Here is a 288358-nt window from a genome sequence, read left to right as displayed (position 1 = left end):
ACCACACCCAGCTAGTTTTTTCATTCCTTATTTTTTGTAGAAACGGGGTCTTGCTATGTTGCCCAGGATTGTCTTGAACTCCGACGTTGGCCTCTCAAAGTGCTAGGATTACAGGCATGAACCACCACACACAGCGAAGAGCAACCTCTCTGATGAGGCTTCCTGACTCCCTCTCCCTGTCTAAATCTGGCTCTCATAACTGTACTTGTCCCTTAAGACACTTACCAGAATTGGTAATCAAAAATTACTTTTGTCAAACTGTTTGTTTCCTATCTGCTCTCCTTTCAGACTCCAAGGGCCTACATAAGGAACAGTAGAAACATCAAGTAGTCCAGAGTGGCTACAGGATAATAGAAATGCCTAGAACTGTGCTTCCCAGGAAGTAGAACAGAACAGTAGGTAATTGTTCATCCATGAATATACCGGGGCCAAATCTGTGAAATCCAGGCTGGTAAAATTGTATTTAATTGCATAAAGCAGAAGGGCACCTCTGTGAGCTTCTGAGAATAACGGCAGGCACTGAAGTAAAACCTTAGCAAGATTAACCTGGCAATCTTGTACAGAAACAATTCACACTGGGAAGAGGAAAAAATGATAACTTTGAGACTACTGTTGAAACTTGAATCCACAGGAAGAGGTTAAGGTTTGGGAGTGCGGGAGAACTTAGGTAACTTTGAGAATCTAGAAGAATGGTAGTGCCAAGAGAGATAAAGGGTAAGGGTTATACTTATGTGCAAATTTATTTTTCCTTTTTTTTTTTTTTTTTTTTGAGATGGAGTCTCACTCTGTCGCCCAGGCTGTAGTGCAGTGGTGCGATCTTGGCTCACTGCAACCTCTGCCTCCCAGGTTCCAACAATTCTCCTGCCTCAGCCTCCCAAGTAGCTGGGATTACAGGCCCCTGCCACCACGCCCGGTTAATTTTTTTGTATTTTTAGTAGAGACGAGGTTTCACTATGTCGGCCAGCCTGGTCTTGAACTCCTGACCTCAGATGATATATGCCTGCCTCGGCCTCCCAAAGTGCTGGGATTACAGGCGTGAGCTCCCGCGCCTAGCCCTTAAGTGCAAATCTATATATGAGGTGCAACTCAGACATTCAGAGGGTTGTGACCAGCACTAGAGCTCAGGGCAAGTCAGGTTAGACAAAAATTTGAGTTACCCTAAGAGAGATGATTAGGGAACCAAAAAAAAAAAAAAAAAGTCCAAGAGCTAAACTGGCACTGGGGTAAGAGGAGAGGCGGTGGAGAGTGGCATTAGAAAAGTAGGCCAGTACCGAAGAGGCCAAGGGAGGCCAGAGTTCAAGTGGGGCTGCCCAACACTGTCAACCATGGCCCAAGGCCTTTTTTCCTCTCAGAAACACTTTCCGTGGCACCCTATTCCCTTACACACTTGTGGGTTAGGCTATTGTGGACTGGACCACCTTGGCCTCTGCTTTCTAGGATAATACCCACTCCAGGGTTGAGTTTGGAAAAAGGCATCTCAGATCAAAGCCCCCAAAATGGTCCTGGCCTCACCTACAGAGTCTGCATCTTGGAACGTGGAGTGGAAGAATTGTGCAAATGATTGATCAAACCAAGCTGAATTGTGCAAATGACAGATCCTTTCCTAAGTCAGTTAACTTTAACAAACATGTCTTTCCAGTTTGTTTCTCTATTTGCTGACAACACAGAAAAAGCGGCAGTAACGATTACGCGTACTGATTTTCTTAGTATTTACTCAATCTCTCCATGAGCTGGTGCAAGGACAACTAATTTTAAGGTATTAAAAAAACAAACAGAAAAGCAACTCTTCAATGTATAACAAAAATTTACTGAGAATTAGGTCTGTGGATACAGTGTTAGACATCTAGATACTTTCCCCTGAAACTATTCTTTTTAAGTCAAAGAAACACCTCCATCCCTTTTCAGGAAACCCAGAAGGCAAACTCTAAGGCTTAAAGAATCCAGTAATTTAAGTTGTCCTTATTTTAAGGAAATAAGGATGGTTCTCCCTTCAAGTGGGCGCAGCTGCTACCTGGTATGACAGTACAGGGCCAGGCAGTGGGCTGTTTAAGACGCATGCAGCCTAATTTCCTAAAGATGATGGCTACCAGATTTCCTAGGCTGAGCTCAAAGCGCAGTGAGGGGTACTTTCGAAAAGTTAAACAATGTTTGCAAACATGCTCCCCCATGCCACGTTAAACTGTCCCTCAACACTAGCCTGAAAGTTCCAAATGCCTATACTGACGCTGCAGCCATGCAAGAAAGCTGAATAAAATCACACCACGGGCAGAGAGGTGCAGCAACTGGCAAAGCACCTGTGTGTGCCGGCTGCACAAAACATGCCGCAGAATTCCTCTAAGTCAAATCCCTCCGTGTCCCCAAACTGCACCCAACTTTGAAGGAAAGAAAGAAACTGAGGCCAAAAGAATTAAAGTCGTGGGGGGGCCAAGCCTGAATTAAGAGCCAGAGTGGCAGAAAACCAAAGTGCTGCTGCAAAGAAGATGCTAGAGGGAGAAAGGAAAGACAGGGACGGGGTCTGGGGCCTGGGGAGGGCCAAGGTTGGGGTCTCACAGCTGCACCTGAGCGCGACTCGAAACTTCGAGGCCAGCAGTCTCCACCCTCGGCCCTTTTCCGACTGTGGCGAGTGCCGCTGAAGAGCCTGCCCTTGGTCGCTCGCTCCCTCTCGCTCACCTCGACATGAGCCCCCACACCTCCCGCTGCCGCATCGCCAAACACTCCGAAGCTAAAGCAGCGCAGCGAGAACCGCCTGGACCGTTCCAGCTCCTCGCGTAAGCCCCGCCCACCGCCGTCCTGCGCCGCCGGGCACAGATGACAAGTCCTCCAGGAAGCCAGAGCGACCGTTTCCGCTACGCGGCGGGGAGGGGAGGGGCGGAGCAAGAACAACGCCTGGAGGAAATAGTTGAGGGAGAGGAAGGGAGATGGGACCGGTGCGGGGTGGGCCTGGGATCTAGGACGGGGCCACGGAGAAGGCGGAGAGCGAGCTGAGGCGGAGCGGGGAGAGGGAGGATAGAGCGGACTAGGGCGGATTCGCAGGAAAGGAGATTGCCCCCTAGAGGCTGTCTTAGCCCAAAGCGCAACCTGTTGTCTAGGCTTGGCCTGACAATTTGACCAGCAGGGACTGATGTGAGACTTTTCTGGAATTTTAGTAATTTTTTATTAAAACGTAAACTTAGTATTCTTTGAGAATCAAGTAGAGGAATTACACTTGATAAAGGACATCGGTGTAGTTTATTCATTCCTAACCCAATACAGCCGAATTCTTTTAATATTAGGATTGAGACATTTTCAGTTTTCTTGGGAAAAGTTACAGATCCCCCACTCTTCCTCAAAGACAGACAAGAGTTGTCTGATTAAGAGATAATAGATATGTCTTCTCAACTAAAGTAAAAGTTGCTGTTATCAGTGAAAGCATAATTACATTCAGAAAGTAGCTTACTCTTAAATGAAACCAACATTTAACTCAACTACTAGGATCCACTGTTAAATTGAGGAAAACATTGCTCTGCTTCCAGATCCACCCAGATGTCTAGCAGAAGACATTTCATCGCCACTATTAAGTATTGACACATTTATCACAAAGAAGAAATCCGGTGACAAATTTCAGAGAGGACACATGAAAGGAGTTATTCTTAGTACCTTGATATTTAAAGAGATACACTGTTGAGACTTTGATCAAAAATTACGTTGCTAACCTAGGTCAAATGTAATAACCAAATGCCCACTGAGAAGAGGACAGACAACAGACATCACAGAAGGAACTCCTTACCTGCAATTTGGTTTTTAACTGGCTACAGGACATCATCATCTGACATCACCATCATGCCTCGTTCACTGCGCACAGAAATGAACCAGTCATCTGACCTAGCATGGTTTACTGGAAAAAGCATGGGCTTTCCTGTTAGACAGACTGAGATTCAAATCCTTGCCACCCTAGCTTCATGTGTTTGAAACCTGAGTCTCACAAGGCCTAATCGTTAGAAGGGCCCTGTGCTTGTTTTAATGCTGTGCTATTAATAATTTTTTAACAAGGAACCACATATTTTCATTTTACACTAGGCCTGCAAATTATGTAATCAGTCCTACTCCTAGCACAATAATAGTTTAATGACCTTGAGCAAATTATATAGCTTTTCAGAACCTCCATTTTCTCATCTGAAAATGGATATGCTGATGATTAAAGACTAGAGGTGTTTGTGAAGATCCATTGAAATATAGACAGAAATATTGAGCAGTGACAGCGTGCTGGCAGTCCTCACAGCCCTTGCTTGCTCTTGGTGCCTCCTCTGCCTGGGCTCCCACTTCGGCGGCACTTGAGGAGCCCTTCAGCCCACCACTGCACTGTGGGAGCCCCTTTCTGGGCTGGCCAAGGCCAGAGCCGGCTCCCTCAGCTTGCAGGGAGGTGTGGAGGGAGAGGTGCTTGCTAGCCAGCTGGAGTTCCGGGTGGGCGTGGGCTTGGCAGGCCCCACACTTGGAGCAGCCGGCTGGCCCTGCCGGCCCCGGACAATGAAGGGCTTAGCACCCGGGCCAGCGGCTGCGGAGGGTGTACTGGGTCTCCCAGCAGTGCCAGCCCACCGGCGCTGTGCTCGATTTCTCACCAGGCCTTAGCTTGCAGGACAGGGCTTGGGACCTGCAGCCCACCATGCCTGAGCCTTCCCCCGCCTCCCTGGGCTCCTGTGCAGCCCGAGCCTCCCTGACGAGCGCCACCCCCTGCTCCACGGCGCCCAGTCCCATGGATCACCCAAGGGCTGAGGAGTGCAGGCGCATGGCACCGGGACTGGCAGGCAGGTCCACCTGCAGCCCCGGTGTGGGATCCACTGGGTGAAGCCAGCTGGGCTCCTGAGTCTGGTGGAGATGTGGAGAACCTTTATGTCTAGCTCAGGGATTGTAAATACACCAAGCAGCACCCTGTGTCTAGCTTGAGGTTTGTGAGTGCACCAATCAACACTCTGTGTCTAGCTGCTCTGGTGGGGCCTTGGAGAACCTTTATGTCTAGCTCAAGGATTGTGAATGCACCAATCGACACTCTGTATCTAGCTACTCTGGTGGGGCCTTGGAGAACCTTTGTGTCCATACTCTTTATGTAACTGATCTGATGGGGCTGTGGAGAACCTTTGTGTCTAGCTCAGGGATTGTAAACGCACCAATCAGCGCCCTGTCAAAACAGACCACCAGGCTCTACCAATCAGCAGGACGTGGGTGGGGCCAGATGAGAGAATAAAAGCAGGCTGCCCGAGCCAGCAGTGGCAACCCGCTGGTGTCCCCTTCCACACTGTGGAAGCTTTGTTCTTTCACTCTTTGCAATAAATCTTGCTATTGCTCACTCTTTGGGTCCACGCTGCTTTTATGAGCTGTAACACTCACCGCGAAGGTCTGCAGCTTTACTCCTGAAGCCAGCGAGCCCACAAGCCCACAAGCCCACCGAGAGGAACGAACAACTCCAGACGCGCCGCCTTAAGAACTGTAACACTCACTGCGAAGGTCTGCAGCTTCACTCCTGAGCCAGCGAGACCAAGAACCAACCAGAAGGAAGAAAGTCCGAACACATCCGAACATCAGAAGGAACAAACTCTGGACAGGCCGCCTTTAAGAACTGTAACACGCACCGTGAGGGTCCGTGGCTTCATTCTTGAAGTCAGTGAGACCAAGAACCCACCAATTCTGGACACAATATGTGCATAAATTACTTAGGACCTCGTAGGTATCAAGACCTGTCAGTTATGCCACACCTTCCACCAAGCTGTCCTTCCTATTCCTAAATTCTCTATTTCTTCTAATGATGCTATCGTCTTCTGGCTTCCAGCTCTAGAAACCTTAGTCCCTTTTAAAAAAATTATCTTAACATTCTATTTTGAAGATTTTCAAACATATAGCAAAATTATAAAAATTTAAAGCAAACACCTAGGTGCTCACCACATAGATTCTACTTGGATTTACATTTTATCTTGCTTTATTCCTTATCCCAAATACCTTATTTTTAAATGCATTTCAAAGTTAATTACAGGCATCGTTTTACTTCTCCCAAAATATGGCATGTGTCTTATTATCTAGAGTTAAATATTTGTTTACATATTTTCCCTTTTGAGACAAAATTTACATACAATGAAATGCACAAATCTTAAGTGTACATTCACTGAGTTTGACAAATGTGTACACTTGTGTAACCAAAATTCCTGAGATATAAACCATTGTCATCACCCTAAAAAGTTTCCTCTCACGATTTTCCAGACATTCTCTGCCTACGACTGCCTTCCCCACCCCAACCCCCGCCCCAGAAGCATCCACTGTTCTGTCTCGAGAACCACTGTTGTTTGTTTTGAGACAGGGTCTCACTCTATCACCCAGGCTAGAATACAGTGCCACAATCATAGCTGACTGCAGCTTCAACCTCCCTGGGCTCAAGCAATCCTCCCACCTCAGCCTCCTGAGTAGATGGGACTACAGGCACATGCCACCATACCCAGCTAATTTTTGTATTTTTTTTGCGAGATAGGGTCTTACCATGTTACTCAGGCTGGCCTCCAACTCCTGGGCTCAAGAGATCTCCCCGCCTCGATTTCCTAAAGTGCTGGGATTAAATACTGCACCTAGCCTGATTTCCTCTACCATCAGTTTTGCATTTTCTAAAAATTCATATAAAATGGAATCATACAGTGTGCGCTTTTTGTGTACAGCATTTTTCACTTAGCAAAATGTCCATATCGTGTGTATCAGTAGTTCCTCCATTTTATTACTGAGTGGTATTTCATTATATGAATACCCCATAGTGTACTGATCTATGCTCCTCCTGATAGATTCCTGGGCTGTTGCCAGTTGGGGCTATTATGAATAAAGCTGCTGTAAACATTCTTGTGTAAATCTTTTGTAGACATATGTTTCCTTTTCTCTTGGGTAAATATCTATAAGTAGAATGTCTTGTTTATAGGGTACATCAATATTTGGTTTTCTGTGAAACAGCCAGACCCTTTTCAAGAGTTTGTATCATTTTGGACAAGAATTCTAGTGGCATACAATCCACAGAATGAGGAATAATGTTTATAAATGATATATTTGATAAAAGGCTATCTAGAATATGTAAAGAACTATCACAATTTAAATAACCGAATTTTAAAATGGACAACAGATTCGAATATACTATACACCTCTCCAAAAAAGATATATGAATGATCAATAATCATATGAAAAGATGCTCAACATTATTAGCCATCCGGGAAATGCACATCAAAACCACAATGACTTCACACCCACCATAATTTTTTTAAAAACAAGTGTTAGTGAGGAGAATTTGGAATCCTCAGACACCACTGGTGAGAATGTACAATGGTGCAGCTATCTTGGAAAAATGTCTGGCAGTTCCTCAAATGGCTAAACAGAGTGACCATATGACCCAACAATTCCATACCTAGGTATATACCCAAAATAAATGAAAACATAGTCCTCACAAAAACTTGTACATAATGTTTATGGCAGCATAATTGCCAAGAAGTAGAAATAACCCAAATGTCCATCAACTGATGAATAGGCAAAAACAAAAGTTATATATCTGTACAATGAAGTATTATTTGGCAATAAACAGAAATGAAGTATCGATACATGGTACAACATGAGCAAACATGGAAAAAACTGTGCTAAATGAAAGAAGCCAGTCACAATAGACCACATATTATATGATGCCATTTACATGAGTGTCTAGAATAAGTAAATGTGTACAGATAGAAAGTAGACTAGAGGTTGCCTAAGGTTGGAGAGGAGGTAGGAGAATTGGAGAGTGACAGCTAAAGGGCACAGGGTTTTCTGGTAATGAAAATATTATAAAATGAATAGTGGTGATGGTTGGACTACACTGAAATGAAAATATTCTAAAATGGATAGTGATGACGGTTGGCTGAATCATATACTTCATATGGGTGAATTGTGTGGTATGTAAATTGTATCTTAATTTTTGAGTAAAGAATTCTGGTTGCTCCATATTCTCAGCCACATTTTGTATTATCAGTCTTTTAAATTTTAGTCATGCTGGTGTGTGTGGTGTTATCTCCTTGTGGTTTTAATTTTCATTTTCCTGGTGTCTAATGATGTTGAGCACTTTTTCATATGCTTATTATCTTCTTTCAATTTTCTTGCCCATTTTTAAATTGGGTTTTTTTGTTGTTGCTTTGTTTTTTGTTTTTTTTTTTTTTAGACAAAGTTTCGCTCTTGTTGCCCAGGCTGCAGTGTAATAGTACGATCTTGGCTCACTGCAACCTCCACTTCTAGCTAATTTTGTATTTTTAGTAGAAACGGGATTTCTCCATGTTGGTCAGGCTGGTCTCGACCTCCCGATCTCAAATGATCCACCTGCCTCGGCCTCCCAAAGTGCTGGGATTATAGGCGTGAGCCACCACACCCGGCCAAATAGGGTTATCTTTTTCTTCGTGTTTGATATTGTCTTATTTTATTATTGTTCAATTATCTATCTGTTACAAATTACCCCTAAAATTTAGCAGCTTAAAGCAACCAACATTTATTGTTTCTCAGAGATTCCAAGGCTCAGGAATCAGGGAGAGACTTAGACAGGTGGTTCTGGCTCAGGGTCTCTCATGAGGCTGCAAAGCATTGGCTGGGATTGCAGTCATCTGAATGCTCAGCTTCCAAACTCATGTGGTTGTTGGCAGGTTACAGGTCCTTTCACATGGGCCTCTCCATGGGGCTGCTCACAGTGTGGCAGCTCGCTTCCTCTGGAGAGAAAGAGCCCAGAGAAAGAGCCACCAAGACAGAAGCCACAGTACCTTATAACTGTCACTACTGTTTATTTTATTGGTCACGCGGACCAACCCCGGTACAGTATAGAAGATTTTACAAGAGAATACTCGGATGCAAGGATCCTTTCAGGCTGTTTGGAGGCGGTTATCATACTTGATTTCATTTTTTCTTTCCTCATTGCCAATCAGTCATCGAGCCATACTAGTTATTTCTTTGAAAGATTTCTCAGATTCGTTCTATCCTCTCAACACCTCCACTGCTACCATTCTAGTACCCACCTGTAACTCATTCCAGATCTAACTTCTCTCTTGTCCCTCAACCATCACACCCTTCAATTCATTCTGCATTTTACTGAAAATAAATTTTCCTAAGATACAAGTTTTGATGTATTATTAAGCTGCTAAATAATCTCACAATTGTCTATAGCTATCTTGTCCAAAACTAGACACAGTTGACTGTTGTGCACTTAAAATGTGGCTAGTATAACTGAGGAACTGAATTTTCAAAAATTTACATTTAAAAACTAAAGCAGTGTTAACATTTTTATATTGATTACATGTTAAAGTAACAGTATTTTGGATGTATTGGGTTAGAAAAAATATATTATTTAAATTAACTTTACCTGTGTCTTTTTACCTTTTCAATGGGGCTACTAGAAAATATTAAATTATAGCCGGGAGCGGTGGCTCACGCCTGTAATCCCAGCACTTTGAGAGGCCGAAGCAGGTGGATCACCTGAGGTCAGGAGTTCGAGACCAACCTGGCCAACATGGTGAAACCATGTCTCTACTAAAAATACAAAAATTAGCTGGGCGTGTTGACACATGTCTGTAATCCCAGCTACAGGCTGTTCCTCCCAGGGCTGAGGCAGGAGAATCTCTTGAGCCCAGGAGGCGGAGGTTGCAGTGGCCGAGATTGCGCCATTGCACTCCAGCCTGGGCAACAAGAGCAAAACTTCATCTCAAAAAAAAAAAGTTAAATTACATATGCAGCTCACATTGTATCTGTATTAAACAACAGTGGTCTAGAACATTCCCTTCAAACTGACTGACTTTTGAGGCAACAGAAACGAGGCTTCACCTTAGCTATCCAAACTTATTTACCATTTACCTGCTCTTATTCCTGTCACATGCATCTCTCCTGGATGTCTCTGAGTATATAATGTTGATTTTCTTCCACTGCTCCTCAGCCCATGCAATTCCTTATACCAGGAAAGCCATTCTTCTTCTATCCTCCTCTAAAATTTATTCATCCTAAAGGCTCAAGTCTTATCTTTCTGCAGTAGTATTTTACTGTAACCTCTACTGAGCTCTCCTACCTGAATTTCAATTACACTTCTAAATCATAGTTCATTACTTCTCTCTCTCTCTCTTTCTCTCTCTCTCCCCTCCCCCGCCGCCCTCTTTTGAGATGAAGTCTCACTATGTTGCCCATGCTGGACTCAAATTCCTGGGCTCAAGTGATCCTTCCACTTCAGCCTTCCCAGTAGCCGGTACTACAGGCACACATACTGCAGTTGGCTTATGACTTACTTCTTACATGATTTTTTGTAGTAATTTAATGCTAATTTTCTCTCTCAAATTGTACATTCCTTGAGGATAGGAACTGTATCTTACATTTTGTCTGAATCTTTCAAAAACCTAATGCTGGGACATGGTAAGAGGGCTTACAAATTTGATATACTAATTATGAAGGAAATGTTGTGTACAAATAACTTTGTTATCTTCTAACCAGTATAAACCTGGCATTAATGTGGAACAAATAAGGTTGTAAAATTTATTTGTCAAAATGCAAGTGCTCCTTGATGTAAGTACCCATAACATGTGAAAGAGTATCCAGGAGCCAGCACAAGGGCTGAAGGATAGAAAAGTGACTCCCTCCTGCTTTCCTTTGTTGGAAATCAATGATTGGCAATCAATGAAGTCTCTGGAGAACCTGCCAAAAAGTCATTCTTGTTGGACTGAGGCCCCTCAGCACACCCAGCCCTGTCCTGTCCCCCTCTCCCTGAAGCTCTACCACCAATCAAGGTTGTCTGCGAATGCTGGGAATGAAATGCCAGATGCTTATTTTAATTGTCCCAATAGCCCATTCATGGAAGGACTTCTGAGATCTTGCCTTTTCCTAACTCTAACCGGCTGTGTTACCTAGTCAACTCTACCCTGCCTCCTCACTCATGGGGTGAGTAGGAAATCTCAAGACTCAGCCCTCTACCCCTTTCACGCCTCTTGGAAATGTGCTGAAACCCACTCGTTTTCCTTCCTTTGCATTTGTGATTTTTCTAAAAATTTACAAAATGGTCTTTTGAGTGAAGAGTCTGTTTGACGCCAATGTTCCTTGCCAAGCCAGAGCAAGGTTCTCTGACCCACAGTGAGCTCATTGGTCCCCACCCCAAGGACATAAGCATGGAAGTCTCAGAGTTACCCCTTTGGCCAAGGCCAACTGCGGGATGCATGGATGCACAGAATGTAGACCACCTGCAAGAAGTCCCTGGTGTCTTCCCAAACAGAGAAACCTGGGTCATACAACTAAAGGCCAGAAGTAGGGCATTGCCCAACCACTACAGACAAGAACTGGGGAAAATAGAACTTGATTCACAGACTCCAGACAGCAGTGTTCATTTCAATTTATCAGTCACAAAATGGTGGTATGGGATACTGTGACAGCTGTAACCCAATAGCACTTAAGGGATTTACCATTTCCTCCTATGCACTATGGGCATGAATGAGTATCCTTATGGATCCCAAGGTTTTGGAGGTACCAGCAGTTAAGTAATGAAATCCTCTGGATCCTTTCCCTTCCTTTTTGCTTGGTATCCAAAGCAAGTTAAATCAGCCCTGTTGCAAGGCTAGTATTCATCAGATAAACATCAGTATGGCTATGTGATTGTTAAGACATTGAAATACTTCCAAAATGATTGGTAAATAGCCACTGCTCACTGCCAGGCAACCTATTTCCTTGGGCCCAAAGGATCCCCAAGAGGGTACTGATGAAGAAACCAACCTGGCACCTGCCAGGTGACTGGCCATAGCTGACTACACTAGACTCCATCCAATGTGTTCATAGCGGGCCCAGAACCTTTCGGAGATGGCGCTCCTTGTGATAGTGCTTGCATACCAGAAGGGATGCATGGTGCCCATCAGGCTGTTCCTTCCAGGGCTGAAACTACCTGCTGCAGGCTGGCACACACAGACTTACCCCCAGGGTACTTTAATGTACCATAGCTCTTCAGTATTTTGAATATTACTCTTGCCTTTTTGTATGCTTTTGCTAATTATTTTGTGCAACCCAAAGAACAGGATTGGACCCATGCATTATGGTGGAAATATTGAAAGGATCACATAGGTTAAACTGGGAACTGAAAGTCTTTTGAAGGGGAGCCACATCTGGGGCCCTTTCTTCTCTCTCTCTCTCTCTTGTTGGCCGCATGGAACCTCATGCAAACTCGCGGAATGTCTGCTTCTATTTGGTGCTTTGTCTAATCATGGAGGGGCTACTATGATCCAGGTGCTGTGTTAGTGTTAGGCTCTGAAGGTTACATGGAGCCATGGAAGCACATAGTAGGGCCACTTGTTATAGTGTTGGAATCAGAGAAGGCTTCCCAGGAAAGGTAACTGTTTTAGATAGAGAAACTCTGCACAGATGAAGCATAATAGGTGACTCCAGCATTTTGACAGTGGCACAATAAAGGTAGGGAAGGGTCAGGTCTCTGGGGACTATGAAACCTGTCTAAGGGTATTTAAGCAGAAAGATGACATAATCGGATTTGACTTCTATCAGTATCACTCTGAAGCAGGGCCAGTGGACCAGAGAAAACTGATCTCCCTATATGTTTTCTGTACCTTCATACTAATTTGACTTCCAAGAGATTTTTATTTGCCTTCGCTTGTCTGATTCCAACTCTACTTCATGACATCATCTCATAATATTGCTTTTAAATAGTTATTTTTTACATTTCTATTTTGTTTTTATCACACTTTCTAATTGATTAATCTGTTTCTCATTTTCTGAACTCAGCAAAGCAATCTGATTAGCCTGGTGTAAATTGTTTGAGCTGTGAACGGACCAACTTGGATCAAGAGGCCATGGAGTTTAATCATCCATTTGCCTACCGGGAATGTTCATGGGTTCCAAGATTATGTGGGTCTGGCAGGCAATTATGGCTTATTTCTCAGATCATCAACCAGTATCCATGCTCAGAGTATTGATTCAAATAGCAGCTGATAAGGATAGGAGCATTTATAAAATTGGAAAAATTTTAAATAAAGATAGTTCTGTTAGACCAAAAAATTTGTGTATATATGTGCAGAAACATTTTAGAGAAATGCACACCCAAAATGTTAACAGTGGTTATCTTTGGGTGATGGTGAAAATACGAATGACTCACTTCTTCTCTATAATTATTTATATTTTCTATTGTGTCACTTGAGACTAGATTGTTGTTTTGTAACAAAAATAAAAGTGGTTTTTAAGGAAATCAGGGAGCGTTATACATATCTGCCACATTTTTCCTTATGGCTAATTCCCAAAATACCTTTTGGACAAGTTTTGTCTTTACTGCATGCACTTGATTTCTAGTGAGTTGCCACTAGATGGTGAATATACCACATCAAACAAGATTGAAAGGCTTCCATGTTTTCAATAAGCTAATCCCTCCAAATGAAATTTCTTGGAAAAAAAAGTCTTAATACATTTTTCAACCTTGAGATATGGCATACTAAAATATGTCTCTAATGATTGAAATAAAAATACATGCGTAACACATTCACGACATAACACTGACATTATAAAGACTTTGTACTGTATTTTCCAAGAACACAAGCCTTGGTGCACAGAAATAGTACAATGTCCATTTGTAGATTTAACATAATTTACATATTTCTAGTATGCAATGTCAAATTATCTTTATTATTTAAAAATATTCACTTTATGTATAGTCTTGACCTCACTTTAGCAATAAATATTTAAATTTAGCATTAAAACATTCCCAAATGAGTAAATTGATCTGTCCTACTAAGTTTGATAAGTTGGTTTACAAATTCTATGGTGTTCTATGAAACTAGTATCACCCCGATACCCAAATCAGGCAAGAACACAACAAAAAAATAAATCTCTACAGGCCAATATCGCTGTTGAACATAGATGCCAAACTCCTCAACAAAAATACTAGCAAACCCAACCGAACAGCACATAAAAAAGATAATTCATCATGATCAAGTGGACTTTATTCCAGGGATGCAAGGATGATTCAACATTCTCAAATCAATAAATGTGATTAACCACATCAACAGAATTAAAAACAAAAACCATTTGATCATCTCAATAGATGCAGAAAAAGCGTTTGATATAAACCAACATCACTTTATGATAAAAACTCTCAACAAACTAGATACCTCAAAATAATAAAAGCCATATATGTCAAACCTACAACCGGCCGGGCGCTGTGGCTCACGCCTGTAATCCCAGCACTTTGGGAGGCCGAGACGGGCGGATCACGAGGTCAGGAGATCGAGACCATCCTGGCTAACACGGTGAAAACCCCGTCTCTACTAAAAATACAAAAAAAAAATTAGCCGGGCGCGGCGGCAGGCGCCTGTAGTCCCAGCCACTCGGGAGGCTGAGGCAGGAGAATGGCGTGAACCCGGGAGGCGGAGCTTGCAGTGAGCCGAGATCGCGCCACTGCACTCCAGCCTGGGGGAAAGAGCGAGACTCCGTCTCAAAAAAAAAAAAAAAAAAAAAAAAACCTACAACCAACTGATACTCATACTGAATGAGGAAAAGTAGAAAGCATTCCCGCTAAGAGCTAGAACAAGACAGGGAAGTCCGCTCTCACCACTGCTATTCAACATAGTACTGGAATTACTAGCTAGAGCTATCAGGCAAGAGAAATAAATAAAGGACATCCCAACAAATTATCTCTGTTCATTGATGACATAATCTTATACCTAGAAAATCCTAAAGACTCCTCCAAAAAGACTCATAGACTTGATCAACAACTTCAGTAAAGTTTTAGGATACAAAATCAATGTACAAAAATCAATATCATTTTTATACACCAAATATTTTCAACCTGAGAACTAAAGCAAAAACTCAATCCCATTTATAATTAGCCACAGAAAAAAATAGAATACCAGAATATATTTAACTAACCAGGTGAAAGATCTCTACAAGGAAAACTACAAAACACTGATGAAAGATATTATATATAACACAAACAGATGAAAAAAATCCCATGCTCATGGATTGAAAGAATCAATGTCCTTAAAATAACCTGCCCAAAGCAGTCTGCAGATTCAACACAACACCTATCAAATTACCAATGCCATTCTTCACAGAATTAGAAAAAAACTATCCTAAAGTTGACATGGAACCAAAAAAGAGCCCAAATAACCAAAACAACCCTAAGCAACAAAAACAAAGCCAAAGGCATGGCATTACATTACTTCAAATTATACTATAAGGCTATAATAACTAAAACAGCTTAGTACTGGTACAAAAAGACACATTTAGATTAATGGAACAGAATAGAGAACCCCAAAATAAAGCCATATACCTACAACCAGCTGATCTTTGACAAAGCTGACAAAAATAAACCATGGGGAAAGGGCACCCTATTCATTAAATGGTGCTAGGAAAATTATCTAGTCATATGCAGAAGAATGAAACTGGACCCTTATCTCTCACCATATGCAAAAATTAACTCAAGCTCGATTAAAGACCTAAACGTAAGACCTGAAACTATAAAAGTCCTAGAAGAAAACCTAAGAAATATTCTTCTGGACATTGGCCTAGGCAAAGAATTTATGACTAAGACCCCAAAAGCAAATGCAATGAAAACAAAAATAGACAAATGGGACTTAAACTAAAAAACTTCTGCACAGCAAAAGAAATAATCAGCAGAATAAACTGACAACCCACAGTATTACCTAAGTAATGAGGTACCTTATATTACAGAAGGACATTATTTAACAAATTAAAAGACAGTATAATCACCCCATGAGAGATCTATTTCTTATCTCCTCTTGCCCTTTCAGTCCCTTGTAGAAACTATTTGCAAATTATACCTCTGACAAAGTACTAATATCCAGAATCTACAAGGAACTCAAACAAATCAACAAGAAGAAAACAAAAAAAATCCCATAAAAAAGTGGGCAATTCAGGAATTTGAGGCTACAGTGAGCTATGATTGTACCACTGCACTCTGCACTCTACAGTGGACGACATAGCAGGGCAATCTCTTGCCAACAACAACAACAACAAAAAGTTGGTAAAGGACATGAACAGACATTTCTCAAAAAAAGACAAACAAGAAGCCAACAAACATTTGAAAAATGCCAGTAAGAATAGCTATTATTATAAAACAACAGATGGTAGCATGGATGTGGAGAAAAGGGAGCCCTTATACACCATTAGTGGGGAGTGTAAATGAGCACAACATCTATAGAAAATAGTATAGAGATTTCTCAAATAACCTACCATTCAACCCAGCCATCCCACTATTAGACATCTACCCAAAAGGAAAGAAATCATTATACCAAAAAGCCACCTGCACTTGTATGTTTATGATGGCACATTCACAATTGCAAAGTCATGGAATCAACCTAAGTGTTCATCAATGGATGAATGGATTTTTTTTAATGTGGTATATATACACCATGGAATACTATGCAGCCACAAAAAAGAATGAAATCATGTCCTTTGCAGCAACATGGATGGAGCTGGAGGCCATTATTCTAAGTGAAATAATTCAGAAACAGAAAATCAAATACCGTATGTTCTCACTTATAGATGGGAACTACACCAAGGATTACACATGCACATAAAGATGAAAATAATACACACTGGGGACTCCAAAAAGGGGGAGGTTGAGATGGGGGTGAAGGTTAAAAAAAATTTATCTATAAGGTACAATGTTCACTATTTGGGTAATGGGTATGCTAGAAGCCCAAACCTTACTGTTTTGTAATATATCCATGTAACAAATCTGCACGTGTACCCCTGAATCTAAAATAAGTAAATAAACTTTTTAAAAGAGAAAAAGCAACCCAATTCTCCGATATTAGCAAGTCCCAGGGAAGTGTAATCAAGAAGATCTTCTGTAAAAATTATGGCCATTAGGCTCCACTGGGTTTCCCTATAATTGCTTGCATGTATGTATACATAGCAATAATAATTACGTAAGTAGTATATAATTTTTTTACAGTATGTTACAGTATGTATATACTTCCCTCTGATGGACCCTAGATTCCTCAATATTTGATATTTCTTTCAGGAGGGGGAAATAAAAGCAAATGAGTGTTGAAATGGTATATTTTTCCACTTATATGGGAAAACGTTGAGTCCTTTACAGTCTCATTTATATCGTCCTGGTATTTTAGCGGCTGAGGCTTTCTACTATTCTAAATACTGTATTCTCTTTTCCTTTGGCAGATAAAGAAGGAGGTAAGGTAAAAGAAAATAGTAAATATTGATATTCTGTTTTCTGATATTCACCTACTAAGTTCAGAAATCCTCCTTTGAAACTCTTGCCTCAAACTCCTAAATTAAAAAGGAAAAATGACTCATCCCACAATACTAGTGGTAAAATTAATTTAAATTTGTATAATTTCTGCCTACATTTAGGAGCAAAAAACTCAGAGCACAAAGACAGTGGAAGGCAAGACAGCAATGTTTGATATGTGTTACTAAGATTCAAAGTTGCCGGGCGCGGTGGCTCATGCCTGTAATCCCAGCACTTTGGGAGGCCAAGGCAGGCGGATTATGAGGTCAGGAGATCGAGGCCATTCTGGCTAACATGGTGAAACCCCATCTCTACTAAAAATGCAAAAAAAAAAAATTAGCTGAGCCTGGTGGCAGGCGCCTGTATTCCCAGCTACTCAGGAGGCTGAGGCAGCAGAATCACTTGAACCCAGGAGGCGGAGGCTGCAGTGAGCTGAGATTGCACCACTGCACTCCAGCCTGGGCACACAGCAAGACTCTGTCTCAAAAAAAAAAATTCAAAGTCAATGAGGTAGGAAATAATTTTCAGCTGATGAAAGATTTATGATAAATGGTAATATCAAAGCTTTTTTCCCCCAAGTTTGAAAACAAATTAGACAGCTGCTGCTGTACACTGTCTCCTAGACTCCGGAGTCAAAACCTCTGTACTCATCCATAGATAAGACTATCTAAATGAATGGAGAATGGGAGACCAGAGATGCGGTGAAGTAAGTGGTAACAGGGAATTAGCTTCCTTTTCCTCATGTTGGTATCAAGCAGTGGGTCTCCAACTTTCATTTAACTCCTTTATCCTCACAGAAGTAACTAATAACTGCATTTGTTACTATTTCCAAGATAAAATTTAACCACATATGTCAAGTAATATATGGTTGACCCTTGAACAACACGGATTTGAACTGTGTGGGTCCACTTACAAGTGGAGTTTTTGCAAACAAACACAGATCAAAAATACAATATTTGAGGGATGTGAAACCTGCCTATAAGGAGGGCTGAATTTTTGTACACACAGGTTCTGCTGAGCCAGCTGCTGGACTTTAGGATGCTCGGATTTTGGTATCCATAGTGGGAGGAGTGTTGGAGATCCCGGAACCAAGTACCCCATGGATATCAAGGGACAACTGTATTTAACCTTTCTTCATAACCTTGTGGAAGGAGTAAAAGAAGGAAAAAATGTGTATGAGGGAGTAGGGGGTGGGGGAATGTTATGAAGAAAGAAACTATGTGAACTAAGTTCAAAAATAACTGTGTGTGTTCTTTCTGATTTTCCAGTGTTTTCTTTCCATTTATAACAGTTCATTTGTGGAAACTCTAGATTAATCACAATAAGCAAACATTTCACTGTTGGCGCATCCTATTACAAGACTTGTGAAACGCATTTAGGATCAAATACTCAATACATATGAAGGGATTTGGAAGTTAAAATTGTTTTTAAGTTGTGAGGTATTAGGAGTAACAGTACAATCCCATTTTCCCAAATATATTTAAAATGTCTCTACAGTGTTAACTAAATGACACACCTTATATCACAGAAGGAAATTACTTAACAAATTCATAAGACAGTATAATCAGCATATGAGAAATCTACTTCTTGTCTCCTCTTGCCTTTCCAGTCTCTTGTTGGCTTAAGTTTTACCAGAATGATTTGGTAATATCAGGTGTGGAGGAGACAGAATGGGTGCGGTTTAGGAAAAGAATTTGATTCTGTGTATTGGACATTTTAAAGAAGGCTCTTAAAGCTCAATTTTTAATGCTTAAGAAATTAAAAGACTTTTAAATGCACTATTCCCTATGAAATTAAATACATACTCATACTTGCCACAAAATATCAAAAGATAGACTGCCAAAATATTCCAAAAATAAAGGTAGACAAACTTGTTCGAAAGCAAAATACACAAAACGGGGTACGCAATCAGGATGTAAATATTCAACATAGCAAAGTATGCAATAAAATGATTTTACAAACTAAAATGTATCAGGGAGGATCCAAGAATAAGTTGATTTTAGAATGGTCTGTGGAAAACTAAAGTAAACAAGAAAATATCTAGGGAAGTTTAAGAATGGGAGGAAATGAGTCATTGATAATATGCTTGCTCCAGAGGATAACCTTTGTACCAAACGGCAGAGAACTGACATCTAATCAGCAGAGGTTGGCCTTGGCAGTTTACGAAGGAATGTCCAGAGGGAGCACAGGGAAAGGCAGTCCAATGATCCTTCCCTGAATTTTTTACTCTTCGATGTCAGCCTTTAATTTCCTTGAGATGGAGGAATTCGAATCCTAAGGATCCCTAAACTCCAAGGCTTTTGCATTTACTATATTTAACATCTGGGAATTTAGTAAACAACACTTCTGTGGAAAGGTAAGTGAAAAAAAAAGTTAATTTCTATTTTATGAAGTTTAACATATATGCACTTTGTGTGTGTATGCATATGTGTGTGTGGATAGAATGTGATAAAATAAAGATTAAAAACTCAAGGCCCAATGAAAGCTTTTAGAGAGATGCCTATATTCCCATGCCTTCATGACTGTAAATATATCCGCTATGACATACACTAGAAATTTATCCTTTGCTTTTGATATCTTAGCTACTTGTATCACTCAGGACCACATTCTACTCCCACTAGTTTATACAGGTTAGTAACCTTGCACCGTACCTTAAAAACACTCAGAGTTTTAAATGTTCTATCACAAATGTTAAGGATTCCTTCCCTGAATCATAAATGTGCTTTGCTTTCATTATACAATCTTTTCTAAGGCAGGTATTAATGATTTATATTAGTTAATGATTTAAAAGGAACACAAAAATAAGATTGTGCAACACGGAGTTAGGAATCTCTTACAGCTTTCTCAGTTCAAGTCTGGTCCTTGTTGTGAGTCAACCACATTTTTAAACTACCTAATGGCCTATGGTCAAGTCATTTTTACATATGCCTAACAAAAGAGATATGAAAGAGGTGAAAAGTGCTGTAAAACCTTTTTTTTTTTTTTTTTTTTTGAGACAGGGCCTCACTCTGTTGCCCAGGCTGGAGTGCAGTGGCACAATTTCGGCTCACTGCAACCTCTGCCTCCTGGGTTCAAGAGATTCTCCCACCTCAGCCTCCCAAGTAGCTGGGACTACAGGCACACAACACCACGCCTGGATAATTTTTGTATTTTTTGTAGAAATTGGGTTTCACCATGTTGGCCAGGCTGGTCTCGAACTCCTAACCTCAAGGGATCCACCTGCCTTGGCCTCCCAAAGTGTTGCGATTACAGGTGTGAGCCACCATGCCCGGCCTGCAAAACTTATTATAGTCCAGTGAACTACAGTCAATACCAATTTCAAGTTTCCAGTAGCTGATTTCAAGTTATGAGGTGGAGCAATGGCAAGCCCACAGTGCTGATCCGTGTGACAATTGGTAACTTCAATTCTAGTTTGATGTGATTGACATGACTGAGGAAAGGATATGACTGAGTCTAGAAAGGTTGAGAGTTGCCTACTGACATTGCTACCATTCACCCTTCCTTATTCTAGAGGCCTTGGCTAATGTGTCATTAAAAAACGTATTTCAAAGGAATACTTCATGACAATGAAGTGCTCATATGTGGTGATTAGACAACAGTTTACAAAACAATATGTTTGGTAATATTTGCAAAAACAATACATACATACACACAGAGAGATGACTGGAAAGTTATACCCTGAAATGTTACAACTGTAGTACATAGAGTAGGTTTTATTTCCTTCTTTATACTTTTTCACATTTTTCACTTTTCACAAGTTTTTCTTCATAATGCATTACTCTTTTATATATTTATTTATTTTTACTTTAAGTTCCGGGATACATGTGCAGAACGCGCAGGTTTGCTAAATAGGTATATGTGTGCCATGGTGGTTTGCTGCACCTATCAACCCGTCACCTGGGTTTTAAGCCCCACATGCATTAACTATTTGTTCTGATACTCTCCCTCCTCTCAACCCCTCTCCCACAGGTCCTGGTGTATGTCGTTCCCCTCTCTGTGTCCATGTGTTCTCATTGTTCAACTCCCACTTATGAGTGAGAACATAAGGTGTTCGGTTTTCTGTTCCTGTGTTAGTTTTCTGAGGATGATGGCTTCCAGCTTCATGATCTCATTCTTTTTTATGGCTGCATAGTATTCCATGGTGCATATGTACCACATTTTCTGTATCCAGTCTATCGTTGATGAACACTTGGGTTGGTTCCATGTCTTTGCTATTGTGAATAGTGCAATGCATTACTTTTATAAACACAAACAAGTCACTTGAAAAGAGTAAATAAACTTCATCTCAAGGTATAAATATTAAAAATATTTTGAAAAAGTGAATTTGAGCAGGAGATTACCCTATTGTTATTAAAATGCTATGCCATTGACATAGTAATCCAAAGAAGATTGAATGAAACTAAATAGAGGATCCAGAAATACGGCCTAGTGCATAAAAGAAGTTAATTTATGATACATCAATCATCACAGAATAGTGAGAAAAAATGTTTGCTCAATAAAACTTAAATAGTAAGTAGTAAAAAAAAAATTGGAGGAAATATAAATGAATATTGATCTGATCTTTGGTTTAAAAGGATCTTAGGCATATAAACAAGAAAAAAATCCAGAGATTTGGCTAAGTAAAAACTTTTTAAATTTTGTAAATAAAAACACGTAAAACTAGAAGGCAAACTAAGAAAAAGTATTTGCCACAAATGTGATAAAAGGTTGTGACAAATGATTAATTCAATTGTTAATTGGATTAAACAAGATAAATAATAAGACTACAATATTGCTACTCTGTGGACATCATGAAAGCACAGACACAATGTATTGTTCATTAAACCGTTAGCATAATGATCAGAACATCATACAAGGAATTATTATGTATTGATGAATCGAGAAATGGTCAAACATGAAAATATGACTAAAAAAATGTAGAAGGTGGTGGAGGAGAAGGGAAAATATCAATGGCCAAGAGACATGGGAAAACATTTTCTCAGTAATGAAAATGCAATTAAAAGTATGATGAGAAGTCAGGAGAGGTTTTTTGGCATTGTGTATGTGGTGACAGATGCAGTAATGAGATGGGTCACATCATTCACAGTGAGGAGTGTCTTGAATAGGTAAAATCATATTGTCGACTGAAATTCTAGGAATCTAACCTAAAGAGATACAACAGACACTTGATACTTAGGAAGGGTATATCTTCCAGACTCTAGGATTTTCCAAATCTGTGTTTTCACACTGTGTTCCAAGGAGCCCTGGGGTTCTGCAGAGGCATCCCAAAGTCGGCTTCAAAGATAGGAAGAAGGTTTCCCCAATGCTGCCTCAACCAGAGCAATTTGACATTTATCTAATTTGTATGTTAGATTACATGTAAGAACTTTTTCTTAAAGATTCCACTGAAAACATCAAAATGTGGACACCACTGTACTGTATATATAATTTCTTCAATAAAATGCAATGGAGCATTACTTCTCAAAAACTACCGGAGAAGTGGAGAATAGTCAGAGTGTTATATTCCCAAACACTAGCCTCACAGCATTAATTTAAATCCCAGTTTCAGGAAATGTGTACATCACTCTATAATTACCTTGCAAATAGTCCAAAGCTTGGATATAAAATCTGCAAATATCCAGGCCCTGTTGCAATAAGGATAAAAGATTTGTGTTCTATGACGATCAACTGTGTCCTTTAATATATTTAGTCTGTCATAACAGGAACCAATTTCCACTCAGATGTTTCAGCTGAAGAGATTTTATTGTAGGAACTATTTATAGAAGTTAGGGTTAGGGTTGGATGAAAGGAAACAAGGAGAAACATGGAGGTACCCAGGAGTTAGCACAGCTAGGCCTGAAGAAATAAGGGGAGGGAATCACATTAGCAGAGCCCAGTGAAGGCTGGCACAGTGGAGCAGGGCTGCCTTGCAGGAGCAGCCTTCGAGGGACAAAGCCACCATCAGAACCCAGCCAGAAGCAGGAAAAGAGGTGGTGAGACATATCCTAACCTTTTTTCCTTTTCCATCCTCCAACTTACTGATGGTGTTACCCATTGGTCAAAACCAACTGGCATGAGACCCCAGCTGGAACAGTTTATGAAAAATTCCACCTTTTGAGGCACAGAGTCTAGCAGAGAAGAGCAGAAGATGGCACTAAAAGATAACAAGTGGAGAATAACCAGCATATTTATAACAGAGAAATACAAGTTCCCCCCTTACCTGTGCGGGATACGTTTCAAGACCCCTCATGGATATCTGAAACTGCAGATAGTACTGAACCCTTTATATACAATGTTTTTTCATATACATACCTATCTATGATTAAGTTATTAATATAAATAAGGCACAATAAGAGATCAACAACAATTACTACTAATAAAATAGAATAGCCAGGCACAGTGGCTCATGCCTGTAATCCCAGATCTTTGGAAAACCGAGGCGGGAGTATTACTTGAGGCCAGGAGTTCCTGGGCAACAGAGTCAGACTCCATCTGTACAAAAAATAAAAAAATTAGCTGGGCGTAGTGATGCACACCTGCAGTCCCAGCTACTTGGGAGGCTGAGGCAGGAAGATCACTTGAGCCAAAGAGTTTGAGGCTGCAGTGAGCTATTATTGCACCATTGCACTCCAGCCTGGTTGACAGAATGAAGCCTTGTCTCTAAAAATAAAACAGAAAGGTAAAATAAGATAGAACAGTTACACAAATATATTTTAATAAAAGTTATACGCTGTGGCCATAACTTTTGCAGTTTGAGGTACAACAGCAAAACTAACATGAATTTCTTTTTCCTTCACAATTTCACAGGTAGAAGATTCATTCTTATCACAGATCTTAGCGACCTCAGCATATGGATGTTTTTCTTTCCTTACTAATTCAAAAACTTTCACGTTTTCACTTAAAAGAAGCACTTTATGACTTTTCTTTGGCATACCCAAATTGCCAACATTACTACTCTTGTGTTTAGGGGCCATTATTAAGTTAAATAAGTGTTACTTGGACACAAGTACTGCAATACCTTGACAGTAGGTCTGACAACCAAGCCAACTACAAAGTGATTAACAGGGGAGCATATACAGTGTGGACACATTGAACAAGAGGGATGACCCATGGCCTGGGCAGGATAGAGCAGGATGGTGCACAATGTAAAACTTATGAATTGTTTTATTTCTGGAATTTTTCATTTAATATTTTCAGATCTCGGTTGATCATAACTGAAACCTTGGAAGCGAAACCACAGATAAGGGGAGACTAGTGTACTGGGAACTCAGATGTTTGATAATAGAGGAAACCTTAACTAAATAATGATATTAACCATTCTGCTATTAAATAAAAGTGCTCAGAAGACCATTATGTAATCAGGGAGTACAGAAGAGAGAGCAACCAACTCCTTACAGAGATTGTAATAAAAGATTTTCCCAAATTAACAAATGAGGTGCTTTATTGTCTCCCAAGCAAAGTTTCTTATATTTTTGCTAATTATATAAACAATACATTTCATTATGGGAAACATATACATAGAGCAAAAGCAATTATCTACAATTCCATCCCCTGCCCTAGACCACTATAAATATGTTTATATCTTTCCAGATTTTTTTCTATGCATTTATACACACATGATTATGTTGTTTTCGGGATCACACCATATTATTTTGTAAACTGTATTTTCCACTTATAAATCATAAATACTATTTTATGCAATAGATACCACTCTGCAACATTTTAAAATTTTAACACTTTTTAAAAACTTACCTCCGTGTATCTAGTTGTAACTAATTTTTATGCTCGGACATTTAGTTTGGTTTCTCTTTTGGCCATTACCAAATGTACTGTGATGAGATTTTACATTTTGGGGGTGATATAGTTTGGATGTCCCATTCAGATTTCATGTTGAGATATAATCTCCAGTGTTGGAGGTGGAGCCTGGTGGGAGGTGTTTGGATCATAGGGGCGGATCCCTCATGAATGGCTTGGGCCATCTCCTTGGTGATAAGTGTGCTCTCACTCTGAGCTCACAGGGATCTCGTTGTTTATGTGGCTCCTTCCCCCTCGCCAACTCCTTCTTGCTCCTGCTCTCACCATGTGAGACACCTGCTCCCTATCACCTTCCAGCATGATTGGAAGCTTCCTGAGGCCCCCCCCCAGAAGCAGATGCCATTATGCTTCCTGTACAGCCTGCAGAACCATGAGCCAGTTAAACCTCTTTTCATATAAATTAACGAGCCTCAGGTATTTCTTTATAGGAATACAAGAACGGCCTAACAAGGGTGGGGGGAGGGGGGCAGTTTTTTTTTTTTTTTAAACACACAGAAGAAAAGCAACAGAGACATATGTGGTCTTCAAAGCACAAAATATTTGCCATCTGACCTTTTATAGAAAATGTTTGTATTATAAATTTCCAGGAATGTAATTTTTAAGTCAAAGTGTGTGAACATTTTTGAGGCTTTCACTACATTCTGTTGAATTGCTCTCCAGAATTGTTGAGCCAATTTACACTCTTCTCAGTAATGTATGCATTTCTTTAGTTGCCACACATCCTACTCCAAGGGTCACTGGCCCAAATTACTAGCTCTGAGTATTATTTTATTCTCAATTTGATGGTGCATTATCGTTTTAAGTTTTCACTTCTCTTAAAAATGTTTGGCCATTTACATTTTTCTCTCATGATAACGAATTTGTATTTTGCTCATTTTTAATAGGCTATTTTTTCTAAGTTCTCTTTAATAAGAATGTTATGCTTATCTTTCATGTATATTGCAAATTTTTTATAATTTTTACTTGTTTTTAAATTTTATTCTATGGGTTTCTTTTGGATAAAAGAAGTTAAAAGTTCAACAGTCAGATCTGTCACTTTTCCTTTGTAATTTCAGCCTTTGTTTCATGCTTAGTTTGAGATTAAAAGCAATTCATTTGTATTTTCTCCTTGTCCTTTTAAGACTTAAAAACATTTAAATCTTTTAATCCTGTTCAAATTTAGCGTCTGGGAAACACTTTAGAAGGATGAATAGGTAATATTATGTTAGTCCTGGAGTCAGATTGCTGGGTTCAAATTTAGCCTCACCACATACTACATACTTCAGCGAATCACTTAAACTCTTTAAGTCTTAGTTTTCCTGTTTATAAAATGGAGATACAGTAACATTTACCATACGGTTGATGTAAGAATTAACAGTTACAAATCACAGAAAGTACTTAGCACAGTGTCATTAGCTATTATTATAGCAGCAAGAGAATGCTCTCCCAGGCAAAAGCTATTTTTTAATAGCTTTATACATTTATAAAATGTATAAAGGTGCAAATGTATGAAATCCACATATTCAGGAAATTAGATGGGGTGTAGTAAAATGAGGTGTAACATTCAAGGGGCAGAGTTGACAGATGCGAGAGGTGATGGGTCTTGAATGAGTTGCTCAGGAACTTGCTCTTGATATTATCAGAGATCGGGAGCCAATGAAAGCTTTTAAGCAAGCAAGAAACCCTCCAGAAATGTGGTAGCAAAGTGGAAAATGGACTAGATTCCGCCAGGTGCAGTGGCTCACGCCTGGAATCCTAGCACTTTGGGAGGCTGAGATGGGCGGATCCCCTGAGTTCAGGAGTTCGAGACCAGCCTGGCCAACATGGTGAAACCTCGTCTCTACAAAAAATACAAAATTAGCTGGGCATAGTGGCAGGCACCTGTAATCCCAGTTACTAGGGAGGCTGAGGTGGGAGAATCGCTTGAACCAAGGAGACAGAGGTTGCAGTGAGCCAAGATCATGCCACTGCACTCCAGCCTGGGTGACAGAGTGAGATTCTATCTCAAAAAAAGAAAAAAAAAGGAAAACAAAAATGGACGAGATTCAAATCCCTTGCTCCACCCTGTCTTCCCCAAATTTAAATTCCTGCTTCCTAGAGGCAAATTCTTTCACCTTCTATGTCTCTAGTATTTATCTCCTTACTTTTAAGAATCATCTTTAAATTGTTTCTTGATTTTGCCATCACGGATATGATTATGAGGCTAATTAAACAGTAACCCTAACCCGTCTGAGAATCAACCTAAGAAATGAATGTGAGAAAGAAAGTAGAAGCAGCCCACTTCCTAGTGAGTGAAAGCCAGGGAAGGGTGGGGAGATGCGGGGAGAAATTGTCTCAAGTTGGTAGACCCCAGGAGCAGGCTGGGAGCAGTACCATGAATTCCATTCAAGAAGCCGAACGTTTTAAGCACCATTTCCTGGAGTTTGCCAAGTTGAGTATTGCCCCAGCCTCCTGTTTTGGTGGTTCCTCACTGCCGAAGAAGAAGACCAAGTGTTGACAACTCAGTGAGGCAGTCTCAGCTGGTGTGGAAAAATGTAGCTAAGAAAACGTGCCAGACAAAGCTTTAAGCAGAGCTTCCCAACCCTTCTCAGCCCTCCAGCTGCAAGGGCCCATTCGCCTTCTGCAGGAGCAGTCTCTTCTGTTTACCCCCATTTTGAGCCTTGTAATATCATCCTTTCCTACCTGTGCCAAGAAGTGAAAAGGTGTGTGAAGCGCCGCTTTAGAAGGCCCAGTGCATTCACAAACATCAGCTTCTGGGCGAGGCTGCTTGGCCTCTTCTATTCAAAAGCTTTGTGTTGCCCTTTTAAGGTTTCTATTCCCCCACCCCCACCCCGTCCACCAACACCCATTCCTACCTAGGGTTCAAAACCCAAACCATCCTTAAGGTACACCGAGTATCACAACACCAAAGGCTGGAGAGAGATGAGTTCCCCACCCTTGATGCGCTTCCAGTCCAGGTGGCCCGAGGCCCACTCCTTAAGAGGCAAGGCCCAGAGACACTGCTGTGGCTTGAGGAACATCCAGTACACCTGACATTTCCATTACAACAGTGGGACCCGGATACCACTGGCAGGAAGTCCATCTTCACAGCTGCCAACCCATCTGTCAAACCCGCAGTCCCCTATGAGAGTACAGATGAATGGAGGAGGATTTAAAAGTGAATTCGTGGGCGGCGACAAGGAAACAGCAGCCGTGGCCAAGCTGACCCCAGAGCCCTTCGTTTCCTGGCCCTCCCTCTGAATCATCGCGCTCCACTTGTGACGTCGCGGACGCCCGGCTCGGGCAGGCGTGGGGGGCCCGCGCGTCCCGGGAGCCCCGAGGCGGCAGCGCGCGTTTCCACGCCGCGGTCCCGCGGGAAAGCCGGGGGTGGCGGCCTGGCTGAGGCCGAGCTCGGATCCGGTGCCGAGCCGAGCGGGGCCGCGCGTCGCCCGGGCTTCGCCTTCGCTCGCGTGACCTCCGCCGTCCTCTCCAGCCCTCGTCCTATGGCCGCGCCTGCGGCCGCACGCCTAGCGCCCCTCGCCTAACCTCGCGCCCGGGCCGCGCCTCCTCCTCCTCCTCCTGCTCCCCGCCGCTTCCGTTTCTCGAGGGAAAGGCTGCTGCCTCCTGCTCTGTCCGCATCCCCGGCTTAGGTAACACGTTTTCCTCCTTACGCCACCCACCACCGGGTCCCCGCGCCGCTGCCCCTCCTCCTTGGATCTGGGGCCCGGGCTGGTGAGCGGCGCGCGCCGTCGCCTCTCCGCGGGTAGGTGAGTCGATGGCGCCGGGAGGGTTCCTCGCCTCTGCGCGCCGGCCTGCGAGGTCCCTGCCCTGACAGCGAGGCCGCCCCCGGCCCGGCCCGGCCAGGCATGCCCGGCATCGCCGCGGCAGCCAGCGCGGAGGGGAGCTCGCGAGTCCCCCGGCGCCCTTGGCCCTGCCCGAGCGGCCCGAAGGGGATGGGGGACGGGAAGAAAGGGTAGCAAACAACGATTTAAAAAAATCCAATCATTAGCATTTGTAGGACGAAGAAGCTGATCTGACAGTTGTCCAGAGCAGTGGCCCAGCTGCAACAGGTAGATGGCGCAGCTGTCAGTGACCCCTTGGTCTCAGCCGTGGCTTTGAGAGATGCTTCTGAGTGTCCCTAGCTGCCAGCTACCTCCAGTGACCTACTTGATGAGTGTGAAATAAACATGATGGGACTATATTTAGAAAAATCTTTACTTCCTTGCTGTTAATTCTCTCTGCATTTTGAAAGGTGGTTTTGTGAGGTGTGCATAATTAGTTGGTGTGTCCAGAGTGGTAGCTGGAAAAAAATATTTAACCTGGGTTTGGCCCTGTCATGTAGACGGTTAGGCGCAAAGAGTGTGAAAGGAAACGCTTACTTTAGTACGTCTATGAAAAACACTTATAAGAAACCACGGCTTGTTTTTTGGAGATTTCTCGTTTTAAAGCTATTTTTAAAGTGTTGAATAAGCAGACACTTGCCCACTGTATGATGGTGTTCACTTTAAAAGAACAGTGGGTTAAAAGTATGGACAGACCACTTCAGTGGATCCCATCTGTTGAGTAAAAGATTTTCTAGCCCTTTTACTCTGATTCCTAGCTTTGAAGCCAGAAAAGTTGATAAGGATCAGCCCTGCTCAACTTGATAATAGTATAAGGATGAAAGTAATCCACTGAACTACTCTTGATTGGTGAATTAGCTAAGTGATCTCATTTTTACCTTTTAAAATAGAGAACATAAGGGAAAAAATTAAGGCGATGGAAGAGTTCATTTTTTCAATACAGATATTTGTTTCCATTCTTATGTAGAGCCTACTTTAAGTTTTTGTGGATTTTTATACTACTTTTGAAGTTAGCTTAGTCGTGAAGAGAATTATGTCAAATACATAGAGTTACACTATACTTTTTGTGTAGAGTAAGCTACCACTTTTCAAGCTTTTGGACTAAACCACTACTTGCTTGGAAATTGCAGCTTTGACTAATGCCCTTTAAAGTGATACAACTTATTATAGATTTAAATTATAGCTTTACTTGTTATAGTCCTGAAAAAAAATGAAAAGATAATTTCTTGTTTGACATAGAAGGCCTGTGAGACAAAAGTTATAAGGGTTATTATATATTTATTTTACTTTTTAATTCTGTCTCTAATAACAATTAGAAAATGTCTCATTCTATTTCATGTTATACAGAAATTGCTTAAAAGATAATTATGTTTTATAAAGTGATCAATGAAAACAAATGTTATCTTCATTTTTTAAAGGTGAGGATGGTGTATATAAACACCTTTTCCAGATGTGAGTCCTTATGAATGTTCTTGTTAAAATACTTTGAATCTTGTAATGAAGTTAATAAAACTATGTTAATGTGTTTGGCTGAGAGCTTAGAAATAAAGGCTCTGGCTGGAGTGGTGGCTCACGCCTGTTATCCCTGCACTTTGGGAGGCCAAGGCGGGTGGATCACTTAAGGTTAGGAGTTCGAGACCAGCCTGGCGAACATGGTGAAACCCCGTCTCTAGTAAAAATACAAAAATTAGCCAGGCATGGTAGCAAGCACCTGTAGTCCCAGCTACTCAGGAGGCTGGGCAGGAGGATCCCTGGAACCCAGGAATCAGAGGTTGCAGTGAGCCCAGATCGTGCCACTGCACTCCAGCCTGGGTGACAAAGCGAGACTTCATCTCAAAAAAGAAAAATTAAGTTAAAATTAAAAAAATAAAAGTTCTGCTTCCCATCTCCTGTGATTGATGTTGCGTACTGTTTCTCAAATTTGTCTGATTGTAAAATTCCTCAGGGTAGTAGGCAAGTGAGGGAGTGGGTAGAGTATAATAGTGGTTTAAAAGATTCCTAGATTGCAACTTGAGACTTCCTGGATCAGAATTTCCAAGAGAAAGGAGATATTTCAAATAGACAAAAATGATAAAAATTTTAAAATAGTCAACAACAACAAAAAAGGTGAGCTTGGGAAATGCAGGTGGGAAATGACTGTTGTTGGAATGAATAGTTGATATAACTTATTAGGACTCCTGTACATAAAATGTTCATATATGGAAACTATGATTTTATTAATATGATGATGCCACTCATTTAGGAAATCTGAAACTTTTATATTTTTTTCTGGTCAAGCTTCTGCTGATCAAATTTAGCAAACATATTTTTGCATGTTTAGTCTTTTTTATGTGGTATGTAATGTTAATTCAAGTACTTGAATGTGATAAGAGCATTTTATTAATGGATGACTGATGCAGATTACTGTAACTAGTAATCCACAGCAAAATATTGTACCTAATAATTTCTCTTTCTTTTTTTTTTTTTTTCTTGAGAAAAGGTCACACTCTGTCATCCAGGCTGGCGTATGGTGGTGTGATCATGGCTCATGCAGCCTCCACCTCTCAGGCTCAAGGAATCCTCCCACCCCAGCCTCCAAAGTATCTGGGACTACAGGCACGTGCCACCATCCCAGCTAATTTTTAAAATTGTAGAGATGGGGTCCCACTATGTTGCCCAGGTTGGTCTCAAACTCCTGGGCTCATGGGATCCTCCTGCCTCAGCCTCCCAAAGTGCTGGGACTACAGGTGTGAGCTGCTGCACCCAGCCTGATTTCTTTCGTATTATAGATTTATTAGTTACCTCTTCCATGTGCCTGATTAAATAAATATAGGCAAGACAGGCATGCAAATTTGAATACCTTATTAGTAGCTTTTTTTTTTTTTTTTGAGACAGAGCCTCACTCTGTCGCCCAGGCTAGAGTGCAGTGGTGTGATCTCGGCTCACTGCAACCTCTGCCTCCCAGGTTCAAGCGATTCTCCTGCCTCAGCCTCCCAAGTAGCTGGGATTACAGGCGCCCACTACCACGCCAGGCTAATTTTTTGTATTTTTAGTACAGATGGGATTTCACAGTGTTAGCCAGGATGGTCTCGATCTCCTGACCTTGTGATCCACACGCCTTGGCTACCCAAAGTGCTGGGATTACAGGTGTGAGCCACCGCACCTGGATCCTTATTTGTAACTTTTTAAAAAATGACTCCCAACCCCATTTAAAAAAGAAAAAAAAATTTATTTGGCCCTAAAACTTGGTCAATTATATATAAAAAAATTAACAAAATAGAATATTAAATACCTATAAAATAATTTGACAAGTTGAGCTACCACAGTGGAAAATGTCAGAATTTCTTTTCCTTTTCTTTCTTCCTCTTTACATTCCTTTTCTTTCTCCTTTTTTTGGGGGGGATGGAGAGTGTGTGTTATTTGCTCATTTGTTTTTATTTTTAACCAACTAAATATTTAAAATATACTAAATTATCCATGTTTAAATTAATTTAAATATTTGCCAACTTTACCAATAGATATTTAAACTTGCCTTTTCCTCTAAAGTGACAATGGTAAGCTTTGCTCAATGCAAATGAGAATAATAATTCATATCAAAGGAGTTAAATTCAAGTGACCAAAGAAAATTGTTCTTTTAACATTGCTTAAGGAAATCATAACTTAAATTGATGCCATAATTTTTCATTATCAGCAACTCTTAAAATGAGGATGGAGGCCAGGTGCGGTGGCTCACGCCTGTAATCCCAGCACTTTGGGAGGCTGAGGTGGGTGGATCACCTGAGGTCAGGAGTTTGAGACCAGCCTGGCCAACGTGGCGAAACCTGGTCTGTACTAAAAATACAAAAATTAGCTAGGCATGGTAGCACGTGCCTGTAATCCCAGCTACTAGGGGGGCTAAGGCAGGAGAATTGCTTGAACCTGGGAGGCGGAGGTTGCAGTGAGTCAAGATTGTGCCACTGCACTCCAGCCTGGGCAACAGAGCGAGACTCCGTCTCAAAAACAAAACAAAGCAAAACAAAACACCAGCGTGGTTGCTGTATGAAATCAACTTAAATAGCCTAGTGCCCTTCTTTAAGCCTAATTTTCCTACCGCTACCCCCACTTGTTTTTTAAAAATATAAGTCAACAAATATTTATTATGCCCTTATTATGTAGATGATAAACATTAAAAGCTTTTGAAATGTGCATTTCTTTGAACCTGTAATTTTTTGGGTTTTTTTTAACTTTAAAAAAAATTGTGGTAAAAAGATATCTAATATCAAATTTACCATTTAAACCATTTTCAAATTACAACTCAGTGGCATTAAGTACATTCACATTGTTATGCAACCATCAGCACTGTTCATGTCCGGAACCTTTTCATCATCCCAAACAAAATCTATACCCATTAAACAATGACTCTACCCTCTCTTCCCAGCCCTAGTAACCACCATCCTACTTTCTGTCTCCAGGAATTTGACATTCTGAGTACCTCATACAAGTGGAATCATACAGTATTTGTCCTTTTCAGTCTGGCTTATTCATGTACCATAATGTCTTCAAGTTTCATCCATGTTGTAGCATGTATCAGAATTTCCTTCCTTTTTAAGGCTGAATAATATTTCCCAATCTCGTTTATATGGAAAGTAGATATAAAAAAACAGAGAAGTTTTGAACTGGAACGGATCATAGAAATCATCCAATCCAACCTCTCTGCCCCCGCTTTTCTTTTCCTTTTTTATGTTTACAAAATGGGGAAAACAAGTCCTTCAGAGCTCACATCATGTGGCCGAGTTTATATACCTGATTGGCAAAACAGAGCCTAAGAACCAGCTCTCCTGTATCCTAAGCAAGGCTCTTCCTACCGCACACCCTGCAGGTCCATCCAGGCCCATCCAGACAATAAACAGTAAGTGTTAAAGGAGTTGGTGTCTCCAATTAGTATGGCATGAGTTCTAAAGGAAAGATAAATTGACTTTGGAATCTTCCTTAATTAATGAAAAATGTTACAATTAAAATAGATTGAAGATTAAGGCCAGGTGTGGTGGCTCACGCCTGTAATCCCAGCACTTTGGAAGGCCGAGGTGGGCAGATCACCTGAGATCAGGAGTTCGAGACCAGCCTTTTCAACATGGTGAAACCCATCTCTACTAAAAATATAAAAATTAGCCAGGTGTGGTGGCATGCACCTGTAGTCCCAGCCACTTGGGAGGTTGAGGCAGGAGAATCACTAGAGCCTGGGAGGTGGAGGTTGCAGTGAGCCAATATTGTACCATTGCACTCTAGCCTGGGTGATGGAAGTGAAACCCTGTCTGAAAAATAAAAATAAATTAATAAGATTTTAGATTCTGATTAGCAGTGATCAAAATTATAAATATTCTTGCTTCAAACCATACATCTGTCCTTTTTTTCTTCCTTGAATTATGCATCAAATTTGTATTTTTAAAAAATTTATTCTTTCTGATAGTGAAGATAGTTACATTGAATCTGTATTTACATACTATCTGATTTCAGGTTTCATTTGTGACAACAGGGTTCTAAAAACATCTCTTAGCATACAAAAACTTAAGCATATACTGTAGTTAGAACACAGCAGATAGAAAAATATGTAAATGAACAAAGTTTCTCTTTAGTGAAAATACTTCCAACTATGGAAAAGGGAGTTTAAAAAATAAGGTCACTGTCAAACTTTAAAGTTTTTGTTGGTTTGTTTGTTTTTGAGACAGAGTTCACTTTGTCACCCAGGCTGGAGTGCAGTGGTGTGATCTTGGTTCACTGCAACCTCTGCCTCCCAGGCTCAAGTGATTCTCCTGCCTCAGCCTCCTGAGTAGTTGGGATTACAGGCATGTGCCACCACACCTGGCTAATTTTTGTATTTTTAGTGGAAACGGGATTTTGCCATGTTGGCCAGACTGGCCTTGAACTCCTGACTTCAGGTGATCCACCCGCCTCAGCCTCCCAAAGTGCTAGGATTATAGGCATGAGCCACCATGCCCGGACAAATTTTAAGGTATTTCTAAATGGAATACTTTTTCACAATTTTCAGATGAGTTCTGAGAAGTATCCGAAATTCATCCTTTATACAATTGTTACGTTACTACAGGATACTTATTATGTAGATCAACTATTTTTTTCCGAGCATTTAATTTACTTTACAAAAAGGCAATATAAGTTGACTCTTAGTGGAACAAGGCTCCGTGTTCTGTTCTTAAGTAACCAGTGAGGGTAGAGCTGACTGTTGCACCTGTTGTTTCCTTAAATTGTTGGATAAAAATCAGCTGACATTCCCCTTTCTAAAAGTCTCTATTTTTAATGTGTCTTACTTCTTGATCTTAACTGATTTGGAAAACACAGCTTTAGCACAGGCTTCCATATACAAGCTATCAGAACAGCATTTGAGAACAAGGGACATCTTTGTAGCCTATTGCTTTGAGCAGCTTCAGTGAGCAAAAATGTAGGCTAATGTGGTCCATTGGTAGCCTCACAATAGAGCAAGTGTAGACTGACCAGCTTAGAGTGATGTGTATGTCCTCATCATTGGAGGTGGAACTGAAGTTTGAAGGCTAGGGAGGAAAGAGAGAGAAATGTTAGGGTTAAATAAAAGATTCACATATACCATATTTAATATCTTTTCTCACAAAACCAAATTAAACTTAGTATTTTGAATGATTTAATTAAATTAATCTTGTCACAGATAGGTCACCTCTAGATGAAAGGGGATAATTTTAGATTCTGATTTGGTGCTCCAAAAATGTGGTTCAGTTGCTAGTTATTCAGATACAGCCTTGGTTTGTTCTCGTAAATGAATACAGAATATATGTAGACTTTTATACAAATATGGGCCTGTGCGCCTAATGCTGATAAAATCCAAGTACAATAAACAGTGTGACAAAGATGAATTCTGTATTCACAAAGCTAAGGGAAAATTCATCAGCCAACATTTATTGAACACCTCTGAGTTATGCACTACGAATCCTAAGACACCAAATGCATTTAAATCTCTTGTCAGAGCATAGACAAGTAAACCAATGTATAGAGTGTTGGAAAGCTGGGATAGAGATTTGGCCCATGTCCATTCCCCCATGGCCCAGGTGCCTAAGATGGAGGAGGAGTCAGAAATGTCTCCTGAGGGAGCCAACAGTTGAAGTGATTCTCCTTTTACACATACATTTTTAAAAAACAAACCTTTTTGTTGAATTAGAAATATACACATAAACATTAGGAATCTCAGCAGATAGCCTAATGAAGTGACACGAAGTCAACCCACCCATGTAATCATCACTCATATCCAGAACATTATCAGAGCCACCATCAGTAACCCCACCTTCTTCTCCAAGGACACCACTATTGTGACTTCCAACACTATAGGTTCGTTTTGCCTGTTTTTGAACTTTAATTAAATGTCACAGCATATATCTTTTGTGCCTGACTTCTTTCACGTGACAGCATATTTTTGTGAGATGCATCCATGTTGTTGCCTATTGTCGCAGTTCATTCATTTTCACTGCTGTATAGCATTTCGTTACATGAATATGCTGCAGTTTATTCCATTTTACTGTTGATGGTTGTTTGGGTTATTACCAATGTTAGATTATTACAAATAGATTATTACAAATACAAATGCTGCTCGCAAGTACGTGTCTTTTAATCCATACCTGCATGAATTTTGTTGGGTAAATATCTACAAGGGAAATTAAATTGCTGAATCATAGATTATACTTATAGTCAACAAATTACAAATAGTTTTCCAAAATGATTATACCAATTTCATTCATGCCCGCAGTTCATAAGAGTTTCTGTTGCTCCATACCCTTAGCAAAACTTGAAATTTTCAGTCTTTTTTATTTTAGCTATTCCATTGGATACATAGTGGCACCCCGTTGAGATTTTAAGTTGCATCTTCCTGATGACTAATATGGTAGACTGTGTTTCTGTATGTTTATTGGCCATTTGGATATCCTCTTTTATGAAGTGCCTATTCAAGCTTCTTGCCCTTGAACTGATTCTGAGAAGGTGAGTGAGCATTAGGTAGAGAAAGCAGGAAGAAGGGCGTGTCAACCAGAGGGAGCAGCATGTACAAATTTACAATCTTCCCAGAGCAGGAGAGCAAATGGATAGTGCAAAATCAGCTACTAAAAGGCTAAACTTAATCAGAGCCCATGAGGTAATGACAGCAACATCACCCAGATCAACATGAAATAAGACCCAGAAAGTACAGGCAGTCCCAAACTGTAATATTTATTGGATCCTGAGAAATGTTTGACAGTCAAATATCTGAAAGTTGAACATGGCTTATACACTGGGAAAACAATTTAGTTTCCAATGAGCTAAAAGGCAGTATTGCAAATCTCTAGTAAGGCTTGTAGTACAGTTTCCCTCTGGCCTCACAGGAATCTCAGGGGAGGCTACCATTAGCAAGTAGCACAACACAGTGAGCCCCCCTCCATATTTAGTGTGGGCCCACTTCCATTCCCCTGTCCCTTCTGCACAAACAGCCTCCAATCTTTAAAACTACTCCCCAAGGCAGCCCTTAAGTATGGAGCAAAGGAGAGGTGGGACCAAGTCTATGTTTCCCCTACAACAGCAATGTGATCTGAATAGAACCTTGGCCACTGCCATCATGTGGCCACCTACACAGACTCCTGGACAGCTGTACCCCCTTGGAAAAGGTCATGAGAAACACCTTCTTGTAAAACACCCAGATATTTCATGGAAGCTTGGCCTTTTCCACTAGCAGCAATAGCTGTCAGGCAGGCCCACCACACAATAGCTTCAAATTGCCATTCCTCAGAAGATGAGTGAGAGACAGAATTCAGGATGTGAACTGTGGGGGTGGGGTGGAGTCAATGAGCAATGGGTAAAAATGTGGACTCTGTAAAGTGTTGAATTATCTGCCGGAAGAGGGAAATGTCAACAGAAGTGCTTTGACTCCCTTGCCAATTGATTAGAGAGCAGTTCTGTTTTGTGGCAGGCCCTTATCTATGTCGTGACCCTTCTGTCACTGTGGACAACAAAAGGGCACAGCCAGCTTCTGCTACAACCAGGCTCTTCACATGAGAAGGAGCACTCTGGACCCTAGAATCCTCACAAAATATCTCCCTTGACAGAAAAATGGCTCTCCCAAGCCAGTCATAGATTGTCTACCATGAAACCAGAGTAGTCTCAGCCTCTAGGAGCCAGAGTTTCCACCCAGATGCCCAGAAACTGAAGCAATCAGATCTGGCTGACATAAAGGAACTTTATTTGGGTTACTCAGAGAATTACAAGTAGTTCCCAGGCTTTGGATTTAATGGAGTAGTAAGTTTTAAGAAAAGGTTTCAGTGACCCATATAAACTTGCCAACCTCTTACTTTCTCAAGTTAAGACATGTGACTGTGGTTTCTGTGAGGTTGTATTTCATAGTCATAGCTATCATTTATTATCTGACATGTGTAAAGCTATGTGCTCTGTGATATTTTTCCAGAAATATCTCATTTGATCTTCACAACATCACTGCAAGGTAACTATTAATCTTTATATTAAAGGTAAAGAGAGAGTCTCAGAGAGGGTAAGAAAATACCTGATGCCACACAGCTAGTGAGTGGCAGAGTTAGGTTTTGAACCCAGGACTTTCTGATTTGAAAGCCTGTGTATTTTCCACTATATAGTTTATCCCATCTGAAATATGTCTAAATTATTCAGATAGGATTTTTAAACCTCTGGTGTTCTGATAATGGCTGGAAATTCGAGGTTTATCTTTGTGGAGAGGTTTGGGTTTCCAAGAAAAGTCTTAAAAACCTTTTTTCCTTCTGATGTACTTCAGTTCCTTTAGTAGTTCTCCAACTGGGCTGGACAATCCTACAAAAGCAAAAGAGACCCTAATTCTATCTGACATTGTGACACAATTTTATGTTAAACATATAGATATGCACATTTGGTTTGAGATGGGAGGAATGAAACTTCTTTAAGCCCATTTTGCTGAAATGTGACTTGAAATAGATTGTTACAAAACAAGGCTTATGAGAGGTTCAGTGCTCACTGCAATGTTAATTACTTGGCTGTTAAAGCGAATCGCTCTTAGTGGGACCGACTGCCTCACAGATGTTTCTTATTGACCACATAAATGGGGAAGAAAACACTATCCCGTTTTCCCTTTTGGCCAGGAAATAAAAGACAAAGGAATAGATTGTGTCAGCTAATAGATTGGGTTGCTAAGGTAACCAAGGCCTCTCTTTCAGGAGAGGTGTTAGGGGCTAAATTATGTTCCTTCAAAATTCACATGTTGAAGCCCCAACACCCAGTACCTCAGAATGAGACTGTACTTGCAGACAGGACCTTTAAAGTTTATGTGAGGTCATACAGGCGGATCCTAATCCAGTCTGACTGGCGTCCTTGTAAGAAAAGGGAGACATGCCAGAAATTAACGCCCACGGTGGAAAGGCCAGGTGAGGCCACAGTGAGAGGGGCCGTCTGCGAGCCAAGGAGCAAAGCCTCAGGAGAAACCAGTCCTGCTGACACCTTGCTCTTGGACTTCCAGTCCCCAGAACTGTGAAAAAGTACGATTTTATTGTTAAGCTACCCAGTCTTAACAAACTAACACCAGAAGAATTAGGTATTGGGCATGCCCACTGCCATCAATGCCATGACAGTTAAGGGAGACATCAGTGGAACGTAATAGATGAGCTTTTACTACCCAGAAGGGTCCTTAACAGAGGCTGAAGATCAGCTGGAGAAAAGGTTTTTCTGAGAGTAAAAGGAAGGTCAGATAGTGACGTATAATGATCAAACCTAGTGACAGATATCAACTAGGGGTGTGTGTGTGTGTGTGTGTGTGTGCATTTTTTTTTTTTTTGCTATATAACGTACCTTATAATACTAACGTACTTATGATTATTATCCAACAATTACTGATTTTCTCTTATTTTAATAGTTAACAATTGATGACAAGATTTCACTGGCTAGAGTGCTGGTCAACAGTATGGGCTTCTGCCAGCTTGCCTAGGTTTGAATCTTGTCCCACAACTTCCTAGCTCTGTGATATTCGGTAAACAATCTCCTTGTGCCTCAGTTTCTTCATCTGTAAAATGGAGATAATAGTACCTACTTCCTAAGGTTATATAAGAATTAAATGAGTTAATACATGTAAGGTGCCTAGAAGGATGCCTGGCATATAGTAAGCACCTAGTAAATGTTAGCTATTTCAATTTTAACCTATCTCTGCACAAGAATAACAGATAGCAAAACCATTGTACCTACATTGTTTCACCAAGATACCTGCCAGCAGGTGCCAGCTCACTAAAATTGCCAGCATAGAGGTAAAGAAAAATAAGCAACCTGGAGAACTGGAGCTATTAAATCTCAGTGTTTAGAGTTATACAGGATGCTGACAAAAATACAGATTCCTAGGCCTTGTCTCCAGAGATTCTGATTCACTAAGCTGGGGTAGAGTCCAGCAATCTGTTTTTTAGAAGGCCATCTTGGGTAATTCTGATACAGGTAACTCTCAGAACATCCATTGAGAAATACTAACCAAAAGGAATTTCTTCTATAGTCAAGGCCATTAAATTATGGTAAATGCCATAACTTACTAATCATAAGTCTATAATAATTTTTATTTAAAGTACAATGTTGAAATAAAACGGTCTTAGGTGAATAATGAGTATGTAAACTTACTTTTAAAAAAATCATCTACTTCACTCAGGTATCAAGCCTAGTACCCATTAGTGATGAAATAATCTGTACAACAAACCCCATGACATGGGTTTAGCTATATAACAAACCTGCACATGTACCCCTGAACTTAGAATAAAAGTTGAAAAAATAAATAAAAACATTTAAAAATCATCTGAAAGATAATTTCCATGAGTTCTAATAAAATGCACTGGGAATAAATTCTGCATTAGATGTAGTCTTCAGTTTCTCCATAGACAAATTATTTCACGTTGAGCCATTCAAGGTTAGGATGAATTGTGCAATTCTTCCCTCAGGTTTGTGGCCTGCCTGCGTGAACTAAGTTGAGGATACATGGAGAGCCAGGGCCTTGGAGAAAGGGAAGTAGCTCAACAAATGCTGGGCTCATTAGCATGGCTGGAGAAAGTGGTTTCAATCTGAAACTGGGCAGTTCAACCTGGAACTTGACAAAATATGACAGTGTTGCCTAGGGCCAAAACGAAGAGTGAACTCTGGGATAACCTTGGAACTGAAAAACCTGATTATTGTGTAATGAGGAATTCCTAAAATTGTAGACCTGTTCATTACGGGACTGCAGTGACTAGCCAGTAGTTCTTTCCCATTGGTCAAGTTGCTGTGCTCGCTAAGCAGCAACAGCTCAGGTCAGGTGAGAGTGGTCATTATTGAGGAAATAAAGGTTGGGCCCAAAGAGGGCAAACTCCAGATTACTGCAGCACTTGTGCTGAAACTCACCAGGGTTAAACTGATGAGCTTTCTGCATGAAAGAAGGGAGTGGTGGTGATTTCTGGAGCTTGTAGCCAGGGTGAGTAGCTCGCCCAGTGTTCTTAGGGTGTTATAAGGAGTGTTTCTTGGTTATTCAACAGCGTAGTTAGTACAGTTTCTTTTAAGAAAAAAAATTGATTTTAACACTTGAATAAAAGAAACACTGCTGATATTGTTTATCTTGAAAGCTTTCAAATTGGACTCCTTGAGATCTTCATGCTGCTGTTAAGATAAAAAGCTATTTTGATACTGTTGATTCATTGATTCTTCTGCCTTATAACCACAGAACATTTACTAAGAAATAAAAATTAAGGTTACTGAATGTATACTTTTGTGGCCATGTATTATACTGAGATATGTATGCATATCTGTGATTGTATATTATACATAAGTTATGATTTGTGGCATATGTCATATATGTCATCAATTATTTCTAAGGCAACGTGCCTCAGCTTTATTAACGCAGCTGTTTTTCCTAATGTTTAGATTCGTGTCAACTAAAGTAAATCTTCCTACATAGCATTGGTTCCTGAAATAAAAGGCATTTAAGTAGGCAGGTGCTTTTGTTTGAGTTTTCAGTAGATCCTTTCTATCACCTGAAAGCTTTTTGCATTATTACCACAGTCTCATTTTATTTAGACATTTGCCTCGAGGAGCTGAGACACTCTTATACCTTCATACTTAATTCCCCAAGACATTAAAAAATGTAATTTATTATTATAAAAGCACTGTATATTTACTGTAGAGTATTTGAAAGTTATAGAAAAGCATAATAAAAAAATCATCCATAATTCCATTACTCAGTCATAACTACCATTAAAACATCACCTACTAATCTTCCTTTCAAGCTCTTTCTATGTATGTGTATAAACACAAATGGATAACATACTCTCAAATTATATATAGTCATAGGTAGTTTTTCCACTTAACATTAGTGCATTAACATATTTCCATATTATTATTCTTCAAAAACATGATTTTACCAATTGTATAGTATTTTACCAATATTTAAGATTATTTTCAGCTTGTTGTAATATTAATCCTGCTTGTGCGGAAATATTTTAACTCAGCTCTGATTGCCTTAACACAAATTGAGGAAAAACTGGAGTTACTGACTAAAGGCAGTGACATCTATAGGGATCTTGACGCATTTTTGTCAAATTGCCCTCTGGAAACCTAACTTGTTTGCATGCCCATTAGCAGAGCATCAGCACCTGTTTCACCACATCTCTAAGAGGGAATGTAAACTTTAAAACATATACAATAGTGAAGGAGGATGTCTCATTGCTTTTATGCCCTTTTCTTTTATTACTACTGAGACTAGACATATTTTCTCATAGTGGTTGACCTATAATCTTAAGGAGAGAACATATTTTTTAGCAAAATTGTTTAAGACCAACTATTACAAATTACATCTTACTCCCATTGCATCCATGTCTTCAGAGTTGTACTAATTCTCAGCCTCCCAGAGTCCATTAAGGGAATTTTTTTTTTTTTTTTGAGACAGAGTCTTGCTCTGTCACCCAGGCTGGAGCGCAGTGGCGTAATCTCGGCTCACTGCAACCTCCGCCTCCCAAGTTCAAGCAATTCTCTTCCTCAGCCTCCCAAGTAGCTGAGACTGCAGGTGTGGGCCACCACGTCCAGCTAATTTTTGTATTTTTTTTAGTAGAGATTCACCATGTTGGCCAGGCTGGTTTTGAACTCCTGACCTCAGGTGATCCACCCGCCTCGGCCTTCCAAAATGCTAGGATTACAGGCATGAGCCACCATACCTGGCCTATTAAGGGAATTTCTTTTAATGAAGGAAACTGTATTACGATAATAAAGAGCCTGGGCTTGTGTGTAGGAGCAATGCCAAGCCTTGCAGTTTAGCCTTCTGTAACCCTGAACAAGTGACTTAACCTTGCTATGCTTCAGCTTAACTGTAAAACAGGGTTGATAATACTCACAGTAATTCTCATGAGACAGGAATTTTTCAAGCTTTTCCAGTAAGAGGTAGCTACTATTAAAAATGAGAACTGTTTCTCTCCTAATTGCAAGAAAGCCCCAACAGATATAATCAAGGTACGACAGCATAACACTCTTAGAAGCCAGGACTTTTCAAGTCTCAACAAGTTGCATGTTTCATCTCATTATTCAACCGTTTACTGGGTAAAGGAGCAGCATAGATAGTGGGACTTCTTTTTAACGGGGTGTGAGAAAGTTGGCAATGAGTTGGCTTGTGCTACTAGCCTAAGAATGACCTCAGAGTCTTGCAGGACACAAAGTGCTTGCTGGTCTGAGGCCAGGCGCTGTGGCTCACACCTGTAGTCCCAGCACTTTGGGAGGCCGAGGTAGGAGGATCACTTGAGCCCAAGACTTTGAGATTAGCCTGGCCAACATGGTAAAACTCCATCTCCACAAAAAATACAAAGATTAGCCTGGCGTGATGGCATGCACCTGTAGTCCCAGCTACTCAGGAGGCTGAGGTGGGAAAATGACTTGAGCCCGGGAGGTCAAGGCTGCAATGAGCTGTGTTCACACCACTGCACTTCAGCCTGGGTGACAGAGTGAGATGCTGTCTCAAAAACAAAAACAACAAAAAAGGTGCTAGCTGGTCTGGTACTTAGTACTTTACAAAGTTGCCCTGGATAACACGGTGAAACCCCGTCTCTACTAAAAATACAAACAATTAGCGGGGCATGGTGGCAGGCGCCTATAGTCCCACCTACTCCGGAGGCTGAGGCAGGAGAATGGTGTGAACCCAGGAGGTGGAGCTTGCAGTGAGCAGAGATCGCGCAGCTGCACTCCAGCCTGGGTGACACAGTAAGACTCCGTTTCAAAAAAAAAGAAAAAAAAAGTTGCCCTAGAACTGACAGCATAAGTCCTCATCCATTTCTTCTCCCTTCTTCCCACAGCGTGAAAGAAAGCACTACTTCAATACTGCTGCTAAGCCTATGTGATCATTCTAAGGTCATTACAAGAATTTGGCTTGCCTTTAGCATTGTGCTTGTGTGTCCATCTGCCTGCCTCTCTAGGAATTTAGATTTTCATTCGGAGATTTTTCTGTCACTGAGAATTTAATTCTTGGTATATTTTTGAGAGTGTAAATTCTTTTTCAAGATTTAAAACAATAAGCTTCACACTTTAGATTATATCTAGTCTTCCACACTGAGGATGTGAATATGATATTCACCAGGCTGACCAGGTTGACTGCCAGATGGGTTGTTAGTAGTGCCAGAGGCACCCTGACATCACTCTCTGAACTGCTTTCTCTTTCGCATTCTTGTATTTTTCCAGCTGACGGCCCAGAGGGTGGGTGCCAATTCCACCAGCAGCTGCAACTGAAAAGCAAGGTTCAGCAATGTCAGATATCCTCCGGGAGCTGCTCTGTGTCTCTGAGAAGGCTGCTAATATTGCCCGGGCGTGCAGGCAGCAGGAAGCCCTCTTCCAGCTGCTGATCGAAGAAAAGAAAGAGGGAGAAAAGAACAAGAAGTTTGCAGTTGACTTCAAGACGCTGGCTGATGTACTGGTACAGGAAGTTATAAAACAGAATATGGAGAACAAGGTAAGAAAGGTCACAGCCAACGTAACTGCAAAATAGTTGCATCTGTGGCTTTCCCCGTCATAGAATAGCATGCCTTTTGTTCCTCACCCCTATCAGTATACTAGCACCTTGATTTCAATTAACATCTTGGATTTTTTTCCTCCTTGTCATGATTACAGTATTGATAAAATGTTCATTGCAGGAAATCTTTAAAATACAGAAAATCAAATAAGAAAATAAAAATCACTCACAATTCTAATACCTAGAAATAAACACTTCAGTATAGAACCTTCCATTTACTAATGAATTTCTTCTTAATATATAATACATGTTTTCTGGAAAATAAGCAAAAATAAGAACCCTCTTAGTCCCACCACTGGAGAACACCACAGCTATGCTTTGCTAAATATTATAACATTTTCCTTCTATGTGTATTTGTGTACATGACACATACAATGTATTGCAACAGAAATGAGAGCATACTGCTTTGTAACCTGTTTTTTTTTTTTAACTTGATATATTAAGTCCTACCTTATGGATCTCATCATTTATCTAATGGTTTCGTCAGTTATGAGATTGTAGCTGGAGAATTAAAGTCTCCTTTATTCTAGTAGAAAAATATTGTTCTTTGTTATAAACATATAAAGATGTTTATATGTTAACATAACAATGATTGCGACTCTAACTTTCTGGAGCTGACTAGAGAAACCGTATTAATAAGTAGAAATAATAATACTAGCAGCACTTATAAATGCTATGTGCCAGCCACTATTCTAAAGTCTTTAAATATATTAACTTATTTAGCTCTTATAACAATTTGATGAAGTAAGAACTACTATTACAATGTAATGGGTGAAAAAAGGGAGGCACAGAGAGGTTAAGTAACTTGCCTAAGGTTGCACATCAAGTAAATGGTAGGGCAGTTTTTGAACACAGGCAGACTGGCTCCAGAGTCTGTGTTCTTTGCAATATTATATTGCCTTTTGTATGATAATCTAACCATTACATTTGGGAGAATAGAACTTTATGGCAGAAAGCATTATAAAATATTGGAATAATTTCTATGAAATTTTCAAAATATTGAGAATCATTTAGAATCGTTTAAGTGAAATCTTGACCACAGGCGAAGAGACTAAATGCCATCATGAAATCTCTACCAACTATACTTTTTCATGTCATATAAAATCTGGCTCCGATAAACTAAATGAAGCAAGTTTATTTTTGTTTTTTACTTATCAATATAGTTGGGTGCAAGGGATGGTTGAGCAACTGGATTAAAAATATCAACATTAATTTTTATGGGCTAATATTTGCCTCAAAGCATTATAAAAAGTTTAGGCAGTTGTTTATTCGTGAGCTAAAATAAATGATATTCCATTTTAGCTGTATAAAATATCTTTATTTCATGAGCCGTTTGTCTTGTAATCTCAGAACCGGTCTTTAAGCAGGATTGGGAGACTGAGTTTCAGCCCTTGATGAATGGGCTGGTTGCCAGCCCTTGTTGATTTGTACTGTCCCACAAAATAATATGAGTAATAAGTGGTTGTGGGCATTATTAAAGCTATTGGTCATCTGAAGATGACCGAGTTCAAATATTTGAAGCATGTCCTTGCTTTTGTTCCCTGAGAACATCATGTGTATCAAAATTTAGCACATATTTTGAGAAAAATTATCTTTACTACAGAGAGGATCAGAAGCAAAATGTATCAGAAAGCTTCGTGATCATACAGAGATGACAGAAGATTCTTACTTGACTCCATTTATTCACTCTATATATTGATACTTAAATTATTGGTCAATAAAATCTTTCTCTTTTTTCATATCCCCTTCCTAGCCTGAATGATGATCTGAGAGTTGGGAAACAAATGCCTGAAAATGAAAACAAAATCGAATTTTATCCTCTAACTCCTTCTATCCAGTCTCAAGTAGTGCTTTTAGATACTTGATCAACAAAATTGCCTTGTATAAGCTACTGGGATGCTGTTTAAGAGCAATAGTTAAAACATGTCCTTTGCAAGTACTCGAATTCTATGGCCCTTAAGTAGAATGATGAAGTTTCTAGAAGTACTTTTGCAAACTAAACAGGACATAAGGGAACCAGGCATCTACCATGCTTTTGACTTTCTAGAGGGGCAAAAAAGCAGAAAAATATTAGAAAATTAAGCACTGAGCCAAGTTGACTTCATTTTTTTGTACTTGGATTGGTTTCTAGAATTGGAAATTTTGGAATTTCAGTTCTGATTGTGCTATTTAATTTGAAATATAAAATTGAAATCTGTTCAGAATTGAGCATATGTGTGGGTTTTTGTTTTGTTTTTCGTCATACTCTGAATCATTCAGTTTCCAGGCTTGGAAAAAAATATTTTTGGAGAAGAATCCAATGAGTTTACTAATGACTTGGGTAAGTATAAGAATCTTAATGTGTCTTTGTAATTTAATTATCATATGGTATTCTAGTCTCCAATTTATACCATGAACTAAATGTTTGGAAGCCACTTACTGTAAACAACATAATATATTTGAATGTTAAGGTTCATTCAATTTCTACCTCAGAATATCATGCCATTTAACTTAAGTAGAGAGATGTGGTATCTTAGAATAATTTAGCAAGTCCATGTATCATTTTAGATATAAATCTGTGGCCTCTAAGTAACTTACAACTCAAGCTTTGGGAAAATTGTATAGCCCTTTGGGAATCTAATGTAAGTTATCAATGCCCCAAAGATGCCCATCTACAAAATTGTGCAGACAATTTCAGATCCTAGGTTTAAACCCATCTGTGCACTCTTGGGGGAAGTCCATGGACCTTGGCTAAAAATACAGAGGCGGCCATGGCTTTGAAATACTGTGTGATCTTGAGCAAATCGCCTCATCATTTCTCTAAGTCTCAGAACCTCTGTGAAGTACTTGGACTAACTAAAAGCTTCCTTTTAGTACTAAGTTTTTTGGTTTGTTTTTGTTTGTTTGTTTGTTTTTGAGACAGAGTTGCTGTGTTGCCCAGGCTGGAGTGCAGTGGCACAATCTCAGTTCACTGCAACCTCCACCTCCTGGATTCAAGCAATTCTCCTGCCTTGTCCTCCCGAGTGGCTGGGATTACAAGCGTGTGCCACCATGCCCGGCTAATTTTTGTATTTTTAGTTAGAGTTGGGATTTCATCATGTTGGCCAGGCTGGTCTCAAACTCCTGACCTCAGGTAATCTGATTTCTTTCAGAGAAACAATTTTTTTTTTTTAGTTTGTTTGGATTTGTTTAATAGTAGAAGAATAAAATAGTGAACATTAAACACTGATCATGTGACAAATAAATATCTAGAAACACAATTACAAAGAAAAAATGAATTTCTAGATTAACTAAAAATTTTTTAGTCTCCTTCATGCACCACGTATTAAGATGCAGTTAGTTCTATGTTAGTAAGAAGAGAAAGAAATCTTTTAAACCTCTGAAGGTTAAAAATAACACTTATGCCTGACTTATAAGCAATCTTACATTTAAAAATCTACGCTTGACTACTTCACAGTTATTTTAATACATCATTTGTCTAGAATTATAGAGGCAAAAGGCATAGCCATATCCATTTTCCTGTTTGTTAAAAGGGCAGAGAAATGTGGAGAGAGGAAGAGGAGAGATGGTGATGATGATACTGCAGGCAAGACCAGATCATAGGAGGGGATTTAGATTTCCCTCTCAGTGGGATGGGAGGTCTCTGGCAAATTTCAAGCAAAGGAGTGATATAATTTGTTCCTTTGAATGATCCCATAAGTTTTACTGAGCCCAGAGTAGGTGTGCAGTAAGTAGCCATTATTAGCTTTATTATTCCCCAACTTTAACAGTCTAATTTACTTTGAATTAAGTTAATTTAACTAAATTTGACTGTTTCTTGCTGATTTCGTCATTACTGTAATAGATGTATATTGTGCTTCCCACACTTTACTGGTCACATAATCGCCTTAGGATCTTGTTAAAATTCAGTAGGTCAGCCGAGCGCGGTGGCTCACGCCTGTAATACCAGCACTTTGGGAGTCCATGGCGGGTGGATCACGAGGTCAGGAAATTGAGTCCATCCTGACTAACACGGTGAAACCCTGTCTCTACTTAAAAAATACAAAAAAATTAGCCGGGCATGGTGGCGAGTGCCTGTAGTCCCAGCTACTCAGGAGGCTGAGGCAGGAGAATGGCGTGAACCCAGGAGGTGGAGCTTGCAGTGAGCGGAGATGGCACCACTGCACTCCAGCCTGGGCAACAGAGCAAGACTCCGTCTCAAAAAAAAAAAAAAAAAGAAAAGAAAAAAATTTCAGTAGATCTGGGGTGGCATCTGAGGTTCTGATTTTTTTTTTTTTTTTTTTTGGTAGATGGAGTCTCCCTCTGTTGCCCAGGCTGGAGTGCAGCGGGACAATCTTGGCTCACTGCAGCCTCCACCTCCCAAATTCAAGCAATTCTCCTGCCTCAGCCTCCCAAGTAGCTGGGATTACAGACATGTGCCACCATGCCTAGCTAATTTTTTTATACTTTTATTACAGACAGGGATTTCACTGTGTTGACCAGGGTGGTCTCGAATTCCTGACCTCAAGTGATCTGCTTACCTCAGCCTCCCAAAGTGCTAGGATTACAGGCATGAGCCACCATGCTCAGCCTAAGGTTCTGACTTTCTAATAAGCTCCCAGCTGATATAGACACTGCTGGTCCTTGGAATAAGAAGGGTAGAAGTAGCTACCTAGATAGCTACTAGATAGCTAGGAGTATCTAAAATGTTCCAAAGTGCCATATTTTCTTAGTTTTTAAGATTTTTTTTCCTCCACTGCTGTCACTTCTTGTTGCTATTAACTTGCCTATTTTTTACCAGCCTCTTCCCTCACTTCTGTCAAGGGCTGAAACCAGATTAATCAAGGGTCTGAGAAGCATGTTTAAAGCGATGGTAAAGCACCTGGCCTTGGTAACTTATCGTTTCATTTGAAGAAGCAGCTTTGCTTATGTTCTGGTTCTCAATGGGCTTCACAGAGGAGAGCTATTTATATGTATACCATTTAGAGGCATAAAGTTTTACTACATTTATAGTATCTACCATTTTATGTTACTTAGCATAAACAATTTTAAGTTAAAAGCAGTATCATATAAGGAAGTAGAAGCACTTCGGTGTGCTGAAAAACCTCCATTCTTTTCAATAACATATTCAGACACAGGGTGACTTAAGTATATAAAAAGTCAAAAGACAAATTTTAAAAAGATTAATGATCAGGAATTCAGGAATTATTAACTGGCCTACGTGTCCCTTAACTGGGATACAAAATTGTGCCCACATGGGCATTTTTCTAGGGAGGTCTTTTGATCCCTGAAACCCATCCCTTACTATTCAGCTTAAGTGCATGGGTAGCCACTGAGCATCTGACTTGATGAAGCCCCACCAGGTGATTCTGGCAGTCAGCCAGGCTTAGGAACTGCTGGGATGGATGTATTGCCCTCACTTAATCTAAGTGCACAGCTTTTGATTCACTCTCTCGCTGGCTCACTCTGTCTCTGTCTCTCTTGCTTGCTCTCTCGTTTTCTCTATCTCAATCTCTGTCTCACTCTCGCTGTCTCTCTCGCTGTCTGTCTCTCGCTCTCTCTCACTCTGTATCTCTCGCTCTGTCTCTCTCGCTCTCTGTCTCTTTCACTCTCTGTCTCGCTCTCTTGCTCTGTCTCTGTCGCTGTCTCTTGCTCGCTCTCTGTCTCACTCTTTTGCTCTCTGTCTCGCTCTCTCGTTCTGTCTTGCTCTCTCTCGCTCGCTTCTCGGTCTCACTCACTCTGTCTCTCTCGCTCTCTCTGTCTCTCTTACTCTATCTCTCTTTCTCTCTCTCTGTGTCTCTCGCTCTGTCTCTCACTCTCGCTCTCTCGCTCTGTCTCTCTTGTTCACTCTGTCTCTTTCGCTCTCTCTGTCTCTGTCTCTTTCGCTCTCTCTGTCTCTGTCTCTTTCGCTCTCTGTCTCTCGCTCTGTCTCTCACTATTTCACGCTCTATCTCTCTTGCTCTCTCTCTCGCTCTCTGTCTCGCTCTTTCGCTCTCTGTCTCGCTCGCTGTCTGTCTCACTCTTTTGCTCTCTGTCTTGCTCGCTGTCTGTCTCACTCTTTTGCTCTCTGTCTCTCTTTCACTCTGTCTTTCTCACTCTCTGTCTCTCTCGCTCTCTTCCTGTCTCTCTCGCTCTCTGTCTCACTGTCTCTCTCGCTCTCTCTCGCTCTTTTGCTGTCTCTTGCTCTCTGTCTCTCTTGCTCTCTCTGTGTCTCTTGCTCTCTCTCTTTCACTCTCTTGTTCTCTGTCTCGCTCTATCTCTCTTGCTCTGTCTTGCTCTCTCACTCTCTCTTGCTCGCTCTCTGTCTCGCTCTCTGTCTCGCTCTTTTGCTCTGTCTCTTTCGCTCTCCCTGGCTCTCTGTCTCTCGCTCTCTGTCTCACTCTCTCTGTCTCTCTCTGTCTGTCTCACTCTGTCTCGATCTCTCTGTCTCTCGCTCTTTCACTCTGTCTCTCTCGCTCTGTCTCTCTTGCTCTTTCGCTGTCTGTCTCGCTGTGTCTCGCTCTCTGTCTCACTCTCTCGCTCTCTCTGTCTCTCTCACTCTTTAGCTCTCTCTATCTCTCTCTGTTCTTTCTCCACTGAAACTCTTGAAATGTAATGGCTTATCGTGTGGCTTTACCCTAGGGGAAAAGATTACCATGAGGTTGTGTTCAACAGAGGAAGAAACAGCAGAGCTTCTTAGCAAAGTCCTCAATGGTAACAAGGTGGCATCTGAAGCACTAGCCAGGGTTGTTCATCAGGATGTTGCCTTTACTGACCCAACTCTGGATTCCACAGAGATCAATGTTCCACAGGACATTTTGGGAATTTGGGTGGACCCCATAGGTAAGTATGGGAGAGTATGTTTGTTCTTATTTGCAATCTTTTTTTGGGTGGTGGGGTTGTGGGGGGGGGGTTGGAAAAATAAAAATTATTGAGTGTAGTTTAACTCTCCTAGAAGTGTTTTAAATTTAAAATTTTTAAACAATGAGAGTTGAGGTGTATGTGTCATGTGTTCTGTATATATACATATATATTATAGCTGTGTGTATATATACACATGTCTATAACAGGTATGTGTATACACACACAGATACATACAGGCACACATGCAAAGATGAATTAACTTATCTTCAAAAGACTTCAGGGACCAGACTGGTAAGTAAATGAGAGAATGAAGTGAGAGCAGTTATGACCAATTGAGCACACATGCCATTTAAAGAGCACTTAGCTTTAGCAGATTGTTGCCATATGGGAGTACAGGCCAGCTCTTCAGATTTTTAAAGAGAAACCAAAATCCAAGGTTTTCAGCGATATATCCCAATTTCTAACCGTTAGCTACTAATTCAGTTAAACAAGCAAAAAGTATAGGTCAAGCAAAAAGCTGAATGTGACGCATGAGCAGTTTGTGAGCCCTGCATAAGCTCTACATTTTTTTGGTCATGATTGTGATAGAACCATAAAGTATAATCCATTGCTTTCAAAATGTAACCCTTTTTTTTTTTTTTTGAGAGTCTCGTGTTGCACACAGGCTGGAGTGCAGTGGCACAGTCAGAACTCACTCACTGCAGTCTTGTCCTCCTGAGCTCAAGCGATCCTCCTATCTCAGCCTCCCAAGTAGCTGGGACCCAAGTAGGTGGCACAGGTGCATGCCACCTCACTAGGCTAATTTTTTATATTGTTTTTAGAGAAGGGGTTTTTACCATGTTGCCCAGGCTGGTCTCGAACTCCTGGGTTCAAGCGATCTGCCCGCCTCGGCCTCCTAAAGTGGTAGGATTATAGGCATGACCCACCACACCCAGCCAGCCTTTATCTTCAATGATGCTATTAATACAAAGTTCTAGGTAATAATTTTAATAAGCTCCCCCTTCCTTTTTTTTCTTCCCCACCCAACACAATAGGACCATTCAAGGAGCAGGCAAACTCCTCTCTGGGCCCTTCCCATCCTATAAGTGCATTCACAGGATGATATTGAAATGGGTTTAATCTTCAGATAATTATATCACATTCAGCCAGTGGATGATATATGGAAACTAAAAACCTTTCCCCAAATCTTTGATCATTTGAGGGTAAATTGGCATCAGTTATAGTTTCTGAGGGACAGAGATCTCCTGTTTCTTGGTCCCACCCTGAATTGATTATGTTTTCGAGCTCTTTGAATCTTTTGGCAGGCACACCCTTAGCCGTGTGTTGACTCCCTAGACATCAGCAGTCAGCTGCTGGCATGTACATCTCTTAAGAGGAAACCTAGTTTCTCTGCCTCTGTTGCATAGGAGCACCGTTAATTTCTCTTTTTTTGGTGCCACCATCATTGTCTTTTTCTTCCTTCTAACTTGAGGGACCAAATAATAATGGTAAAAGATAATTTTACCTGTGACCGATTACTGGAAGGGGGCTTTTCTTTTTTTCTTTTTCTTTTTAAAATTTTTGTGGGTACATAATAGGTGTATATATTTATGGGGTACGTGAGATGTTTTGACACAGGCACACAATGTGAGATAAGCACATCATAGAGAATGGGGTATCCATCTCTTTGAGCATTTATCCTTTGAGTAATAAACAATCTAGTTACACTCTTTATTTTAAAATGTACAGTTAAGTTCTTATTGATTATAGTTACCCTATTGTGCTATCAAATAGTAGGTCTTTTTTTTTTTCGCCCATTGGAAGGAGGCTTTTCCATCTCACATTGTACTAGTCCTCTGATTAGTAGTATTTCTAAAATAATCCCACCAATTATTCTGGTTATTACTTTTTAAATGCTTTTGATAAGTAACAAATATTTGAATGCCTGTTATATACAAGTTGCTATGCCACAGGAACTATAGACACATCCTCTCCCTTCAAGAGTTCTCACATAGTCAGGAAAATGAAACACAAGCAATTTAAAAGTAAAGTACAAGAGGCCAAATAGCAATTCAATACAGTGACATCCAAAGGTAAAAAATTATTGGTTACCAAGTCAGTAGAAGAGAGAAGTCATATGGAACAGAGTCTTCTAAATAATCTTTATCTGAATCCAAACACATTTGCTTCCTTTTTCAGATTCAACTTATCAGTATATAAAAGGTTCTGCTGACATTAAATCCAACCAGGGAATCTTCCCCTGTGGACTTCAGTGTGTCACCATTTTAATTGGTGTCTATGACATACAGACAGGGGTTCCCCTGATGGGAGTCATCAATCAACCTTTTGTGTCACGAGACCCAAACACCCTCAGGTAAAAGGCAAATATTTTTGGTATATTATGGTTGTTAGAACTTATGACCTCAGCTTTGCTTATTGTTAGGATTATCACTATATGACATTCCCATGACTTAACACATGGGAGTGTTGCCATTGAAAGTCTGCATATTTGAATTAAAGTTCTGTTTTCAATCTTGGATTTGCATAATTTTATTTGAGGCCAAGTGCATACTGGTAGAAATTTTAAAATTAATACTATCCTGGAAAAATCATAGTTTTACATTTGGAATATAGTAATCCTGTTCCCTGTTTCTAGAATCCACTCAAAACCAGATAAGTAGAGTGGTGGTAACACTGCCTTCAAATACATTGGGAATAAGACAGCTGCCATCGCTGTATAGCCAGTTGAACTTTGGTATAATTTTAGAAGTTCAAAACAAAATGTGAAAATTATCCAATGAAAAGATTGGTAGGCATGGCCAGGATCAGAACCCAACTCACACTACCTTTCTGCCTCCTCCCTTCCACTCTTCCATGCACTCTTAAACACAGCGTAGAAAGGGCCAGGACCCAGCTGCCTCTGATCCATGGCCTGTGCTTTGGGGTTGACTCCAGGGCATGGCAAAGTCCAGGTGGAACAAGCAGTTTCAGCTTTTTATTGAAATAGGTCATATTTTTTCACTTATATAGGATTACATATTTTTATTGAACCTTGAGCTGCTTCAAGTAACAATCATTTGCTCTTTAATAGTCATAAGTTTATACCTCTTAGGTTTTAATATTTTCCCCTTACCTCCACCATCTTCCAAACTAAAAATGGATTTCTGCTATCTTTAAAAGGTTAATAAGAAATTAAAAAGAATTGGAACAATATTCAGACATAATCATGGCCTAGAAATGGAGGTGGTCAACAAAATAGTTTATGGCACAGATTCAGAGTGGGACTTTGTGGGTTTGAATGCAGATTCTACCACTTTCTAGCTGAATGGGCCTCAGCAAGCTACTTTCTCTAAGCCTATTTCCTTATCTGTAAATATGTAACAACATAGACAGTAAGTTAAGCATTGATAAAGGGAAGGTGCTATAATTATTGTGGTTGCCAAAACTAGTAACATTGAGTCCATCTTTCTTTGTGTTGGAAGCCAACATGAAACTAGTGAATAAGAGAATGAAAGGAGTTACCAAATAAAGAAAACCTTGTTATATGGATTTTACAATATTTGCAGACCAGAAAGAGATACCACTTATCTATTCCTTTTTCCCTATTAAACTTTAAATACTAAAAGTTGTAATGAAATTTTGCAATGGTTCTGGAAGCTGGAAACCCCATAAATGTTTTAGTGTTGTCCTAGATTGATGTGATAATGCCATAAAATTGAAAGCATTTCTAATTGCAACAACTCAGGCAGCTGCATGCATATTAGTAACTTTCTGAAATAAACTAGCTACCCGATATCTATTCCTAGGCTTAAAGGTGTTAAGATTCACTATGTTATGATGAATTGTGTATTTCTTCATATCATTAAGTTTGAAAGTGACATGAGTAGTGAAAAACAAATGTGATAATCATCACCAATTGACATTTTTCTTCTACAGGTGGAAAGGACAGTGCTATTGGGGCCTTTCTTACATGGGGACCAACATGCATTCACTTCAGCTCACCATCTCTAGAAGAAACGGCAGTGAAACACACACTGGAAACACCTGCTCTGAGGCAGCATTCTCCCCCAGTTTTTCAGCCGTCATTAGTACAAGTGAAAAGGAGACTATCAAAGCTGCACTGTCACGTGTGTGTGGAGATCGCATATTCGGGGCAGCTGGGGCTGGTTATAAGAGCCTATGTGTTGTCCAAGGCCTCGTTGACATTTACATCTTTTCAGAAGATACCACATTCAAGTGGGACTCTTGTGCTGCTCATGCCATACTGCGGGCCATGGGTGGGGGAATAGTAGACTTGAAAGAATGCTTAGAAAGAAATCCAGAAACAGGGCTTGATTTGCCACAGTTGCTGTACCACGTGGAGAATGAGGGTGCTGCTGGGGTGGATCGGTGGGCCAACAAGGGAGGACTCATTGCATACAGATCCAGGAAGCGGCTGGAGACATTCCTGAGCCTCCTGGTCCAAAACCTGGCACCTGCAGAGACGCAGACATAGAGGAACTCTAACCCCGGTGTACCTGTATAAACTGAACTGTGAAACTGTTTCTGATTATCTCTATCTTTTGAGGATGGCTTTGTCCTGTTGCTGGTTAACATTCACCTTCCTCTTTTGAGGAGTATTTTTCCATTATGTATTCATAATAATGTTAATTTCAATAAATGACATTCATGCAGCAATTATATTGGTGTATGAAATTCTTACGGTGAATATTGTGCTGTTAGTGCTGCTTGAAACATTTCAATAAAATATTGACCAGGACCAGTGGCTCACGCCTGTAATCCCAGGACGGATCAGGGTCAAGACCATCCTGGCCAAATGGTGAAACCCCATCTTATAAAATACAAAATTGGGGTGGTGTGTGCCTGTAAAAAAATCGATGAACAAGGAAAAAATCCTATTCAATTAGTAAAACTGCTAAACATCTAAGCAATAGAAATTTCTCTGAAATATGAGGGAGAATACAGGAGGGGTTTGCTTGAGTTTTGTTTCCTCTCGGAGGGAAAAATCTGCAATTTTAGCCTGTTGGCAGAACATTTAGAACTGAATTTGCATAAGTTAGCCAAGTTTATGTACTTTCAACAGTATTCTTGTGTTTCTTATAGGAAGTAAAGCCTGGAACACTGTGGGGCCCCCCTTTGCAGAGACAGGGAGGGAGAGACAGGGATACACGCACGCACGCGCACACACACACACACACACACACACACACACAGTGAAAGACACAGATAAACAGAAGGACACACAGAAGCAGAAGAGTATGAGTAGAGGTTTCTGCAATTTTTGCATATTTACTACACTTACCAAAATCCAGAGGTGGACTTTAGATATATACAATCCTTGTCTACCAACATCTCACAGTGAATGTTCTCTGAAGTGGACATAAAGTACTTTTTCTGTATTCTCTGTAGCAGCCCTGGTAACCAGAGAGTGCCAACTGCAGGGACCAAATCCTCGGCTCTGACTTCATTCTGCCTTACGCCCCCTGGGGGCCAAAGGATGTTTGTACAGATCCTCTATTTACAAACGCATGAAAATAACAATCTTATTTTCTAATGTCCTTACACTTAAAAATTTTTGACAAATTATGTTTATGTCATATGATGCTTTGAAATATGTATACATTGCAGGAGGGCTAAATCAAACTAACATTACCTTACATTTTTTTTGTGTGTGTGTAGTGAGAACACTTAAAATCTGTTAGCAATTTTCAGGTAAACAATACGTTGTTATTAACTATAGTCACCATGTTATAGGATAGATCTTTTGAACTTATTCTTCCTGTGTAACTTAAATTTTCTATCCTTTGACCAACATCTCCCAAACACTCCAGCCCCTGATAACCACCATTCTACTCTCTGCTTCTGTGAGTTTGACTTTTTCAGTTTCCATGTGTAAGTGAGGTCGTGTAGTATTTGTCTTTCTGTGCCTGGCTTATTTTATTTAACAATCTCCTTCAGGGTCATCCAAATGACAAGATTTCCTTTTTTATGGCAGAATAGTATCCATTGTGTATACATATTAATACCACATTTTCTTTATCCATTCATTCATATCTTGGTTGATTTCGTATCTTGGCAATTTTCAATAATGTCAAAATGAACATGGGAGTGGAGGTATCTCTTTAACATACTGATTTCTTTTCCTTTTTTTTTTTTTTTTTTGAGATAGGGTCTCACTCTGTCACCCAGGCTGGAGTGCAGTGGAATGATCATGGCTCACTGCAGCCCTGATCTCCTGGGCTCAAGCGATCCTCCCACCTCAGCCTCCTAAGTAGCTGGGACTATAGGTGCATGCCACCACGCCTGACTAATTTTTGTGTTTTAGTAGAGATGGGGTTTTGCCATGCTTCCAAGGCTGGTCTCGAACTCCTGGGGCTCAAGTTTCTCAATTGGAGGGGGGAAAAGCTGGATGGAAGAGGGAATCATTAGATTCTGTGAACATCTATAATGTATATTATTCACCGTCAATCTTTGCAGAAAAGCCAAAGCCCTTTCTTTAAGCATGTGCTTCTGATGGGTCTGCATTGTTTTTCTTGAGGAAGCCACAACCAGGTGAGTATGATTTCTAGTTTTAATTTCTGTAGAGGAAGAACTTAAAAATATTCCCTCTATTTTTACAGTGGTGTTTGTTTCTGAGACAGAGTCTTGCTCTGTCACCCAGGCTTGAGTGCAATGGCACAATCTTGGCTCACTGCAACCTCCGCCTCCCAGGTTCAAGTGATTCTCCTGCCTCAGCCTCCTGAGTAACTGAGATTACAGGCACCTACCATCATGCCCAGCTAATTTTTGTATTTTTAGTAGAGACAGGGTTTTGCCATGTTGGCCAGGCTGGTCTCGAACTCCTGACCTCAGGCGATCCATCCACCTTGGCCTCCCAAAGTGCTGGGATTACAGGCATGAGCCACTGCGCCCGGCCACAGTTTTCTTACCAACTAATTTTTTGGTTCACCTTTACCCACACTTACTAAAGCCTCCAATTCTTTGTTTTCAAACCCACACTCCATTACTTTACATTATATTAATTTAATTATTAGAAATAAAATTGGAATATAGAGTTGTGGAAAGAAGTAAACACTTTTTTTTTTTTTTTTTTTGAGATAGAATCTCACTCTGTTGCCTGGGCTGGAGTGCAGTGGCGTGATTTTGGCTCACTGCAACCTGCACCTCCCGGGTTCAAGCAATTCTCCTGCCTCAGCCTCCCTAGTAACTGGGATTACAGATGCTTGCCACTATGCCCAGCTAATTTTTTGTATTTTTAGTAGAGACAGGGTTTCACCATGTTGTCCAGGTTGGTCTCGAACTCCTGACCTCGTGATTCGCCTGCCTTGGCCTCCCAAAGTGCTGCCACTGCACCCGTTCAACAATTCTTGGTACACAGACAACTCATTTGATGGGAACAGGAGTTGGAGGTAGTGATGGAGGGGTGTTCTACAGAGGAGCCTCTTGGCCATGGAAGTCAAGTGCCTTTTGCATCAGTCTGTGTTTTATAGGAGGATGGATAGAGAGATTAGTCTGCCAGGTCACTTATACACAGAGTAGTACAAAGAGAGCCTCAACTGCACATCAAGAAGAGCAGTCTTTGGGAATCCAAATCAACATCCCTTCCTTTCTTGCTCTCACAACCTATATGCAATCACTCAGGAAACTCTCTGGTCTCCACTTTCAAAAATATATCCAGAATTCAGCCATTCCACATCACTCTCCTATACCCCACCCTGCTCCACACCTCTTTATGCATCACCTGGATTATTGCAATAAACTTCTAACTTGCCTGCATAGTGTTCATTCTCAAGACAGAAGCCAGAGTGATCTTTTTCAAACACAGATCAGATCATGTCCCTCTTCTGTTCAAAATTCTCCAAAGCACAATAAAATACCATCTTACACCAGTCAGAATGGCCATCATTAAAAAACAAAAACTAATGTTGGCGAGGATGTGGAGAAAAAGGGATGCCTATACACTGATGATGGGAATATTAATTAGTACAACCTCCATGGAAAAGAGTATGGAGATTTCTCAAAAAACTAAAAGTAGAATTACCATTCGATCCAGCAATCCCACTATTGGGCTACCCAACGGAAAAACAAAATAATCACCTCAAAAAGACATTTGCACTCATGTTTATCACAGCATTCTTCACAATATCAAGGTTAAGGAATCAACATAAGTGTCCATTGATGGATGAATAGATTTTTTAAAATGCGGTATATACATATAGAATACTACTCAGCCATAAAAAAATCATGTTTCTTACAGCAACGTGGATAGACCTGGAGGCCATTATCCTAAATGAAATGACTTAGAAACAGGAAGTCAAAACTGCAGGTTCTCACATATAGGTGGGAGCTAAATAATGGGTACACATGGACACACAGTGGAATAATCAACATTGGAGACTTAAAATGGCAGGAGGTAAGGGATGAGATGCTACCTATGGAGTACAATGTGCACTATTTGGGTAATGGGTACATTAAAAGCCCAGACTTCATTGCACAATGTATCTAAATAACACAACTGCACTTATGCCCCTAAACCTATAAAAATAAAAAAGAAATAAATTTAAAAAGGAAAGGCAAAAAATGCTTCCAAATGTTTCCTCAGCTCTCTTAGGGAAAAAGCCAAAGTCCTCATATAGCCTATAAGGCCCACCTTCCACCCTTCCTTCTCATCTGCTCTTACTCTCTGCTGTGGTCTAAATATTTGTATCCCTCCCCTACCAAATTCATATGTTGAAATCCTAACCCCCAGGGTGATGGTATTAGGAGACAGGGCCTTTGGGAGGTGATCCAGTCATGAAGGTAGAACCCTTATGACTGGGATTAGTGCCCTTATAAAAGGGGCCTGGGAGAGACCCCTTGACCCTTTCACCATGTCAGGGCCAGCAGAAGGTATAGTCTGTAATCCAGAAAGCAGGCCCTTACCAGACACTGAATCTGCTTAGATCTGGGACTTCCCACCCTTGAGAACTGTGAGAAATTAATTTCTGTTGTTTAAAAGCCACTCAGTTCATGACATTTTGTTATAGCAGCCCAATAGGCTAAGATTGTTCACATTGTTCCAGCCACACTGCCTTTCTTGCTGTGCCCTGAACTTGCCAAGCATGCTTCCTCTGCCTCAGGACATTTGCACTTGCTGTTCTAACTGGAAAACTTTCTCCAGATATCAGCACATTTCCCTCCCTCATCTCCATCAAAACTTTGCTCAAATGTCACTGTATCAGTATGATCTTCACTTATTGCAACACACCTTTCCCCACCCCATCCTGCACATCCCATCTCCTTCCCTGTTTTGCCCTCCGTAGTACCCACGGCCTCCTTATAGAAGTTACAATTTGTTTTGTCAGTCTCTCCCTCTAGAATGTTGGCTTCACAAAGGCAGGGATTCTCATATATCATGTATTTCCATTGCCTAGGCACATTGTCAGTGTTAAATAAGTGGGGACGGAAGGAATTAGGCTCAGAAGCTGAACAAGAAGTAATATGCAGTATCAACTACATCTTTACTTCTACCCATTATTTCCAAAACACTTCAGAAACCTTTGCTATAATGCAGAGAATTAGTCCTACAGTTGGTCAGCTAAATTCTCAATGTCAAACAACCACTTTAAAGTTGAAAGTAAGCCATGGACTTTTGTGACAGAACAAGCATTGGCATATTACCAAAGCTAATATTCAAGTCCTGGCTATCAGCCCTATAAAAAGGTAAGAGGAGAAAACAATGGTTAAGTCACTTTTCTTCCACTCTCATGGAACAGAGAAAGAATGAGAGCTTACAATAGCTAGAATACAAGGAAACTGGCCATTTCTCCCTATAACAAAAGCTCAGCCCTTTCAGCTGGATTTGAGAATGGGTTGCCTGAGACGCAATGTTTAAATTCACTCACCTTGGGTCAAGTATTTCTAAAAGCAGGAAGCTCTATGTCAAGATGGCTTATCACCCTCAATCTTTCAAACAAGCTCAAACTATGACCATAGTGATGTAAATTAGTAGGACAGGTGTTGGGACAAACTCATCATGTGGTTAAATAGCCATATCAAGGTAGGCAAAATAATGAAAAGACAGAGTTAATATATTATCTCCCTTAGGATATAGGCAGGAGTGTCATTAAACTGGGAAATTTGTAGCTTTTTCTTTTTCCACCAGGACAGATGTTTAAATATCAATTTATCACACTAATATACCATGAGGTAGGCCATGCATGTGGTAGTTTAGTTCTATGGTTCTTTAAATTCTAATGATTATGATCTGATTATGCCGATTATCCTGAGAATCATTATCTAATCTATAAGTATTCTAGACTTACACTGCCCAAATTGTAGCCGCTAGCCTCAGGTGGCTATCGTGCACTTGAAATGTGGCTAGTCTGAATTGAGATGTGCTGTGAACATGTACATTGGATTTTATTTAAAAATAATGTTTAAATTTTATTTAAAAATAAGAACATCATAATCCTTTATATTGGTTCCAATGTGAAATGGTATTTTGGGTATGTAGGGTTAAATCAAATATATTGCCACAATTAGTTCTACTTGTTTCTTTGTGCTTTTGTGAACACAGCTACAAGAAAATTTAGAATTGCTTGCATTATATTTCTATACAGCTTGCATTATATTTCTATACAGCACTGATTTAAACCCTCAATTTTTGTCTGTTAGTGCCTGACTCATGTCCATTTTACTATTTTTTTTTGGTCTTTCAATAAACCACCTAGCTAAAGAAAAGTATAAAACCCAAATCATTCAGATTTGCTCATCTCTAAGCATCTTTGATAATTTTTTTTTTTACTTAAAAACATATTTTGTAGAAACAGGGTCTTACTATGTAGCCCAGGTTGTTCTGGAATTCTTGGGCTCAAGTGATTCTCCCAGCTTGGCCTCCCAAAATGCTGGGATTACAGGCATAAACTACCACTCCCAGCCAATTTTTTCACTTAAAAAAATTGTGGTAACATATACATAACCTAAAATGTACCACTTTAACCCTTTCTAAGTGTACAGTTTAGTAGCATTAAGTGCATTCACATTCTTGTACAACCAGTGACATCATTCATCTCCAGAACTTCTTCATCTGCCTCACTCCATGCTGATTACATAACTCCCCATTTCCCCCATCCCCCCACCAGGCACTGGCAACCGCAATTCTGCTTTCTGTCTCTATGAATTTGACTATTCTAGGTACCTCAGATAAATGGAATCATACATTTGTAGGGCTTTGTTTGGTTTGTTTGTTTTTTTGAGATGGAGTGTCGCTCTGTCGCCCAGGCTGGAGCGCTGTGACGCGATCTTGGCTCACTGCAAGCTCCGCCTCCCGGGTTCACGCCATGCTCCTGTCTCAGCCTCCTGAGTACCTGCGACTACAGGCGCTGCCACCACGCCCAGCTAATTTTTTGTATTTTTAGTGGAGACGGGGTTTCACCTGTGTTAGCCAGGATGGTGTCCATCTCCTGACCTCGTGATCCACCCGCCTCGGCCTCCTAGAGTGTTGGGATTACAGGCGTGAGCCACCGCGCCCAGCCTTTAATACATTTTCTGCACTTCCTTTCGCCTGTTACACCACCAGCCATCTGCTTCTACTTAGCATCATCTCTGACTCAGCCCAACTGTTCCTAAGAACTGGGTCCTACACTCAGTAGAGTCTGAAGATCATTGTACTGGGTATCAGTTGCCAATCTTTTGCTGTGGCCCCTGACCCCTTTGTAACAGGCTCCTGGCATAAGATTGTGAAGTGTCAAGGCATGAGTATTTTTGTAAAGGGTTTTCTGCTGCGTTAAAATGATTGCAGTATGAAAAACAGACTATTGAACCTCAATGTAAGGTCCCTAAGAGAGTCCTGTGTCTGGAGGAAGTCCAGCAAGAATAAGTCTGCAGTAATACTCTGTATCAGTAACCAATAGGCTTATCTAGGAGAGGCAGAAATGACAAAATAACAATGGTCTAAGTAAGACAGAAGTGATTTCTCCCTCGCTTAAGGGAAATGGAGTGGTAAGTGCGTCCAGAGCAGAAAGGTGGCTCTATCCTAAAGTCCTCAGGAACTCACGCTCCTTCCATCTCACTGCTCTCCCATCTCCAGACTGTAACAACAGGATCTCCATTTTGGGCAGCAAGACAGAGGGAAAGACAAAGAACAAGAAAAGGGTGAAAGATTTTTCATTCCATTGGCCAGAACCTTGTCACATGAGTACACGTGGCTACAAGGGAAGCTTCCATTCTGAGAAGCCATGTACGCAGCCAAAAACTAGGAGTTTTAGCACCCGGGAAACAGGCATTTGAGGACAACTAGCAATCTCTATCACTTACCACAACTGAGCTGTCCCAGCTTTTACCCTCTGATTACTCCCTTGGACTTATCACTGAGGCCTCATGACATTCATAGCCCGATAATTTCAACTCTTACCCACACTTACTTATCTACTTATGATGCATTTATCCACTTCATCCCCCAAAGAATTAAAAGTGCCCTAAATATGTGCATTCATCAAGATGATAAGGAAAAGGAACTTCCTAGCAACAAAAGCATAATGGAAATAAAAGAGAAATGCAAGTACAGTTATTCCTCTCCTGAGACCTATGAGAAATCGCTGAGAATCTTGACCCTGGCAACTCGCCTGGACGCCTGCTGACCCCTACTCTCCAAACACACCTTCTGCCTCCGTGTGTTGAGTGCTCAGAATGCAGACGAGCTTATGTCACGTCTCTACTGTGTGCACTCTGCTGAGCTATTCCACTTAAGGAGTCTGTTCACTCAGCCCAGGCCACAGAAACTGGCCATGACTCCTGGCCTCGTATTCACAGCCCGGAGTATGTTGTTATTTTCATCAGCCTTTAAACACCCCTACTGTACCAAAAACAGCACTGCCCATCCCATGGCAGAAAAGATAAAACACAGAGGCACATATTTGCTGTTTGCCCAAATGGGAAAGAAACAAACAAACATTTTCTACATTTTTCTTTCTATTTCCAAGTTTTCTTTTTTATGTTTTTCTTTAAGTGCTAAATGCAAAAAGAGAGCATAAACAGTAAGTTGTAACTTTTACCATTCATGCTGAGCAGCTCTAATTGTATCTGGGTTGGCAGTTAGGTTGAAAAACATGTTTCTAAAGCAAACTTAAGTAACTGCAAATGTCCTCCTAAAATGCCAGGGAACTCAAAGCCTGGGTATGCATGCAAATAGACCTTTGAAACTGGTCTGATGGAGCTGCTGTTTTGATCATGGACACCTTTAAAAAAGGTTTTTCGTTTGTTTGTTTTTTCAGATGGAGTTTCGCTCTTGTTGCCCAGGCTGAAGTGCAATGGCACGATCTCGGCTCACTGCAACCTTCGCCTCCTGGGTTCAAGTGATTCTTGTGATTCAGCCTCCAGAGTAGCTGGGATTACAGGCATGCGCCACCACACTTGGCTAATTTTTGTATTTTTAGTAGAGAGAGGGTTTCACCATGTTGGTCAGGCTGGTCTCGAACTTCTGACCTCAGGTGATCCACCCGCCTTGGCCTCCCAAAGTGTTTGGATTACAGGCGTGGGGCAACGCACCCGGCCAAAAAAGGTTTTATGTATTTATTATTTCTATCTGATACTCAAGGCTAGCCAAAGTTCTGGCTCTAACAAAATGCCTGTAATTCTAAATACGATTTTTCTTTTCTAGCCAGTATTTTCAAAGTTCCTCACCTTAAAGGAGCCTTGAACATGCAGGATTAAGAGCTTTCTCCCTTTACCCATTTGCAAAAGGCAAACCAGTCCTGGGCTGGCTTCATGGGTTTATGACCTGCTCCGGCTCACAAACTCCACCCTCAAAAATGTGCCGTGCTTGGTTCTGCTATTGCCATGTTGAAGTTCTTAAAAATTTTACCTTCAAATTTGTAAGTTTTGTAAATTAATGGAGGGGCAATGGAGCATATGCATGAATGAAGGTGTTACGTAGCTCTGAAAATATTCCAAACACTTTCTGCATTAAGTGACAGACGTTTTGCTGTGATAAGAACATGGGGCATAGTCCCCTTCCCTGTTACAATGTTACATCACACTTTTTCAGACCACATATGTGAGTTATTGGCCTCAACGACTAGACTCCAAAACACATATAAACCCAAGATTTTGGCAGACAGATTGAGAGCTCAGGCTGCAACAGGGCTAATCTCTGTCAGCCTTTAAGCTAGCTTTCAAAGCCTCGCCAGCCCACACGGCACTGGCACCACTTGCTAGTGTCCAGGGATCTTGCAAGTTGTCTCGGATCTCCCTCACATCCACAGAGGGCTACTTCCATTCTAAGCAACTAAACTGTAATCATTGGACTTGAGATGAAATTAGAACTAATTATATGGATAATGTACCTCATCTGTGGAGTATAATCTCTGTGAGATTTGTTCTTGTTATTTTCCCCCTCTTTGAGAATTAAAAAAAAAGAATCTCTTTGTATGACAATAAACCATGTGATTCCTGAAATCATACTTTGATCATCTCCTTATAGCCATACCACATAGGAGGAGAAATGTACAACATGTGTGTGCTTTGTCTCCTTGCAGTTCTGGTCACATAGTGTTCACAGCACCTGTGAGCACAGAATTCCCGTGGACCTGTGGTGTATGGGGTTTCAATGAGACTCAAAGCAAGTGCGTGGTAAGTGCATTACACTGCTGATGACTGAGCAAGTGGGGGCGCTGACAGTTCCCAGAACCAGAACCTGCTTCCAATGCAAAAACAAGGCAATGGCATTCTAAGAAGCACGAAAAACTAAGGAAACCTCCCATGTCCTTTCTTATTTGTGCTATTTTCCTATATTAGCCAATCACATAGACTGAAACGATGGCACAAAAGGAAAGGGAAAGATAGGACCATCCATAGTTCCTTTTCTTTTCAGTTCTTCCTTGCCAGTAAGCTGAAGGTAGAGAGGGCTGGTAGAATGCCGGGGTATCAAGAAGTGAAATAAAAAGAGTTGAGTTAGTTTCCTGCAATGTTTTCACTCTTATGGTAAGAACAAAATATATATTCATGTGTGAACTGTGAAAAATGATTTATGTAATTTTGGTGGTACCACATATGAGTTAAATACTCTCTGGTCTGCATTTAAAACTGGCATTGGGCTGGGCACAGTGGCTCATACCTGTAACCCCAGCACTTTGGGAGGGCGAGGCGGGCGGATCACTTGCGGTCAGGAGTTGGAGACCAGCCTGGTCAACATGGCAAAACCCATCTTTACTAAAAATACAAAATTAGCTGGGCGTGATGGTACATGCCTGTAGTCCCAGCTATTCAGAAGTTTGAAGTGGGAGGATCACTTGAGCCTGGGAGGCAGAGGTTGCAGTGAGTCAACATGGCACCACTGCACTCCAGCCCGGGCGAGAGAGCAAGAAGAGAGAGAGAAAAAAAGAAAAATTGGCATTGCATGAGGTAAACATGAATATTAAAGTTCAGACTAATCATTAAAATTGTTATTTTTCTTTATCTATAATGATATCAAATAGCAACAAACAAACAAACACAAAACAACAAAACCCCCAAAACCCAAAAACCATGTCAAGAGAGACCATGGAAGAGAGTAAAACTCTTTTTCCTTTATGTGCCTTTAAGGATACTTTTCTCCCTACTTTTTGAACAAGGAGCCCCACATTTTCATTTTACACTAGGTCTCACAAATTATGTAGCCAGCCCCGAATCAGTCCCAGTTCTACTTCTAAATTTACTGTCTTTTGTTCTATCTAAATTTTTGTCATATTTGCTAGTGAGGCCCAAACACAGCCCACTGGCAAGCTAGGCTTGCCCCATCTGAAGGCTCTTTCCAGTTATTTGAAAGCTGAGTTAATAAGGGAACCAGGATGTGCATTAGTACATTTCTCACCTTGTAAGTAAGCAAACAGATTCAGCACATTCTAACACTTGCTGTAAACCTATCAACACTCTCCACCAGGTGTCTCTAGCAGATTTGTGCAGGTGCAGATGTAACATTAAAGGCAAATTGTGGCAAACGTCTTGGCTAACTTATTCAATGGGTCACTTTTTAACTGCATCGTGTTTTTTTGTTTTTGTTTTTGTTTTTGAAACAGTCTGGCTTTGCTGCCCAGGCTGGAATGCAGTGGCAGGATCCCCGCTCACTGCAATCTCTGCCTCCTGGGTTCAAGTGATTCTCCTCTGCCTCAGCCTCCCAAGTAGCTGGGACTATAGCCAAGTGCTACCACGCCCGGCTAATTTTTTGTATTTTTAGTAGAGATTGGGTCTCACCATGTTGACCAGGCTGGTCTCGAACTCCTGAGTTCAGGCAGTCCACCCACATAGGCCTCCCAAAGTGCAAGGATTACAGGCGTGAGACTGTACCTGACTTTTTTTTTATTCTTTTTTTTTTTTTGAGACAAAGTCTCACCCTGTCACCCAGGCTGGAATGCAGTGGCGCGATCTCAACTCACTGCAACCTCTGCCTCCCAGGTTCAAGTGATTCTCTGCCTCAGCCTCCCGAGTAGCTGGGACTACAGGCACGTGCCACCACGCCCGGCTAATTTTTTGTGTATTTTTAGTGGAGATGGGGTTTCACCGTATTGGCCAGGATGGTCTTGATCTCTTGACCTCGTGATCTGCCTGCCTTCGGCCTCCCAAAATGCTAGGACTACACAGGTGTGAGCCACCACGCCCGACCCCTTTTTTTTTTTTTTGAGATAAAATCTCGCTCTGTTGCCCACGCTAGAGTGCAGTGGTGTGATCTCTGTTGGCTCACTGCAACTGCCGCCTCCCAGGTTCAAGAGACTCTCCTGCTTCAGCCTCCCGTGTAGCTGGAATTACAGGTGCGCACCACCACATCTGGTTAATTTTTGTATTTTTAGTAGAGACGGGGTTTCACCATGTTGGCCAGGCTGGTCTCAAACTCCTGATCTCAAGTGACCCACCCACTTTGGCCTCCCAAAGTGCTGGGATTACAGGCATGAGCCACGGCGCCCAGCTTGCATCATTTTAAATAAACCATCTTCCTTAACCAACTCATTCCTTTTATTGTGTTTTAAATTGTCATTAAATAATCCTTAAAAAACTGGAAAAAATATGGAGAAGTAAAAAGGAGGAGAAAAATCCAACGTTCAAACATAACTACTGAGAACATTTTAGTCAATTTTCCTAGAATTGTTTTTCTTCTATGAGTAAAAGCATAAAGATTCAAACCACAGAATGGCAGAAGATATTTGTAATACATATCTGACAAAGGACTTGTGTCTAGAAGAATAATTAAATCAATTCAAAAGTTTACAAGAGATAAAGAGCCAATGAATATGCTTGATAATGTACATACTTGAACAATTCTCTCTTTCATTAAGATACATGTTTTTATTTTTGTTTTTGTTTTTTGAGACAGTCTTGCTCTGTCGCCCAGGCTGGAGTGCAGTGGCGCAGTCTTGGCTCACTGCAACCTCCGCCTCCAGGGTTCAGGTGATTCTCCTGCCTCAGCCTCCCAAGTAGCTGCGATTACAGGTGACTGCCACCATGCCCAGCTAATTTTTGTATTTTTAGTAGACAGTTTCACTGTGTTGGCCAGTCTGGTCTCAAACTCTTGACCTCAGGTGATCTGCCTGCCTTGGCTTCCCAAAGTGCTGGGATTACAGGCGTGAGCCATTGCGCCTGGCCAAGATAAATGTTTAGAGGTAAAATTGCTAATCAAATATGTACATTTTAAATGTGGGTACCTATTGACAAAGGGCCCTCTAGAAAAGGTACACCAATTAATGCTTCATCAGTTGGGTGTGGTGACTCATGCTTGTAATCTCAGCACTTTAGGCAGCTGAGGCAGGAGGATCTCTTGAACCCATGAGTTACCAGCCTGGACAACATAGCAGCAAAACAAAACAACCTCTCATCAACAGAGGTTGAGAATGCTCATTACTTACATCCTTGCCAACACTAGATGGTATCAGTCTTTCAAAATCTAGTATGTAAAAAAGGTAGATCAGGTTGTTTTAATATTCTATTGCTTTCTTTAGAACTAATTATGTGCTGATGAAATTAGTTGGCCAATTGTATGTAATTAGTGAAGTCCACTGTGTTACTTGAATTGTATGATTTTATGATGCAAAGTAGAAAAAAGTTTAAATAGTTGTATTTTACAGTCAGTGAGAAACATTATAGAGAAGTGTGAACTCAATAGAAGTTTGAACTTCAAGAAGCTTTTGAAGGATTTGAGCTGTCCAGCCACACAGTGAGTCACATTCTAACTACTGTTAATCCTACAGATATTAGACACATTTAAGTAAAATCTAGATGACCTTTTTTTCTGGGATTCCAGCCATGACATCTAGTTTTCATGATGAATCAGATACCCTATGTTAAATTTTTTAAGTATAAAATTATTTTTGAGACAGTGTCTTGTTCTGTCGCCCAGGCTGGAGAACAGTGACCTAATCATTGCAGCCTCAAGCAATCCTCCCCACCTCAGCATCCCAAGTACCTGGGACTACAGGTGCATGCTACCACGCCTCACTAATTTTTAAATATTTTTTATAGAGATGAGGTTTCGCCATGTTGGCCAGGCTAGTCTTGAACTCCTTGGCTCAAGCAATCCGCCTGCCTCGGCCTCGCAAAGTGCTGGGATTACAGGCATGAGCCTCCACTCCCAGCTGTAAAATTCAAATATGTATACTTTTATTTTATTTTATTTTTATTTTTTGAGACAGTGTCTCGCTCTGTTGCCCAGGCTGGAGTACAGTGGCGTGACCTCGGCTCACTGCAGCCTCTGCCTCCCGGGTTCAAGCGATTCTCATGCCTCAGCCTCCTGAGTAGCTGGGATTACAGGTACACATTAACACACCTGGCTAATTTTTATATTTTGTAGTAGAGATAGGGTTTTGCCATGTTGGCTAGGCTGGTGTTGAACCCCTGACTTCAGGTGATCCACCTGCCTCAGCCACCCGAAGTGCTGGGATTACAGGCGTGAGTCACCATGCCAGGCCTAATATGTATACTTAAAAATATATATATTATTTATGCATTTTCACCTAAAGATACCATCTATTTCTGTAGCTTCAACTATGACTATATATTTGATCCCCAAATTTATAAAAGGAAGAAAGGAAGGAAGGCATAAATTGGAATAGGAAAAAGCCCTAATGTCTCTTTTCAACTCCAAACCCACATTTCCAACTGCCCACTGGCCATTTCCACCTCCATGTCTTGCCAGTCCATGGAACACAACAGGTCCCAAAGTAATCATCTTCCCTCTCCCCCTCACCCTGGCCCCCAGTTAGACTCAAGTATTATGGTTTTCTGATCATAGGTCTCCCTTTTATATTCTTCCCTGAGGAAAAATTCTGAAGTTCTGTTCTCATGTAGGGGCTTTCTCCCTGCTCTCTCCCCATTTCCTGACTTCCAACATTTTTTCTTCATTTCAACTTCCACATCACCACTTTGGCAAGACCTCTCCTTGCCTCTGACCCACGCTAGTACATTGCTACAGTCTGAATGTATGCGTCCCTCCAAAATTCATATGTTGGAACTTAAACCTCAAAGTGACAATATTAAGAGGCAGGGTTTTTAAGAGGTTTTAAGGGGTTATGATAGCTCTGCCCTCATGAGTGGGATTAGTGCCCTCAGAAAAGGAGTCAAGGAGCCAGGTGCGGTGGCTCACGCCTGTAATCCCAGCACTTTGGGAGGCCAAAGCGGGTGGATCATTTGAGGTCAGTTCAAGACTAGCTTGGCCAACCTAGTTATAAGACCCCGTATCTACTAAAAATACAAAAATTAGCCAGCTGTGGTGGCACGCTCCTGTAATCCCAGCTACTCGGGAGGCTGAGGTAGGAGAATCACTTGAACCCAGGAGGCAGAGGTTGCAGTGAGCCACGATCTCACCACTGCACTCCAGCCTAGGCGACAGAGCGAGACTCCATCTCAAAAAAAAAAAAAAAAGTCAAGGGCTCAATGAAACAAGGTAGGCCCTTTTTGCCTTTTTGCCCTTCTATCTTCTTCCATGTGAGGATGCAGCAACAAAGCACCATCTTGGAAGCAGAGCACCACCCTCAGCAGACACCAAATCTACTGGTGCCTTGATCTTGAAATTCTCAGCCTCCAAAACTGTGAGAAATAAATTTTCTTTTTTGCAAATTACCTGGTGTTAGGTATTTTGTTATAGCAGCAGAAACATACTAAGACACACACACCCACTGCCAGCAGGGCTTTGAGCATCGGCAGTCGTTTAAGGAAGCCTACATTAGGTGTTCTGCTGCCGTGGATGATATATGTGTACATATATATACACATATATGTGTACATCTATACACATATATGTGTACATCTATGTACACATATATGTGTACATATATACATATCTGTGTACATATATGTGTATATATACATATATGTGTACATATATATGTGTATATATACATATATGTGTACATATACATATATATGTGTATATATGTGTGTATATATATGTATATATGTGTATATATGTATATATATGACTGTAGGTAGGGCACAACTCTCTGTGTTGCAGTCTCTTCATTAGTAAGATAGTCACAAGAAGCCCTTCCAATGCCAACATTGTATAACTGATTCTTAGGCCCTTATTTCCCTAATAACTCTGGTGACTTTTCTGCTAGCTCCTAGGCTTTAGCTTGGCATTCAAGGCCTTCTTCCTGCTCGACCCCATCCCCCACAAAAAGGGATTTGAAAGAATAACAGATAGGCAGTGAAATTGCAGGCCGAGGACCAAGCTCAGTGCTCTATGCTCCTCTTTTCTTTGAGATCTGAAACCCTTCGATATTGGTTGCTCGAAGTACCGAAACTCCAATTTCTGTCTCGCCAGGCCAGTGAGGCAGCTGCAAGCAGGAGTTCTCTTTCTCTGTCTCTAAGTCCCTCAATATGAATTTGCAAATGTCTTGGGCTAGGCAAAGATTTTTTAAGCAAAATACTGAGCACTAATCATAATGAAGAAACAGGAAATAACCTTGATGATCATCGATAGAAGAATGGTTGAAATAAAATGTCTAAATATAATGCTATATTATACAGCCAATAAGAAAGAGGAGTTAGATCTAGATGCATTGGGATGAAAAGATATGCATGGTGTACTGTGTTGCTAAGTGAAACAAGCAATTTATAGAAGAGTGATCCAGTTTGTAAATTTAAAAAATATTTTTAAAAATCTAAGTATATACAACAAACTACTCATAGTAATTATGCTAAAGGGAGGGCCTACAAAAGTATCTTCATTTTCTCTATTATGGTTGTTGTTTGTTTGCAATAAGCAAGAATTACTTTTATAACTAGGGAAAACAGTGATATAAAAGTTGATACAACATTTCATTTAGAAAAAAGTAACATTTGGGCTACAAGTTATATATATTCTCTGGAATATAAACTTGATGAGAGTAGAGACCTTGTCTATTTTATATATGGCTGTGTTCCCAGCACTTAGAACAGTGTAAATCACAAAGTAGATACTTGGTAAATATTAGTTGAATTAATAAATGAATGAATGAATGAATATGACCCAAATTATTTGACATGAATGTTAAGACACTGGAGAGAGTTTCCTATATCTAGTATTACATGTGGTATTATGCAAGAATATTTTAAGGGGAGTTACTTGAATACTGATATGTACTTTCCCCCAAATAAACATTCCTGGAATATGCTTTATTTTATTTTTATTTTTATTTTTATTTTTATTTTTATTTTTTTTTGAGACAGAGTCTCACCTTGTTGCCCAGGCTGGAGTGCAGTGGCGCGATCTCGGCTCACTGCAACCTCCGCCTCCCTGGTTCGAGCAATTCTCCTGCCTCAGCCTCCTGAGTAGCTGGGATTACAGGCATGCACCACCACGCCTGGCTAATTTTTTTGTATTTTTAGTAGAGACGGGGTTTCACCATATTGGCCAGGCTGGTCTCGAACTCCTGACCTTGTGATCTGCCTGCCTCAGCCTCCCAAAGTGCTGGAATTACAGGCGTGAGCCACCATGCGGCCTGGAATATGCTTTAAACATATTTATTTATCTATTTATTTCTCTGCTGAAACTGCAATTTCCTTAATATCATGGCCTATTCTTTCTGTGCTCTGTATCACTCCATTTCAATAAGGACTGTACCAGAACTTCGGGTGCCTAATAATTAACTGAATAATTGCTCAATTATTGATATTTCATTACTTATTTATTATCAATGATAAAAAATGATGCCTTGGGGCCTGGTACAGTGGCTTATCCCTGTAATCCCAGCATTTTGGGAAGCCGAGGTGGGAAGATTGCTTGAGCCCAGGAGTTCAAGACCAGTCTGGGCAACATAGGGAGTCCCCATCTCTACAAAAAAATAAAAAAATTAGCCAGGCGTGGTGGCATGCACCTGTGGTTGCAGCACTCAGGAGGCTGAGGTAAAGAAACCACTTGAGCCTGGGAGGTCGAGGCTGTAGTTAGCAGTGGCCGTGATCATGCCATTGCACTCTAGGCTGGATGACAGAGCAAGACCCTGTCTCAAAAAAATAAAAATAAAAATAAATTTTGAAAAAAATGTCTTGGTATTTAAGGATGGAAACTTTATTTCTATTTGATTTCAGCAACATTAAACTTAGTAGAGTGTCAACTTTCAATCAAGCTGAGTGAGGATGGAATATAGTTCCTTTTACATTCTCTATGTGCTATATCATAATATTTTTAATATAGGATACACAGAAAAATGTTGCTATTACAGTCAAATTTTCAACAATAGCAACAACACAAAACTTATGTTTACCACTCAGGGCTTTTTGCTTTGAAGGGAAACTTTATTTACTGTAAAATATTTTAAAACCAAGAAGATGAAAACACTTGATTTATACAGATTATGGAGAATAGTAAAATTTTTAGCTGAAGAGACCTTTCAGATACCAATTTCCAGCTCATTTATTTTATATTACAGCCTCTCAGGCCTAGAAAAGTTGAGTAATCTGTGCACAGTGAGGGGACTCAGTGCCCTCAGACTAATGGTCTCACCATGAACAGTTGTTATATTTTTAATAATAAATGCTGTTTGGTTTTAAGTAATCAAAGCATTTTTAATTGTTTAAGTCTTTTATGTTGAGATATATTTTAAAATATCATGCAGTAAAATCACCCAAATTCTATTTGCTATTTGTACAAGTCAGTGAGTATACAAATATCTATTTCCTTATTGTTAACTTAAATCTGCAATTATTAAGATATTGTTTTACCTACACAGCTCCTCCTGAATTACATAAGTCTATTATCACATAGCAAAATATCTAGTTTTAAGAAGGATCATTTAAGTTTGAATTAACTCAGTAAATTCCCAGACAACCAAATGGTAAGATGAATCAAGCCACAGCTTATGGCATATAGAACATTGTTTTATGTGATTTCTTGAATGGAAAAGAAACCAGTGCGTTATGCTGAATCAATAGGAAATGGTGACACTCTGGATGTCACAGCAATAGGTTCTCCAGAAAGAAATAATGATAAATACATTTTAGTTTATTGCCAATATAACACTTTGAGAGGCATACAGAAAAACTAGAAAATGTCTAGAGAAAGTGACCAGATAGTGAAGATTTTCTTGTTATTCCAAATGGTGTCATTTCCCCCCATCCCACACCCACAGTGTTTGTTTTAGAATAATATTTAGGAAATACTGAATTCCATATATTAATCTTGTGCCTTGTTGTGCTATAGAAATCTATTAATTTTAATAATTTTTCAGTTTGGTTCTCCTGAATGTTCTAGGTATACAATCAAATAGCACAAATAATTTTGTTTCTTCCTTTCCAACATGTATAATCCATATTTTATTTTCTTTGCATTGGCTAGAATTTCTGGAAGAATGTGGAGGATGAATTTAAGTAGGTAGTTTTCTGGCTCCTTAACATGCGCCGATTATCCTTAGTAATGAGAGCTTGTTATGAAAAATAAACAGTAACTTTATCTAGCAAGGAAGGAAAATTTCCTAATTTGCTGTATGACATCTTGGGTCCTTTGGTAGCATTCAACATGTGGCACTCCTACTGGGCAGAGATTTTTTTTTTAGAGTCAGCATCTTGCTGTCACCCAGGCTGAAGTGCAATGGCATGATCATGGCTCATGCAGCTTCAAACTCCTGGGCTCAAGCAATCCTCCCACCTCAGCCTCCCGAGTCACTGGGACTACAGGTAGGTGTCAGCCTCCTCCCCTGGCATGGGTGGAGTTGTGCTTGGCTTATAAAAAAGATACGATCCAGTCAGTAGTGACAACGGGAAAATGGAAAGATTTTACTCAAACAAAACACGAGTCAAGCCCCCCACCAGCTGTACTGAATTACAACTGACATACCATAAACTGCACATAAAGTATACAATTTGGTAAGTTTTACCCCTGAAACGATCACCACAATCAAGGTAAGGAACATATCTATGATGCTCCAAAATTTCCTCATGCTCCTTCGTAATTTTTCTCTCTTACCCCTCCCTGCTCTACCCCGACCTCCATTCCTGGGGAACTGCTGATCTGTTTTCTGTTCCTATAGATTAGTTTGAATTTTCTAGAGTTTTATAAATGGAATTATACCGGACTCTTTTTGGGGCTGTAGTGGTGTCTGGCTTTTTTCACTGATGATAAGTATTTTTATATTCGTCTCTGTGTGTTTATATATTCGTTAATGCACTCATCAGTAGTTTGTTCTTTTTATTTCTGAGTATTATTCTGTACGAATATACAATTTGCTTATCCATTCACATGTCAGTGGACATTTGGCTTGTTTCTAGTTTTTGGCTATTACCAATAAAGTTGCTATGTACATTCATACATGTCTACATATGTCTTCATTTCTCTTGGGGATATACCTGGGAGTGGAATAGCGGGGTAGATTTATGATTAACTTTTCAAGAAACTGCCAAATTATTTTCCAAAGTGGTAGAATCACCAGCCTTGTCTGAGGTTCCATTTGTTCCACATTCTCTTCATCACTTGGTATGCTGCTTTTTATTTACCTATTTCTTTATTCACCTATTCTTCTTCATACGTACCGGTATCTCACTGTGGTTTTGACATGTTTCCCTAATGTAGGTTTAACTTTATCACTATTGACATTTTGGACCAAACAATTCTTTATAGGGAGGGGCTGTCCTGTGCATTGTAGGAAGTTTAGCAGCATCTCTGGCTTCTACTCACTACATGCTGTTAGGCTGATGCAAAAGTAATTGCAGTTTTTGCCATTTAAAAGTACCCACTCCCCAGTTGTGACAATCAAAAATGTCTCCAGACACTGCCAAATGTATCTGGGGTGTAGGGGCAAAATTGTGCCCAATTTAAAATACTGCTTTAATGACCGCTGATAATGAACAACTTTTCATGTGCTTATTTGCCATCAATATGTTTTCTTTGGTAAAGGGTCTTTTTATTGCTAAGTAGTATTCTACTGTATGAATATACAATTTGCTTATCCATTCACATGTTGATGGACATTTGGCTTGTTTCCAGTTTTTGGCCATTACGAATAAAGTTGCTATGTACAATCATATACGTCTTCATGTGAATTTGAAAAAATTTTGTTCATTTTTAAACAAAAGAATAAAATTTGTTGTTTGTCTTATTACTGTTGAGTTGTGAGAGTTCTTACATATTCTACATAAAAGTCATTTGTTGGATATATGTTTAAAACTAATTTCTCCCTTTTTGTGCCTTGCCTTTTCATTTTTATAACACTGTATTTTGAAAAGCAAACATTCTTAATGTGGATGAAGTCCAATGTATTGATTATTTTCTTTTCATAGTTTGTGTTTTTATATCCTATTTAAGAAAGCTTGACAAAGGTAACAAGTTTTCCCCTGTGTTTTCTTCGGGGAATTTGATGGTTTCAGCTATTATATTTAGGTCTATAATTTTTTTGCACATTTTTTTTAGATAGGGGTCTTGCTATGTTGCCCAGGCTGGTCTCAAATTACTGGGCTCAAGCAATCCTCCCAGCTCACCCTCCCAAGTAGCTGAGATTACAGGCACATGTCACTGCTCCAGCTCTCAGTTAATTTTCATATATGGCATGACGTAAAATTGAGCTTTACTTTTTAAATAGGAATATCCATTTGCCCCAGCACTTATGTTGAAAACATTATCTTTCTCTATTGAATTGCATTGGTAGCTCTGTTGAAAATCAATTGACCATAAATATATATATAAGTCTGATATCTGGACTCTCTGTTCTATTCCATTGATCTCTTTGATTGTCTTTATACTAATATTACAGTATCTTGATTACTGTAGGTTATAAAAGTTTTGAATTTGGACAGTGTATGTCCTCCAACTTTGACCTTTTTCAAAGTTTCTTTGAATATTCTAGAACATTTGAATTCATTTTTTCTTTTTTTTGTCAGGATCTCACTCTGTCACCCAAGCTGGAGTGCAGTACAGCGATCACAGCTCACTGCAGCCTCAACCTCCCAGGTTCAAGCAATCTCCCTACCTCAGTTTCCAGAGCTGGAACTACAGGTGCATGCTACCATGCCCAGCTAATTTTTAAATTTTTTTGTGGAGACAGGGTCTCCCTATGTTGCCCAGGCTGGTCTCAAACTCCTGGACTTCAGCAGTCCTCCTGTCTTAGCCTCCTAAAGTGCTGGGATTACAAGTGTAAGCCACCCCACCTAGCTGACCCTTTGAATTTCTATGTACATTTTAGCATCAGCTTGTCAATCTCTACAAATAAGCTTGCTGGGATTTTGATTGGGATTGTGTTCAATCTATAAATTGGAAAAGAAATGGCAAGCCTGTAATCCCAGTACTTTGGGAGGCCGAAGTGGGCGGATCACGAGGTCAGGAGTTCGAGACTAGCCTGGCCAATATGGTGAAACCCCGTCTCTACTAAAAATACAAAAATTAGCCAGGCATGGTGGCGTGCGCCTGTAGTCCCAACTACTCAGGAGGCTGAGGCAGAAGAATCATTTGAACCTGGGAGGTGGAGGTTACAGTGAGCTGAGATTGCGCCACTGCACTCCAGCCTGGTTGACAGAGCAAGACTCTGTCTCAAAAAACAAACAAACAAAAAGAAATGGCATTTTAAATAACATTTAGGCTTCTAATCTGGTAATATGATGAATCATTTCCATTTATTTAGGTTTTCTTTAATTTCTTTCAACTATAGTTTTTAGTGTACAGGTATTTTTGATACATGTAAAATACGTTTTATAAATTTAAATTCGTGTTGTTTTTTGTCTATACAGAAAAGTACACTTGATTTTTAATTTGCATTCTGTATCTTGCAAACTTGATACTCTCACTTATTAGGTCTATTTGTTCTACAAACTTGTTTGTGGATTGTTGAGGATTTGCCACATAAACACATTATCTATGAATAAAGTTTTAGTTTCTCCTTCTCATCTAGATGCTATTTATTTTTGCCTCATCACATTAAATAGAATCTCTAGCTCAATTTTGAAGAGACACTGGCTTTTTATCAAATGTTTGTTCTGTAGTATTGAGATGATAATATGATATTATCTTTTTGTTTTGTTAGTATGGAAAATTACACTGATTTTTTAAGCTTCCATTCATGAGATAAACCCAGTGGATCATGATGTGTTATGCTTTTAAATATATTGCTGGATTCAACTTTGCTATAATTTGATTAAGAATTTTTACATCCATGTGAGAACTATTGGCCCTGATGGGTTTTCTTATACTATCTTTGACTGGTTTTGGGATCAGGGTAATGAATTCATAAATTCATTAAATTCATAAACTTCATAAATTAAGTTGGGAAGAATTTCCTTTTCTATAATTTTCTGGAAGCATTTATACAGAAGTGGTATTATTTATTAGTTAAATGTTTGATAGGATTTAATAAAGCCATCTGGGCTTAGAGTTTTCTTTGTGGAAGAGTTTTAAACTGCATATTAAATTTCTTTAATAGATATGTGCATATTTCTATTATGTTATCTATTTCTTGTTGAGGTAGTTTTGACAGTCTGTGTCTTTGAAAGAATTTGTGTGTTACATCTAAATTGACAAATGTATTAGCTTAAAATTGTTCATATTTTCTTATTATCCTTTTAATAGGATCTGTAATGATATCCTCTCTCCCTTTTTTTTGTATTAGTAATTTGTATATTCTCTCTTTATCTCCTATCCAATCTGGTTAGACACTTAACAATGTTATTGATCTTTTCAAAGAACCAGCCTCGAATTTTATTGATGTGACAAAGACCTTTTACATATGACACCAAAACTATAACCCATAAAATAAAATTGTTAATTTGGACTTTATAATAATTAAACAACTTTGCTCTGCCAAAGAGAATGAAAAGATGTGCAATGAACTTGGAGTAACATCTGCAAATCACATACCTGGTAGAGGACTTGTATCCAGAATATGTAAACAGCCTTCAAAACTCAACAATAAGAATATAAACAACACCATAAAAAATGGGCAAATGATCTGAACAGACACTTTACTAAAGAAGAGATACATGTCAAATGGTGCGTGTAAAGATGCTCAGCATCTTTAGTCATTACAGAAAGGCAAATTAAAAGCACAGTGACATACCACTGTACACCTATTAGAAAGACTAAACTCAAAACACTGCAAACAACAAGTATTGGCAAAGATGCAGAGGAACTGATACTGCCATGTATTGCTTGTGGGAATGAAAAATATTACAGCTACCTTGAAAACTGGCTGTTTGTTACAAACTTAAAACATATACTTATCATGTGCCCCTAGCAGTCCCACTCTTAGGTATTTGCTCAAGTGAATTAGAAACATTTGTTCACACAAAACCTGTATGCAGATGTTTACAGAAAGATTTTAACAACAACCAATAACTGGAAACAACCCATATATCCTTCAACCAGTGAATGGATAAAAAAAATTATTCTGTATATACAATGGAATACTGCTCAAGCAATAAAAAGGAATAAACTACTGTTTCATACAATATTAATAAACCTTAAACAGATATTGCTAAGTGAAAGAAGCCAGACCTGAGAGGCTATATTTTATATGACTCCATTTATAGTGGACTCTTGAACAACACAGGTTTGAACTGTGTGGGTCCACTTATATGCAGATTTTCCTCCCCCTCTGCCACTCCTGAGAAAACATACCAACCCCTCCTCTTCCTCCTCTTCCTTAGCCTACACAACGTGAAGATGATGAGGATAAAGACCATTATGATGATCCACTTCCACTTAATGAATAATAAATATATTTTCAGTTACTTATGATTTTAACATTTTTCTTAGCTTATTGTATTACAAGAATACAATATATAATACATATAACATACAAAATTTGTGTTAATCAATTGTTAGTGTTATCAGTAAGGCTTCCCATCAACAGTAGCTATTAGCAGTTAAGTTTTCCAGAGGTCAAAAGTTGCATGTGGATTTGTAACTGTGTGGGGGTTGGTGTCCTTACTCCAGAGTTGCTCAAAAGTCAATTGTATTTCACTTTTAAACTGTTTATGTTTTGTTTTCCTGATCATATGAGAACTCTTGAAGGGATAAGACATGTCTATAGTTTCTATGGCATCTAGCATAGCACCTTGCATATAATAAGTACTCAAATAGTTACATTTTGGGGCAGCTAAAAGTTATACACAGATTTTTCAGCTGCATGGGAGGAGGGAGCTGGCACCCCTAATTGCCATGTTGTTCAAGGATCAACTGTATATGACATTCTGGAAAAGGCCAACTATAGGAACAGGGTACCAATACATGGTTGTAGGGTGGGGCAGGTTAACTATAAAGGAGCACAGCACAAGGGAATTTTTGAGGCGATGGAACCACTTTTTATGTTACTGTGCTGATGGATATAAGACAGTGCATTTTCACAATCCATGGAACAATACACCAGCCAGCATCACTGAATTGTATTGTATGCAAATGAAAAGTAGGAGATGAAATGCAGAACTTTGGCAAATGGATCTAATTGCATTACAGATGAATCCAATTACATTACACATGAATGACTACATTGAAAGGTTAAGAAAGGAGCTGATCTAAGTAACTTTGGAAAACAGTGTTTTGATTGGATATTATAGAGCTAAAAAAAATTTATTCCAAAACACAGTACTCTAGTTGGCAAATTTGTTTCACACCGAGGTACTAGCGAACAACTCTGAAACTACTTGATGTGTATACTAGGTTTGAACAAATACTTATTCTGCACACAATGCAAGCCAGGTTTCTCACTGATAGAGAATAGTTACAAATAATCAAAGAAGGAATGTAAGAATAAACTCTATGATTCTGGACTGGAGTTGGAGGTATTAGCATGAACTCATGTTTTGCTTTATTTTTAATTATATATAGTTAGGGAGGTACAGAAATAAATATTGATATGTATGTATAAATGAGTTAGTATATACATACATTTTCTCCTCTGTCCACTGAATGGATCTAGAAGCAGTGATACCTCAGTTATAATGAGCGCATTTAGTTCATTCCTAATAAAAAGAACCAAGGTTCTCTGGAGACACGATTGATTCCAGTGTTGTTGCAGGGCATCTTGTGATGTAAACGCTCCTTGGGGGTGGTCAACCTGTAATCCAGATTTGGAGGCCGAGGGGGGGATCAGGTCAGAGTGAGCCATCTGGGCTAACACAGTTAGGCATGTAAAAAAGACACAGACATAAACAAAATGTGGTGTATACATATAATGAATATTATCAGCCTTAAAAAAGAAAGTAACTCTGACACATGCTACAACATGGATGAGCCTTGAAGACATGTTGAGTGAAATAAGCCAGACACAAAAGAACAAATATTGTGTGATTCCACTTACATGAGGTACCTAAGGTAATCTTGAGACAAAGTAGAATGGTGGTTGCCAAGGCAATAGGAAGTTGCTGTTTAATGAACACAGAGATTCTGTCTGGGAAGATGAAGAGGTTCTAGAGATGGAAAGTGGTGATTTTTGTGCAACACTGTGAATATACTTAGTGCTATTGAGCTATACCTTAAAAATTGCTAACATGGGCCTGGCGCGGTGGCTCACGCCTGTAATCCCAGCACTTTGGGAGGCCGAGGCGGGCGGATCAAGAGGTCAGGAGATCGAGACCATTCTGGCTAACGCGGTGAAACCCCGTCTCTACTAAAAATATAAAAAAATTAGCTGGGCGTGGTGGCCGGCGCCTGTAGTCCCAGCTACTGGGGAGGCAGAGGCAGGAGAATGGCGTGAGCCTGGAAGGCGGAGCTTGCAGCGAGCCGAGATTGCGCCACTGCACTCCACTCTGGGAGACAGAACAAGACTCTGTCTCAAGAGAAAAAAAAATTGCTAACATGATAAATTTTATGTTATGTGTATTTTGCCAAAAATTTAAAAACAGTTTTACGATGCAAGTCATATGAAGACTAATTTGCAAAGATATTTTGATGAAATCCATGGCAAAATTATCCTTTTTGTATGTTTAAAATTCTGCTGAAATTAATAAATTAGACTCAAATTCCATCCTGAGAGAACAAAAAGGAGAGTAACCAACCTGAGTCACCATGGCAAAAGCTGGAATAATTTAAGCAAGAAAATAAAAGTATTAGATTTTAAGTCAAGGAATAAAATAAGTATTCATGACTTCATACAAATATCAAGTATTGAATGAGTAAATAAAGAGAGAAAAGAGAAAAATTTTCTGTATAAGAGGATTTCAATTAACAAATATAAAAGGAATGAAGAAAATAGAAAATCTCAATTAGAATACCACAGTAATGACGGCTGCAGGCAAGAACAATTGATGAATGCAAAAAATAATAAATAAAAATTTAAGGAGAAATAACATATTTGCAGAACATCAAAAGTATCTCCTCCTAAATATTGTTGATTATAAAGGGAAAGATAGCGACTTATCTTTGTCTGTTTGTGCTGCCTATAACACCTGAGACCAGGTAATTTGTAAATAATAGAGATGTATTTCTCACAGTTTTGGAGGCTGGGAAGTCCAGGATTAAGGTACAAGCATTTGGTGTCTGGTGAGGACTGCTCTCTGCTTCCAAGATGGCGTTTTGTTGCTGTATTTTCTGGAGGGGGCAAGTGCTGCATCCTCACATGGCAGAAGGGCGGGAAGGGCAGAAAGGGATGGAAGGAGTGAACTTGCCCCCTGAGCCCTTTTATAAGGTGCTAATTCCATCCGTGAGGGTGGAACCTTCATGGACTAAGCACCTGCTGAAGGCCTCATCCCTAAAGACTGTTGTATTAGGGATTAAGTTTCAACATGAATTTTAGAAGGGACAAAAACATTCAAACCATGGCAGTGACTTTACAGCAAAGAAACTTAGTACACGGAACTTCAGTGAGGGGATTAAGATTCACATTGCAGGTAGTGGAATATATGATGAGTGTGCTCTTGATATGATCTGAGAAGGGCACATTATCTTTGTGACATTCTTCCCAAAAATATGTGGCCCTGATCTAACCATGAGAAAAAATCAGTTAACCTAAATTGAGGATCATTCTACAAGCTACCTGACCAGCATCCTTTAAAAGTATCAAGGTCATGAAAAACAAGGAAAGATTGAGGAGCTGTCACAGATGAAGGGAGACTAAAAGGACATAAATGTTATGTGGAATCTTGAATTAGATCCAGGAACAGAAAAAGGATATTGGTTGAAAGACTGGTGAAATCCAAATAGGGTTTGAATTAGGGTTTTGTTAGGGTATTGGTAGCAATGTTAATTTCTTAGATGTGATACTTGTACTATGGTAGAATGCTAACACTGGGGAAAGCTGGGTGAGAGATGTGTGGAAATTATATGTACTGTCCTTGCAACTTCTCTAATGAATGCTAAAATTAATGAATAAAATTTATTTTATTAATAAAATTAATAAGCATAAATTATTTAAAAATAATTTTTTAAAAAGAAAAAATACTGACAATATAAGGTGAGGGCAAGTATGTGAAACAAGAGAACTGCCAACAAGAGCATAAATTCTTGCAAACACCTTGGAAATTGTTCAGTATTAACTAACAAAGGTGAAAACCTGCATATCCTATAGCTTAGCTATTACACTTCTAGGTATATACAATAGAAATTCATACCTATGTGTACCAAAGATAAGAACAAGGATGTTCATAGCAGCATTATTTGTAAATGTCAATGAATGGAAATAATCCAAATATCCATCAATGAAAGAATAAAAGAAAATAAAGTGAAATGTATGTATACTGAAAATGAAATAACTACATACAGCAATACAATTTTGAGCAAAAGAAATTATAGTAGGCCATTCTTGCATTGCTATAAAGATACCTGAGGCTAAGCATGTGGCTCCTGCCTGTAATCCCACCACTCTGGGAGACTGAGGTGGTAGTATCCCTCGAGCCGAGGAGTTCAAAACCAGCCTGCGCAACATAGTGAGACTTTGTCTCTGGAAAAAAAAAAAAAGGCTGGGCGTGATGGCTCATGCCTGTAATCCCAGCAGTTTGGGAGGCCGAGGCGGGTGGATTGCCTGAGGTCAGGAGTTCGAGACCATCCCGATTAACATGGTGAAACCCCATTTCTACCAAAAATACAAAAAATTCACCAGGCATGGTGGTGTGCGCCTGTAATCCCAGCTACTCGGGAGGCTGAGGCAAGAGAATCGCTTGAACCCAGGAGGCAGAGGTTGCAGTGAGCTGAGATCACACCATGGCACTCCAGTTTGGGCAACAAGAGCAAAACTCCCTCTCAAAAAAAAAACAAAACAAAACAAAACAAAAATTACCCAGGCATGGTGGTGCACTTGTAGTCCCAGCTACCTAGGAGGCTGAGGTGTGTGGATCACGTGAACCTGGGAGGTCAAAGCAGCAGTGAGCCATGATTGCACCACTGCACTCCAGCCTGGGTGGCACAGCAAGACCTTGTCTCAAAAAATAATTTAAAAAATAATAAAAGAAAAGGAAAGGAATTCTGTAGACTGAGTGATTTATAAAGAAAAGAGGTTTAATTGGCTCACAGTTCTGAAGGCTGTATAGGGAGCATGGTGCCAGCATCTGCTCAGCTTCTGGTAAGACCTAAGGAAGTTTACAGTCATGGTGGAAGGCAAAAGGGTAGCCCCAGTATCACATGGTGAGTGCAGGAACAAGGGGAGGGTGGAGGAGGGTGGAGGTGCCATACATATTTAAACAACCAGATCTTTTTTTCCAGGCTGGAGTGCAGTTGCACGCTCGGCTCACTGCAACCTCCACCTCCTGGGTTCAAATGATTATCCTGCCTCAGCCTCCCGAGTAGCTGGGACTACAGGCACGCGCCACCATGCCCAGCTAATTTTTGTACTTTTAGTAGAGATGGTGTTTCACCATGTTGGCCAAGCTGGTCTTGAATTCCTGACCTCGTGATCCGCCCACCTCAGCCTCCCAAAGTGCTGGGATTACAGGTGTGAGCCACCGTGCCTGGCCAACAATCAGATTTTGAGAGAACTCAGTATCACAAGGACAGCACCAAGTCATGAGGAATCCACCTCCATGACCCAAACACCTCCGAAAAGCCCCACCTTCCACACTGGGGATTACATTTAGACACGAGATTTGGGTGGGGACGTCTAAACTATACCAGAAATCAAACACAAGGCCAGGTGTGGCAGCTCACGCCTGCAATCCCAGTACTGTGGAAGGCCAAGGCAGGAGAATCGTTTGAGCTCAGGAGTTCAAGACTAGTCTGGGCAACATAGCAAGACCCTGTCTCTAATTAAAAAAAAAAAAAAGAAATCAAACACCAAAGATTTTATACTCTTTGATTCCACTTATATAAAGTTCAAAAACAGGCAAAACTACTCTGTGGGGTTAGAAATCAGAATGGTGGTTACCTTTGGGGAGAAAGAAAGAGGTAGTAATTTGTAAAGGTCACAAGGGGATCTTGTGGAGTGCTAGTAATGTTCCGTTTTTTGCAATTAGTGGTGATTACACAGTTTTTATTATATTTACTGTAACTCAGTTGTACTGTTAAGATCTGTGTACTTTTTTGTATGTATGTTACACTCTAATAAAAAGTTTTAAAAATTAAAATATAATTTAATTTTTTTTTAACCACATAACTGAGATACATTTGAAGTGCCTTGCTTACTATTAGATAGGTGCAAGGCTGGAAACAGGGAAGCCACTATGGAGACAGCTGCATTAGGTCCTGAGTTGGAGTGGTGTGTGTAGGGATAGGGAAGGTGAAACATAGCAATGCCAAGAGGATACAATGGGCAGAACTTAGTGCTTGATTGAAGATGATTTAAGATTTTGGACTATCTGCTTTAAGCCATAGGGACCAAATGGATTTTTCTCAGGGGAGGAGGAACATGGTAGAAGAGATATTTTTGAAAAGTTAATCTGTGTACCACTCATAGCATATGTTCCCTGCTATTATAATTATGTTAATTATAACTGATCTATTTGTAGACATGTCCCTGTTAGTAAATCACAAGCCTCTTGACGGAAGGGACCTGATTTTATGCTTCTATATCCAGGGCCTAACTCTCTGCCTCACTAAAGTAGATTTATTGCCATTTAAGTCCATAAATAGAAGACAGTAAACACCACATAATGTGGAACTGGATTGGGAATGAACAAGAAAAAAAAATCTTAGAAAGTACATGAATGAAATGATATTAAAATATGTATTATTAATTTTTAAAACTTGTATTAAACCATATATAGAAAAATTCTTGATTAACCTAGTGAAAAATAGCTATGTCAAAACAATAGCCAGCCTCATACTCAGTGGCAAAGCAATAGAGACATTTGTAGTAAAGAAAGTAGTAAGAAAAGGAACAATTGTTGATCATCACCAATATTTACTATTACTTTGTCAATGTAGTAAGATTTTAAATATAGATATAAATATTGGAAAGGAGACTAAAGTATCATTGTTTATAGTTTAATATGATCACCCACCTGGAAAACTCAAGAGAATTAAGCAAAAAATATATCAGAATAAAAGATTTAAATAAATTAGCCTTCTTTCCTTCTGTTTACATAACTCATCTTTTTGGTCTAGTGAAAGTCCCTCTTCCTTCATAAGCCAATGCTGAGGAGGGAGGGTGGGAGAGGGAGCTAAAAAGAACTCACCTCATCACTACTGTCGCCATTGGATTTATCCATTTATTATCATCCATTCATTCAATAAATAATTTATAACTCTCCCTCCATGCCCCTTCCATTTCCTCCCCCCAAGGTAATTAATGTCAAGAGTGGGGTGTTTATCCTTCCTTGCCTTTGTCTATGCTCTACAAGCATATTCCAACAGTCAGGCTCTATGATACAGTTACAATGGTATATCAGGGCTGCTGGTTGCACCCAGTGTCTGTTCTCTTCTTTCACAGTCATAGAATTTTTATCTGTGTACATGGCTACTGAGTTAAAGACTATATTTCTCAGCTTTCCCTGCAGATAGATGTGGTCATATGAGCAAGTTCTGCTACTGGAATTTAAACAAGTAATATGTACATATGTACAACTTCTCATCATGTTCTTTTTTTTTTTTTTTGAGAAGGAGTTTCACTCTTGTTGCCAAGGCTGGAGTGCAGTGGTGCGATCTCAGCTCATTGCAACCTCCACCTGCTGGGTTCAAGTGATTCTCCTGCCTCAGCCTCCCAAGTAGCTGGGATTACAGGCAACTGCCACCACGCTTGGCTAATTTTTTGTACTTTTAGTAGAGATGGGTTTTCACCATGTTGGCCAGGCTGGTCTTGAACCCCTGACCTCAGGTGATCCACCCGTCTCGGCCTCCCAAAGTGCTGGGATTACAAGCATGAGCCACTGCGCCTGGCCCATATTCTTAAAAGGAAGGAAAATGCCTTCCTCTTCCCCTTTTCCCTTTTGCAATGGCTGGAATGTGCACACGATAGTAAGAGTTGGGGCAGCCATGCTGGGTTTTGATGACAGAGCAAAAAGATCAAAAGAGCATAAATCTTGAGTCCCAACACGATGGGCTCACTTATTTACCTGAACTTTTTAATTTATTTTATGATTTTTTAAGTTCCAGGGTACATGTGCAGGATGTGCAGGTTTGTTACATATGTTTACCTAAACTTTTATGTGAGGGAAAATCATGCTTTTTAAAAAAATTTAAACCACTGTATATGGGCTGTTCCAATGGACTACTGTCTATGCTAAATAATACAAATGTTGAACAACATAGTGTTTCCCCCTGTCTTTAAGGAGCTTGCAATCTATCATAGAAGTTAAACAAATGATTACATGATATATGTATGCCATGATAGAGAAGGCACATGATAAACGAAGCCAGCGAGCGGCGATAAAGCCAGTCTATGGAGGACATAATGCTTTACCTAGGATATGGAGGAGAGAGAGAGAGAGTACAAACCACTTATACCTGCTTGAAACAACTCTTCTATAGTCTTCAGTGACATCCTCCTGAGTTGCCTCCTACTTCTGACTGATCCTTCCTGGTTTCCTCTCTTATATCAACTGGTAAATGTTGGCCCTTCTCTGGGCTCTCTGAGCCTATTCTCTTCCTGAGTAATCCCCTTCAGTCCAACGACTGTAAATAGTACCTCAATACTGATGACTGCCAAATCCAGCCCTTTCTTCTGGGCTGTGGACTCAAGTTTAATTGCCTACTTCACAGCTCCATCCGCAAGGCTCACAGGCATCTCAAACTCACTGAGTCAAATGTGAATTCTTCCTTTTTCCCTTCCAACCTGCTCCTCCCACAGTCTCCTCCCTCTCAGTAAAGGTTATCACAATCTTCCCTAGTTGCTCAAGCCAGAAACCTGTGAGTCATTCTTAACACCTCCTTTCCCTTGCCTCCCACATGCAACATATCACCAAGTATGCTCATATACTTCCCCAAACTCTCAAATCTATCTGTTTCTCTCTATCCCAGCCACTACCACTGTGGTCCATGCCACTATTAACCTTTCTCCTTGCTACTGGTTACAGTTACTTTTTTTTTTTTTTTTTGAGACAGGGTCTCACTCTGTCACCCAGGTTGGGGTACAGAGGTGTAATCATGGCTCACTGCTAAGGTTGGGAGATTGACCTCTCGGGCTCTGTCAATCTTAGCCTCCCTAGTAGCTGGGACTATAGGCATGCCACCACACCTGGCTAATTTTTGTGCTTTTTGAGAGATGAGGTTTGCCATGTTGCCCAGGTTAGTCTCAAACTCCTGGGCTCAAGTGATTCGCCCACCTTGGCCTCCCAAAGTGTTGGGATTACAGGCATGAGCCACTACTCCCAACACCAAAATAATCTTTACAAACACCTTACCATGTAATTTCTTTGCTGTCTCATAGGATTGTGCAACACCATGAGGCACTCTTCACATTGTATTGTACCTCCTAGCTGTGCTACCAGCCAACCTTGCTCCTCTCCTAAAACATAGTGAGACTCCACCTGTACAAAAAAAAATTAAAAATTGGCTGGGTATGGTGGTATGCACCTGTAGTCCCAGCTACCTGGGAGGCTGAGGTGTGAGGATCCCTTGAGCCCAGGAGTTTGAGGTTACAGTAAGCTATGATCACACCACTGCACTCTAGCCTGCGTGACAGAGCAAGATGCTGTTGAAAAGAAAAGAAAAGAAAACAGATTACTTTGGTGGCAAAGTGAAAAGTTGATTGGATGAGAGAACATTTTGAGGCAGAGAGACCAGAGAAATTTTGCAATAGGCAAAGGAGAGATAACAGAGATTAGGATAGCACAAGGATGGAGAGAAGAGGACAGGTGCTAGAGATATTTGAAAAGGTGGAATCAAGTGTTTGGCATCTGACTGGGTGTCATAGACAGACTCATGGCCCACTGTAAATGTCCATGTCTCAATCCCAGGAGCCTGTGAATATGCTTCATGGCAAAAGGGACTTTGATGATGGGATTAATATTCTTGAAAGGAGGAGATTATGCTAGATGATGAAGGTGAACCCAATGTAATAAGGGTCAGAGTCAGAAAAGGCAATTCGAGGATTGTGGCTGAGGTTAGAATGGTGTGCTTTGAAGATGGAGGAAGGGTCCATGAGCCAAAGAATGTGAGCAGCCCCTAGAAGCAGAAAAGGTAAAAGAAATGGATTATTCTCTACCGCTTACAGAAAGAATGCAGCCTTGTAGTCACCTTGGTTTTAGTTCACTAAAACCCATTTTGGACTCTTGACCTCCAGAATCATAAGATAATAAATGTGTGTTTTAATCCACAAAGTTTATGATAACTTGTTACAGCAGCAATAGGTAACTAATACACTGGGCATGGGTATAAGAGTGAAAGGAGCATTGAGAAGAAGGGCCTTGTACAACTGGGTGGATGGCTGTTTGGGACCCCAGAGTCTGGGAACCCAGAAGCAAGAGTGAGTGAGGGGCCAGGTGCAGTGGCTCACACCTGTAATCCCAGCACTTTGGGAGGCTGAAGTGGGCGGATCATTTGAGGTCAGGAGTTTGAGACCACCTTGGCCAACATGGTGAGACCCCATCTCTACTAAAAATACAAAAATTAGCCAGGCATGGTGGCATGTGCCTGTAATCCCAGCTACTCAGGAGGCTGAGGTAGGAGAATCACTTGAACCCGGGAGGCAGAGGTTGCAGTGAGCTGAGATCACGCCACTGCAATCCAGCCTGGGTGACAGAGTGAGACTCCATCTTAAAAAAAAAAAAAACAAAAAACGAGTAGGGGAAGAACAGAAGGTAAAGAAACATTGATATGGCACTTAGTGAGGTTGGGGCGCCTGTGACACATCCCACTGGACAACTGGCCATAAGGATCTGGCCCTCAGGAGAGAAGCTGACCCCACGAGAGGGCTTTTGGAGCATCCTCAAATATTCTGTGATTGAAGCCAAGTAGTGAGAGCATTCGCAGAAAAAAACAGAATCAGAAGAAAGGAAAGCCTAGAACAAAACTCAAGGAAAACTAAAACTCAAGTGGAGCTAAGGGGAGTGGCCAGAGAGGAAGATGAAAACCCAAGACTTGTGGGTCACAGAAGGCAGAGGAGGGGAGAGTTTCAAGGAGGAAAATCCAACACTTATGGGGCACCAAAAGAAGAGAAGGGAAGAGTTTCAAGGAGGGGACCAGTGTCTCGTGTTCCTGACAGGAGAAAGAAATGCCTGGAGAAAGAAATGATTGAATATCTACGTCAATATTGAAAGTGGATTTAGCATGAGGCTACTATAGTTTAAGCTTCAGGGACCCTTCATAAGCTTAGGAAGGGGCCCTAGAAACTTCGTATTTGTAATTGTTTTATTCTTCCTAAAGAGGGACTCAAAATTCGGAAACTTCAGGGCCTATCACATTCTTACCAGTATGATTTCATGGTTAAGAGCTTAAAGCCTGGAGACAAAAGAAGCCTGTTTTCCCTTTCGCTGTTTAGTAACTTTGGATGGGTCACATTAACTTTCAGCCTCGGCTTTCCTCAGTTGTAAAATGGGAATAACGTTTCCTACACCTATAGGGTTATAAGGCTCAAATAGTACCTACACAATGCCCCATACATAATCGATGTTTATAAGCGTTAGCTACCATTGTCACTCTTCTCGTTGTTGCCAGAACAAGACAATAAACTCCTTAAGAACAGGATGTGGCATCCCCCAAAGCCCATCACAGGCACACAGACATACTTGCCAAGTGAATACTCCACTCTCCCCCCACTCTCTGCGTGTTTAACTAGAAATACAACTTTAATTATATTCTTAGTGCGACACACATACGGTTGGCTTTTCAGCAAGATGCCAGTAGCACCTTCCTGAAAAAGGGTGCATTCGTCTCAGTGTTCCCCCTTCTTGGTGAGCCCCGAAACTCACAGATCGTTTGTCTCCCGCACCCCGCCGGCTCCACTTTCCCAGGTCAACCTGGGACAGACGCGGAGATAACGCACTGACCGCGTTAGCATTGTGTGTGCCACTTAAAAGGCACTCAAGGAATAAGGGATGTTAGTACATTTTCCCCCACCTTTCCTGGCCCGCACTCATTGCCTGGGGGCTCAGCGGGAGCCGCGTGGGGGCGGGGAGGTGGAGGGTGCGGTAGCGATGGAGCCTCACCCAGTGCTTTCGCCTCCTCAGCGCGCTCCCCCGGCCCGGCTGGGTTCAGGGGTCCCTCCGGGCCGCTGGGGCGGGCTGGAGGCCGGGAGCGGGTAGTTGACGCATCCGCCGCCGCCGCAGGAGGCGGAGCGCTGCACCTGGCGGCCGGTCCTCAGCGCCCGGCCCTGAAACGGGTCCAGCCGGTAGTGAGCGGCGGCGGCGACTGTGAGGCCCGGGCCGGGGAGGAGGAGCAGCCGCAGCCGGAGAGAAGGTCGCGCCGGCGGGAGCGCTGGGCCCTCCGCCTCCGTCCTCCGTGGCCCCACCCGGTCCGCATCCCTCGCCTCGCCGCGCCCCGCCCAGCCCGCCGCAGCCCCCGAGGAGCGCGCGAGCAGCCCGGGATGGTGCGCGCTGCCCCGACAGCCGCCGCCCCGGGGCCCCGAGCCGCCGCCCCGCGCTCCGGGGACAGGGCTCCCCGCGCCCCGCGCAGCTGAGCGCTGCCGCCGCCGCAGCAGGTGAGTCGGGCCCGGCTTGCGGAGAAGGGGCTCGCAGACCCGCCCTGGCCTCCCCCGCCCCGGCCGGGCCCAGCCGGAGGGCGGGTAGGCACCTCAGCCGCGCACACCTGCTGCCGGGAAAGGGGATTCGGGGCCGGGGCTCGGAGCCGAGCGTGCGCCGCTGTCTCCGCTCGGGCCTCGCTCGCCCGCCGCTCCCCCCCTCCCTCCCCCGGCTTCCGTGTCGGGTGTCATCTTTGTGGGGTGCTGGGGGAGGATGCCGCCTGCGCCCCCAGCGCGCCCGGTGCTGGCAGCACTTCCGCAAACGTAATTGGAGTCGGGAAAACAAAGGCGCTGCTCAGGGAGCCCTCGCTGGGCGCCCACAGCTGCTGCCGCGGGTGGGGACGGGGGGTGGGCGCCGATGCCCGGGTCCTCCTCAGCCCGGGCCGACCCGCGCCCTCGCCGTAAACATCCCTGGGAAAAAGGAGGAGGTGAGAACCTCCACACAGCCCCAGTGACAAGGACGTGGCCACTTGTGTGGCAGGAGGAGGAAATTGACAACGTCTGCCCTCCCAGGTGAATACGGAAAAAAAATACCTCTCCTCTGCCTGCCACCATCCTAGCAGACATCCCCCACCTCGTGCTTTACTTCCACTTGGTCTAACATGTCTCTGGAGCCCTTTTGAGATACTACTGGGGGTTGCTAGTCTTTCTGGGTCATATTTATTGCCCATAGAGCAATTTTCCTGCAAATTTAGGTAAGATGGTGGAAAATTACGAACGCAACTTTCCCCCTCGTTAATCCCATCCCCACATGGACAGACAGGTGGGTTAATTACCCTTATGCATTCGCAACCACCTACGTTTCTTTTCATCCCAAAAAGATTGACTAACCACCTCACAGAACTACTGGAACATATAATACCTTGCTTATTAGTGTACAAAAGACTTAAAGAGTTGGGGTTCTAATCTCAACTGGTATTTAAATAGTTGTGTGTCCTTGGGCATGTCACATCTTCCTGAGCCCCAGTTTTCTCACATGGAAAAGAGGATGGTTGGATATTATAGTGGCCAAAATTTCCCCTAATCCTCTAGAAGTCCATGATTTTCTAGAAATCTAACCTCTTAAGTATAGATGAATGTGAAGGGTAGGTAGACATACAGTTGACTTAACATATGTAATACAAGGAGATGTGTACTTGGTAGGTCCTTTCCCCAAGATGTGGGCACTAGCCAGCTAAAAGTGTATGCATCTGTTTTAGCCTTGTTAAGTAAAAGAGGATAGGATCCTCCTCTTTGGGAAGCTTGGCTTTTGACACGTCAAGCTGCTAAGCAGAGGTGGAGGATATTGTCAGTTGTGTAGTGGTAGTCAGATGGCTTGTATTTATCACAAGGTGTAGGTAAAATTTAGGATTGCTTAGGGGAAGGATGGGACATTGTTAATGAGCCCAGTGCAGGATGCTCTGGGGAAATAGGAGAGAGCATCACTTTAATAATGCATTAAAGCTACTAAGTAGTTGTGTGTCCTTCATGTTTACAGCAGTTTATTTCTAAGGCACTTTCCATGTCTATACAAATAAATATAAAAGCGTGAAGGCAAATAAAACACAAAGACAAAAAGCAGAGTTCACAGGTATTTGATGGTGTGGGTATTGGATCACCAATTCCGTCATATGTAGTGTCTGGATTATTAACAGTATTAAGGCATTTTTTCTGAGTACTTATTATGTTCAAGACACCATCTTAAACATTTAATATCTAAATCTCTGTAAGATAAGTCTTTCCCCTAGTTCTGTGCATGACAAAAAGGAAGCTCAGAAGGGTTAAGCAACTTACACAAACCACATAATCAGTAAGAGGTAGAGTTAAATTTGACCTCATGTTTCTGGCTCCAATGCCCAGGAAATTTCCACATGGTGTCCCTCCCTAATCAGAACCCATTAAGTCTCTCCACCTACGCAGATGCCTTCCTTAGCTTTGTGTCTTTGAAAATTAACTTGATTTCAATGTACATGTATTATGTTAACATTTAGCCGTGTAGGATAATTTATATATTTATTACGTATGTATATTAATGTGTGTATATTTACCCTTTTGTCCTCACCAGTTACAGATTGAAGGCAATATGAGGCTGACAGGTTTCTTTGTTTTACTTCCTTTGACAGTAAATCTTAATTTGGCAATCTCATTGTAGGGAAAGGAAGAAATGCAATAAATGTGTGTCTGCTAGCTATTTTGTACATCGGCTGAAAAATCAACATGCTGTCTATTAAATGAAAAAAATGACCGGGCAAGGTGGCTCATGCCTGTAATCCCAGCACTTTGGGAGGCCGAGGCAGGTGAATCACGAAGTCAGGAGTTCAAGACCAGCCTGGACAAGATGGTGAAACCCCATCTGTAATAAAAATACAAAAATTAGCTGAGCATGGTGGCGGGCGCCTGGAATCCCAGCTACTCAGGAGGCTGAGGCAGAGAATTGCTTGAACCCGGGAGGTGGAGGTTGCAGTAAGCTGAGATCGCGCCACTGCACTCCAGCCTGGGCAACAGAGCGAGACTCTATCTCAAAAAAAGAAAAAAACAAAAAAAACTAGCGTCAGAAGAAATTTATATACATTTGTTTAAACCTGCATACATGCACACATATGCCTTTTTGTCCCCAAACTGTTGACAGTAGTTTTTTTTTTTTTTTGCAGGCAGAGTCTCGCTCTGTTGCCAGGCTGGAGTACCGTGGCTCCATCTCGGCCCACTGCAACCTCCGCCTCCCGGGTTCAAACTATTCTCCTGCCTCAGCCTCCCGAGTAGCTGGGATTACAGGCACATGCCACCACGCTCAGCTAATTTTTGTATTTTTAGTAGGGACGGGGTTTCATCATGTTGGCCAGGATGGTCTCCATCTCCTGACCTTGTGACTCCCCTGCCTAGGCCTCCCAAAGTGCTGGGATTACAGGCATGAGCCACTGCACCCAGCCGACAGTGGCTATCTTCAGGAAGTGAGACAACATGGAGAAAAGAGGATGTTTTTGCTTTTTACCTTATAAAGTTATGTTTGGGCTTAAAATTTTGTTTTTGGAACAAGCATGTGTTCTCTTATTATATAAACTAAAAAGGAAAACAAAAGATGATTAGAATTAATTGATTTTATAAAATCCAAAGTAAGATAAAATTGAATCTGCCTAAACTCTTATGTTAGGGAAGTGAAATGAGACTCAGGAGATCAAAGTGAAAGGTGGCATACTGAGAATTGGGGGGTAAAGGGTAAAGAGTCTCAGGTGACTGGCTTTTACTTTTTCTAATAGTAACTGTAGCATATTCTACAACTCCTGTTTTCCTCCTCAATAAGAATGCTTTGGAGCATACACAATTTATCTGCTTGATTAGAGGTGATAAGAATTTCTTTCTTCCTGGTCTTGCTAGTGGTGGCTGTCTTTGGAAGCATGATTGTTCTGTACAGAACAATCTGGTAGAAGGTAGGAGTTGGAGAAACCAATTTACCTGCTGTGTCATCTCATGAAATTATGGCATTCTGGATGACTTTAGGTATAATTATTTTTAGTAACAATTTAGGAGCAGCAAGTTATCATAAAGTTAATCTAATCTGATGCATATGTACTTGTTAAATACAGTCCCATAGTTCTATCCAATTCTATGTAAAATTAACTAAAACCACTGCTTAGAATCCTTAAAAATTAATACATTTCCCTGCCCAGACTCAGAAATCCAGAGCCATAATACATTCAGACTTTTCACAATCAAGAAAACACATGCTTAAACTTGGTTAATTATCATTGTGGTAGTAGGTAATCTTGAGAAAGAGGGAATTGTAAAAGTATTTTACAGAAGAGATATTCTCACAATTTTAGGTATTAGCCAACATTTCATTTTAGGTTCTAATTATGTTTTAGGCAGAAGGAAATCTCCATCTTTTAATTTAGGAAACTTTGTTCAATAGGTTGTCTTTAAAGGCAGAAATCAAGTGCAAAGTCCTACCCTACTACAAGGTCAGTTTGGGTAAAATTTGTTCCTCAAACTCAACTAGCATGGCATTTCCCTGGGCATAGCATTTTTGATTCCTGGGAAAAGCAAACACATCTGATGTGAATTCTGTGTGGGGCGATGAAAACACCTTAATGCCTCCACCAAGAACATTTCCTTTGAGTTTATAATTCCTCCATGTTTAATTATCCAACATTAGCTATCTGTTCCCATTTACTCTGCTGGCATTTTGGGGGGTGAGAGGGGCTTGTGTCAGCCTGATTTGTTTTCCTAAATTCTGAATGATATGTTATCCAGTACTTAGCCCCACTGCTGGATTCAGTAACATTTGCTTTGTAGCTGTTTTTGATTGCCCACATTTGGATGATATTTATTTACTGTTTTTGCAAAATGGCATTGTCTCAAGTTGGCTGGGCAACTTTTGGAAACTACCAGAGTCATTTGTTCAGACAAGTGATGTTTGATTTGTTGGTGCAGGGGCCAAAACAGAAAAGCCAACCAAATAATAAATAATTACAAACATGGAACACCTAAACCTTGAGTCTATGTGTTAATATGTGTCTGCTATAGTTACTGGTTGCTATGTTATGGCTTTAAAAAGAGCACACCCTCCCAAACCCCCACCTCTACCTCAGCACCAACAAAAACTACATCCCAATGTTGTATGTATTCAAAGTAGCCTCTCTCTGCCTTGATCCATTATGATGCAAATCTAGTTGAGCCACGTGTTGATGATTATATTGAAGAGATGTGAGTGAGAGTTGTGTATTACCTTGTGACCTGGTGGTCCTGCTGCATTTTAGGATGGGAGGGGCGGGGTAGAATGGGAGAGAATAGGGCAAAGATGGGAAGAAATTCACACCCTTAAAAAACCATGTTCAAGAGATGTGGAAAAAAATTGAATTAAGGGGGGCAGAGACGTCTTTCTTTGACATTTGTTGTGGGGCATGTTTTAGAATGGGAGACCAATTCAGGAAACATTTGGCAAGTACAAAACAGGAAAGTCCAACTCTGAATGACTCTGAGGAAATGTTTGGAAGCATTTTGATCTGAGACCAAGAGTGGGATGGGGGAAAGACAGGGACACTATGAATCAGCAGTGGGCAGAGTGAGCTCTGGTGTGTGGCTTTGAGGAGGATAAAAAGGAGGAACTGGTGCTGCCTGAACAAGCCCGATGTGTGGGTTAACCGTGCCAAAGGAAAGTGAGTGACAAGCCTGGACTGGTAGTTAGCAGTCTGTGTTGGTTATGTAGAGAGACCTTCTTCCACAGGCAGGTGCACTCCACTCTGCACGGGGCCTGCTCTCTCTGAGCTCCAATAAACCAATGTACGGTGAGCCCTGCTATACTGTGGGGTGAAGAGGAGAGACATGGCAGGCAGTGCCCAGGATTCCGGGAGAAACTGAGCACTGGAGCAGTGACAGGAGTGGGTCCCTGTGAGTCATGCTGGAAATTCTTAACTGTTCAGGGCACTTTTAGGGACAAAGTTAAGGTAGAACATACTTGGCCTCAAGGTACACAAGGTTTCTGTCATGTAGAGCAAAGGAAGAAGCCACCACACCAAACACATAAAGCAGAATCATACAAAGTGACATGCATGCTGCCTATGACTTTTAAGAAGTACTGTGTTCCTGGGGCCTGTCTGGGGGGTGGGGTGGCAGGAGGAGGGAGAGCATCAGGATAAATAACTAATGCATGTGGGGCGTAATACCTAGGTGATGGGTTGGTAGGTGCTGCAAACCACCATGGCACACGTTTGCCTATGTAACAAATCCATATGTCCTGCACGTGTGTCCTGGAACATAAAATAAAGAAGTGCTGTGTTCTTGATTAACATGCTCCAATCCAGCAAAGGCAAGCTTCTTTAGCTATTATGGAGTGCCTTTCTTAATTCTATTTCAAAATCATGCCTGTGCAATTGTATTTAACTAATGAACAAATATGCCCCAATTCACATTTATAAGGGAGTTTAAATAAAAGACTTTATTATCATTCTTTTGAATGAGTAAACATGACACGTTTCAATTTTATTTTCTGTATAATGAGGCTCCCTGTAAAAGGTGTCCATATCTTTTAAGAGTGTCTCAAAGTCCTTGTGACAGTCCCTTTCAATTCCGTATACTGGGAAGCACAAGGCATTAGATGAATGATCAGACCTCAATTTAGTAACTCTATAATTTTTCAGGAACTCTGGGAACAAGGACATCCCAATTGTCACTCAAATGTTTTATATTTAAAATAATTCCTTTTTAAATATGTATTTTTAAAGTGATAAATAATAATTTTTTAAAAATCCAGCCAAGTATAAGAAAAAAATTAAATAAGTCCTAATTTTACTACTTAGAGATAATCCGTGATAACATTTTGGTGTCATTTTCATCGAGTCTTTTTCTAAAATACATTTTATTTGAGCTACATAGATTTACAAATATAAGCTGTACTATATCTAGAGGTTTGTGTCCTGCTCTTTCATTTAACATGATGCATTTTCCCATGTAGTTAAGTTCTATTTTCCCATGATATGGATATAAGATTTTATTTTTCTCTATAGCTTATTTACCTATTTTCACCATAACTTATTTAACTGTCATTATTGATCACTTACTTCGTTTCAGTTGTGATTGTTGTGAAAACTGTTGCAATAAAAATCTTTACATTTAAGTCTTTCCTTTTCAGAAAGTTTGTGTTTTTACTCTCAGTGAATGACAGTGCCTGTCAATTCTCATACTCACCAGCATTGAATATTTCCGTTTTAAAAATTATTGGTATGGTATGTATGTTAAAGTGTCTATCTTTTTTATTTTTATTTGTTTACAGACAGGGTCTCTCTCAGTTACCCAGGCCAGAGTGCAGTGGTGTGATCCTAGCTCACTGCAGCTTTGGACTCCTGGACTCAAGTGATTCTCCTGCCTTGGCCTCCTGAGTAACTAGAACTACAGGTGTGAACCACCATGCCTGACTCATTAAAAAAAAAATTTGTAGACATGGGATCTTGCTTTGTTGCCCATGCTGGTCTTGAACTCCTGGCTTCAAGAGATCCGCCTGCCTCTGTCTCCCAAAGTGCTGGGATTATAGATGTGAGCCACTGTGCTCAGCCACTTTTTTCTTTTATGGGCTAAGTAATAAACCTTTTTCTGAAAGTAATTATATCATTAGAATTGATAGCTTATGGTAATTCTCAAGTTATCAGAACCCTAACAGCAAAATAAAACAATTTTAGATTACATATATGGGAATGTACTAAGGATATAAATTATTCTTTTGGACTATAGCACATTTAGGGGATGTAAGTAAAAATAACTGATGATAGTCCAGGGCTATAGGAAAATGTATTATAAACCTTGAGATCTATATTCTGGTCTCAATTGTAAACTCATAAAAGGTCTGAGAAAGAAGCACCCACACATTTCTGTTTAAACTGCCTTGTCTCGTGTATAGATTGTGCTTTATTTAACCCTCTTAATTTCCTCAGTGTCTAATAGTGTTCGAATAGCTCTGTAATGTGAACTGTTACTTGTTCCTCCCACTGGGCTTGTTCTAAGACAGGAAGCTTATTTGAAATGTAGAAGGAAATGAAGTTCTGGGGCCTACTTCAAATTTATATTATAAATTATGCTATAGATTGGCACAATATTTAATCAGGAGTCTAAAACAAATAGGAATCTGCTTCATGATGGCTGATAAGGTCTGACAAACCTAAATTATAAATTTTTAATTGACATTTGATTATTTTCTTCCACAAAGTGAAAGTGAAAATCTAGTTGGTCTTTATTACGAAAGCCATCTTTATGCTTATAAGCTATTTCCTCCAACCCTTAAGAGATCAAAATAATTTGTTCCTTTTTCACCCTGTTAGCAGGTTGAAAGGAAATGTTAGAGAGGATTTCAAGTCCTTTCTTTCAGATTTATGATGTTACAAATATAAGTGAAATGTTTCTACAGAATATTTTATTTTAAGTGAATAGTTATTTCTTTCCTGGAGATAATGAATTATCATTCCAGTCCATATTACAATAGGGTGTTCTCCAGTGAACCAGTGCCTCACAGCCCCCATCAGGCTGTAGACATGAAAACAGACATGAACATAAATTCATGAGCACAGATGGATGAAATGCTAGCCTAGTTCAAGGGTGGTGCCAGATAATTCTGGGAAAAGTGCTTTTGGCATAATTGCAAAATAAGACCCAGAGTTTTAATGAAATATCTGGAATAAAAGTACAACTACCACCAACACCAAATGTTCGTATATTGCTTTTAGATTAACAGAATGCTTTCTCATACTTTGTTTCATTTAAGCTGTAGAACCCTTCTGGGAGTTAATTGACTTAAGTTTGTATGGAAAAAGAGGCTTAAAGAGGCACTGATTTATCAAAGCCAGGGGGATGCTACTGGGACTTCTTTTGACTCTACTTCCTAAAATTAATTTTTGATCACATTAAACTTTAATAAAAATTTATATGTATATTGTCATCAGGTACTTGTCAAAATAAACAGTATTGAGAGCTTACAGGGGTAAAGGGCAATTGTTATGTTCTAGATTCCTCCCTCAAGGGGTATACAGTCTTGTTGGGCAGACGAGATATCTGTAAAAAGATAGCAATAAAATTACCTATAAATCCTACAGTAGATGTGAGAACAATCTCTAGAAGTAGAGGAAGGAGTCAGGAAAATGTTTCAAGTGTATTCTATTTCCAGATATTATGAAAGGTCCCATTAGATACAGTGAATTCATAAAGTACTGTTTGTTCTGAAATGATACCATCACAGGACTTCAGTACTGGATCATTAGCAATAAGATCAGTACACCAAAATAAAAGTTCAAATGTTGGGAAATCCTTAGCAAGGTTGCAGTAGCAAAACCCTGCCAATCTATTCATCCTTTCAGATTGGCTCGAGGCCCCACCCCACAGACCCTCTGTGTACATCACCTGTGCTTGCTCCTGTTTGAACATTTAGCATAGGGTGTTGTGATTATGTGTGCCCCCGTCTTCTTCTCGCCTCTGGGTGTCATGACAGGGACTGTGTGGCCTCCAGCATGTGTCCTACCTACTAGTAGGTGCTCGATCTATAGCTGTAGGGTTTTTTTGGTTGTTCAAATGAATGTATTTTTTTCAGTATAATTCCATTGTATTTTGTGTTGTGTCGTCCCTCAGCCTGGTATTCAAGGCCCTGTGCCATCTGTTGCTGTCTGGGTGGCCTCATATGCCCTTTAGTCCTGGGATAAATCTTTTACAGATCCTCTGCTGCCTTTTCTTTCCTCTACCCTGGAATAGTTTTCCCACTCATCTTTGCCTAAGTGAATCCTGCCCATCTTTCAGAGTTCAGTTTAAGCCCCTCGTTTTCTTGACAACCCTTGTCTGAAGTATGGACACCCTACTTGGAACTCCAGAAGCATGCCTATTGTCCCTAATATCTTTTAGTTAATAAGTTATATAGGGCTATGTGGCTTTTCTTCCATTATTATTTGGACTTTTCATTTAACCCTTTAGTGGGGTGTGTGTGTGTGTGTGTGTGTGTGTGTGTGTGTGTGTGAGAGAGAGAGAGAGAGAGAGAGATGTGTTTTAGGCTTATCTGGTCAATGATAAAGCAAGTCTTTGAGGCCTAAGACCTAACTTTTGGCATCCCTGTCTCATAGCTGCACAGTGCATTGAGCAGCACTGCTACTCATTCCCTATGTGACTTTGGGCTGGTTGTTTGCCTTCTCTGTGCCACAGTTTCCTCATCGGTAAAACTGGGAAAGGAATCATTTCCACCTCAGAGAACTGTTGTGAGTATGAAATGAGTTAATACATGCTAGGTTCTTAGCAAGTGTTACTTAAGTGTTATTGTATTGTAGTTGGTAATAATATGATAGTATAATCCACTGAATCCCTGTTAAAGTGCAAATATGTTGTCAAGATGGGGCAACCAAGGTTGTGGATCAGCTTGCTTGTGATCTAGCAGTAAGGTTTTACTAGGAGACTTGGAAAGGCCCACCAAGAATGATAAGATGATAGGGCACAGTGGCCCACACCTGTAATTCCAGCACTTTAGGAGGCTGAGGCAAATGGATCACTTGAGCCCAGGAGTTCAAGACCAGCCTGGGCAACATAGTGAGACCCTGTCTCTACAAACAACTAAAAAGAATAGCCAAAAGTGGTAGTATGTGCCTGTAGTCCCAGCTACTTGGGAGGCTGAGGTGGGAGGATCACCTGAGCCCAGGAGGTCAAGGCTGCAGTGAGCTGTGATTGTGCCACTGCACTCCAGCCTGGGTGACAGAAGGAGCCCCTGTCTAAAACAGACAAAACAAAACAAAAAAAAGAATGACAAGGGTGCCAGGTTCTAGTTTCTGGGAAGAGTTTCAATCCCAGTGGAATGCTGCTAGTAGCAGCTCTGGGGAGCCCATGGGCAGTGCTGAGTGCCTGGAGGGCTCAAGCTGGAAACTGGGCTGACAGGACTCAGACCAGTTTTGTTTCTTTCATCATTTGGCTTTGCCATAAAGGAACCATGTCAAAATACTCTGAAAGGAAGAGGAAGATTCCAAAATAGTCATTCATCTTTGCACAGATCAGTGCCCTTGTAGCCTGTGTGACTGTTATAAAACTAACCTTATATATTCTTTTCATGACATTGGCTAAATGTCTAGCAGATGCTAAAGCAATCCTGATGGAAAAAAAAATCTATGGGAATTGACCTTGCACACTGTTTCTCTGGAAAAAGCTCTATCCTGGAAGAAGTTGGGGGTTGAACTGAATGTTCGAGTGCGGTGTGTGAATACCTTGATTCTAATGCTCTTTTACAGTGATTTCCCTGTGTCTATACTGGTCATAATTGCAGCAGTATGTTAGAGTCCAGCTCTCGGGACTCACGTTTCCCAAAGCCATTGAGAATGTTGGCCAGTAACAGTTGACAAGACAGAGCTGGCTGCAAGGGTTTGAAAAGTGAATTTCCCTGCTTCGCAGCTTCAGCCCTCGTCACTAGGCAATACTGAGTTATGATGGCCATGGCACAAGGAAGAGTGTCCCTTCCGTGGTATCCAGGGATTGTTTCCTCTCCATCACTGATAATTATGTCACTGCTGTGTTATAGCACACATTCTCGTCATGTTTGTAAATCTAACCTTTGGCAATTATTCCAAATAATGTATTCGATCTCAGGGTTTCTTTCTTCAAAAGTTGAATCCGTTTTCATACTCTCATATATTTGTGGATAACTCGATATATGTTTGAGCAGTTTTAATTTAAATACATAATGAAGAAAGCTATCAGTTTTAACAAGAATGATTTCATTGCCTCTCATCAATAATTCAGAAATACCTGCTATTTGAATGACTCATTGTAGGTACTGGTAGGATAGCTTTCCAGGTTTTAGAAGTCTGTGTTATATTTTCACAATAGTTGTATTGATTACTGTCATAAGACTGTGCTAGGTGAGAAGACTTCTGCTTTCCTAAAAAGTAAACAAAGCCTTCCTTATCTGATTAGGATTAACTGCAAACCTGCAATAGAGAATATTTCCCAGAGAAGATCATAAAGTTAATTCTGTATATAATTCTAAATGTCTTCTTAACTCTAGGTTTTCAAGTTTCTTTTTTTAAAAAAGCATTAAGACTCAGACATTAAAAACAAAATATTAACTGAATTGATTCATGTTCATTGCCCACTGTCTTAGTTTGCTCAGGCTGCTATAACAAGATACCATATATAGACAGGGTTTCTTGAACCACAGTTTATTTCTCACAGTTCTGGAGACTTGAGAAGTCCAACATCAAGGTGCAAGTAGACTCTGTTCCTGTTGAGGGCCCTCTTCCTGGCTACCAGATAGCCGCCTTCTTGCTATGTGGGTAGAGAGAGAGTTGCCTCCTCTTATAAGGGCATTAATCCCATGAAAAAGGTCCCATCTCTTGACCTCTTCTCAACCTAATTACCTCCAAACGGGGCTACCTCCAAATACCATCATATTGGGGTTTAGGGCTTCAACTTATTAGTTTCGGAGGGGCTGTAGACATTTAGCCCACATCAACCTCTCAATAAACAAAATCTTTCACTTTATAAATAGATTGTCTCATCCAGCATATAAATATTTTTACTACTCTTTGTACTTGTTCTGTCATTCCTTATGACAAGTTAAATACAATCCACTTCAGCCAAAGATGCCCTACATTGGGATATACTTGTTTTTGGTTTCTTTTTGTCCCTGATCCTGTGATTACACTTTATTTATTATGCTATATTTCATAACCGTGTTTGTAATGTGATTTCTGCATGTTTTGGTTCCTTTTCACCAAAATCTAAATATGACTTGAAAATATTGAGTAAAAAAAATAATGACCTGAGTTTAACAGTTTTGTCTTTTGAGATTTGAAATTCATATAAAAGTTACTGAGTATGACATTTATATATGTGATACTGAATGTCATATTACAGAAACATTTCCATAATGACTTTGTATTTGTTGATACCGTGAGAGCTACTTAACATCTGGACTTATGTAACCAGAGAAACCTTGTGTAACCTTATGATACTCAAAAATCATTTGCATAAGGTGGAGAGGAAAGAATATTTTGGGAGAAAATCACTCATCAAGGTTTACATCAATATCTTAATGTAAGATATTTCCATTTTTGAATTAGCATATGAGCATCAGTTCTTCACAATCACTTGGACAATTCAGGAAATTATGCCTGTTAAAGAGGACTTTGTGTCCTTCTCTGATCTACCTGGTGAAGATTCAGCAGATGATTTATGTAGAATAATTAATTAAAGTTCACTCTAAGGCCCCTGATTAGAATTGATGTGGTCAGACATTCTGTACAACTCTGAAAAATGTTTAGTCAATGATAGAAGGGTGTTAGTAGTTGGCTTTAATGTCGTTTGTAAAGACAAAACCCACATGAATGCATATTTCTTTCTTAGTTTTTATTTTTAAAATGAGAGTTATAGATGTTTGAAGTTAAAAAAATGAACATGTTTACAAGGTTTGTTACAAACCAAAACAAAAAAACAGACTTCTGTGCTCTTTTTATTTCTCCTCCCAGAGGCAACTACTTTTTCTGCAATTATTTTGATATTCACCTATTTATTTATTTGAGACAGGTCTCGCCCTGTCACCCAGGCTGAGTGCAGTGGTATGATCATAGCTCACTGTCCTGGGCACCTCAGCCTCCCAAGTAGCTAGGACTGTAAGCATGTACCACCATACCTGGCTAACTTAAAAAAAAATTTTTTTTAAAGATGGGATCTCGCTATGTTGCCCAGACTGGTTTTGAACTCCTGACCTCAATTGATACTCTTGTCTTGGCCTCCCAAAATAGTAGGATTATCACCTGTATGTCTTTAAATAAAATTCTTGTATCTATATTTCTTGACTTTAATTTTATTTAAAGACACTAGATAATGTCTAGTGTCTTCCCACTATGGAAGAAACCGAGTTTATTTTGAGATCATTGTGGATTCACATGTAGTTGTTAGAAATAATAGAGCAATGTCTCATGTATCCTGTACCCCCTGACTTTTCCCCAGTGATAACATCTTGCAAAACTATAGCACAACAGCACCATTGACATTGAGGCAGTCAAGATACAGAACATTTCTCTCTGTCGCCACCAAGGTCCCTCATGTTGCCCTTGTGTAGCCACCTCTACTTCCCTCCTGTTCCCACTCTCTAATGAATTCCTGGCAATCACCTGTCTGTCTCTATTTCAATGATTTCATCATTTCAAGAATGTTATATGAATAGAATCATACAGTATGTAATGTTTTGAGGTAGGATTTTTCATTCTATAATTATCTGGAAATTTATCCAGGTTATTGCATGTATCAGTCGTTTGCTCCTTTTTATTGCTGCATAATATCCCATAGTAAAGCTGTAGTACAATTTGTTCAGTTAGTCCTTCCATCCTTTGAAGGGCTTTTGGGTTGTCTCCACTTTTTGGCTATTATGAAGAAAGCTGCTGTAAACATTTATGCACGGGTTTCTGTGTGAAAATAAGTTTTCATTTATCTGGAATAAATTCCCAGAAGTGTAATTACTGGCTTTTATGGTAATCATGTATTTAGTTTTATTAGAAACTGCTAAACTGCTTTCTAGAATGGTGTACCATTTTACATCCCCACCCACAGTGTATGAGTAATTTGGTAGTTGTGCCTCCTTATCAGAATTCAGTGTTATCCCTATTTTTATTTTAACCATTCTTACAGACATGTAGTGATATAGCATCATGGTTTTAATTTACATTTCCCTAATCATTAATGATGTTGAACATCTTTGCATTTGTATCTATGCATCTATATATCCTGTCTATCCTCTTCAGTGAAATGTCCCTTTATGTCTTTTGTCCATTTTCTAATTGGATTGTTTGTTGAGTTCGGAGAATTCTTTACATATTCTAGAAACTAATCCTTCGCTGGATTTGTGGTTTTCAAGTATTTTCTCACAGTCTGTAGCTTGTGTTTTCATCCTCTTCGCAGGATCTTTTGTAGAGCAAAAGTTTTAAATTTTAATGAAGTCTAACATTAGTTTTTCCTTTTATGGATCATGTTATTGGTGTCAAGTCTAAAAACTCTGCCTAGCACTAGAGGCTAAAGATTTTCTTCTTTTTTTTTTTCCTAAATGTTTTATAGTTTCAAATTGTATAGTTAAGTTAATGATCCATTTTGAGTTAATATTTGTATAAGGTGTAAGACTTAGTTAGAGGTTATTTATTTATTTTTTTTCAGACAGAGTTTCACTCTTATTGCCCAGGCTGGAGTGCAACGGCTCTGTCTCAGCTCACTGCAACCTCTACCTCCCAGGTTCAAGTGATTCTCCTGCCTCAGCCTCCCGAATAGCTAGGATTACAGGCACATGACACCATGCCCAGCTAATTTTGTATTTTTAGTAGAGACAGGGTTCCTCCCTGTTGGTAGGCGGGTCTCGAACTCCCGACCTCAGGTGATCCGTCCACTTCAGCCACCAAAGTGCTGGGATTACAGGCATGAGCCACCGTGCCTGGCCGAGGTTCATTTTTTTGCCCATGGATGTCTGATTACCTCAGCACCATTTTTTGAATGGTTACCTTTCCACCATTGAATTGTTTTTGCATCTTTGTTAAAAAACAGTTGGGCATATTTGGGTGGATTTATTCTGGGTTCTGTATTCTGTTCCACTGATCTATGTGTCTGTCCTTCTGCTAATGCCACACAGTCTTAATTAATGCACAGCTATATGATCTTTTTCAAAACTGCTTTAGCTATTTGTTTCTTTCCTTTTCTGTATAAATTTTAAAATCTTGTCTATATCTACAAAAATATGTTGCTGAGATTTTGATAGGAGTTGTGTTAAACCTGTATATCAATTTGAGGAGAATTGAAATTCATAAACATGGATCCATTTATTTAGCTCTTTGATTTCTTTCATCAGCATTTTATGGTTTTCAGCATAAGGCCTTGTACACATTTTTTAAATTTATACCCAAGTGTTTCTTTTTTAAGCAATTGTAAATGGTATTATAATTTTGGTGTCCATGTGTTCATTGCTAGCATATAGAAATACAATTAATTATTGTATGCTTATCTTGTATCCTGTGAACTTGCTGAACTCACTTATTAGTTCTAGAAGTTTATTTATAGGTTTCTTGGAATTTTCTACCTAGTCATGTTAACTGCAAATAGGGACAGTTTCTTTGTTTTTGATCTGTATGTCTTTTGTTTTCTTTTATTTCCTATTGCACTGGTGAGAACTTCCAGCATTGTGTTGCATAAGAATGATGAGAACAGACAGTCTTGCCTTGTTCCCTATCTTAGAGAAAAAGCATTCAATCTTTCCATTAAGTGCAATGTTACCCATGGGTTTCCGTAGGTGATCTTCATCAAATTGAGAACATTCCCCTGTGTTCCTATTTTTCTGAGACTTTTTACCTCAGAACCTATTTTCTGAGACTTTTTCAAACGTTTATTTTATCAAATGTTTTTCTGCATTGATTGGTAAGCTGAAATAATTTTTCTTCTTTAGCTTATTAACATGGTAGATTGAATTGACTGACTTTCAAATATTGCATCAGCCTTGTATTTTCGGAATCAACCACACTTTGTCATGGTGTATAATTCTTTTTATATGTTGCTAAATTCTCTTTTCTAATATTTTCTTAAGGGTTCTTGTATCTAGATTTACCAGGGATATTAGTAGTTTTCTGTTTTTTTGGACAGTCTTTTTTCTGGATATAGTATCCTGTATTGACAATTCTTTTCTTTTAGCACTTAAAAAAAATTGTGCCACTTCCAGTGTCCATGGTTTCTCAGAAATCTGTTATCATTTCAATTGTTTTTCTCCCATTGGTAAGTTGTGTCTCTCTGCTTTCAAAAATTTTTTCCTTGCCTTTAGTTTTTAGAAGTTTGATTGATGTGTTTTGGTGTGGGCATTTTGTTTTAGGTTTATCCTGTCGAGATTGCTCAGCTTCTGGAATCTGTAGGTTTATGTCTTTTGCCAATTTGAGAAGTTTTCAGCCTTTACTTCTTTGACAACTTTTTCACTCCCTTTTTTTCTCCTCACCTTCCAGGACTATGATGACATGAACATTAGATCTTTAGTTACAGTCCCATAGGTCCTTAAGGCTCTTTCACTTTATTTTCTCTCTGTTCAGATTGTGTAATTCCTATTGTTCTGTATCCCAATTCACTCATTAATCCCTCTGTCCCCTTTATTCTGCTATTAAGTGTATCCATTAAGATTTATTTTGGTGGTTGTATTTTCCAGTTCTAAGTTTTCCATTTTTTCTTACATTTCTTTGCTGAGACTTTCTGTTTTTTTTGTTTTGTTTCAAGCATGTTTGTAATTGCCTATTTAAGCATTTTTAGGATGGCTTTTAAAAAATATTTTAAATTCAGGGGGTACAATGCGTGTTTGTTACATGGGTATATTGTGTAGTTGTGAGGATTGGGCTTCTGGTGTACCCATCACCCAATTATTGAACATTGTACACCACAGGCAATTTTTTAGCCCTCATCCCCCTCCCATTCTCCCCACTTTTGGAGTCCCCAGTGTCTATTATTTCCAAATGATGGTTGTTTTTAAAATGGTTGTCATTCCTGTCATCTCAATGTTGGCATCCATTGATTGTCCTTCTCCATTCAGTTTGAGATCTTCCTGGTTCTTGGTGTGATGCATGATTTTTTATTGAAAGCAAGACGTTTTGGGTATTATTTTATGAGACTGTGGATCTTATTTAGACCTTCTGCTTTAGCTGACTTTTTCTGAAAATGCTCTGGCAAGAGAAGGGAGGATGCTGCTTTATTACTGCCAGCTGGAGGTAGAAGTCCAAATTCCTCACTCAGCCTCTGTGGATACCTGAAGGTGAAAGACTTTTCATTATTGTGAAGTGGAGATGGGCATTTCAGCTCCCCAGCAGGCCTCCTCACATGGCCTTCAGTGATACCCATTGAGAGTGAGGGGTGGACCTCCTTACTGCTGGCCAGTGGTAAAAGTCCTGATTCTCTACTATAACTCCTGACATCACCCCAGTGGGGAAAGGTAAGGGTGCCTTGTTACCAACAGTTGGGTTGGCAGTCCAGGCTCCCCATGTAATCTCCACTGATACTGTGGCCTCATTACTGCCTAGCAGGGATGAAAGTCCTTGCTCCTTTATCTTCTCTGATCCCACCTTAGTTGAGGGGTTGGGGACTCCCCATTATAGCCTGGTGAGGGCAGAATTGTAGGCTCCCCGCTCAGCCTTTGATGGTGTGGGCAGGAGTGGGAATAGGGTTATGGTCATTTTTTCTGTGGTATTTGGCTGCAGTCGAAGTTATTATCTAAAGTTCTCTGTCTTTCTAGACTGCCCCTTTCCTGGTTCATTAGATAGAGCAAGCAGGCACTTGTTAGGGCTTTTTGTTTGCACCCATCGTCACCCATCAGTATTTCTTGGTTCTTCAGCTCCATTCATACCTGTGTTGTTCCTTGGGTACCAAGGTCCATAGCTGGTCTGCCTTTTTTTGTCTATCTTTCAGAGTCTTCTATGTTTACTTTAAATATTGTTGTCTAGGGTTTTTAGTTGTACTTAGCAGAAGTGATAGAGAAAATTGTGTCTACTCCATCTTCTTGGAAGAGAAGTCTACCACTATTTTTTTCTTTTTTTCTTTTTTTTTTTTGAGACAGAGTTTCACTCTTGTCACCCAGGCTAGAGTGCGGTGGCACAATCTTGGCTCACTGCAACCCCCACCTCCTGGGTTCAAGCGATTCTCCTGGCTCAGCCTCATGAGTAGCTGGGATTACAGGTGCCTGCCACCATGCCCAGCCAATTTTTGTATTTTTAGTAGAGATGGGGTTTCACCACGTTGATCAGACTGGTCTTGAACTCCTGACCTCAGGTGATCCACTCACCTCAGCCTCCAAAAGTGCTGGGATTACAGGTGTGAGCCACTGTGCTCTGCCATGTCTACCACTTTTAATACCATAACTTAGTTTGCCTGCTTATTATTTTTCCATAAGTGGAATCATGTGTTCAGTGATCTTTTTTTCCTGCTTCTCTTAGTCCATATTATGTTTGTGAGATTCATCCTTGTCACTGCATGTAGTTGTAGTTTGTTCGTTTTTACTGTTGCACAGTATTTCTTTGGATGGAAATACTACAGTTTATGTATGTGCTATAGACAGGTTGCTTCCAGTTTTGAACCATTAAAATTATTCTGCAGTGAACATGTTTATAGATGTTTTTCGGTGAATATACATGTCTTTTGGTTGTCATAGGGTGTTACACTCAAGATTAGTAGCTATTCCCAGTTTTTAAAGTAGTGTATCAATTTACAGTCCCACCAGCAATCTATGAGAGTTCTAGTTGCTCCACATCCTCATCAACATTTGATATTACAGATTGAGCATCCCTTATTTAAAATGCTTGGGACCAGGAGTATTTTGGATTTAGAATTTTTTCAAATTTTAGAATATTTGTTTTATACTTATCTGTTCAGCCTTCTAAATCCAAAAATCAAAAATGCTACAATGTGCATTTCCTTTGAGTATCATGTTGGCACTCAAACATTTAGAGATGCTTATTTATTTATTTATTTATTTATTTATTTATTTATTGAGACAGAGTTGCACTCTTTTGCCCATGCTAGAGGGCTGTGGCGCTATCTCAGCTCACTGTGACCTCTGCTTCCTGGGTTCAGGTGATTCTCCTGCCTCGGCCCCCGAGTAGCTGGGATTACAGGTATCTGCCACCACGTCTGGCTAATTTTTTTAGTTTTAATAGAGATGGGGTTTTGCCACGTTGGCCAGGCTGGTCTCGAACTCCTGGCCTCAAGTGATCCACCTCCCTCGGCCTCTCAAAGTGCTGGGATTACAGGTGTGAGCCACCATGCCCAGCCTCAATCTTTTTTATTTTAGCCATTTTTAGAGTATGTTACGTTATTGTATTCTGGTTTTAATGCTTTCACTGGCGATTAATCAAGTTGATCATCTTTTTACATATTTATTGGCCATTTGTATAGGCTCTTTTGTGAGGTGCCTATTCAAGCTTTTTGCTTATTTTTCCTATTGGGTTACCTCATATTTTCCTACTGATTTTTTTCTATTGACTTTAAAGAATAAATTTTTATATATCTGGATCATTCTTTTATTACATATATATGTGTGTGTGTGTGTGTGTGTGTGTATATATATATATATCTCATCAAAATATCTTCTCTCACTCTTTGACTTGCCATTTCAATCTTTAATGGTAGCTTATGAACAGAAATTCCTTTTTGTTTTTTTTTGAGATGGAGTCTCACTCTGTCGCCCAGGCTGGAGTACAGTGGTGCAATCTCGGCTCACTGCAACCTCCGTCTCCTGGGTTCAAGCAATCTTCCTGCCTCAGCCTCCCAAGCAGCTGGGATTACAGGCACCCACCACCATGCCCAGCTAATTTTTGTATTTTTTCGTAAAGATGGGGTTTCATCATGTTGGCCAGCCTGGTTTCGAACTCTTGATCTCAGGTGATCCTCCCAAAGTGCTGGGATTACAGGTGTGAGCTACTGCACCTAGCCAGAAATTCTTTTTTTTTTTTTTTTTTGAGACGGAGTCTTGCTCTGTCGCCCAGGCTGGAGTGCAGTGGCGCAATCTCGGCTCACTGCAAGCTCCGCCTCCCGGGTTCATGCCATTCTCCTGCCTCAGCCTCTCCGAGTAGCTGAGACTACAGGCACCCGCCACCACACCCGGCTAATTTTTTTGTATTTTTAGTAGAGACGGGGTTTCACCGTGGTCTCGATCTCCTGACCTCGTGATCCGCCCGCCTCAGCCTCCCAAAGTGCTGGGATTACAAGCGTGAGCCACCGCGCCCGGCCTAGAAATTCTTAATTTTAATGTAGTTCAATTATTTTTTCTTCTTTAATGTTTAATATACTCTGTGTCTTATTTAGTAAATATTTTCCTATCTATAAATCTTTAAGATATTTTTCTATGTTTTCTTCTAAAAGCTATGTTATTTAATGTTTGACTTTTAAATCTGTAATATATCGGGAATTGATTTTTGTATATGATGTGAGATACATATATCTGTGTATTGTTGCTCTTGTTCTTTATTTTCCTAAGAAATTGCCTCAAACTTTTCTTTCATATCATCTCTTAATTTTTCATTTATGCTATAATACTTATAAATTCCAGAGCTTTTTATTCAAGCATTCCTTTTATCTGCCCATCCTTCTTCTTCTTTAAAAATATATATTATTCTGGTATTGTTTCATAGTTGCATGATTTTCTGTTATTTCTGAAGATATTAATAATATATTCAAAAGTATTTTCCTTTTTACTTGGCTTCTGATTTCTCTGGACTGATAGTGTTTCCTGTTTTGGTTCTGCTTTTCATGTAATAGACTTTCCTCAAATGTCCTCAAATTTCCTCAAATGTCAAATAATCCTTGGTAATTACTCATATTTAGTGGAAGGTCTTGATAACTCTGAGCTCCTGTGTAGGGTCATTGGGTTGTGTTGTTTAGTTGGAGAGGCTTCAATATAAGCATCTAGAAGTCATTCCTCTTAGGCTAACCAGATTTTCTAGAGAAGAGGCTTTAACTTTCCTGCCTAGAGGATGGAAGTCTTGCCAGCCTCTGGGAACCTCCTGAGGAAAGTGGGATGGGGAAAGGGGCCAAGGCTCAGAATCCAGGATGTGTATGTTCACTTGATGCCCTGCTTTCAGCATGGCACCATTTACAACTCTGCTTGGTGCTCTATGGCCAGAAAACCTCTGTGTTTCTTGTTTGTTTGTTTTTGTTTTTTGAGACAGAGTCTTGCTCCGTCACCCAGGCTGGAGAATGCAGTGGTGTGATCTTGGCTCACTGCAACCTCCGGCTCCTGGGTTCAAGTGATTCTCTCGCCTCAGCCTCTAAAGTAGCTGGGATTACAGGCACCACCTGCCACCATGCCTGGCTAATTTTTGTATTTTTAGTAGAGACAGGATTTTGCCAAGTTGGCCAGACTGCTCTCGAACTCCTGACCTCAAATGATCCACCCACCTCAATCTCCCAAAGTGCTTGAATTACAGGCGTGAGCCACCGCACCTGGCCAAAACCTCTGTGTTTTACTTTCCAGAGGAAAATAACCTGCATTTGTTTGGGGTTTAGACTTTCAGTCAGCTCTATTTGAGCACCTCCCCACCCCTGCCACCCCCCCACCGCACACACACACACACACACACACACACACACACACACACACACTCTCTCTCTCTCTCTCGATCTCACACATACACTCTTTCTCTTACTTGCAGATAAATCTAATATAGCTAACTAATGAGCCTTTCAGGGATTCTGAGTAGTAAATTTTATTAGTTCTTGGCTTTCCCTATAATCAACCAAGGTTTTAGTTTTCTCAGATCTACCAAGTCTTTTACCAATTGTTTACTTTCTGCTTTCCAGAATTTTATTTTATTGCTATTATGTGCCCTTTAATCTTTCTAGCTTGAATTATGACTTTTACAGTGTGTGTGTATGTTTGTGTGTGTGTGTTTATTGTCATTTTAGTGGGTTCAGGGAAGGATTCAAACTACATGTGTTTAATCTGCTCTCTTTACCCAGAAGTATCACATAATTTTAAACATTTGAAACCCAAGAAATGTTTCTTTCAATTTTGAGCTCAGGAATTAAATTAATTTAGAAAATAGACTTGAGGGCAAATTATTTGTTCTTTTCAGATGATAAAATGGAATTGGAGCCGCTGAGTTGGATAGGTGAAGGCACTAATGATGAAGGGAAAATAGGTATAGAACATTAAAGAAAGTCATTTATAGCTAAGCAGCAAAAGATTGGATTTTGCTTTTCCTTCATGTTTTCTAGGAGGAAAAAAATGTTTTCCTTTCGCTATTAAGAAAAACCTGATTTGGAAACTAGATAGAGGTGGTGGCCATATACATTGTGAATATAGTAAATACCACTGAATTGTTCACTCTCAAAATGGTTAATTTTGTGTTATGTGAATTTCACTTCAGTTAAATTTTTTTTTAACCTAAAAATCCGACATGAACATTTTCAAAGCTTAACAGCTACATTGACATCTGGCTTTTGGGGATAACAGATAAATTGACTCCTTACATAGGTCTCCTTAGGTTGTGTTCCATTGTCTACCTAGGAGCTTTGTAGAGATTAAAACATGCTTACAAGCATAATTTTAGAAGGTTTTTCAAAATGTTATTCATTTTGGGAAAACAAAGAGCAAGATCTATTCCAAGGGGTGGCAAGTGAAATTGATATTTTTCTCTAGTAAAGAAAGTGAAAGGAGGCTGGGTGCAGTGGTTCACGCCTGTAATCCCAGCACTTTGGGAGGCTGAGGCAAGAGGATCACTTGAGCCCAGGAGTTAGAGAACAGCCTGGGCAACATGGCAAAAACCCCATCTCTACAAAAATTAGCTGGGCGTGGTGGCACACGTCTGTAGTCCTAGCTACTCAGGAGGTTGAGGTGGGAGGATTGCTTGAGACTGGGAGGTTGAGGCTGCAGTGCCATAATTACACCACTGCACACCAGCCTGGGTGACAGAGTAAGACCCTGTCTCTCAAAAAAAGAAAGAAAAAAAAAGAAGGTGAAAGGAATTAATACATATTTAATGTATATACCTCCTACCATCAGAATCTGTTCATTGGAACAACATAATTCTTGATGCACACAAGACCTTTTGACACTTTAATCATTCAATCTTTAACAGAAGAAAGGGAAATTCTGATGGGATGGTGGCACAGTTCCTATAAATTTATATAAATGTATATTGCTAATATCGTATATGAAAAACTTTTTTTTTTTTTTGAGACAGAGTCTCACTCTGTCGCCAGGCTAGAGTGCAGTGGCGCAATCTCAGCTCACTGCAACCTCCACCTCCTGGGTTCGAGCGATTCTCCTGCCTCAGCCTCCCAAGTAGCTGGGACTACAGGCGTGCCACCAGGCCCAGCTAATTTTTGTACTTTTAGTAGAAGTGGGGTTTCACCATGTTGGCCAGGATGGTCTCAATCTCCTGAACTCGTGATCCGCCCCCCTCAGCCTCCCAAAGTGCTGGGATTACAGGTGTGAGCCACCGTGCCCGGCCAAAACACTGTTTTTCAAAAAGGTTTACTGGCATCTTATCTAAAATGTGTTATTTTTCAGTTTAGCGTGTCTTAGAGCAGGGTTCCCCAGCCCCCGGGCCATGGACCGCTACCACTCCGTGGCCTGTTAGGAATTGGGCCACACAGCAAGAGCGGGCCAGCAAGCATTATCACATGAGCTCTGCCTCCTGTCAGATCAGCAGAGGCATTAGATTTGCATAGGAGCATGAACACTATTGTGAACTGTGCATGCGAGGGATGTAGGTTGTGTGCTCCTTATGAGAACCTAGGAATCACCCTGATGATCTGAAGTGAAGCAGTTCATCCCAAAACCAACCCCCTCTCCCCATCTGAGGAAAAATTGTCTTCCATTAAACCAGTCCCTGGTGCCAAAGTGGTTGGGGATACCATCATAGAGAGCATGTGTCCCGAAGCCGTAATATCAGGGTTCAAATCCTGGCACTGCCTCTTATTAATTAAACCTGCCATACCTCATTATTCTCATCTGTAAAATGGACAAGATAATAGGGCTATTGTGACTAATATGAATGAATACATGTAAAGATCTTTTAATGTTATCTGGTAGAGAGTGCTAAATAAGTATTATCTGCTCTTTTTTCTTGCCATTTTCTTAAACTGCTATCTATAAAGCACATCTGGAGAACTGTACATCATATATGCAATGTGAAGGCTACTTCATTACCAGGGTATCTTTGTCATGGCTCCAGTGAGCACTGTAGTTGCAACAGTGCCACTGGCTTCCTCTTTCTCATTACATTTGTGGTTGTGGTTAAGTGCAACCTGTTTTTCCTTAGAAACAGAATGGTTTTGCTACCTTCATTTTCTAAAGAATCCTAGACTTCATAATGTTGTGGATTTGTTTGAACAGTAAAAATCAAGAAACTATAAACAGTGTTTATTTTCAACTCTCTGTATTTGGTTTAGACATAATCCCTATTATTTGTACATTTTCCCTGGGAATCAATGAAAAGACTGGGAATGAATCTGAGCTGTAAACCTGCGATTGGAAGATGTAATTAGTCAGTCAGTGGCCACAAAGAGTATTCAATTTTTTTTAAAGCTATTTTTCCTTACCAGTATTGTGTGGCTGCAAGTGATAAATGATGAGAATTCTCTCTTGCAATTATTATTTTAATTTCCTGCTTAATTTCCTGCAAGATGAAGTTCTGTGTTTACATGTTATGATTTTCATTACTAAGCCATCTTTTAAATTTTACTTTACAGATCAACAATACAAATTCCAAAGGTTGTAAACTTGCTGATGGTGGTGGTAAGCCATGGCAGATGATAAAGTTGCTATCTTAACGGATGATGAAGAGGAACAGAAGAGAAAGTATGTGCTTGCAGATCCCTTTAATGGTATTTCCAGGGAACCAGAACCACCTTCGAATGAAACACCTTCCTCCACAGAAACATCTGCTATTCCTGAGGAGGAAATAGACTGGATAGAGAAACATTGTGTTAAGATAAACAATGATCTTCTAATTTCCAAGGTCTTTTATTTTTTCTTTTACTCTGCCTATGGCTCTCTCTATCCCCTTTTGCCTGTGTATTACAAACAGCTGGGAATGTCTCCAAGTCAGAGTGGACTACTAGTAGGTATTCGTTACTTCATTGAATTCTGCAGTGCCCCCTTTTGGGGTGTAGTTGCAGACCGCTTTAAAAAAGGCAAAATTGTCCTCCTCTTTTCTCTTTTGTGTTGGGTTTTATTCAACCTGGGCATTGGATTTGTCAAACCTGCTACCTTGAGATGTGTACCAAAGATTCCCCCAACAGCTCACCCCACCAATGCAAGTCACCAGTTAACTATCCTGCCAACAAATTCTTCCTTTACCTCTTTCCTCACCATATCACCAAAAATGCGTGAGAAAAGAACCCCGTTTTTGGAAACAGGGCTCAATGTCTCAGACACTGTTACTTTGCCAACAGCTCCAAACATGAACAGTGAACCCACTCTACAGCCCCAGACAGATGAAATTACTAACCATATGATGGACTTGACTTTGAACTCAAGCACAGCAACCCCTGTCTCCCCAGGAAGTGTAACCAAGGAGACAACCACTGTTATTGTCACCACCACCAAATCTTTACCTTCTGACCAAGTCATGCTTGTTTATGATCAACAAGAAGTTGAAGCTATATTCTTGGTGATCTTGGTAGTTGTCATAATAGGAGAATTTTTCAGTGCCTCTTCTGTCACAATCGTAGACACAGTCACACTCCAGTATCTGGGAAAACACAGAGATCGCTATGGGTTGCAGCGCATGTGGGGCTCCCTGGGCTGGGGCCTGGCGATGCTGTCTGTGGGCATTGGAATCGACTACACCCACATTGAAGTGCTCATCGATGGAAAGGGGTGTAAGCCCCCCGAGTACAGGAATTACCAGATCGTCTTCATTGTCTTCGGCGTTCTCATGACCATGGCCTTGATCGTTGCCACTCAGTTCCGGTTCCGCTATAACCATTTCAAAAACAATGATTCTAAAGGGAAAGAGGTGGAGATCCCGCAGGTGGAAAGGAACAACTCCACAGAGTCCTCTGAGGAGACACCAACCACCATAAGCCACTCGCAGGCCTTCAACTTTTGGGACTTAATCAAGCTGCTCTGCAGCGTGCAGTATGGCTCAGTGCTGTTTGTGGCTTGGTTCATGGGTTTTGGATACGGCTTCGTGTTCACCTTTCTCTACTGGCATTTGGAAGACCTCAATGGAACTACAACCCTCTTTGGGGTCTGTTCAGTCCTGAGTCATGTGTCTGAGCTGACAGCATATTTTTTTAGTCACAAGCTTATTGAATTGATTGGCCACATCAGGTAAGAACATGCTTACAATTGCTGCCCCTCAGCAATTGAACTTTATCTTTTTATAGTTTATAGCTCCTTCTACTACAATTTTAAGGTATTATAATTTGAGTTGAGGATAAGGTTGGAGTGGAAATGGGGATTTCTGTTTCTCTTCCTCCTTAAAATAGAAACAAAGGAAAGGAGGTCATGAACCTGGTTAGATTCTCTCAAATAAACAAAGAATGGCTTCCTCTGCTCTCCCACCCCACAGAAAAGACCTACAGGCTACCTAGCTGTGTGCTAAGAGACTCTCACAGTACATGTTTTCAGGTATAGGAACACTAGCTTAGTGAACATATTATTCCATGGAGGGTCTACCTGTCCTAGGCATTTATGAAACAGAGCTTAAGTAGATAAAGTGGACTTTTTAAAAGCCTTTATTCTCAGCCACTTGCTGACATAGATAAAGCCTGAATATATGGCATCTAAAGATGTCCATTATATCTAATAAGACTGTGATGTAACCCATTGTAATCCCTAATTCCATGATATTACATGGATGAGGTTCTTAAGTTTTTTTTGGGGGTTATTACGTGACTCCCTGCATTTCTGTCCACCATGAAGACATATGATATTTGAAAATCTTTCTTCCACCTAAAATTTCCCATGTAATTCTTTTAGTTATAAAAAAATCTATAGGCTGGGCACAGTGGCTCACACCTGTTAATCCCAGCACTTTGGGAGGCCAAGGCAGGTGGATCACCTGAGGTCAGGAGTTCGAAACCAGCGTGGCCAACATGGTGAAACCCCATCTCTACTAAAAATACAAAAGTTAGCCAGGCATGGTGGCATGCACCCGTAGTCCCACCTACTCGGGAGGCTGAGGCACAAGAATCACTTGAACCCAAGAGGCAGAGATTGCAGTGAATCAAGATCGCACAACTGCACACCAGCCTGGGCAACAGAGTGAGACTCCATCTAAAAAAAGAAAACACCCTATAAGTGCCTAGTGTTTCTTGTTGTGTACTATTTCTTCTCACCATTAATGTGCACCTTGCTCTTTAGAGATCTTTCTGCTCTGTTGGCTCTAAATGTGGAGCCAGCTCCACTTAAGCATTCTTGCCTTACAGAAAAGTATGCCATGTCTGTTCCTAAAATGTGAAGTTGCTATAACTAAAAGCAATCATATGTGTTTGTGTGTATTTAAATCTACTGTTTCTATAAGAAATTAAAGAGAAGAAAGAGACAATGACAAGATTTGACAATCCTTTATTTCCTTTCTATTAACTGAAGAAAATATTTTCTAATTTAAAGTTTCAGCCTCGAATCAACCATTTCTTTAAGCAATTGTGAGTATTTTTTCTCGTTGGTTTGGTTTTGCCTGGGGAGGTGGTGTTCTGTTCCTTCCCTTTCTCAGATCTTCGATCCCTTTGTTGTCACTAACAAAGTCAGGCGCTGTGTGGATATTTCCTGGACCCACAGAACCCCTGAGGAACATTTTTTAAGACCATTCCGAAAGAGAGCCCACATAATATTAAGGACTCGGAATGCCCTTTAAGTTTGTCCACACCATGTTTAGATTATCTGAGCTGTTTGAATTGACCGAGATGAATCAGATGCCTCCCTTCAGCTTGGGCAGATGAGCAAATCTCACTGCAGTTAATAATGTCTTTAAAATCACTGTTATTCATTCCCAGAAAGGTACCCAGTTAGGTCTTACCAATGAGTGGAGTTCTTAGACATCATTATTTAATAAGTCAACAGCATGAGTTGAACACTGACTCAGTACAGAGTATGTGTTTAGGTTCTATTTTCTTTTTTTTCACATTTTATTTGTTTTTTTTTTAAATTATACTTTAAGTTTTAGGGTACCTGTGCACAACATGCAGATTTGTTATATGTGTATAGGTTCTATTTTCAAAGGAATCGTTAGGTTCTTTCCACATGCTAAGAAAAGATGGTTCTCTTCTACCTTTGCCTTTTGTCTGAGACATATGCAGCATTTTCATGACAAAATCCTAGTGGGTTTACTACTCCTTTGGTAAGCTTAGACTTGTATGTTTCTTTCCTGTGTAGTATTAGTTACTTATTATTTCAAAACCTACAGTTCACTTAACCTTAATTTTCTGGTTTTTACGGACAAAAAGCATCTTCCATTTCTTGTTTAATAATGTGATGGAAGATATGGCTGTTATCGTCATATTGCTCCCAAGAGTCTGTGGGAATTCCATCAGTATGTGGTCATTTACCTCTTTTGAATTTTAATTCTGTCCATTAAAATGTATTAATTATTTCAGGTGCTTTTAAAAGAGTCTGATAGCTAAAGTGAGACCATGTCCACATACTTAGGTAGAATGGATCTGTTCCTTTTGGTGATAATTTTGGGAGCTCAGTCAGGTGGTATTGGTTGTGATTTGGGGATTTAAACTTTCCACTGGAAGAATACCATTCACTAAGTAGTTGGTGAAGAGAAATGATCTCTGAATTATGAGCCTTGATGTGTTGCTTGTAGGATCACAGAAGTAGATCTGCCCATGGCCTTTATGCATGCATATATATTATTTCAGTACTTTGTGTTTGTCCTATTGGAAGTTTGTTTTTAGGAGTTGGCACTATCATATATTTGTGGATATTCACAAATTCTTCATCTAGAGCAATAATAAGAAAGATTCATACCAGAAAATAGTTTTTTAAAAATAGCATGTCCAGTTTTGAACTCAGTATTTTAACAGTTTCACAATATACAACCAGTTTTTCAGGGACTGACCTGTCAGTCTAAACACACACACATAGAGTATCTGATTTCTGATTTTGACCTTGGATTTTGTTCTTCTCTGGAAGGTGACTTTCTCAGGCAAATAGGATAATAATGCTAAATATTTCCACTTTTAAAAATAAATTTCTTTTGATTCAAAATCATAATCATTTACAGCAAGTATATTTTTAGGCTATAAATGATTAACAGGATATAAATGTATCTTAAGGTATCTTCACATTGCTTAACATTTTAGCAGCCATAAATAGGATTATAATCAAAATACATTGCAGTAAATCATTTGTAAATTTGTAAATCATTACTTTCCAATGTTAGGCCATCCCCTATGTTATTTGATTTAAATTTATTTACATTTTAAGGGACACAGAAAAATCTATTCAATCAATCTGTGACTTTGCCCTGAAATTCTTACACTCAAGGTCTGTTTTGCCATGCAAATATTATCCGAGGGGGTACCATTACCTATTATTAGCCATCAATTACTACTTAATATTAGCTAAATATACAAATGAACTAGCCAGTCAGTTTGGGAAAGAAGAAAATACCTGATGCAGCTAGTAAGAGGAGGAACACCAGGGTTTCCTGATGGGATACTGCAGGATGAACCAGAACAGACAGCAAGATGCTGGGCTTCAGCACAGCCAAGGACACATGGGAGGTAGCACATGATAGTCTGGCTGGAGGAATAGCAGTAAGTATTATAAGAGGGAATAAACTCTGCAGCTGGGTGTTCAATGTGAGCTGGCCACTGAAGGGTTTAAGGAAGATCATGCCTACTTTCTTTTCTTCTTCTTCTCATCATCTTATTTCCACCCATCTCTTTGTGCCATCTTTGCTGATCTTAGGCCCACAGACTCTCAGATCCTCTCCTTGCCCCGTATGAAAGGGTGCTGATTTCTGTAGGCTGTGTTTTTCAAGGTCTGTTCTCGTGTCTTCCACCTGGGTTCGGCTAATGTATTGGTTCTCAACTCACCAAGAGAGCTTTTAAAGCTCCTAATGCCCAGGTTGCACCCAGACCAATTACATCAGTCTTTCTAGGGGTGTACCGAGGCATTCAACGTTTTTACAGCTTCCTAGTTGATTCTAGTTTGTGCAGCCAAGGTTGAGAACCACCAGTCTAATGAGAGGCATAGGTAAGGGGAGGATTACAGGAAAAGAGGCGGCGGGGGGAAGCAGGGCATTTATTTCTCTCTTTCCAGCTCATGCAGCGTGTTTGTGTAAGATTTGGAGATGGTTCCCTCTAGTCCTCTCTCTCGCCTCTTGTAGTTTACTTACGTACATGTGCTGGTCAGTACTCAGCTGAAGACTCTAGGGGAAGCTACAGATCTCTACAGCCCTCTCTCTTTATAGCTTTCTCCACTTGGGTACTCTGTCCTGCTTCCCAGACTCTCAGCCTTGTCTCCTCAGCTCTAGAGACCTCCGTGAGCTGCTGCGTCTCACCTATGCTCCACCCATTGTGGGTGGCCTTGAGCTCCAACAACATTCTCTCCTCTCTTTATTCTGCTGCCCAAGGCCGTGGAGAGGCTGCCTGTGGTTCTCACAGTGGTCTGGCTTCCCAGCTCTTCTGTCACCTACCTAACCAAGTCCCTGAATTAAGTCAGATTGGTGCCTGCCTCTGATGAGATCCTGACTCATACACCACTCTTCACTACTTACGAAGACTCCTGATAGCAATTGGTACTGTGAAGAAACAATACAAATAGAATAACTCAATTATTGATTAAAAAGCAAAAAGATGGTGGACCTTAAATAACTTTTTCCCCATTCTGATTCCTTAAGGGAGGATTAATTCTTTTTTAAAAATGGTTTTTACCACAATAAAAATGTTTTAAAAGATGACTTAATTCTCATAGTAAATTTGGAATTGTGAATTCTACATGCTCTAGAGGACCAAGTATTACTCTATATTACTTAAAAACAAAAATCCTAGACATTTGTTCAATTTAGTTGAACAGTTATTTAGGCCCGAAGAACCTCAGATTAGTAAGATGCAGGGGCTGAATACTAAAAGGAAGCGTGTTGGAAAAAACAGGAGAGATTGAGGCCAGATAGATGCTGGGATCAGTAACCTGAATTTCATCTGGAGGCAGTAGGGAGCCATAGCAAGGTTCAAAGCAGGGAGGGCCATAGATTTTCATATGTTCCTCCCTGCTTTGAACCTTGCTATGGAGGGTAACTTTGAAGCCAGGAGCCCACTGAGAAGGTTCTTAAAATAGTCCAAGGAAGAGACGGTACAGGCCTGAACTGCAGCAGTAGCAACAGAAATTGAGGGAAGGGATAGATCTGGGAGGTAAAATTGACAGAATTATTTGGATGTGGAAGTGAGATAGAGACCCCCACATTTCCATCTTGGTATGGTAATTCCAAAAATCTAACAGGAAATTCAGAAAGGAGATGTAGAATGGGGTGGGGGTGTGATTGTTTGGTTTGAAATTGAAACATCTAGATGGGGATGTCTAGCAGACAGTTGACTATTTTAAGTCTGAAGCTTATGGGAGAGGTTAGGACAGGGGATGCAGATTTGCAGCAGTGAAAATCAGGAATGTGGGTAAGATCAACAAGGAAATCTTGTGGTCTAAGAAGAGAAATGGGCTGAGGAAAATCAATTGTAATTGTCTCTAAGATAGTATTTCAAGTTTCTGATTTATTGAAATGTTGTTCTGTGCTTTATTGCTTAAAGTAAGTATCCTTATATTTGAGAATATTTTGTGTTACATGGAATTGTGTCATTACGGTATTACTGTAACCTGTTTCTATATATTGCTTCAGCAGCAACGGCCTTTCTGAGCACCCCCCAATATCATCACCTGAGCCAGGCACCCTCTGTGGGTGTTCCTAGGTGGGCCTAAGACATAAGCAAGGGAGAGAAAAAATAAAAGGAACAGGACTTTAAGGATTGCATGGTGGTTACGAGCAGAGGCTGAGTCAGATTGCCTGGCTCTGCAACTTGGAACTATATGGCCTTGGACAAGTTACAGAACTTTTTGCATCTCTGTATTGTTATCTATAAATAGGGATATTATTAGTACCTGATTCTTAGGGTTTTTTATGAAGACTAGATGAGATAAAACATGGCAATTGCTTCAACAATGACCAGCATATATTAGGAGTTCAGCTTATTTTACTTTTTTTCTGTCAGTCTGATATATTATGCTGTTTATAACTACAAGACCCATTGAATCTGATAAAAATACAAGTTGACAGTACAATATCAGAAGTGTACAGATGATTAAACCTGCAAAGTCAAGATGTTTGTGATTTTCAAAATAACTAACATTCCCCTTTAAACATATCTTAGTCAAATTGAAATTTTTCTCCCCAAATTTGTGATGACCATAGATTTTCAAATGAAATGGAGTTATATCAAATTGGAAGTGTACTCCTGATACAGCCTTTATATAATAGAATCTTTTGTTCTTATAAACAAAGGTTGTCTTCTTAAAGATTAGTCTAGTCTGGGTGTGGCTCACACCTATAATCCCAGCACTTTGGGAGGAGGATGTCTTGAGCCCAGGAGTTCGAGATCAGCCTGGGCAACATGGTGAGACCTTGTCTCTACAAAAAATAACATTAGCTGGGCATGGTGTCACACGCCTGTAGTCCCAGCTACTTGGGAGGCTGAGGTGGGAGGATCTGTTGAGCCCAAAAGGAAGTCAAGGCTGCAGTGAGCTGTGATCACACCACTGCACTCCAGCCTGGGTGACAGAGCAAGACCCTGTTTCAAAAAAGAAAAGGAGAAAAAATGAGTAGTCTAATTAAGTTAATCAGTACTAGAAAATGAAGTACTTTTATACTTTCAATTTTGTAGGATATGTGTAAGAAAAACTGTTGATTTGATGTCATCTGACTAGTTAATGAAATAAAAGGTAATAACTTTTCTTAGCACTGGTGAAATGAGACCTGTTTGGCCTGTGTTTTCTCTGCCAGAGCAGTACAAGTGATTGACTGTGGCTTTAAGCCCAGTGTATGAGTATTCTTGGTCATGGCCCAGTTTTTCACAGAGGTAGGAAGATTCCATGGGGAAGCCTGCCAGCCAACTTATAGGCATTGTAGAATATAGTTTAGCCACAACATCAGTTCTACTGTAATATCAGTGTCAGTTTTTAAAATGTGAAATAAATGAGTGCTCTGTAGCAGTGGAATAGGAGTTTACTCACAAGGTCTGAGGAAGGTGGACTGCAGATGTAAAGTGGCTGTGTGTTCTTTTCTTTTTAGTGTAGGGGAGATTTTATGGTTCCATTGAAGTCATCGTTCTCCACAACTCAGTTTTGTGTTTTTTGTTTGTGTTTTTCGTTTATTATATAAAAACTATGGTAAAGCACAAAAGAAAACAAACATAAAGCCACACTGTAACTCCTGAAATTGGATAATCAGCCCAGCATTTCTACAGGGGTTAGAATTTATATCATCTTGTGTAACTTTATTGTTACAATTTTGAAAGTGATTATTAGGGTGCTAAAACCATCCTCCATTCATTCAAAAACAAGTGTTTCATAAAGATAATGTTTTGTGCCCTATTTTAAATTCCAATTATTTTATACAAAATCATAGTAAAAAGTGACGTTAATCTTTTTCCTTGTTTTTGCACTATGTATCTGGGTAAATTAACTCTAGCATACGGGGTAACAAATTTAGAGCTAGTGTAGTCTAGGCCCCCTATTTTACAGCCCCCCCTGAGGATACAAGCCTGAAGTCTTGCACCCTTCAGAGGAGGCCTTGGTGTTAAGTGAGGCCCTTTGAGTTGAACTGGCCTGGCTTCCATCCTGCTTGTGCTCCTTATTTAACTGGACAATCTTGGGCCTGCTGTGTGAGCTGAGTCTCAGTTTTATTCATCTGTAAATCTGGGGATACTTATCTCATATTAAAGAGAATTACAGGAGAACTGATGCAAAGCACTTAGAATGGAGTCAGGCAGATAGCAAAGATGCAAGAAGCAGTTGGAGATGCTGTCATTGTTAACTATCAGTGGTGGGGGGATTTGATGGCATTTGAGTGTTAGTTCCATTTAACTCATCAGAGTATTTAAGAAAATGTAGAATCTAGCTCCTTCACATGCTAAAAGTAGGACTTAAATATGTTCTGTCTCCTTTTCCAGAGTACCTCTCTTTTTAAAAAGCCCCAATCACAAAACAAAACAAAACAAAACAAAACAAAACACCGACTATACCCTGTTTAAAGAATATAAATTTTTTTTTCTGACTCTGCCAGCCTTTCTCAGCGAGGGCTCCTCAGAAACACAAAACATACAGGATGACTTGAGTGACCATTTCTTCAATTCTCCCAAGGATGGCATATAACTACTACCATTCGGATGCATAAAAGACAGAATAATTTATTTCATATGATGGGGACTTTAGAACATAAGGTCTTATTCCTCTTCTGGTACCTTGGTTTAAAAATTTCATTTGCAGAGTCAGTTGGAATTTTTTTAAAAAGTTAAATACTTCTCTTTTCATTAGAATACTTACTTTGAAATCAGATTCATAACATGGTAATATGGAAAGAATAATGCTTCCCGTAATTGACTAATGGACAAAAAGAAGGTCATTTTTTTTCCTTTATCTTTAAGCTCTAAGGATTACAGAGCTGAGATTTAAAAACAGTTTTGTTTTTTATCGGGATAGGTGATTTGCCAAAGGAGATATAGCCTGTATTAAACTCTGGTACGAGGGAAAAAAAATACATTATCCTGCCTCCTCCTTGATCAATCAAAGGGCATGAATTTTAATATTTAAAAAAGTCTTTGTGAATTAAGCTTTAAAAATCCTACCCAAACAATAGCACTCTCCAAAAGTGAATGATTTTGCCACTGTCAAATGATCTTCAGGATTCTCCCGTCTTGTGATGAGGTTTAGTTTCCTGAGACCAAAATGACATTCAGCCTTGTTGAACTTTATCTGAGTTTTAATAATCACAGAATTATTACAAACTCTGAAAGAGTTTGAGATTATAAGAGTATACTGTTTTAGCAACATAAAAGCCAGGTGGATGGACGCAGGGTGTATCCAAGGCTGCACTGCTTGGGAATTTCCCCCAGATCTCTTTCTTGACTGCCTGCCAGAGTGTTCTGTCCAACAGAAAGGCACAGGCACTTTACTCTGCTAAATCCTATAGTTCCAACTGCTACAGCTCCCTAGCTTTTTGACAAACCCAACTGAAAAGTAGTTTAAACTGGGAGAGCTATGTGTTAGCAGTAAAATCTGCCTAATAACTCACTGGGATCTGAGTTGGAAAAAAATTATCTGGCAATGTCATGAAGTTTTTAAAATATGGGGGATCAGGGAGAGGGAGGAACTAGGAAGGCATATTCATTTATAAAGAAGCTAATGAAACATGGACTATGAACTAGAAATTCCAAGTTGGCCAGAGATAGGGAATCTACAGTAGCTAGACATTTATGGATGTTCGTTCTGGGTCTGCTCAACTCAAAACTACGTACTGGTGGGAATACAAGAGATGAATACTCGGTTCTGGTCTCCTTGGCATTTATATCCTGGCTTTAAAGCTGGGATTAAATGTCAACCACCTTCAGAGCCATTGAAGACTATACTGATTCTATTTTAGAACAGGCCAAATTTCAGGGGTGAGGGACTTAGGGATTCTGAGGATCTCTCCCAGTGCACTGCTCTGAAAATATGGTAGGCCTGGGCCAGCTGCTGGGACAGGTCACAAGCCATCACCACAAACATTTATCCAGAGAGTTCATGTTTAGCACAATCCTAAATGTTTCAGAGAAAACTAACATATGCAGTCTCTCTCTGATTCATAGGCTCAGTAAAAAAAATAACTTGAAAGGATGTCTTGACACACAAAATATAAAAATATTAGTGCACTCAAGGTGTCTGCCATGGAATTATTTTAACACAATGAGTATTAGAGAATGGAGCTAATTAGAGCTTTTCTAATCAGAGAACACAAAGTTAGTGATTTCGATTTTGTTTTGTTTTGCTTTCAGCCAAAAGGACAGTTGGCAATGTTCTGTTAGACATGAGTGATTGAGCGAGACTGTGAGGATAGGTCAGTGTGAGTCCATCACCAGTGGATTTCATTTTTCATTTTGTGCCAACTAGAGAGCTTTGGATTTGTTAAAATATGAGCATTTACGGATTATTCCTGTATTGCTAAGTCCTCTGCTAATATATGGAGGACACATAGGCCCTATCTTATACATATAGTCTGTGTCATAGCACATATGAAAAAATGACCTACCTGGTGATATAAAGAAGCCACATTAAAAAATAAATTGCTTATATACTTCTTAGTGCCACGTTTTAGGCATTATAAGCTACTATCTTCATAATAGCTGGCATATGAAAATTATAATTGCAGCTATTATTTATATGTGGGTAGATTTCTATTTTCCTATTCCTTTCACATTTTACCTCCAAAGACATTGATACCCATTTTTGGAGGAAAAGCCCCTTGGAGCTATTTCAAATATAGGTTCTCATTATCACATTGTAAGCTATGAAGTCTCAAAAATTGAAGAATTTATGATCAGGAATTGAAAGATAATCATTTGGTTTTTATCGTCTCTTGAAAAGAACATCTTTGCAAAGAAATATCTTACCATGTAATATAGCTACAAGGCTGACTTATTAATAACATTACTTATAATTGAGCTATTCATAGTTAAGAAGAAAAGGCCATTGTTGCAAGGTAGTATAAATGGATCCAGGGCTTTTACTGGCATCACATGGTTTTCTTTCTCTTCCACCTTCAGTGGCTGGGTTGATTGAGGTACTTGCTGACTTAAAGAGAGGACAAACACCATATGTACTGTACCTTTTGTGATTGCAGACTGCCCTTAGACTGCCACCATCTAACAGGCTGAGGTGATGGTCAAAGTGTGTGGCAGACGAGTAAATATGGTTCCTGCAAATTCCATTACCTAGACAACCACTGTGGAGACCAATTTAGCAGTCTATGCTCAGCCTCAAGCTAGATACTCCTTATGGCCTAAAAATTACATTTTTTAGGTAAATACCTCCCTGGAGAAACTCATACACACGCAGAAAGATGTGTACAAGGATGCTTAGTTGCTGACTTGTGGCTTTCTTACAGTGAAAAAGAGAAGCAGTCTAAATGGCTATCAATTGAGGAATGGATACATTCAATGTGGTATAGTCATAAGGTGAAATGTTAATGCAGGGGTTAAAAGAAATAGACATGGATGAAACTGGAAATCATCATTCTCAGTAAACTGTTGCAAGGACAAAAAACCAAACACCACATGTTCTCACTCATAGGTGGGAATTGAACAATGAGAACACATGGACACAGGAAGGGGAACATCACACTCTGGGGACTGTTGTGGGGTTGGGGGAGGGGGGAGGGACAGCATTAGGAGATATAGCTAATGCTAAATGACGAGTTAATGGGTGCAGCACACCAACATGGCACATGTATACATATGTAACAAACCTGCACATTGTGCACATGTACCCTAAAACTTAAAGTATTATAATAATAAAATAAAATAAAAAGAAATAGACTAGATCAATATGCCAACATGGAAAGCTGTCAACACTATGATGTTGACAGGGGAAAAAAGCAGGTTTCAAAATAATACACAATTCGGTACAGTTATACAAATGTTAACAATAAATTTTAAAAGTTTAGCATATTTTTATGGATTTACATATATATAAAGACATTTAAATTTGGAGAGGAATAATACACTCTAAATTCACAGTTGCCCTAGCTTTCTGGACAGGACAAAAAGAGAAAGGGACTTGGATGGGGAACAAAGGGGATCTCTACATTATCTGTAATATTTTTTTCTTTAAGGAAATAATGGCAAAATATTCATAATTTTCCATTATTGGTGCTAGACAGTCTCTACCTTTTTTTGGCATTTTCTACTGGGAAATAGTTTGAAGCCCATGTCTCCTTACAGTGGATCAACATAATCCTCCTCCTGTAGAAGAGCCAAATGTGTGTATGTGTATATGCATATGCGTGTGTGTGCATAGTTATAGCTGTATATGTTTTAAAGAAACATTTATCCAAATATCTCAGGTAAACATTGAGATTTTGTGTCCCTAATATGCATATTGTCTGTCTATATTTTGCCCTAAATGGCATAAATGATTACAAGTCTACTTTATATAACAACCATGGCTTCAGGTCTTATTTTCTTCTCTTTAAAATGAGATCAGGTGCAAATGCGTAGTATGTTGTTAAGAATTAGCCAGGCGCAGTGGTTCCTGCCTGTAATCCCAGCACTTTGGCAGGCTGAGGCAGGTGGATCACCTGAGGTCAGGAGTTCAAGACCAGCCTGGTCAACATGGTGAAACCCCGTCTCTACTAAAAATACAAAAATTAGCTGGGCATGGTGGCAGGCACTTGTAGTCCCAGCTACTTGGGAGGCTGAGGCAGGAGAATCACTTGAACCCGGGAGATGGAGGTTGCAGTGAGCCGAGATGGCACCACTGCACACCCGCCTAGGTGACAGAGCAAGACTTCGTCTCAAAAAAAAAAATTAATATCAAACTGTGTCCAACAACTTTGATTTGAATAGTAATTATAACACTTCTTTATAGAAAAAGAAATCAAGATACCAAAAAGCCAAGTGATGTCCCAAAGCTCATAAAGTTTATTACTGGCAGTAAGTGCAAGTATGAGTGTTTGTACCAGCTGTTTATCTTGAGTAGTAGAGCGTCAGTTTACTGCCTTTTTATTGTACAAGTCAAAAGTCTTAACTAATTTGGCTAATTATATTTCTACATATACATGGAAATATTTGGCAGACTGCCATTATATAATTTTGAAGGATACTTTGGAAGAGTGGGTAAGAAAATAAATTTTCTCAGAAGCTTACTTCATAGCATACCTCTCCAAAGCCTTTCCACCTTGAAGAAGTAACAATTCCATTCTTATTGCTGAAATACTGAGCAATTCTTACCTTTTTTTCTGCTGAAAACATCTTTAAATAGTAGTCTATAGACAAACAGTAACTTGCTAACTTTTTCTTTTTCTCTTTTTCCTTTTTTTTTTTTTTTTTTTTTTGAGACAGGAGTCTCACTGTATCTCCCAGGTTGGAGTGCAGTGACGCAATCTCAGCTCCATGCCCAGCTAAGTTTTGTATTTTTTGTAGAGACGAGGTTTTGTCATGTTGGCCAGGCTGGTCTTAAACTCCTAAGCTCAAGTGATCTGCCCACCTCAGCCTCCGAAAGTGCTGGGTTTATAGGCAATGAGCCATTGTGCCCAGCCACTGATTATTTCTTTCCTTTAAAAAGTTAACATATAGATTGAAGCTCTGACATTATCGAAAAGAAGAATAAACTTTCAGTTACATTTGTCCAGGTGTACTATATCTTTGGACCATCTCCTACGCATTGTGGTTGCTGAGTACAGTGAGGAATCCTCAGTGATGCAGTGTTGGCCAGTGGTCCTTGGTTATAACCATTGGCCAAGCATTTCATTCCATTGAGGAGAATGACAAGAGAGCAAGTTGGTCTAGGCTTGACTGCAGTCATCATCCTAAGCCCTGGTAGGATCGTTGAGTAGTGTAGTAGTTATCCTGTTTTCTTTTTTCCTTCTGTTTGCCAATTTGCCTATAAAAAGTGTATGTGTGTGTATATGTACATGTGTGCATTTGATCTAGATTCAAATCCCAAACTTAGTCCTGTCTAACGTTGGATAAGTCGGTAATTTTAGCTTTGTTAAGCCTCAGGTTCCTCATTTGTAAAACGGGGCAATAATTATACCTAACTTCATGGCATTGTCCTTAAGATTAAACGAGATAATGCTAGCAAGCACATAGTAAGTCCTCAACTATGAACAGTAGGTATATTGTTACTAATTCATTCCTCCAACAAGTATTTATTAAGCACACACTGGGTGACAGGCACTGTGCTATAATCTAGGGATATATGGAATCTGTAATAAGAAAGACAAAGGTCAGTCCTCATGGGACTAACATTCTATTGGGGTAGACAATGAACAGTAAATAGATGATTTTACTTCTGATAATGATGGGTGATTTAGGGCAAAAGTAAAACAGAGTGAAGGGTCCTAGAGTGACTGAGGAGAAGCAATTGTTTCAGCTCAGTTAGGCTGGGAGACTTTCCCTGAGGAAGTGGCATTTGAGCAGAGTCCTGAATGGAAGCCACCAGTGAAGATCTTGGGGACAAAGAAGACCACACATGTGAATGGCCAGGGAGAGGGTAATAAAAGGACACCACTGCACTGGGCAAGGATCCTGGGAGGCTCGAGCATCATACTAAGAATTGGTATGTTTTTCTAAGGGAAGCTGAGTTTTAGCAGGAGGTGATATAACTGATTTCTGCTTTTATGTTTTTTGAAGGCAATTGCTTGGGCAGGGGATTTCTTATTATTTATCTCACCCTACTTTACAAAGGTCCATTTTTCTTTATTCTTTGTGTTTTAGAGAAATTACAAGCTGTGCTGTTTTTCTGAGTCATCAGCTGATGATTCATGTACTATCTTTGTTGATTTAGTGATTCCTACCAATCCAGATGAAAGTTTTTTTTTTTTTTTTCAGCAACTTCAAAAATGTCAGAATAGGTAAATAATCTAGAAGAAAAGTATAAAACAAAAATAAGTTTAAAAATCTCCAATCACTTGAACCTGGGAAGTGGACGTTGCAGTGAGCCGAGATTGCACCACTGCACTCCAGCCTGAGAGACAGAGCCAGACTCCATCTCAAAAACAACACAGCAACAACAACAAAACTCTAATCTTAACAAAAATTATAATTATGGGATAATATTTTAAAAATAGTAATTATACTACCATTTGATTTCTTATTACATATAAAAGTTACAAAAGCATCATGCTAAATGCTTTTCCTATAAGCCCTATTTAATCTTTTTAACAGTCTTGTGAGTTAGGCATTGTTATGTCCATTTTAGAGCTGAGAATTGTAGAGTGATTAAGTTTCCCATGATGACACAGCCAGTGAATAATGAACATAGGATTTAAACCCTAAAGTCATGTTCTCAGCTGCTACCTTATAGCTTCATAGGCACAGGGTTAGATTAGCAACTATTTTGTTCCTTTATGCAACCCAGTCTCACCTCTTAGTCTTCCTCACTTCTGCTTTGAATGACTAATGCCTAGTATCACTTTTTCAATGGTTTCAACCACCCTCCTATGTCTCTTCCTGGTGAGATCTCCATCCCTCTAAAGTGCCCCCACATCCCCAAATTATTCCTTTTACCCCCGGTGAAACTCTTATTCCTTCAGGGTTAGCTCCTCTTAGCAGTGTTAGGATGAGAGTAATGTGATTAAACTAACTTGTACTGAATATAAGTGGCAAAAACTAATGTTTCTAATGATGACCCCATATCACTTAGGAAGAATTAATTCACAATTAAATATTGTGTTCATTCAATATTTCTTTAAAGAAGACTTCATTAAATGATCAGTGACTGTTCTAGAGTTGCAGTGTTGAATATGACAGATATATCCCTCTGTCATGGAGCTCATGTTCTGTTGGAGGTGGAAGACAGTAAAACAGAAAAGAAAATGTCAGATGCTACAGAAATGTTAGGTTAGGTGCCTATGACATTGGGAGTGGATATCAAATGAATAAAAGCCAGAGTTCGTCTGAGCAGGACCTTGCGTAGCTGGAATGAAGGAGAGGAGTTATATTATGGATTAGGTACCAGATGAGTACTGGTACCATTCACCAAGGAGAAGAACCCAGGAAGAGAGGTGTGGGCTCTGGGTAGGGGAAGAGTATCCTGGAGTTTGGAACTTGTGGAATTCCTATGAGATGGGGAAGATGCCCATTGGAAAGTTGCATTGATAAGCCCAGATCTTAGAGAAAGGATGAAGTTGGAGATGTCTTTCGGAAACATTGGCATGTAGAGAACAGCTGCATCTTCCTCCTCTCTATTCCCCTTTCTTATTTTCACCTGGTCAATCCACTTTGGGAACTCTTCATCAAAGAAGGAACATGCCATTATCAGTGTTACTTCTGGAAGCAGTGCCATATAGCAGGACTGTTGGGAAGAGACAAATTCAGTGCTTCTAACGTGGGCATAAAAATTACATCCTAATGTCAGAACCTGAAGTGTTGGATGAAGATATCACTGATATTCTTTTAGTGTTACTCACTGAAAACTCAAGGGCTTTTATCCTAGACCCTCCATTTTCCCTTTGGGCATTTCTGTGGGACTGGAGAAGCACAGAACAGAAGAGAATATGTTGCCCCAAATAGCCTAATGACTTAGGTGTCACTGTCTATGCCTTGGGCTTATCTGGGAAGTGCAATGTAAATTGAGAAAGAAAACAAGACTTGACCAGCAAACAAATCAATCATTATCATACATGTCAGAGAGTGGCATTGTTCTATATCGCCTTACCTCAGAAATACTACTGGTAACTGGAATATATTTCACAGAGAAGTTTCTTGTATCTTTTATGGGAAAATGTTTGTGTTCAATTTCCTAATTAGACTACATCAGTCCTTGTTTTAGTTTCCAGATCACCAGTAAAATTATTGTAGGCCTCGCAATTTATAGTTTTAACAAATATCTTTATTGTTACAATAATCTTAGAAAACAGTTGTTTTATTACATCCATTTTACAATGGCTTAATGAGAGCCTGATACCCTCCATTGGTGGAAATATCAAATTAACTCCTTGTGGTCCTGGGATAGAGTACCTGAGAGCCTGCAGCCACGGTTCATGGAGCCCCTGGGGAGGTTTCCAATTGTGTTAGAGAGTGAAGGTATTAAAGATAGAGATGAGAAGTATTTTTCTGTGGACTGAATGGTGTCCCCCACCTCCTTTATATATTCAAGTCCTGACCCCCAATGTGATGCTGTTTAGAGATGGGATCTTTGGGAGGTAATGAAGTTTAGAGGTCATGAGAGTGGGGCCCTCATAATGGGGTTAGTGCCCTTATAAGAATACATGCTAGAGAGGTTGCTTGTGTACAACTCTTTTTCTCTTTCTTTACGCTTCCCTCTTCCCCTCTGCCACCCTCCCTCTACCATATGAGGACACTGTAAGAAGGTGGTCATCTACAAGCCAGGAAGAGACCCCTCACCAGAATCCAGACATGCTGGTATCCTATTCTCAGATTTCCAGCTCCAGAACCATAAGAAATAAATGTCTATTGCTTAACCCACCAGTTTATGGCATATTGTCATGGCAGCCCCAGCAAATTAATACATGTGTCTAAATAGAGCAAGGAGAGCCTGAGGCAGGTATAGAGGGATGGGATCCCCAAAGATTCTAAGAGTCAGAAGACACTAGAATAGGGACCTATGGCCTAACATAGTGGGATGATGGTAGGAGTGGGTCCGGCAATGGCAAACTTGTGTTTTTCTGTATGTATATGCGTTCCTGGTAGCATGTGTGTTGGTAAGCAGATCCACCATGCAAGCCTGGAAAGGAACAGATTTGCTTTTTGCCCAAAGTCCCTTCTGAGTGGTGGAGTTGGAGACTTTAGCCCAGGTTGTCTAGTTTATAACCCCATGCTTTTTTGTATATATTAGACACTAATGTTAGTATCATCAAAATAGAGACTAGTATCATTGCTATTTTATTGCTATTTTATTACTATTTATTAAGTTACTATTAATTACTGTGACTTTCATTACTATTACTATTAAGTTATTCATAGCTCTATTAATTAAATTTTATTAGAAATCTAACATGTTTCAAATATAGGTATAATATTACAACATCTTTGTGAAACAAGATTTTAAGGTTGAGTGATCACTACTTTTTGTGTGTTTGAAAGAAAGCACCTTCTAAATTTCCCTGAAAGGTTTCTGATCCAGCTGGGGGAGGTTCTGCTGGCCATGGGAAGGGCACAGGATTTGACAGCAGAAGACCTGGTTGAGTCTTGCTTCTGCAGTTTGTTGATCTGCACGACCCTGGCAACTTGGTGAACCTTTCAGGGCCTTGGTTTCATCAGCTGTAAAGGAGGATTAATAACAACACTTATCCTTCCTATTTCAGAAGATTATTGGCAGAAATACATGAGATATGACGTGGAAAAAAGTGCTTAAAAATTGGAGAACATTATAGAATTGTTAGTATGGAGGGTGGGCACGGTGCAGGGGCATCGTGCGGAGGTCTCAGAGATTGCTGGAACTGATGCCCTTACTTTTTTTTTTGTGACTCGTGTCACAAAAGAAAGGACACGAGTGGTTGGAAAAAACTATATCAGTTACGGTTCCTCATTTAAAAACAGAATGGAGCAAAATTTCTAGCCATAAAAGTTCAAGTTGACAGGTTTGATGTAGGAAGGAGTTTATTGTAATTGTATTTACTCTGCTTTTTTTATTTTTTTTGAGACTGAGTCTCACTCTGTCACCCAGGCTGAAGTGCAGCAGCATGATCTCGGCTCACTGCAACCTCTGCCTCCTGGGTTCAAGCATTTCTCCTGTGTCAGCCTTCCTTGTAGCTGGGATTATAGGCATGCATCACCATGCCCAGCTAATTTTTATACTTTTAGTAGAGATGGGGTTTCACCATGTTGGTCAGGCTGGTCTCGAACTCCTGACCTCAGGTGATCTACCCACCTCAGCCTCCCAAAGTGTTAGGATTACAGGCTTGAGCCATCGTGCCTGGCCTGCTCTACTTTTTTCCTTACTTGAAAAATCCATGACTTAAATTTCACTTCAGACAGAGAAGGTGTTTAGCATTGTGAGTGGGAACTGCATTGACTTCAGTCTGAGTGCTAGTGAATGTTCACGAATGACAGAGAGGGAGATGACCCTAAAGCCAGTGATGCCTCTGGCCTGGCTCAGACTCTTCGTTGTGAGATCTGTGGAGCCACATCAGGAATTGAGGAATGGAAAAGATCGGGGCTCCTTTCAACCCGCTGGTGATATGAGCCCCACTCCGGGAACTCCCTGGCTGCTCTAGGAACCTGCAGGGCTGATGGCATTGCCTAAGCCCAAGAGAGAGACTCTGGACAGCCCTGTCCCTGCCATTCTCTCTGTGGCCTGTTCACACCCCTCTCCTTTCACAATCCTGTGTATGGTGCCCCACCCCCACAAGGCAAGCATCCACTTCTGATTATTTAGTTTCAAAGTCTGCTTGATGCAGCTCACGTCCAGCTGCAGGGAAGAGGTGGAAACCTTGGCTCACCCCTCGTCCTGCCTCAGCATCGATACCTGCAGTTTCTGTGGCTACCTCAGCAGAAATGATCTTTCAGCGCATTTCTTCTCATAACACAGAATTTCGCTTCTGGGTAAGCGTTTCTCCTGTGACCAGGATATTGGGCAGCTGTTGAGTGGCATTTGCTTTTCTCCTTTCCTCTACCCCAGTCTTCCCAATGACTCATCAAAGTTTAAAATGTCAACTGTCTTCTGATGCCAACATAAACATTCATCCAGCTTCCTTAATCCGAGCGCACAGCTGAGTTCAGAAGTCTATCTACGCTAGCACTGCTAGTCCGTTTCTTATGGTCCAATCCAGAGGTATTTCCTCAAGCCCTTGTCTAGGTTTGATTTCACATAGGGAGCTTGGAGTGTGGAAAACAGCACATTGCTATTACCTACTGAAAGAGCACAGTCTGGCAGGGGGATGGGGACCTTGACCTTCCACTGGCCAACCGACTTTGTGGCCCCGGTCCACCCCTGTGGCCCCCTCCTTCCTTGTCTCTGTGAAAAGAGCGAGCTGGATGCTATGGCTCCTTTCAGTTCTGACTCTAATGATCTAACTTTCTTCTTTGGCTGGTTTTAGTATGTGAAAAAAAAAACCACCTAGCAGACCCCACTTCTTCCTGTTGGCCCCCTACCCCCAGGACTCAGACTTTGAGTGGTTTTTGCTGACAAGTCAAAAATGTGCACAAAGCCATTCAAACAGACCATCTAGCTAGTGATGGGGGATGTGTTTTATGATAACAATTGCTGGGATCTACATGGAGAATTTTATTTCCTTGAAGCCAATTGACCTGAATGGAAGTTAGGACCCCAAATCTCAGACACTTCTGCATGTACTGGCTCAGGCAGAATTTGTAAAACATGTAGCTGTTCTCGCTGAAATATTTGCATTTAATTTAATGGTAGCTTACATATTTGCACAGTGTTTTGCAGTTTTTCTTTACATGCTTGTTTAATCATTTCAGAACTCTGTAGTATAACCAAAGCAGTTATGACCACTCCTGAGAAAGTCCACCTCAACTATGCATGTGTCCTGGATGCCACCACCTCGGCCAGTGTGCAGCATATGCCGCGCCATGCTGCCCATTTTAAAACCAGATTAATTAGCACTGTTTGTAGAAGGTTTTCACTTGACCTCAACCACTGGAAAAGCGAATAGCGATTCATGAAATAAAGTAAATGAGTAAATATGGTCAGATTAGGTTGTACAAAATGCGAAGAGTCCTCCTCTAAGGATACAGCCTCACTCTGACTGTCGAGGCCCGGGGAAGCTGCCAGCGGTGTCACACACTCTGTTGCCAGTCTAGGGAGGGAAATGGCTCTGGAAAAAAATACTGGCATTCTTTACTCAAGTTTGCTTGATGTTGGAGTTGTAAGTGACTTCGAAGGGCATTTTAATGGGCTGAATTGTGGCCCCTGAAGATTCATACGTTGAGGTCCTAACCCACAGTACCTCAGAGTGTGACCATATTTAAAGTTAGGGTCTTTAAGGAGGTCACGAAATTAAAATCAGGTCATTAGGGTCAGCCCTCATCTGTTATGAGCAGTGTCCTCGTGAGAAGAGGTTGGGGCCACAGATAGGCACAAGGGAAGATAGGAGATGACACAGGGAGAGGATGACTTGTCTGCAAGCCAACGAGAGGGGCCCTGGAGAAACCAACATTGCCAACACCTTGATATTGGACTTTTGGCTCCCAGAACTGTGAGAAAATAAATTTCTGTTGTTGAAGCCACCCAGTCTGTGGTATTTGTTACAGCAGCCTTAGCAAACTAATACAGTCCCGTAGGCCTAGCTTCACCCCAGTTTTAGATTCCCTTCCCCCAAGTGCTCGACAGATGGTTATTAGCCTTTGCTTGACCATTTCTAGAGATATGGAACTTCCTATCTCCAAAGGCAGTGGAGGTCAGTTGAGACTCTTTCAGTGGAAGTGGCAAAAAACCTTACCCAGAGCAGCTGAAGTAAAATGGGGACTGTATTGTCCAGTTGAGAAGTCCAGCAAATGACCGGAGGTGTAGATTTAACCAGGTCTCAGATGACACGATCAGAACCTGCATCTCTCCCTCTATTAGCTCTGTCTCCTTTTGGGCAGACTTACTCATCAGGCCTGCGCCAGAGGTCCCAGGCAGCTCTAGGATCAAGTTCAGCTGAGAAGAGAGAATCATGCTCTACCCTAGTTTCTGCTTAGCAGAAGGTAAAACAACAACATCTGTTGTACCGACTGCTCCCAAGTCTGATGTAGAGAGTGGGTCCATCCCCTCTTCAGTAGAAAAGCCCTTCCCATCCTTGAGTCTCACCTGCAGCTTTGCTTCTCCAACTCCCTAGGGGTTTCTCCCAGAACATCCTATCCAAGACTCCTTTTTTCCTCCCTCCGTATTCTGGCTCCTTTCTCTTTTGTTTTTGTCGGTGATCTCTTAAAATGTGATGCCCTTAACTGTACCCATTCCTGCTGTGTCTGGCCACAGTCAGGAATAGCAGGATTAGTATCTGCTTTTGATTTGGTCATGACATTCCTTCAGCCTGAGTTTTGATGAACTTGTTCAGCTTCGTCAAATTTAGCTTAGGGTCAGGTAAAACTCTTGAGGCCTTTTTAAAATTAACTGCTATGCCAAATGTCAGTGATTCTTCTCAGGAAATTACAGTGTTTGTGTCATATGTATACCTTAAGCCATATCCCAGGAAATTTTTAAACAAAATTGTGGGGGGTGTGTGTGTGTGTATATGTTCAGTCATTTGACTAAATAGAAAAATATAACAACAAAACAACATACTGTGTCTTCTAAGTGGTTGGGTTCCATTAATCAAGGTTCTATTTTGTTTTAAACATCTCTGGTTTTCTACCTGGAGATACACACAACTTAAGAAAAAAAACAGATAAACTAAAGTAACAATGGAGAGATGTAAACGTGGTCACAGCACAGTGACCAGCACAGTGATCCTGCTGATGGTGACCATAGTTACACTCTTAGCTTATCAGTCGTTTTAGAGGGAAGAATCTGAACACAACAGAATGATTTCTGGCTAGTACAGACTCAGACCCAAACTACTTTTACCTTTTCTCTTTCTAGCAGAAACAATAGAAGGAAGTATTAGTAGCTGCAGAAAACATACACAGCTAAATATTATTTCTAATTCACTCTCTGACATACAGTGTGATTCTTATGCTCTGTTCTACAAGGATGGGTCAGTGGCCAGCCATACCTGCTGGCTGATAGAAGCTTAGTGGCTCCCAGGATCTCCTTGGTGGTCCCTTCAGCTATGATGTGGGACTACCACTGACTCTGAGTTTTGTGGCTTGTATCCTAGCTCTTACTCTTCTGGTGAGATAGGCTTGTGGTGAGCAGAACCCTGTTATCTGCTCAGCGCATGTGCTGAAGTTCCATTGCACAGTGCTTCAGGATGCTCCAAATAAACAAACTGTAATCAGCTACTCATTGAGCTATTTATTGTTTGTCCACATAAATGAAAATATTTATTTTCAACCATAGCCTATTAATGTTAGTCAAAAATGGTGCAGAATATAGACATCTATTTTTTAAATATATTTCTAGGCCTGTTTTTTAAGTCCATTCATTCTTTCACATACCCATCACTTATTCCTATACCATAATCAGATATCTTAAGCATAAACACGCTTGCGTATGCACACACGTATAATATGTGCATAGTGTATATCCCTAGCACTTAACATAGAGTATGTTCAATAAGTATTTGTTAATTGATATTCTATTTGAAGTATTCATATTTTCTCTTCAGTTCAGGACTATTTACTGAGTACCTGGTATGTGTCAAGCATTGGGGATAAAACTGAGCCAGCATAATATGAAAGTCCTCACCCTGCATGGAGAATGCAGTCAGGTTGTAGGTGCACTGTTACAACCAAGATAAGTGTTGTGAGGAGAGGCACGTGATGCTGCAATCACATATTAAAGGGAATGGACCAGGCATGAGATGGAGCTGGGTGAAAGCTGAAGAATATCAAGACACAGAGACAGGTGGGGATGGTGGCCGAGTGAGTTCATTTGTCATCCCTGTGAGTGGGAGGACTGAGAGCTAGGCAGTGTTGTGCCAGACAAGGTGACAAGGAAAGATGTTTTATAATAGAATCTTCTTTATATCAGCAATTTTGATGCAGACGTTCCTACTGTGTTACATAGACTTTCTGATGATCCATGCAGCTCTTGAAGCAAACAAGCACTGTTGTTAAGTCCGACACAGAACACCATTTCTTTGTCCAGGAAGAAAATGAGTATGGCAACACTATTTCCTATGTCTTTCTTAACTATTTAGACAACTACATGGTTTACCCACACCCAATCTCCCAAGAGTTTCAAAAGAAAGGAATAATTTAAATATGAACTTAGCTAGAATGTTGTATGGTTTTGAAGCCAAAATAGAAACCCAGACAGTGATCCCTTCAGGTTGAGAACCATGGGTCAGACATCACACATCATTTAATGTGTCTGTTTATACTGCATGAAACACAGTGACTTGATGTCTGTTCATTCTTTGAGAAAGTAGACATGCACTTGGAAAAACATTCAAAAGGTATTTAGTGAAGTCTCTCTCCCACCCCTTGGGCAGTCCCCCAATTCCTCTCCTTAGAGACCATCCATTATATGAGGTTCTAGTGTTGTATCCTTTTAGAGATATTCTGTTCATGTGTAAGTATGTAGCTTTATGTGTCACTTCCTTTTTCTGACATAAATATTACAATACTATACTTAATATTCTGCAATGTCTTTTACCTTGCTTTAAATGCCAAACAGTTCTGGAGGCTGGGAAGTGCAAGATCAAAGTGTTGGCAGGTTTGGTGACTGGTAAAGGCCTCGTTCTCTGCCTCCCAGATAGCGCCTTGAATGCTGTGTTCTCTCATGGCAGAAGGCAGAAGGGCAGAAGGGGGAAACAGCTCCCTCACACCTCTTTTACCCACTCACGAGGGCGCCACTCTCATTCTTAATCACCTCCTTCATACTATCATCACATTGGTGAATAAGTTTCAACATATGAATTTTGGAGGGTATACAGACATTTAAACTGTAGTATCTACAATCTATGATTTCTACCAGTTTTAATTTTTTTTTAGTGTGGAACATGAACCTTAACATACTTTCAGAACAATCTGAGAGCAGAAGTCTTTTAATTTAAAAATTTGAAGGTTACCTTTCCCATGCCTAATTTGACAGTAGTTTTTTCCCCACCATTTAAATCTTTATTATTATGTGATTATTAAAAAGTACATAACTCACTATACAAACTCGAAATCTACAGAAATATACTCCTTAGGCAATGAAGGGCCCTGTCATTGCAGATTTCCAGGATAATCGTTGTTCATGATTTGCTGTCTGTCTCCTTGGTTTGTTTTTGTATTAATATAATGTGAATATGGATATTAATTGATTCCATATTGAATACACATACAGACATTTTATGGAGAAATGGGAACAGAATAACCATTGTTTTAAGAGATTTACCTCATGGTTCTCAACAGGGGCCATTTAAAAATGTGCATAGGACAAATTTTAGTGTTTCAGACACTGGCATTTAGCACCCAAGGGTCAGGGATTTTAAATATCCCACAGTGAATGGTGGATCCCACACAATAAAGAATTGCACCATCCAAAATGATAGTAGCTTGTTGAGAAATACTGTTTTCATGAGAATAATGCTTCCTTTTGCCCTTATATTTTATCAGTTTACATAAGATTATATTAAATGATGTTATAGATTCATGGAGTGCCTGAGCAAGGCAGGCTCTTTTTGAGTACAAAGAGAAGAAGACATAGCCATTGTCTCCCAGGGTCTCAGTCTTCGGTGTGCAACAGACTGTGATGAGTCCTCTAATGGAAACAAAGAGTGTAGCAGGGGAACGGGGGGGATAGGAGGACTAATTATACCTGGAGACATCTTGGGAGGCTTCTTGGAAGGGATGATCCCCTTCAACAGTGGGACTCTCAAAATCAGAGGTACCAGTGCCCCAAGTCATATCTTGGAAAAAGGGAGAGAGATGCTGTCAGCCCTGCTACTTCTAGGTAAGCACTTGGTCTGAACATGAGCTGTGGCAGCTCCTGCCTGTTGCTCAGGTCACTGATTCTGTGGCCTTGTCTCCTCTCCTCTCTGGCCACTCTTGCTACCATTCTAGCATTAGAGGAGGGTACCATGATGTAACTCAGGCCACCTTCTTGGGATGGGAATCCCAAGGAATGCCAGCTGTGATTCTTTCAAACCAGCCAGTCCTGGCGTGGGACACAGGATGCAGGAGATGCCATGGAGAGGACAAAAAAAAGGGGAGAGAAGACAAGAGATTCCAGACAGTTACAGCAAAACCCTATTCTACTAGTCAGGGACAGAGAAATCCTGGCAAGATATCCACAGTAACGTTATATCATGGAAGATAGCTGGGAGGAGGGGGACAGTTATGAGAAAACAAATTTTCTAGACTAAGATTTAATTCTTTCAAGGCCTGTCCTTTATATTTTAATTATTTTCTAAAGAGTTTGGATATATATTTTCTTACTCTCTTAAACTGACAGTAGAGAACGTCATCTTACTCAGGTCAAAAGTGTGAATCAGTGATTATGTAGAAATAAGCTTCATTCCTGGGGAGGAGGGTACATCAAGTGCTTGCGCTGAGCACAGGAGTCTCCACTCTAATCAGCAGCTGATGTCTGCCCACTCTGCCTACTCTAGGAAGACATCTATAACAATTCTGAAAAAAAATTTTTTTAGGGACAAGTTTATATAGACCATAAAAGGATAATCTGGGGCCAGGTGGATGGCTCATGCCTGTAATCCCAGCAACTTTGGGAGGCTGAGATAGGAGGATTGCTTGAGCCCAGGAGTTCATGACCAGCCTGGGCAACATAGTGAGACTTTGTGTCTACTAAAAATCAAAAGTTAGCTTGGCATGATGGTGCACACCTGTAGTCCCAGCTACTTGCGGGGCTGAGGTGGGAGGATCACCTAGGCTCTGGTGGTCAAGGCTGTATTGAGCTGTGATGACGCTACTGCGCTCCAGCCTGAGTAACACAGCAAGACCCTGTCTCAAAAATAAATAAATAAATAAAAATAAAAAATCTGAGAATGATGGAGCCCAATCTAAGGGTGCACCATATACTGTCTACCATACAGAAAACTTAATCCAGTTCATATATGAGGCAGACTGTAGACTGTGCTGCGGGGATCTGGTGTCAACAACCAGTTCTTTTCATTAGGAAATCTAGTAAAAACTCCAGCCAGGTATAGCTGAGGAAATTGCCCAAGTGGTCTGTGACCTGTTTGAAACATTGCTTTTTGAATCTTGGTTTGTTGCTGGTCTGTCTTCATCTCCCACCCTGGCCTCGAGCAACCTTGTATGCATTGGTGTGCGTGCATCTTTGTGTGAGGGCTTGCAACACACATTGTAGACAATTGTCAGTCTAACTGCAAATACTGAACTTCCAAGTGATAAAAAACAATCTTCATCTGGGGTCTTTCATTTGTATCCAGTGTATTATTATAATTATTTTGGAAAGTTTTGTTTCTCTGCCAGGGGCTTTGCAAAATGCTTGTTGCCATCAGTCATTAGGTGAATATGAGTTCTCTGGTGGTGCTGCTCTTTTGTGTCTCAGATCTGGGCATTGTAGGATAACTCCACTTAGGTCTTTCTTTGCTGCTCACACCCTGTGTTGTTTCTGGAATAATACCCAGACTGTATCTGGACTGGAAAAGTTCACTTCTTTCTTCAAAAATCCTTAGACTGTAATCCTTCTTGTGTCTTTCAATCACCCTGTCTGGCCACAGATGCTTGAGATTCTACGGTGAACCCCTGTTCGCTTTGTTTCCTCTGCCTGTGATGCTCTTTCTGCCCTCTTTGGCCAACCACTTCTAACTCAGGTGGCCTTTGGCCAACCACTTGCCTCAGCCCTTAGCTAAGGGTCTCTCCTGTGTGGTCCCATTGCACTCTTTGGATATCTCTTAATGTATTATATTTAACTTATTTGTTTATGTGTTTGTCTCCCCCACTAGGCTGTAAGTCCCTTGAAGACAAGGTAGATTTCCTCTTCATTTTTACTCCCCTCACAGTACATGGCAGATAGTGGCATCTTAATAAATGTTTATTGAGCAAAATTTATGTTCATTGTGGTTTTTAGTGGCTCTTGGTGGGGTGGGGGAGGGTGGATTTAGCCATATTATAGTTGGTTAAATTTAGAAAAGTAGGGTCTCACAACTAACTACACTGTTAGGAATTACAGAATGACTCATAATTCATTGTATCTATATCTTGAACACTCTTGAAAAAAATACCAGTTTTATTATAAGATAACCACAAATCAGCTTAAACTGCTAATACTGTGAATTGTGCTTATATAAGAAATTAGAATCTATAACAATTTTTTTCTCCTACTCTTGTAGTTTGCTCAAATACAGGATAAAAATGACTGGCAGATGATTTGGGTTTTCCACAGTGTAGTGTTTTCTCCGGCATCATTTGCTTCTTATCAATTGTGTTCCTCTTTATAGATAACTTCAGTTTACCAACCACCTGTTCTAAAATTGCCTTTGTTTCTTGTCTATTTTTATTACTACTGACTTCCTGTTCTGAAATAGGACAGTCATGTTGTTTTTGAGTTTTATCATTATAGGTGTTCAGTAGGTATCTGTATCTTGTGGAGAGACTTTTTTTTTTCAGTGTCTTGTATTTCCAGACATCAGTGCCCATAAGATTACTGATTATACATCAGTAATCTTTTTTTTTTTGAGACGGAGTCTTGCTCTGTCGCCCAGGCTGGAGTGCAGTGGCGCGATCTCGGCTCACTGCAAGCTCCGCCTCCCGGGTTCACGCCATTCTCCTGCCTCAGTCTTATGTAAAAAAATTCTAGGACCCTGAAAATGTGCACATATTCAGCATAAAAAAGAATTTGATTGTCTAGAAAATGATCCAGTAAAATATGCTTTAAATTTCTTTATATTAGCAAATCCCTAACTTTATTAGAGTGAATGTGTTCATTTGCTTGGGTTACCATAACAAAGTACCACAGTCTGGGTGGCTTAAAAAACAGAAGTTTATGGCTGGGCGTGGTGGCTCACACCTATAATCCCAGCACTTTGGGAGGCCAAGGCAGGTGGATCACTTTAGGTTTGGAGTTCAAGACCAGCCTGGCCAACATAGTGAAACCCCGTCTCTACTAAAAATACAAAAATTAGCCGGGCATGGTAGCATGCACCTATAATCTCAGCTACTTGGGAGGCTGAGGCAGGAGAATCGCTTGAATCCGGGAGGCGGAGGTTACAGCGAGCCAAGATCATGCCATTGCAAAAAACAAACAAACAAACAAACAAACCCGGAAGTTTATTTCTTCACAGTTCCGGAGGCAAAAAGTCCAAGATCAATTGTCAGTATGGTTGGTTACTTCCAAGGGCCTCTCTCTTTGGCTTAGGTTTTCTTCCAGAGTTTTTACTTCTTTCCTTGTGCCTGTCTGTGTTCTAATCTCTTTTTGTAAAAACACCAGTTATATTGGATTAGGACTTATCCATATGACATCATTTTACCTAATTACCTCTTCTAAGGCTCTATTTCCAAATACAGTCACATTTTGAGATACTGGGGGTCAGAATTTAAGACTTCTGCACATGAACTGGGGGAACACATGGTTCAGTCATAACAACGCACCATGGCAGTTTAAATATCCCATCTGACACTGAAGTACTTTTCAGTGACTGTTCAGTAAATACATGTGTACTTCTTTGCCTTTTCATAGATCCAAATTCTGTCTTTCTTTCTGCTCACAATTTTACCCCGGCTGATTTCTTGAAGCCACTGACTTCCTGAAAATGGTTGGTGAGGAAGGAATGCGAATGCTCTTGTCTTTTGGAATTCTGGGATAAAAGTTTTGTCAGAAACCAAAGAGTATTTATTTGGATAATTTTCTTTAAGATGACGATGATGATGATGATGATGATGATGATGATGATGAAGAAGAATCATTTATTGATTGCTTATTTTGGGCAACTCATTGTGTCGTCGTTTTCATAACAAACCTACAGAATACATATTTTTATCCCCGCTTGATATATGAGGAAACTGAGGCTCAGAGAGATGAAGTAACCTTGACCTGGATACTTCTTATTTTGTGTTTTTTAGGGTACCTGTTTGCTCCTAAAGGACTATCAATTGTGAAAGTAGAAATGTTGGAAAGAAGTGAAGGCTATAACAAATTCATAACCACTCAGCTTGTTGGTGGCAATCTGAGACCTAAGGGTCCCAGAATTTGTGAACCAGTCACTCTAGTGACTGAATTCCATCTGGGGAGAGGTTTGAAGGCAAAGCACAATCTACCTCCTAAACTGGATCAATTGACACTGGGTTATTTTAAGCCAGGAGTTTTGGACTATGGCCTGGATTGAATTACGGTTGTCATGGCAACCCTGATTCAGAGGTGGGCTCAAAAGACAGCTTCAGGATAGACAATTTGTGAACACTAGGACAGTGGATTACCAAAATTGTTTTATGATGGGATTATATGACAGTATTACTGGGGACAGCTTGGAATGAGTTAGACCACTGGTTCTCCACCCTGGCTCAGTAAGAGAACAACCTGGGGAACTTTCAAAAAGGCTGGGTTTCAACCGTAGAGATCTTTATTGAGATAGGTGTGGGCCTCGGCATCTGTAGTTGTAAACAGTTACCAGAGTAAATCTGATGTCCAGCCAAGGTTAAGAATTAAGGAGCTGGCTCATGCCTGTAATTCCAGCATTTTGGGAGGCCGAGGTGGGCGGACCACCTGATGTCAGGAGTTTGAGACCAGCCTGGCCAACATGGCAAAACCCCGTCTCTACTAAAAATACAAAAATTAGCTGGGCATGGTAGCACATGCCTGTAATCCCAGCTAGTCAGGAGGCTGAGGCGGGAGAATTGCTTGAACCTGGGAGGCGGAGGTTTCAGTGAGCCGAGATCCTGCCGCTGCACCCTAGCCTCGGCAACAGAGCGAGACTCTGTCTCAAAAAAAGAAAAAGAATTGGCCGGGCGCGGTGGCTCACGCTTGTAATCCCAGCACTTTGGGAGGCCGAGGCGGGTGGATCACAAGGTCAGGAGATCGAGACCACGGTGAAACCGCGTCTCTACTAAAAATACAAAAAATTAGCCGGGCGTGGTGACGGGCGCCTGTAGTCCCAGCTACTCGGAGAGGCTGAGCCAGGAGAATGGCGTGAACCTGGGAGGCGGAGCTTGCAGTGAGCCAAAATCGCACCATTGCACTCCAGCCTGGGTGACAGAGCGAGACTCCATCTCAAAAAAAAAAAGAAAGAAAAAGAATTAAGGAGCGAGGCCAGGTCAGTGGCAAGCTGTGGCCCACTGACCAAATCTGGCCTGCTGCCTGTTTTTATATGGCCCGTGAACTAAGAATAATAGTTTCTACATGTTTAAATGGTTGAAAAAAAAAATCACAAGAAGAATAAGATTTTGTGACACATGAAAATTATTTTATGAAGTTTGCATTTCAGTGTTCATAATTCAGCTCTCGTTGGAACATGGCCATGCTCATTCATTTACATATTGCCTGTGGCTGCTTTCATGCTACTGCAGCAGAGCTGAGGAGTTGCAACAGAGACTATGTAGCTCGTGAAGCCTAAACTGTTTAATGTGTGGTCCTTTATAGAAAAATGTTTGCTGACCCCTGAGTTAGGGTAAAGAGAGGCCACCCACAGGGCTGGCTTAGAATTTGTAAAAGGAGGCACAGGTTTGTGTAACTTGTGTGTTCATGTAGTATATTTTGCATTTTAATTTCCTGTGGCTTTTTTTTCCCTAGCAGAGGGAAATTGATGAATCTATAGCAAGTTTGTTCAATAAAATTTTCATTAAAGCAGATTGAAACATACTTTTCTCCTCAAAACACACAAGTACGAAGAACATAATGTCCATAGAACAAGATAACCCAGACTTTTTGTAATACTTCACTGAGAATCTCCTAAATCCCTCTAATATCTATTGCCTATTTCATCCTCACCCCTCAACCTTTTCTTTTCTTTTTTGTCTTTTCTTCATCTTTCTTTTCCATATGTGAGATTAGTGATAGCTGGGTGTCTGAGAGCATTTCCCTTTGTTGATTCAGTGTTGGGAAAAAGGGAACAGTGTTTATAGGAATGATTTTTTTTGTTGTTGTTGAGACAGGGTCTTGCTCTGTTTGCCAGGCTGGAGCGCAGTGGTGGGATTATGGCTCAGGGCAGCCTAGACCTCCCAGGCTCAAGGGATCCTCCTACCTCAGCCTCCCAAGTAGCTGGGACTATAGGTGTGCGCCACCAAGCCTGGCTAATTTTTTTTTTTTTTTGGTAGAGACAGGGTCTCACTATGTTGCCTAGGCTGGTCTTGAACTCTTGGACGCAAGTGATCCTCCTGCCTCAGCCTCCCAGGGTGCTCAGATTACAGGCATGAGTCAATACACTCAGTCAGGAATGATTTTAACATAAAAAGCAAGATTAGGAAAATACCACTGATTGTCATGTTGGTTTATTTCTTTTACCTTTTACTTTTCATCAAATTGGATTCAGAAAACAGAGCATTAAGGTTAGGAAAATTAACAGAAAATAGAAAACAAGGGAGAAAGATAAATCCCTACCATTAGGGTGTATTTTGTACAGAGAAGTAGCTACTGTTTGCTTCCAAACCAACCCATCCAGTTCAGAACGAGAGATTGAAACCTCACGCTTGGGTGCACCACTTTAGGCCTTTGCTTAATTTATTTCTACTTATACTTTTGGCAGCGGTAATGGTGGGGGTGAGAGAATGCAAGAGGTTGATGTATATTTATTAGTTTTGTAAACATATGATACCATGGATTTTTTAAAAGATGAACATGTATCCATTGAACTGATAGGAGAAACTATTTGATTTCCAAATAGTTTATAGTAGTTAGTGAATGATAGTTTTCATTGACCTTGAGAGTCTCCTTGTGAAACTGCTTGGTATCGTTGGGTATTGTGAGCAAGGCGACATTCATGTTTACATATTCTCATTTTTATCCTTCTTTCCCCCATTGTAGTGAAGTGGCTACAATCCCAGGCATAGTTCTCCTAGAGCCACCTGGAAGGAAGCCAGTAATGTCATTACAGATGGCAGTGTGCCCAGACTATCTTAAAAAAGCATCATCTCTGCTACAAATTAAGTTTCAGGAAGGGTGATGTTCGCTTTTATATTCACAAGCATTTTGAAAAGGCTGAGGGCAGATATGTTAGAAGCCATCTTCTTATTCCTAAATTCATGCTTAAATGTAATTGTCCTTCAGTTTTCCCACTCCTGAGTTTGGAGTCTGCTGGATGATGAGTGGTTTGGGGAAGGAAAAGGTAGGTAATATTTGTATGTTTTGTATGCATATTAGATTGTATATTAGGGCCTCAGTTTATTTTCCTTTGCTTTTTTTTTTTTTCTAGGGTTCTGTACATTGGCCTGGCCTGCAATACGGCTCGCTATATTTATATTTCCTACCTGGAGAATGCCTGGACTGTTCTCCCCATGGAAGTTCTTCAAGGTAAGTTAACAGCTGGGATTGAAATTATTTCTCTGCCTTCCCTGAGCTGTGGCTAAAAGCCCAGTGGCCTTCAGCATCTGCTTCTATAAAGGAAGGGCAGGCCTACTGTTTCATGTGATTTTGAAGTGGTTGTTAAGGAAGAGAGGACATCAGGAGGGATGGTTCCTCGGTTACCTGAGTGCTGCTCTGTGTTCAGCCAAACAAAGCTGGACTTAACCCACACCCTTGTGATTAAACAAAGGAAGAGGAACTCTAGAATAAACTCGTGCACAAGTATTAGACATGGACATCCAGGGGTGGTTTTAAGATATAAAAATATTTATCTTTTAAAGTTTTTGGTGTTCTTAATTTTGTAGGTTAACTATAGTTACTGAAAAAAGATTGTTGTCATAATTATTTTATCTCTTCAGTTATTTTTATCACATCTGGTGACTTATAACTAAAGCTTTATAGCCACACTGTTGTTTTCCCGTGAACTTTAAAAAATCTCTGCTCAAATGTCCTGCCCTGAGTTCTTCTCTTTGCTTCAGTGTACTGTTTCCCATCAAGACACAACTGAAAAAGTTTCTAGAAGGCTCTTTTCATGTAGCTGAAGAGTGCTGAAAAAATGGATTACTATTCAAAGCTCATCACCATGTTAGCTCATATAGTACGGACTACATCCTGAAAAGTCTTAATTGGCATCATGATTAAAATAAAGGTTCAGGACAAGATCGCTGGAGTTGAGTGACAGCCCAGGCTACTAAATCCTTAATTGCACTAAACAGTCTGTGATTATATACAATTTCATTAGCTTTATAGATTGCCATTATCATTTTCCCTTACCCGAAGGAGACAAATGCGGTATAATCAATGTGATTAATTGTCATGATGAAAGATTGAGAATTTCAATCTCTTAAGATGAAAGATTCATAATTATACATCTAAACAGAATGTACAAAATGCCAGCTCATTCATCAAATTCCATCATAACAATGAAAAAAGAACTTATCCTAATTGAAAGGAGATATAATTTATATTCACATTATAATTATAAAATTCAAGTATATATATATACTTTAAGATGCTTTTCTCAGATTTGATGCAATGGTGTAGCTAGTGAAAGGAGATTTTGTTTACAAATATATAGAAAATGGAAACTTGGTCTTATAATAGGAAATTATTGTTTCTAATAATTAGAACTCTGGAAGAGTCTTGAGGGGAGGCACACATCTCAGCTTTGTGTCATTTAAGAATAACAGGAGGGTGGAGCCAAGATGGCCAAATAGGAACAGCTCCAGTCTACAGCTCCCAGCATGAGTGACGCAGAAGACAGATGATTTCTGCATTTCCAAGTGAGGTACCGGGTTCATCTCACTGGGGATTGTCGACAGTGGGTGCAGGACAGTGGGTGCAGCGCACCAAGTGTGAGCTGAAGCAGGGCGAGGCATCACCTCACCCAGGAAGTGCAAGGGGTCAGGGAATTCCCTTTCCTAGCCAAGGAAAGGGGTGACAGACAGCACCTGGAAAATTGGGTCACTCCCACCCTAATACTGCACTTTTCCAATGGTCTTAGCAAACAGCACACCAGGAGATTATATCCCGCGCCTGGCTCGGAGGGTCCTACGCCCACAGAGCCTCACTCATTGCTAGCACAGCAGTCTGAGATCAAACTGCAAGGTGGCAGCGAGGCTGGGGGAGGGGCGCCCACCATTGGCCAGGCTTGAGTAGCTAAACAAAGCGGCTGGGAAGCACGAACTGGGTGGAGCCCACCACAGCTCAAGGAGGCCTGCCTGCCTCAGTAGACTCCACCTCTGGGGGCAGGGCATAGCCGAACAAAAGGAAGCAGAAACCTCTGCAGACTTAAATGTCCCTGTCTGACAGCTTTGAAGAGAGTAGTGGTTCTCCCAGCACGCAGCTTGAGATCTGAGAATGGACAGACTGCCTCCTCAAGTGGGTCCCTGACCCCTGAGTAGCCTAACTGGGAGGCACCCCCAAGTAGGGGCAGACTGATACCTCACATGGCCGGGTACCCCTCTGAGACAAAACTTCCAGAGGAACGATCAGGCAGCAACATTTGCTGTTCACCAATATCTGCTGTTCTGAAGCCTCTGCTGCTGATACCCAGGCAAACAGGGTCTGAAGTGGACCTCCAGCAAACTCCAACAGACCTGCAGCTGAGGGTCCTGTTAGAAGGAAAAGTAACAAACAGAAAGGACATCCACACCAAAACCCTGTATGTACGTCACCATCATCAAAGACCCAAGGTAGATAAAACCACAAAGATGGGGAAGAAACAGAGAAGAAAAACTGGAAACTCTAAAAATCAGAGAACCTCTCCTTCTCTAAAGGAACGCAGCTCCTCACCAGCAACAGAACAAAGCTAGATGGAGAATGACTTTGACGAGTTGAGAGAAGAAGGCTTCAGACAATCAAACTACCCTGAGTTAAAGGAGGAAGTTCGAACCCATGGCAAAGAAGTTAAAAACCTTGAAAAAAGATTAGAAGAATGGCTAACTAGAATAACCAATGCAGAGAAGTCCTTAAAGGACCTGATGGAGCCGAAAACCACGGGACGAGGACTAGGTGACGAACGCACAAGCCTTAGTAGCCAAATCGATCAACTGGAAGAAAGGTTATCAGTGATGGAAGATCAAATGAATGAAATGAAGCAAGAAGAGAAGTTTAGAGAAAAAGGAATAAAAAGAAACAAACAAAGCCTCCAAAAAATATGGGACTATGTGAAAAGACCAAATCTACGTCTGATTGGTGTACCTGAAAGTGACGGGGAGAATGGAACCAAGTTGGAAAACACTCTGCAGGATATTATCCAGGAGAACTTCCCCAATCTAGCAAGACAGGCCAACAAATTCAGGAAATACAGAGAACGCCACAAAGATACTCCTCGAGAAGAGCAACTCCAAGACACATAATTGTCAGATTCACCAAAGCTGAAATGAGGGAAGAAATGTTAAGGGCAGCCAGAGAGAAAGGTCGGGTAACCCACAAAGGGAAGCCCATCAGACTAACAGCTGATCTTTTGGCAGAAACTCTACAAGACAAAAGAGAGTGGGGGCCAATATTCAACATTCTTAAAGAAAAGAATTTTCAACCCAGAATTTCACATCCAGCCAAACTAAGCTGTATAATGAAGGAGAAATAAAATACTTCACAGACAAGCAAATGCTGAGAGATTTTGTCACCACCAGGCCTTCCCTAAAAGAGCTCCTGAAGGAAGCACTAAACATAGAAAGGAACAACTGGTACCAGCCACTGCAAAAACATGCCAAATTGTAAAGACCATCGAGGCCAGGAAGAAACTGCATCAACTAACGAGCAAAATAACCAGCCAACATCATAATGACAGGATCAAATTCACAGATAACAATATTAACCTTAAATGTAAGTGGGCTAAATGCTCCAATTAAAATACACAGACTGGCAAATTGGATAAAGAGTCAAGACCCATCAGTGTGCTGTATTCAGGAAACCCATCTCATGTGCAGAGACACACATAGGCTCAGAATAAAGGGATGGAGGAAGATCTACCAAGCAAATGGAAAACAAAAAAAGCAGGGGTTGCAATCCTAGTCTCTGATAAAACAGACTTTAAACCAACAAAGATCAAAAGAGACAAGGCCATTACATAATGGTAAATGGATCAATTCAACAAGAAGAGCTAACTATCCTAAATATATATGCACCCAATACAGGAGCACCCAGATTCATAAAGCAAGTCCTTAGAGACCTACAAAGAGACTTAGACTCCCACACAATAATAATGGGAGACTTTTAACACCCCACTGTCAACATTAGACAGATCAACAAGACAGAAAGTCAACAAGGATATCCGGGAATTGAACTCAGCTCTGCATGAAGCAGACCTAATAGACATCTACAGAACTCTACACCCCAAAATCAACAGAATATACATTCTTTTCAGCACCACACCTATTCCAAAATTGACCACATAGTTGGAAGTAAAGCACTCCTTAGCAAATGTAAAAGAACAGAAATTATAACAAACCGTCTCTCAGACCGCAGTGCAATCAAACTAGAACTCAGGATTAACAAACTCAGTCAAAACCACTCAAGTACATGGAAACTGAACAACCTGCTCCTAAATGACTACTGGGTACATAACGAAATGAAGTCAGAAATAAAGATGTTCTTTGAAACCAACGAGAACAAAGACACAACACACCAGAATCTGGGACACATTCAAAGCAGTGTGTAGAGGGAAATTTATAGCACTAAATGCCCACAAGAGAAAGCAGGAAAGATCTAAAATTGACACCCTAACATCACAATTAAAAGAACTAGAGAAGCAAAAGCAAACACATTCAAAAGCTAGCAGAAGGCAAGAAATAACTAAGGTCAGAGCAGAAATGAAGGAAATAAAGACACAAAAAACCCTTCAAAAAAATCCATGAATCCAGGAGCTGGTTTTTTGAAAAGATCAACAAAATTGATAGACCGCTAGCAAGCCTAATAAAGAAGAAAAGAGAGAAGAATCAAATAGACACAATAAAAAATGATAAAGGGGATATCACCACCAATCCCACAGAAATACAAACTACCATCGGAGAATACTATAAACACCCCTATGCAAATAAACTTGAAAATCTAGACAAAATGGATGAATTCCTCGACACAAATAACCTCCCAACACTAAACCAGGAAGAAGTTGAATCCCTGAATAGACCAATAACAGGCTCTGAAATTGAGGCAGTAATTAATAGCTTACCAACCAAAAAAAGTCCAGGATCAGACGGATTCACAGCCAAATTCTACCAGAGGTACAAGGAGGAGCTGGTACCATTCCTTCTGAAACTATTCCAGTCCATAGAAAAAGAGGGAATCCTCCCTAACTCATTTTATGAGGCCAGCATCATCCTGATACCAAAGCCTGGCAGAGACACAACAAAAAAAGAGAATTTTAGACCAATATCCCTGATTAACATCAATGCAAAAATCCTCAATAAAATAGTGGCAAACCAAATCCAGAAGCACATCAAAAAGCTTATCCACCATGATCAAGTGGGCTTCATCCCTGGGATGCAAGGCTGGTTCAACATATGCAAATCAATAAACGTAATCCAGCATATAAACAGAACCAACAACAAAAAACACATGATTATCTCAATAGATGCAGAAAAGGCCTTTGACAAAATTCAACAACGCTTTATGCTAAAAACTCTCAATAAATTAGGTATTGATGGGACGTGTCTCAAAATAATAAGAGCTATCTATGACAAACCCACAGCCAATATCATAATGGGCAAAAACTGGAAGCATTCCCTTTGAAAACTGGCACAAGACAGGGATGCCCTTTCTCACCACTCCTATTCAACATAGTGTTGGAAGTTCTGGCCAGGGAAATCAGGCAGGAGAAGCAAATAAAGGGTATTCAATTAGGAAAAGAGGAAGTCAAATTGTCCCTGTTTGCAGATGACATGATTGTATATCTAGAAAACCCCATTGTCTCAGCTCAAAATCTCCTTAAGCTGATAGGCAACTTCAGCAAAGTCTCAGGATACAAAATCAATGTACAAAAATCACAAGCATTCTTATACACCAATAACAGACAAACAGAGAGCCAAGTCATGAGTGAACTCCCATTCACAATTGCTTCAAAGAGAATAAAATACCTAGGAATCCAACTTACAAGGGATGTGAAGGACCTCTTCAAGGAGAACTACAAACCACTACTCAATGAAATAAAAGAGGATATAAACAAATGGAAGAACATTCCATGCTCATGGGTTGGAAGAATCACTATTGTGAAAATGGCCATACTGCCCAAGGTAATTTATAGATTCAATGCCATCCCCATCAAGCTACCAATGACTTTCTTCACAGAAATTGGAAAAAACTACTTTAAAGTTCATATGGAACCAAAATAGAGCCCGCATTGCCAAGACAATCCTAAGCCAAAAGAACAAAGCTGGAGGTGTCATGCTAATAGACTTCAAACTATACTACAAGGCTACAGTAACCAAAACAGCATGGTACTGGTACCAAAACAGAGATATAGACCAATGGAACAGAACAGAGTCCTCAGAAATAATGCCACATATCTACAACTATCTGATCTTTGACAAACCTGACAAAAACAAGCAATGGGGAAAGGATTCCGTATTTAATAAATGGTGCTGGGAAAACTGGCTAGCCATATGTAGAAAGCTGAAACTGGATCCCTTCCTTACACCTTATACAAAAATTAATTCAAGATGGATTAAAGACTTAAATGTTAGACCTAAAACTATAAAAACCCTAGAAGAAAACCTAGGCAATATCATTAAGGACATAGGCATGGGCAAGGAATTCATGACTAAAACACCAAAAGCAATGGCAACAAAAGCCAAAATTGACAAATGGGATCTAATTAAAGAGCTTCTGCACATCAAAAAAAAACTACCATCAGAGTGAACAGGCAACCTACAGAATGGGAGAAAATTTTTGCAATCTACTCATCTGACAAAGGGCTAATATCCAGAATCTACAATGAACTCAAACAAATTTACAAGAAGAAAACAACCCCATCAAAAAGTGGGTGAAGGAAAAGAACAGACACTTCTCAAAAGAAGACATTTATGCAGCCAAAAGACACATGAAAAAATGCTCATCATCACTGGCCATCAGAGAAATGCAAATCAAAACCACAATAAGATACCATCTCATACCAGTTAGAATGGTGATCATTAAAAAGTCAGGAAACAACAGGTGCTGGAGAGGATGTGGAGAAATAGGAACACTTTTACACTGTTGGTGGGACTGTGAACTAGTTCAACCATTGTGGAAGTCAGTGTGGCGATTCCTCAGGGATCTAGAGCTAGAAATACCATTTGACCCAGCCATCCCATTACTGGGTATATACCCAAAGGACTATAAATCATGCTGCTATAAAGACACATGCACACGTATGTTTATTGTGGCACTATTCACAATAGCAAAGACTTGGAACCAACCCAAATATCCAACAATGATAGACTGGATACAGAAAATGTGGCACATAAACACCATGGAATACTATGCAGCCATAAAAAATGATGAGTTCATGTCCTTTGTAGGGACATGGATGAAGCTGGAAACCATCATTCTCAGTAAACTATCGCAAGGACAAAAAACCAAACACTGCATGTTCTCACTCATAGGTGGGAATTGCACAATGAGAACACATGGACACAGGAAGGGGAACATCACACACTGGGGCCTGTTGTGGGGTTGGGGGAGTGGGGAGGGATAGCATTAGGAGATATACCTAATGTTAAATGACGAGTTAATGGGTACAGCACACCAACATGGCACATGTATACATATGTAACAAACCTGCACCTTGTGCACATGTACCCTAAAACTTATAGTAATAATAATAAAAAAGAATAACAATGCATTAAACTGCAACTGCAGGTAAGAATGATTCAATAACAAGGTAATATATGCAACACAGTTCTTAGGATTTCCCACCTCTGGTTCCTGTTCTATCCTGATCTGGCTTAATCGCTTTATTTATTGGTATGCTACAGTGTGCAGACTCTATAAATAAAGATTTGTATACCTACAGAAAAGAAACGACTATATATTATAATAATACATGGATATAACTTTTTTATCCTTTTAGTTTAAAATGAATTAGGTGGGAAAGGACGGTTTCCATAAGTGACTCAAGAAAAGAGAACATTCATGAAATGATTAAAGAACAACAGAATAATTTTATAAGAGGAAAAAACAAATGCTGTGTGAATTTAAAAACGCATTTTTCCTGTTAATTTATTAGAGACGTATTAAATGGTGACTAAGAGCCAGGCAGCATGCTGGGTGCTGAGAATGTAATAAAATACATACATATATTAACTCAGGCCCCAAGGTCTCACCATCTGTTCTGGAAGCCAGATGTGTAAACACATAATAACTATACAGCATGTTAGATGGAATCATAGAAAAATTTGCTAGGTAACAGATAAGGAGCTTACCCTAAGAAGAATAATTAACTTTGTGAAGCAGGGAGTGGGAGGATGAAGACTGTATTGAAAAATTGCCTACAAAAATCACATAAGCCAGATTCTGAAGAGCGAATAGGAATCTACCAGGTGGCCTAAAGAGAGTAGGCATTCCAGCATGGGGGAAGAGCTGTGTGCGAAGGCACAGAAGAGAACAGAATGGCCTCTTCAGGGAGCATAAGTGGTGTGCTGGGGCTAGGGCTTGAAGCATTTATCATCTCAAGCTGCCAACATAGGACATGTTTTTATAATACTTGTATGCACCTCAGGGGTATTATCCCAGGATTTAGGGAGCTGGCCGTGTTCTGAATCTAAACAGGAATTCTGCTTCCTAGAGCAGGCTACGATACATACTTCTGTGTTTCATTTTATTCTCCCCTATACCAGTAGAAACCTAGTTATTGGTGTGAAGCCAGGGAAGAGGATCTGTAAATACAGCCTGCTAGTCCAACAGAGGGCTCTGTGACCACTTTCCGCAGAGCTCTTTGTTTCTAATGCTGGAGGAGATGGTTTCATTCCCTGGCAGAAGTGAGTGCTGAGTATTTTGACTGTACAACAAAATCAAAATCCCTTGCCTTTGTTTGACCCATGCCCACCCCATGGAAAACAGTGGATTATTCATGTGGAATAAACCCTGCATCACAGAAATACATTTCTGACTGAAGAGGTTTGTTTTGCTAGTTTGGATTCGTCTGTCTTTACAAGGCTCGTCCAAATGGCTTTAAAGTCCCTGTGCTTAAAGGAGACTCTATTTAGGATGCAGTAAGGCAGGACATGATTAAAACAAAACACTGAATGATTTCATTATAGGACAAGCCCACTCTCACAATATATAGCCCTTAATTCCTTGACTGGAAATGTTACTTGTTGATTGCCAAAGACCTAGTCTGGAGAAGGGGAAGGCTGGGGAATGGGATGTTGTCTGTCATCACTGGGCATCTTGACTCTGAAAAATCAGCACTTCTGTTTTTTGGTTCCCAGCCAGAACCATACAAGAGGGTCTTCCTTAAAAAAAAAAAAATAAGCAAAGTCCATCTCTTTATCCTACCACCCTTGCTTTATCCCCAAAACACCACGAGAACTAGTACTATCTAGTGAGTAGCTGAAAGGGAGGACACAAAAGATGTGCCTCATTCTATAGTCCCCGCTACCCAGCCCTTCCTCTTTGGGGTTGCATGTAACTGCTGGTGGAGGATTCCTTGTTATCTTCAGTCTTGGAGTTTCTTGATTGTCCTCTCAGGCCATGTTCATAATAATTAGCAGAAGAGTTTGTGAAGAAACAAATTTCCTCTTCCCCAGGCCTATAGGAAGGAGGCTATTCAGGCCTTTATTGGGGGATCAAGGTAAGACTCCTGGATGCTGTTTGGAATTGTGAGGTTATTTCTTTCCCATGATCTTTCTCATGTTCAGTAAATATTCTCTTGCAGCTACATCTTTTTAGCAATTCAGCTACCATTTGCAGCAAACGTTATTCAGTAGGCAACGTAATACCATATAAAGAGGCAGAAAACATATTTCCTCCCTATAAGAAATCTGCAGTGTATTTAAAAAAGAGACAGGGAGTCTAAGTGCCTAAAAGCATTGCTGGATGGTAGTGGTGGTGAATAGTTTATATTTATTTCTCAAGATCTCATTTTAAAAACCCATAGGAATTTTCTCCTTTTGTTTTGTACAAAGAACAATTAAACATTCATGATTTTGATCAAGAATATAAATATTTGATTAAAATAAAGCCCAAACTTGTTATTCTCCTTCCTGTGTGGGTGTTGGTTGCAAATCCTTGCAAAACTCAGAGATGAGTGTTAGTGTTAGTTCTGAGCAAGAATCAGAATTATCCTTGCTATTAAAATGTATCTCAGGAGAGTAAAACTCACCTAGGGGCTGCTATAACTAAAGAGGTACTTTTGAGTTAACTTGAATTAATGACTCCAGCACTGAGAAGTGAAAACGAGGTCTGGGTCAGCTCTCTCTCTGTAGGATGCTCTATCAGTGGGAGTCGGGTTAAGATTTTGAAGAAAGATTTTTTTTAATGTCATCAGTTAGGGGGACTTGAGCTGACATTTATAAAGCGTTATTCTGGTTGTCTTATTTAGCATGCTTATTCAGCCAAGTAAGAACCATGATTTCAGCCTGGGCAACCTAGGGAGACCCTGTCTCTACAAAATATTTAAAAATCAGTTGGGCATGGTGGTGTGCGCCTGTGGTCCCAGCTACTGGGGAGGCTCAGGTGGAAGGATTGCTTGACCCCAAAAGGTTGAAGCTGCAGTGACCTGTGATTGCAGCACTGCATTCCAGCCTGGGCGACACAGTGAGACCCTGTCTCAAAGCAACAACAAACAAAGCACATTTTCCTCCTCTTATGCTCTGGAAGAGCATGGGGAAGAAATACTAGTTTTATTTTCTAACTTAGTTTAAACCCTTGAACATAAAGGCCATGCTTATACTTTTTCAGTTCTCCAAAGAGATGTACATATAGGAAGATACACTATTAATGCTTGTTGCTTAATTCATTTTTCAGCCCCCTGTATCATGTACTATAGTTAGTAGTTTATAATTTTTAAATCTTTTGAATGATGTAAGAAATTCTATCTCAAAAACTTATAAGTATCTGAAGAAAATTTGAAAATTAAATTTAAAGCTGAACCTTGATTATGATAGCTCTTCCTAGGATGACATCTTGCCATCCATAACACATCTGCAAAAACATCCATGTATTTTAATTAGTACTTATACCCTCTCCTCACTCTATAGGTTAGCTGAGGCAGATTACCAAAATATGCAATAATCCAGAAGCCATAAAGTGCTAAGGCTTGAATTAGACTATCTGGGTTTGAATTCTAACTCCCCTACCTATAAGCTCTGTGTCTTTGGGCAAAATGCTTAATCTCTCTAAGCCACAGACTCTTGAGTTATAGGACAGGTTGACATGAGTATTAAATACACTAATCCATGCAAAGTATTTAGCACAGTACCTGATCCACAGTTAGCTTCTAATAAATGTTAGAAAACATACAAAAAAGTAAAATAAATTGTAAATAAATATAAATCAGGATCAGAGAAAATATAATTTAAACGATTCTATTCTAAGGAGTTAAACTTCAATTATGCATTAAAGCCTGGCTGTGAATTAAGCTGAAGCCTAATGACCAAAGCGTAAGGGAAACGTGACTAGTCAGTGCACACTGTTAATAAAGTTATCTTTGGGGAAGATAAGTGAAATCTTTATTGGCTGATAGAAAAGCAGTTCTCATGTGTGGCTTCAGGTGGGAAAACACTGGGTGTGTAGTATAATGTTGCCACGTCTTAACATTAAACTCCCTGGGTTTTGGGTGGTAGTCCCCTAAAACCTACTTAAAGGTATGCCAAAGGCATAATGCCAGCATGTAAAATTCACGAGGCCCCCCCAGAACATTGGTGCATCAGTTATAGACTTTTTTAAGCAACTCATATTTTTTTTAAGTTTGCAAGCTACAGCTTATAGAAGAGATCTACTATTTTATTTCCTCTGTCCACTTTTACTTATATATGGGATTTGGAAGTTTTCTCCAACCTTACCCAGGGTACCTTTTATCCATAAATGCTTTCTTTGTCATATCCCAACATGTAGACCACTGCCTACCCTGTTTCAGTTCAATGTGCTTTTGTTCAGCTGCTGTTACATGTCAGCCCTCTGCTGGGTGCTGGATATGTCTGTTCTCAAGTTCAGTCTGCTTCCCCTTTAGATAAATCCTTCCCCCTTTCACCTGCCAGACTGTAAGCTCCTTGGTGGCTGGGGACATTATTTTGCATATTATCATATTTTCAAAGCCTAGCAGGGTATCTGGCACGTAATATAGATGCGCAATAAATACTGTTGAATGCATGAAGGGGATTCTTGCAGTCCTATACATTGATAGGTGTGGGAATGTTGGCTTTTAACACAAATTATTGCATGTCTTATATAAACTCTCTTTTGTGCAGCACACAGATCCATGCTGCTGCTGCTGCTAAGTCCATTGCTCTTTGTAGGATCCTCTGCCATTTGTGGGAGGTCCATTGCTGTTAGTAGCCCCAACTCTGACAGAGAGACTAGCTTGCTACTCACCATCTCTGTTTCCTTTTCTTCGTGGACATGCAGCTAGATTTTATTTCCCTGTCTCCCTTGCAGTTAGGTATGACCATGTGGTTAATTCTGGCCAGCGGAATAAAAGCAGAAATGATAGGAGGAAAGGATAGCACATGGGAAGTTGTATGGGTCAGGTGTAGAAGTGTGTCACTCCCTCCTCTGTCAGCTGGATATTGATACCTAGGGTAACCAGGCATTGCAGATGGCAGATTCTCTGCAACCTGGATTTCTGAATGACTATGGAGCAGAGCTGCTACTACTCCTGTCTCCTGTTCATTGGACTTTGTGTGAGCAAGAAAACATTTAATGTGTGAAACCACTAAGATTTCCAATATAGACTTTTTCTTCTATTGCCTGCTCAATGGAGGCCTTTCCTTAGGAAGAATAGTCTCTCACTGATTTTCACCAAGTTGATCTTTCGGAAGCTTTTTTTTTTTTTTTTTTAATCCCAGAACTAATTGAAATGTATGCTTTGGTTTATTCATGGAAAAGGTTCGTCACAGCTGATTCTGTGTGCCAATGCTAAAGGGATAGTTATGTTTTGTTCAGTAAGCTTAAGTCAGTGGCAGAAGGAAGAAAAACAAAACAATCCTAGTTCCCTAGTACTGTATCAGTTCTCACTCCTCCCAGCCATTATAATGTGATTTCCCCAAGCCAAGCAACATTTTACAAAGAGCAGCTGTCTCGTTAAGAAGAAAGGACTTTTTTTCCTGCTCATACATGCCATTTATTTCAGTAGAGCATTCTTGTAGGCCAAGACTGAACAATTTTGAAATGCATGTTGTAGAATCAGATACCAGTGTTGAGTGTTATAAGGTAAAGAGTTATTTGGGGCATTTAAAAAACAATACAGATGACATGTCAGCTCTTTAGAAAGGGTGGAGAAGAGTTATTAAGAATATCATCTTTTAAACTGGTAGATTTTGGGGCATGTTTGATATTAACAACAAAATCTCTCAAAGTAGATAGTTACATTTACTATAGAATACTTCTAACAATTGTTATGAGAACATATAGTGTAGTATTTAAGCACCCAAGCTCTGAACTTAGACACCTTGGGTTCAAATCCTATTCAACAACTCTGTTGTCTGTGTGACTCTGGACAAGGCATCTAATATCTCTGTGCCTTGGTTTCCTTTTTGAAAAATGAAGAAAAAATAGTACTGTACCTGTTGGAGGAATAGATTCAATAATCTGTGTAAACACTTAGCACAATTCCTTGTAGAGTAAGCTGATGTGATAATATTAATGAAAACAGGGTCGGGCGCAGTGGCTCACGCCTGTAATCCCAGCACTTTGGGAGGCCGAGGCAGGCAGATCACGAGGTCAAGAGATCAAGACCATCCTGGCCAACATGGTGAAACCCTGTCTTTACTAAGGGTACAAAAATTAGCTGGGCGTGGTGGCACACACCTGTAGTCCCGGCTACTCGGAAGGCTGAGGCAGGAGAATTGCTTGAACCCAGGAGGCAGAGGATGCAGTGAGCTGAGATCACGCCATTGCACTTCAGCCTGGGCAACAAGAGCGAAACTCATTTTCAAAAAAAAAAAAAAAAAGGTTAACGAAAACAATCAATGTTACTCATATTATTTTTAATGATTCTAGGTTATTCGAATGTAATGTATCCCAAGTAAAGTCTTGGCAATAGGTAGTGTGGATATATCTCTTGATTTTCACTGTGCCTCAAAGCCAATCCTGGGGGATCCCAGTAAAGGTAAGGAAGGACTGAGAAACTAAGTTTGTGTGGACTACTTGGTCTCTGAGAGTCATTCGTTCTCAATCAATAGATTTAAGCACCTGTTACGTGAGTTGGTATTGAATTGCCACTGAAGGCTCAGTGGTTTTATGACAAGTAGCCATGGAAGGGTTAACACATATTGCAAGGAGAGTCAGTTCCTGTGCCCTTGTTACTGTTGTCAGTCAGGGAGTAATAGCTTTTATTTTGACTGTTTGATCTACCAACTTAGTTATCTCATACTTAAAAAGGTTTAAAAATTTGTAACTCTAGTGTAAACACATTTACCCATGCCACTGAGTAAATGTGCTTATTTCATCACATAAAGAATAATCATCTACTGCTTTTTCACAGTTCTCTAATAACTAAGAAAGTAGAAGCATTTTCTTTTCCTAGTTTATAATATCTTTTGTCCCCTCAACTTTACAGGAATGTCGTTTTCAGTAGCACAATTCCTAAGACCTCTTAAATCTTTTCTTACAAATATGGGAAATGGCAGAGGGTTTTCAAGTTTCTAGGTTGCTTTTTTTGTTATTTTAAAACTAGAGAATCAGAACACAAATGTAGTAAAAACATTGGCAAGAGTTTCAGATTATTAAGATTAATAGAAATTTGCATGTTCCAGTTTATGAACGAGAACTGCAACTCCACAAGTGTCTTTTGTATACACAGATGATGTTCTAATTCAGTCTCTTCTTATGGATTGCTACGTTTTGCTGGTTTCCTATCTAAGAAATGAGATGAATTTAATTGGTTCTTCCACTTATACGATATCTTAAAATAAATTATTTTAGGGAAATCAATTTTAATCCTAAATCTTCCCTGGAAAATGTCAGAGCATACATGCAGAGTGGCTTTCATTCTTCTGCTTTTAGTATCAGAAATTTTGTTTTTGTGCTTTACTATTTTTTCCTTCACTTAATGCCCTGAGTTAAAGAATGTAATTCCCAATTATCTAATCAGTCTCAAAAGCAATATAGAAACTAGAAGTCTAACTGTAGAGAATCTTTTACAACTACCACCTAATACTAGTCAGTAAATTCTAAGAATAGTTTAAAAGCATCCTGACTTAAGTCATCCCACTGGAAAATGCTTTAATTATCTTAGAACACTCAAAGTTTTAGAAAATGATTAGAATTTCTGAGAGGGGGAAAAAAAGAGACAAACCCTATTGTTGGAAGAGTTTGTGTGTGCCCAAGCCTAAACACTTAAAAGAATAACTGCTAGGATTGTTTTTTTATCTAGAATTATAATAAATATATTTTAATGTTTTGGTTGCTTGTAAATCCTGCAATTGATTGCTTAGACATACACAAAACAAGAGGTTTGGCGTCAGCATTAAAGTTAACCTACTACCATTTGATGTGGTTTCAGGTCTTCAGTAATTCATCTTTAAGAAATGATTTCCAAATCTATGTTGGATTTTGCTATTGAATCTAATTAATTTTGAATAAATTAATTTATTTCTTGGAATATTTTTGAGTTTTTCCCCCAGAGTGGTTAATGAAAAAAAATCTGCATATGTGAAAAGAAATGGACTTAGAATCATCTTTAATAATAGAAATGAAAATACTTACAATTATTCCCATTATGTACTATGGTGTCAACACTCATAATTAAGACTATCCAGGCATTATTCAATTCTGAGAAAGCTGGCATTATCTAGGGTATTGCAATTGTTTTGCCAGATAAAGCAAACATGTTATTTGACTTCTTAGGAAATTAATTGTGTATGCTACTGCTAATCATCTAGTCCATCTTACTAGTTAAAAAAAAGAAAAAAAACCTAGTTAAAATGATGACTGAAACATATATAAAACCTAAGAAAGTTATTTTAATGTTTCTTAGTCAACTGTGAGGCATACAGTCTAATGTACCCAGTAAAAACAGTGTTTATTCCGTTATGGACTGACTTAAGTAATATCATCCCTGATAATTTTTTTATTATATGCCAGATATTGTGAATGGTACTTGGTTGGGTGCTGGCTATTTCTGTCTTCCTATAAATATTCTTGAGCTTTGTTCTGGGACACAGCTAAGTTACTTGGAAATAGTGTGATCCTTTGGGTCTTGCCTTTAAGATTACATAGATGAGACCAGAGCAGTGTTTAGTCTAGGGCTAATTATTTCATAATACTAACAAAAGACCTTGTTGAGTACTCTACCAATCCTAGGAATCATGAGTTGTTCCAGTTTGGCTGGTGGAAAGAAGTGTTCCCCGCCTTGTGTGGGTTCTGGGTATTGTTCTCTGAAATGGTTTTGGGTAGTTCTTTCCCTCACTCTGAATAGTGTCTGCACATGTTTTGCTGATCAGGACTCTGCTGAATACGTTAGGGGAGCCCTCTATAGATCTCTGGAGGTTTCTCCCTATGATACTATCTCCTCTCTGGCATTCTGCCCTGGAACTCTAGCCACCTTGGCTCCCTAGACTCTTGGCTAGAGTCTTCAACTTGGCAGTTCTCTTTTTTGCCCTGCAGATTTCAGACTCTCATCAGTCAGTAAACTAAAGCTTTTCATTTGCTTCCCATCTCTCAGGGATCACTGTCCTTGTTGCTGATGTCCCTCAGGAACCACTGTCTCATATATTTTGTCCGGCTTTTTAGTTACTTGAGGAAGGAGAATAAATTTAGGCCCTGTTATTCCATTCTGGCCAGAGGCAGACTACTGTCAGATCAAATTTTAAAAGAATTTTGATCTTTTAGTTTAATTTTCCAAAATATGAGTTAAGAGTCTCTGATGATATTATCTCCAAAGGAGACTATTTCTCAGGGAATAATCTAGATGGAACCAGATGATTTCTTAATCTCGTCTAGCTATAAAACCTGTTGTGACAATATCTGGTTTTTACATTTAAAGCAGTGTCTTAATGAAGGTTTTAATTCAGACAATGCAGTTACTACATAATAAAATAATGACCATTTTTCCACCTGTTTTCTCTGTCTTCCTCTCATTCCTGTAAATGGTGAAGATATAAAACAGGTAATGGGACATGGTAAATTGTTTCTGCATTCATTTTTTTTTAACTGAACTATATATTAAAAAGCATGGCTGGTTGCGGTGGCTCACTAATCCCAGCACTTTGAGAGGCTGAGGCAGGTGGATCACGAGGTCAAGAGATCGAGACCATCCTGGCCAACGTGGTGAAACCCTGTCTCTACTAAAAATACAAAAATTAGCTGGGGGTGGTGGTGGGCGCTTGTAGTCCCACCCACTTGGGAGGCTGAAGCAGGAGGATCACTTGAACCCAGGAAGCAGAGGTTGCAGTGAGCTGAGATCGTGCCACTGCACTCCAGCCTGGCAACAGAGCAATACTCCATCTCAAACAAAACAAAACAAAACATAAAAATTGTTATATCCTTTGAATCATTAACCCCACTTGTGGAATTATAGCCAATGTAAATAATCTAAGGTATGTAAAAAGCAATCATGATGCTAATTATAATGGGGAAAAGTAGAAATAATCTTAAAGTAGGTGCCCTAGAAGGGATGAATGCCCAGAATATATAAAGACCTCCTACAACTCAATAATAAAAACCAACCCAATTAAAAAATGGGCAAAGGAATTGAATAAGCATTTCTTCAAAGAAGATATAGGTGGCCAATAAACACCTAAAAGGTGCTCGACATCACTAGCTATTAGGGGAAAGCAAATCGACAACATGAGAAACTGCTTCACATTCATTATGATTGCTATTTTAAAAATATATATATATAAGTTCTGGCAAGGAGGTGGAGAAACTGGATCTCTCATACATTTCAGGTGGGAATGTAAAATGGTACAGCTACTTTGGAAAAAAAGGTAGTTCCTCAAAGTATTAAACATATAGTGACCATATCATCCAACAATTGTATTTCTAGTTACATACTCAAAAGAATTTTTTTTTTTTTTTTTTTTTTTGAGACAGAATCTTGCTCTGTCGCCAGGCTGGAGTGCAGTGGTGTGATCTTGGCTCACTGCAACCTCTGCCTCCTGGGTCCTGGGTTCAAGCGATTCCACTGCCTCAGCCTCCCGAGTAGCTGGGACTACAGGCGTGCACCACCACACCTGGCTAATTTTTTGTATTTTAGTAGAGACAGGGTTTCACCATGTTGGCCAGGATGGTCTCGATCTCCTGACCTTGTGATCCACCCGCCACGGCCTCCCAAAGTGCTGGGATTACAGGTGTAAGCCACCGCACCCGGCCACTCAAAAGAATTTAAATCAAGGACTCAGATACTTGCATACCAGGTTGATAGCAGCATTAATCAAAGTAGTAGAAGGAAACAACCTAAATGTCTATTCACAGATGAAAAGATGAACAAAATGAATGGGAGTCACATTCAAGAGACAGAAAGTAGAATGGTGGTTGTCAGGGGATGGGACAAGGGGTGAGTGTAAGTTATGGTTTAATGGGTACAGAATTTTTGTTTGTGTTGGTGAAAAAGTTCTGGAGATGGATGGTGGTGACAGCTGCACAACATTGTGAGTGTACTCAGTGCCACTGAACAGTACATTTAAAAATGTGAAAATGGTAAATTTTTAATGTATGTTTTCCCACAACAAATCTTAAAAATAGGTGCCTAGTTAAATAATTCATATTTCAAAACAGAGTAGCCTAAGAAATGCTAACCAACTAATCCCTCCTGCTCTTCTTCCTCTCCAGGAGTGACACACGCGGCCATCTGGGCAGCATGCATTTCTTACCTCAGTGCAGCTGTTCCCCCTGAGCTGAGGACATCTGCTCAGGGCATCCTGCAGGGCCTTCACCTGGGTTTGGGAAGAGGCTGTGGTGCCATGATCGGAGGCGTATTAGTCAATTATTTTGGTAAGAATGGCTTTCTCCTTTTTTTTCTTTTCTATAATTAAAACATGATTTTTTCCAGCAATACCTCAATAAACAATCCAATTATTACTGAAGATTGCCCAAAGCTAAATTCCAGTATTCATAATCTCTTTCTAGATTTCATGGTAGTCATAATTGTAAAGCAGTGTGCTTACGTTGTTAAGCTGATTTGAGCTAGCCTGTAACTGTGCACACTCCTCTGACAATCAGCTTAATGAGATGCTACAGAGATCCCTCAAAGGAGCCAAACAAATGAATTAGCATGAGTGCTTTTGGTCTAAAATAAGGTACCTTAAACCTGCTAATAATAGCCCTAAAGGAAATAAAATTCATCATTGTTATTCCATTAGGAAATTTTGAACCAGAAGAATCTAACCATACGCTGGCTTTGGTAATGCCACTACATTTATGGTAACAAAATCTGTCTGTCTTGTCATATCTTCCTTATTAGAAACATAGGAGCTGAAATAGGAATGAGATTATTCTGCTCCAGGAATCTTAACTGCTCAGTCATCTATTAATATATAAGGTGGGCCCCAGGAAATGCGTGCATTTATAGCACTATTTGAGCACTGCTGTTCCAACTACAGATTAATAGCAGTTAGTTAATAATTGGGTAAATGGTCTTTTCATATGAAGAGGAGAGCACCATTGAATTGTATGAGTCATGGTGAAAGGCACTGAGAGACAATCCTATATAAATGCAGTTTTATAATCGATCGATGACAGATCCAATATCAGCCCTGGGTCTCTTGACACGTACCCAGCCCTGTGTTTTTCCCTTATGTGGAGCTAATACCCAACCACTTTTCTCTGGTTTGTCCCAAGCTGTGCTTCCTTTGCTTTGATCTTTAGAAAATTGATGGTTTTAGATGAGTGCTATCTGCATTTCTTGGAATTACTCTATAGAGAGTGCTGTTTGTTTTTATAGGGGCTGCTGCAACCTTCCGAGGAATTGGCATGGCCTGCTTGGTGATCCTACTGCTCTTTGCCCTGATCCAGTGGCTGGCAGTGCCAGATGAGGAAGAAGGTAATTATTTCCATTCTTTCTTAATATTCCTAACAGTTCAGGCCATCGGAAGTCGACACATGCCCCTGAGAAGCCTAGAAGTGGTACAGAGTATACAACAGGCCTGTTTGGCTCGATTTTCTGAGTGGCATATCGATGAATTCATGGGGACCATTGTTAAAGAGATCCACCTACTATGCAGAAAAAATATTGTTTTAAGTAGCTTGGGGTTTTCTTGTTTTTGTTTGTTTTGTTTCATAATACAAGGTATTAGGGAAGTATTAGTTTTCAATTTCTCTGGTATTCTAAAGGTTTTTCAAATTTAAGTCAAATACATATAAGGCTATACAGTCATTTTGCTACTAGGGATAGGGAGCGAGTGGTAATCTTCTCTATGCCTTATCTTCATTTGTTAAAAAAAAAAAAAAATAGTCAAGACCTGAAATCTGAAGTTTTCTCTGAACCAGGGATGGCCTTTATTAAGATTGTTCTACAAAAAGGAGGTTATATTAAATATTAATGTGTAGATGAGAATGAGCTGACTCAACTGTTTATGAAAAAGGTCAACCAGGATGATGAAAATATTTTTGCTCAGTTTTTTGGTCCCAGAACAGAGCTCGTCTTCTTTGGGTGTCCTATCCTTTGGGGAGCATTAGCCTCAGGCTCCTGAAATGCTTCTGTGAAGAGAAAAAGTTGCTTGTTACAGAAGCCTCACAGACAGATTTTAATCTCAGTGAGTTACTCAGAAAGACCAATACTGTTTTTTCTTACTTTTGTTCTTTTATATCCTAAATGGATTCTCTCTCTTACACAGCCTCAGTCCACGACTCATGTAAAAGACCAATAAAAATAGCTATCATGGCTCTCTCAAAGTTATAAGATGTAGTTAAAGTTGTATTTTGAGAAAAATGTATGGACTTGAATATCTTTGCTATTAATCACGAAAAAATTTAAAATCATTAAACATTCAATGTAAGAAACATAAAAATAAGCAATCAAATTTTAACTCATCTTTGATTAGTGAGAATATGGTACTGGGTTAGTTTTTAAAATACTTGTGTTCTGGAGAGAGTGTTATTGGGAAAATGGCAGGATTAGGTTGCAGCTCCCACTCAGGTGGACCGAGTAGCATGTGGAGACTTGCATCATGCTTTTGCTCCAGAACTACTGCAGGAATATACCAGGAAAGCTGGTAATATGACAAAACAAGGTTCTTTAACCTGCCCCACCAAAATCACACTAGCACCAGCAATAGATCCAAACCAAGAAGAAATCCCTGACTTCCCTGAAAAAGAATTCAGAAGGTCCATTATTAAGTTAATCAAGGAGGCATCAGAGAAAGGTGAAGTCCAATTTAAGGAAATCAAAAAAAATGATACAAGAACTGAGGGGAGAAATCTTCAATGAGATAGATAGCATAAATAAAAAACAATTACAGCTTCAGGAAATAACGGACACAGAAAAATGCAAAATGTTCTGGAAAGTCTCAGCAACAGAATCAAAGAAGCAGAAGAAAACTTCAGAGCTCGAAGACAAGGTTTTTGAATTAATCCAACAAAGACAAAGAAAAAAGAATTTTAAAAAATGAACAAAGCCTTCAAGAAGTTTAGGATTATATTAAATAAACAAACCTAAGAATAATTGGAGTTCCTGAGGAAGAAGATAAATCTAAAAGTATGGAAAACACATTTGAGGGAATAATCAAGGAAAACTTGATAGAGACCTAGACATCCAAATACAAGAATCCCAAAGAACACACAGGAAATTCATTGCAAAGAGATCATTGCCTAGGCACATTGTCATCAGGCTATCTAAAGTCAAGAGGAAGGAAAGAATCTTAACAGCTGTGAGGCAAAAGCACCAGATAACCTATAAAAGAAAACCTCTCAGATTAACAGCAGATTTCTCAGCAGAAGCCCTACAAGCTAGAAGGGATTGGGGCCCTATGTTCAGCCTCTTTAAACAAAACAATTACCAGCCAAGAATTTTGTATCCAGTGAAACTAAGCTTCACAAATAAAGGAAAGATCCAGTCTTTTTCAGACAAACAAATGCTGAGAGAATTCGCTACTACCAAGCCAGCACTCCAAGAACTACCGAGCCAGAGCTACAAGTATTTGCCACCCACCACCAAGCCAGCACTACAAGAGCTAAAAGGATCTCTAAATCTTGAGACAAATCCTGGAAACACATCCAAACAGAACCTCTTTAAAGCATAAATCTCACAGAACCAATAAAACAAAATACAATTTAAAAAAAAGACAAGGTATACAGGCAACAAATAACACAATGATTGGAATAGTACCTCACATTTCAATACAAACATTGAATGTAAATGGCCTAAATGCTCCACTTAAAAGATACAGAATTGCAGAATGGATAAGAATTCACCAACCAAGTATCTGCTGCCTTCAAGAGACTTGCCTAACACATAGGGACTCACATAAATTTAAGGTAAAGGGGTGGAAAAAGACATTCCTTGCAAATGGACACCAAAAGCAAGCAGGAGTAGCTATTCTTATATCAGACAAAGCAAACATTAAAGCAACAGTAGTTAAAAAAGACAAAGGGTGACATTATATAATGATAAAAGGCCTTGCCCAACAGGAAAATTTCACAATCTTCAATATATATACACCTAACACTGGAGCTCCCAAATTTATAAAACAATTACTACCAGACCTAAGTAATGAGATATACAGCAACACAATAATAGTGGGAGACGTCAGTACTCCACTGACAGCACTAGACAGGTCATCAAGACAAAGTCAACAAAGAAGCAATGGATTTAAACTATACCCAGGAACAAATGAACTTAACAGATATTTACAGAACATTCTACCCAACAACTGCAGGATATACGTTCTATTATTCATCAGTGCATGGAACTTTCTCCAAGATAGACTATATGATAGGCCCCAAAACAAGTCTCAATAAATTTAAGAAAATTGAAATTATATCAAGTACTATCTCAGACCACAGTGGAATAAAACTGGAAATCAACTCCAAAAGGAACCTTCAAAACCATGCAAATACATGGAAATTAAATAAACTCCTGAATTATCATTGGGTCAACAGCAAAATCAAGATGGAAATTTAAAATGGAACTGAACAGTAATAGTGACACAACCTATCAAAACCTCTGGGATACAGCAAAGGCAATGCTAAGGGGAAAGGTCATAGCCTAAATGCCTACATCAAAAAGTATGAAAGAACACAAATAGACAATCTAAGGTCACACCTCAAGGAACTAGAGAAACAAGAACAAACCAAACCCCAGCAGAAGAAAGGAAATAACCAAGATGAGAGAAGAACTAAATTAAATTGAAAGAAAAAAATACAAAAAATAAATGAAACAAAAAGCTGGTTGTTTGAAAAGATAAATAAAATTGATATATCATTAACAAGATTAACGAAGAAAAAGAGGAAATCCAAATAAGCTTAATTAGAAACAAAACAGGAAATATTACAACTGACACCACAGAAATACAAAAGATCATTCAAGGCTACTATTAACACCTTTACATGCATAAACTGGAAAACATAGAGGAGATAAATTCCTTGAAAGACACAACCCTCCTAGCTTAAACCAGGAAGAATTAGAAACCCTGAACAGACAACTAAGTAGTGAGACTGAAATAGTAATAAAAAAAAATTGCCAACAAAAAAAACTCCAGGACCAGATGGAGTCACAGCTGAATTCTATCAGGCATTCGAAGAAGAATTGGTAACAATCTATTGACACTATTCCACAAGACAGAGAAAGAGGGAATCCTCCCTAAAACATTCTATGAAGCCAGTATCACCCTAATACCAAAACCAGGAAAGGACATAACAAAAAAAGAAAACTGCAGACCAACATCCCTGATGAACATCAATGCAAAAATCCTTAACAAAATACTAGCTAATCGAATCCAACAGCATGTCAAAAAGATAATCCACTATGATCAAGGGGGTTTCATACCAGGGATGCAGGAATGGTTTAACATATGCAAGCCAATAAATGTCTTTCACCACATAAACAGAATTAAAAACAAAAATCACATGATCATCTCAGTAGATGCAGAAAAAGCATTTGATGAAATCCAGCATCCCTTTATGATTAAAACCCTTAGCAAAATCAGCATACAAGAGACATAATGCAGTGAAATAAAAGCCATTTGTGATAAACCCACAGCCAACATAATACTGAACAGGGAGAAGTTGGAAGCATTCCCTCTGAAAATTGGAACAAGACAAGGATGCCCACTCTCACCACTTCTATTCAACATAGTACTGGAAGTCCTAGCCAGAGCAGTCAGACAAGAGAAGGAAATAAAGAGCATCCAAATAGGTAAAGAGGAAGTCAAACTGTCGCTGTTTACTGATGATAAGATTGTATACCTAGAAAACCCTAAAGACTCCTCCTAAAAGCTCTTAGAACTGATAAATGAATTCAGCAAAGTTTCAGGATACAAAATTAATGTACACAAATCAGTAGCTCTGCTATACACCAACAGTGACCAAGATGAAAATCAAATCAAGAACCCAACCCCTTTTATAATAGCTGCAAAAAATAAAGTATTTAGGAATAGACCTAACCAAGGAGGTGAAAGACCTCTGCAAGGAAAACTACAAAACACTGCTGAAAGAAATCATACATGACATACACAAATGGAAATACATCCCATGCTCATGGATGGGTAGAATCAATATTGTGAAAATGACCATACTGCTAAAAGCAATCTACAAATTCAATGCAATTCCCATCAAATACCACCATCATTCTTCACAGAACTAGAAAAAACAACCCTAAATTTCATATGGAGCCAAAAAAGAGCCTGCATAGCTAAAGTGAGACTAAGCAAAAAGAACAAATCTGGAGGCATCACACTACCTGATTTCAAACTATACTATAAGGCCATAGTCACCAAAACAGCATGGTACTGGTATAAAAATTGGCCCATAGACCAATGAAACAGAATAGAGAACCCATAAATAAAGCCAAATACAGCCAATTGATATTTGACAAAGCAAACAAAAACATAATGTGGGGAAAGGATACTCTATTTAACAAATGGTGCTGGGATAATTGGCAAGCCACATGTAGGAGAATGAAACTGGATCCTCATTTCTCACCTTATAAAAAAATCAACTCAAGATGGATCAAGGACTTAAATCTAAGACCTGAAACTTAAAATTCTAGAAGATAACATCAGAAAAACCCTTCTAGACATTGGCTTAGGCAGAGATTTCATGACCAAGAACCCAAAGCAAATGCAACAAAACAAAGATAAATAGATGGGACTTAATTAAACTAAAGAGCTTTTGCACAGCAAAAGGAACAGTCAGCAGAGTAAATGACAACCCACAGAGTGGGAGAAAATCTTCAGTCTATATATCCAACAAAGGACTAATATCCAGAATCTATGAGGAACTCAAACAAATTAGCAAGAAAAAAAAAACCACCAAAAAGTGGGCTAAGGACATGCATAAACAATTCTCAAGCAAAGATACACAAATGGCCAACAAACATGAAAAAATGGTCAGCATCACTAGTGATCAGGGAAGTGCAAATCAAAACCACAATGTGATACCACCTTACTCCCACAAGAATGGCCATTATCAAATAATCAAAAAATAATCGATGTTGGTGTGGATGTGGTGAAAAGGAAATGCTTCTACACTGCTGGTAGGAATGTAAACTGTACAAACACTATGGAAAACAGTGTGGAGATTCCTTAAGAACTAAAAGTAGAACTACTATTTGATCCAGCAATCCCACTACTGGGTGTCTACCCAGAGAAAAAGAAGTCATTATATGAAAAAGATACTTGCACAGGCATGTTTCTAGCATCACAATTGCAAAAATGCAGAACCAGCCCAAATGCCCATCAATCAATGAGTGGAGAAAGAAACTGTAGTGTGCGTATGTATGTATGTATGTGTATATATATGTATGTGTGTGTATATATATAGTGTGTGTATATATATAGTGTGTGTGTATATATATAGTGTGTGTGTATATATATAGTGTGTGTATATATATAGTGTGTGTGTATGTATATATGTGTGTGTATATAGTGTGTGCATATATATACACACATACATATATATACACATATATACATACATACGCACACTACAGTGTCTTTTTCCACTCATTGATTGATGGGCATTTGGGCTGGTTCCGCATTTTTGCAATTGTGATGCTATAAACATGCCTGTGCAAGTATCTTTTTCATATAATGACTTCTTTTCCTCTGGGTAGATATATATATATCTGGGTAGATATATATATACACACACACACATATACATACATACACAATGGAATGCTACTCAGGCATAAACAGGAATGAATTAATGGCATTCACAGCAACCTGGATGGAACTGGAGACCATATTCTAAGTGAAGCAACTCAGGAATGGAAAACCAAACATTGTATATTCTCACTCATAAGTGGGAGCTAGGCTATGAGGATGCAAAGGCATAAGAATGATATGATGGACTTTGGGGACTCAGGGGAAAGGGTGGAAAGGGGGTGAGGGATACAAGACTACAAATTGGGTTCATTGTATACTGCTTGGGTGATGGTTGCACCAAAATCTCACAAATCACCATTAGAGAACTTATGTAACCAAATACCACCTGTTCCCCCAAAACCTGTGGGAATAAAAAATTTTTTTAAAAATAACTATCATGTGGCTTTTCCTGTTTTGACGTCTTTTTAATCATAGTCCTGTAAATGGGCCTAAGGCAACACTCATTATAACCTATGCCCCACTAATGTTTTAAATTAACTGAAAAATATATTTCTTTTTTTTTTTTTTTTTTTTTTTGAGACAGAGTCTCGCTGTCGCCCAGGCTGGAGTGCAGTGGCGCGATCTCTGCTCACTGCAGGCTCCGCCCCCCCGGTGTTCACGCCATTCTCCTGCCTCAGCCTCCCGAGTAGCTGGGACTACAGGTGCCCGCCACCTCGCCCGGCTAATTTTTTGTATTTTTAGTAGAGATGGGGTTTCACTGTGTTAGCCAGGATGGTCTCAATCTCCTGACCTCGTGATCCGCCCGCCTCGGCCTCCCAAAGTGTTGGGATTACAGGCGTGAGCCACCGCACCCGGCCTATTTCTTAAGTATATATGCTAATGTCTATTAAGCCCTATAAAGATACCCAAAGATAAATATCATGTTCATTGATTCAGTACTTGCATCAAGTAATGAAGTCATTGGTAACCAGCAATTTATTAATATTACCAAGCACTCTGGAATGGGCATATGGGATTCTTGGTTTATTTATTTATTTTTACCTTTGTTCAAATATGTAGAAAATGCTGAAAAGATAGTTTAAACATTCTTTCCTCTCCAGACAAGACAATGTTGGCAGAAAGAATTCCTGTTCCCTCCAGTCCCGTTCCTATAGCAACCATCGACTTGGTACAGCAACAGACAGAAGATGTCATGCCACGCATTGAGCCCAGACTTCCACCCAAGAAAACTAAGCACCAGGAAGAACAGGAAGATGTGAACAAACCAGCCTGGGGAGTCAGCTCTTCTCCCTGGGTGACCTTTGTCTATGCACTCTACCAAATTAAAGAGATGATGCAACTCACAAGAGACAACCGTGCTTCTGAGATACAGCCTTTACAGGTACAGTTCCTTTGCTGGGCTAGCAATATTACCTGTCACTCAAGATACGTTAACTGGGCTCAGTTGTTTTAATTACTCACTTTTCATTCAACAAGATTTATTGAAAGTCTGGTGGGGGAAACAGACATGCAAACAATTTCACTACTCTGTGAGCACTAAGTTAAAGAGGGTGTATACAAGGTCCCATAGAGAGAATATTCTGCCGTATGGAGTTCAGGAAAACTTCAGAGGATATGATTCTTTTCACCTCTTGAAAGAAATAAAATAAATAAATCCATTCTTTCATTGTATTTTTGTTTTAAATTTCAGTATTGATGGTTGCCAGTTGAAAGAATATATGGTTCATGCCTTCAGGAACCATATTTATTAATCTCTGTAATTCCAAAATTCTAGTGGGGGCATTATATATTATAGGACCACAATAAATATTTGTTGAATTAATTAATCTGAGCCACTGTATGGGTCTAATAGAACACCTAAGTCAGTGGAATTATGGTTATACAGGTGGCCTCACCTGAAAAATAAGTCTAAAGGTGTGATTTTTCTTGTCCCCAGAGGAGTGATCTTTCCTGAGTAAAGTTAAATCATGTTGATAAAAGTGTGGATAATTGTACAGGTGTATCCCGACTTTGGAAAATGAGTGTAACTTCTATAAACCATTTAGCCAAAGAAATAGACCCAGTTCCCCCATTTTACAATAATCACTCCCTTTTATTTGGTAAGTCATGTCAGCTTTGTCTGGAGTAGCTTCAGAGGACATATAAAAAAAAGGGGGAAAGATTTAAAAATAAGGGTCATTTGAGTAATTCCCCTTTCAGAAAATTTGTTGAACTGTTAATTAATCTTACTTCGTAAGCTAACATAAAATCTTTGTGAAATTTTAACCGAATCTGGTTCTTTACTGATAACCATATGCATGCCAGTCCATGCATGATCCTATTTATTAATTTATCAAGATAGTAAACTCACATCATTGCTCAGTCAAGAACCAGACATTGTGGTGGGAGAAGCATATACAGGATTTTAATACCTTAAAGCAAGAAGATGAAACAGGAGAAAGGATGATTTTAATATCTGCTGCTTGAGTAGCAATATTTTCATTACTTTGTGTACTCATCCTCATTTTCACAGAAGCCACATAAAATTTTTAATGTGGCTTTTTTTTTCTGGTATGTTAGGATTAATAAATATTTTTCTGGGCTGGGCGTGGTGGCTTACGCCTGTAATCCCAGCACTTTGGGAGGCCGAGGTGGGTGGATCACGAGGTCAGGAGTTCAAGACCAGCCTGGCCAAGATGGTGAAACCCCGTCTCTACTAAAAATACAAAAATTAGCTGGGCATGGTGGCGGGTACCTGTAATCCCAGCTACTACGGAAGGATGAGGCAAAGAATTGCTTGAACCCGGCAAGCGGAGGTTGCGCCTCCTGTACAAGGTCACGCCACTGTACTCTGGCCTAGGCAACAGAGCAAGACTCCATCTCAAAATAATAATAACAATAATAATAAATAAATAAATAAATAAATAAAATTTTTCTGGTATGTTAGGATTAATAAAAACTGGCAGGTATGCTGTAGTTATTCTTAGAAGTCATTATACTAAGTTTCTTTTTCCTTCATTGTAGAATCACAGAAATGAACATTTTTATTTGGGTGTTCAGCTAAAAAGTGATGGGTACTAATTTGGGGGAGAATCCATTTAAATTTTTTTTTCTTATTTGTACAACCAATATGGCATTTATGGAAATTGCTGCTGGTGATGTTCTACTCATGGTTATTTACAGTTGGTTACACAAGTGCTTGTTTACATTCACTTTTTTATGTGGATGTTCTGTCTTATCTAACTTTTGGTGCACATTCTGAAATACCAAATATATATCAGGACTCTTAATTACAGGACATTCTTTCCCAGCTCTGCCTCTAAGGATGAGAACCCCTTACTTATTTCCTGTTAGACGCAGTGTCTTCTGGCTCTTGATTCTGTGGTCTTAGCAAGCGGCCTGAGTTTCAGTTATTCCATAGTGCTTGCCCAGCGACTTGCCACATGGCTGGGGGGCTCAGTAAATATTTGCTGATGTAAACTGTTTACCAAGTACTAACAGACATTTTGGTAGTAATGTTCCTTTTTCCACAAGACACGTCTGCTTATAGTGTTTGTGTTTTTCATGCGGCTCTGGCAGTTGCACATAGGAAAGGAGATGAAAGGTAAGACATTCTATCCTTATTCCTCTATTACTTGGTCCCTGAAATGGGCACTTCCGGATGATCTCCCCATGTTTCCTATCTTACTTGAAAGCATATATAAAAAGCTGGATTTATTTGCTATCACTGATCATGGGGGCATCTCTTGTTTTTTTTACCTCCAGGGGACCAATGAGAACAGGGAAAATTCTCCTGCTGGTAGAGCCCAGCCTGTCCCATGTGAGACTCACTCTGACCCATCTAGAAACCAGCCATCCCCTGACGCAGCAGCATCTCAGACACAGACCAGCCCCGCTCACCCCAGTGTGCACCCGCACACAGAGGAGAGTGAAGAGCAGCAGGCTCAGCCGGCGGCGGGAGGACACTGAGGGCATCCTGCTCATCTCACACCCTGCATGGAATCAGGCTCCTCAGCCAGGACACAGGGTGAGGCCCCCCAGCCAGGATATGCCTGCCCTGGAATTGCACACCACTGCATATGCTTCTAAATATCTAAACTCATTAACATGGAAACACACACACAGGAGCTACAGTACATATTGGTAGGAAAAGGTAAACTTTCGTAATCTCATTGGAATTACAACAGGGAAATGGAGTTCAATGAGGACTTTCAGTTCTTTGCTTGGTTAGGTTAAGGATGATAGAATTTCTCTGCCAGTGCAGTAAGAGTTGAAACCGGCAGTTACACTAAGTAAGTGGAGGGAATGAAAGTGTTTTGAGGTGAACGTGGATATAATTTCCCTCTTCTGATGATTTATTCTTACTTGGTTCTTAATACAAAGTGGGAGGAGGTAGAATTCATCTATACTTTCTTTTTTCTTGAAGAGAACCATTTAAAAAAATTACAAGATATATTTAAAAAGTAACCGGATAAAAGTTAGTAGCACATGTGCTTTTGTTAAAAATAAAGTTAAAAGTTAAAGTTAAAAAATGAAGTTAAAAGTTTCATCAGAAACTTTACATATCTTTAGCAAATATATTTTTATATGTGTATGGTATATAATGGAAATAATTCTTTGAGCAACAGAAGCTATTATTAACTACTGCAAGCTAAGCTGAGCTTAAAAATGCCTTTTGTTTTAAATGGGCTTTGAGAAAAAAAACAGAAACAAAGGATTATTTCAAATCAACCAACCAACTCAGTATCCTATGGCTTGATAGACAAGAGTTTACTAAATATATTGATACTGTAAATAGCCTCTCTCGCTATTTACTATCTTATTCAGGCTCTAATTAGCTGAGGGAATGAAACACACAAAAATCACTGAATTCCTAAGAGTTCCTTTAAATAAGCAGTACTAGTTACAAATCACAGTATAAGATTTAAGTGCCTGGGGGAGGGATACAATTTTTAGAAATTACATATTGGGTCAGTTTTGTTTTGTTTTTGGTGAGGAAAAGGTGGTAAATAGGAAACCATGAATGGGAAGGATGGCAATAAATAGCAACTATACTTTCCAATGACTAAAGAAAGAAAATCTCAGTATATTCGTTCTCATGAAGACACAGTCAGACACTGGACAATGTAATGGTATGCAACTGCAAATGTTACAACTGCAGCCAGAACAATGGCTGGGTGGATCACACGTAAAGCTTGCCACTAAAAATCAAAGCAGAGGCTCACAGGAAACCTGGGGGGAGTGTGGAAAAGGGAACACTGTTTTAGCTGAATAAAGGTGAATTATATAATTTATAATAGCTGTGGATGAGCACAGGAGAGAGAGGAAAGAAAAGAACAGTTAGAAATGAGCAACTCACCTTACCCTCTGACCCTGATTAGACAGGATCAATTGTAAAGTGAGGGCTTCTCCATGACACCATAGTTCTGCCCAATACTGCATTTGGGATAAGAAATTCTACACTTGGATGTCTAGCTTCACCACAAAACACAGCTTAAAAATAAAATAACTGAAAGAAATAGAATTCAGCAAATAGTTATTTTTTGCACTTGAACTGAAACGTACTGTACTGTAAATTACGACTCATTTTAAGTGACCTTTAAAATCAGATGTATTTATTATGCTTGTGTAATTATAGAAATAAAGAAATGGGTGACAGGCTTAACCTCACCTATGAATGTACAGTATGTGGATTTGTGAAACTGACTGTAGGAAGTCAAAAACTTATACTGTATCTTGTGTTTACAGTTCTGATTTATTCCTTTGAAAAGCTTGCTGTTTTGGAAATGCACAGTTGACATGTTGAAATAAAAATAAATACCATTTTTAAATGTTTCTTAAATGATAAAGATGTGACCAAACAAAAGTCCTATACTCTGTAATGAATGAGACCAAATTCAACATGCCTTTGTTACGGAATATTTACTGTGACAGCAGAATCGCTAATGCAGTCATTTCCAGCCTTGTGAGCTGACACCTTCATGGGTTTGTGGACTTTGTGACTTTTTCTTCCTGTCCCTAAAGTGCCATATGCTACCTTAAAAAATATTAAAGTGAATTCAAATTAAATTTTGATTTGAGATTTTGTAACCCCTCTTGAGATCCCTCAAAACACGCAGGGGTGTCACAGAGCCCAGGCTGGTAATCACTGCCTTAATGACTTACTTCCTACTCTTTCTCCTATGGTTGTAGAAACAGTAAATTACCGAGTGCTGAGCTTGTGTGGATCCAAAGCGGTTAATTGCTAATTATTAAACTATTCCTCAAGTCTTAGGAATAGATTATAATACATAAATTGTCCAGCAGGCAGTAAACCTCATGAAAAGTGTTAAGGAATTCACAGGAAGAGCAACCCTGCTTTACTGGCTTATTAATCCTGCCATGGGTCACATGAAGTGGATAGTTGGCTAATAGCTTCCCTCTAATTGGCAGTTCCTTCCAGTACTGCTGAGGTACTGAGACCATTACTTAGGCAATATTCCTCTCCGCCAATTTGGAGTTCAGCAGGGAATCTAGGAAAAGGGAACCACATCCGTGGATATTGGGTGCTTGTAGTGTGCTGATGAGATTATCATTTTGCCCGTAACAAAAACTGGAGGTGTTCCTATCACTATCCCCATTTTAAACGAGAATTCTGAAGCTAACAGTTTAAGTTATGATATCAAGGTCACAAAGCCAGGATTCAAACTCAAATCTTCCTAATGTCAAAGCACTGGTCCACTTAGCACCTTCCCCCACCCCAGGAGGCAGGGAGGCCATTCCCTGCATCTGTTGTGGCAGAGGAAGCCATAAAGCAGCCCAGCCTGAACCATTACCATACATGCCTGATATGTGTATGTGTGTGGTTGTATTTCCATTTAGGATTTCTAGATATTCCTAGATTCCTAGAAATCCTTCAAATTCCTGATGCTTTGTGAAATGTAGGTACAGCAGACCCTTTATACTCTGCAGGTGAGTTGGCTGGACTGATAACTCTGCACAGGAAACCCAGAGGTTGGTAGGGACTTTGGCCAGGGCCATGGGAATCAGGAAGGGAAAGTAGACACACCCACAGCTCTGTATCCTAGGCAATGGCATCGTAGGATAGCACTGTCCGATAGGACTTACTGGGAAGATGGAAAGTTCTCTATTTCCACTGTCCAGTATGGTAACCATAAGCCATATGTGGCTATTAAACAACTGACATGTGGCTAATTTTCTGGGGGAATTAATTAGGCTTCTAATTTTAAATAGCCACACGTGGTTCAAGGCTACCACACTGGACAGCACGGGTATACAGGAAGAGATCCCTTCGGGAGATCTCTGGGCCTGTTTCCTCAGCTTCAGTGTGAGAGGTTAGAGCTTAAGGTTATGTTAATTCTGTGAAAATGAGGGTATGCTTTGACAGTGACTGTAGGGAAGAAAGAGGTGATTTTCCATTTGGAAGTTCTTCAGCCCTTTGGAGCATGGAGACAAGACAAAGGCTATTTCTGAAGCCCCAAACCACTCCTGGGCTTGTTTAGCAAAGCCTTGAGAATATCTGGCTTAAGAATTCCAAACCATGGAGCAGTTGGGAGAGAGGCTGGTGCCTAGGTGGGGACAGAAAAGGGGTGAAAGGGGGAGTGGTTTGTCAGATCTCAGAAAGTAATTTACATTATGCCAGGACAAACTGTGGCTTCTTTTTTTTTTTTTTTTTTTAGACAGAGTCTCGCTCTGTCGCCCAGGCTGGAGTGCAGTGGCGCAGTCTCGGCTCACTGCAAGCTCCGCCTCCCAGGTTCATGCCATTCTCCTGCCTCAGCCTCTCCGAGTAGCTGGGACTACAGGCGCCCGCCACCACGCCCGGCTAATTTTTTGTATTTTTAGTAGAGACGGGGTTTCACCGTGGTCTCGATCTCCTGACCTCGTGATCCGCCCGCCTCGGCCTCCCAAAGTGCTGGGATTACAAGCGTGAGCCACCGCGCCCGGCCAAACTGTGGCTTCTTATAAGGGAGTAACTAACTGGAAACTTGCTGATGTCTAACATGGGGGGAAAGTGAGCCAGTCCAGCTAAGTGCCAGTCCAGCTGTGTACCTAACTCTCAACCAGCTGCCATCTGCTTCAAGCAGCTAATATAGGACCACTTGTCCCTCACTGTGGCTCCAGGAAAGTCCCAGTTTTTAGATGGCAACCCAAGGACCTTACAATGTTGGGGTTAGGAGTGTGCGCTCTGGAGTCACGCTGTTTGCATTTGAGTCCCAGCTCTGCCAGTGAGAACTTACACACACATATAATATCTCTGGGCCTCAGGACCCACCTCTGTAAAACGGAAGTGATTACAATAGGTACGTTACAGGTTGATGTTTAAAATGAGTTATCTGACACACAGTGTGTGCTCCATAAATACTGCCATTGTTGTGTAGCAAAGAGCCCGGGGCAGGAGGAGTGCTGTCTCATTTCCCCAACCAGGGTCTAGTTCTATTATTTTATTGCCATTTAAATCTATAATCATATTCCATTCTCCCAATCTACAGTGCCATTCTGTATATATTTACCTATATCTAGTAAGCTGTATAGTAAGGCATTCATTCCAACATGCATTGTAAACATTAAGTGGTTGGGGATATGAGTTAGTTGAGATAAAATTAAGCAAAACATAAGTTGAAGAGGATGGAAAAAAATGATGACGATGACAATTCCATAAAGTGCTAAAGTCTGCTGAGAGAGGTTATAAGTTCCATAATTTTCATTTTTCTTTTTCTTCTTAGAGGTGTCAACAAAAGTAAACAATTTTATAATAATTTAACAAATTATTTACCATACTGTCTCCAATAGTCAGCGTAGGATGCTATTGTTTTAAATTGTAAACTTACATTTGAAAAAGGTCAGGATTTTTTTTTGTTTCCTGAAAAGATCACTGGCATCTTAGAAAAATAACATGTAGACCAGTGCTACTCAAAGTGTGCTGTCAAACTACTGCTGGTATGTGACAACATAGAAATTAGACATTTCAAAATATGTAAGGCAAGTTGACATTGTCATGACATGATCATCGTGCTTATATTCTGTATGTCTTTTCTTTTAAAGATTATTTCATTTTTCTAATAATTTAGTGTATCTTACAAAAGTATTACTTGTGATGAACTAGAGGGAAACTGGTCCATCACCCCAGACAGTCTGAGAAGCACTGACAAGAGCCACAGACTACAGTGTCTGTCGCTGCGGGGCACAAATGACTGGTATGTGCATAACATCAGCAGATGTAGTCACCTCTTGAATGCATTATCCATGGGGTCATTTCCTTAACTTTCTTAAAAAGATGGTAATAAAGGAAGTAGAATATGAGCCCTGGAAGCAGACATGGGGGCTTGAATTCTGATTCTACCACTTTAGCTATATGTGTCCTTCAGCAACTTTCTCCTACCTTCTCTGGGTCTTTCCTCATCTGTAAAATGAAAATACCAAAACATATCACAGAGTGGTCATGAGGTGCAAATTAAGAGGTATCGAAGGTGCCTCATATAGTGCCTGATGGATCTCTAGTCAATGTTGGTATTCTTTCCCTTTCTCTTTTCAATCAGTCTTTTTTGGAAAAAGGACCAAATCTAAAAAAACAGATGCCTCAAATTATTTAAATAATAAAGAGAAGCTACCCACTAACTGCATCTTCCAAGATTTATATTAGATAAGTATAGTATTCATTTCAAATCTCTGGTGACCTATTAAGGTTTCACATTCAGGGATCATAACAAAAAAAATACAGTTACCTTTAAAAGATAATCCAACTCCTAGGCCAGAGAAAGACTAAAGATTTTAACATATCTGAGTAAAAATATGCCCATCAGAGGGGGTGGGATGTTGGTCAATAATGAAGATTAGAAAAACAGCAGTCACAGAGAGGAAAAAGTTGGCAGGACCTGCATAAAGGAAGGGGTGGTCTTTGTCAACAGACCTGGTATCTCATCCCATTAACAAGGCTAGCCCCATTGGGGTGGGGGGTAGCATCTGCATCAAACTCTTTGGCCTCATGACATTAACCATGTGAATTATATAACAAGCTCCCTTTGTTTTGTTTCAGTTCACCAAGTAGCCACCTTATTATAATTTGACCCCTTGTAAATCTGTCTTCTGAGAGAGAATCTGCTGGTCATATCAATTCAAGTGTTTTTATTCTTATGCTAGTTATATTTTTGGTTGTGAATCACTACCTGTACCAACTATATGAATTGACGAACGAGACAGGTCTTATGGTGCAATAACAAAAAGCAGGGTTCTGAGTTAATAAGGCTAACAGTCACACCCAAATAGTTCACTCTTCAATGTCATGCCACCCAGCAAGCTCTCTCAGAAGGCAGCTTGCTCTTGTTGTCACCTAAAAGTACCTCTCTGTCTTCCCGCAGGTGTCTTCAAACTTCCACATCCATTATGTTGTCTATCTTGCTTTCAGTTGGACAAGAAAAGCTAATTTATAAAATTGTACATCTCTCACTCTGGGAAACAATCATTTCTCTTACAATGTAAGAGAGCATTTCTTTAGTTGACATCATTTCAGGATCTTAATTCCTCCACATATTTAGATATTTTTATGTAATCTATCATCTATTCCAAACCCTCTTAAAATCTGAATATCTGAAATTTCCAGATTTTTTTAAAAAGTCATAAATTGAAATATTGTCCTTCATGTCAGATGGACATTCCCCTGTAATTCAGCCCTAGGTATTACTGGCAAACCATACAACTAATTCACAAAGCATTTTTTGTGATATGTAAAATGTGTTTTAAAACCTTTTAAAAATAACACTTGAATGATACGATTGTTTAAGCATAGCCACCTACACTATATCTCACCCACACATCTGGTGTCAAACAGTCCAACTTGCTAACAACAGTAAGCTTTTGTAGGCACCAAGCATAAGCAATAACATAAAAAAGGGATCTGTCAGGCTCCATAATTATACACCTATGGTGTGTGAAACACAAAGCCAACTTCCAACCACCTGTGAAGGGCAGGGCCATTTTATTGAGTGGTCTTTTAAACTGTTCAAAGGCCTTTAAAAAGGGAGGAGGAGAGGAGAGAGGAGGTAAGGGAGAAAGAGAAGGGAAGGGAGGAAAGAAAGGAGAGAAACATTTCTTACAAGAGTTATCTATACATTGCTTGATGGGGATTAGAATTGTGATCAGTACTATAATACACCCCCAAATCAAATGAAAACAACATAAATACACTAAAAATATCACAAGTAATGCTTCTATTTGTTTAGCTTCTCACAGTAGTCACAAAGCAGAAACTGACAAACCTATGATTTCCTCTAAAAATAAACATGGAAAACAATATCCTCAAGGACTGCTGTTGTTCTTCTCTCTTTGGCTGTTTTTATTGTGATGGCTACACCTGGCTAGCTGCCCATGAAGAGCTGCTTCCTTCCCTCAGCAGTACCTCTTCCCCCTGGCCCAGCAGCTGTCCTGGCTGGGATGTACCTGGCAGCCCCAGCAGATTGTTCATGTGTTATTTACTCATACGCATATGTTGTACCACACAAACTGCCTCTTAGGAGATGAACTTGGTGAGCACAGGCACTGATACATCTGATACATTTATATCACCAATAAATATAATTTAAAAAAACAGATTAAACCATAAGAAAAATGTTCAAACTTCTGTTTACTCATAAAATAGTTACCATAAATCTGAATGGGAAATATATCCTTTGGTTTTTTAAAAATCCAAGTCTATATAAAGGCAGATTAACTTTAGTGGATATTACAAAAAAAAAAGTTCCCAGTATGAAAAGATGTCTGGCAAAAAACAGACCTGTAAATACTTCAAAGAGGAACTATCATTTGAAAATCAGTCTAGAAAGTTCCAGATGGATAGTCATGCTCTTTTTTCATGATTTAGAAAAACTACTAAATTTGGCTCAGGAAAGCAGCAGTGCCAAAATTCTGTCTATCCTTCCCCCATAACCCTTGTCCTGATAAAAAGATTATTTTTATGATCCCATCACAGGAAAAAAAGCCTGATTTTGATTCTCAGAATAAACTTAGCAACATCTTAACCCTGAGATTGTCTTGCCATGTTCAAATCTTTCCTCAGATCTATTTTTGGCCTTCTTTCCTCAGGGTCAAAGCTCATAGCCCCTCATTTCACTCTGGAGTTTAATACCATGAATCAAGAAAAAAAATCATTTTTTAAGAAATTGTTACAAACACCTATAGCTAAACAATTTTTTAAATGGATCAGTCAATTCAAAATGTCACAAGAGCTTAAGTGCCTTCAATTTCAAAATACAAAAAAGTAATCATAGTATCTAATCCTTACGTATGTATATAAAAATCTTATGTATGTATAAAATCTTTAAAATGTCTTAAGAAACATTTCCCTTTATCACAGTTAAATAGCGAGTCGGCCATTATTGAAAAATAAAAAGTAAAGCCACCAACATTGTGAGGCCCATGGCTGTAGGGAGATGGCTCCTAAGCTTGCACCTGAAGATCTTGCCTACCTGAGTCAAAGGATACATCAGGGCTGGATTTCTACCAGTGCTGCATCTCAGTGTGGTCTTGCACAAGTTATTTAACCTCTCCAGAGCTCAGTTCCACCACCATTAGCATTTTCCAAACATGTGTTCCAAGGAATATTAATCTCATGAAAAAGAGTTCTGTGGTCAAATTAAGCGAGAAAGCTGCAGCACACAATTTCTCCCCTTTGGGAGATTCACAGTGCACATAAGCATTATGAATGCCTCCGAGAGGTACTGAAATACATTAGTTTAACTTTATATCAATCTTAGTTGACCTCAGAATACCTTTTTTGACCAACACTTGGTAGTAGCCTGTGAGCTGTACTTTGGAAAACACTGGTCCAGCATGTCTCAGGTCTCTTTAAGGACTTATACTGATGAAATATAGGAAGCGTATTGCAGCGTCTTCTGACACAGGTTCAGGGGATTAAGAGCGGATTTAGTGCCCTAGTGTCGACAAAGCACCTGTTCATGCTTACTAGCCCCTTGAAGAACAACGCCATTCCCCTGTTCCTAATGAAAGCCTTCATTCAAGGAAAGTGGTAGTGGCTGTCACAGAATTTTGGTATCCACCTACAGTACAATAAGTAGCAGAACTCACCAAGAATGCTAAGTTATCTTCAAAATCGGTTGGTTTTCCTTTCCAGAATGACTTGTTTTTCTCCACAGCAAATGTTTTTGCCACTGTTCGCTAGAACAGTTCTGCCTAACTTTAATAGAATCCCTGCCCTTTGCCCACTTCCTTGTCCAGAACGAAGTCAACTTGAAGGTCGCATGTCAGGCAGTACTCGGGTTAAAGAGCTGCTCTTCCAAGAAGGCACCCCCAAGGCCATACTGCTCTTCATGCACACTGATTTCTTCAGGTGACAAGTGGCTTCCTCCAAGAACAAAGTCTGCAAATCTAATAAGTTTTTTGTTTTAAATAAAGTTAATGTTATCTCAGGAAGGTTTATTTGAAAGATAACATGTTCCCTTGATATTTATCCCCTTTAATTAAATTTGACTTTGCATCAATACAGGGTGGCATTTACACAGTAGGTGTAAAAATGGGAATGGCTTATGTGATCCCTCTAAAGACAGCTATTCATGGAAAGGGCAGAGAATTAGGGCAGATGTATAAACACTAAATAAGCCAAATGTACTCACTCCTGTTTTCTAATTCTTCCTTGTCTCTATTTTTTATTAGTTTGAATTTATTATTATTCATTATTTTGCATCAAATACTTTCCCCCTTCCATCTTTAATTTGAGGGCACTGTTATTTGGATAAAGTTATGAGGAAGAGAAAGCAATAAGGAAAAATGTTGGGACAGACGTCTTTCTTAGTGAACTTTAAAAATGATTTTCCAGCTGGGTGCGGTGGCTCATGCCTGTAATCCCAGCACTTTGGGAGGCCAAGGCAGGCAGATCACGAGGTCAGGAGTTACAGACCAGCCTGACCAACATGGTGAAACCCCATCTCTACTGAAAATACAAAAATTAGCTGGGCATGGTGGCGCCTGCGCCTTGTAATCCCAGCTACTCAGATGGCTGAGGCAGGAGAATCACTTGAACCTGGGAGGCAGAGGTTGCAGTGAGCTGAGATCGCACCATTGCACTCCAGCCTGGGTGACAGAGAAAGACTCCGTCTAAAACCAAACCAAACCAAACAAAACAAAACAAAAAAGATTTTCCCCACCAATAGGATGAGAAGCAGGTCACGCATCCTATTCCACCTTCCCTTTGCATAGGGATGTTATCTTTATAGCCTTCCCTATAAAACATCAGATAAATATTTATTCTGACATCAGCAGTTCCACTGTGCAAAGTCACAGTACTGAGAAAAGGAACCTCTGATAACTTCCACATCATCTGTTATCCAGGGAAATAGTCTATTTCTTCCCTGAAGTGCCTGTACCAAACCATCATACTATTTTTAAAGTCATTCTGAACTAAACTATGGTCCGAGCAGCAGAGCGGGACTTACTTGCTAGGGGTGTGGAGTCTGGAGACGACCAACCATGAGGGGAAGTCGGGTTTTCGGCAGGCCCGGCGTAGCTCCTCCAGAGCGCTGTTCGTTTCAGCATCAGCTTGCTCCCTGTACTCATCTTCTGTAAGATACTTCACCACCAGCTCTTTTGATGTAAACCACTGCTTCATTTTCCTAAAATATGGCATGTGGTTGCAGGATTACTGCCTAATTCAATCCTTAAGATTTACAAAAACAGGCCTGGCGTGGTGGCTAACGCTTGTAATCCAAGCACTTTGGGAGGCCTAGGCAGGCGGATCACGAGGTCAGGGATTGAGACGATCCTGGCTAACACGGTGAAACCCTGTCTCTACTAAAACTATTAAAAATTAGCCGAGCATGGAGGTGGGTGCCTGTAATCCCAGCTACTCGGGAGGCTGAGGCAGGAGAATGGCATGAACCCGGGAGGAGGAGGTTGCAGTGAGCCGAGATCGCGCCACTGCACTCTAGCCTGGGCAACAGAGGGAGACTCCGTCTCAAAAAAAAAAAAAAAAAAAAAAATCTACAAAAATACATTTCTTAGATGGTAACAGTAATAATACCTCTTAACTTCCTCTATATCATATCTATACTTTTTTATTGCTTTTATCATGACTGAGGTATAGAGAACATGTAGTTTGGGCCTAATAGTGTATTTCTCCATTTCTTGGACTATCATAAATAATGTCCTAAGGCATTTGAGAATCAATTTCTGATACAGATGTTAATTGTATTTTTCTTCCTCGGTGATTTCTAATCACAGAGGCAATTAAAAGCTTGTTTTTTTTTTTTTATGCTTGGCCTGTTGATTTTCTTGGGCACTAATAGAAGCAAGCTTTTGAGATGTCCTTTTATGCAGACCCTCTAGAACATTGACCATTTACTGTCCACACCAAGAACCTGGGAGGATTTGTGGGATATCACTTCCACCTAGTGGTGGTGATTCTGACTAATCCTAGAGAGAAAGAGCAAATATTGTACAAAATTTATAGTAATTTTTCCTTTATTACATGACGAGTGGATCATGATTAGAACTTTCTTTTTCCAACCAAGAAAATCCTAAATCTCATAAAAATTTAGGAATCTAAGAATCTCATAAAAATAGTAACAATAATAAGATTTTTAAAACATTTGTTTTATTTATTTTTTAATTTAATTTTTTTTTTTTTTTTTTTTTGAGACGGAGTCTCGCTCTGTCGCCCAGGCTGGAGTGCCGTGGCACGACCTCAGCTCACTGCAACCTCCGCCTCTGGGATTCAAGCAATTCTCCTGCCTCACCCTCCTGAGTAGCTGGGATTATAGACGCATGCCACCACGCCCAGCTAATTTTTGTATTTTTTAGTAGAGACAGGGTTTCACCGTGTTGATCAGGCTGGTCTCAAACTCTTGACCTCGTGATCCATCCACCTCGGCCTCCCAAACTGCTGGGATTACAGGCATGAACCACTGTGCCCAGCCTAAAACATTTGTTTTATTTATAATGAGTTTTTTAAAATATTTTGGGGTGGTTTTAAATTTAACCAGAGATTTCCAAATATAAATGAGCATCACAATTATTAGGATATTATATTTATATAATATATATTTAAATATATATATATTTTTTCTTGAGGGTTGGGACTGAATAAATCTATTATCTTTTAAAGATCTTATACTTGCTGAGCTAGATCAAGGAAACAGTGATATAATTTCCTTCTGCTTTTCTGAATACCTGTGCTTGGTTTCCCTGAAGGAAAAACCCTGGATGCTGAGCCAGAAGACCTGGACACAGTCCTGGCTTTGAGGTTTATTCACTATATGAACTTGGGGAATTCCTTAACAGTTCAGAGCCTCACTTTGCTCATATGAAAAAAGTACTAAAAATGAAAGCAATAATATCTCCCTCATCTACTTCATAGGTCACTGTACAGGTTAAATGAGATATTTTGTGTAGGGTTCTTAGCACTGTAAGTGGCCTATACTAGGTGTTCAATAAGGATAATCAAAGGAGTAGTTACCATATACTCTTAAAATATAAGTAAACAGCTCTTTGCAACTAGAAAGTACTATACAAAATCAAGGTATTATTTCTCTGGTGTGTTATTTAACCTATAAGTTCCTGTTTCGTTCCCTAGTTCTTTATATAATTATTCACTAGCAAAATTTTAAGTTGAAGTTATAGTACATTTTGATTATTATAGAACCATTGTGCAGAACACACTTTGCTCTTAGCAGGGAGCTGGGTGGTTAAAGGGAAGGAAGAAGGAACTCATCCTGAGTTCCTCAGGCCACAAGCCTGGCAAAGGGCCAGGGACCTGGAAGATATTGGGGGACCAGCCTCACTGACAAAAGACCTCTCGTGTTCTGAGTCACTGTCTGCCTCGGGCAGATGGGGCAAAGAGAGACCCAGTCAGCATCAACCCTCCAACCCTGCCCTGCTGCCTTTCAGCCCCACCAGCATCTTCTGTGTGGGCTCCCTGTCCTGTCAATGGTACAATTTTAACCCTGTGATATTGCCACACACACACACAGTCACCAGTTCCATAAACTACCAGTCACCATAGTGTCCTTCCTCACAGCCAATTTTACCTCTTGAACATTTATTCACTCCCTCTTCTAGGCTTGGTCTCATGGTCCTACCCTAGGGCCTCATCATCTCTCACCTGGACCACTGTGATGTCTGATAACTGTTCTCCTGCCACAGGGGCCTCCCCTTTATATCCACCTGCTGTGCCAGAAGACAGATGGGCCACATCCCACCGGCCAATGAGTATTTATGGTCTCTGGTGTGATTTTTTGTTTGTTCAATGTCTTTTTATTTTTAATTTTAATTTTTAAATGCCAACATTTAAAAATCCTGAGATTTCACATTCTAATCATAATTCCCATTTCCAATTTTTCTAGAAAACCAGCAGATCTGGCAATACAGGACTTATATTCCCACACGAGAGCAATCAGCTCAAGCTGAGTGGTAACAGCCCTGTTTTCAATGAGGTTGCTTTGCGGAGTTTCCCACAGTCCTCCTGGTTACTGCTGCCTTACCCCTGGCTCAGCCTCACTCACCATAGTATCTGCCTGGGTCCTAAGCAACTGGTTTGATAACTGCTGTAGAGGCAGCAGTCACAGTGGACCAACTAAAACGTCTCATGGTTAAACCCCACTGTGTACAGGACTGGACTAGATTGCTTAGCATGGCTGCCATGCATCTGGCCCATGCCCACCTTGCTTGCTGCACTGACAGCACTGCCTACCTCCTGATGGTACCAAACTGGGCTTTCTCTCCATCAGGAAAGCCCTCCACGTTTATTCATCTGGTTATTTTTATTCATTCTTTAAGATTCAGTGTAGTAATATCTCCTCCAGGAAAGCTCTCCTGGCTTTCTCTATATACCCTTGGTTCCTGGGCAAGTCTCCATTTTAATACTTAAAAGAGATAGAAATGCATGCCTATGTCTAGCAAGTATACCTCAAGGGCAAGAACCATCTCCATCTGTGCACCTGACGTGAAAACAGCTGCTCAGATTCAATGACTGAGGAGAAACATAACAAAACTGTCACAATAGAGGTTACTTCATTTTTCTTTTTATACTTCAAAGGTCATAAGCCTTAACTTAAAACCTAAGAGAAAAGAAAGTCCTAAATACAAATAATACCTTTCAATCATTTATGATTCATTTCTGTTTCCTAATTCGTATCTCATAAGCACAGCTGATACCACTAAAGTGGTCTTTGACTCTAATTAAAGAAAATATTGAATAAAAGAAGATATTTTAGGTAACCCAGAGTCCAAGTACTTCTGCCACTGACTCTAGTGAATTCTGAGTGAGCTCTTATTACCTGGTAATTGGTGGTACAGCTCTGAACGATTAATGAAGACTAGGCATGAAGATGGGATCAGATGCTTGGAGCTCTCTTCCCCTACACCCCCAATCTCGCTCAGAATGAAATCTCCAGATCAAATGTAATTATGAGATTAACATGATGTGTGCAAAAACTCTCCCAAATAATAAAACCAGAGCTCAAAATGTCAAATTTGCTGGGGGAAAAAATGATACATACCACCTCATATAACTGAATGCTCTCAGTGGGTAGTGCAGACTCCAGGAGGACATGAGGAGGATTACGGCTGCATAGGCAAACTGAGGCATGGCCACACCAGCATAGACCAGAACCAGGGAGAGGAGTCGCAGCATCCACATCAGAAGACTTCTGCTCCTGTCGTCTGCAAGGGGCCCATGCTTGTAACAAACAACAAAGCTGAAAAATCCAACTATCAAGACATAGCCTGGAAAAGTGGAAGAGGTAAAATAATATAAATTTGAATTTGAGACGTTATGTGAAAAACCTGGCAGAGCCTTGACTTAAAGGTAAGAACTATTAGAGAACCTTAATTTTTGTGTTTTTTACCCCATAAAGTAAGGTTGAAAAATGCACATAGGGTGTTACTCCTTCCATATGAGATACTAGGCTGACTTTCGCAATAATTTGAGATGTACACTCATTATTATGATGATACATAAGTATGTCTGTGTTTTAGTCCAGCACCCTCGCTGGACTAAAATGTTATCATGGTTACTTTGGTCAGGAAGAAGTCATAGTTGTATGTCACCATCGGCTACAAACCCTATTTTTTATTTTTACCTTGTCATAAAAGGAAAAGGTAGTTTTACAGTGGAGGGAGTCACCCTCTGAATCCAACGTTCAGTCTCATCATTACGATGGTGAGACTATAAGCTATTCTGTGTCTCTGGGTATGATCCAAGGTGAAGTGCCCATCACCTCTTAGGTATTCTATCTTAAGTGTTTAATTTATATCTAACCAAGCCTTGAGGTCTAATTTCCAGTTTACAGAAAATACACAGAAGAGAAGAATATGTTAAATTCTACCGTAAAGGGGTCATCAGATAAATCTAGAAGGTGGACATTCTACAGGACAAGCTTGGTTTCTTTAGCATATCACTATGATGAAAAAAGAACTGCTACGGATTAAAAGCAGTTTACAGGACAAAACAGATACTAAATGTGGTTCTGGACCATATCCTAGTTTATATAAGCCATCAAGAATGGGAAATTTTATCATGGCCTGGGTAATAGATGATTTTATATAATTATTTTTCAGATAATAATTAACTGATTATATAGGAAAAGGCTCTTGTTTTTTAGAGATGAATAGTGCAGTATTCAGGGGAGCATACCATGATACTGGTAATTTAAAAGTAGCACAAAAAGAAGAACAAGCTAAAAATATATAATTTTCAAGTAAAACAAAAAACTTAATTGCTTTTGTTTTGAGGGAAGTGAACTTATGTGAGAAATTTGGTGCTAAAGGTTAGGAGAAAATTGATTCTCTCATTGTCCATTATTTTCTAGTTAAAATAAACAATAAAAATATTTATTTTGTAACGTAAAACAAGGAAAATAAATGGTTTCTTAGCCTCTGTGTTTCTGAAAAGTCAAGTTTTCATCAGTAATTTATAGTAAGGATTTCTCACCTTTCCTAATGAATACTTAAGGGAAAGAAAGAAACAGCCACTTTTCAGAGAAGCTTTTACATTACCAGTTAGATGTGGTTAGAGCTTAACCACAATTCAGAAGCATGTGCATTCAAAAGAGACAAACACTATTTTTTCCTCTTTTGATCATTACTACAGAAAACTAAGAAACATGTCATAGGGAAATCATCTAAAATGAGATCTAAATGAACTGAAATCAACAACAATGGGAATAAGATGAACAAAATATTATTTTTAGTAGCATCTTTCCTTAGTTCAAAATGAAAATTTAGATGTTGGAGAGAAACATCTATCAAAAGAAGGCCTCTAGTTGTACATCTCAGTTTTACCAATCACAGAGCATACTGTTTTTCTATTTACCTACCTAATACATATATCCTGTTCTCATACCACAGCCACTTCAGATCTTCCATCAACTGGCATACAATATAAACTGAGGCAAACCAACAACCAACCATTAGAGCCCAAAAGGTGCTATACTGTGTGTGGAAGAAAATAAATGACACATTTTTTGGTTCATTCACTCTCATAAAAATAAAAGCAAACAAATAAACCTTTTGTATTAGAAACTCCTACATCAAACTGATTTGAAGTCAATTTAAGAAACTCCCTAGGGTCTTAAGGTGTGGTCCACAAATCAGCAACATCAACATCACATGGAGCTTGCTGGGATGGCAGAGTCCTAGGCACCACTGCAGACTGCTAAACCAGAACCCGCATTTCAACAAGATTCCCATGTGGCTTGCATGTACACTGAAGTTGGAGTTATAAGCACTGTTATAAAGAATAAATTTATCTTAAAATAATGCTGCTGTTACAAACGTTAATCAGTGTAACTGCAACACCACCATCATGAATTATTTATTTATCCTCAACTAAGTTCAGTGTGTTATTTTATTGAAGGTGTGCCCGGGCACGGTGGCTCATGCCTGTATTTGCAGCACTTTGGGAGGCCAAGGCAGGCAGATCGCTGGAGCTCAGGAGTTCAAGACCAGCCTGGGCAACATGGTGAAATCCTGTCTCTACAAAAAATACAAAAATTAGCTGGGCATGGTGGTGTGTGCCTGTAGTCCCAGCTACTGGGCAGGCTGAGGCGGGAGGATCACTTGAACCCACGAGGCAGAGGTTGCAGTGAGCCGAGATCATGCCACTAAATTCCAGCCTGGGCAACAGAGCAAGACTGTGTCTCAAAAAAAAAAAAAAAAAAAAAATTAAGGTGGGCTGAGGAACTAATAATAATAAAGAAATTCCCAGATGTAGCAGTGCTGTTATTCAAGGCCCCAGTGGTTCAGCATTGTGAGATTCCCAGCTCTATAAAGATAACAGAAATTTTCACTCAATATAGAAATAGCTTCCTATCACTCAAGAAAAACACATTACTGAGAAAGCAAAGGGGTCTCAAAAAAAGTATCACGAAAACTTAATACTCAGCTAAGGCTACATATAGTAATAAATAAAATCAGGAACTCCAGAAAAAGATACATTTTAGAGCCAGTTTACATAATGAAGAAACATAGTTTAAATTAGAACCTATCATAATGTGAATTAATTTTGATCAATTTTTCATGTCTGTAAGATCATGATTTCCCTTTTTTACTCATTTTCACATAGTATGCCTACCTTCGGAATGAATCTTTTCACCAACAGCAAGACAAAGACTAATGTCATTAGAACACCTAGCACAGTTCCCGAGGAGTAATAGAAAGTAGGGCTTCTGTCAAGATAAGCAGATAAAAGCCATTTAAATGCCAAACAGCACTTTGAGTATGAAAAACATGTTTAACCTGGCAACATCAGTCATAAATAATACTAAGAACAAAAAACTCAGATGGCAGCTCTCATTACATCCTATACTCTTAAAAAAAAATGGGTACTTGAAATTTATGGTAAGTTGCTTGCCACTAACTCAAAACAGAATGAGTTATTTTTCATATTCAGGATCTGATCGGACAATAATTACTGAACACCTATCATGTAGCAGGCACTTGTCCAGGTTTTAGAAAGGAGAAAATTAAGGCACCAAAAAGTTTAAAAAATCTTCCCTAAGTCAGTATCTGCCCACTGGAGGATTAAGGATTATAGCCCAGCTTCTCAGAGTCCAGGCTTTATTCTTCATGCTATGTATGCATCATCTGGTTTATAAAGTTCATGGATGACATTAAACACACTTGGTAATACTATAAGGAAAAGCTTCAAAATGAACAATGTTAAGAATAGCTGACGAGTGTTGGGTACTAACCTAGAATCCACAAGCTAAGAAGTAAAATATTCAAAAAAAGATTTCTTTCTCATGAGAGAACTCCAAGAAGCAAAACATCAGAATAATATGTTTCTCAGATGAGAACATGTCAGTAATAAAAAAGAAAATGATAACGTTTCTCTAAGAGTCAGATATTTGCTACATTCAGCCTTCTGTATCATGGTCATAAATCTAGTAGGTGGCTCTAATGTAATAGAGCAAGGTGTGTGGACCAGAAAACCAGGGAACAAATCTCCAGCCCTGATAAGAACTAGTAGTGTGATGAAGGATGTTGCTTTTCTCATCTATAAAATGAGAACAATAATACAGAGCTTGCATGGTTATCAAGATCTAATAAAATACGTTAATATATAAAATATGTGAAAGCACTTTGTAACATATACATATCACACTATACAAATAACTGTTACTGTTTTCAAAGGCATTTCCAATACCATCTTTAGACCTATTGTTTGCAAAACCTGAAGTAAGAATTACAAATGCACAATAGTGTGAAAATACTTAGCATGTGGTAAAAAATAATCTAAACCCCTTTACATTCACAAAGTTAAAAATATAAAAAGGAGTACTTACTGACTCAGGGTCTTTGCATAAAAGAAAAGAAAAACTCCTGCTACAAACACAAGGAAGAGTTTGAAATCCATGACTGGAGTAAAAAAGACACACAAACACATAACAAAGATTTTTTATCAATGTAGTGTTGGTAAAAGAAGAAAAAAGTCAATTTATTGAAAAGCTACTCCAGAAAAACTGAATCCAGAAAGTCAAGTATAATAAAATCGGACTTACTGTTTCGATTCACATGTATCATATAGTTAAATATCTTCTTGACAGGCTCCACAGAGAAGCACACAGTCTCCCTGTATGGATTGATGATTATGGTTATTTCGTTAGATTCCTTTGGTATCCAAAAGTTATGAATCACACATTTGATAAAAGATAGAATGTTTTCTGGATATTGGCAATCATGTCTTTCTGTGATATATACAATTCTGAACAGGCCTGGACTGGTAATTTTCACCTGTAAAACAAGAACAAACAAATCCATAAACAGAATAACTTCTCTTTGTTGTTTTGGAGACAGAGTCTCTCTCTGTTGCCCAGAATGGAGTGCAGTGGCAGGATCTCCGCTCACTGCAACCTGTGCCTCCAGGGCTCAGGTGACCCTCCCACCTTAGCCTGCCAAGTAGCTGGGACCACAGGCACATGCCAACTGCCCAGCTAATTTTTGTATTTTTTGTAGAGATGAGGTTTCGCCATGTTGCCCAGGCTGGTCTCGAACTCCTGGGCTCAAGCCTGCTTCGGCCTCCCAAAGTGCTGAGATTATAGGCATGAGCCACTGCGTCCAGCCAAAACTTCTTAAAAGCTTCTTAAAAACATGAGCAGAGGAGTAAAGATAACTCAAAGTCAGCTGAAAAAAGAATACTCAAATGCGCAGGGTAGTGTTCTATGTTCTGATCCCAGAGGTGGACTCAACAGATCTGTATTTAGTCCAAACACACACTGAATCACAGACATTATTGAAAGTGAATGCTTCTCCCCCAAAGCTGTGGCTGATTTCAGTCCCTCTTCTAGCAAGTTATTGTGGCCAAGAGACATTAAAAAGGATAAGAAGAATGTACAGGCATACCCATTTTATTGTTTTACTTCACTGTGCTTTGCAGATAGTGCATTTCTTACAAATGGAAGGTTTGTGGCAACTCTGTGTTGGGCAAGTCTACTGGCACCATTTTTTCAACAGCACGTGCTCACTTCATGTCTTTGTGTCAGCATGTTTTAGCAATAAAGTATTTCTTAAATTAAGGTATGTAGGGTTTTTTTAAAGATATAATGCCATTGCACCCTTAATAGACTAACAGTATAGTATAAACATAACTTTTATAGGTACTAGGAAACCAAAAAATTTGTGTGACTTGCTTTATGGGGTATTTGCTTTATTGCAGTGTTCTGGAACCAAACCCACAGTCACATTATCTCTGAAGTATGCCTGTAATCAGTGGCAAACTATATGAGTAGGCATAGTTTGAAAATAGGATTTATATCTACACCATTTTCTACTATGATTAAGAAAAAGCACTTCCTTTCTCTCGATCAGCTGAGCATCTGTAATTCAGGCTTCTCTCACCATGCCTGCTGAAGGACCAGATCCCAACCTCAGGTCCTATTCACATCATACAACAAAGCACTAGCTACAAGCCGATGGTGACAACCCAATGGTCATTAAATGACAATTTCGCTGCTGCCTTTGTCTGTCCTTCTCTGTATTCCTCTTCTTTTTCTAAGAGTAGGGCAACCCTGAAAAGGGGAGTAAGAGCATCAGCTTTGAATCTCAGGCATCAGGTAATATCACACTATCTATCTACCAACCCCCACATTTCTCTGACTTTGGCTTCTGGCTCACTGTGGCTCTCTCTTCAATACTACTTCCTGTCATTCTTCTTAGGCATGTCAGTATATACAATATACACACCAATCCTTCCAGTATCCTGGCCTCTCAGTTCCTGGGACTCCTTTCCTCTTATGCTCTTGTCCTCCCTACCTCAGCTCATCACTCCATGGCTATACCCTGGACCTTGTCAGTACCAGACTGCAGCCCCTCCATACGTTGTGTTTCATTCATCTCACTGTGTGACCACCATCTCCTATCTTTCCAGTGTACCCATCTAGTGCCCCAATCCCACCAAGGATCTGAACATCCTTCTCCTGCTCCTTACCCTCCTAATATCCTCAATCTCTTTTTAGCCACCTAAACCCCATGATCAATTATTATACACCATTCCCTGGCACATACCCTTGACTCCTTTGCACCCCTCTTGCTTTGTCATGCTCACTTGCAAAATCCAACTCTCCACCATTCTACTCCTGCATTTGCATCACCAGTGTGCTAGAGAAATGCACACTGGTCTCACTTCTAATCCATGACTGTGAACTTAAGAGAGAGACATGAAAGTTGCAGTCATTCATACCACATATTACTATTCATTCATTCTTCTACCCTCTGCAACAAAGGATTTCACAACTTCTTCCTCAATACTCAACACCTCCTCCCCATCCTCTTCTCTGCTGTTGATCCTTCCTACTTCACTGAAAATGGAAGAAATCAGAAGTGAATGTCCACCAGCTCCTATCTGCAAAGCCACCTACCTGTCAGCACCTGCAGGCACATGCTCTGCTTCCTGCCTGTGGGGAGGAAATTTCTTCCACAGAGGAAATTTACAGGCTCCATAAAGGTAAGTCCCGACTTGGGCACGGGATGCTATCCACGTTTGCCTACTCAAGGACATCCCAGCAGCACTTCTTCCCTCTCTACAAGATCATTTCTCTCCGCATACAACATTTAAAAAAGAAGAAACAATCTTCTGTGGACTCCACTTTTCCTTCCAGCTACCACCCATTTCTTTGCTTCTTGTTGCAATAAAATTCCTTAAAAAAGCTGCCTGTGCCTGCCGTCTCTAGTTCCTCTCCTTCCATTCTCCCTTTAATCCACTTCAATCAAGAATTCATTCCCAAAAGGCTGCCCTGACAAGTTCACTGGTGCTTCCATGTTGCTAACTCAAATGCCCAATTAATTCTCAGTCATCTTATTTGACCTGTCAACAGCACTTGGCACTGCTGATTATTCCCTTCTCCTTATTATGCTTCTCCCCAGGGCTTCCAGGACATCTTCTTCATTGTCGCTCCTTTTGTTTCTCCTCTGCTCACTCCTTTTTTCTCCCTGAACTCTTGATATAAGACTGACCCAGGCTTAGCCATTGGTTCTCTTCTCTTCTCCATCTAAATTCATTCAGTTTCATGGCTTTAGGCACCATCTATATAAATATGCATCGCTAATTACTTTGCAAAAAAAGACACAGGAAGGATATACCAGAAACTACTTAAACTGATTGTCTACAAGGGTTGGATAGGAATTAATAGAGGGAGGAGGGAAAGTGACACTTCTCTGAAAATACCTTTGTATAGAGTTTTAACTTTTAAGCCATATTAATGATGTAGATACTCATAAATAATGATAATAACACAAACATAAAGATGGAAACAACAGACAACTGGGGACTTCAAAAGGTGGTTGGGAGGGAGAGGGGCAAGGGTTGAAAATCTACTGATTGGGTACTATGGTCACTATCTGGGGGATGGGTTCAGTAGAGCCCAAACCCTAGCATTACACAATATATCCATATGACAAACCTGCACATGTACCCCCAAATCTAAAAAATTAAAAATTAAAAAGGTTTTTTAAAAAGTTAAAAACAAAATCTCATTTAAAAAACCCACTATGATCTTTTCTGAGAATAAAAAGGTAAACAAAACTTGTAAACCAAAAATAAAATTCTAACACCCCCAACCCCACCAACCATCTGAATGAAACCCTCTTCTCGGCCAGGGCACTCCAAAGTTAACCTGAAAAATTGGTTCAGGCTATGCCAGGAAGCAGGGGTCGGACATGCTTCATTATGCCCTCCTCCCTTTTGGAATTCAGGAAAAACCAACCAGCATTTAATATCAATACAGACCTTAATTCTGATAAGAAGCATTTATAATCTATTCTCTCTAAAGCCTGCTACCTGGAGGCTTCATCTCCATGATAAAACTTTGGTCTCCACAATTACTTATGATAACCCAGACATTCCTTTCTATTCTCTTTCAAACAATTGCCAATCAGAAAATTTTAAAATCTACCTATAACCTGGAACACTGCACCCCTCTCTGCTTCAAGTTGTCCCGCCTTTCTGGACCTAACTAATGTATACCTTAAATGTATTTGATTAATGTCTCATGTCTCCCTAAAATGTGTAAAACCAAGCTGTGCCCTGACCACCTTGGGCACATGTTCTCAGAATCTGAGGGATGTGTCACAGGCCATTGGTCACTCATATTTGGCTCAGAATAAATCTCTTCAAATATTTTATAGAGTGACTTTTTGTCAACAAACTAAAAAAAAAAAAATGATAATAAAACTGACCAGGATGGGGGAAAACCCTGAAATTGAAACAAATAAAAACAAACTATATTTTGAATGAATAATATAACCATACTGAAGGGGGAGTGGATTGGGATGAATTAACCTAAAATACACAACCTCAGAAAAAGATTTTTAAAAAACACTATAAATAAATATTGAACTCCTGTTGCTAGGGTTTTTTTTGTAATGGTATGACTTAGCAATTCTGAAACTACTTTTAGTGTATTCTGGCATTAGGCAAATAAATAAATATATTTGAGGATAATGGGAACCAAGTTTCTCATTATCAGAGAAGGGAATTACAAATACGAAAACTGGAAAACTAGCATGAACCCTGTGGTATTGGAGATCTCAGAACTCGTGGTTTCTAATAGGTAGATATAGATGTATGTGCAGGCCTGTGGGTGTGTATGTGTGTGTACACACATGACGATATGCCAGTAGCAATGAACATACCTAATGTTGACTGTTCTTTGGAAAAAAAATGTATGATTCCAGAGCTGAGTCTATGAAATTACACAAGCCTAGAACATCTTGTTTGTTAGAAAGTAAAGTAGTGCTCAAAAATGCTAGGCACATGGCAGAAGGACACAGGAGCTAGTTTGAAGGGGCTCTGACTGGCTAAATCTAGGACAATTTGAGTATCAGAATAAATAATGAGTAATGGATTGTAGTTTCCTGAAATAATTGGCAATTGTGAGACTATATAGATATAAATAAATAAATGAGAGGAGGAAAATCTCTTCCTTATAGTAGAATGCCAATGAATGTAAATGGAATAATGGTGCCAGGTGCAGTGGCTTGCGCCTGTAATCCCAGCATTCTGGGAGGCTGAGGCAGGCAGATTGCTTGAGTCCAGGAGTTCAGTAGACTCATGGGCAACATGGCAAAACCCCATCTCTACTAAAAATACTAAAAAAAAAAATAGCCAGGTGTGGCAGTGCACACCTTTCAAGTAGTCCCAGCTACTTGAAAGGCTGAAGTAGGAGAGTCACCTGAGCCCAGGAGGTTGAGGCTGCAGTGAACCAAGATCGCAGCAATGCACTTCAGCTTGGGCAACTGGAGTGAGTCCCGGTCTCAAAAAAAATAACGCATATAGAAAATCAACATTTGATAAATATCATCATGATTATTGATTCAGTAAAGCATCATCAATGAATGATAAACTAAGGGAAGAAAGTTTGATGAGGAAGAGGTTATCTACACAGTCTCAAATCATCACCTCAAAATATTCACTAAAGGGAAGAAAATAGTAATTTTAGTGGAAGAACCTGACAAACACTACCTTAACCATGTGATCAAAGTGGTGCATATTATCAGCAATAGTATCAATTGACATCAAATGCTTGCTGATACAATGTTCCAGCTATTCTCTCAGCCTAGAACACCCTTCCCCCCAATACCTTCTTGGTTAACTCACTCCACTGAAATCTTTCTCAAATGTTACCTTCTCAACGAGAACTACCTTGGCCAACTTGCTCCCACTTCTCTCATCCCACTGATATTACTCTACATTTTCTTTTTTCATAGTACTTACTAGTTTTACCATTTTCATCTTATTATATTTATTGTTTACTATTCCCCACCCTAGATAATGTAAATATCCACAATGGCAGGGACCTATTTTGTTCACTGATGTATCCTACGAGTCTAGAAATAGTTCCTGGCACTTACAAGATAGGTACTCAATAAATATTTGTTAAATGCTGAATGAAGGAAAGTACTAGGCAATTAAGAGCAACTGCTATCTTGGCCATATTTGAGATAAGTGGTTATTCCAGAATTTCTATTTGGAGGGGCTTTGGATAGCAATTTTGGAAAGTAGGAGGAACATGTTGTCTTAAGACTGCCTGAACAGCAGGCAGGCTGTATACATTTAGATAGTATATTCATTGGGAGTGGCTTGGGAGGGGCTGAGGGAGAGTATGAAGGAGTTAGTGCCCTTTTCTCACACTGCTCACCCATTGAACCACTGTGTGTGATCTTCAAGTCAGCTTTCATAGTGATACACAGATCTGTGTCATACCAAAAATACTTTCTATTCCTGAAATGGTACATTTCCTGTCCCTAGGACATGGTAATTCTCTGTCCCTAAGACATGATTTAAAAGTAGGCCCTTACCTGCATAGTTGACCATATGTATTTCCACTCCACTTGGGAATTTTGATTGTAGCAGTAACAGTCTGACTCAGGCGTTCTAATTAAATCTTTTTCCTTCAAAGCTTTACACCTACGAACTAAGAGATGGAAAAGGGAATACATTTTCTAACTGTTTAATTGCCAAGAATCTTTTTTAAAAAAAAGTTTGCAGGGAGGTAACAGTAGCAGTTTTAACACTCTATGGCCAAGAAATTCTCTTATATGATAATTATATCCTTCAGTCTTCCCAACCAAGGAGGAGACAGACAGAAAATACTATAGCCCAAGTGTCAATATTTATGACATTGGAGGGCACTATAAGAGCACAGAGAACAAGTACTTCTTCAATTCTGAAGCAGAAGCCAGAATTATGGGCACCTTCTCAGAAAAGACAAAAATATGAGTAAAGGGCTGAAGGGCAAGGTAAAGGCAATAAGACAGAAATTAGGAGGTGGGAGTGGGGGTAGGCAGGACCAGGAAGTGTGTACAGAATCATGAAGATGAGACAAATTATGGAATTAATTCAGTTTAGAGATATTGGATTCTTATATTGGTGAGGGAGCATGGATGGAAGGTATAGGGATACAAGAAGACATTTGAACACCTGTAGCTGGAGTGGTAAACTATAGCTACTGCTATACCATGTGGACTCCATCTTGAAAGCAGAGCATTGGAGGATTTTAGGTAAGCATCAGTCTCAGCAAGAAACTACTGACACTCAAAAGGATTTAACTGAAAATAGTTCAGTAAAGATATGGTGGACAGGGTTAAGGCACTAACAATAAGGCACTATGAAGTTCCCAGGCACCAACAACAGCAGGAAGCTTTTAGCAGCCCAAGTACCAACATGGCAAGGAGGATCCCATGTTACTGGAGTCATTGGAACTGGGAGGACAGTAGTCTAAAGGAATGCAGTCACTGCCAGGACTCCCGTGGAATGCAGGGTGAAGGTATGGGTACCTCGACCTGTCTCTCCTGCTGTCCCCTCAGTGCCCTGAATCAGCCAAACCCGACAGGAAGACAGAGGGCAACGAAGCCCATATAATGCAGTCCATAGAGGTTAGCTTCCAGGCACTAAGCGGGGAAGAGAAGGGCTGAGAATAGATCTACAGCAACAAACAGGGAATACCAGCTCAATAAGGAAGTGACAGAAACACATTTGTATTTCAGAAAGAATATTCTGTAAGTAGTGTGCAATATTAAAGAACAAAACTGAAAGCAGAAGAACCACTAAGGAGGCCACTGAAGCAATCTAAACAAGAAATAGACTAACAGAGGCGGGAGAAATAACAGATTAGGAAATTAAATCAACAGGCTTTACAGATTCATTTTATCAAGGAAAACAAGAAGAGATGATGTAAAGGTTTCTGGTAAGCGGAGAGATAGTGAGGCCCTTTACTCAGATAAGAAATACTAGAGAAAAAGCAAGTTTGTACAGGGAAGTGGGGGTGAGTTCAATTTTGGATATACTGAGTTTTCACTGGTGGGATTCTGTGAAGACGGACAGATCTTCACATCTCCATCAAGGAGAAATTTGGCTGGAGACAGATGTAGATACCTAAATATATATGTATGTTATATATAATATATAATACAACTCAACATAACTGAGAGAAAGACAAATATATATTAACCCTCTGTGTAACAGAGGGTTAATGTAAAATATCACAAGAAAACTAGATAGTAATGATGTTCATTTTCTTCTGTAGTCGTTGCTGTATTTGGATTTTAAATGAAGTGGAATGAAAGTCATAAGTTCTTCTGGATTCAAGATAGAGTGTCACCTCCACATCTGTCCAACAGGGAACAGGAACAAGGAACACTTATGGGTACACAAAGAAATGGGCTTTACGTCCAACCCCTGACTTCTTTAAGGAAAGTGTGGTCAGCTGTTCCTCCTGAAAAACCTGAAATGAAGCTAGAACAACTTGCTACACCAAAGTTGGGGAAAGACTGAGTAACCAGTAACAACTAGTAAACAATCACATCCATGTAGGGAATAATACTGAATATGCTCACACAAGTCCCTGGTCCTGGCCTGAAATATCCTTAGCATTAAGTTGGAGAAAAGTGAAGATAGACTTGGGGAAAGGATCCTGGGAATGCTTGCCATCTCCCAAAACACAACTCCATAAAAGGGAGGGTTCTCCCGTGGCCACACGAAGCAGCAAAATTACACAAGGACCTAGTGTATTCAACTGTGACAGTCAAATCAGTCATCTTTACTCTTCACATTATGATGAAATGCATATGTTTCTAAATATATCAAGAAATTTGCAGAGTTTGAGAGTCCAAGATGCAAATACGAGAATCCAGGTGAAAAGCCAGGAAAAACCACAAGAAGGAACCTCTAGAGCAAAGGTCCGCAACCCTGGGGCCAAGGACCAATACCAGTCCATGGTCTGTTAGGAACAGGGCTGCAGGAGGTGAGCGGTGCGCAAGGTGAGTGATCATTACCACCTGAGCTCCACCTCCTGTCAGATCAGCAGTGGCATTAGATTATCACAGAAGCGTGAACCCTACTGTGAACTGAGCATGCTAGGGATCTAGGTTGCATGCTTGTTATGACAATCTAACTAATGCCTGATGATCTGAGGTGGAACAGTTTCATCCCGAAACCACCCCCAACCCCACTCCTATCCTGTGGAAAAACTGTCTTCCACAAAACTGGTCCCTGTTGCTAAAAGGTTGAAGACCACTGTTCTACAGGCTCTCTCTTAAATACAGGATACTAAAAATGAAAAATGTGCTCCTGCATGGTGTGTCCATGCACAAGAGCCAAAAGAATTCACAACCAAGGCTATGAACACACAAAGCAACCAATGCTGAGGCACATTTTTGGATATATCTGAGATGCAAATGACTTCTGGCCAAAGGCAGCATAGGGGGAAGTGCAGTCCCAGGGATATCAAAGGGCTGACAGCTACCTATAGAAAAGATGAATGTCAAGGAATGTAGTATATAACCTGGAAGATCCTGAGCAACTGCAATGAGAATACATGAGAACACATTAAATGCTCCCAGCTAGTGAGCAGCAGAGGTGTGGGGATCAGGTCTCTGGATTCACTTTGCCATGTTCTGCCTTTGCACAGCCTCCTCGGGGGGGTCTCTGAGCATGGCTAGAGCTGATAACTTTATATTGGGAGTCCTCAAATAAAAGTGATTCCTACCCATCGTTGGAAAGGGAGTGCATTCCAGCAGGGCGGGTGAAGAGCATGAAGTCTCAAGTACACAGACCCAGCAGCCCAAACTATGATAAGAATGTTTACTTCCAGACAGGTCTTTCATCACCACCCACGTGCTCAATGCTAGAGGGGCTTTTCTTGTGGGTGCCTCCAAGGGCCCCTCACTGCAATTCTTCTCCTAGTGAGTGCTGCTACTTCAAGGGCTAAATCAGCTCCCATAGAACAGTTCCCTTTTGTTAATGGTCTGAGGAAATAGCCTTTTGGTGGGGCCTGAGTTTTGCAATCAAATGCTCTCTTCAAATAAGTTTCTTTCCACTTGATCCTAAGACTGTCTCCTAAATCATTCCAAACCTGGAGCTCTTAAGAGCAAGATGATGCAATTTAAGTATAGTGTATACTGCAGTTTCAACATAGGAGTAAATGCTTCTCTCTTACCCAAGGCACATTCCTCTTGCACTAGGATGATTGTAATAGCCTTCTATCTAGCTGGTCTCCCTGCTTCCAGAATTGCCCCCGCAGCCACCACGTTTTCCCCTACAACCTACTCTTCAATTAGCAAACAGATCTTTTTAAAAACATGAATCGGGCCCGGGTACAGTGGCTCATGCCTGTAATTTCGCTTGAACCTGGGAGGCGAGGTTGCAGTGAGCTAAGATCGCACCACTGCACTCCAGCCTGGGCAACAGAGTGAGACTCTGTCTCAAAAAAAAAAAAAAAAGGCAAAAACAAAAATAAAAACAAACAAAAACATGAATGGGAACCCATCATTTACCTGCTTAAAATCCTCCAATGGCTTCCCTTTACACCATTAATAAAATCCCCCTCCCTTCCAGGGACCTGAGTGCGTCTATGACCTTCCCTCCTCCACCTTCCCTCCCAGCCCACTGCTCCAGCCACACCTGGCCCTCCTGTCCTCAAGATGCCAGCCAGCCCCCACGTAAAGTTTCCTCAGTCTGCAACCTTCTTCTCCCAGATCTTGGCAGAGCTCATCCCTTCCAATCACTGATGTACTCTATCAAATGCTACCTTCTCAGAAAGGCCTTCTTTGACCCCACTATCTAAACAAACACACCCCAACCACTTCCACCTGCTTTATTCTTTCTTCATAATACATATATATTTATTAGCTTATACTCTGTCTCTCCATGAAGTCAGGGACATTGCATGTTTATTACTGTAACCCCCAGAACTTAAATATTTATCTTTTGTGTGTAGCTTGTGGTTCGAAAGGACTAGTGGGTTATTTGGGCATGTGTGGCCTACCAGTGGAAGTCCAGCTGATCTTTGTAAAAGCCTGGCCAGGGCTAGTCAGCACCATAAAAGGAGGTGCACTCTGGCCCTCCCTTGAAACCACCTGACGTAGTAGGATGCCCTTGCCAGCCTGTGCCACTGCCATCCCATCTACAGAACCGACAAAGCATGAGGGCCAGTCTGGAAGCCACAGGCTGCACTTCCCCCTTGCCCTACCCCATGGTCAATATATCCATAGCTAGAGGGTTGAGTACTGGAACCCTTAACATCCTCTGGGCTGGGGACCATCTTCTTGCCCCTCACTGGATAGAGGAGGTCAGAAAGAATAGGTGGCATTAAGCTTCTTTTGTTTGACTCATATATGATACATCAGTGTATTCTGTGTAAGGGATCTGCCAGTTAGAGGAAAAGAACTTGTTCTGCATTTCCCCTCAGTCTTCAACCAGATTAAGAACAGCATAGAAGGAAGGAGGTTGTCCTGACTGTTCATACCTATAGACACGCTAGTAAAAGCATGTTGCAAACAGTGTTTTCCCTCGAATTCTCCAGAGTGGCCTCTGGCTTTTGAGGTGAAGCTGATGTGGAATTTACACAATCCATGAGATTCCACAAAGTGTCAGCGCTTCATGGTGTCCTCTGGATGCCCTTTTTTCTTATCACCTCTCTCCCAAGGTGAATGAGTCTTAAACAACCCACACAGGAATTCCTAAATATCCAACGGACCAGAAATTCAGCCATAAGAAGCCACAAGCCTAGCTTCAAGTCGGTTCATTAAGCCATGGGCTATTTGGACTAGGCAAAAGACAGTGATTGTCACAAGACTGTTATCACAGCTGGCCCTCCGCCTTCCTAGAGAGAACATATCTTCCAATCTTAGATTGATTATAAAGGCTGCATCTTTCTTAGGTCTCTCCTCCCTTCAGCAATCTTCTTCTAGACCCATTTCACTGCTCAGTTTCAATCATGTCCAATGGAAATAGGAAACAGAGCCAGTTTGACTGCTTATTTGAACTCTATGGCTGATTATGCCCTGACACTGAAGGCTATGAAGCTGCCTGCATGTCTGTGGGTTTCATTTATTAATGAGGCCCCAGTTATTGCTGGTTAATTCTACTAGGATAGAACCTCCTGGTAGCAGATGTAGGCAAACTCAAACGTACCAAAACAAGAACAGGCCAGGTGCTGTGGCTCATGCCTGTAATCCCAGCACTTTGGGAGGCCAAAGCAGGTGGATCACTTAAGGCCAGGAATTTGAGACCAGCCTGGGCAACATGGTGAAACCCTGTCTTTACCAAAAATACAAAAATTGGCCAGTCTCATAATTCAGTGTCAAAAATAAATAAATAAAAATTTAAAAAGTAGAATGAAAACAACAACAATCCCCTTACAATTCAATCCAGGAAATGAAACAGAATTTCTAAGAATTTTAAAAAATCTAACAAAAATCATTCATTTGGTCAAAAGGGAACAATACCTGCCTAGGGAAAGCTACTGCTTCTACTTGAGGCTGAGGTATTTAATATGTCCGTACCCTGGAAGGTGCTCCATAACCTAGGTAATCACTTCCTCAAGCCTGAATCAGATCAGGAGAAAGATCCGGAATTGTAGGCTATCCCAGGTTTGCCTCAACTCTCAAGGACTGAGGAGTATTTGTGGGATCAACCCTGAATGCCATCCTTACTGTGGAAAGACAGGTTTCTAAGCCTGGAAGGGCATCATTTTCCTTAACTTCTTGCAATCCTCAGCAGGCTCTTCGATCCTTTCAATTAACCTGACTTCTAGAGAACAGTATGTTTCTGGATAGTTGTGCCCAAACTGCTAAGACACTACAGGAGGCATTAATTATTTACATTACCAAAGGATTCAGAAAGTCAGGGTTCCCTTAACCAATGAGATAGATTCCTTAGTTCATTTTAAATACCACTCAATTTATAAATATTCAATTAATCTAATCTTAGAATTACATATCTAATATGAAAAAGGGACAGCTACATATCACCTACTTTAATTATAAGCTCGATTATCTCCTTTGTAGTACTTTTGTCATTTATTAGTTTTCCTAAATGTAAGTATATGTTTAAGTTAAAGAGTTGAGTCATATATACAGAAAAAAAAAAAATCAGTCAAAACATCAGAAAAAAGCAGGTAGTACTTAAACCTACTTACAGAATATGCTAAAAATAAAAAGCACAAACACCTCAAATCTTAGCAGAACCTAACTCCCAACACAAAAATATCTCACCAATGCTCCTCCTGAAAACTGACATGGCCCTCATATGGGGAAAAAAAAATCTTCAGATGAAACTAGAATGGAATCATAATATAAACACTTATTAAATTATATGACAAATTTCTCCATTTTCCCTATAACTGTTTTTCTTTGGAGACAAGGAAGGGGAAGGAGAAGAGTAAGAAACACGAAAAGCAAAAAACCAACAAGTCTTAACTTGTGAGAAGTCAAATGGACTCAGGATTTTTCTTACTATTTGTTTTTTGTAAATACACATTTTCAAAGGAGTTAACATGAGACACCAAAGTGATAAAGGTAACTATTCTCTTAACCTCAGTTTTTTTTAACCTGAATATTCATCTTTTTATTTCTCCAAGAATATGAGAATGAAACTGGAATTAGTATATATTAATGCACACTCAGGTCTTTAACTTCAAGCCCAAATCTTCACAGATGAATCTGAAAGCTGTGGTTTCAAATGGACTGTTATCATAGTTTAAGCCTGGAAAGCCACTGCCAGGGCCTGAACTTCATCTCAGGACAACACATGGTTTCTAGGGACCTCATTAACTGGGTGAAAATTATGGGAAACTCTTGAAGTTTCTCCTCCTCTCAGTTAGACAACTACCTGCTCCTCCTGTGTCAACTGTCTCTGACTTTCCTCCAAATAGAGTGACAGAAAGCTGGGGTTGGTCTGAATGTTCTCCATTCCACTGAAGTGTGTGTTATTCAAGACAAAATTTTAGAACAGGAAGGCACCTTAAGTATCACCTAATCCAAGCCCCTCGCTTAAAGGAAGTACCAGCTGTTTCCTCTCAGGGTCCTCATGAAACCATAGACTTTTAAAGAGCAGCAATGGTTCTTAAGCCTAGTCTAATCTAAGGCTGCCAACACAGTGTCACTGGCACACTACCAGATGCTGGGCGCTTCACAGTCCGTATTGGAAAGCCTACTGGAATGGCAGGCATCCCTCTAAGGCTACAAAAGTTGCCATTCTTCTTAGCTGTGGACTAGTTTTATCAAGTCAGTGGGCATCCTGCATGTCTCAGGCAGAACAGAAGCTCCAATAAGTATTTGTGTGTGTCTTTGATTAACAAAGCAGAGAAGCAGGCTGTTACTATTATACTAAATGCGGTAACATAAAAACTTTAAAAACACCAGGTTCACTGAGGTGAGAAAAATATTGGAAACTCTTCAGTAAAAACATCATCATTTTACTCAAGTGAAAACTACAGTCCATAAAGACTCTGTGCCTGGACCACGGTTATACCACAAGTTGTGGCTGAAGGTAATGAGTGGTCTAGAACCCAAGGTGCTGGGTGCTGGTCTAAGGCTACTTCTAATTTTCTCGCTGTTGCCATGCCCAGAAACCTTCCTGCTTAGACAGATTTGTGTTTTATTTTTTCACCAGCATAAAATTGTTGTATTTCTTACTACCAAGCCTTTGTTTTCTCATCTGTAAAATGGTATAAAATGGTGCTTTCTCCCATAGGCTTCTATGGGTATTAAATATGATAGATACTGCAGTTCAAGCACTTATAACACTGCCTAGCACATAATGAACACTCAAAAAATTTCTGTTCAATGAAAACTGGAATCCAACACTTCCCCAACATATAACTCACTGCAAGATTCCCTCAGTTGGGAGCTGTGGCAGAATCTGATAATGACCTCATCAACGTCCAGTCTCTCTCGTTCATCCTTAGATAATAAACCGCGGTATAACTGGAGGGAGGGCCATGCCCAGCTAAAAGAATACACTTGGCAGCCTCCCTTGAAACCAGGGTAGCCAAAGCAAGGAAGGGAAGTTGGTAGACGGTGCACCCAGGAAATCTTTTAAAAGATTTTATGAGGGAAAAAAAAAAAGAAACAGAAATGTGAAGCGCATGCTAAGTTAGCGGCAGGTCTGGAGTTGGAACTTCCCCAGGTGTCCTTCCCAGATCCTTCCCCAGTGTGCCAGCATCTTGAGCCCACTCCGTGGCGAGCCCCTAAAGCTAGCAGCCGCTACCAGTTCTTGCTTCCTGTGTGCCAGGCATTGTGCACACGAACACCACAAGAACCTTGTGAGGCCTCATTACCTGCCGCTCACGTGGGACCGTTATGTTTACTCGCTCAAGGTCACGACAGCCAGTCAGGGGCAGGAGAATTTTCGCTCTGATTCTGAAGCTGAAGCTGTTACCTTTTCTAGTCTTGAGACCAAAGGAATGCGAGATAGTGAAATAACAAGGATTTCAACACGCATTGATGTACTGTACAAAAGGCCGTGTGCTGAAAGTCTGGAAACTAGGGTCAGCCGTGCCAGTGACAAGCTGTGTGACCCTGGGCAAATCAAAACCTCTCTTGAGTTTCGGTTGCTTCTGTAAAACGAGGGAATTGGGCGACTGGATCGCGCGTTGCGTCTAGTTCTAAAATTACAAAATGTCGAACCGCCAGGAGAGAGACCAAGGAAGCCCAAGAAGACAGGAAGGGCGGGCGGGGCCTACCCGGGAGACCCCAAAGCAAGAAAAGCTGGCGCCCGCCCGGCTCGGCCTCGCGGTGCCGCCCGGGCCAAAGAGCGCGCCCTCGGGGCAGCCGCGAAGCCGGGGAGCGAGCACGCACGCGCGCGCCGCCGCCGCCGGGACCCGGTTACCTGACAACGCCGCTGCTGCCGCCGCCGCCGCCGCCGCCGCCGCCTCCCCGCGTACGGGCAGTGTGGCCAGGGGCGACAGCCAGAGCAGCAGCCACCACCGCCCCTGGCGCCGCTGCATTTCGTTAGGGGTCAGCTCCGTGCGACCCAAGCCCTAGGGGACTGGCTCCGCCGCGAGGAGCGGAAGTGGCGCGGGGGCTCAGAAAAGGCGGAGGGGGCGGTGAGGCCCGAACGCGGGAAAGGCGGAGACCCCGCCTCCCCGGGGCGGAGGGAGAGTTGGGCCCGTTGCTCCAGCATCCGCCCGCGGCCTCGGGGCACGGCGGGCCCAGGCCGGAGGAGCTTTCGGTGGCGCGACCCCAGTGGCATGCCCCCAGCCTCGGCCTCAGCCTTGGCCTCCGGGCCTCCAGCGCACGCGGGGCGTCCAGGGCCTCATCTTCCCCTGGGGACCGCCCGGCAGTGTCCCGCTGCCCTCGGCGCAGGGGTGGGAGTTGCGGAGAGGAAGAGTCGCTAACCCGGAGTGTTTCTTAAAACTTGGATGACCTGTGACCTGCGGGATTTGGAGGCTGAATTCTCCGAGCACCTGTGAGTGACAGCCCGTGAATGGGAAGGTCCTTCGGCAAATGCCCTTTTTGTGAATAAAATACATAAAAGCCAGTTTCTTTATTTTACCTTTCTGTTTTCCTTTTTACTTTCATTTGGTAACAAGCAATAACAAATTGGAAATTTGGCCGCTTGAACACTGACGTATGTCTAATCTCCTACACCACATTTCGGAGTACAGAGGGGCTTGTAAAATGTTCCTTCACGAATATGACAAGGTTCTCTTAAAATTACCTTATGTTAAAAAAAAAAGTTTCTTAATGTAATAGATATATTTTTAAATTAACATGTAACTCGAATGATCTTAATACTGATAATTAGGAGATATATGTATATTTTAAAGAACATTCCCTCCACAGGCCCTGGAACCCATTAATTTGACCCAATATTCCATACTTAACTAGGACAGTCTTCTCTAATTCTGGTCTTTTGTTGAGATATCTTAGAGAACCCAAAGTAACAGAAATTATCCTGTTAAAAATAGATAAGCCTCATTTTTCATAAAAGTCTGAGTAGGATGGACTAGGCTTTCCTTGCCCTCAAAGGAAGGTTTAACCAACTGCCCTTAAGCACTTGGCACCATGTGTACACCATGTATGGCTTTTAAAAAGTTAAGAAATTTCCTTGTAAGGGACTCTTCAGAGGGATGATTTTTAAAAATAAACCATCATTGCTTGAGTGAAGCCTGTCTTCAGAGAAACAGCAGAGCCCTGATCCAATTCTTTCCTGTATTCCCAGGTGAGGTGTGCACTTGCTTCTTGCAAGACAGCTTTTGTACCTAACCACATTCATTTTGATTTGGTTTAATTTTGGATGGCACTATGGAAAGTAGCTAAAATAAACAGGTGGATTGTTGAATGACGAATGTATTTTCCTGCAGATATATCTGGTGGAGAAACAAAAGGGTAGGCAGCAATGTACTAAATATTTAAAGTGCTATTTATATCACAGATCCTTAGTAAATATCTGTAAAGAAGCTATATTGAAACACTACATTTCTCTCTATAAGCAATAAATATTTTTCTGGAGATAACAAGAATGTTAGGAGGTGATAGTTCTGTCACTGGGGGACAATCATGAAATTCCACTTAACCTCTCCAAACTTTTCTTCTGTATGAAAACCTTATCCACTGGGGGAAGGGCAGGAAACATTACCACCAACAGGAACCTGGTAAAGCCCTCTTGCTTCTGGAGAAGAGCTAGAAGCACAAACCTTTTGCCCTTTGGGGAGCAGCAGGAGCAGGAAACACTAGAGCTCCCTGTCCTGAATCAATAGAAAATTGAAGTTGGCTACTGCTGGGAAACCCTCTCTCACTGAAGACTCACCACAGATAAAGGAAGGATTTGGCTGCAATGGGAAAGTGTCAGGACTACTGGGAAAGCCCCACATCTAAGATTCAGGTGCACAGGGCCTGCCTAAAACCAAGGCAGGACCAGGAGTGTGAAAAACCCCTTTTCCCCACTACAAGCCAAGCACCAATGACTACACCAGTCAACTAGTGAGGAGGAAAAAGAGTGTGGGGAGAGAGCTCTCTAACACAGGCATGCAAACACTGCTAAAAGCTGAGTGAGGGACACTGAGAAAAACTCCCCAGCACTCTAGGTTCCATACTAAAACAATGCTATAGTAACCCCCTGCTAGAGGAATCTGAATGAAGCCTGTGGTACAGAGTGAAGGCAAGGATAACAACAATAAAACCCAAATTCAGCACAACTCTTGACTAGATTGACTCAACTACCCACATTATTGACCGGACAGAAGAGGCATGTTTATTTCTGGACATTAATACTATTTACCTCGGTCGTTACTATTCTCCTACATGTGATATCCATCATTTGATCAAAAATTAAAAGACACCCAAAAAAGCAGAGAGGAGAAAAAATCAAGAGGTAAAACAGAACCAGATTCAGAAATGACCCATATATTGGGCTAGAATTAATATGCTTAAAAAGCTAGTGGAAAAGGTGAACAACATGCATGAATATATATAGAGAATTTCAGCAGAAAGAGGAAAATTACTTAAAAAGTGAAATGGAAAGGCTACAAATTAAAAACACCTTGTCAGAAATGAAGAATTCTTTCAATGGGCTTATCAGCAGACTGGACATAGCTGAGGAAAGAACCAGTGAATCTGAATATAAGTCGACATGGTTTGGCTGTGTCCCCACTCAAATCTCATTTGAATTGTAGTTCCCATAATCCCCACACATCGTGGGAGGGACCCAGTGGGAGGTAACTGAATCAGGGGGTTGTTATTCTCATGCTAGTGAGTGAGTTCTCATGAAATCTGATGGTTTTATAAGGGGCTTTTCCCCTTTGCTCAGCACTTCTCTCCTGCCGCCTTGTGAAGAAGGACATGTTTGCTTCCCCTTCCACCATGATTGTAAGTTTCCTGAGGCCTCCCCAGCCATGCAGAACTGTGAGTCAATTAAACTTCTTTCCTTTATAAATTATGGGATCTGTGGAACTTTGAACTTGAGAGAGATGATTTAGGGTATCTGGTGGAAGAAATTTCTAAGCAGCAAAGCATTTAAGAGGAAGCGGAGCATAAAAGTTTGGAAAATTTGCAGCCTGACAATGCAATAGAAAAGAAAAACCCATTTTCTGGAGAGAAATTCAACCCAGATGCAGAAATTTGCATAAGTCACAAGGAGCTGAATGTTAATCAACAAAACAATGGGGAAAATGTCTCCAGGGCATGTTGGAGACCTTCTCGGCAGCCCCTCCCATCACAGGCTCAGAGGCCTAGGAGGGAAAAATAGTATCATGGGCTGCATCTAGGGCACTTCACCCCATTGGCTCCTCAGCCAAGCACTTACAACAAATGTCTGAAACTGTGTTTCCTTTTATACTGAGCAGGATTACCATGGCAACAACACATCAACAGTAGGGTAAAACTAACCTGTCTCACGATGGTCTAAAGTGACTAATCCACTCTAGCCTTCCAAATTAAAACAGAAAGGGAAAAAAAGGCAATCTCTCTTCATCCCCTCCCACCTTCCCCTTACCTCTGGTAACCACCAACCTACTTTTTATCTTCATGAGATCCACTTTTTTTTTTTTTAGCTCCCACATATAAATGAGAACATGTGATACTTGTTTTTCTGTGCTTGGCTTATTTCACTTAACGTAGTGACCTCCAGTTCCATCTGTGTTGCTGCAAATGATAGGATTTGATTTTTTTTTATGGCTGAATAATGTTCCATTATGTATATATACCACATTTTTTAATCCATTCATCTCTTGATGGACACTTGGGTTGATTCCATGTTTTGTCTATTGTGAATAGTGCTTCAATAAACATGAGAATACAAATATCTCTTTGATATACTAATTTCCTTTCTTTTGGATATATACCCAGCAGTGGAATTTCTGGATCATATGGTAGGTCTAGTTTTGAGAAACTTCCATATAGTTCCCATAGAGGCTGTGCTAATTTACATTTCCACCAACAGTGCACAAGTGTTCCCCTTTCTCCACATCCTTAACAGCATATGTTATTCCTTGTGTTTTTGATTAAAAAAATTAACTGAAGTGAAATACCTCATTGTGATTTTGATTTGTATTTTCCTGATGATTTTGGATGTTGAACATTTTTTCATATACCTGTTAGCTATTTGTATGTCTTCTTTTGAGAAATGTCTATTCAGATCTTTTGCTCATTTTAAAATTGGATTATTTAGGGTTTTTTGCTATTCAGTTGTTTGAGCTCCTGATATATTCTGGTTATTAATCCCATGTCAGACGAGTAGTTTGCAAATATTTTCTCTCATTCTATGGGTTGTCTCTTCCATTTGTTGAGTGTTTCCTTTACTATGCAGAAGCTTGTTAGCTTGATGTAATTCTGTTTGCCTATTTTTTCTTTGGTTGCCTGTGCTTTCATGGTCTTAGCAAAAAATCTTTGCCCAGATCAATGTCCTGAAACGTTTTCTTCCTGTAGTTTCATAGTTTCAGGTCTTAGATTTAAGCCTTTAATTCATCTTGAGTTGATGTTTATACATGGTAAGCTATAGGTTAGCTTCATCCTTCTGCATATGGTTATCCATTTTTCCCAGCACATTTTATTGAAGAGACTCTCCTCTCCCCATTGTATGTCCTTGGTACTTTTGTTAAAAATGAGTTGGCTCTAAACATGTGGATTTATTTCTGGGTTCTGTATTCTGTGCCATTGGTCTATGTGTCTTTTGTTATGCCAGTACCCTTCTGTTTTGGTTACTATAGCTTTGTAACATATTTTGAAATCAAGTAGTATGATGTCTCCAGCTTTGTTCTTTTTGCTCAGGATTGCTCTGGCTATTTTGAATCTTGAATGGCTTCATACAAATTTTAGGATTTTTTTTTATTTCTGTAAAGAATGTCATTGGTATTTTAATAGGGGTTGTATTGAATCTGTAGATCACTTTGGGCAGTATGGGCATTTTAATAATATTAATTATTCCAATCCATGACATTTTAAATTTCTTTCATCAGTGTTTTATAGTTTACTTACATTGATTTTTCACTTCATTGGTTAAACTGATTCCTAGGTATTTTATACTCTTTGTAGCTATTATAAATGGGATTGGTTTCTTGATATCTTTTTCAGATTGTTTGCTTTTAGCATATATAAATACAACTGATTTTTGTATGTTGATTTTGTATCCTGCAACTTTACTGAATTCATTTACTACTTCTAACAGGTTTTTTTGTGGAATCTTTAGCTTTTTCTAAGTAAAAGATCATGTTATCTGCAAATAAGGCTAATTTGACTTCTTCCTTTCCAATTTGGAAGCCGTTTATTTCTTTCTCTGGCCTAATTGCTCTTGCTAGGACTTCCAGTATTATGGTGACTAAAAGTAGTGAAAGTGGACATCCTTGTCTTGTTCCAAATCTTAGAGGAAAGGGTTTCAATTTTTCCTTATTCAGTATAATGTTAATTGTGGGTTTTTCACCTATGGCCCTTATTATTTTGAGATGTTTTTTCTATACTCAGTTCGTTGAAGGTTTTTATCATAAAGGGATGAATATTTTATTGAATGTTTTTCCAGCATATATTGGAATGATCATGTGGTTTTTGTTCTGGGTTCTGTTAATGTGATGTATCACATTCATTGATTTGCATATGTTGAACCATCCTTGCATCCCTGGGATGAATTCCACTTGATCATAGTGAATGATTTTTTTTTCTTGAGACAGAACCTCACTTTATCACCCATACTGGAGTACAGTGGCACGATCACGGGTCACTACAGCCTCAACCCCCCAGGCTCAAATGATCCTCCTGCCTCAGCCTCCTGAGTAGCTGGGACTACAGGCACATGCTACCAAGCCCAGATAATATATTTTACTTTATGTTTGGTAGAGATAGGGTCTCACTGTGTTACCCAGGCTGGTCTTAAACTCCTGTGCTCAAGCAATCCTCCTGTCTTGGCCTCCCAACATACTGGGATTACAGGCATGAGCCAGCATGCATACCCAGCATGCATGATCTTTATATGTTGTTGAATTCAGTTTGATAGTATGTTGTTGAATTCAGTTTGATAGGATTTTTGGGTTTGAGGTTTATTAGGGATATTGGCCTATAGTTTTCTTTTTTGTGAGTGGGTCCTTTTCCAGTTTTAGTGTCAAGGTAATGGTGGCCTCTTAGAATGAGTTTGGAAGTATTCCCTCCTCAGTTTTTAAAAAGAGTTTGAGTAGAATTGGTATTAGTTATTCTTTAAATGTTTGGTAGAATTCAGCAGTGAATCCATTAGATCCTGGGCTTTTCTTTGATGGGAGATTTTTTATTATGGCTTCACTCTCATTATTCATCATTGATTTGGTGAGGTTTTTAATTTCTTCAATCTTGGCATGTTTTATGTGTCCAGGAATTTTTCCATTTCTTCTAGGTTTTCTGATTTGTTGGTGAATACTCGTTTACAATAGTCTCTAATGATTCCGTGTATTTCTGTGGTCTCAGTTGTTATGTCTCCTTTTCATTTCTGATTTTATTTATTTGGGTCTTCTCTCTTTTCTGAATTAGTCTGGCTAAAAGTTTGTCAATTTTATCTTTTCAAAAAAAGAATTTCATTTTATATATTATATATATATATATATATTTGGTCTCCATTTTATTTAGTTCTGCTCTGATATTTACTACTTTTCTTCTACTAATTTAGGGTTTGGTTTGTTCTTGTTTTTCTAGTTCCTTCAGGGGCATTGTTAGGTTGTTTATTTGAAGTCTTTCTACTTTTCGATATAGGTGTTTATTGCTATAAACTTCCCTCTTACTACTGTTATTGCTGTATCCTATAGATTTTGGTATGTTGTATTTATACTTTCATTTGTTTCAAGAAATTCTTACATTTCTTAATTTCTTCTTTCATTAATTTCTTCATTTTTAATTGGTCATTTGGAAGCAAGTTGTTTAATTTTAACAGGTTGATGTAACTATTATTGTTTTTCATAGATATGTCTTCTGGGCTTCATATTAAAGCTGTTAGCAGATTGCACACCACAGTTACAGTATTAGAGTATTCCGGGTTTGCCCACATACTTAATTTTACCACTGGGTTTTAAACTTTCAAATATTTTCTATTTGCAACTTAGTGTTTTTACCTTTCAGATTGAAGAACTCCCTTTAGCATTTCTTGTAAGATGGGGCTGGTGCTGAATTCTGTGAACATTTTTCTGGGAAGGATTTTATCTCTTCTTTATATTTGAAAGATAGCTTTGCAGAATACAGTATTCTTGGATAGCAGTTTTTTTTTTTTTCTTTTTCTAACAGCACTTTGAAAATGTCCCATTTCCTCTTGGCCTGTATGGTTTTTGTTGAGAAGTCTGTTGCCAGAAAAATTGTAGCTCCTTTGTATGTTATTTGTTTCTTTTTGCTGCTTTTGGGATCCTCTCTTTGTCTTTGCCCTTTGAGAGTTTGATTATTACATGCCTTGGGGTAGTCTTACTAAGGTCAAATCTGTTTGATGTTCTCTGACCTTCCTGTACCTGGATATTTATCTCTTTCTATTTTGGAAATTTTTCTGTTATTATTTCTCTGGATAAGCTTTCTACCTCTTGCTCTTGCCCAACTCCCTCTTGAACACACATAATTCTTAGATTTGTTTTGTGTTTTTGAGGTGGAGTCTTGCTCTGTTGCCCAGGTTTGAGTGCAGTGGTGCAATCTTGGCTCACTGCAACCTCTGCCTCCCGGGTTCAAGCGGTTCTTTTGCCTCAGCCTCCCTAGTAGCTGGGACTACAGGAGTGCACCACCACACCCAGCTGAGTTTTGTATTTTTGGTAGAGATAAAATTTCACCATGTTGGCCCGGCTAGTCTTAAACTCCTGACCTCAAGTGATCTGCCCGCCTTGGCCTCCCAAAGTGCTGGGATTACAGGTGTGAGCCACTGTGCCCGGCCCTGAGATTTGATTTTTGAGGTAACTTTCTATATGTTGTAGGTGATCTTCCTTTTCATTGTTTTTTTAATTTTTTTTTTCTTCTGGCTGTGTCTTTTTAAATAGCCTGTCTTCAGGCTCACTGATTCTTTCCTCTGCTGAATCCATTCTGCTATTGAGAACCACTCATGAATTTTTCAGTTTAGCAAATGTATTTCTCAGTTCTAAGATTTCTATTTGATTCTTAAAATTATTTTAATCTCTGTTAAATTTCTCTGATAAATTTCTGAATTGCTATTCTGTGTTATCTTAGAGATCACTAAGTTTCCCTAAATCTACTATTTTGAATTCTTGGTCAGAAAGTTCACATAGCACTATTTTTGTAGGTTTAGTCACTGGTTCCTTGCTTTGTGTGTCTGGAGAGGTCATGGTTCCCTGTTTACTATAGTTTCTTGTGAATCTATATCTATGTCTTTGTATTGAAGAATTAGTTACTTATTCCAGTCTTCTCTGTCTGGCTTGTTTGGGTTTTTACCATACATGTTTGCTCAGATTCTTTGTAATTTATTTATTGATAGTCTTCCCTCCACCCCCGACTAGGCTGCTGTCTTCTTTTCAGCCCTGGATGGTGCCTTAAGCCCAGTTTGCCTGGCACTAGTAAATAACCAGAGTGCCACCTGTCCCAAATGAGGGAGGTCCCAAAGTGGGTAACCTGCTACTGTGAAGAGGCTGGCTAGGAGTTTGTGCCCAGGGGACCTGTGGAACAAGCCTCCTACAGCACAGTGCTGATGAACAGTCACTCTCATTTGATATCTTTTTTGGCCAAGTCACTGAGCAGAGTTTTTAGGTGGGATGGTTGTCCTCTCTTTTTGCCCCTGTCTCTGGCTGTTCTCAAGGATATTTCTCCCTGGCTCACAGTTTTTACACTGGAAAAGTGAGATTGAGGTGGACAATCAGCTTTCTTACCATCTTGGGTTCCCTGGCAGGAGTCCTGTTCCTGCCTCAACCCTTGGGAAGCATCAGCAGTGCCTGAAATACCACACACTTGGTGACAGGCAGATTGAGGAGAGGTGCACTATAAATATGTAAGTTCAATTCTCTTACCACCTGCTTGTAATTTTTTCACTTCTCTGTGGCTTTAGGAACTGTCTCATCCTCCTACTAGAGTTCAGGAATTTTGCTGGTGATAATCTTAGGGGCTGTATATTTGTTTTTGGGTTTCTGTACAAAAAAAGTGAAGCCAGCTTGCTTGTAACCCACCATTTTGGAACCAGAAGTCTCATAAATTCTTTCATTCCATTAGACTATTTCCATTTGATGTGAAAAAGATGACAATTCAATTTTCAGCCTCTGCCTTTTTATTTCTAGGGTTCTTGCTCTTTATACCTGATTAATTTTCAGTAACTGTCATGGGCTATAATCAGTCACTATGAATCAGAAGTAAAATTCAGCTCATGTGAGAAATTATTTAGGAGCTTTCACTTAGCTTTTAGGTAGAACATTTAATTAAGTTAAAAGAAAATAGAGAAAGTTCTACTACTTTAGGTTCTTTGATGAAGAAAAATTTAGTCTGTTACTGCAATAATACCAGCCAATGCCATAAAGATTACAGAGGCTATGTGTCATCATTTCTTTCTTTCAAAAATCCCCAGTTTTAGAATTTTACTCATTAAGAGAAAAGACGGAGTATCCAAGACTTCTCCATAAAAGAATAAAAATAGAAGTTGATTTGTTGTATCACGTTTTTCTTAGCATATTTCATTTAGAAAATATTTTGAAATTGACTTGCCATATACTAGTTCAGTAATTTTAATAAGTCACGTCAAAACTAATAAATAGGTTATTTCAATAAAAATAAATAATATTGTAAAGGATTAGAATAAATATAATTTATTAAGAAAAAGGTAATATGTCCTCTATAATAAATTGCTAAAGCTCTTGGTAAAAAAAAAAAATTGGTTAAATTCCTGTAAGTTGAGAGATGTGGAATTTTTTTAAGTCATGGTTCTCAAATTTTGGTGTCAATGAGAGTCCCATCTCTAAAGATTCTTATTCAGTAGGTCTGATATATAGCTTGGGGATTTACATTTATGATTCTGAAGCAAATATTCTTTTGACTATACTGTATTAGTGGTGAGAAAAAATACTCAAAAGTGATTGGTGATTACTGAATCATGGCTGGAAAATAGTATTAATGGGAAAAATAGTATAATCAGTTAATCTGAAAAAAGCAAAGTTGAACAAATACAGTACATCTAAGAGCGCATTTAAGGTAACTAAGATACAGGAAACTGGTCACCAGTTATTTGTCATTTTTTTAAAAAGTAGCTAGGTGTGGTGGTTCATGCGTGTAATACCAGCACTTTGGGAGGCCATGGCAGGAGGATCACTTGAGCTCAGGAATCCGAGACCAGCCTAGGCACCATAGTGAGACACTGTCTCTACCCCCGCAAAAAAAAAAAAAAAAAAAAATTAGCTGGGTGTAGTGGCACACACCTGTAGTCCCAGCTACTCAGGAGGCTGATGTGGGAGAATCACTTGAGCCAGGAGTTCAAGCCACAGTGAGCTATGATTATGCCACTGCATTCCAATCTGGGCAACAGATCCTAGACCCTGTCTCAAAAATAAGTAAATAAATAAAACAAAAAAGTAAAAAAAAAAATTTATTTTTCAGTTAGTAAGTTTAGGATTATACTATAAATAAAATTTCCCAGCATTGGGACTCTAGTTTATCTCTTGCTTTGACACCATCCGATCCCACCACTCCACTTCACTTGATTCCTAAGGAGCCTCTGCCAAATTTTTCTTTGCAACTGACACACCATTAGGAAACATTTTTTTCAATCAGCCATTCTCTACAATCTAGCGTTCTCTTTTTTCCCCTCACTGGGGTAATTTCTTTTAAGATGATTTACAGTGAGAGAAGATGAATTATATTTCAAAGGTTATTTTCTTTCAGGGAAACCTACAAACAGCAGATATCCTTTTAGTTTAAGTTACTTAACTGCCTTTCTTAGTCGTTTTTTGATAATGAAATAGATTTATGGATGATTCAGGAGCCTTTCAATTCAGTTAAGACATCGGGATTGTCTCTTCTAGCTTTCAGTTCTCGATCATGCACTTCAGAATATCCCCAGAAATCACAATCTATGCAGAAAATTCTTCAATCTATTTTCTTTCATGTGTTTTTGGAAAGAACTCAAATATTTTTAAAAAGGGGTAGGTGGAGGTTGGGGAACAGAGATAAATATAACAGTGTCTCAGATTTTGTTCTGCTTGTATGTTCTCTCTCTCTCTCTTTCCCTCTCCCTCTCTTTCTTTTTCTTTTTTTTAAAGTCAGTTCTCCAGGGCCTCTGTTTTCATTATTGCTGTCTCTTTATACTCCATATCTAGCTACATTCAAGTATGTTACGGAGTTTTTATACAAATCTTTCACTCCCTATTTTTCTAGCATATTATTGCTGGTCATAGGAGTGGAATGTCAAAGAAAACGCAACCCAGCGTGGGAAAGAAATTTATAATCTAGATACTCCTAGTATTTTATTTTACAAAGGAAACTGACATAATAGAATCGATTTGTTCTACACTGTTTCTATAACAAAATCACAATTTCTAGATTAGTCATGTTTCAAAAGAGACTGTGGAAAGTGGAATGTATAAATAATTCAACAAATACACAGCCCCTCCATATCTGTGTGTTCCGCATCCATGGCCTTACTCAACCACAGACCGAAAATATTTTTTTTAAAGAAGAAAAGATGGCTGCATCTATACTGAACATATACAAAAATTTTTCCCTTGTTAGTCCCTAAACAATACAGTATAACAACAATTTGCTTGGGATTTACATTGTATTAGGTATTATAAGTAAACTAGAGCTAATTTAAAGTGTATGGGAAGATGAATGTAGGCTATATACAAGTACTTACTGCAACATTTTATATCAGAGATTTGACTGTCTCTGGATTTTTGTATCATGGGAGGTCCTGGAATAAGTCTCCCACAGATACTGAGGGACAACTATACCTCTAAGTTTTGCTAATGTCGTTAATCATATTTTGCCAATAAAGTCCATCTACCCGAAATTAGATATATTTTTGCTTGCACTATGCAAAGTCTCTAAAGTTAGATGAAAATGAATAATAATTATTATTTGGTACATTTCAGTTACTTCCCCTACCCCCCCCCATTCTATTACATCTGTTTACTGTGATTTATAGGTCCTGTCCTTAGCAATAGAGTCAAGAAATCTACCTGTATTATCAAGGTATATATTAGCTAGGATATTTCCAACTACAAGTAACAAAATGTATAACTAAAAGTGTCTTAAACAAAACATTTATTATGTTGTGTGCACGGAAGTCCCAAAGCCAGTTGATTCAGTAGCTTAAGCATGCTCCCAAGGACCCAGGCTGTTTTCAGCATTCTGTTCCACCACTCTCCACTTGTTGGACTTTGTCCTTAAGCTTTTGCCTTCATAATTGAAAAAGGCTGTCCTTGCTGCTGATACTGGGTTCTCACACAATCGCAACCAAATATAGGGAGGACTATCTCCCTTTTCATCTCTTGAATAGGGAAGAAAAGACTTTCTTGGAAGCTCTCACCTTCACCTTCTCGTCAGACTCCTCAGACTTTCTGGTCCCATGTATTTTGGTAGCCTATACCCTTGCTAAAAGCAGTGGAGCGAGTGTCTGGTATTTTTAGTCTTTATAGTGGGAAGTGGTTTCATAGAAGACAAAAACTGGAATAGTAATAGGCAGTGGAGAAAATCACTATGGTGATATTTTTGACAGCTCCCCAGAGCCTTCATAAATGTGTGAAAATGGTAATCTGAAATTTTATGGTGACTTAATAAATGAGTTTTATTCATTATTCTAAACTTTGACAAATGTGTTTTCTATTTTGAAATATACACACTGACTCAAAATGGGAGTTGCTTCTATACCAATTACGTATTTTTCCCCTATTAATCCTGTTGAGTAGATGGAGATAACATCTTTATTTTAAATCATTCAATTTCCTAAATAGCCAAATTGCAAATACTTTTTATTCTTTTGTTTTTGAGATGGAGTTTTGCTCTGTCGCCCAGGCTGGAGTGCAGTGGTGCCATCTTGGCTCACTGCAACCTCCACCTCCTGGGTTCAAGCAATTCTCTTGCTTCATCCTCCTGAGTAGCTGGGACTACAGGTGCACTCCACCACGCCCAGCTAATTTTTTTTCTTTTTGTATTTTTTTAGTAGTGATGGGGTTTCACCATGTTGGCCAGGCTAGTCTCAAACTCCTGACCTCAGGTGATCTGCCCACCTTGGCCTCCCAAAGTGCTGGGATTACAGGCATGAGCCACCGTGCCCGTCCACAAATACTTTTTATTCTTATAATAAAATAAGGAAAATTTGACAAAGGAGGATGGGTTATCATGAGGAAAGTAAGGAAAAGATAATAGGAATGGCAGAAAAAGAAAGAGGAGGTAAAAAAAGGAGAGGTGGGGTGGAAAGAGCAGTGACTAATCCAGATGGTCCAGTGTGAGAAAGCTGGGTTAACTAGGTCACTTGCCACTTGGAATGACAGGCAGGATAAGCCATTAAGACAGTGGAGCAAACAGAAGAAAGAGGGAGGATGCAGACTCCTTTTTCAGGCATGCATTCTGCAGGTTAGAATTTGTCTCTCCTAACCACATTGTGGGTGTGTCCCTGGAACTGCATGTTGGTATATCTTGGCATTAGGATTCTGATGGCACTCCTTTTTTTTTTTTTCTTTTCACTTAAAGATAATTTGCCTAACACTGATGTTTAAAACAATCCATTTAAAATTTAAGCCTCTTAACTTATTTCAGCAATAATTAAAGCAAGGTTAGAATAGGCCAAGGAAAATTTTATACCCTGAGTTTCAAAGGGCCAGACCTTCTAAGTAATGAGGGCTTCATAAATATGTATTCCTCTATGTAAAATCTAAGCCCACTGTCGGGCAAACAGCTCATCTAAACATACTAATTTTCTTGGATTTGTTTTAAGATTTAGAGGTTACTCCTTTCCCTCCATTTCACTGTTTCACCTGATTCTTGCCTTTTCCTAGTTTTCCCTCTTTCTACTTTTTGCTGTATATAATAAGCACTGAAATATTATAGGTACTTTTCATTATTTTTCAATCTTGAGTAATACCAATGAGAGAATCTTGTTAAAATTCTCTTTGTTGTGATAGTGATCTTTTATGTTAAACAGATTTTTGTTACTCTTAATCTTTATATCTATCATGAAGTAAAACAGATTTAGAAAGCTATACAAAAATAAATGTGTGCTCTAGTGGGTTATTATACAGCAGACATTCTGGTAGCCATCACCCAAATCAAGAAGTAGAATTTTCCAGCTACTCCAGCTCTCCATGTGCCTTGTCCCAATTTCAAACCTCTTCCTCCTCCAAAAATATCCACCATCCTGATTTTCATAATAATCACTTTCATGTGTTTGTTTATAGTTGTATGAACCAAGTGTACATCCATAGACACTATATTTTTGCCCATTAATAATTGTTTTGGTTGTCCCTTAAGTCTCTCATATCTACCTGTTCACCCTTCCACTTTCTCTTTTCTTTATGATATGTCTATTGAAAAACTAGAGCTGTCTGATATGTAGTTTCCCACAGCTGAGTATCACTGTTTTCATACTTATGGTGCAGTTTGGCATGTGCCCCTGTTCTCTGTTCCTGAAAACTGGCAACTGGATTCAAAGGCTCCCGCAGACTTGGGTTTTATCCCTTTCAGTGAGGCTATAGGTTTTGTGTGTGTTCTTTCATAAAATGTCTGGCTGACTCTCTTTTTGTGACATTAGAAACTATTGATATCTAGATCCACTAATTCATTGAAGGTTGCAAAATGTTGACACTCAAATTCTATGATTTCTTTTTCATGTATTAGTTGGAATACTTTTATAAGGAAATGGAACTCCTCATTTACTATGTGGCTACCCAGTGGTGCAATTCATGTAGAAAAGGCAGGATAAGTGATTGGTTCTTTTCCCCTAATTTACCAGTTTTCAAGATAATTAATTGGTTCCTTTTCATCCTCCGAAGCTGAACAATTCTTTGTTTTTTTTGAATAATATTATCATGAACTCATGGATTTCTATATATTTAATAAGATTTCAATGAATAGCAATTATTACTTTTTTTTTCCTGAAGCTCAAATTTTCCTATCTTCAGCCAATAGGATTCTCTTCAAGTTGGCTCCTGAGCCCTTTTGACATATCCTAGTAAATTTTTGCCAGTTTCTTTGATATCTGATATCAGATGTTCCAGGCTCATTTGTATGGTTCCTTCCCTAGACATGGAATCTGTCATGTCTCCAAAAAGTCCTGATATCTTTGAAATTAGATTTCAAAGCAAAACCTTTGGGAAATAAAATTTCAAGACTACAATCCAGGCATTAATGCTTGGTTCTACCTGGTTGGTTATTGTTTCTGCAGCTTTTCAGTAGCAGAACTAGAAAACCTGTCTACTGATAAGTATACATATTAATATAACTCTACAAATAAAATATCTAATGATCACACTGATATTTCTAATGAAAGTTCAGGACTATGGGGTTTTTTACTTAGCTTTCTTTTTACTACATTGCATCTCTTTTCCTCATATCAAGATTCCTAGTTCCCAGGTATACAGTAGATGACAGTGTCTTAGTCTGTTTGGGGTGCTATAACAAAATACCATAAACTGGATAGCTTACAAAGAACAGATATTTATTTTTGACAAATCTGAAGGTTGGGAAGCCCAAGATCAAGATACCAGTAGATTCCATGTCTGGTGAGGGCCTGTTTCCCAGTTTATAGATGGCTCCTTCTTACTATGTCCTCACCTGGTGGAAGGGGTGAACAAGCTACCTGGTGCATCTTTTATAAGGGCACTAATCCCATTCATGAGGGCTCTGCTCTCATGACCTAATCACCCCCCACAAGGCCCTACCTCCTAATACTATCACCTTGGGGGTTAAGATTTCAACATATAAATTTTGGGGGGATGCAAACATTCAAACCATAGCAGATGAAATTAGAATATCTCATAATTACTCATTAACTTTATTCCACGTTACACAGACAACAGAATCAGAATAATAATACACATACTACTACCAACAGCATACGAACAAAAAACAGCTTAAAATACTTTTTTCATATGATCTCCCTTCTCTATTTTTTAATAGCAGTGCTATATCTGCATTGTGTACAAATGTAGCCTTTACATGTTATGCTCTCTCTTAACTCACACTTGTTAGTTTCAGGTAACTGTCTTTAATGTATACCACCAGTCCTCATGTTGATATATCTTTTAATGATCTGAAACTCATTCACTAGTAGAGTCTTTAGGAAGGGCTAAAAAACAATATTCTCAAAGTTTTTGTCCTCACTCGTTTGTGTGGATGCCTGGTAACCTAGTCATTGTAAATATTTTTCAGTGGCTTTTATAGTTGAGCATTTTAATGTTGGTTCTTGTTGTATTCCTTGAGTCTCTTTAGTATGTTATTCTGTTTTCTTTTGGCATAAAGTATTATTGTAAAAAGTATGATGGTAATCTAATCTTCTTACCCTTACAAATCACTTGCTGGTTTTGACTTCATAGCCAATGGAATATTTTCTTTTTTTTTTTTTAAGTTCATCCATCTTACTAGAAATACATCTTGGTGTTAGTTGTTCTAGGTCAATATTCTCAGCTACATAGTATGCTTTTTCAACATATAGTTTCATATTATTGTATAGGGAAAATTTTCTCCAACTATAGTTTTAAATATTTGTTTTGTCCCCTTGTTTTACTTTTCTTCTTCATAGATTCTGGTTATTTGTGATTGAATCTTCTCATCCATCTTCAATATTTGTCAATTTCTCTCTAATGGTTTTAATCTTTTTCTTTAATTCTTTTTCATTTAAATTTTTTTCTTCTTTTTTCAATCTTCTATTTATCCTAGGGCAAAGTTGTTTTGTTTTCTTTGCTCTTCTGTTTCTTCTAGTATAGTTTCATTTCTGAAATAATTTTGATTTTATTTCTAATTGTCCCCTGAGTTCTGCTACCTCAATTCTGAGTTTTTAAAATTTGGATTAATGTTTGCATTTCATTTCTTGTATCATTTTCTTAATGTATTTTAGCTTCTTTTGAAATAGAAAGTTATAGTTTAGATTTGTTCTGTGAGCATGTCTTTCTTGTGTAGGGATTATTCTGCTCATTTTTTCCCCTTAGGAATAACTACAAGAGATTTCGCTTCAATACTTTTCTGTTTTAAATTTTTACATGAAAGTGGATTTCCATAACTGTTAGTAGGACTGATTCGTGATTTTTGGGTAACTTCTCTAACTTCACACAAACTCCCTCTTCTGTTGTTTTTATGTATTAAAAGAGTCAGGGCCCGGCGCGGTGGCTCACGCTTGTAATCCCAGCACTTTGGGAGGCCGAGGCGGGCGGATCACGAGGTCAGGAGATCGAGACCACGATGAAACCCCGTCTCTACTAAAAATACAAAAAATTAGCCGGGCGTGGTGGCGGGCGCCTGTAGTCCCAGCTACTCGGAGAGGCTGAGGCAGGAGAATGACGTGAACCCGGGAGGCGGAACTTGCAGTGAGCCGAGATTGCGCCACTGCACTCCAGCCTGGGTGACAGAGCGAGACTCTGTCTCAAAAAAAAAAAAAAAAAAAAAGAGTCAGATTGCCTTATAAGATTTCCTGGTTCTGTTCCCTCCTCCCCCTTTATCTGGGCCTCCTTTATCAGTCGTTGTACTATCCATGTCTCTGTCCAGCTCAATTTTGATTCCACTTGGCATTTCTCTTTAGTGTGACGCAGTCCTGGAAGGGGGTCCTGGAAGGGGGTCCTGGAAGGGAATCCTGGAAGGGAGCCCCGGCAGGTCATGTTTCTAGAGAGAAATCATAAAGTCTAGATTGCTTAAGCACTCTCAGTCTTTGTAGCAGACCTTTTGCACTCACAACTTGTGGGTTGGGCAAGACCTACCCACGTGCTTCCCAGTAAATAGCCGTTGCTGTTTTGGGCTTCCCTCATTCTCAAGTCTGTCAAAGCCTGTCAAGTTTCATTGCTTCCCCGCTTGCTTCCTCCTGCTCAGATGCTGATACAACTCAGGTCTTGTGGCTGTTTGGTGGTTTGTCCTCATTCGTCAGTGTGGATGCCTGGTAACTAGTCATTGTAAATATTGTCCCTGAGTTTTTTATTTTGTTAAGTAATCTGTTTTTATGTTGAGATTTGGATTTTAAAATATACTGCTGCCACTGTCATCTTCCCAGAACCCACTGAATAGATTAAAAATATTCTCTTCTTTGGCCTGTCAAGGTGGCTCCTGCCTGTAATCCCAGTGCTTTGGGAGGCTGAGACGGGAGGCCAGGAGTTCAAGACCAGCCTGGGTAACATACCAAGACCCCATCTCTACCAATAAAAATAAGATAGCCAGGAGTGGTGGCACACACCTATAATCCCAGCTACTTGGGAGGCTGAGGCAGAAAGATTGCTTGATTCCAGGAGTTCGAGGCTGCAGTGAGCTATGATCCCACCACTGCACTCCAGCTTGGGCAATAGAGTGCGAACCTACCTAAAAAAAAAAAAAAAAAAAAAAAATTCTCTTTGCTACATAGAATCCCCATTTTCACAAGAATCAGAAATGGTAAATTGGTATTAACTTTCTAAGCTTTGATAATGTAATTGTAACTTCAAAGGAGTTTAGGGAATGTGTTCTCAATGTTATAAAATCCTCTAAGAATTGTATAGCAGTGTATTTTTTTCAGTCTACTTCTGGTATGATTAAAGAGAGAAAATATCTGTGTCCTAGAACCAGTTAAAAAATAATTAAGTGTTCCAAGTATTAATGGAAACAAATTTACACAAAACTTTGATACAAAGCAGTTCGTAAACAGAATATTATATAAATAACAATTTCCTTTTTTTGTGAGGGGTTTTCCTGGAAAAGCTGCTAGACAAATTCTAAAAGAGCTGTAACACTAAAAAACAACAATTCTTATTATTGTAGAGGAAGAGGTCTATTTACACAGTGTTTTCACATACACTACCTCATTTAACCCTCAAAATAGTCCTCTTAGGGAGATATTGTTATTATGCATTACATTCTTCGTCAGAAAAAGAAAAATTGAACTTAGAGAACTCAAATGACTTGATTTAAGATTGTAGCAAGAAGGACTCTTACCACCTCTACCTGCAAAGTGTTCACTTTTCCACCAAGGGCTCAGCTTTGGTGAGATCCCTGTGTAGCATGTGGAAAGAAGTGGAAACCTGCCTAGTCAGCTCTATCAGTCATATACTCCCAGAGGACCCACAGGGTGACAGGTGCAGCAGGCAGATCACTCTCATGGTCTGGCTAAAAGCTTTGTCTAGCACCTTAAAGCCTGTAAGTGACAGGAGTGGCATCTGAATTGAGACTTTCTGACTATAAACCCTCTGGTTTGCTTTTTCTTGCTAGCTAACATCCACTTCAGCAGAGAGCTTTATGGAGCCTGTAGCTTGAGCAGCTCCAGGTGGCATCACGAAATCTGCGTGTTGCTGAACATGAGTAGCTTTGATTCATGGTAGGTGTGAGAGGACCATGTGAGAACATTTCTGGTGATTGTGGCAGCATTTCTCAAACGTTTACTCCTGAGTTCTCCGAGAGTCAGAGAGGAGGATCCTGTCCTGTATCTCCATGGACTCTTTCATTACATTCTAATATTTTTACCTTAAAATTCATGCTGAGAGAGATTGCTGGCAAGATGGCTGAATAGGAACAGCTCTGGTCCACAGCTTCCAGTGAGATCGATGCAGAAGGTGGGTGATATCTGCATTTCCAACTGAGGTACCCAGTTCATCTCACTGGGACTGGTTGGACAGTGGGTGCAGCCCAAGGAGGGCGAGTTGAAGCAGGGTGGGGCATCGCCTCATCCAGGAAGCACAAGGGGTCAGGGGAACTCCCTCTCCTAGCCGAGGGAAGTCATTAGGGACTGTACCATGCACTCCAGCCCAGATACTGCGCTTTTCCCACAGTCTTCACAACCCACAGACCAGGAGATTCCCTCCGGTGCCTACGTCACCAGGGACCTAGGTTTCCAGCACAAAACTGGGTGGCTGTTTGGGCAGACACCGAGCTAGCCGCAGGAGTTTTTTCATACCTCAGTGCGCCTAGAACACCAGGGAGACAGAACCGTTGACTTCCCTGGAAAGGGGGCTGAAGCCAGGGAGCCAAGTGGTCTGGCTCTGCAGGTCCCACCCCCACAGGGCCTAGCAAGCTAAGATCCACTAGCTTAAAATTCTTGCTGCCAGCACAGCAGTCTGAGCTTGACCCGGGACTCTCGAGCTTGGTGGAGGGAGGGGTGTCCACCATTGCTGAGGCTTGAGTAGGTGGTTTTACCCTCACAGTGTAAACGAAGCCACCAGGAATTTCAAACTGGGTGGAGCCCACTGCAGCTCAGCAAGTCCTCTGCGGCCAGATCGCCTCTCTACGTTCCCTCCTCTCTGGGCAGGGCATCTCTGAAAAAAAGGCAACAGTCCCAGGCAGGGACTTATAGATAAAACCCCCACTTCCCTGGGACCGAGCACCTAGGGGAAGGGGCAGTTGTGGATGCAGCTTCAGCAGACTTAAACGTCCCTGCCTGGCAGCACTGAAGAGAGCAGTGGATCTCACAGCACAGCGTTCAGGCTCTGATAAGGGACAGTGTGCCTTCTCAAGTGGGTCCCTGACACCCCTGTATCCTGACTGGGAGACACCTCCCAATAGGGGCTGACAGACATCTCATACAGGAGAGCTCTGGCTGGCAACTCGTGGGTGCCCCTCTGGGATGAAGCTTCCAGAGGAAGGAACAGGCAGCAATCTTTGCTGTTCTGCAGCCTCTGCTGGTGATACCCAGGCAAACAGGGTCTGGAGTGGACCTCCAGCAAGCTCCAGGAGACCTGCAGCAGAGGGGCCTGACTGTTAGAAGGAAAACTAACAAACAGAAAGGAATAGTGTCAACATCAACAAAAAGGACATCCACTCAGAGACCCCATTTGAAGGTCCCCGACTTCAAAGACCAAGGGTAGATAAATCCACAAAGATAGGGAAAAACAAGCGCAAAAAAAGCTGAAGATTGCAAAAACCAGAATGCCTCTTCTCCTCCAAAGGATCACAACTCCTTGCCAGCAAGAGAACAAAACTGGACAGAGAATGAGTTTGAAGAACTGACAGAAGGAGGCTTCAGAAGGTGGGTAATAACAAACTCCTTCGAGCTAAAGGAGCATGTTCTAAACCAATGCAAGGAAGCTAATAACCTTGAAAAAAGGTTAGAAGAATTACTAACTAGAGTAACCAGTTTAGAGAAGAACATAAATGACCTGATGGAGCTGAAAAACACAGCACAAGAACTTCATGAAGCATACACAAGTATCAATAGCCAAATTGATCAAGCAGAAGAAAGGATATCAGAGATTGAAGATCAACTTAATGAAATAAAGTGAGAAGACATGCTAAAAAAAAGAATGAAAAGGAACAAACAAAGCCTCCAAGAAATATGGGACTATGTGAAAGACCAACTCTACATTAGATTGTTGTACCTGACAGTGACAGGGAGATTGGAACCAAGTTGGAAAACACTCTTCAGGTTATTATCCAGGAGAACCTCCCCAACCTAGCAAGGCAGGCCAACATTCAAATTCAGGAAATACCGAGAAATTGAGGCAACAATTAATAGCCCACCAACCAAAAAAAGCCCAGGACCAGACGGATTCACAGCTGAATTCTACCAGAGGTACAAAGAGGAACTGGTACCATTCCTTCTGAAACTATTCCAATTAATAGAAAAAGAGGTAATCCTCCCTAACTCATTTTATGAGGCCAGCATTGCCCTGATACCAAAACCTGGCAGAGACACAACAGAAAAAGAAAATTTCAGGCCAATATCCCTGATGAACATTGATGCGAAAATCCTCAATAAAATACCGTCAACCCAAATCCAGCAGCACATCAAGAAGCTTATCCACCATGATCAAGTTGGCTTCATGCCTGGGATGCAAGGCTGGTTCAACAAACACAAATCAATAATTGTGATCCATCACATAAACAGAACCAATGACAAAAGCCATATGATTATCACAATAGATGCAGAAAAGGCCTTTGACAAAATTCAGCAGCTCTTCATGCTAAAATCTCTCAATAAACTAGGCACTGATGGAATGTATCTCAAAATAATGAGAGCCATTTATGACAAACCCACAGCCAATATCATACTGAATGGGCAAAAACTGGAAGCATTCCCTTTCTCTCAACACTCCTATTCAACACAGTATTGGAAGTTCTGGCCAGGGCAATCAGGCAAGAGAAAGAAATAAAGCATATTTGATTAGGAAGACAGGAAGTCAAATTATCTCTGTTTGCTGAAGACATGATTGTATCTTTAGAAAACCCCATCGTCTCAGCCCAAAATCTCCTTAGGCTGATAAGCAACTTCAGCAAAGTCTCAGGATACAAATGAATGCGCAGAAATCATAAGCATTCCTATACACCAATAACAGACAAACAGAGAGCCAAATCATGAGTGAACTCCCATTCACAATTGCTACAAAGATAATAAAATACCTAGGAATACAACTTACAAGGGATGTGAAGGACCTCTTCAAGGAGAACTACAAACCACTGCTCAAGGAAATAAGAGAGGACACAAACAAATGGAAAAACATTCCAGGCTCATGGATAGGAAAAATCAATATCATGAAAATGGCCATACTACCCAAAGTAATTCATAGATTCAATGCTATCCCCATCAAGCTACCATTGACTTCCTTCACAGATCTAGAAAAAACTACTTTAAATTTCATATGGAACCAAAAAAGAGCCCACATAGTCAAGACAATCCTAAGCAAAAAGAACAAAGCTGGAGGCATCATGCTACCTGTCTTCAGACTATACTACAAGGCTATAGTAATAAAAACAGCATGGTACTGGTACCAAAACAGATATGTAGACCAATGGAACAGAACAGAGGCCTCAGAAATAATGCCACACATCTACAACCATCTGATCTTTGACAAACCTGACAAAAAACAAGCAATGGGGAAAAGATTCCCTATTTAATAAATTGTGTTGGGAAAACTGGCTAGCCATATGCAGAAAGCTGAAATTGGATCCCTTCCTTACACCTTATAAAAAAATTAATACAAGATGGATTAAAGACTTAAACGTAAGACCTAAAGCCATAAAAACCCTAGAAGAAAACCTAGCCAATACCATTCAGGACATAGGCATGGGCAAAGACTTCATGACTAAGACACCAAAAGCAATGGCAACAAAAGCCAAAATTGGCAAATGGGATTAATTAAACTAAAGAGCTTCTGCACAGCAAAAGAAACTATCATCAGAGTGAACAGGCAACCTACAGAATGGGAGACAATTTTTGCAATGTATCCATCTGACAAAGGGCTAATATCCAGAATCTAAAAAGAACTTAAACAAATTTACAAGGAAAAAAAAACAACCCCATCAAAAAGTGGGCAAAGGATATGAACGGACGCTTCTCAAAAGAAGACATTTATGTGGCCAACAAACATATGAAAAAATGCTCATCATCACTGGTCATTAGAGAAATGCAAATCAAAACCACAATGAGACACTATCTCACGCCAGTTAGAATGGCAATCATTAAAAAGTCAGGAAACAACAGATGCTGGAGAGGATGTGGAGAAATAGGAATGCTTTTACACTGTTGGTGGGAGTGTAAATTAGTTCAACCATTGTGAAAGACAGTGTGGTGATTCCTCAAGGACCTAGAACTAGAAATACCATGTGACCTAACAATCTCATTCCTGGGTATATACCCAAAGGATTATAAATCATTCTACTATAAAGACACATGCACACATATGTTTATTGCAGCACTGTTCACAATAGCAAAGACTTGGAACCAACCCAAATGCCCATCAATGATAGACTGGATAAAGAAAATGTGGCACATATACACCATGGAATACTATGACGCCATAAAAAGGATGAGTTTATGTCCTTTGCAGGGACATGGATGACACTGGAAACTATCATTCTCAGCAAACTAACACAAGAACAGAAAAACAGAAAACCAAACACTGCATGTTCTCACTCATAAGTGGAAGTTGAACAATGAGAACACATGGAGACAGGGAGGGGAACATCACCCACCGGGGCCTGTTTGGGGTTGGGGGCTAGGGGAGGGATAGCATTAGGAGAAATACCTAATGTAGATGACGGGTTGATGGGTGCAGCAAACCACCATGGCACATGTATACCTATGTAACAAACCTGCCCGTTGTGCACATGTACCCCAGAACTTAAAGTATAATTAAAAAAAAATTCATGCCAACTTTAAATACCATTTTGTAATATATCTGTGCTATTTAGATACTAAAAGAATATTTTGCACTACTTGCCAGCAAGTAAAACTGTTATAGCTGGTAATAATACAGAAGGTAAAATACAGAAGGTTTATCCAGTGGATCTTAGTACCTTCTGGCATACCACCACGTAACCCTAAAGTGTTGCTAAGTTTGAAAGCAAGAGAAGGAGTGAAGAGAAGTAGGCTGCAGACTCATCATGGGAGTTTGAAGATTCTGCTAAACATTTGGGCTTTAGTATGTCGAAAAAGAGGAGCCGATGAAGTATTTAAAAAAAAAAAGTAAACTGATTGGATTTGTGTTTTAGATGAATGGCTTTTGAACTTCTTTGTTCACCATCATCTATTAATAAGGAAGACACTTTGCATGCTGATTCATACACAGATTATGGATAGCATATATATCTGTATATATGAATATTATATGTAAAGAAAATATGATGAAACTTTTTTTACCCTTGTATTTTCCATTTTAATCTATTTCATCTAGAAAAGTTAATGTGATTCACTAAATAGGTTGCACCTCACAATGTTTTCTTACTCTGGTGGCAGTATGTAAGAAGGATGGTAGAAGGGAAATAGCAAGAATATTCAAAGTGAAGATAGGCCAGAGTAATAGAATATAAAGCAAGACAGTGGCAGGGGGTGGAGCTAAAATCCACCGGAATTGGTTACCAATTATCCACGAAGATAATATTGGGTTTCTGGCTTGATCGAATGGCCATTCTATTTACTGAGACTAGGAAAGCAGAAAATGTAAGTTTGGAAAGAAAGATAATTGACTTCCATTTGGAAGTGATTTTGAAGTATATGCAAAACCTCTAATAGGTAACTGGATAGGAGAGTTGCAGCTCAGGAAGAAGATGTGAGTGGGAGAAAAAGATGAAAGATTCAGGACCCTTAAGCGTATGAGTTCTGATGGAAGCCAAGGGAATAGAGATGAGGTTGTCAGGGTGAATGTAGAGAGTCAAATGAGAAGGCCAAGGAGAGAACAGAGAGAACCCTGAAGAACACCTTCACTTCAGAGGATGAAGAAAAAGAAGAGCCTGCAACAGAAATGGGGAAGCAAACCAGGAGAGTGGAGTGTTACAAAGCCAAAGAAGAGGATGTTTCAAGGAGGGAACAGTCAGCAGTGTCCAATGCTGGAAGAAGGTCTGGTAAGGCAAGGTTTAGCAGTTAGGAAGCTATTATATTCTCAGAGTTAGCAACAAAAAGAGGTGGTGGTTTATGCATGCAGTTGTGAGGAGAAGGGTGGTAAACATAACAGGTATGTCCTGGGAGGTGAGCGGAGAGGAGTATCCTGGCCCCTGGAAGCAGGTCCAGAAGTAGGTGAGGTTTGGCTGCTCCAGGGAGGTAGCTGGCACCTGGGAAATCTGTCAGCCATTGCAGAGTTGCAAGCTTTGCTCTGGGATTCAGATGCAGATAGGCAGTATCTAAAAGGAGGATGATGTGAGTGAGGCAGAAGCTCAGTCCTAAAAGGGTGACAGTTCTGGCCAGGTCTCCAAGCCTGCAGTTGATGCACAGGGATTTAGGCTGGTATCAGCTCTGGTGTGCAATGTGTGGGCCAGACTCAGGACATAGAGGACCACTCGTAAGTACTGCTGCAGAAGTTCAGGGCAAAAATGAGAAGCCAGGTGAGTTAGTTGCTATGTTAGAGATAAAAACTACTTCCATTTTTCAACCTGGAAAGAGGACTGATTTAAGGTAGGAGCCTGCAGGTGGGAGTCAAGCAGTTTTGCTACTGGGATAGGAATGCTTCAGAGGGTTGAAAGCAGTAGGCAGAGGCAAGTCATGAATGCAGTGGTCTCCAGGCTGGTATTCACCACTGGATCACACTTCTTTTTTTCTTTATTCAACTGCCTATATGACTAGCTTCTCAAATGCTCATCGGTTTTAACATCTCATTGTTCTTTCATCTCAGTGTGTTAAATACAATTTTTATATCTACTCATTTCTACTTGCATGTTAGTCATTTTATCTTTTTAAAAATTATACTCTAACAGCATACATAATGTAAAATTAAAGGAAATATGACAGTTGTCCTAATTATTTTGGATCACTTTCTTTTAAAAACAAACTGAGCATCTGGATCAAACTTTTGAACATCTGAACCAATATGCCACTTGATCTTAGGTGATATTTTCTTTTTACCTCAACAAATATTTATTGAGAGCCTACTCTGGACAAGGAGTTTATTAACTTCTAACAAAAAATGTTAATTAGTCTGTTGTTTGAAGTGCCATCGACTTATTGTGCATTTGGTTCATTCCTATAACTAATCCTCAAGGTGTGTAGGAAGATTAGCCACTTTGACTCAGTCCTGTAAACTGTAAGCTTTAATGAGCTGAGCTCTGGGTAGAATTAGAAATACAAATACCAGTTTTTATATCTCAGGTTATTTTTCAATACCAAAATACTGTATTTGTTGGTCCAATATCATTAGATTAGTATATCTAACATATCAGAAATCAAAACCATTTATGTTTTGAGAAGTACTCAGAGAATTTATACACTATGTTAATATTTCACATGGAGCAGAGGTGTGCCCAATGCTTCTTCCTCCTGGACTAGGAGAAATATGGAGCAGTAGGAAGGAGGTTCCTAGGCTCCATTACTACCTTCCCATGCTGGGGCTTGATGCTGTCTGCTCCCATCAGGACCACTCATTCTCTATGGCGTGCCCTCCTCTCCTAGAGTAATTTATTTCAAACAGGCCCTTCTTCTCCAATCATCCTACTTGAGAAGAGTCAGGAAGTGGGAGAGAGAAACCCCTGTCTTGGACCTTAACCCTGTCTCAGATAGGGAACACCTAGGGACAATGTGTAGCAAATAATGAAAACTATATATGTATTGGCCTGCTCGAGCAAATGTGGCTTAAACAACAGGAAATTTATTTTCTCACACTTCCAGAGGCTAGAAGTCCAAGATGAGGGTGTCAGCAGGTTTTTCTTCTGAGACCTCTCTCCTTGACTTGTCTTCCCCTTCTGTCTTCACGTGGTCTTTTTCTATGCAAGTCTATGTCCTAATTATAAGGAAACCAGTGGGTTTGGACTAGGGCCCACCCCTAATGACCTCATTTTACCTTAATTACCTCTATAAAAGCTGTCTCCAAATATAGTCCCATTCAGAAGTCCTAGGGTTTGGATTTCAACATACACTTTTTAGTAGAGGGGATGGGGGAGGGGGGTTGGCAGGAGAGGTAGGAAGAGTTCAGTCCATAACACCATATATGTCTATCTTTTTAAAAAATCAAATACAGGCATTTATATATTCTGCAAAATAAATGCCAAAATACAAGTACTGCAATCAATGTCACAGTTATTCTTATAACATAATGAGCTCAGTTGCTTAATTGCATGGTAGAAAGGTGGATTTTCTATTTTAATGGCCCCTGGAAGAGTCTCAGAGGCTACCAACTTTAAAACATTTTTTTAAATAAGAGGATCTTAATTTTTATTTTACTATGTAGTTACTGTTGCCCAACTGTTTCATCTTGCCGTTGACTGGATATTCTTAATACATAGAAATGTAAATGAAAAGCTAGTTTTCAAAGGGTAATTAAAGGACTTTGGTAAAAAGGAAGAGAGTGACAAGAAATATTTGATTTAGGATGACTTGGATGGCTGAAAAGAGAAAATCCAAATAGTTTTTTCCCTCTTTGGGTAGTCGACCAAGAAGCAAACTCAGCATCTGAATTAGCTCAAAGGGAAAACAGACCTAGTAGAAATGGGGTGTGAACTCCATAGTTAAGCTCTGGTCTGATAAAGTGACTTCCCAGCCAGGAAGCTCACACTGTTACACAGTGAGCTAAGTGTTCCCAGTCCCTCCCATCTGCCCATAGATATGTACAGCAGCACCAGGGTGGGGCTCTTGCTATTCTGCAACCAGCTGTGCCAGCCCACAGAGTGCCTCACTTCTCCGTGGAGCATTAAGAACTCCCTAGCTTCTTCCTCCAAGTTTCCCACATTACATCTCTCCCTGGAGGCTGCCATGGGTTGGGGCTGGCACCTTTGCATTCCATCCATGTTTGCTTATTGATGGATCAATTGATCGATCAGACTTTACAGATTTCCCATCCCACCCCTTGGACAAGTCCTTTTAAGCTAAGTATCAGTTAATTCTGCAAAATATGGGAATTCATAAAGATGGTCTCTATGACTCTTTTTTGCCCTAACTTTATATAAATCTATGCTACAATTTCAGATTTTAAGGCATATTTTTTAAAATATCATGTATAGCTACAAAAGAAACTATAAATGCCATCGACTAACACATAGGAAAGAAAAGTACCCTTTTCTTCCTAGGGTCTTAAGGCTTATTTTAGATGGGAAATTTGAGTTTACCTCAACCTTGAGTTTTCAACTCATTCCCCTGCTCTGTTTTGGGCCACTCTTGTTTATAGAGGTAACTCTGAGATCACCCTAAAACTATGTATAAGCTGAAATATTCATTATCAATGTCAGTGGCAGGTTCTCCTCCAGTGATCAGGCTATAAAACACAAATATAATTCTGAAAAGTAAAATTTTATAAACGCAAAATGACTATCTATATGATAGCATTATCAGCAAAGCTTTGCTCTTCCTCTTCTGACTATAATTGCTAATTGTTTTCTAATGCTCTTTTGTACAGCCCTGTGGAGTATTTCCTTGAGACATTCACATATGCAAGGTGGCTTTGTGCTGTGTTCTCCTCCCACCCACTCATCACCCACACGCACCTGCCCTCCTGTTCCCCGCTAACTCAGTGGCCCAGCCTCCTCCCACACAGGCCCAGTGACCCGGCACCCACTCAACCACCTTCTTGTTTGTTCTCCCACAAACCCACCCACTCATCCTCTCTCCTTCACACAGGTAGATGTTTTCACACTCCCACTGCTCAGCAGACAAAGCTCAAGAATGTGCTTTGGGCAGTAGTGGCGGGGCGAGGGAGAATAATTTTTTTCTAATGACCATTATGTTTTTTTCCTTGATCAACAAGCTTATTCACAAATGAGTAGTTGATAAAGTCATTTTTATGCTTAGATTATTTTTTTCAATACTTCCTCTACTCAATAATTGGATTTTCTATTTTTGAAAACTCTACCACAACATATATGTATACACTTAGAGCATTGTAACTTGTTTCAGTGAAAACACACGCCCCATCTTTTGTCTAAATTGAAATATTTCACTCACATTCTGAAGTGAACGGGTGCACCAATGAGATAATGGCTTATTGGGATGGTTATTTGTAATGATGGTGTCTGAGCTATAGCTGGAATCAATAGGCTGCCTGACAAGATTAATTGGCTGTGAATTATGCCGGAGCAATTCCAGAGCCAATACCAGAAACAAGGGCCAGCCCACTCATCAAAGCCCTGCCAAGGCCTCTCTACTCTGTGGGGCTGGCCCCAGGGGAGGTGGGGAGGCCAACCTCTGCTACTTGTTTATGTTTTTAAGGCTACTAGAAAGACTTCCCTGAATCACCCTAATGTTGCTATCCTAATGTTCCAGAATTAAAGTCACTCCTGAGTCCTCTGAGTATTTAGAGTATGAAGAATTAGAAAGATATTACTGCAGGTTCTTCCCATTCATGGCAACTATTTTTATCCTTTCAAGGAGCTCAGATCATATGCCACATGGTGTGAACAGAATCTATTCTGCAATATTATGAATCCAATCTTGAAGAGGAAATATGTGTATAATAGTGGATTTTAAGAAATGGACTATTGAATTTGTGTTTATTTATTTATTTTTTGCTTTTTAAATATCATAGCTAATGTGAACTCCAGGAACCATTTGTCCTTCTCTTTTATCTCTCCAAGGTGTAGCATGGTGCCTGACATGTAGTAGCACTCAATCCATGGCTAGAAACTTGCTTCAGATCCCTGGCGTTTTATCTTGTCAGCACTAAGCTTTAGGGCCAATTTTATTGAATTTTATATGTACCAGTCTTTTACTCTTGATTTTGAATACAACTACTCTTTCCTTTAAATTTCCACAAAAATTTGCTATGCCCTCTTATGTATTTTATCACTTTCTTTCTTGAATCATATTTAATCTTAAAGTTCCTAATGGCTCATAAGGACTTTTAAGGCAGATCTACATGATTTAACTTTGTATCCCCACCTAAAGCAAAGCTTCTCATATAAAAATCTCCACATATAAAAAGGTGCAAGCTGGGTGCAAAAGCAAGAGACAAGAAAGTACCTCTTGGCTCATTCAACTGCCACATGGTGATAGAACTGCCACTAAGTTTCTAGTTGCTGGATTCTCGCTAAAGATGGCAGAATGAACACAGGCATATCTCTTATATCTCTTCTCTCAATAGAGAACAGGAGAGGGGTGATGAGTAGATGAGACATTTCATAAACATTTGTTGCAAAGAGAATGGAGGAAGGTTAACTGATGTAAAAGGAGGGAAAGCCATAGTCTAAAGTGTGTGCAGTGGGGTGTACTGAAGATAAATAAGACATTTCACCTTGAAGACCTGAAGGAAGCTCAAGACTTGGAGTCATCAGTCTTGGCAGAGAGTGGGGGCGAGGTACGGAGTGCAAAGTTTGAGATAAGTTCAAAGCTTATGTATGGAACAGTCAACTACTCTTGTGCCCCAGATACAGAATATCAGCAGCCAAGCTACTCTCTCCTGTTCCAGGAGGAAATGAGAATTTTTTTTTAAATCAAGAGACACCCAGTAGGAATGGCCTGAGCATCAGAAAAACCAAGCCTGATAGAAGAAAGAAGGCATGAGGACCTAAACAGTCAAATGAATTGCAAGTCTGCACTGGGAATGGTTGGATTATCTGTGCTCTCTCCCCTGCTACATAATCAAAGCACTATTAATCAGGCAACTAACCCCTAGGCCAATGTTTCTAAATTGTGGGTTATGAACTCAGTTATGATTAGTGGAGTATAAAATCTGTTTAATGGGTCATAACCAACATTTTCATGGGTTGGGTTCCTTGAGAAGCAGACTTTGAGGTGGAGTTGAGAGTTCAGAACATTTATTAGGGTTTGTCCTTGGGACCAATATCTGTGGAAGGATATAGAATTGGACAAAAAGAGAATGCGAGCTGTGATGCAAGACCCAGTGACTATTTCACCCAACCGCACGAGGAGCACTGAAGCTAGAATTGCTTTTCAGAGTTGTCCCACACCAGGCCAAGATATCCAGGACTTTATTCTCTGTCATAGGCTGAATTGCATCTCCCCAAAATTCATATGTTGAAGTCCCAACACAGAGAACCTCAGGATGTAGCCTTATTTGGAAATATGCTCTTTGAAAGGATGATTAAGTTAAAACAAAGCCATTAGGATAGGGCAGTAATCCAGGAGTATTTGTGTCCTTGTAAGAAGAGAAAGACACACAGAGGCACCTACATGTACAAAGAACAGCGAGACTTCCAGCCACCAGAACTGTGAGAAAATTAATTTCTGTTGTTTAAGCCACTAAATCTGTGGCATTTTGTTATGGCAGCCCTAGAAAACTAATATCCCCCCACCCCCCAACCCTTACTGGATGTGGCCACAGGAAGTATGACCTTGGGCAAGGCAGCTCTGCACTGAAGCAATCCCTGAAAAGGCCAACAACTGAAGAGTCCCCACCAGCAGCAGTCTCAGAGTCTGGGGCAACTAGTCCCCTCATTGCAGTGTATCTAATGGATATATAATGGTCCATCACAAACATTAAAGAAAATAAAATTCAGTAGACTAGGTAGAGAATGTCAGAGAGCATTCTATGAAGAGAAAGTAAATATTGTTTCACAAAACATTTTTGTCTTTATAAATATATGTGAGTGTGTTGACTGGGACTTGATGAAAAAGAATTTCTTACTGTCAGATAGGTTTATTGGGCACAGTGGATCATGCCTGTAATCCCAGCATTTTGGGAGGCTGAGGCAGGAGGATCACTTGAGCCCAGGAGTTTGAGACCAGCCTGGGCAGCATGGCAAAACTCTGTCTGTACTAGAAGTACAAAAAATTAGTTGGGTGTGGTGGCTGAGGTGTGAGATCACCTGAACACGGGAGGTCGAGACTGCAGTGAGCTGTGATTGCAACACTGACTCTAGCCTGGGCTACAGGAGTAAGACTGTCTTAAAATGGGAAAGAAAACAAAGAAAAGAAAAAAGGAAAGGAAAGGAAAGGGGAAAGGAGAAAGGAAAGGAAGAAAGAAGGAAGGAGAGAGGAAGGAAGGAAGGAAAGAAAAGAAAGAAAAAGAGAAAGGAAGGAAGGAAAGAAAGGTTTAGAAGTCACTCACCTAGGAAATAAATTAAAGGGGTTTTTTTCCCCAAAAAAGTTAAATATACAACAGATAAAATGCTTTCTCTACCATACAAAAGTGAAACGCATCACTCTACAAACCCCATCTACCCACACAGAGCTCTTCATCAGCTTTTGAGTGCTCTATTCTTAAATATAAGTCGGCAAAAAAATACCATGAGGCATGTAAATCATACCTCTAACCTAAAATAGAGGACGAAACATGAAAAACAGAAAATGGAATACAAAGGGAAACTATAGAAAATAGAAAAATACTGTTTAAATGCTAATTTATAGCCTCAAAAATTATAAGATTTGTATCTATAAAATAAAAGCAGAATGCGATGATAAAAGAACAATTAGAAAAAAAAGGAAGGAGCTCTTGGAAACTAAAAATATAATTTTAAAAACCTCAGTAGGAGGAGTAGGAGATAAAGTTAAGGAAGTTTGCTGAAAATAGAACCAAAAGATGAGTAGATAAACAATAAGAAAGGAAAGGTATGAGACTTAGACTATCCATCCAGTAGGAACAATATCTGACTACAAGGAGCTCAAGAAAGAGAAGAAATGGAGGAAAAAGTGTACAAGAAAAGTTCCCAGAACTGAAGGCTATGTCTAAAAATCGAAGGTACCAAGTACTCAGCACAACAAATAAAAAATGGCCCACACCAAGGCACACCATTGAGATGTGTCAGACCTTGGGAATAATGAGAGAATCCCAAAAGCTTTCAGAAGAAGAAAAAAGAATTCGTTTTATGCTAAGAGTAGGTATCAGAATGCATCAGACTGCTTGCTCAACTACAATATTGGACTAGGGAAAGCAATGAACAATGCCTTAAGAATTATGAGGGATAATTTCATTTATTTATTTATTTATTTATTTATTTATTTATTTATTTATTGAGATGGAGTCTCGCTCTGTCGCCAGGCTACAGTGCAGTGGTGTGATCTCGACTCACTGCAACCTCTGCCTCCTGGGTTCAAGTGATTCTCCTGCCTCAGCCTCCCAAGTAGCGGGGACTACAGGCATGCACCACCATGTCCAGCTAATTTTTGTATTTTTAGTAGAGACAGGGTTTCATCATGTTGGCCAGGATGGTCTCGATCTCTTGACCTTGTGATTTGCCCACCTTGGTCCCCCAAAGTGCTAGATTACAGGTGTGAGCCACTGCACCCAGCCAGGATAATTTCTTTTAAACCTAGAATGCAATACCCAGCTAAACTATCAATGAAGTGTGAGAGCAAAATAAAGATAATTTCAAACAGAGGAATTCAGAAACCTTAGGTCTCATGTATCCTTTTATAGGAAGCTACTGCAGGATATGATCTAAGAAAATAAGAGGAAGAAAACAAGAAAGAGGAAGACATTGGATCCAAGAAATAGGGGATCTATCACCTTACAGATGAAAAGGGAATCTACATGATCTTTGTGAAGGTGATTTGAGCATAGCACCTCTGCAGGAAACCTGAAGAGCAACAAGCGAGATTAATACAGGACACACAGCTCCAGTAAGGATGTCACCAAGGAAATTAAAATCATTTGTTGTAGAATACGTTATGAATCTGAATGCAGTAAGAGGAGGTTTACACTTCTGGTGAAGAATAGGGAATGAATTTGTGATAGGCATGTAGAAAATTAAGCAAACAAATAAAATAATAACTCCTGGGAAAATAGGAATTTGTACCAAAAGTATCAATATAATCTTATATATATATGCCTCAGCTTTGAATAATATTTGTCATTTTAATTATGTAAAAACTGAATAATTATCAGCCAGGCACAGTGGCTCATGCTTGTAATCCCAGCACTTTGGGAGGCCGAGGTGGGTGGATCACCTGAGGTTAGGAGTTCGAGACCAGCCTGACCAACATGGAGAAACCCTGTCTCTACTAAAAATACAAAATTAGCTGGGCGTGGTGGCGCATGCCTGTAATCCCAGCTACTCTGGAGGCTGGGGCAGGAGAATGGCTTGAACTCAGAAGGTGGAGGTTGCAGTGAGCCAAGATCGCGCCATTGCACTCCAACCTGAGCAACAAGAGCAAAACTCCGTCTCAAAACAAAACAAAACAACAAAAATCTGAATAATTATCAGAGAAAAACACTGTAATATAACTATATTGAAAGAATAAGAAGAGAATATAAGAGGCTAAATCTGTATCTCTCACAGAAGGGAGTCATAGATAATAATATCTGGAACTGAAAAAAAAATCAAGAAACAGCAGTTTAAAATGTGGAGATAAACACCAAAACAAATAGCTGAGGCCAGGTGTGGTGACTCACACTGAAAGACTTGAGCATGTTTGCTTTTGGGAATGGAAATGGAATTAGAACGTGCAGGTTGTACAGGGAAAAGGGCTGCTCTTTGTCTTTTAGACTTTGAGGAGCTATTTGGCTTTTAAAGCTCTGTGCATTTATAACTTAGATGGAAAATATAAACAATTTTAGAAAGAAAAATGACAATATATGTATTTTTGAGATATGGAGGCAAACATTCTAAACACTAAAAAGAGAAAAGCTTGAGAGTGGTTTCTTTTGGGGAGCAGGACAGGAGTTGATTTTCACTGTAATTATTACTAAGCCATTTGATTTTATAGAGTTGTGAGGACATTACCTTGAGATAAATTTTAAATTAAAAAATAAAAAAAGGAAAGTCCAGGAAGGAATTCAGGCATGAGGACATTTAAGAGCTTTGAATTTTAGCTCTGTTGCTTATAGTTTCCCAATTTTAAAAATCTTTAACATCTTCCATACCAGGAGATAAGCAGTAAATGAGAGAACACATTTGGAAGCTCTTGGTAGACTGAAAATAACTAAGGGAGGTTCCCTTCTTTCCTCTTACGGATAAAACTTGGTTTTCAATAGTATAAACTCAATCCTTGAAAAACCTACCTCCTTCCCTAGACTCACAAGGGTGCTTCCATGACATCTTGGATATAAAAGGAATACTTAGTGTACATGTGAATAATTAAGTCATTTTTTAAAATGCCCTATGTGAAATAAGAAATGACCTCTGTGTAATTCAACTAGTCTTGCAATAAGACCCTTTCTCCAACAATAAAGTGCAATAAATAATTTACTCATATGACTTTTCTCAAGCTTTAATGATTTTTGAATGAGTCCCAGATTCCATTTTTATTTAACAGTAATTAGAACCAATCCACTCATTGTGGAATGCCATCAGAGCTGGGCTGTGGTGAATGGGTTAGGAGTAGGGAATTGAGAAATTGATCCCCACAGCTCTTGGGGTAGGCAGCCCTCCTGGATCAGTAGCCTCTGGACAAGAGCAACCAAATTGTTTTACCCAGTGTTGTACAATTATGATTGTCTTTGGTTGCCATATCACAAAAAAGGTTGGGAAGCACTGCCTTGAACAGTTGCCATAAAAATCCCTTATAAGGACTGATAGTCTGATAGTCATTTAGGTAAAGTCTTGTTCATTTGTTTACTTACAAAATGTATAAGAAAATTTGCGTATCTTTAAATGAGTTTTTGATGTTTCCAAATCTGAGTGGAAACATGTAACATTAGGTTTATGAATGAGTTTGAATAAAGTTCAAGTACAAGTAACTTAATAGAGACCCCAATATAGTAGTTGAAAAAATTTATATCATTATTCCTTCCTGTAAAAAGAACTCTGGAGAAAGCCAGCCCAAGGGTAGCATGGTGGCCTCATTGTCTTCAGGGATCCTGGTTCCTTTCAGCTTTTGCTCTTACATGGCCAAGGTAATCTTCTTAGCAGGAAGCTAAGCCTCCTCCTCAGGGAGCTGGGAGCCAGTATGTCCACACCCCAAAGGCAGGATGGAGCAGCAGGATGGAGCAACAGGATGGAGGAGGAGAAGAACAGTGTACCCTTTTCCAGGGGAGAAATCCCAGAAATCACCATTCTGTTTCCATTTGGGTCTCCCTAGTCACATGACCACACAAAGCTGTAAGCATGGATGCAAAATGTGTTCTTTTAGCGGGGTAGTGCTATGTCCAGCTTAAAATAGCAGTATTATTAGTTTGAGAGAGAAGAGGGAAAAGGGATATTTAGTAGGCACCCGTGTCTTTACATGTCTTAGTAACTGCCATGTAATTCACTTCAAACAAAAACAATCTGTCCATTAGTCATTTTATATATACTGCTAGAAAGGTTAACATAAGCATTAAGGAAGACCAGTTAGCAAATTTATTGTTTGGAGTCCCGATTACATATTTTTGTTGGATTTATTAATGATTTAGGCACTGTGGATAGAGGGTAAAAACTCAGATTCTGAAGCTGACTGCCTGGCTTCCATTTATTAGCTGTGTGACCTTGGGAAAGTTGCTTGAATGCTCTGTGCCTTAGTTTTATTTTCTGCGAGATGGAGATAATAGTAATTGTACCCATCTAATAGAATTTTGGAGGATTACATAAGTTAATACAGTACATGTAAAGTACTTAAAATAGAGTTAGCTACTAATACACCTTTCTCTTGAATTAAAACCTTTTCCTTGGCCAGGCACGGTGGCTCATGCCTGTAATCCCAGCACTTTGGGAGGCTGAGGCAGGTGGATCACCTGAGGTCAGGAGTTTGAGACGAGCCTGGCCAACATGGTGAAACACTGTCTCTACTAAAAATACAAAAATTAGCCAGGCGTGGTGGCAGGCGCCTGTCATCCCAGCTACTCTGGAGGCCGAAGCAGGAGAATCGCTCGAACTCAGGAGACGGAGGTTGCAGTGAGCCAAGATCCCGTCACTGCACTTCAGCCTGGGCGACAGAGTGAGACTCTGTCTCAAAAGATAATAATAATAAACCTTTTCCTTTAGACTCATAAGTAGCTGTGACAATCAGATTCACTCTCTTAAGAATTTCCAGATATGCAGTATTTTCTTGGCTTTGCATTTGTAGATATGCTGATCCCTAGAGTCAAACCACAGGGTTTTACTTGAGCTAATAAATGTTGTATCCCATAGTAGCATTATGAAAGGGAAAGGAGTTGGCATTGGTAAAATTGAACAATAACTGGTTTGTCTCTTTTCCCTCCCCTTCTCCCACTTCTTCCTTTTAATAGACTGTACTAATGAGATCACCTCCCTGCCCTCCACACATACAGTCTGAGTTTCCTGTTGCCCCAGGGCTGCATAGATTCTTGGTCTCTCTACCCTCTCCACCTCTCCCCTCCCCATCCCCTGCAGTACAGCGTGCCTTGCCCGGAGCCCTTCTCACTTATGCTCTCTAATCATTTCTGGCTGTTCAAAATGATGAAATTGCCCAAATTGGGGCCATTCAAAAAGCCATTTCTATGTGCTGCTTTATTATTTTCTGGGTTTTTTTTTAAGTTTCCTCAAATGTTCCCACAAATAGAGAAGGTCTGTTTTCCTTCCAGAAAAGCAATATTTAAGATAAATTTTGATGATTAGTTGCATTTAAACTATAGCTAGTGTACTTTCTCAGCTTTTTTAAATAATAAAAGTTAGAATAAAGAAATCTCAGGAAAAAAAGGAAAAAATGTATCTTTCCATTAACTTGTGACTTTCATCTTTGGACCTAAGGCAACTGCTTCAGTTATTGCTCTTTCCTTTCTAGGAGGTAGGGGTAAGTAAGACCTATAGAACATGTGCCTCAACATGTTTTTTTCTGGGCAAAACTGGGAAGTTACACACATTCCTTCTGCTCATATTCTATTGACAAGAACTTAGTCATATGGCAATAACTAGATTCAAGGGAGGCTGGAAAATGTAGTCCATAGCTGGGCATCCCTGGCAGGTAGGAACTCTATTACTAAGAGGAGGAAGGGAGAGCAAATATGGAGCATGTTAGCAGTTTTTGCCACACAAATGTATCACACAGTTGCAATATAGTAAGATAATTTTATTTTGCTTTTTACTTAACATTATATCAAGAGCTTTTTTCCCATGTTGCTACATGGTCTTCAGAATTATAAAGTAGTGGCTTTGTAATGATGTGTTGAGTGTATAATCAATAATTATTTAATTCTTCCTGTTGTCAAAAGTATAGATTCTTTCCAGTTCTTCACTATTACAAACAACGTCACACTAGATCTTTTCATGAGTTTATATATATATATTTTATCTTTTGGGAATAATTCCCTTAGGATGAATTCCCAGAACTAGGATTACTAGGTCAAAGGGTGTGTAAACATTTTATGAGTCTTAATGTTTTTGTTCCAAATTGGTTTCTGAGAAGGCAGTTACCAATTTGTTCCCTAAAGAAAATGTGGACATTTTCCTATAAATGTGGGTGGAAGACACATTCACACATCCTTATAGGTAGGTTGTTTTCAGTTTTCAGGGTCTGGCTAGAAACAGCACAAGGCAGCACAGGACTTGAGTCCGAATCCCTTGCTCTGTCACTTCTTAGCTGTATAGCTGCAGGCAAGTACTCACTCTCCCTATGCCTCTGATTTCTTAAAGTTGAGGAAACAAGTAATTCCCTCAAAAAGTTGTGTGTTAATCATTAAGGCTGTTGACAAATACTCTGTTTTCCCATCTTCTATGCACATGTTAGAAATGTAATCTCCTGTCTCTCTGAAGACAGATATGACCTTGGGACTTGCTTTAGCCAGTGGAATGGAAGCAGAAGTAACGTGTAATTTCCAGGTATATGTTTTGAAAGTCTGTGTCTAATTTGCTACTCTTCTCCCTTTGCCGTATGCCTGGTTTGTCTCTTTTCCCTCCCCTTCTCCCACTTCTTCCTTTTAATAGACTGGAAATGTTCCAGATAGTACCAGCTCTTTAAACCTGAGTCCTAGAGTAAAGATGGCAGAGTGGAGCCCCAAGCCAACATGTGACAGATATGCAAATAGACCAAGAAATAAATCTTTGGGTGTTTTGAAGCACCTGAGACTTTGAGGTTGTCTGTTATTGCAACATAACCTAGCCTACCCTGACTGCTGCAGGTTTTCTCAAGATTAATGAGATAATATGCATAAGATGTTGGACTAATGGGTACAGCATTTATATGGGTCCTTTTGCAATAATATTAGGTTGGTGCAAAAGTAATTGTGGTTTTTGCCATTAGTTTCAGAGTTATTATTAATACCATTTATTCATTCAGTGCCTTCCATATGCCAGGCATTTGTGTACATTATCACTAATCTTTGGAATAAATTTGAAATATTATAAAAACCTCCATTTTATAAGGGAGAAAAAACAAAGCTTGGAATGGTTAGTATTCTGCCAAATGTCATCCAGCTAGGAAGTTGCAGAGCTGGCTTTCATACCTCAAGCATTTCTCCCCTCTTTTTCTCTTTTCCTTGTCTTTGGAAGTTTATGTCATTATTTTATTTTATTGCTATTAACATCATTGTGTGAATTCCTTTGCAACATTTGTTTATGAAATTCACACTTATTCTTGCAACAAAACCTCTGTTTTCTTAAATTTATTGTGAGATGAACAGAAATAAATTGAGTCAAAGGTACAGTAGCTTACAATTCAATCCCTTGCTCCAGAAAGTTCATGAACTCAAGCACTTTTTCATTTTTCTTGGCTTGAATATGCCTGAAAGCAGTTAAGATATATGTGCTTATGAACGGAAAAAAAAAAGTGTTTCACAATTGGAGTGGAGTGAGTCAGGTTAGAATGAGCTAGATTCCATAAATTCTCAAACCCTAACATTTACAGATTCTTTCTTTTTAATGGATTTATTGAGATATAATTCATATACCATATGTCACCCATTTAAAGTATGTAATTTAATGGCTTTTAATATATTCACAGAGTTGTGTATCCATCATCACAATTGATTATAGAATATTTTCATTATCTCAAAAAAAAAGCCTATATCCCTCCACCAACACTCCCAAACCTTCTCATCACCTGACCCATCTCCCAACCCTAGGTAGCTAATTACTTTCTTTCTCTATTTCCTTCCTTCCCTTCCTTTCTTTTTCTTTCTTTCTTTTCTTTTTCTTTCTTTCTTTCTTCTTTCTTTCTCTTCCTTTTCTATGTCCTTCCCTCCCTTCCCTCCTTTCTTTCCTTCCTTCTTTTTCTTTTCTTTTCTTTTCTTTTCTTTTCTTTTCTTTGCTTTGCTTTGCTTTCACAGAGTCTCACACTGTCGCCCAGGCTGGAGTACAGTGGTGCAATCTTGGCTCACTACAATCTTCACCTCCTGGGTTCAAGCGATTCTCCTGCCTCATCCTCCCAAGTAGCTGGGATTACAGGTGCCCACCACCATGCCTGGCTACTTTTTTTTGTATTTTTAGTAGAGATGGGGTTTCACTATGTTGGCCAGGCTGGTCTCGAACTCCTGACCTTGTGATCTGCCCGCCTTGCCCTCCCAAAGTGCTGGGATTACAGGTGTGAGCCACCATGCCCAGCCAACTCTGTTTCTTTTTACAGGAGCTCCCAGAATGCCAGTTTCCCACCATCCCCAACAAGTGGTTCTTCCTCCCTCCCACTGCCGTCCCACTCCTAACTCTGCAAAGCTTTGCTCAATTATTTTTAATTCAAAACTCAAATTCTAAAGTATCTGATATAATAGACTATTTTTTTCTAATTTTTTTTTTTTACTTTGCTAAACTTAGAAATTCCTTGTAGTATAATACTAAAGGTTAAAAAAAAAGTGTGTTCTTTTTAAAGCTCTCATCTGTTCATGATCTGATTAGCCAGTTTGTGGCATTTAAAAAAAATCTTTTCCTTTCTTTCATTGTCTCTTTTGAGCCATTTCACAGCTTGTTAGTACTTTGATAATATAAAGTAGTCAAATAGATGAGATTAAATTAAATTTGCTCTCACATACAACTCTGGGTTTTAAATAATATTGCTTGAAGGAAAGGCAGGAGGCCGAGGCAGGCAGATCACTTGAGTTCAGGAGTTCGAGACCAGCCTAGCCAACATGGCAAAACCTCATCTCTACCAAAAAATACAAAAATTAGCTGGGCATGGTGGTGCACGCCTGTAATCCCAGCTACTTGGGAGGCTGAGGCAGGAGAATCACTTGAACCAGGGAGGTGGAGGTTGCAGTGAGCTGAGATCGTGTCACTGCACTTCAGTCTGGGTGACAGAGCAAGACTCCGTCTCAACAAAAAAAAAAAAAAAAAAAAAAGGAAAAAGAAAAAAAAGAGAATTGAAATGAATGGTTAAAAAGAACATTACAGATCATCTGTGAATTTTAGTGACCTATATTCATGAGTATTGTGAAACGTTTCTGGTTTACTTTTTTTTTTTTTGAGGCAGGATCTTGCTCTGTCACCCAGGCTGGAATGCACAGTCATGGTTTACTACAGCCTCAACCTCCTGGGCTCAAGTGATCTTAATACTTCAGCCTCCTGAGTAGCTGGGACCGCAGGTGCACACCACATCTGGCTTATTTTAAATTTTTTTTTCTAGAGACCGGGTCTCACTATGCTGCCCAAGCTAGTCTTGAATTTCTGGTCTCAAGCAATCCTTCTGCCTTAGCCTCCCAAAGTGCTGGGATTACAAAAGTGAGCCACCATGCCCTGCCTGCATTACTTTTTGTAATGTTTATTGCCGTGGAAAATTAATGACAACTTGAATCAGTTGTATTTGTTACTATGAGACTCTTAAATTATCTGAACCATGTGGTTGGAAACAATGATTTCTAGAACTAGCACCAGCTTTCAAGGTTTGTTGATGGAAGGGAGTACTTAAGCTAATAAATGTAACTTGTTAAAGGAAACAGGAAACATCAAAATGCAGCTAAGCATTAAGAAAATGAAAAAGAGAAAAGATTCCCCAGGAGAGAAGAAATTAATGAAATGTGCATCTTAATGTATCCCTGAAGATGGTATTTCTGCAACATACAGAATTGAGGGTGAATTTACTAGTTTAAAGGGGGTGGGGTCTGGTTCTTTTCTCCACTTGTGCTGTGCTGACTTGTTTCGTGTGTGTTTTGGATACATGTGGTGATAGCAACCTGTTAGTCTCTGGTAAAACCCAGTCCAAAGATATGTAAAGCCTGGACATGTGAGGCTGAATAAGGATGTCCTAGAGCCATGAAATACATTAACATTGTTGGGCAGTTATGGCAACGGAAAAACAGTGTTAATATAGGGAGTAAGTAGGCACTTTATAGGCAAAGAGGACATGCCTTTTCTGTATGCAATGAGCTTTGCAAATTCTAACTCCACCCTAATTATAACTGCCTTGTTCTCATGAAGTTCACTGTCAGCAACTGTTTATTCACCAAGTACAATATTATGCATAATACACTGGACTGAGAACTGTGAGGGATACAATATAGAAACGACAGGGCCCCTGGTCTTCAGATGCCATTGTAAAGCACAGACTGTGTTCAGGAATCATTAAGTCCAGTGTGTAGACGACAGCGTTAGTGGGGAAAAATGGAATACAGAGTTGAAAGGTATATTGGACCCAGATTGTTAGGTTTTTGAATGCAAAATTTATATGTTGGGATGCTATTATGTGGAAAGTGGGGACTTAAATTTTTAACATTAAAAGAAAATAATCAAATCTGTTTCTGGCTATTCACATTTTTTTGGTCCCATTGATATCTTTTTTTAGATGGTAAATTTTCAGTGGACGAAAACAGTATCTATTTTGCTTAATGTCCAGTGCAATGTCGTAGATTATGTGTAATATTTAGGTTCACATAAATAATGGCTGTTCTTAAAAATTCACGTTTTTATTATGGAATGAATAAAGGACCCTCATTTTTCTTAATATTTATTTAGCTAAACCATCATCCTCCTCACCAAGGAATAACAAGAAACCTAGGCAACTGTGGCAAATTATTTGCCCAAGAGGATCACTTTTAAACCCTAGTGAAGCCGGGAGCAGTGGCTCACGCCTGCAATCCCAGCACTTTGGGATGCTGAGGCAGGCAGATCACCTGAGGTCAGGAGTTCAAGACCGGCCTGGCCAACATAGTGAAACCCCACCTCTACTAAAAATACAAAAAGCCGGGTGTGGTGGCACACGCCTTTAGTCCCAGCTACTCGGGAGGCTGAGGCAGGAGAATCGCTTGAGCCTGGGAAGTGGAGGTTGCAGTGACCCGAGATAGCACCACTGCACTCCAGCCTGGGTGACAGAGTGAAACTCCATCTAAAAAAAAAAAAAAAACTTAGTGAAGCTATCAGGTATTGGAGAGCATGGAAATGCTATAAACCAATACATTCCGTATTTTATTGATTCAGCATTTTTTCAATGTTTTGTCTACAGATAGATCCCAGGGGATTAACATATATTTAAATTACCTAACTTTCCAGTTGGACATAAACAATCTTATCCTTCTCTTTCATTGTCCTTTATATCTTCTGTGGGGTCTCCTGGGCTTGTGTAACTTGTCATAATGGACAGGATGTGAGGGATGCTACCACAGACAGACACCATATTGTAAATCTGAAGAATGGACAGAGGAAAACTTGCAACAGAATTAGAGGAAAGAAGAAATGATGGTGACTATTGCAAAGCCTGGAATGGTTCCCTTGGGAATTTAAGGAGGGAAAACAAGAGTTTCTGTAGTTTCCAGAAATAGAACTGCCTGCCAGCTTCCTTCCATCCTCCCTCTTAGCCTAGCTGCAGGAGAAGAACAGGCAGGCACATGCAGGCTGATGACTTTCCTGCTTGTGACAGCTCCAGATTACAAATGTGCAGAACAAGATTACAGTGCCAGCATTCCCAGGCCCAGGGAGCAAAGGCAGGTGGGCCGGGATGAGGTGAAGGAAAATTAAAATGAAATAAAATAAGTACAGGTGATAATGAAAAGAAGAGGGAGTGTGGGGTAGTATATATAGTGTTAAGATGCTAGGAGAAGACTGAGGGCATGAGACAGAAAGCCCTGTACTGCCTGGGCGTGTATCTGAGAGATATGTGGGTGTGTTTGCAGAGGAAGTTGTGGGGGCATGTGTGTGTGCAGAATGTATGTTAGGGAGGGGTTTTATTGGTATAGGAGTGGGAGGGTGTGTGCAGCAGGGTGTGGAGTGCAGGGGTGGAGGGAAAAAAAAGCGGAGGGAGGGAGGACTTTTATGGAGTGCCAGGAACACCCATTTCACAAAGGAAAATTGCCAGCTGCCAGCAAGTCAAATCTCCTTTGTGGGAATGGATCAGCTCCCCACAGTGGATTCTGGCCTCTGATCTGACCCCAGGATGTTTGCCAGATATTTGACCCCTGAAGGGAGGGACACAGTTTCTGGATTTTTACCACACCCTGATCCATGCTGTTTCCCAGGGATTGATGTGTTTCTTTATATATTATCATAGTGTTGGTCACAGGGCAGCATTGTTTGACAGACAGTCTAGTGAATAGAACTGTAAGTTAGAAATAAATACTTTCCAGTCTCGGTTTGTGTGTGTATGTGTGTGTGTCTGTGTGTGTGCATGTGTCCTTTCTGATGGCCTTTGAAACCCTACGATAGTACTTCTGGGCTTTGCTTCCCGATTTTTCTAGTAACAAGAAAGAAAACATCGGCTAGATAAGGAAATATAGTGTAGAATTAATAACTGCAATGAATACATAATTTTAAAGACACATGGGTGACAGATTTTAATCTAGTATGAGAAATAACTTCTACTAATTAGAATTGTTCAAAACTAGGAAAGGTTAGCATAAAATGTGATATGTGTCATATTATTCTACATATTCAAGTGGAGTGAAGATGACCAGTTGTATGGTGTTTAGGGGGAATTCCAGCAGCAAATAACAGTATACTTAAGATGCCTGAAGAATTATGCAAAAACTCTGAGATGTTATGATTCTAGGAATATAGTGTGCTTAAGCAATACAGAATTATCTTGAATATTTAAGTGTTATAAATATGAAATAATCAATACACAAAATGACCAAGGAACAAATGTCCACTGCATGATTAGCACCTTTATTGGGCAACCAAGATGTATGGCATATAAATGCAGAAAGAACTTGGGGCCCAAGTCTTCCACAGTAACCCCAAAACAAACTAAATACAGAGAAAGAACGCTATGTGTAGCAGAGAGAAGTATTCAATAAAAACAGGCTGAAACTCTTATCAGTCGTTCCTGCATAGCCTCTATCTATTTCTATGAGAGATCCAGTCCAACTTAGTGGAGTACTGAAAGAATGCTAGAAGTGTTTTCTTCAGTGATTAAAAACTTTCAGATGTTTGTTGACCACCCAGTTCAGACATATCCCAGGTCTCCGTTTGAGAGACGGTAGAGGAGTCCTCAGAACTTCCTTAGCTTTCCAAACGCTGTTAAGACTTCTCAACAGTCTTGTTGAGTCTTAGTGTTCTCATTCAGTCTAATGTACTTCGAATCACGTGGGGATCTATTAAAAAGTGATTCCGATTCAGTAGGCCTGGGGCAAGGCCTAAGATTCTGCACTTCTAAGAGATGCTGATGACGCATGTCCACAGGCCACTCACAGAAGCAAGGCTATAGGTGAAAGCAGATAGGAAACTCTAGGTACCCTGGGCAAGGGCAGACAATGCATCAGGGGAATGAGATCAATACTATCCCATCCACAGAATCACAAAATTAAGAGTATAAAAGGAGAGAAGCCTTGTGATGCCATCTAAAAACCATCATTTGGCTCTTTAGTGGCGAATATAAGAGCTCTGTGTGGGCTGGATTGGAGTCTCCTTAGGGTGGTGATAATATGGTCTGTTAGGGTAAATGTCAGGGACTTCTTGGAAATTCCAGGTTCTGCTGTCAAGTAGATAAAGTTTGTTTTGGTCCCGTCTTCCCTGCTGGTCTCACACTTCTTAAAACATGACTTTTCCTAAGAGAAAACTGTGATCTTTTCTTTAGGACAGACCTCAACAAATTGCCTTAATTTACTCTACGGAATCAGATGGGAAGGAATTTAAGGTGTGGCCTTTCCCATGGAAGTCTTTAAGACTCCAAATTTTCAAGACACTAAAGGATAAAGCTCTATCAGCAAAATGCCAAACTGTGACAGGTAGAAAAATATTGTGATGGGCAGGTTTGCTTAAATGGCCTTCTGATTCCTCCACAGACTGACATTACCCAGGATAACAGGAGTGGAGAGAAGTGTCAGTGTTGGGAAGGATTGTAAGAAGGGTCTCCATCTCATTCTAACTGATTAGAATTGAGAAGGTTGTAGGATTAAAATATTGGTGCAAAGTAAAGACATTTGAGGACATGGAGTAGCTAAGGTTGTTAACCATTCTCCAAACGCTTATTTATTTTACTTCAATGAATCAGAAATAATTGGATTCCACCCTGTTTCTCTTCTCAGAACAGATAGTAACTAATGTTGTACCGTATATTTTAAACTATACTAAGAATATAAGAATTACTTGCTTCAACCATCCACAACTTAGCTCACCAGCAGTGTTGTCCATCTGGAACATAACTAAAAACCAGGAATTATGCAAAAAGTTCCCTGAGTAGGCAAAATAGATGTCATTTTAAATTCATGCACTAAAGCTCATAAGAGCTCAAGGTTTTAGTATTTATATAATCAACATTTCCCACTTAATGGCAGTAATGCATTACTGAAAATCAGATATTCCACATTTTAAAAGCTGACGAGAAACCTATTTCCCATTATTTGGAATGGAAAAGAAGATAATGTGTTACACATCAGCTTTAAACCAACAAATTTCTTAAAAAGTAACTAAAACACAGAAAAGTGTGTATATGTAAGTAACAAACTACCATATTATTATGTAAAACGATCAAACCATGTTTGCTGATCATCTAAGGATTGATACAGTTAATAGCTACTTTATATGCTGTGATGTCTCTGTTAGTACCAGTGACAGAGAAACTTACCTTTGTTGATAATGTACACTTTTTAAAGTGTGTGCACATGATTCTGACATTCTACTAATTATATTTCTTTTCTTATGTATTTATTGCTTTGTTAAAAATGTTCCATTGAGTTATAAATATGCAAATATACATTTTTTCCTATAAAAACGTAGCCAAAAAATGATATATTGAGAGATATGTATGTTCTATGAAGTTGGGTATTAAAAACCAATAAATATTCTATGGGAAAAATGTTAACTGGGGAGATATTTGCAGTACATGTCTAGTGCCGTGCTGGAGCCCATTTATATTGGTTCCCAAGAGATGATTGTTAAAGTTTTAGAATTTGCAATTCCTAAAAAGTCATATTGGTAACTTGAAATTGGCCACGATGGGAGTATTTTACACCACAAAAATAGGCAAATGCTATAAATCGGGGATTCCCTCCAGCTCCTGGTAGTGAGGCATTTACCAGCATTCCACTGAGTATTCCTATACTTTATTTTATCAAATGTAAGAGGTCACAGGTTGCTGGATGGACTGTATCATAGTAAGGATATGCTAGACTTGTGTTATAATAAAAACAACCTCCAAACACCAGTGGCTTACACAACAAAAGTTTATTTCATGCTGCAATGAGAGTCAATTGAGGCCTCTGCTCTAGTCACTCGGGAACCATAAGCTGATAGAGGCTCCATTATCCCTATAAGAGGCTTCAGGGTTTACTGTGGTGTGAGCAAAGACATCTGGAATCAAGAGCTAGTTTTTCTATGCTTTGACCCACAAATAACAATTCATTTTCCAACCATATCCCTCTGGCCAGAACTCATCACATAACTCAGCCTACCTATAAGAGCACTGCGACATATGAGGGAACACATGGAATATTGGGAGACCACTGATACTCCTTTTACATATACACCATTATGTTATATGCCTCTAAGGAGTAAAAACCCACTATCAATTAAACTATGACGTAAGGCTTTCTTAGAATTAGATATTTGGACATAGACCTTAAAAAAATCATTTATCTCTCTTTTGCATACCAAAGAAGGTAAATTAATCAAAATAAATTGGTTGAAGTGTTCTTTAAAACTTCTGCACATTGGAAGAATGTTGACTTCTGATTCAGAATCGCTGGTATGTGCTTTTCTACAGAGCATCAGACTCTGTACGAGCAAGAGCAGGGGTGAGGAAGCATTTCTTAAAAGAGTACTCTGTGATAGTCTCTAAGACTTTTGTCTAAACCATGGGCACACGGTATGCAAGTTTTAATTCTGGAGCTTTATCGATCCTATGAAGATGTTCATGGAGGTTTTCTAACAATAACAGATCCTCACTTTTTCCTCAATTGGCCTCAAAAGTTCCATTGTTTAGAGCTTTGCAGCTGTCTGTTCAGGCCCTGACACTAACAGCCAAGTCACTACATTTTCAGCAAGCTTGTTATTTAATGGACCAAGTTCTCATATAACTAAGTGACAACTATCTCATGAATGCTGCTTGGCTAAATGTGATTGTGAGAAGTCACAGATTATAAGACCTATCCTGAAGTCAGAGATGTTGAAATGTAAAAATAAACAGAGTGTGTTTGGAATCTATTAAATGTCATACTTACCTAAGGGGAGCTTGAACTGAAATGCAGCCTTAACGATTTTTAAAAACTTGATGAGCAGAAGGAGAGAGGGCAACCTCTGTGATTTGAAAGTCATAGGTCTTTTTTTTTTTTTTAATCCCTAGAGATGACAGCTGGCAATCACTTTTAGGGAAGATTGTTCTTGCATTTTGAGAAAACGATCAAAATGAGTCATTTAGGCATTCAAACATAAGTGAAGGCCTTGTTCTGAATTGGTGATTTTCAGCCAGGGTGACTCTGAGTGGCTAATATCTGTATTTTAACTCAACAGATTTTATTTTATTTTTTTTGTGGCTAAAACAGATGACTTTATTTTTCTTTTTTCTTTTTTATTTTTTTTAATTATTACACTTTAGGTTTTAGGGTACATGTGCACAATGTGCAGGTTTGTTACATATGTATCCATGTGCCATGTTGATTTCCTGCACCCCTTAACTCGTCATTTAGCATTAGGTATATCTCCTAATGCTGTCCCTCCCCCCTCCCCCAACCCCACAACAGTCCCCGGAGTGTGATGTTCCCCTTCCTGTGTCCATGAGTTCTCATTGTTCAATTCCCACCTATGAGTGAGAACATGCGGTGTTTGGTTTTTTGTCCTTGCGATAGTTTACTGAGAATGATGTTTTCCAGTTTCATCCATGTCCCTACAAAGGACATGAACTCATCATTTTTTATGGCTGCATAGTATTCCATGGTGTATATGTGCCACATTTTCTTAATCCAGTCTACTGTTGTTGGACATTTGGGTTGGTTCCAAGTCTTTGCTATTGTGAATAGTGCCGCAATAAACACACGTGTGCATGTGGCTTTATAGCAGCATGATTTATAGTCCTTTGGATATATACCCAGTAATGGGATGGCTGGGTCAAATGGTATTTCTAGTTCGAGATCCCTGAGGAATCGCCACACTGACTTCCACAATGGTTGAACTAGTTTACAGTCCCACCAACAGTGTAAAAGTGTTCCTATTTCTCCACATCCTCTCCAGCACCTGTTGTTTCCTGATTTTTTAATGATGGCCATTCTAACTGGTGTGAGATGGTATCTCACTGTGGTTTTGATTTGCATTTCTCTGATGGCCAGTGATGATGAGCATTTCTTCATGTGTTTTTTGGCTGCATAAATGTCTTCTTTTGAGAAGTGTCTGTTCATGTCCTTTGCCCACTTTTTGATGGGGTTGTTTGTTTTTTTCTTGTAAATTTGTTTGAGTTCATTGTAGATTCTGGATATTAGCCCTTTGTCAGATGAGTAGGTTGCAAAAATTTTCTCCCATTCTGTAGGTTGCCTGTTCACTCTGATGGTAGTTTCTTTTGCTGTGCAGAAGCTCTTTAGTTTAATTAGATCCCATTTGTCAATTTTGGCTTTCGTTGCCATTGCTTTTGGTGTTTTAGACATGAAGTCCTTGCCCACGCCTATGTCCTGAATGGCATTGCCTAGGTTTTCTTGTAGGATTTTAATGGTTTTAGGTCTAACATATAAGTCTTTAATCCATCTTGAATTAATTTTTGTATAAGGTGTAAGGAAGGGATCCAGTTTCAGCTTTCTACATATGGCTAGCCAGTTTTCCCAGCACCATTTATTAAATAGGGAATCCTTTCCTCATTTCTTGTTTTTGTCAGGTTTGTCAAAGATCAGATAGTTGTAGCTATGCGGCATCATTTCTGAGGGCTCTGTTCTGTTCCATTGATCTATGTCTCTGTTGTGGTACCAGTACCATGCTGTTTTGGTTACTGTAGCCTTGTAGTATAGTTTAAAGTCAGGTAGCGTGATGCCTCCAGCTTTGTTCTTTTGGCTTAGGATTGACTTGGCGATGCGGGCTCTTTTTTGGTTCCATATGAACTTTAAAGTAGTTTTTTCCAAGTCTGTGAAGAAAGTCATTGGTAGCTTGATGGGGATGGCATTGAATCTATAAATTACCTTGGGCAGTATGGCCATTTTCATGATATTGATTCTTCCAACCCATGAGCATGGAATGTTCTTCCATTTGTTTGTATCCTCTTTTATTTCATTGAGCAGTGGTTTGTAGTTCTCCTTGAAGAGGTCCTTCACATCCCTTGTAAGTTGGATTCCTAGGTATTTTATTCTCTTTGAAGCAATTGTGAATGGGAGTTCACTCATGATTTGGTTCTCTGATTGTCTGTGATTGGTGTACAAGAATGCTTGTGATTTTTGTACATTGATTTTGTATCCTGAGACTTTGCTGAAGTTGCTAATCAGCTTAAGGAGATTTTGGGCTGAGACAATGGGGTTTTCTAGATATACAATCATGTCATCTGCAAACAGGGACAATTTGACTTCCTCTTTTCCTAATTGAATACCCTTTATTTCCTTCTCCTGCCTGATTGCTCTGGCCAGAACTTCCAGCACTATGTTGAATAGGAGCGGTGAGAGAGGGCATCCCTGTCTTGTGCCAGTTTTCAGAGGGAATGCTTCCAGTTTTTGCCCATTCAGTATGATATTGGCTGTGGGTTTGTCATAGATAGCTCTTATTATTTTGAGATACGTCCCATCAATACCTAATTTATTGAGAGTTTTTAGCATGAAGGGTTGTTGAATTTTGTCAAAGGCCTTTTCTGCATCTATTGAGATAATCATGTGGTTTTTGTCTTTGGCTCTGTTTATATGCTGGATTACATTTATTGATTTGTGTATGTTGAACCAGCCTTGCATCCCAGGGATGAAGCCCACTTGATTATGGTGGATAAGCTTTTTGATGTGCTGCTGGATTCGGTTTGCCAGTATTTTATTGAGGATTTTTACATCAATGTTCATCAAGGATATTGTATATACCCAAAGGACTATAAATCATGCTGATATAAAGACACATGCACACGTATGTTTATTGTGGCACTATTCACAATAGCAAAGAGTTGGAACCAACCCAAATGTCCAACAACGATAGACTGGATTAAGAAAATGTGGCACATAGCCAAACAGTGGGTGTAGGACAGTTGGTGAAACGCACTGTGCGCCAGCCAAAGCAGGGGGAGGCATTGTCTCACTCGGGAAGCGCAAGGGGTCAGGGAGTTCCCTTTCCTAGTCAAAGAAAGGGGTAACAGACGGCACCTGGAATATCGGGTCAGTCCCATCCTAATACTGTGCTTTTCCAACGGGCCTGGAAAACGGCACACTAGGAGATTGTGTTCCGCACCTGGCTCGGAGGGTCCTATGCCCACGGAGTCTCACTGATTGGTAGCACAGCAGTCTGCGATCAAGCTGCAAGGCGGCAGCGAGGCTGGGGGAGGGGCGCCCGCCATTGCCCAAGCTTGCTTAGGTAAACAAAGCAGCCAGGAAGCTCGAACTGGGTGGAGCCCACCACAGCTCAAGGAGGCCTGCCTGCCTCTGTAGGCTCCACCTCTGGGGGCAGGGCACAGACAAACAAAAAGTCAGCAGGAACCTCCACAGACTTAAATGTCCCTGTCTGACTGACAGCTTTGAAGAGAGTAGTGGTTCTCCCAGCACACAGCTGGAGATCTGAGAACGGACAGACTGCCTCCTAAAGTGGGTCCCTCACCCCTGAGCAGCCTAACTGGGAGGCACCCCCCCAGTACGGACAGACTGACACCTCATTCGGCCAGGTACTCCTCTGAGACAAAACTTCCAGAGGAACTATCAGACAGCTGAATTTGTGGTCTCACGAAAATCTGCTGTTCTGCAGCCACCACTGCTGACACCCAGCCAAACAGGGTCTGGAGTGGACCTCTAGTAAACTCCAACAGACCTGCAGCTGAGGGTCCTGTCTGGTAGAAGGAAAACTAACAAACAGAAAGGACATCCACACCAAAAACCCATCTGTACATCACCATCGTCAAAGACAAAAAGTAGATAAAACCACAAAGATGGGGAAAAAACAGAGCAGAAAAACTGGAAACTCTAAAAAGCAGAGCACCTCTCCTCCTCCAAAGGAACACAGTTCCTCACCAGCAATGGAACAAAGCTGGATGGAGGATGACTTTGATGAGTTGAGAGAAGAAGGCTTCAGACGATCAAACTACTCTGAGCTACGAGAGGAAATTCAAAACAATAGCAAAGAAGTTAAAAACTTTGAAAAAAAATTAGAAGGATGGATAACTAGAATAACCAATGGAGAGAAGGGCTTAAAGGAGCTGATGGAGCTGAAAGCCAAGTTTCGAGAACTACGCGAAGATTGCAGAAGCCTCAGTAGCAGATGCGATCAACTGGAAGAAAGGGTATCGCTGATGGAAGATGAAATAAATGAAATGAAGAGAGAAGGGAAGTTTAGAGAAAAAAGAATAAAAAGAAATGAACAAAGCCTCCAAGAAATTTGGGACTATGTGAAAAGACCAAACCTACGTCTGATTGGTGTACCTGAAAATGACGGGGAGAATGGAACCAAGTTGGAAAACACTCTGCAAGATATTATCCAGGAGAACTTCCCCAATCTAGCAAGGCAGGCCAACATTCAGATTCAGGAAATACAGAGAACGCCACAAAGATACTCCTCGAGAAGAGCAACTCCAAGACACATAATTGTCAGATTCACCAAAGTTGAAATGAAGGAAAAAATGTTAAGGGCAGCCAGAGAGAAAGGTCGGGTTACCCACAAAGGGAAGCCCATCAGAGTAACAGCTGATCTCTCGGCAGAAACTCTACAAGCCAGAAGAGAGTGGGGGCCGATATTCAACATTCTTAAAGAAAAGAATTTTCAACCCAGAATTTCATATCCAGCCAAACTAAGCTTCATAAGTGAAGGAGAAATAAAATACTTTACAGACAAGCAAACGCTGAGTGATTTTGTCACCACCAGGCCTGCCCTAAAAGAGCTCCTGAAGGAAGCACTAAACATGGAAAGGAACAACCGGTACCAGCCACTGCAAAAACACGCCAAATTGTAAAGACCATCGAGGCTAGGAAGAAACAGCATCAACTAACAAGCAAAATAACCAACTAACATCATAATGACAGGATCAGATTCACACATAACAATATTAACGTTAAATGTAAATGGGCTAAATGCTCCAAGTAAAAGACACAGACTGGCAAACTGGATAAGGAGTCAGGACCCAGCAGTGTGCTGTATTCAGGAAACCCATCTCACGTGCAGAGACACACATAGACTCAAAATAAAGGGATGGAGGAAGATCTATCAAGCAACTGGAAAACAAAAAAAGGCAGGGGTTGCAATCCTAGTCTCTGATAAAATAGACTTTAAACCAACAAAGATCAAAAGAGACAAAGAAGGCCATTACATAATGGTAAAGGGATCAATTCAACAAGAAGAGCTAACTATCCTAAATATATATGCACCCAACACAGGAGCACCCAGATTCATAAAGCAAGTTCTGAGTGACCTACAAAGGGACTTAAACTCCCACACAATAATAATGGGAGATTTTAACACCCCACTGTCAACATTAGACAGATCAACAACACAGAAAGTCAACAAGGATATCCGGGAATTGAACTCAGCTCTACAGAAAGTGGACCTAATAGACATCTACAGAACTCTCCACCCCAAATCAACACAATATACATTTTTTTCAGCACCACACCACACCTATTCCAAAATTGACCACATAGTTGGAAGTAAAGCTCTCCTCAGCAAATGTAAAAGAACAGAAATTATAACAAACTCTCTCTCGGACCACAGTGCAATCAAACTAGAACTCAGGATTAAGAAACTCACTCAAAACCGCTCAACTACATGGAAACTGAACAACCTGCTCCTGAATGACTATTGGGTACATAATGAAATGAAGGCAGAAATAAAGATGTTCTTTGAAACCAACGAGAACAAAGATACAACATACCAGAAACTCTGGGACACATTCAAAGCAGTGTGTAGAGGGAAATTTATAGCACTAAATGCCCACAAGAGAAAGCAGGAAAGATCCAAAATTGACACCCTAACATCACAATTAAAAGAACTAGAAAAGCAAGAGCAAACACATTCAAAAGCTAGCAGAAGGCTAGAAATAACTAAAATCAGAGCAGAACTGAAGGAAATAGAGACACAAAAAACCCTTCAAAAAATTAATGAATCCAGGAGCTGGTTTTTTGAAAAGATCAACAAAATCGATAGACCGCTAGCAAGACTAATAAAGAAGAAAAGAGAGAAGAATCAAATAGATGCAATAAAAAATGAAAAAGGGGATATCACCACCGATCCCACAGAAATACAATCTACCATCAGAGAATACTACAAACACCTCTATGCAAATAAACTAGAAAATCTAGAAGAAATGGATAAATTACTTGACAAATACACCCTCCCAAGACTAAATCAGGAAGAAGTTGAATCTCTGAATAGACCAATAACAGGTTCTGAAATTGTGGCAATAATCAATAGCTTACCAACCAAAAAGAGTCCAGGACCTGATGGATTCACAGCTGAATTCTACCAGAGGTACAAGGAGGAACTGGTACATTCCTTCTGAAACTATTCCAATTGATAGAAAAAGAGGGAATCCTCCCTAACACATTTTATGAAGCCAGCATCGTCCTGATACCAAAGCCTGGCAGAGACATAACCAAAAAAGAGAATTTCAGACCAATATCCTTGATGAACATTGATGCAAAAATCCTCAATAAAATACTGGCAAACTGAATCCAGCAGCACATCAAAAAGCTTATCCACCATAATCAAGTGGGCTTCATCCCTGGGATGCAAGGCTGGTTCAACATACGCAAATCAATAAATGTAATCCAGCATATAAACAGAACCAAAGACAAAAACCACATGATTATCTCAATAGATGCAGAAAAGGCCTTTGACAAAATTCAACAACCCTTCATGCTAAAAACTCTCAATAAATTAGGTATTGATGGGACGTATCTCAAAATAATAAGAGCTATCTACGACAAACCCACAGCCAATATCATACTGAATGGGCAAAAACTGGAAGCATTCCCTCTGAAAACTGGCACAAGACAGGGATGCCCTCTCTCACCGCTCCTATTCAACATAGTGCTGGAAGTTCTGGCCAGAGCAATCAGGCAGGAGAAGGAAATAAAGGGTATTCAATTAGGAAAAGAGGAAGTCAAATTGTCCCTGTTTGCAGATGACATGATTGTATATCTAGAAAACCCCATTGTCTCAGCCCAAAATCTCCTTAAGCTGATTAGCAACTTCAGCAAAGTCTCAGGATACAAAATCAATGTACAAAAATCACAAGCATTCTTGTACACCAATCACAGACAATCAGAGAACCAAATCATGAGTGAACTCCCATTCACAATTGCTTCAAAGAGAATAAAATACCTAGGAATCCAACTTACAAGGGATGTGAAGGACCTCTTCAAGGAGAACTACAAACCACTGCTCAATGAAATAAAAGAGGATACAAACAAATGGAAGAACATTCCATGCTCATGGGTTGGAAGAATCAATATCATGAAAATGGCCATACTGCCCAAGGTAATTTATAGATTCAATGCCATCCCCATCAAGCTACCAATGACTTTCTTCACAGACTTGGAAAAAACTACTTTAAAGTTCATATGGAACCAAAAAAGAGCCCGCATCGCCAAGTCAATCCTAAGCCAAAAGAACAAAGCTGGAGGCATCACGCTACCTGACTTTAAACTATACTACAAGGCTACAGTAACCAAAACAGCATGGTACTGGTACCACAACAGAGACATAGATCAATGGAACAGAACAGAGCCCTCAGAAATGATGCCGCATATCTACAACTATCTGATCTTTGACAAACCTGACAAAAACAAGAAATGGGGAAAGGATTCCCTATTTAATAAATGGTGCTGGGAAAACTGGCTAGCCATATGTATAAAGCTGAAACTGGATCCCTTCCTTACACCTTATACAAAAATTAATTCAAGATGGATTAAAGACTTAAATGTTAGACCTAAAACCATTAAAATCCTACAAGAAAACCTAGGCAATGCCATTCAGGACATAGGCGTGGGCAAGGACTTCATGTCTAAAACACCAAAAGCAATGGCAACGAAAGCCAAAATTGACAAATGGGATCTAATTAAACTAAAGAGCTTCTGCACAGCAAAAGAAACTACCATCAGAGTGAACAGGCAACCTACAGAATGGGAGAAAATTTTTGCAACCTACTCATCTGACAAAGGGCTAATATCCAGAATCTACAATGAACTCAAACAAATTTACAAGAAAAAAACAAACAACCCCATCAAAAAGTGGGCAAAGGACATGAACAGACACTTCTCAAAAGAAGACATTTATGCAGCCAAAAAACACATGAAGAAATGCTCATCATCACTGGCCATCAGAGAAATGCAAATCAAAACCACAGTGAGATACCATCTCACACCAGTTAGAATGGCCATCATTAAAAAATCAGGAAACAACAGGTGCTGGAGAGGATGTGGAGAAATAGGAACACTTTTACACTGTTGGTGGGACTGTAAACTAGTTCAACCATTGTGGAAGTCAGTGTGGCGATTCCTCAGGGATCTAGAACTAGAAATACCATTTGACCCAACTCAACAGATTTTAAATGCCTGTTTTGTAATCACAGGAATGTATCTCTGCATGTTGCGTCTTCCTTAGATAAATACTGATTTTCTTCAAAGTGTAAATTTGGATTATACTGGGACTTAAAGTATTCATTTGGAGATTTGTGTATATTCTTACTGAGAAGAAAAATCTGGTGATTTCATGTAGGATGTGCAGGCAAGATTTGCATCTCATGCTATCAGACAGACCACATAGAAGAGCAGAACTGGACTTGGTAGAGCTCAACCAGGCCTGGACTGTCAATGTCTGAGAGCCACATCAGGTTGAATCATCTACAGTGTATTGATGTGGGACTGTTGTGTTTTCACACATTGTCCTAATGGGTGCCATGGGACATGTTCATGGTTTTGCTGGTCTTGTAATTTTAGGAAAAGTACTAAGATGCTGGTGCCAATAAATGATGAGTGAAGAAGTAGGCCATTCCCTCTTTGGAGTCTGGCCATGGATCTGTGCTTGGAGTTATGGATATCTTTGGCCTGCTTCCAAGGTTGGGTTGATAGGGATGGGAACTAAACAGGCATAACCCTATTGAGGACTGAGAGTGGGTTCCAGCCTCTCTGGGTTCAGGAGTAAGCTAGCAGTAGTAGTATCAAAATATGCTTCTCCTCTGTTATTCCCCAGCCTTCAGTTAAACTTGTTAAAAGTGCAACTTTGTCTCTGGGGGCTAGAATGAAGTAAGCAAAGGTCTGTTTCACACTGAGATGACATGACAAAGTGGAAAGTAGAATGCTTTCCTCTGAGGTAAAAGAGGTAGGAGTGGCAAATGAGGAGTGAAAGGCTTTTTTTCTGCAATCACATTCACAATAGGGAATATGGAAGCCTGAAGAACATGGAAGACCAAAAATTTTCTTTGAAGCAAGCATAAACACTGAAAGAAATGAAGGGAAAAATCCACCATAGCTCCCTGGAACCAGGTCATGGTCAAATAGTGCCTCCAATCTCAGCTGATGTCCTGGGTCCTAAGAAATCACTTTCTCCTAGAACTCATACTCAGTACAATTATGGGTGTTCATCATGACAGCTCCAAGTCCTCCAGAAAATGTTGTTTGTCAAACTTGTGTAAGAGCACATAAAAATTCATGCCACCACTGAGAAAGACTCTTACACAATTTGTTAATATAAAGAAAATATGGCCAGGCATGGTGGCTCATGCTTATAATCCCAGCACTTTGGGAGACCCAGGCAGGAGGATTACTTGAGGCCAGGAATTTAAGACCAGACTGGGAAACATAGCAAGGCCCTATCTTCGCAAAAAATTTAGAAAATTAGCTGAGTGTGGTGGCACACACCTGTGGTCTCAGCTACTTGGGAGGCTGAGGTGGGAGAATAGCTTGGGCCCAGTAGTTCAAGGTTACAGTGAGCTATGATTACACCACTGCTCTCCAGCCTAAGTGACAGAGTAAGACTCAATCCAACAAACAAACAAACAAACAAAAAAAAACAACAAAAAAAGAAAGACAGACAGAAAGACAGACAGATATAATGTAGTAGCTTAACTTCCAGTCAGTTGGAAAGCTTGGTTACTGTAGATGTTGATATCCCTGAGAAACCTGCATAACCAGAGATTTGCTGTGTTCAGTCCATGGCACGGGCACTGCAGGACATTTTGAAGACAAACATGGTATTTTCCCTGAAAGCATTTGGAAACGTTCCCTGTGTGTTTCTAACAATGCTGTAGCAGCTCATATGAATCTAACAAGGATGAATTTATCTAAATCTTTCTTTATCCTATTTATATTTGTGGACTATGCAACATCTTGAGGATAATGAGTTCCATATGTTTACTACCCACTGTATAAAGTAATGCCATCTTTTATTTATCTTTAAACTACTTTCATAGAATTTCAATGGGTGCCCCTGAATTTTAGCATTCCAGGATTTGAATATGTTCTCACTTTAGGGCTGCCTGTAGCCCATACAGGCCTCTATGCAGATAAGAAACAGCACCCACTCTGGGTGCTTAATTTAGAATGGGTGCTCCCTCTTTCGGACAGATACAGCCTTAAGCCAGATGCATGGCTCACTGAGTGGAGCATGGGCTAGATTTCAACCCCAGTCTAGTCCCCCACCCCCATGTCATGCCCTTGGCTAGGTGCCCTTGCAAAGTACAACTGGTACAGCCATATACAGCAGCCAGGCCTCACCACAGAGGTCCTACAAAGAGTACAGATTTTGGTCATATCCTCTCTCAGGTATCATCTCCCGAAAGTCTTTCTGTTGATTCCTAATTTCGATCCTATTGGTCCTTCTCTGCCTTCCTCGAGATATGGGGCTCAGGCTGAGGGGCAGTCCAGGCACTCTGCACTCTCCTCGGGACCCTCTGGATCCAGGGACAGTCACCAGGCTGTTGGGCTGTAGGGCAGCTACAAAACAGGGGTCAGAGGAACCAGTCAATAATGGATTCCATTTGTAGAGCTTCAAACAAATAACCCAGAGAGGATCATCTTATAATCATAGCTTAGGATGATGTCCTCTAGACACACTGTTTGCTTATTGCCCACACAGAGAGTTGTCGGAAACTTTTCTATCCCTTATCTAAGCTTGGAGAGGTTTTTCTTCATTTTCTCTCCATCGGTTCAGAACTGTGCCAACTGCCACCTATCAGAATTTGTTCTGTATTCCCCTTTCAAAAACATATTCAATGCCTAAATCATACAATAACTGGCAATAATATAAGGACAATACAACTTTTAAAAAATACTGAAGATCATGATTTTTTTAATAAAGTCTAATCCTATTCTCTTTTTAGATTCACTCACCTAGCAGTGTCTGACACATGATTGATACTCAGTGACGAATGAATGGCTACGTACCCTCAAAGTCAGTTTCGTTTTGGTTTTGTTTGTTGTTTATATATAAACAGTCTGTTGTAAACATTTGCAAGACCTGCATTCTCCTTGTTCTCTCAGTGATCACTGGAACTTTAGTGATACATGGATCATGTATTAGATCCTTTTAGCACGTTGAGTATAGCACTTAGTCATCTAGTGAAATTTAATGTGATTGTCTAACATTCTTTCATCTCAGGTCTTTGTCCCCATATTTAAAATATATCAAGTATTTCTAAAACAAAACTTTCAGTTTTGATTATATCAGTAGATAAAATGTTTACATATTTTTCTTCCTTCTACTATAGTAGAGATTTTTGGGGAGAGAAACATTCAATGCCAACCCCAACTAAGAGGTTTTTATCCTAAGCACCTTCTCTTCAATGAAGAATTCTGCTACTTCAAATTGTTTAGTTAAAAAATGTTTTAAAATTTTATTACGAAAAATTTTAAACACATAAAAAGTTAAAAATAGTAAAAGGAACTAACAGATATCTATCATCCTGATTCAACAATAATCAATAGTGCTTGAATTTAATCTATTTTAAAAATATATGCCCCGACTTCTATTGTCCCTCCTGAGGTGGAAATTTTCAGGTTCTTTCTCCTCTTGTGAGAATTTTCATTTTTATCTCTCGTGGAAGGTTGAAAATTTATTTATGTAATCACATAAGCTCCCACCACCTCCGTGTACATCATACCCATAATGATATGAGATGCTAATTCAATGCCCAGTCACAGGCTGTTCAAGTGCCATTCCCACATTGCTGCTAGATAGTTCTCTGTCCTGATCGAGACACTTTTCTGTGGACCTCTCATATTTCTGCACACCTTGTGAGCAAAGCACCAACTTGCTCTTTCTTCCTGTAAAAGGATGTTTGTATAGTGAAGAGCCTTGAAAGCTGGAGCTAGTGTCTCTCTCTGGAGCAAAGGGCAGGCATACTTACTGACCATTATAAAAGATTCAGTTTCCCTAAGCTCAGATTCTCCTCCTGTAACCTGAGCTGCTGCAAGGGATGATGTCACCTGACCCTCTGTGCCACCTGTTGGAATTGGGACTTGAGGAACAAAGGCAAAAACACGGACACTCTGGCTATTGCTATTGATGTGAATAATAAGCCATTCTTCATCACTGATCTAGGAATCTTGGGTTTTCCATGAAACTATGGCAGGCTAATTTCTTGGTCTGCAAGTAGGACAAAGGTCAGACTCTTCACAGTTCTTCACAGCTTGGTAATGACGGTGAGATGCTGACAAAGACATGGCTTTCTGGAAGAGGAAAGATGAGTAGTCCACAAGCCTATTAATAGGATTTGAGGAAGTTCATAGGACTTAGTAGTGAATTGACCAAATTGTATGGCCAGCTGGGGAATAAATTGTCCTCTACTTTACTGCTATTGCTAGTGAGAAGGAATTGAGAAGGTAAATTGTAGGAATTGCAGGTTGAGTATCAGGAAGTAGGCTCAGAAATAGTTGTTCAAATGGTGCGCTGCTTGTTGCTAACTGTCCTCTGGGTGAGGGAACTTCCTCACCAACCGAGGGGTCAACCTCAAATCCCTCCCACTGTAACAGCCAGCACTAAGATTCCTCTCTTTCAGACAAGTTAGAGACACATATCTACACTGAGCATGAAAGGAGGAAAATCTACCTACCAGTGTGGGCAAAACCCAGACAAATCATTGGAACTTTGGCTGGCTAGCTTAGCAAATGAGGCATTGGGTAAGTAAGGCTTATTAAGAAAAAAAGGCAAAAGTTGGGCTTTTTTATAGCTCAAAACCTCCTGTAATCTCTAACGCAGATCTTAAATCCAGTTGGAGATGGCAGTAGAAAGTCTCAGACATTTTTGCAGTAAGTCCTGGTGGCTAAAAGGGAACTTTGGCCTTCTTTGGAAGATTTTCCTGAAAAAGAAAAACTCCTGTGGGGAAGCATAGATGAGGCGTTGACTAGGATCCAGGCTTTTAATGGCCTAGATTGGTTTTATAATGTTGGTGGATGATAATGAGAAAATAATCTCTCAATCTTTCTGTCTCTTTCTCTTTCTTCCCCTGACCTAAGCCAGGTTAAGGAAAAATGATTAGAGATGAGGCCAAGGTCTTCCTGTCCTCAAGGGGAGACCATATACATTCATCCCAGTATGGCGGGGAATCTTGGAGAGAGAATCAAACTTTTATGACTCTGTTGGATACAGAACCTACCTAGACCTGTGGGAGGAAAAAGCATGCAAATTCAGTTAGTGGGGCTAGGCAGGGTTCACAGTGGGGAAAGAAATCTAGCCTGACCTTGTGGATGTGGTCCTTTGGGGCAATTCAATGTGCTATTGCTGCTGCTTCTACATCACAATGTAAATAGGAATTGATGCTTGTACTTGCCTGTCCCATAACTGCCAGAAAAGAGATTATCCTAATTGAGAAAAGCTGTCCAAAGCCCTCATTATATAGATGACAGCTTGTTGATTGGCAAGTCAGAAGCCTCAGTTGAGTCACCCTTATCAGAGGTGGCTGATAAACTCTGACAAAATTCACGGGCCTGTTGACCAAGAAAAGTTTCTCAGTACTATGTGGTGGGATATATATCACTCAATTTCTTTTGTAGTCAAGGAAAAACTGCTCTCTTTGATCCCTACTACCAAGTATTAGAGACAGTATGTACCTCACTAGAGAATTCTATTTGAATATCTTTATATGGGCTAACTTTCAAATCAGCATCCTCTGAGTGGGACCCAAATGAATAAGCTGCATTGGAGGCTATCCTGCAAGTTATAACACACTCTCTACTTTGGGGCCCCATCACCCTAATGACCCTTCTGGACTACAAGTCTCTCTGACTGATGATTTTGTTGACTGGAGCCTCTAGCAAAAGGAGGTCATTTCTACCCAGAGATTCCCCCTTGAGGTTTTAGACTCATTACCTCCCTGATGCAGCTACCAGGAACGCCCCTTTTGAAAAAGTGGCTATTAGCTTGCTATGTGCTCTTGTCAACACTGAGTGCCTGACCCTTGGAAGCCTTGTGCCTTTCTGAGGTGATATTCCTATTTTGGGGTGAGTCTTTTGGATTCAATGACTAACAAGTGGGGAAGGACCCAATAAGCTTCACTAATCAAATGTGATGAAAATGCCACATTCAAGAACACAACCAGCATGACTTCAGTAGCATCTAGCCTTTACCAGTAAGATTGGTACCTATTGCTTTGGGAGAATACTCTATCCACACTGCCAACTGAAGCAAAGTCACTGGTTCTACACGGTCTTCAATTCACAGCAGTTTTCCTAGAATCCTGGGCCTGGTTGGTTCATTTAAGCCGAAACCCGGTGGTACTCACTGTGCTGCTGTGGCTGTTCAACCTCAGTGTTAGCAACACAAAACCAAAAATGAAGGAGATTGCTCCACTCCATGGACAGAACTCAAGCTCTTCTCATGACTCTGGCCAATGCTATCCTTGAAGAACCCTGTTACATTTTTTACTGATTCGAGCCATTGCCAATGGCCTACATGTTTGGTCTGCCACTTAGAAACTAAAGACTGGCCGATTCAAATACCCCTATTTAGAGCTGCAAACTGTGGAGATAAATTGTGGCTGCTGAAGGAATTGTCTGGATGAAGGCTATGACAAGAATCCAGTCTCTGATGAGAGTGCCAGGACTCAGGTTGCCGATTAAGCCTGTTCTGCCCAGATTGCCATCATTGCTGCCTGGGTCCATCACCATAGTGGACAAGGAAACACATCCACGATCACAGACTGAGCACAAAGTAAAGGTCTCTATGTTCCTGATACAGACACTATGACTGCATGCCAGACTTGGAACTTCTGCCAAAAGTTGCAACAAAGGGAGGACACATCACATCACATTGGGCATTGACCCACCTGTGATGGCAGATTGACATTTGACTTTTGATTCCCTCTCAGGGCTGTCCATGGGACCTCACTGCTGTGGACTCTTTTCCAGATTATGGTGTTTTTGTTCCAGTTGATCATCCAATTCTGGCCACACCATTATGGCCTTTGAAACTAATCCATGCCATGTTTTGGGCTGTCTGAATGATCTGAAATCTGACACTAGTGTGCCTTTTATCACAAAAGTCATTCAACAGTGTGCTGATGTTCAAGTTATTTGATGAACCTTCCATGCTTGTCAATTGAGCCATCTGTGGGCATCTGGTATTGTGGAACATTGGAATGGTCTCCTCATTAACATCTCCTATTCTTCTTCCCTCACCTTCTCCTGATCCACACACCTTAGTAAGACAATTGATCATTCAATGCCACTCTTACTGGGAAGGGATCATTTATTCTCAGTTGCTTCCTGGGTAATGATTAGGAGCAAAGAGGTAGAGAGTTATATAGACTTATTTTAAAAATTCAGGACTCTGCCCAAATCATTCCTGGGCATGATGTTTTTATTTTTCTCTTAATGGCAACTCCAAGCCAGTCTGGTTGGTTCATCTGCTAACTGTTGTGAGTAATAAGGCCTTTTGTCTTAACCAGATTCTTATTCTTATTTTCTTATTTCTTCTACCAGAATTCATAAAACTATGGTGGGCTAACTTGTTAGCTTGCAAGTAGGGTAAAATATCAGATCTTCATAGTTCTTGGCTATATTCCCACATTGAAGAACAGCGTGGATTATAAAACATGTACAGCACAGAGCTGTACAGAATGAGGCTTGCTTTTTATTTTACCTTTCTGCCTAGTGCTGCCCAAACTGACAGTGATAACTTTGTGACATATGCTTTTATGGACTCAGCAAGATCATACCAAGAACATTTTGACAAAAAATGGAAATAAGTAGGATTCAGGCACTATTTGTTCCCCCTTGTATTGCCATGCAGGGGGAGAAATTTTGTGTTTTCTTTGCTAGTTGCCATCATACTTAGAGGGTCCAGGGTGTGATGACTTACAGGAGTGTGTGCCACTTAATGACCCTTCCTCAGTGGTGACAATGTGTACAACAAAGAAACTAATTACAGTAAAGATTGTCTGCAGCTCAAATCAGAGTTGCCTAATTGAGTCTAATATCACTGCTGATAGCTCTGAACATGTTCAAAGAATTTGTTGTGAAAGCGCCTCTCATCTTTACTATTGTGATTCCACCTCCATGCAGTGAGATTACAGTTCAGAAGTTTCCTAGTACTTACTGTAGGGATAATGCTAGCTTGCTGTGCGTGTGTGTGTGTGCTGCCCTTCAGAACCTTTTCTTTTTTTTTTTTTTTTTGAGACGGAGTCTCGCTCTGTCACCCAGGCTGGAGTGCAGTGGCACAATCTCGGCTCACTGCAAGCTCCGCCTCCCGGGTTCACGCCATTCTCCTGCCTCAGCCTCTCCGAGTAGCTGGGACTACAGGCGCCCGCCACCTTCAGAACCTTTTCATGCACTCAAACTCAGGTAAAGTAAAAGCTGTTTCTTCATTTATTAACAAAGGTTTCTGTGGTTACTATAAAGCATGACTTCCAAAAGTGATTATTTATACTAGTCAATATGTGCCAGTTCTGATATACAGTTTTTCACGTCTTCACACACATGCGATAGCTACTGCTCATGGAAACCTTGTGAGGATTAGGGCCTGGAGACTAAAGAGAGCTCACAGACAGACCTGAAAATTGCCATGGCCAGCAGCCCAGCAACTGGACATAACACATTATTGTTGTTAGGGAATTTGTGGATGATTCAATAAGCATTTGTTGAGTGTCTACTATTTGCAGGTATTTTACTGGACACTAAGATACATAGATGCTAAAATGTTTGCCCATGAAAGGCTAGCAGGCTAGTGGGGGCAACCATAAATTGGCCTATAAACCAATAACTATAAAATGTTAAATGGGAATATGGAGGAGGAAATGATTAATTCTTCTTGCAATTAAAAAAGAAAATTGAGAATGCAAAGTGCTTTTGAGGTCCTCTACTATGTTTAAGAGTGTTGCATATAGCCCTCTATTCTATGCACCGTGAGGCTCAGATCCCTCCCCTAGAGGTGCAGGGGGGAAAGGTGAGCTTTGGAGACACATAGCTCTGGGCTTGAATTTCAGCTCTGCCATTAACAATGACTTGGTTATGTAACTGACAAGTTTAACCTCTGTTGAAATTCAGTTTAACCATTGAAATGGTATCACCTCATTGAGTTATGGAAATCAAAGGAGATAACCAATCTAAAGTATATGTATAGTAGTTCCATAAATGTTGTTCTCCCTTCTCTACGCTTCACTCTCATCCCTACATTGAGTGATGTAGAAAAGTCAAGTTATCTGTTTACTGGGAATAATCACCTGATTGCTCTTTAAGGGGATGCAAGGCAGATCTCAGAGTATTTTGGACTGTGAAAGCCAAATAATTGACTGAGTATAGGAAATAGAGAAACTAAGAGTAACAACAACAATACTTTTTGCTGGAGGATTTACATATATTCTCTTTTTTTATCTTCACAAAAACTTCATAAGGGAGATAGGGTTTTCCCCATATTTGATGATAATTTCCTTATCTACTGTAATATTTAGTATGGCTTAATTCATTTTATGTTGTGTATGTTACTCTCCAAAACCTAGAGACAGGCTCTTTTTTGTTAGAAAGGCTCCCAAATTTCGGTATACTGCAACCAGATGAGAATAGTTGGCTGTATCCACCCAATACAGATGGAGCAATAAAGCCTAGCATAAATGTGCTTGATTGATTTAGAGCTTGGTATATTTTCCATATTTGTATAGTGAAGACATACTTCTGTATTAAGAGTAATTAATTCAAAATGTAAAATTTCTTAAAAATAACTGGTATAGAAAATAAATCTGTTATCTTTTAGTTTCTTTTTCACAAACTTAACGTTATTCAGAGTTCATGATCAGACTGTTCCTTTATTACTCATCCTGAGTCTTAGCTGAGGGTCAGAACCCTCCAAGGCTTGGGTATGGCCAGAAGTCTCCTGACAAAATTAGTATCAAAATAGTTTTTCTCTCAGTTGGCTATGTCTTCTGCTATCTCAGGCAAGAAGACATTGAAAAGAAGACTTTTTCACTTATCTCTGTAAAACTCCTGATCAGCCACAAAGGCATCTGCCATGCCCTAGCTTCTCTGCTTAGATGCTTCTGTTGGCTTTCCCATAGTACTAGTGTACAGAAGAAGTGGTTCTAACCAAAAGATCCCAGAATACAGCATGCTTGAAAAAGAAAGTTCATTTTATCATGTGATATAGATCGAAGGTGAGCAATGGAGGCCAGCCAGAGGGCTCTGTCCCATGTGGTCATTCAGGAAAGCAGGTGCCTCCATCTTCTCCACCATGCCCCAGTGTATTTTTCTGGTCAAATTTGGGTTGATGCCATGTCTGAGTTCCAGCCTGAGAGAAGAGTGAAGAGTCTTCTCTCTTGTGGTTGTGTCCCTCAGGAGATGACCAAGAAGCTGCATACATTACTTGTCTTCATTTCCCAATGTTCTGAGCTTAGGCATAAGATCATTCCTTTATAACCAAATGGCCATGTTTCTAGCTAGAACTCAGAGAGTTCTAGTACAAAAGTCAGGAAAGAATGGACACTGAGAGATAGTAATCTCAGCCACTCCCTCTAAGACAAAAGTTGAAACAGAACCGTTACTATGTAATGGAAGATTGGAACTTCCCCAACCCTTGCTTTTTTGTTCCCAGTTGGGAGGTATTTTTCCAATTTTAAAGTTTTTAATATTTCTCTCCCACTATCATCTTTCTTACATAGTAGCTTCTAGCTGTGTCCTCAACAGCATCCCAACTGGCATCCTGCCTATACTCTTGTTTTCCCAAAATCTACTGTTGACTCAGAAGCCAGTGGGATCTTTATTTAATGTAAACTAGGCAACATCACTTCTCCACCTATAACTCACCAATGACTTCTCATGTGATGAGACTCAAACTAAACTCGTTGCCGTGGCCTGAAGGCTGCCCTATTGGCTCTGCTGACTTCTCTTCCTTCTCTGCTCTCTGCCACTGTCTTTTATTTGTTTGTCATTGCTTTTGTTCTCTGAATATAGTGAGCTTGATCTCATCTTGGGTCTTTCTCTCTTGCTATTCCTTTTGCTTGAGGCCCTATCTTCACAAAGTTGCCTCCTTCTAATATTCAGGCCTCAACCCAAAGGTAACCTCTTGAGCAAGGACTTCTCATAGCTACCATAACTAAAGCAGCCACACCCACCCCAGTCACCATCTGTGATGTTACCCAAAAGTATCTCCTTTAAAACATACATCATGATCATTATTACTTATTATTTGGTTTACGTGTTTATAGTATAGAAACATGTCTTGTTTGACCCTGTAACTAAAGCTCTCAGCAGTTCTAAACACATTATAGGCACTCAGTGAATATCTGTTAATGGAAAGGTTTGATCTCTGTAAAATGGCAAAACTGTTTATCCAACAGCCATTAGCACAGGGCCTTGCACATGGTAGGTATTCAAAAAATATTTACATTTTTATGTTTTTTCTCTTTTTAGAGATAGGATCTTTCTCTATTGCTCAGGCTGGAGGGCAGTGGTGTGATCACAGCTCCTTGAACTCCTGGGCTCAAGAGAGCCTCTAGCCTCAGACTCCTGAGTAGCTAGGATTACAGGCGTGTGCCAGTACACCCGGCTAATAAACGTTTATTGAATGAATAGAGCTAGCTGCAAATCCCAGTGAATCAGAGGGACAAGGAATGCCATCTGAGAAGTCTTTACCTAAACATTTTGTGCTTAATTAGTACTTTTTCTGAATATTAAATGAGCTGTGTAAAAAATACAGAGAGGTATAAAGAAAAGTTCCACTTCTAAATAAAAATACAAATGTATTAACATCTTGGTAAGTATTTATATAGACTTATTTCCTATATGCATCCACACATACAATTTTTAAAAATTGGTAACATATCATATATGCAGTTTAAACAGAAAGCTTGCCGAGTACACTCGCCAAGAAATAATGCTTATTTTAAAGTATGGAGATGTACATTAAAATAAATTAGGTTGTCATCTGATCTTTGACAAACCCGACAAAAACGAGCAATGGGGAAAGGATTCCCTACTTAATAAATGGTGTTGGGAAAACTGGCTAGCCATATGCAGAAAACTGAAAATGGACCCTTTCCTTACGCCTTATACAAAAATTAACTCAAGATGGATTAAAGACTTAAATGTAAAACCTAAAACCATAAAAACCCTAGAAGAAAACCTAGGCAATACCATTCAGGACATAGGCATGGGCAAAGACCTCATGACTAAAACACTAAAAGCAATGGCAACAAAAGCCAAAATTGACAAATGGGATCTAATTAAACTAAAGAGCTTCTGCACAGCAAAAGAAACTATCATCAGTGTGAACAGGCAACCTATAGAGTGGGAAAAAGTTTTTGTAATCTATCCATCTGACAAAGGGCTAATATCCAGAATCTAAAAAGAACTTAAACAAATTTACAAGAAAAAAACAACCGAACCAAAAAGTGGGCGAAGGATATAAACAGATACTTCTCAAAATAAGACATTTATGTGGCCAACAAACATATGAAAAAAAGCTCATCGTCACTGGTCATTAAAGAAATGCAAATCAAAACCATAATGAGATACCATCTCACACCAGTTAGAATGGTGATCATTAAAAAGTCAGGAAACAACAGATGCTGGAGAGGATGTGGAGAAATAGGAATGCTTTTACACTGCTGGTGGAAGTGTAAATTAGTTCAACCACTGTGGAAGACAGTGTGGCAATTCCTCAAGGATCTATAACCAGAAATACCATTTGAACCAGCAATCCCATTACTGGGTATAAACCCAAAGGATTCTAAATCATTCTACTATAAAGACACATGCACACATATGTTTACTGCAGCACTGTTCACAATAGCAAATACTTGGAACCAACCCAAATGTCCATCAATGATAGACTAGATAAAGAAAATGTGGCACATATACACCATGGAATACTATGCAGCCATAAAAAAGATGAGTTCATGTCTTTGGCAGGGACATGAATGAAGCTGGAAACTATCATTCTCAGCAAACTAACACAGGACAAGAAAACCAAACACTGCATGTTATCACTTATAAGTGGGAGTTGAACAATGAGAACACATGGACACAGGGAGGGGAACATCACACATCGGGGCCTGTTGGGGAGTGGGGGACTAGGGGAGGGATAGCATTAGGAAAAATACCTAATGTAGATGACAGGTTGATGGGTGCAGCAAACCACCATGGCATGTGTATACCTATGTAACAAATCTGCATCTTCTGCAGATGCATCCCAGAACTTAAAGTATAATAATAATTAAAAAATTAGGTTGTATACACCACCACTTACGTATTTTAGGTGGTGATTATGGAAAGCACAGAATAAGGTTTGCATAGACATATCTATCAGCAGCTGGACCTGTGCCCCATGTCAGGGGCCCTCTGCAGAGCAGGGGGAAAAAGAATTCTCTAGAAAAGTTTGTCAAGCCTGTGATGCCACTTATTTTTATTTAGATCTAAATCTTCTTCCTTCCCATAGAAAAACACTGGTTGCTTGTCTTTTCATCTCTTCTAGCAAAGGTTGGTGAATATTACTGGAAGGGAACTATCAAGATACATATTTTTACCTTTACTATAAATTTATGTATAATTCAAACTCTTCTGATGAAATTGTATGGTGATGTCAGTCAGGGGTGCTGCTGTCTCCGGGTAGTAAGAGAAAACAACTAGATTTGGAAATCTGGTATACAAATGCATATAAATATACAAATGACATTTATAGATCCCAACATACTCATTCACCTATGAATATATATATTTGGCATCAAGTCACTAAGCATAAAAATGTTGTGGGTGTTTACAAATTTTTAAAAAGGCATTATTTGCATTTTCTTTAAAGTTTTCTGGACAGGCACAGTGGCTCATGCCTGTATCCCAGCACTTTGGGAAGCTGAGGCAGGGAGAGAGCTTGAGCCCAGGAGTTCAAGACCAGCCCGGGCAACATAGGGAGACCCCACCTCTACAAAAGAATTCTTTTAATTAGTTGGGTGTGGTGGTGTGCTCCTGTGGTCCTAGCTACTGAGCAGGCTGAAGTAAGAGGATTGCTTGGGCCCTGGGGAGTTGAGGCTGCAGTGAGCCGTGATCATGTCACTGCATATCAGCCTGGGAAACAGCAAGACTCTTTCTCCAAAAAAAAAAAAAAGCTTTCTAATTTCTAAAATAGACTGTGTGAGGAGTTAGGAATTTGGGCTAAGAGATAAAGGGGAGAAAAAAAAAGCCCTGGGAAAAGAATTGGAAAAGTCTGAGTACAAATATAGTTTTTGTACTTTTGGCTGAAGTCTCTTAGAGCTTGTGAATAATAAAGACTACATTACTATCCACAAAATAACTTTCTTGAAAAAAAAATGTTACCTGAAAATTACCTGCTGTGTTGATGAGGGCCTGGAGAATGAGAAGACAAAAAGAGCATCTAACTGAAAGGGGTGGTAGAAAGAATGTCCATGTAGCAATCAATATTAAAATGTACAGTAAAAACTTCCAGGACAGAATAAAAACCAAACTGATGGAGGTGCCCAACACAGAAGTCGCGAATCCCAGGCTAAGGCATGGCCATACTTCTAAAACCTTGGAATAAAAGAAACAGTCCCTCTGATTATTTATCACGATGCTTTCTTCAGAACTTTTACTTGAGGAGATGGGGTAGGCAAGGAATTAAAAAAGAAAAAAACAACTCCGAGTGTTCCTTGCTCATCCAATTTGAAAGTGGAATTTTTCTACTAGAACTGCTGATTTGTAAGGCCACCAGTTTACATGGGTTTCAAAGGGCTTTAAGAGTTCAGTTATGAAAATATTCTACTTGTTTATGTTCCAATACCATACACACACCCATCCCATTTATACCTCTAGGCTAGTGTTTCTCAATCTCTGAACTATTGATATTTGGGGACAGATTCCTCTTCATTGTCTTCTTCATTGTGGGGCCGTCCTGTGCATTGTAGGATGTTTAGCAGCATCCCTGGCTCCACCAACTGGATGCCGGTAGCACCTTCCCTCTCTCCCTACCCACAACCCCCATATGACAAACAAAAATGTTTCCAGACATTGCCAAATGTTTCCTGGGGAGGAGAGCAAAAATCACCCCTGGCTGAAAACCACCGTTTAAGGCTGAGATGAAGACCTTTAGTGAGAGGGAAGAGAAGACTCTTGGGAGAATAAGGAAAATGAGGGCTTCCTCC

At 40.0% G+C, this 288358-nt stretch overlaps 4 protein-coding genes, 1 long non-coding RNA gene and 1 pseudogene across 20 annotated transcripts in view; 3 read left to right on the top strand and 3 right to left on the bottom strand.

The window, feature by feature from the left end:
* The window catches only part of HIBCH (3-hydroxyisobutyryl-CoA hydrolase), a 136468-nt gene extending 111261 nt beyond the window's left edge, over nt 1-25207 (bottom strand). Inside the window, exon 1 of one of the 2 annotated variants that reach the window (XM_058440228.1) lies at nt 24968-25207. Coding sequence is in view for 1 of the 2 variants with exons in the window: in XM_032755147.2 (XP_032611038.1) it covers nt 2671-2705 (35 nt within the window). In the remaining variant the exon portion in view is untranslated. Of the gene's footprint in view, nt 1-2670; nt 2781-24967 lie in introns of those variants that run through there. The other variant, XM_032755147.2, reaches the window with a different exon arrangement.
* An 83-nt stretch (nt 25208-25290) lies between these two features.
* INPP1 (inositol polyphosphate-1-phosphatase) lies at nt 25291-56284 on the top strand. Of its 5 annotated transcripts, none has more exons than XM_032755141.2 (7): nt 25312-25444; nt 33554-33697; nt 44500-44767; nt 47087-47147; nt 51407-51607; nt 53807-53981; nt 55544-56284. In XM_032755141.2, the coding sequence occupies exons 3-7, from the start codon at nt 44564-44566 to the stop codon at nt 56100-56102; spliced, it is 1200 nt and encodes a 399-aa protein (XP_032611032.1). In that variant the 5' UTR covers nt 25312-25444; nt 33554-33697; nt 44500-44563; the 3' UTR covers nt 56103-56284. The 5 variants fall into 5 exon arrangements, with proteins under 5 accessions (XP_058296189.1, XP_032611032.1, XP_058296202.1 ...); XM_058440219.1 differs by lacking the exon at nt 25312-25444 and adding an exon at nt 28262-28638; XM_058440206.1 differs by lacking the exon at nt 33554-33697 and having other exon boundaries at nt 25291-25444.
* A 36511-nt stretch (nt 56285-92795) lies between these two features.
* Nucleotides 92796-186716, top strand: MFSD6 (major facilitator superfamily domain containing 6). 5 transcript variants are annotated; one of them, XM_032755127.2, is made up of 8 exons: nt 92796-92943; nt 117652-119239; nt 151488-151585; nt 170051-170212; nt 171162-171260; nt 178584-178864; nt 181042-181066; nt 181228-183730. In XM_032755127.2, exons 2-8 carry the CDS (start codon nt 117705-117707, stop codon nt 181236-181238), a joined length of 2211 nt encoding a protein of 736 aa, XP_032611018.1. In that variant the 5' UTR covers nt 92796-92943; nt 117652-117704; the 3' UTR covers nt 181239-183730. The 5 variants fall into 5 exon arrangements, 3 of the variants coding, with proteins under 3 accessions (XP_032611018.1, XP_032611016.1, XP_032611017.1); XR_009213907.1 differs by lacking the exon at nt 181042-181066 and adding an exon at nt 186531-186716 and having other exon boundaries at nt 92814-92943; nt 181228-181615; XR_009213905.1 differs by lacking the exon at nt 181042-181066 and adding an exon at nt 186505-186716 and having other exon boundaries at nt 92814-92943; nt 181228-181615.
* NEMP2 (nuclear envelope integral membrane protein 2) lies at nt 171285-216272 on the bottom strand. Of its 6 annotated transcripts, XR_009213910.1 has the most exons (10): nt 216071-216272; nt 206758-206873; nt 200466-200697; nt 200250-200322; nt 199037-199130; nt 197781-197895; nt 195963-196188; nt 191904-192080; nt 190540-190839; nt 171285-171916 (listed from the first exon to the last, which is right to left on the bottom strand). XR_009213910.1 is itself a non-coding variant. In XM_032755136.2 (9 exons), the coding sequence occupies exons 1-9, from the start codon at nt 216186-216188 to the stop codon at nt 171898-171900; spliced, it is 1170 nt and encodes a 389-aa protein (XP_032611027.1). In that variant the 5' UTR covers nt 216189-216272; the 3' UTR covers nt 171287-171897. The 6 variants fall into 6 exon arrangements, 5 of the variants coding, with proteins under 5 accessions (XP_032611027.1, XP_032611026.1, XP_058296167.1 ...); XM_032755136.2 differs by lacking the exon at nt 190540-190839 and having other exon boundaries at nt 171287-171916; XM_032755135.2 differs by lacking the exon at nt 171285-171916 and having other exon boundaries at nt 188418-190839.
* Nucleotides 216221-251727, top strand: LOC131383692 (uncharacterized). Of its 2 annotated transcripts, none has more exons than XR_009213919.1 (3): nt 216221-216649; nt 218993-219051; nt 249915-251727. It is a non-coding gene; the product is annotated as an uncharacterized LOC131383692 (long non-coding RNA). The 2 variants fall into 2 exon arrangements; XR_009213918.1 differs by having other exon boundaries at nt 218993-219087.
* LOC116809875 (U7 small nuclear RNA) lies at nt 234942-234994 on the bottom strand (annotated as a pseudogene).
* Nucleotides 251728-288358: the final 36631 nt, after the last annotated feature.

The sequence above is a fragment of the Hylobates moloch genome, unplaced genomic scaffold, assembly GCF_009828535.3.
Source record: "Hylobates moloch isolate HMO894 unplaced genomic scaffold, HMol_V3 SCAFFOLD_1, whole genome shotgun sequence".
Classification (NCBI taxonomy): Eukaryota; Metazoa; Chordata; class Mammalia; order Primates; family Hylobatidae; genus Hylobates; species Hylobates moloch.
This window is presented reverse-complemented; position numbering and strand designations above follow the sequence as displayed.

Bases quoted from the DNA above. Each gene is read 5' to 3' on its own strand.
- INPP1 (XM_058440206.1), top strand. From the start codon at position 44,564: ATGTCAGATATCCTCCGGGAGCTGCTCTGTGTCTCTGAGAAGGCTGCT. The intron at 44,768-47,086 runs GTAAGAAAGGTC...TGAATCATTCAG, and splicing joins AACAGAATATGGAGAACAAG to TTTCCAGGCTTGGAAAAAAA. The intron at 53,982-55,543 runs GTAAAAGGCAAA...TTTCTTCTACAG, and splicing joins CGAGACCCAAACACCCTCAG to GTGGAAAGGACAGTGCTATT.
- MFSD6 (XM_032755125.2), top strand. From the start codon at position 117,705: ATGGCAGATGATAAAGTTGCTATCTTAACGGATGATGAAGAGGAACAG. The intron at 119,240-151,487 runs GTAAGAACATGC...TTTTTTTTCTAG, and splicing joins GAATTGATTGGCCACATCAG to GGTTCTGTACATTGGCCTGG. The intron at 151,586-170,050 runs GTAAGTTAACAG...CTTCCTCTCCAG, and splicing joins CCCCATGGAAGTTCTTCAAG to GAGTGACACACGCGGCCATC.
- NEMP2 (XM_032755135.2), bottom strand. From the start codon at position 216,188: ATGCAGCGGCGCCAGGGGCGGTGGTGGCTGCTGCTCTGGCTGTCGCCC. The intron at 200,323-200,465 runs GTAAGTCCGATT...TTTTTACTCCAG, and splicing joins GATACATGTGAATCGAAACA to TCATGGATTTCAAACTCTTC. The intron at 199,131-200,249 runs GTAAGTACTCCT...TTATCTTGACAG, and splicing joins TATGCAAAGACCCTGAGTCA to AAGCCCTACTTTCTATTACT.